At 39.0% G+C, this 271,205-nt stretch overlaps 5 protein-coding genes and 2 long non-coding RNA genes across 21 annotated transcripts; 3 read left to right on the top strand and 4 right to left on the bottom strand.

Annotated features, from left to right (window-relative positions):
• The first annotated feature begins 18,130 nt into the window (after positions 1-18,130).
• Positions 18,131-136,260, top strand: Dscam2 (Down syndrome cell adhesion molecule 2). Of its 11 annotated transcripts, XM_046610017.2 has the most exons (32): positions 18,131-18,472; positions 73,696-74,043; positions 77,357-77,521; positions 80,330-80,476; positions 84,004-84,121; positions 91,182-91,343; positions 91,417-91,700; positions 97,877-98,021; positions 104,098-104,249; positions 104,340-104,612; positions 107,466-107,765; positions 112,385-112,504; positions 114,169-114,342; positions 116,756-116,906; positions 117,481-117,629; positions 118,199-118,330; positions 122,691-122,991; positions 124,795-124,973; positions 125,528-125,697; positions 125,793-125,931; positions 126,103-126,220; positions 126,644-127,092; positions 127,706-127,887; positions 127,979-128,372; positions 128,448-128,588; positions 128,832-128,984; positions 129,139-129,329; positions 130,328-130,342; positions 130,547-130,700; positions 132,121-132,223; positions 132,349-132,373; positions 132,647-132,785. In XM_046610017.2, exons 1-31 carry the CDS (start codon positions 18,445-18,447, stop codon positions 132,371-132,373), a joined length of 5,562 nt encoding a protein of 1,853 aa, XP_046465973.1. In that variant the 5' UTR covers positions 18,131-18,444; the 3' UTR covers positions 132,647-132,785. The 11 variants fall into 11 exon arrangements, 8 of the variants coding, with proteins under 8 accessions (XP_046465973.1, XP_046465974.1, XP_046465972.1 ...); XR_006881417.2 differs by lacking the exon at positions 132,647-132,785 and having other exon boundaries at positions 130,547-130,757; positions 132,349-132,375; XM_046610018.2 differs by lacking the exons at positions 132,349-132,373; positions 132,647-132,785 and adding an exon at positions 136,174-136,260.
• On the bottom strand, positions 135,381-140,296 carry fidipidine (coiled-coil domain-containing protein 93). 2 transcript variants are annotated; one of them, XM_046610024.1, is made up of 13 exons: positions 140,156-140,296; positions 139,935-140,048; positions 139,249-139,343; positions 139,045-139,156; positions 138,811-138,966; positions 138,515-138,703; positions 138,240-138,290; positions 138,017-138,118; positions 137,725-137,942; positions 137,307-137,623; positions 137,125-137,245; positions 136,936-137,020; positions 135,381-136,627 (listed from the first exon to the last, which is right to left on the bottom strand). In XM_046610024.1, the coding sequence occupies exons 1-13, from the start codon at positions 140,204-140,206 to the stop codon at positions 136,466-136,468; spliced, it is 1,773 nt and encodes a 590-aa protein (XP_046465980.1). In that variant the 5' UTR covers positions 140,207-140,296; the 3' UTR covers positions 135,381-136,465. The 2 variants fall into 2 exon arrangements, with proteins under 2 accessions (XP_046465980.1, XP_046465981.1); XM_046610025.1 differs by lacking the exon at positions 138,240-138,290.
• Positions 140,297-140,648: 352 nt separating this feature from the next.
• LOC124211201 (SET and MYND domain-containing protein 4) lies at positions 140,649-145,411 on the top strand. 2 transcript variants are annotated; one of them, XM_046610023.2, is made up of 12 exons: positions 140,649-140,819; positions 141,157-141,382; positions 141,884-142,067; positions 142,287-142,608; positions 142,692-142,941; positions 143,106-143,437; positions 143,516-143,589; positions 143,814-143,926; positions 144,013-144,304; positions 144,426-144,588; positions 144,665-144,818; positions 144,916-145,411. In XM_046610023.2, exons 1-11 carry the CDS (start codon positions 140,689-140,691, stop codon positions 144,807-144,809), a joined length of 2,232 nt encoding a protein of 743 aa, XP_046465979.1. In that variant the 5' UTR covers positions 140,649-140,688; the 3' UTR covers positions 144,810-144,818; positions 144,916-145,411. The 2 variants fall into 2 exon arrangements, with proteins under 2 accessions (XP_046465979.1, XP_046465978.1); XM_046610022.2 differs by lacking the exon at positions 144,916-145,411 and having other exon boundaries at positions 144,665-144,880.
• A 4,441-nt stretch (positions 145,412-149,852) lies between these two features.
• On the bottom strand, positions 149,853-153,006 carry LOC124211654 (uncharacterized). Its single transcript, XR_006881494.1, has 3 exons — positions 152,785-153,006; positions 150,605-150,750; positions 149,853-150,047 (listed from the first exon to the last, which is right to left on the bottom strand). It is a non-coding gene; the product is annotated as an uncharacterized lncRNA (long non-coding RNA).
• Positions 153,007-165,308: 12,302 nt separating this feature from the next.
• LOC124213456 (uncharacterized) lies at positions 165,309-167,877 on the bottom strand. The gene is made up of 3 exons (XR_006881880.2): positions 167,677-167,877; positions 167,520-167,611; positions 165,309-165,543 (listed from the first exon to the last, which is right to left on the bottom strand). It is a non-coding gene; the product is annotated as an uncharacterized lncRNA (long non-coding RNA).
• LOC124213455 (UNC93-like protein) lies at positions 166,409-227,375 on the top strand. 3 transcript variants are annotated; one of them, XM_046614840.2, is made up of 6 exons: positions 166,409-167,290; positions 186,125-186,834; positions 194,190-194,409; positions 207,734-207,896; positions 214,170-214,437; positions 222,960-227,375. In XM_046614840.2, the coding sequence occupies exons 2-6, from the start codon at positions 186,141-186,143 to the stop codon at positions 223,283-223,285; spliced, it is 1,671 nt and encodes a 556-aa protein (XP_046470796.1). In that variant the 5' UTR covers positions 166,409-167,290; positions 186,125-186,140; the 3' UTR covers positions 223,286-227,375. The 3 variants fall into 3 exon arrangements, with proteins under 3 accessions (XP_046470796.1, XP_068989321.1, XP_046470797.1); XM_069133220.1 differs by having other exon boundaries at positions 186,129-186,834; XM_046614841.2 differs by having other exon boundaries at positions 166,409-166,574.
• A 16,630-nt stretch (positions 227,376-244,005) lies between these two features.
• On the bottom strand, positions 244,006-249,752 carry LOC124211608 (uncharacterized). The gene is made up of 7 exons (XM_046610860.2): positions 249,612-249,752; positions 248,522-248,584; positions 248,239-248,376; positions 247,954-248,115; positions 247,404-247,701; positions 246,977-247,137; positions 244,006-246,890 (listed from the first exon to the last, which is right to left on the bottom strand). The coding sequence occupies exons 1-7, from the start codon at positions 249,669-249,671 to the stop codon at positions 245,796-245,798; spliced, it is 1,977 nt and encodes a 658-aa protein (XP_046466816.1). The 5' UTR covers positions 249,672-249,752; the 3' UTR covers positions 244,006-245,795.
• Positions 249,753-271,205: the final 21,453 nt, after the last annotated feature.

The raw sequence follows: 271,205 nt of genomic DNA on the forward strand, positions 1-271,205 counted from the left end.
GTTAATTTTAATTTTTCTTTTTTTTTTTTTTTTATTTCTTGAAATGGGAATGAGCTTAACAAATTGACCGCGTCAACGATAATTGAAATACGGTTAATGTCGACGAGCTTGCGACGTATAAAGCCGGAAACGAAATTCGAAATCGAATGATAACAAACGTATCGCGATTTTACACAAACGGAACCGTTGAAATCTTTTCATTGGTGGGATGAAGTATAGAGCTTGGGGTATAAATACGAATCTGGCCTGTAATTTAATTTAAATTTAATTGAGTAGACCGTAGAAATTAATTAATTGGTAAACATTAGGCACGTGGCGACCTCCTCGTACCTACAGGGAAACCCCAAACTTCAGTCAGAAATAAATTAGCCCTGTTGAACTGTTCGATCCGAGCTGTAATCCAGCTAAGTATTGTTTTCAAGTTACGAGCGTCGGTGGTCGTCCAGACCTTATTATGTGTTTACAATTTGCTTCAGAGGCCTCTGACGCTCAATTGCGCCATTGAAAATTCCCACCGAACGCCAGTCGACGTGTGACGGTTCGCGGTGATGGAACTACCACCGATTTCAATTAGCCGTACAAGCGAATTCGTGACGGTTAGCCGTGAATAGAGTAAAAAGAAAAAAAAAAACGAACCACGACAAAGCCCGGAAGGATATTTGCCGTCGAGGAATTGTGCCGATTGTTCATACAAGCCAACCGAGATCGTTAAAGCGGACGAAATCGTTATCGATCCAATGGCCGCGGAACCGAGTCGCTGTGTATAATCCTCAAAGAAAGTTATAAAGCTCAGCGTCGCAACGCGCGGGGCTAATTGGCTCCTTGAAATCTCCGCGGTTGATCCTGTAATGGGGTATAATCGAGGTGAAGTGAGTCCAATTGCTCCCGGCTCGAGGCTTCGCGTGACGTAAAGCGAAACCATATCCGGATCAGGGTGATATTATACCACACTTGCTAATATCGAAGAGAGCGATTCCACCCCGGACGGCGGGGTGAACAAATTCGACTCCCTGATGGGAAAGGACTTGAGTGTCGAAGTGCGCGTTGTGTCAAGTGGAAGAAAACGTTCGGTTCGGTCTAGTGAAACACGACCCAATAATCTTCTGCTCTTCTTCTTCTACGAGATTGGAACTAAGCGGTGGATCCGTGACTGCTGCGAGGTAAGATATCAACTTGACGAGTTTCTCTAGCAATTATCATTGTTTGGAAAGGTTGCGTATTACGTGTTACACCCGTTATCGACAATGATATGGGTTCTTCTCGCTTGAAGTGATAACACCTGAAGGTTACGGAAAGGTTATCGATTACTGATTGATGTTGGTCGAAATGTTGTTTATTTAAGGGGTGGTAGCTAGTCAGCCGGACGATAGAAAGAGATTTTTGAAGGATTTTTTATGAAGAGATATTTGAATATATTGATATTAAAATTTATATGCATATTGGGGTAGCATTGAACTTCATTCTGATATTTTTTATTTGTAAAAATAATGATTTTCAAAGCTGCTAAAGCCGATCTCTGATAGCTCCTTTAAAAAAAGGCGAGTAAGATATCTTTGGAGTGGATCGTCCGAAATGAAAAACCAAAAAAGATTTAGTTGATAAAAGGTGTCACCTGGTTTTTGATCGAACGAATAAGCAAAATATTAATTTTTAACAAAACGGCGGTCACTTAAAAAAAAAATCGTTTTTCCATAAAGATTTTCGCTCCAATTTGCGTATAAAATGGGGAATATTTATCGGCGAGAAAAAACCTTCGATCAAGGCTTGAAAAATATTTTCACTAAGCTCTTGTAAGGATTTGAGATTGTTCGGTTCAGCAGTTTCCGAAAAATCCTGCTCACCAACTTTGAAAACATAATTTTTTGAGAAAGACGCGTTCAAAGTTTCACAAGCACTTTCAAACGCTCCGGGGCATCTTTGCAAACGTGCGCGTAACTTCGAAAATATTTGTCGGATCGACATGAAATTTTCGGTGCACACAGTTGAATGTGTGTAGGTACATGAGAAAAATTAAATTAAAAAAAAATCGACCTTTGAAAAATCCCGACTAGGTATAAGCTCTTCAGAACGTGAATTTGGAGATTACTTGGTGGATGCAGCAGTATGAAATTAAACAGTCTAATTCGTAAGAAATGCTCCGTTGCTTGAGAAGCCAAAACTCAAACAAGATCATGGAATTTGCAATAGCTGCTCGATCATCGATCATCATCATCGGGGATTATAAGGTTGCGCAAGGCGTTCGTCGAAGAACCGGCCTATTTTGTTTTCCAAAATTTCCTCCCCATCTTCAGGGTATCTAAAGGTATTAGGAAATCTGGACTGTGACAACCACAGGCATGATCGATGACCCGGGTTCAGTTTGCGTTCATGCTCGCGATCGCTCATTTAGCGCAAATTGCGAAGTCCATTTTCCCAACACCCGGCGAGGAGACGCGGTCAGGAAATCCTTCCATTTCACCTGCAGGAGCTGTGCATGTTGGTCCGCAATGAATCGAGTTCTCCACTCGCTGTGTAACGCTAATTACGACTCTTGGGACGCCAGTTTCTTTTTCCTAATCCATTGTACCTCGAGGTAATCGGCAGCTGCAGTTGCACACGAGCGGCGAGCAGCCTGTTGGATCAATTGCATCGACAAATGTGATCCTTATTTTTCTCCTCTTCAACCGGCATGAACCCTGAAATCATGTTCCACTACCAATTTATCCGCGATTTCTTTTTCGTCGTCGAAAGGTTTTGCACTTTTTCAATAAATGCGCGATTTAGATATTTGAATCCTGGTAAGGTTGTTCTATTATTATCTATAAACGTTTTCCCAAAATTACGAGTACTTTAAAATTTAGCGTCTATAACGCGTCTCGTAAGAATAAAGAATTTCAATTATTTCCAAGTATGGTTTTTGTAATGGTTATTGTTATTAACGAAAGGGGTTAATGTTTAATCAAATCTTGATATTTTGCACGGGAGAGTTACCGACAGAGATTGCCGACCGCAATGATCATCGTATCGATTATTGACTGTCGGTACTTCGGTGTTCATTATAGATCATATAGATCATCGTTGCTATTGGCTGACTCCACTAGTACCGACTTCGATCACATATCGATGAATAGATATTACGATTTTACGATCACTTCGATGATTATTTACCTTCCTTCGTTTTTTCTCACCGGCATCTCAAGCGTGATACATTTGATATATTTAAATAGATTTATGTAACGTATTTATCATATATTAATAATGCTTTTAATTACGTACGTTGAATGAACAAGCGTCTGAAAGTGGACCACAAATTGTCCAATCGCAGTTATTTTGGCTTCTCGCACGTCTTGAGCGAATTTTCTAAATCTACAACTTTCCAAATAGCGCAAGATCGTTTCGAGGATATTCTGAAAATATTCTTTGCGCTGTGCGTAACATTGACACTAAGGCGTGATGCAGTGTAGAAATTGTTCGCTTGAATGCTTATGAAATTTTTGTAATACAAAATGTATGAAAATATTATCATACAAAAAAAAAAAAAAAACTCCTCATGTAACGCTAGTGTGGATTAATAGCATCTTTTTTCCTATGTTTCTTAAGCAAAAAGTAATCATCTCAACGTCGGTAGAAAAAAAGAGCATCGCATTACGTAAAAGTGCACTTTTACGTCCTAGTACTAAAAACTGCTCTTATTTGTACTCCGTTATAAAAAAACGAGCCGTAAAAACAATATTTATCACGGTAATATTCATCACTTCAGAAGCAAATTCAATTACTGGAAGCAGTCGAGTATAATCAAAATCCTTTGTCATTAATATTCTCTTTCCTTTATAAAACGATTCCTTTATTTTTCATGAAATTTTTTGTTATTTCATTACTGTATCCGTTTTTATTGCAATTCATATAAAAATTTTCATAAACGTCGTATGAACTGTATTCGAGTCTTTCGAGTTTCATTAATTTTTGTTCCGACAGAAGAACGCGGTCAAAGAAAAGGAGACATGGCAATTTTTAATGCTCATCATTTGATCATAAAGTCATGTTTATGCTTCAGCTATCTGCTTTTTAACAATTAGAAATGTAATCTTCTTGAATTTCTTTAGTTTCCGTAGTCTAGAAAACAGCAGCAATTTCGTTACGTCTCTAAAAGTCGTAACGTTGACGATCTAATCCTTCCTCAGAATCGAAAGCTGCGGAAGCTTTGAAACCGTGGTTTACCAAACCAAACCAATTTGCGACTCCAGTTCCTCTATAAAGTCGATAAACCCTGAATCGAATCATTTGTCACATGTTTTTCAAACGATGTCTACAGTTCACATTGTCAAATTTCAACAATTGAAAATAGCATAGTTTAAACACAAAGCTATTCGAATTTGAAAGTATCAAAAGTGTTTATTTAATTTTCGAATCATTCTCAAACGTTTTGTGTCATAAACGTCAGTGCATAACGTAAAATAAAATTCGTTTTGTATCGTAAATTTGAAGATTATCCATAAAATAAATAATTTCTACGCTGCGTCACGCCGTAATTTTTTTTTTTAGTTTCGAATTCGCGACAAAGTTCAGAGCTTTCTTCCCCGCATGATCGTAAGTTTCGCGTCATGTGTTCTCTTTCAGAAAACCACCCGACACACTTGAGGGGTAAAATACGTAGAATCAGAGGTGTACGAATCAATTGTAAATCCACAAGCAATTGGCCGTAAGCTGCGCTCTAGCCGAGGGTCGATCTGTTATACCGTTAGCAATTAGGAGCCGGGGCTTTTTAACGGGTCGAACGTAACGACCCCATGCATGCTCGGTCAAAGGAGTTTCAAGTCGCGTAAGCTATTAGCCACTCGGATATAGGCTGAGGAGGCTTTGTGTCGTTTTTTGCCGGTACGGTTGGCCGGCTGTCATGCCCTCGTGACCTACGAACGGAGGAAAAAGGGTGGCGGAAATTTGGCAATTTTCCTGTGGAACTCGAGATAAGCTCAGCTTCGAAATTCCTCACCGACGAGAACAACTGTAGCAAGCAGAAAATCGCAGCTCTGCAACCGAGGGGCTTCAACACGGACAGTTTGTAAATTGCGGAGGAGTTTTTTTTTTTTTTTTTTTTGCACTTTTACTTTTTATTTTCGACGAAATTTTAGACCCACGTATTCGCGAAACGAGTCGCGCTGGCGTGACCCTCATTTTTTGATATTCATTCAACGGCTGCGGACAGGAAAAAACCAATTTTTCAAACCGTGTTTTTCATTGTTCGGGTGTCTTGACTTGCGAGACAAAAAAGCAAGGATAAGACTGACGATGAATTTTGACGAATCATCTTCGGACTGTAATTTCCGTAGGTACTGTATAATTTGTAAATTTCAATTCTGTACGATGATGCGGAATTGGATATGCGATTGGGTATAATTGAGACACATTTATCTCTTTCTACTGCGGTATTGAAAAACAGGAACTTGAACATTGATTCGTATCGCTTTGCTGTGAATTCGACACGATCCTGTTTTCCCGCCTAATTGCTAGCTTATAGCAGGTACTCGGATTTAACCGGCTTAAACCGCGGCTTCTATGTTATTGATAGCGCATAAATGTATCGTAATTTACAGATCAAAGCTCGAAGCAGTAAAACATTCTACGAATGCAAATGCAATGGACATCACAGCTTGTACAACGGGGTTATAAAAAACGCCAATCTATACAGGAAGGAATTCTTACGTTCGATGAATGAAAATCCCGCAGTTCACGATCATATACCTATACCGTCTCGTTTTTCACGCCGTCGAACTTCCATTTTCAAATAAGTTTGGTATTCGATAATACGCAAAGGTCACGAATATACATTACGCAGAGTTTGTAATTTTAAACAACGGGCGGTTAACGAGAGAATTGAATTTCGCCTTGTTCGATGCCAGTTCCGTTTTCATGTGTAAACCCACCTAACAATTGTAAACCGGGACGCGATTCATTGACGAAATAACGACGGATTTCCACTCATGATTTTCCCATCAAACCCACATTCGTAGGGGTGCAGGTAGGTCACTCGGACAGTTTCAATAGAAGGGTTGATCGAATGGACGGGATTTGTCCGAAGGGCTCTTCAATTGTTGAAATGTGAAACCTCCTTTGAAGCAGTTTGCTGCACGAAGAATCAATCGGAATTGAGGTTGTTTAAAAGTAGGATTAAAACCTTGAAAAACAGCTCAAATTACACGGTTCAGCGAGACAAGAGTTTGTTTTTGCGCGTGGGTTGAGTTAATTATTTTTGTATTTGTCATGCGTGAAAATAACGGAGAAATATACATATATACACCCCCTTTAAAGTTTGCTTCTCTGGTTTTGGGAAAAATAATAACGATTTAATAATTTTGTTATCACTAGTCTACAGAGATTTTGTGCCTGGGATTTGCGTACGTAATTATTATACGATCTTTTATTTTAAACAAGGTGAAAATGACTATTTTTCTACCAAGCTTGATTTTGCAGCCAGGAAAGTGTTATTTAAAATTGAATAATATCGACGATTTCAATTATTCAGCCAACGAAAAACCGAAACAAATATTTTTGAGTATTTTATTCATCAACTCTGATTACAACTATAATTGTCATATTTCAGAAGCTTAGTAAATCTGATAAAAATCATATACATCCTTAAGTTTTGAGATAGTATTTTCCTAAATGAAGGATATCGACGAATTTGGTGATTCGAAAAACTGTTGAATATTGTAAAAAGCGCAGGCTTGGGCGAGTTAAAAAATTCGCATCGAGTGAACTGAGAATAAAAGACAAATAAGAGGTTTTTCCGTTGCCGGGTGGCAGCGACTCGCAAAAGTCCTTGATAAAGCAAACACGAGTGACTCGTATGCGAGGCACGATAATCGCGTGCATTTCTATTCGCGAACACGATAGCATCAATACACATAAACCACGTAGGTATAGTGAAAAACAAAAGGAAAGCCGGAATGAATCCGGCTCGTTGAATCAACGCGATTCTTCTTCCTCCCGCCGCGTCTTTCATACTTTTCGCAAGCCCTCCGTCGTCCTCTGCAGTTTGTATTGAAAGCAGCTTTTGCACGCACACCTATTATATTTTCACGAGGTAAGAAAGACGGGGAATTACGGATCGAGGCATGAGACGACATGTTTTTGACCAGCGACGAAGTGAAAACCGTCGAAACGTTGTTTTTTCCTCCATTTTTGACGTCTTTGGATGTTAATAAGAAACTGTGTCCTGTCACTGGTAAGCAATATTCTTCACGAAACAAACTGTGATTTTTTTTCAGAACGAAGTAAGCCGAGCAGTTGTTTATTTGCGTTTTTTTAAACGTTACCTTCGTCCGGAAATCAAATTTTTATAATTCAAAATGGCGGATCCAATACGGTGGACGAAAATTTCAGGTTTGATCTAACAAGGTCGAAAAACTTGGCGCAGGGGTTTTCAAGGTCGCTGCTTGGATTTGCAATACTGAAATTTAAAAATCTGATATCAGATTCGTAATCAGATACCCCAAAAATTTATAATTTATGTAAAACGTGTACGCAATGTGCGAAGGGGTGACTTTCTCGGAAATGAATTATTTCATCAATTTTCACGATTTTTTTTCAATCAATTTGTTTCTAACAATAATAACTTACGTTCCATAGCAATAATTACTCTAGAGTATTGAAAACCCGTCAGCATACTGTAAGAAATGGCAAAAAAACCGGAAAGAAGTCTGTTGCAAAGTTCCCCAAATATACAAAATGTGAATATAAATAAAATGGTTGTAAGAATACTTACCGCGAAGATTCAAAGGAAGATTTTTGTATGCAGATTTGTCATCGGGGGTTAAAAATGATTGAAAAGCCTTTATGGGATCCGTATTGAGAAGGAAATGCTGGCCTACGCGAGTATCGTAACCATGATAATCTTGGAATTTTCACTCCTTTGCTTTCCATATTTGGCTGTCTGCCGACTCGACTTCCTAGCAGGCGTGGCACTTGGAAACTCTCATCTTGTCATAAACTTTCTGAACGTATACACTCGAGTTCCCAACTCGATGCTGGAACATAATAACGCTGTAATGAAGGCTACGAAAGGGAGTCGACGACGAAAATGAAATGAAAAAGAAGATGCGAAAAAAAAAAATGAAAATAAAAAAAAACGCAAAAAATAAACGCCGGGGAAAAGGAAAAAAAGGCGAATAAAGGTAGAGGGAAAAAGTGAGCAAAAGCTCCGAAGAGTGTTCGCGTCGAGGCGTCAACGTATACATACAATACCCAACACATATACATTTAAATGTATACATATACGTACAGCATCCGCAATACATGTAAAACGGGTATAATGTAAGTGTAAGCTTTGCGCAGGCCATTTTCTATAAAGGATACATCTCTTAAAAATAAATTGTTCCGAAGTAAATCCAATTATATTATTGAAAGTAAAGAAATAAAGTGATCCGCTGCCGTTGTGAGCGCGATTCCTTCGAACAATGTATATATATGTATATAAGGGTGCCTCATCGATCAAATTATTTTCTCAAAAAGCTTTCTCGTCTTCGTGGAAAAGTTTTCAACTCTTGTTTAATCGTCGGCCCGACAAGCCGAGTCACCTTCGCCAGCAATTAGATGACTCGTGTATATAATACAAGCTTTTACTTAGAGCTACTCAACACTTTCGCATTTCGCGATTATTCCTGAACGAATTGTCGATCAGGAAAAAGTCCGAAGTAAAATCCTATCAGGATTTTATACATCTTGAAGTACCTCGCGCGAGTAGTTAGATAAATAATTAGAAGCAATATTAGATCGAGGATTATATACGGAATGACTGATGTTCGATGGGGAAAAGTTGTATCACACGATGCCCAAGTTTTTACGCCACGAACGACTAATGACGCGAGGCATTGATTTATTCGCAGCGTGTCGAATGCAACTCGAGGATTTCGCGGCATCGAGATACGGCGAGTAGACAGCCAACCCCCCCCGAGGTTTGAAGTGTCGAGGCGTGTCGAAGCGGTAGCGAGGCGAGATTTAACCAATGACCACTTGAGGTGGCTCAACTCTGTACCAGGCCGAGCTTAAAAAGCTCCGGTTTTTCGTCTTTGAACGGTCATCGCACTTCGGGACGCCTCACGGCTGCCGGGAAGATAAGAGAAAAGAATAAGACGAAGGGATTCCGGGGGGATTTCAAGCCTCGGAGAAAGGGACGGCACTCGTTCCTATTAATTTAAATTTCAATTCAAATTTTCAATTCTATTACGACCATCTACGCACCTCGCGGAAAAGCCTCGCCTGTGTACTTTTCTTTGTTATTATTATTATTATTATTATTATTATTATTATCATCACTATTATTCTTATTCGAGAAGGCCTCCTCCTCTCATATCCTGCAGGAAGCTTTTCTACCTCGTTGTAAATTACAATTTAATTATGACGCTTCACGTAGCTTTTTTCACAACGTTCGTGCTTTATCTCAGGCGCGAGGAGACCTTCGCTGCTCAATCTCACCTGCCGCATATACCCTGATAATAATAATAATAATAATAATAATAATAATAACAACAACAACGACAGCAGCCACTAGCGATGAATAATTTCCCTGATGCCAAATCTGTCGGTGAAATCGTTTCGTGACGTCAACTAGGAAAAGACGCCGATTAAATTTCGCGGCAGAAGACAAGAAGCATCCAGAAGTCACGTCGCGAGACGTGATTCAATATCGGTCGGTAATTGCACGCTCAGAGAGAGTTGAAACCAATCGTTATTCGGGTAGAAACTGCAATTGTAAAGAGGCGAGAATCCCGTATACAGAGAATAGAATTTCATTTACCGGGAGAATCCATTGGACGCACTTTAGTTTTTAGTTACGTGCGGTTTGTTTAGTGAGAAAATTATGAAAGAGAAGAATATTAATATTGATATTCAAGGTTCGAGTCTGAGCTTTTGGTGTTTTTTTTCAAATGAATTTTTTCAAAGTAGAGTTTTTATTTTTTTTTTTTTTGTATAATAACAAGTGAAATTGGATTCAACTGATCTGCGTTGTGGTAAATGTTTAACTTGAAAAATTTCCATCGATTCTACCGCGTGATGTTTACACTGACGGTATGAAATTAACGGTAGGTTATTTGTTTACCATCGCTCGTATTTCTTCATTCCGCGTTCGTTGCTCCATGGATTTAAAAATTCAGTACTTTACGGTTTGGTTTGGCGGGCGTGCCAAAAGGATGAACGAGATGAAATGGAATTTAGCGAAACGTTCAAGCCACCCGGACAAAGTGCCTTTCTTCTCTCATCCCCTGCAGTTTTCATTTCACGACGAATTTCCCCTGATTCGTTCGGACGCGAAACTGCGTGGTTGAAAGAAGCCCGATTCGCGATTCTCTGCGAATAATAGATAGACAAGATTACTAGGATTTCCATAAATATACCTAGCAGCTGTCTTGCGACGACGATAAGCGTTTTTACTCAGAGATTTCTTGTTTTATTATCCAGATATGGGTCGCTACTTCAATCGGATAACTCGATGCAGCCAATGCACAACGACGGTATATGAGCTTCTGATATCCTAAGGATTCCAGGGGATGAAATATCTACGATCGAGCGTTGACGGCGGTTGTGAAAAGCGATAAAAAATCCTTCTCTCCGCTGCCCCGTTTATAGACTCTGATGCGTATCAATAGACGCGGTCCATCAAAAGGACGATGAAAATTTGTGAAGAGAGTCAGAACCGTTTGAAAAATTTTGACACAGCGATAGCGAACAAAAAAATTAAACATCATTCCTTGTACACGATGGAAATGAATTTGAGAGAAGGGGTTATTATTAGAACGTTCAAAATGATTAAGCTGTCGCTTGTTGATCTGATTGTGTTATATTTCTGCGTCCGGAATATGAACGGCGATGTCTTTTTATCAATAATTACCTAACTCGCGCAAGAAATCGTTACAAAATCTATTCGTACCTAGTTGAGAAATCTTGTCTCAACGCCGCGCCGCGATCAAGATCACCGTCAACGTCAACGTCAACGTCGAATTTCAAACGTTGAACGTCGCCGAACAAACCCCTCGAAGGGCAACCAAAATTGCGGGACGTCAATCCCAGATCTCGATTCACACGTGACTACTCACTGCAAACGTGACTTTTTTCAACGGACCGAACATTCTTGCCTTCAATTACAGTCGTAAGCATCGACGAAAACCAAAAAGGGGTCGATCGAATATACGATATTGTGTGTTGAGCGAGAATCGTGACTGAAAGTTCAAGCCTGATCGGAACGAACGAAACCATGTAAAATGATTCTTAGCACCATTTACTGAGGCTGAACGATGTTTCAATCGAGTTCTTTAATCATTTAATTTAACTTTCTTCCATCCCTCGAACTTCGAGTTTAAATTCTGCAAATATAATTCGTTTACCACTGGCAATACTTTCTTTGATCTAAAAAAAAAAAAATAAAAAAAAAGGGAATATAGAAACGTTACAAGTTTGAAACCCTGTTTGAATTCTGAGAATTCTTCTTACATCAAGAGTATCCGGAGAAAGTAAAGAAATTGAAAATCGATTCAATCGGCTTTGCATTATAAATTTTATTTTATTTTTTTCTTACAGCATGTAAATTTTTTTATCAACAATTTTCGTAACACTGCTTCGTACAATAATGTAAGGCTAGGTAATCAAACTCCACATCTTTCATATATTTTCCGACATGGGTCTGTTTAGTGTGTACAGGTAAATATATCCGTCAATTCATCTTCAATCTTCGCGCAGTCAGTTAGGATCCGATTAAACAATCAATAGCTATTTAAGGGGATTGGGATTCCAGCCATGACAGTAGCGACGAATCGATTCTTCGACGAATTCGCGTCCGCCTTGAAAGTTCAGGTTCACGTACAAGCGTCGAAGGGAGGAATGCGAGTTTATGGTCGATATCTTCGAAGGGATATTACTACGGTGTATACCCTTGGTAATCCTTCCCGCACGATTCGAACGGATGTCTCCCCAACTCCCATGGGGGATCATTTGATTATACACGTCGAGAGCGGATTTCACTCACGGCGTTATCGCCGACGAGGAAATCCGTCAAAGATGACACTTGGAATATCTTTTCCCTTCTTATTTGTACCTGTGAAGAAAAATCATCAGGGGTTTTACCAAAAACCAAGAGCTTCTCGCTTCACCAGAGGAAAAAAAATCGGTTTCTTTGCAAACGTATGATTATCTTTACATCACTCAAATTTTCATCTTCAAACCTCAACTCATCAAACTTTTCTACTTCGATTATTAATTGTCCCAAGTATCGAAATCAGTTGCAAGGTTTGTTTTTAGTATATACTACGCGTGAAAAAGTTCGATTCTTTAATTTTTTCACCCCTTATAATTATGACTGATCGTGATGTGAAAGTCGTCCAAAACCGTTTGTCAATTCTGGCCGATTTATTACTACTAAATTCAAATAGAATTCCATATTTTATTTGAACTAACCGTTAAATGAAAGCTTTGAAAATCCAAAAAATTGATCTTTCGTCACCCTCGTGAAAATAGCTAATTTTCAGACAGTCAGCGGTTCGAAACGAGTTTTTTTCCTTAAAAAATACGCCCTAGAAATGGTGATAAAAGGGGGTGGGGGGAATTGTCGCAGTTCCTTCTTGTCAGAGATGTTCATTTCCCGCACCCTCGCGATAACTGTACGGTGTACGTGTAACTACATCCGTTCGAACGGTCGCGGCACTGGGAGGAGCAAATGGACGGTTTTTTCTTGACGTACTTGAATAAAACAATGAACAAATACGAGCTGCTCAACGATTGGCCATAGGGGAGAAAGGGATTTCGTTACGTGACGACTGCGCGGAATACATCCGTTAGGGAGGCAAACGTTTCTAGGTGTATTCGTACAGCCTCGGGTTCGGTTTTAACGACGTGCTCAGGACACGGTCGTATTCCATTAGGTATAGCTGTACAATGTACATCCTCGCTGCGGGATTTTATCACCAGAAACGGGAATAGACACGCGTGTGACTTGCTCGCGATATTATAGAGACACTCAAACAGCACCTCTAACAAGGAAGGTATCCGAGCTCGATCTTTCCGATATTTGATTTCATTTGTAACATGTTGGTAGTAGACTGAAAAGTAAGCGACACGTATTTTATTTATTTTTTTTTTTATCCGCCGTTGAACGTTTTTAGGGTTTGAACCCACCCTCAAAAGCAAGGCATGTCAAAAGACCTTTTGACAATTTTATTGTTTTTTAATTTTTCTCAATTGAGAAAATTACATCTTTCTCGTTTCGTTATGGGAATTATTTTCTAGTTGGAATGGATAAAAAATATTATGGTTTTTGGTAAGATGTTATGTTTCCGAACGAAAAATTCCCACGTTAATTATTCCATTACAGTAATATAACCGGATAATAGCATTACAAATATTGGTTCAAATCACGAGGAAAGTATTAACGAAGACGCATGCCGAATCAGAGTCAATCAGATTAGTAATTTTTAAGTTGTCAAATCATATTCAATTTCAAATTAATTTCTAACTACCGTGATAACGTATTTTTGATGGTGAAAAAAATTTGTAATTCGTATGCTCAAACTTACAATAAATTAGATAAATATTATTCAAGAATCAATTGTACAGTTTCTTCCGAGAAAATTCCTTAAAATCACTTTCCTTTCAGCACGTCACGCAATTTTCAATCTTCACCACAGCTGTGATCCGTGAAAGTTAGTCGCAAGCTACGAAGTCGAGCTAACGAAAATCAAAAAAGTCTGAACTTGATCTGGATTATTTCCCCATCGCGTGGTGGTGGGATCTTGTTAAAATCTGATCCGTGTAAAACGGCGTTATGTATCATACCGATGAACTTTATAGATGAAATTTCAAACGCTCTGACCTGCACGGTGGGCTTTGTACGCCTACGCTCGGAAGGTAAACATCAACCCTCTCGCCGAAACGAGTCTACCCCATATGTATTTGTAAACATTACACGGCGATGGAAGGGCGGCAGGCACGCGCGGCTTAACCCGCCTCGATTCAGACTAACGCAAATTGATGTAATTTGCGCGAAACAAGTTACATGCAGCGGGCTGGATCCCGTTCGTCGTTGCTTCTCGCGGTACGCGAGTTACACCGTGTACTTTCCACTGTTCTGTCAAAAAGTAAATGGCAAAAGAAAAGAAGAGAAAAAAAAAAAAAAAAAAAACGAAAGAAAGAAAATAATAAAAAAATAATAGCAAGGCTTTTTTTCCATCCCTCTCCTGATCAAGGCTTGTCGAATCCGTGTACACGGGTTCGAGATTTCCTTTTGTCCTTCGCAGGGTGTCCCGTGCCCCCGTTTTGAGTCGTTAAACCCCAGGGGACAACCCCGCGAAACACTTTGTTCTTTCGCTAATGGGAGATTAGCGTTTGCTGCTCGGTCTTTCCCCCCCCCCCCCCCCCCCCCCTTTCCCAGATTCTTCCTTTAACACGGTCCCATTGTCTCGTTCGGAGCACAGGGAACTAATTGTTGAAATTTTTCCTTTTTCTTTTTCACCCTTCATCCTTGCCGCCTTAGTTTTTCACATCCATCGGGCTATCGACAAAGTTTCATCCACCTGTCCTCAATCTTCGAATTTTGCCTTGGTCTTCAATTTTCGAGACCGAAAGCTGCCGTGCGTAACCGACTGTCAAGTTTTCTGTAAAACTGACCACTCAACGCCCGCAAACAGGCAACACGATTCAAAATGTAGCTTCGGTTGCCTATCCAGCGGCGTTCCAGGCGGTAAGTTTCACGGAAAACTCCCGGTACGAAAAGATTACTTTGTTCGGTTCTTTTTTCCCCCGCTTTCGTCCTGTTCGTTTTTTATTCGATTTATTTTTTGTTTTTTTTTGTTTTTTCTCGTTTTTACTCCATCTCCGTATCAAATATTCTTTTTTCGCCCGTTTGTTTTCCGTTGGTTTATCTCCGGCAGCCAGTTACATCCCCGTTAGTAGGTATACGGATATATTTATATATGGATATCCCCTCGCTGCTGCAGAGAGACTCGGGCGTGTACAAGAGCGAGTACGTGCAGCTCACAATGGCTCAGCTCTCGCGCTCGATAAAGTATAGCCATGAAATCGTTTTTCGATCTGGGCATACAGCCCCGACCTCCAAAGAATATTCCGTAACGCTCGATTTCACCACAGTTTTCGACCGCGAAACTGCGCTACGTGTGATATGATCCTGTGACAAAAAAAAAAAAAAGGCTGTTGGATAAATGTCGGGCGGGGGGAGGGGGTGATTTCGAAATGGGATGTATTCGTACGAGCTATGTAAATTTTGATGTAAAACCGCAGAAATTAATAACGAACCTGGTGTGAAAAGGAGCGGTGTAAAGAGAGGGTTAAAAAATGAATCGCAATTAAATGTATTCAGTTTAATCTATCTTGAGTGTGAAAAAATCTAATTTTAAAATCACAATTTAATACAAATGTCGCATTGTTATTTGTGGGTGTGTGTGTGTTTTTTTCAATACCAGGATCGTATCGTTTGTTAATTTTTTACAGATTAAACAAATAATTTCCTTTGTAATAATGATGAATTCTTATTAATTCGTTGGACGTGTGAAACTTCAATAACCGTTACACGACTCTGAATAAAGTATACATTTATCAACTACAGCTGTAGTTTAAAACGTAATGACATGATTTTCCGCAGTCATATCGCTAACTCAGATGTTGTGGAAAAAAAGACTAGATTCACAAACCAATTAAGTATAAAATTGATTTAATCCAAAACAAACAAAAGTTTCCTTTCCGCCGCTGAAAAAGTGGTGTCATAACGACGTCGTTGCTGTGAAATTATAATATGCCTAGCCAGATTATTTACAGTTGAAAATTGTGTGATCAATCAAATTTTTTTTACTTGTCACAGAAGATATTCTTTCTATTAAATCGAACTGGCTTGACTTTAATTGTAACTTTTGAATCCCTTTTTTTCTGACGAGCATATTCTTAATCGTCGTTTTCAGCCCCTCGAGCTTTTTTGAGTGTACACACGTAGTAATACGTGAGCCGTACATCGTACGCAAGTCCGAAGTATTTATTCAGACATGTCTCTCTCTTTCTCTCGCTTTCTCTCCACCCGCCGTTATACTTCGAGGGCTACACGCGGCACGGGAAGATGAGAGGGTAAGGTAGGGGATGAAAGTGGAGCCGTGGCGAGAGGTGGGGATGAAATGTTCGGATGTTCCAGCATCCCTGCTGCTTCGAAACGCGCGAGCTTTTCGTGTAATTTGCGATTTTTAAACGTACCGAAAAAGTTATTCCCCACCTCTGTTTTCGATTTTTGTCGTGAGATTCTGCTGAGGATTTTACAGTTGGAAACGTAATCTTGACAAGTTTTTTCAACCTCAGTTCCTTGCATAATTATGCTGATTTTTTTTTAAGACTCGTGAATCGGATGAACAGAACTTTATTTGAAATAATTTTTATGAATCAATGCGGTTTCATTGATTTTGGACCAATGACTAGGCTTATTTAGATTCGTTTTATTTCTGCTGATTACAGGAGAAAGTCGTCAAGCGGTAACGCGAGAACCCTCATTTCGTGGTTCGAGCTTGTCCGACCCTCATTCACCGTTCGACTAACGAAAATCTCAGGCGAATGGAGAATGCAAAGACGTTGTCACGTTCGGTAATTATTTACCAAAGAGTTTGAATTTCCAGTGAATGGGAAAAATTTCTGGTTCCAAACGAAGAATAAAACTCTTCGATGTAATCGTCTTTCTCAGTTTATTGAACGAGCTTTCAGCTATTTTTCAGGAAATAATTGACGGCTATTGGTGAGATTTCGATTTTGTTTGTCGATTCGAAATTTTTGCCCACGATAATTGTCACGTTTCTCAGGAACCAAGCCGAACGCTTTTTGAAGACGATCATAATTTTAGCCGAGAAATTATAACTAATCTAAAAATCGAAGCTTGAAATTATTCGGAAACAGATCAAGTCAGCATAAAAAGTGTCAAAAATTTTCATTTCATTATCACAGGGTTCTACAGGCTTCTATTTTAAATCGTGCAATAGCTTTAGTAATTTTTGACATCGACATTCGAAACGAATTTTTAATTACATCTTTTTGAGTGATTTAAAAAACGAAAAATGCGGTATCAACGATATTTCACCAGAGTCCCTCTTTAAAGAACTAGTGATAATTGGCCATATGCTTTGTCCAAAAATAGTAATTTCTTTGAAATTTTCGTTTCGTCACCGATTATACAGACCCGCAAAAAATTGTATTTGAATCTATGATTGGAATTGCTTCACTACCCCCAGATTTTAAGTTATATAATATGAGGTATACCACTCTAACATCTTCATCGAAAAATCTTGCAATGTTCGAGATGGACGAACAAATTTTTCAGGCAGGAATAGCGAAAATCTGAAAACAATCGGACAATTCTGATACTTCTTTATGGTGTGACTCGTGTTATCCGTCCTTAATACGAGGTATCAAGACGAAAATTATTAGACATTAACTCTTTCAATCACACAATTTTCAACTCAATATTTTGGCTTGAATTTTATAACCCAGAAGATTTTGAGGTCGCTGATCACGAATTTGAAATCAGAATTGAATAATTTCTAAGCCCGAGATGGCGGATCCAATATGGCGGATGCAAAATCACAAAAGCTATCAAAATTCGATGATTCTTGCGAAAACTCGTTACTAGGGAGTTTTTGGGGTCGCTGATCACGAATTTGAAATCAGAATTGAATAATTTCTAAACCCGAGATGGCGGACCCAATATGGCGGATGCAAAATCGTAAAAATAATCAAAATTCGATGATCCATGCCAAAATTCGTTACCCGGGAGTTTTTGGGGTTATACAAAGTAAGAAAAATCATGTAAACAAACTGTGACAAGGCTAACACATGGAAGATTTTTGATGTAAGCGGAACGCTGATATCGAAAGGGTTAAAGCCCCGATAAAAATAGCGAGTTGGTCGAATTTGGCAGCAAAGCCCGATCCCTCGACGAATTAAAATTCGAAATGAAATTTCTGCCGGGTAGAACGGATCGAGGGTAGCGCCGGGAACACCGCAGGGGAGGATGGAGTCCGCCTGTTGTTCCTCTTTGTCGCACCTGTCCGTATCTTGGCTGCGCGCTTGCGCGACTAGCCCGAGGCTCCGACGGCACGATCAGTTGTAGTCGGTTGTGCCGGGGGCGAAGACGCGCGCGTGACGATGAGCCCCGTGTGATCGCGACAAGGTCCGGTTCCGGTCACGTTTCGCAAAACATTTCCGGTCCGATAATACGGCGGTATTGAGGAAAGACGACGAAACGACGACAATAAAACAAAAAAACAAAAATACAAATAAACAAAGAAACAAAAAAAAAAAAGAAACAACAAGAACGAGAAACAGCATCAACGACGCTGAACACGCATAATAATAACAATAATATTAAAAACACTCGCTGAGGCGGGGGCCCAATCTGGATTCAAAAAAGCTCTCCCACCTACCCCTACTCGCGGTCGAGGGATGCTCGCCTGCTGCTTATTAATTGCCGGTGAGTAACTTATTGCATCCTTATTTTTGGCAGGGGTGAAAAATTGGAATTACCGTTTGATAGGAGGATCGATGTGTCGAATTTTCATGTATACGAGAAAATCTTATACGGAGAATTGACAATGTGGAAGGTTCAAGTATAGAAAATTGAAAATATTTGAAGATTTAAACGCAGAGAACGGAAAAATCGAGAATCTATATACGATTCTATATTATCTAGAGATACTTTGACGATTCTAGAATTTGACATTTTGTGTTTGTGATCTTTCTGCTCTTTTACTGCGCTATACTTTGACTTTCAACATTTTGAAATTCTATAAATCAAGTTTCAGCTTCTTTAAAAATTCAGTACTGTGGTCTTTAGATCTTTTGACATTTAGATATTTTCACCCCGACCCCTTATTATTATTTCGTGTATTCCGGTTTTTGCATTTCGAGCGATATTCAACATTTGATCAGCTTTTCCGGTTGTTCGTGCCTTGCGAAGCCACGCTGTACATTTTTGTGCTTGCGTTTACCGGGGAACTTGTTTTTTCCTCGTTTTCAATTCCATCCTAGATTGACACGCTTACGGTGCTTGGAAAATCAAGCTTACGCGAAAAATTGGAATACATCTCGTACGTGCTCAACTTGGGCCAAGTTGTTATGGGTCAGGGTGCCGAGTGAAAGTTCGCAAAACGAATCTGACCGAAGACGAAAAGCTTGCGTAGATTCGCGAGATTCTCATACGATATCTTTCGTTACAGACGAAATTGAAACAGTTCGAATAGTTTCTGGTCAATTTTTGGAAGGCTGTTTTAATAATGTAGAACAAAAATCTACATCGAACCATCCTGTGTACGATAAATATCTGATGAAAATTTAGTACCTTTTACCTGATTTCGAAGGACAAAAGCGAAGATACTTCAAAGTCTGGGTTTGCGGTAGACGGTAGATATGAAACGATACCAGGATCGGTTTTATTTCAGGGTTACTCTCTTATTATTCCTCTCGCCGATCTCGACGATACTTTAAAATTACTTGGACGTTATTACAGGGTGTCCGGGGATCAGCCGAAACTCTCACTTTGAAACAATAATAGAAATAAAGACTTAAATCGATTTGGGTCTTTGCTCGAACCACCCCGTCATCCCCCCCCCCCCCCCCCGCCCTTCGTCTCTGCCGCTTTCCTCCCCAATTGATATTCTGCTTTGCAAACAGAAACTTGAATATAAATTTGTCCCACTTACGGCGACGCTTCTCTAACTGAAATTATGAATTATCGGAGTTTCAACCGAGAATCCAATGAACAAATCTGGAAAATGTTACACGTACTTGTTTTACAAACGTTATGTTGTGCTCTCTTTTTTTTTTTTTCTCACCCCCCGTTTTACCGACATTTACTCGCAATTATTCAGAGCAGGCAAAAAAAAGTTTTTACCCTCACTCGCGATCGATTGTACGAAACCTTTGTCATTTTATCTTTTGATGTGAGAAATCGGATTCCACTGTTCGTGATGATGGAAATATTCAAGAACACTCTCGAACAATTTTCAAATAAACTTGAATGATTTTTTAAAGTTTCTAAGCCGTTGATATAAAATCAGTATATCGACAGATGGATAGATTCGATATAAAAATTGAATCGGCTGGCTATTTTTCAACCGTCAAGCATTGGTTCAGATTTTTTTTCATTTCACTCTCTTACAGACTTCCGACACAAATTTTCTTGTAATCCTGCACATCTTTGTACAATAATACACGTATTCAAATTATTCACCGTACCAAGAAAAAAAAAAAAAAAAAAAGAAAAGTCCCTTCGAAATTGAGTAACTGCGATGAGAGTTACGAAGAAAGTTCCTTTAGCTCTTCGCGTTCCTGAGGGAGGCAGGTATATATCCACACTTTATTTACTCACAAGTTCGTGTTACGTAACACGTCTGTAACTCATTGTTACCATTTCTTGGCAATTCTTATAAAGGTAGAGAACATTTCTGAGGTAAGAAAGAAGCAAAGAAAGAAGAAGAAGAAGACAGAAAAAAATAAAGAGGAAAACCAAACAAACAGATGTAAAATAAAAAGAAAGCAAACACCCCCCATATAAATCGCCTCAGTCGCTGGGAAATGTCAAACTTTTTACATTTATTCAGGCGTCGCAGATGCCCGGCTCTCCTCGTGATGCATAATTCGAATGTCCACCCAAGAATATCATCCCTCCACGCACTTTACTCACGATGTTGCGATAAGTCACGCGAAAACTCTGGCGAAACTTGCCAAGGTGTATATATATACATATAATGCACGTATAATATGCTTTTATAAAAATGAGACTTCTGCTGAATGATTGCGAAGACTGCGAGCGCTAAGAGTGAGATCAATTTTGAGACCAGGAGTTTCCGTTTCTTTCGAAAAAGCTACGTTCATTACGTCGAACAAACGTCTCAGCGTCGTTTTCACTCTATTCGACGAATTTTGACTCTATTCGTTGATCGTTCGTTACCTTGGGATTATAATATCTGAAACGAGCACCCGGGAAGTAAGTATAGTTATTGTTAGAGTAGGTAGGTAACAGTTTTCATGGAAACGTAATAATAATACCGCGAGGTAATACACCGAATTAGTAGTTCCAGACAGCATGAAACAGACCACTGATTTCACAGCGGGGCTCGTAAACAACCTTCAACGCACCGTGAACCGAGGCTTGACGTGGGTGTAGGTGCATTACTCTCTCACACAAACGGCCAAATTTCAATTACACAATTATAAACTTTCCGAGCTTTCCTATCTGCATGCATTCTATTAGAAATGTCAGAATGGTGTATACATTACGGAGCTGCTCGACGTTTCGCGGTCGACTTCTCGAATTAAGTTGCCAATCCACGAGCTATTATTGCCGGCTTCGGTTTCTCGACCTGCTAGTTTTCCTTCTGATAGAAAAAATTTCCACTTAAGGCTTGCTGAGAAAACTGGATAACAATTTTCGTATTGCGGTGAAACAATTTTGCAGAAACACAAACGTGGCGATAGGATCGTTCAAAGGTACGAAAAGTGAAACTGAAGCTCGTCGAGTTTATTCTAATTGAAAAAGTTCCTTTGACCTTGGAAAATTCTTTATAAACGAATTAATTTAATTGTATATAATACATGTGTTCGTTATAAAGAAATTACATGATTATACGATTGCTTCGCCGAAAAATCCGTACAGTCTAGACGATTTTGATTAAAAATAGTTCGCTCCATTCACGAGCGTATTTTTTAAAAATCGTTTGAGTCTGATTTTTTTATTGAGCTTGTGAGTGATAAATTTAAGACTCGGTAACAAGGGATACATTATTCTTATAATCTTATCCATAATCTAACAAACAATTAATCATACGATTTTTGGATCATTTATTAGATCGTTTAATAATTGAAATGAGATACTGTTAATAAAAATTGTACAAGCAGCACAGATTTGTCTTGGCTGAAAGTATGGTAGGATAATATAATTCTTCTGGCGTCGTTAATATTATACCTAAGATATTTGTAATCATAATTCAATATTTAAATTTTTTTTTTCGATGTTATAGAAACTTCTTTAGTTTAATGTGACTTGTAGATTATCTTCGGCGCGACTTTTCGTTCCTTAGTTTCATTACGCTTTTGTTTGACCTATTTTTGGCCAGACTATGCGTCCATACCCTCGTAAGGATGATCGATGAATCTCTATCAACGCTGGTTTTGAAAATGTCAAATTCGCGCAATTTCCGATTGGACCTGGGGGGGGGGGGGTTTAAACGGAACTCGAAAAGCTTTATAGGTACGAGATTACGTGTTGCGCATAAAGCGAGCTGAAGATCGAAGAATCCGTCGTTCGAAGAGAATATCGAGCCGACGTTCAAGGATAGGAAATAATTCACAAAGGTCTCATATTCCTCGGATGAGAAATCGTATGAGTGACACCGTGTTGCCTTAATAAGACGCGTACCGTTGAGCTTTGGGCGGTGGTTCGCACTTTAATGGAATATTTTAATAGCTAAGTAGACCTTTAATTATAACGGCTTTGGCCGAGGTTGTAGAGGATAACACGGAGGTTACTGAAAATTAGGTACCTGCAAGAAAACGGAGGCGGTACGCCGCTATTCTCGCAAACAATCTACACCACTATCGTAAAGAGAGAGCTTTGCTAACAGAATGAAAAAAAAAGAAAAGCTCGATCGATTTTTACGAAATTTTAACAAAAGCTGCTACACGCTCTGTGTAGTGTCATTGATGGTATTACATAAATTTAATTTTCTTCGATACGAGAAGCTGGAAAAAAAGGGAGGGAAATAATTTTCAACGGCATAGAAATGATTGTAGGCAGTGTTACAGCTGGCGCTTTGCAGTTCCGGATCTTCCGCCAGGTGGCGAGACCTCGAAAGCCGTTCCCGCTAACGAATACGCTTGTCGATTATGTGATGTACGCGAGAACGATAAATCATGGAAAAATTGTACGTAACTCCGAATTACGATTTATTGTAACCTCGGTAATCTTGTACATCGAAAGTTCGCGGGATAATTTAGAAATTACATTTGAAAGATTTAAGGGTAGGGTGTAATTTAGGTACTTTCGATTTCCATTCAAGAACTAGAGAACTAGAACCAGTCGCTCATTCCGATACCGTCAAGCTACGTGACGAGCCTGTAAATTCTGCATCGGGTGCGGATGTTCGATCGGTTATTCATTACGCCAACGAATCTGTGCGAATGGCAAGAGAAATCTCTGCCTAATTGTAAGAGGGACTCGTTTCCCCGCGGAATCGTGGCGTTAGTCTTTTCGAAATATAGATACTTGAAAGATTTCATCGAACTTACGATGAGGACTTTGAAGAATTCGTGAAATTTCCTAAGATTTCATATTGTAGAAATTTTTGAGATTGTAAAGGATTTTTTGATACTCTGTGGGGTTCTATGGTTTGCAAAATGTTTGGTTAAAATTTTCAGAAACTTCCTAAGACTTCAGGGAATTTTGATAATATTGATTTCAAGATATTTCTCAAGAATTTATGATATTTCACTCCGGAGTTGAAGAGATTCCACAAATCTCGTGGTGAATATTATAAGGTAACATATTTAAGCTTTCAGAAATAGCAGAAATTATTCAATCAGCAAGACTAGTTTGAGCGATCGATCAAAGTCATGATTTTTCTGAAAATCTTCAAGTGTTTTCTTCTTTATAAATAGAGAAAACGTCTGTATTTAAACTCTACATATTGGAACTTGTGCCGATACTCATAAGATGGTTTCGAAAAAATCTGATGTGCCTAATTTCGGGGCTGTTGCGATGAAATTTTAATTCCTGAAGAGCGATTAGTCTCTACGTCAAAAAGTAATTTCCGATTCTTTGATACCACGACTTGAGAGTCGATTCAAAGATGATACCAGCCGGCGGAAACATACGCGGAAGAAACGCTGCGGGGTAACCGTTTGAATATTTTAGAGGCCACGGGGGACGGTGGCTGTCACGATAAAACGGAATCGTTTCTCCCTTCCCGCGCGTTTAGAATTGCCGCCGGGCAATATAACGCAGGATTCAAATGTTTTGTTAAAATGTCGCCAAGGGGCGCGTCCCGAAGAAGAAGAAGAAGAAGAAGAAGAAGATGAAGAAGCCCAAGAAAACCTCAACCTCCGTTCTTCGCCTCTCTTATCTTTCGCCCGAACGCAAACCCTGCCCCCCCTTATTCACCTCGGAATTTTCGGGAACGTTACTTGATATTCTGAGGGGATCTCGTTACACCAAATTGGCCTTTTATCTACCTTCCCCCATGTCATAGGATCACTGACGCTGTCTTGTCTACTACTGACTTAGCGAACAGTGGAACTTGAGGCGAAAACGTGACTGTCAAATACGTCTCATCCGATTTACCAGAAGCGATAAGTGTTTCAAATTTAAAACGTATAAAAACAACAACGATCTATGGTTTTTTTTTCAATTACTTCCGGATATCTTTTTTTTCTCTGCGAATATCATCTCCAATAATCTTTCATACGTATTGCCGTCGAATTTGACTTCAGCAAATTTTTTTTTTTTTTTTCTCTTCATCATCCTTATCGTAAGTGTTGGAAATTCGGTGACGAGTTTGAGAATTTTTTCTGATACTCGACGATGAAAATATTCATGAGAATACCGTGTCCGTGGTGTGAACGAACATTAAGCGAGTTGCACAACGATATTTCGCAGTAAATTACACCACCGTGAGGTATTCGGATAATTTCTGTTCTCGGATTACGACTGTTAACCGTAGAGATTAACCGATTTCCTCTCATAGTAGTAGGTAATACCCTCGAGATTAATTCGAGATTCTGGAAACACGGCGTTTATTGTCTTCGACGAGGGAGATTAACGAACAAGTATGGATGCCTAGGCGTAATGCGAGGAGCGAAGGGGGGAGGCGAAGCGAAGTGAAGAGTTCTCTTTGTCGAATCAGCCTGAAAGCTCGGAACCGTGTCTGGAGCCGTTACGGATAATCATATAATACCAGGACGAAAATGTCATCTGCGTGGTGGAAAATTCAGGAGGTAATCAGCTTTCGACTGATTTAAAAATTTCCATCCCGGCCGCAGCGTTACCCGCATTAATTCTTTCACAATGCGGCAATGCGAAAGTTGAAAAACAGAAGAACGCAACTTCCCGTATTTTAAATGTATAATAATGCATAGAATCCCGGCTAATATACTTTGCCCAGAAGAAAAAAAAAATCAGTAGAGTTATCGAAAATTCCGAATGGCAAAAAAAAAAAAAATAAATAAATAAATAAACGAGCCTTCTTATTACTTGCTGAACTTTTGGCCTTTATCCGAAATCGAATAATCTAAATGAATCAAAAAATTATTCGTTCAATCAGCTCTTGAACCGTTTCTCGCATCTGCCCTGAAATCGTGGTACAAAATTCTCCGGTCAGAAGTTCACGCCGAAGATAATTGAGATAATGAAATACCCTGGAACGTCGAACTTTGAGGGTTTGATGCCTCTTAATATGCACATATCGTAGCGCAGAGGTCTGGTCAGGTTTTCACCGTGAATTTTCGTACCTCAAAAAATTTTGCAAACTTTGCAAACGTTCCAGACTTCCGGTGTATGATTTCATGTTGAGTCGTGGTAACAGCTGTATCTGTATATGTATATGTTTTTCTTTTTTTTTTCTTTTTTTTGCATTCAATATCGTAGAAATAAAATAACCGTCGAAATTGAAAGAGCTCAAAGTGGGATATATTTATTTTTTTTTTGTCAAGGGGGGAGAGACTGCAATTTATTTTCGAGACTTGTGCACACGGCTGGTCGTTATGTCGTTATACCTATCAAAGAAGCGTATAAGAGTAATAAAATTGGGGACGAAAAATGGGAAAAAACGAAATTCCATGGCGGGTATATCGTGCAATTTTAAACGTGAAATTGGATACCGGGTGACGGTCCTCGCTGCAGCATGCACGCAGTTGCATCCTGCGATACGCCGCGACTCGGTGCAGCGCTGAATATTAAAACATGAAATTAAAATGACCAAAAGTAAAAGAGAATAAAAGAATGAAACTGCACGAAAAAGTTCACCTTTTATGCCACGTTCCTGTCCGCGTTATATTCCGGAGAATGGTTCGGTCGCCGTTTCGCTCTACGGCAGACATCATAAAATTTAACAGGGTTTACATTGCATATCTAAAGATTAACAACGAGTACTGTAATAACTCGAGTTGGTGCAATGACGATGTCTTTTTTTTTTCTTTTTTTATCCTGCGTCCCGCACGTCGTTTCCAACTTTGAAATCGACGAAACGGTATCAAATATAAGATAAGAAAAAAAAAAGTGTAACGAAAAAGTTTTTTTTTTTTCTAATTTTTTTCGTAAAGATTTTTGAAGATGTAATTTTAAACGATTTGCGATTTTTCTACTTCGAACTTTTAGCGGTTTCTCGACGAAACTCGCGTTATACTTGGCAATTTTTTGAAAAAAACTTTTTTCGATATCTTTTTGGTGTTCTTTTTTAAAGTACCGGGGAAGAATGGCGCTGCATTCGAGTCGCCGTCGCACGTGACGCAAGCCTCGGGCCATTTTGAATGTAGAAACACCGTCGCAGCGAGTCTGTAGCAGCGTCACAATTCTGCGAACAATAGAGACGCGCCGTGAAATATCTACGTGCAGAGATGTAGAAAACAGGCAGCGTTCCTTCCGATTGTGGAAAATCCTTCGTGCAAACGATTCCGCCTAGTCGATTATTATTCGCGGAAGCCACGTTATGCATGCAATTGGTGAAGCTCAAATTTGAATAGAAATAGCTATTTCATACTCGGCCATTAATTATCCGCGTACCGTATGTATGTATTGTACGTGAAAAAAAAAAAAAAAAAAAAAAAAAAAAAAATGCCAACTCGTAACTTCGTTACATGAATAAACTTTACGTTGGGTTCAAAATGAATTCGCGAATTCTGAGACCATGCACATTTCGTGTGCATGTGCGGAATTGTGGGGATGAGGAGGACTGGATTTTTTGGCTCCTATCCAGAAGAGCGCATTTGTGTGACGTTGCAGACGTCGGTAAATCCGTTCTTGATTCAAACCGTCCGCGGATTTGCCCGCAGAAAGATACAGTCGCGTGGGTAACCAGCCCCCTTTTTCCTAAAACTTGCTTCACATAATATTTTTCAGGGATGCTGCACGAAGTTGGCGAAAAGTCGTCCGGAGGCTCGTCACGTTGAAATATAATCGAGCATTTTTCTCGAATGAATTTTCTTTTTTCTCCGGCGTATAGTTACGTACGAGGTCCATCGCTACGTGTTCGACCTTCCACGTTTTATACACAAGGGAGGAAATTCAAGTCCGGGGTGGAAAACGATACGTCTGTAAGATGTATACGTGGGTATAAAGGGGAGGAAATGAGGAGGGGGACGAGTTTCAACTTTTAAGGTTGTAAAATTAACGGCAATTAGGGAGATGGACCGAGTACGGGCCGGGGGGAACTAGAGTAATCACTTTTCTCCGAGTAATGAGTTTTAGAATCCAGATGGTTATAAAACCGATATGACTTCTGAGTGAGGATAAAGAAAAAAAGAGGGAAAAATATGAGGAGTTAAGAAGAAGAAGAAGAAGAAGAAGTAGAAAGAAGAAAAACCGTTTCCTCAACTTTTTAACGTTCATTATATTCGAGGATCGAGGGTTGGTTGATATATATAGCATCCACCGAGATATTTTCCTTCCTCGTCCTTTTTTCCCTCGTTTTTTCAGTCATACCTCATCCTCCCGCTACGGAATTCTTTTTTCATCCCCGATTCCAATCGTATATAGTTTCCTTTCAGATAAATTACCAACTTTTATATCGCTCGATGGAGAAAATCAGGAACTTTTACGAAGATAGCCTTACAAAGACTTCGAAGCCTAACTTGTCTCAATGTTATGTTCGAATACCATCCTTTTCAATTTGTTAAAAATTTTCAATCCTTAAGAGAAACGAAAACGGTTCGCTATTGATCCAGTTTTTTTTTTTTTCTTTTTTTTTTTTTAAATAAGAAATATAAGATTACACCGTAAGTGGTACGACGGAAGAAATTATCTATCAATCCTGCATTGTTTCGAAGTGTTGATCAACTGAAGAACTTGAAACTGATCAGATATGTTTCATCAAGAAACAAAATTCAAACCGGGAAGTCAAAATTCTGATCGGGTCAGACGGTTTGACCATTGCAATCCATTCACGTTCAATTTTGAGAGCGTTTCGACAGTTTTCGGGATAATTTGCCTGAAAAATCAGTTCGCTTGACTACAGAACGTATTACGAGCCTTGTTGAATTGGGGGCGGGTTTGAAATCCCGAATTTGAAAAGCTCCGGAAGTGAAATTTGAAGTAAAAAAATCGAACTCTTGCCAAACAGCAAAGTTTCGAATGGTCGGAAACGCGACCTCTCAAAGTTCCGCAACGCAAGATTCCAAAAATTCAAATTCCGATAGCGCAAAATTCCGAAAAATAAAGTTTCGATAGATTAGAATTTCGAAACTGAGATATACGCACAGAGCGTAGTTTACTCAACGAGTGGGTGGAAAAATCAGAAAACCCGAAAATCCGAATGACCAAGATTCCGAACGTAAAAATATCGAAAATCCAGAGCAAAGAAACATCAAAGTGGTGAAATCTTACCAAGCCAAAAACTAACGCAACTGAAAACCTTCGTTCACTCAGAATTTCGATGTTTTAGGTTTAAAAATTTTCTCGTTTTCGATCTTTGAGAACTTTGACTTGTCGGATTTATGCCCTAGCTTTTGGCATTTTGCCCTTCCGGAACCTTGACTGTCAGCTTTCGAACCATTCGAAACTTTGACGCTTCGTCGGAGTTTGATTTCTTTACTAAAATTCGAAATTTGGCGCTTTCGAAACTTTTCAAATTCCGTAATTCAACCCCCCCTCCCTCAAAGTGACCCGAAACAAAGCAGTCGAAGCGAGACGTAAGTTACGTACGACATTCGGTTGTCTTCGGGGGTTGTCCCCTGCACCCCGACGGCAGTAATCTTCTCTTGTCTCGATTACATACTCGTCCGTGTCGCAACACCGCCCTCACTCTCCGTCTCTCCCCCTCGTGACTCTCTCGAGCGACTTGAATTCAGCCCCCGGGTTCTTAGAGCCTGAGACCAGGAACGGCCCCCGACTATATACCAGCCCAACCTGACCCTCAACCCAGTTGTAATACAGCCGGGTTCATTTGTACGAAGCCCAGCAGAATCCCTTGCCGAGATGCAAGATTAAATGTACCTTCCCGGCTCCCAGCTCCGCGTGGATGACGGCTATGGAAGCCCTCCTCCTCTTCCGACAAACCTGCCCGCCACTCTTGTCTCGCGACACCCCCACCCCCAACCCACCCCCATCACCCTCTTTCGCACTGCCGGCTAAAAGTTTGAAACAAGGTACCGAGATACTCGTCGCAACCGATGATCCGACTCTCGTCGTCCTAAGAACGACAGATTATCACCGATGTCTTTGAAAAATTTGTGGAATAGACGTCCTGGTGTAAATCGCAAGTCCAACAATTTGTCCGTTGTTGAAATAACCACGACGAAAATACGATGTACCAGAGGTTGAGGAGAGGAAACCGATGTCGAGGTTCTTGAATTTTATAAACGCGAAGAAATATGTAAAACTTGAAATTCAAACGAAGATATGTCAAGTTTAGTTCTTACTAACGTCGTTCTTCGAATTCCAGAATCGATTCGTTTGCACAATTTTTAAAGAGTGATTGAAACTGGGCAAGCTATCCGAAAGTACGAAATGGTCAACTTGCGGTTGAACATTGCGCTGAGGAAAATTCCATTTTTTACAGTAGCTAGAAAAATTCGGTAAAACAGGTTATCGTTAAAAAAACTGTTTGAACATTGTTGGAATTACGAAAAACGAGGAACGTCTAACCATTTAGCGATATTGTCGATCCTTTTTTGGTAACCGCAACGCAAAATCAGATCGTTCGGTTTATTCTACTTTTTTAGTTAAGTAAGGCTTTGACGTCAATTTATAATTGCACAAGCACCAAATTTTCGCAACAGCTGAGAATAGAAACTAGTCAAGGACTGAGCGGTAACCGGAAATAAAAATTTCTTTCAGTACGGTCTGACGAATGAAAGTCGATCATTATCAGAACTCAGAATGAAGCACGATGGATTGAAACTACAAACACGTTGAAATTTTTCTTCCGAATATCACTTCGGTAGGTACTCTGATTTTCTGCGTAAAGTCTCAGTTCCTCCGATTTATCAACGCTTCTCACGATCAAGCTCCAATGGTTCATTGTGCAGGATGCTCGAGACTCGCGTGCGCGATCATGAATGGATTTTGGTGCCGTAAGCTCGGTTGGATATCGCGCTAGATTTACGAGCAAGATACAAAACGTGGGAAAGACAGTAGCGGCTGGTATGTCGGTTATCCTACGCTACTTGGCTCTCGTCTAAACTCGACACCGAGAAATCGGGGAAAGCGAGCGAGATACGCAAATGGAAATCTAAGAGGTACGGTAGCAATCATTAAACTCACATTTGGAGGATCCATATCTCGGAGCTACAAAACTTCCGCCTAGCTACCGAATTGCCTCGCGTACTACAAGACTCACTGATGACGAGAGATTATCGCCCGGCACTACATCCTTCCTCCTCCACCCAAGGCAAATTTCTTTTCCTCGGATAAACCGTTTCTTTTATTCCTTTCTAACGGCCACTCGTCGTATCTCGTTCGAGGATCGCCCGCCGTTTGGCAGCTCTTTAGAGACCAAATTATACTTGTTTTGCTCGATTTCAAGTTCTTCTTTTATCCGCCAGCTGTGCCGCGAGAGAAAAGCGATTCAGGAGCTGAAATACCGTCGGGATCATTCGATCGGATGATCGTGGGAGAATAACTCGTACACGGTGGAGGAAAATCGGTGATTGAATCGTTCACCGCGAATATATATCTTCGACGTCGATGCGAATTGATGGAAAAACAGCTCGAACGTTTTACGGAAAGTCTTACCGAACGTTCCAAATCTTAGACGGAAAATCGAGAGATATGATTTATCGCCTGGTTGGTAAACTCTGCGCGCTTTTTGGAATAAGAGAAACGTAGTCCTTCCGGTCCAGAGAATCTTTCAGCTTCGATTAATTTCTCCGTTTGGTATCACGTTGCGTCGTTCACAGTGACCGTAATTTATCATCGACTATTAGAAACGGGGTAAAAGCGGGGGTCGGGGATTTCGGAAAAAGAGAAAAAAAAAAAAAAAAATTGCGAGGAATTCGGCAACCCGGGAAATATACGTCGCATAAACGTGGCGGAAAGCTATCTTGCACAGGCATATATGCGTATGGAATATATGTACATATCTCTGCAAGCAGTCGAGTCCAGAGATCGATGTTCTCTAATATTACCAGTCAGTCACTCGGGCGGCAGAACCTGTCATACCGTCGAAGGATATTGCAGACATGGAATATTTAATGTTCGCTCAAGTGTGACGGTTGCGTATTATATATATATATTATTATATATATATCTGCGAGTCGGCCAGGGGTAGGAATATTCAGTGCGTTTCAATCATTTCGATTGAATAGGTACAGGTATACATATACGCGTGTGTGTTTAAGGAGCGTAGGTATGTCCAAAGGGTATGCCAACGATCCTAAGTGTAAACGCGTATAATGACAAGGTTGAGAAAAGGTGTAACATTGAGAAAAAAATCTCTATTTTCTTATTTTTACAACGATTTTGAAGGAATTAGGATTGCAAGATTTGAGCATATTTCGTTTCATTACGGTTTACTGAATTTTAAATTGTTCCAAGATTGGGAATTAATGGTTATTCCTTAGCATGAATCGTTACAATAACGTTACCAACTTCAACGTGGTCTGTAATGTCACACTTTCGTTGAATCAGATCAGTTAATTTCATGGATTACACGATGAGTGAATAACGGTTTGTTTCGTGTATCTGAAGAACGAGAATTTTTTTTTATCTCCACCCTATCCTTGTTTGTTAAGAACCTATGTATTGAAATTGAAGTGTTGTGCATGGCTTGATTCTGCTCGAGTGTTGATCGAAACACTTGAAATGAAATAATTAGTACCCAGTCATGGTACCTAAAGATCCAGGCAAGCAGCAGCGATTTGTAATTTTGGAAAATGGCTCACCTGAAAAAACCGAAACGTTAACGAGACTTTTGTTGTTATTACGAGGGATATATGTCGTAGAACCGCCGGAAACGTGGCTCTTTCTTCAATAAAAAATGAAAATAAAAGGCGAGGGAAACGGCGAGGGTTAATGTCTTCATTTCTTGGAATCCCCGAGCGCCGCGTTTTGCGGCTGGCACTCTCAAGATATGGGGAGGAATGGTGTTCGCTCGAACTGGTTTGCCTTGGGTTGTACAAATCGTTCGCCAGCTCCTCGAACTCAAATGATCGAGTACCTTTCCGTTTCTCCCGGAAAGGCCTTCTGATCTATAGGTGTAAGGAAGCACACATACTCCGGTATATATGGTGGTGTAACGCGTGATTCTGTTTCAACCTTCAAGAGGAATTTCGTGGAAGACCATTATGAGTGATGATTAGTAGATGGGCCAAAGGGCTTCGAGACCAACAAAATTTTTTAAACTCATTTGACATTTGAAATGTGTGCAGATAGAATGTGCGGTTTTGGGACTTGGAAAAATTCTGGTGGTCCCAAAATTCTCTGGTCTATCCAGTAATCGTGTCATTGCGTCATAATTACGGTGATTAACTGAGTTCGTGAACGTGGATTTCGGCTTTATACTATGACCGAGAGGAGAAGACTGATGGGAGGTGTATTCGTGAAGATTAAAATTAAAAATGGAAAGGAAACTGTCTCCGAAGAGGCCTTCCGTAAAGCGCAACGTCCGTTGGGTTTATACGGTTGAGCAGTGTGTTCACGGCACGACGTTAGCAGGCTTGTCTCGCTTTCTTGCTCCGAGGGGAATTCAACCTGCAGTGAAACTTGGCGGAAACCAACTTGTAATTGGAATTTACCACGTACTTGAATGTGAAGGGGAGGGGGGCAGCCTTAGCTTTTGAATAATATGTGAAGTAGCTGTTGGTGCTCGCCATGCCGATGGTATTTGGCTAATGCAAATGCAGAGAGGCTCCGCCTGCAGCCCCTTGCCTGACGCCTTGTATTATATCTCTGATGTGGTTACCGATTTCCGACAAATTATTCCCGCCTCATAATTCCATCACCTTTTTCCAAATATCGTCGACTCGACAAAATTGCGGTGAAAGTAATTCACAAGGATCGATACTCGGATGCGGAGCGTTGGTTAGAGTCCTTTAACGTTACGGGTGTCCTTTTATCCTCATCCTTTTTAAATCGCACGTCAATTAACAATTTATCTCACCTCCTCGACGCTGTAACGAAAACGAACGTCTTTGACAAGTTCAAAATAGGCTGGACAAAATTTCGTGAGTATAATTAAAAAAAATTGGGTAAAACCTTTTAAACAACGTTCGAAAATTTGCATAATGCTATCGATAATTGGAATGGTTCTTAGCGAACTTTTATCGTCAACGGGTTTCACCGACTTCAGCGACAGTTTTCACGTTCCTTGCTTTCTCTCCTGTGGCTCCGGGGTCTCTTTTCTCCCAGTCGCAGTGCAATAAAAAGCATGGGTGCGTGCACTCGCCCCGCGCCGTACAGAGACGGAAAGCTCGCTGCCTGGCAGTGTAATGAGAAATATCCCAGGGGAACCGGCATGATACAAACTCGACGTCGCGTCGCTCGCGAAGATACCGCGTCTTTTTCTCTTCATTTTTTCCTTTTCTTTTTTCTCTGCTCTTTATTCTGCTTCTTCCTCTTCGCTTTTCTCCCTTCTCTACTCTTATAGGCCCTTTACGCACACGCTGCTTTTCAATATCGACACTTCTCCAGGCGTGTAAACGTCCTGTGGCATCATTTACTCATCCCAGGTATTTACTTCTCACAATTGACTCGACAATTTATACCTGTACATGTATTAACTTTATTGCAAAATATTCAACGTAGCTCAGTGTTGACGTAGCTAAACTTCCTGCATTCAAATTTACGGTTTCCGGTGTTTTTTCTAATTCAAAATTGCTCGATTCCGTCGCTAAGATAATTTAATTTAATTAATTACAGCTGTTTAGGTCGGAAACGTCAACGTTGACGCGAAGTTGAATTTCTCTCTCACATTTATACGTGCCTGTAATCGATAAGTTTTCACATGTATATATAAAACTCTGCGATATGGAAAAACGAGGGAAAGTTTTCACGACACTGTTTCGGGCCCCCACGCGTAACTTTAAAATCGTTTTCATCCAACTTTTTTCCGTTATACACAGGAAAAGAAAAAAAAACGCGCTGCAACGTCGGATGCGTATACATATATAATGTAACATACCTGTACGTATATATGTGTATAAGGTGGCAAGTTTGATACATAATAAATAGGTATGATTTATGTCAGGCTTGCAGGTACAATTTGTTCAGCGTCAGTTTTTGCTAGCTTCGAGAGGGGGATGAATTATAGCTTCGGGGGTTACTGGCTTTCGCCAATGTTTCTGTTTGCGTTACTATCCTGCAGGTTCTCCTCGTCAAACGTTCTGTCTCCGCATATTAGAGCTTTGTGTGCTATTAACGGTCAGCCTGCAAGTTCCCAGTCGCTTTTTCAAAAAAACTTGCGGCAGAAGATAAAATTTTCTGTGTATTTCGATATTACTTTACGTAATATTCTCTGTCAAATTATTTTACTTATATTTAATTGAGAAATTTTACAAGATTATTCTTCGATTAGGATGACGAGAAAATTCTGTAAACATATTTCTAGTGATTTTAGTTTGCGGACCGTTTACTCAAGGAAACTGTATCAATTTAACCGTCGGTAATATAATTTTTAAAAAAACGAGGCACGCGTAACCATTTTGCGCTATTGTCGATCATTTTTTGTTAATTGCAACGCAAAATCAGTTTCTTCGGTTTACTCTACTTCTTCAGTTAAATAAGGCTTTAACGTCAATTTATGCTTGCGCAAGCATTAAATATTCGCAACGGTTACAAGAAAATATAGTAACGGTGATCGTAATGAGAAAGAATAGTAACGGATACTGGAGTTTCCGGTAACAGCTAGAAAAATAATTTTTATCTTCCACCTAGAACTATATTTTTCGATTGTGGTAAAAAATGAAAATAGTTAAGGACTGAGCGGTAAACGGAACTAAAAATTTCTCTCACAGTGTATTATTAAGTACTGTTAACACGTTGCGTGATTGTTATTAATGAAACACGTATTAAGCAGCCTGGTCGAAACTGCCAATTTTCTAGCTTGCAGAATTCACCCGCTCCAAACTCTCGACCGTATTTCAAGATATGCCTACTTTCTCCTCATCGAAGCAATAGGGCTCGTGTCGTGTTGTCGCGACGTCATTTCCTGCTGACATCGACATTGTGCGAAGTACATTATGTTGTCGCGTAAATTCAACCAACCACCCCCGGAGGCTACGAGGGTGCAGGTCGCGTAGTTCCTGTCTCGCTGAGAACCGAGAACCGAGATACGGGGCCAATTGTTCTCCAAGATCTCATTGTCCGTCCTTGTTTTATCTTCAATCATTTCAGGCGGTTGAATTTCGTGAAAAAAAAAAAATCTCTAATATTTCAGCAAAATTCACCTCCCAAGATTGAAATTTCTATCGAATCTTTGGTAACCAAGGTGAAGTGAAATTTTTCCTCGAAACAAGGACCGAGGTTTTGAAATTCGTTTCATTACCGTCTCCGTTTTTTAACTCTGCCTCATTTAATTTTACTCCTTTTTTAGTTACTCAGCTGTACAAGAGTGAGTTAAATTTCGGATAAACGGTTGCCCGTAGTCCAGAGACTTGTCGGCACGCGATGCCAAGTGTTCACGTGTGAAAAGCACAAGTGGAAGAGCCGGAAGCTCGAGTGGATGAAGTCTCGACATGCAGTCGCAGGTCCCGTTCAGGTTTTCTCAGGAACTGCTACCGTCGCTCTCTCCGTACAAAAACGTAGTTTCACACGTCCCTTTAAGTTTCCATTCCTCGCGCGGATCATTCTTTCCATAAGAGAGTAGAGTTGATTTTTGGATAAATCATTATTTCGCAACTGTAGGACCGTCTCGAATCGAGTAATTTATTTTTAAAACATAAAGTGTATTCAAATTCTGGGAATTAATCTCGTTTAACGTCTTTCTAAACTTTTAAAACAATGATTTTAGCTTCCATATTTCGCTACATTCACGTTACTAACTTCAATCTGCTATTTACATCTCGCTCTTATCCGCATCAAAATCGGACTCGAGGCCAAGGTTTTTGGATAAACTGAACTTGCAGGTGTCAGCTCAGGGGGACCCAGACACTAAACTGTGTACCGATCGCGTCACAGGGCGAGTAAGTCAGTTATAGTTATCAACGTCGCAGGCCAATCAATGTCCTCTTGATCATTATGGCCGGGACATTCGGTGGAGGGTGGCTGCAACTTCGTGGAGATCGGGTTCGAGGCGCGTAATCAATGCCGCCGGGAGCCACGATTATCTTACAGTATATCGACACCTGATACGTCGATTTCGATTTACCCTCCTCCAGAAACGTGGCTGAATATCTAAGGCCGTAACTACTGGGCGTTCTACGTACGAAGAGAATTCGGTTTTTGCGTTAAGGTTCTAAGAATCTGGTATACGTGCGGTGTTGGTCACGCGTGAGGCTGCGAGGACTTTCAATCTTTCGGTATTCGTCTTGCAAATAACGCCAATTATGGGAGTGACGACTCAAAATTAATGAGGAGCCATTGATATAGAGTTTTTTTTTTTTTTTGCCATTTCTTCGAACCCTGCTGGGTAAGTACATTGAATCTCCTAACACCAATTATAACGTTGAACGAGATCTGTAATGACTGACGACTCAAAGTTAATGGGATTAACATTCATTTTCAACGCATGACGCCTCAAAAAAGATTTCAAATAAACTTAATCTGTATAACCATTTATATGATTATAATATTAGCACCGTTATTGTAAAAATTTGGTTACAAGGAAAATGTCCAATTTTTATAAAAACAATCAGGGTGCAATACCCGTAATCAAATTTCATCGTTTTTATAAAGCATAAGGATAAAAAAACGATAAGATACAATCATTTTTTCTTCCTCTGCTGCATGTATAGTGTTACAAAGGGTGAAATCACTCTTTTATACTCATCATTCTGATCTGGTAGTCATCGTATAAGATAGAAGACGTATTTAAAAATCTTCGATTGTTTAAATTGAATTAATCAAGTTGTTGCGTCACGCCATATTATTCTAAAAACAGTCCTGTTACAGACTTTAAAGTGAAAACTGGTATTAAAAACATACTACATTTTTGTTTTCATTTTTATTTCACTCTTCTGATCACTTCGTTTCTTCACTCAGAAACCTATTTTATTTGCTTTGCTACATACACTTTCGTTTATATACACGTATTAAAAAAAAATTCGTAACAAGATCTTTTCATAAGATTCGTCGTTTTGATTTTCTCTTTCACGTTCAGAAATTTTTTTTTTCATACAGTTTTCTGTAACAAGATATTTTATTTGCGAGCAGTCCTCGGTTCAAATTCCAAACAGAAATGCGTTTTATTCGACTTGCGAATAATTGCAAGTTATTTACGTTACTGAAAATTCTACCAACCGTCGTAATTAGACTAAGGATTTCAATTTTATTTTTCATCAGCATTTGAATTTGAATGTATTAACCAGAGTAAAGAAATTACATATAAACCATTCGGGAATTCCTTTGATTCCATTCAGTCTCGTCAGTCGAAATTCATAGCAATTCTAATAAAACATTACCTTACTCTATAGACTACGCATTATTTTACCCGAACGATATGAGACTATAACAGTGAACAAATAAGTTATTTCAATTAATCATTGAAACACTACAAAACAAAACATGATCTTGCATCGATCAAACATTTGTTAGATGAAAAAGTACGATATTCAGACAAACAAAATGATTTTCATATTAACTATATAACACAGGTCGTTTATCTTAATATTTCGTTGACTATAGATCCTCGTATTTGTGTTGAATATTAATTCAGTCAACAGAAGTATTTTTCATTTAGTTCCTGCAGCTTATAAATTTTTTTAATAACCAAATATTCGTTACGCCGCATTTAATTGATCGAAGACATTATTTTTATTTATTTATTTATTTTTTTTTGATTCAACGACTTTTTTCTTTCAGTGTATAATATATCAGCTCCCGCTGCGATTTGAGAGCTGAAATAAATTAGTGGAAATTTAACGAGCCTCCGCGCTACGTAACGGCTCGGCGAGATGTTACTTTATTCCGTTCTTCAACGATATTTATTATTTATGGCTTTTACGAAGCGCTACTGGGATTCGCTAGAAGCGCCTGGCGAGGACGTTAATTATTGGCTCATTCAAGTTTACTGTTTCTTCTTGATAAATACGGCTAATTTTGAAACGTCAAGTGATTATTCGTACGTGTTTTTAAAGTGAAGAATCGTCGATTAATTTTCTTTCGACATTTCAATGGTTTCGTACCGAATCAGGCGTCGAAGTCTTTGGATCATCGATTCATGAATGCCGGATTTTGAGCCCGAAATCATGCCTTGAATTTATCCGTGATAATTTAACACTTGCGATTTCTATACAACGTGAATATACCAGCCTCACGTTTCTATAATTTCTGCAGCAGCGTGTCCTCCGTCATCAGAATTACTCCATTATCATTAAGATGAATTGACTAATTATACAATGAGCCCTTTTCCGAAGCACATTGTCTACGCATTTCTCTAAACGACACACGTCGCGTACATTAATTAGGTATAATAATCTGCTCGTGGCAACGTCGCGCGATCAATCAAAGTCCAAACGTTATCGCATGAAAATCTTCAGTGATAGTGATATGAACCGAGGGGTTGCCAAAAGTTTCGCTTTTCTATGGAATTGAATTTAATTTTGTCGAAGTGATGAAAGACGATCAAAAAAAGAGAGAAACAAAAAGTAAACACTGTTCACAAATTAAAAAAATCTGCAAATGAAGCAGTAAATTTTAGAGTTTATAAAAGAAAAGTGCGTTTTTTTTTTTTGTGATCATATTTTCCGCAAATGAATATTTCAATTTTACCGGTTTTCTCTCTTTCCCATCCATTTTCAACTACATCCCACTATCTTATTATACATTTTCAATAATATTACAGTTTTCAAACTGACATATCACACTTACGCGTAAAAGGAAAACACCAAACACTTTTAGTTCAATAATGTGGCCAGAGTCGAGTCGGAAATAAAATCTTTCACGTAGAACAGGATTAAAAGTCGATTATTCCCTTGTGACGTAATGTACCATTGAATAAACAGGCGAGCAGTAACGAGTGTATCGATAATCGGACACCCTTTGAGAAAGTGTAACTCGAACGCGTCAGAAACATATGTAACACTTTGAGCCGGATACGTTACGCGGGAAAATGGTGCAAGCTCTCTTGGAGCTTCCGTCCTCCGGCCCCATAACCCTACCGTAAAACTCATCTGCGCATAGAACCGGCCACTGTATCCATGCACCTACAGCCACGCCTGCTCGGATACACGGCTTGCTATCGGATATATAATACCTCTTGTGCGCTCGATGGGGCAGATATACGGAAAATGGGTTCAGCCGCAGTGGACCGGTACAGGATATGCAGCTTTTACGCTCAGAGTATAACGACGAATCGTCGTAAGCTCGGGGTTTTGACACAGAGGATGAATTTTTACTCGTACATCAAAAAACGTCACGATTCGTGTCGGGGAAATACGTGGAAAGACGGTGAGTTGGCTTTTTATTCTGTTAAATGACACGTGAGTCGAACCTTTATTTTCGGAAGCTTGCAACTTTTCATCGAAGAAAATGGAACCAGTGACGTTTTTTTACACATCTTGCTTTTTCCACCCGTGGTATTGATTTTTTTCGATAATTGTAGTGGTTCAAACTTTGTAGAAAATGTTTTATTTTTCAGGCACAAATTTCATGTACACCCGGTTGAGAGGAAATTCAAATCTACCTTACTTTGGCAGTTTTTGAGGAAAACAAAAGTGGCACTGTGATTCTCTCCACAGATTCGCACAAATATTCGCAATAATCAAGAGAGAAATGTAGATAGAGACTTTAGTTTTATTTTATTTTCTTCTCTAAAGTTTGTCCAAGCTACTTATACTTATCATTTTCCAGAGATTTCCTGTCTGATAATATTCGAGTTGTGCTCGTTGAAAAACCTTACCGGAAAATAATTGCAGTAACTGTCATATGAATTGAATTGGATTTTCAAAATGTCTTACTTTGACGATCGGAGGAATTTTGGTGCCTTCTATGACTTTGTTCTGCGCCTTCAATCCGCGTCGTTAAATCAATCATTCGATCAGCTGACAAGTACGCATTAATATACGGAATTTTGAAACGAAAAACAAACTTTGTAACTTTCACTACGTTGAAGCGGAGAACCGTTTATACGCATCGCAGCGTTGCGTATAACCCAATGATGACTTTTCTTTTTCTCCCCATTTTTTTTCTCTCTCTCTCCCCTCGTTTGTTCGTACGGAAAAACAAACTCGAGAAATCGGAACTGACGGAGTGACATTTTTTTCACGAGTGCTAATTTCAACTTCAACTTCAAGCTCAGAATAAATATAAATCTACCGAGTTTAGAGCTTTTTTTTATGTATAACTTCAAACCCTAATTGCTCGAAATAAAAAAAAAAAAAGGAGGAAAAAAATTACTCGGGAGGTCTGAGAGTGTTGAGTAGTTTTTACCACACATCCAATTATGAATTTTTTTTTTGTTTACTCTTATAACTGTAATCTCTGCAAGCTTCGTTCTATTAATTTTTAATAGGCGTAACTCGAACAAATATTAAACAAATCACGATACAGATTATCTTATGACTTATGATGCTCTGGGATGTTGGCTTTTCAGATTAACGAACAAAATGTTTCGTCACAAAACTAACAAAGTAAGGGGGGCGGGGCTGAAGTTCCGAATTTTAAAAGTTTCGAAAGAAATTCGGAATTGACGCTTTCGGAACTTTGCAATTTCGGAATTTCAACCCCGCCTCAAGTAAAGGCACGTATTGCCAGAGTAGAGACATTGACAAGGATGGGAACAGTGGTTAAAGTTTCGCGTAGGTTCCATCGAGAGTATCAGCCCAGATCTTATCTCTCGTTTTAAACTGGCTAGTATAACGCAGTCTAACCGCACTAACCAATCCCAGAAGTTTGAGCGAACCGTGGTTCTTACTTACAGAGCGGATGATTGGCTAATGGGTTTTAGCCAAGATTGAAGTTTCTCTGTACGGAGAGAGAGGGAGAGAGAGGGGGGAGTATTTTGAACCGTTGAAGCAGTTAAGAACAAGGATAAAATAAGAACGTAAAGTAAAGTAGAGTATCTCGCTTGTACGAGGACCAGGTTAATACGCGTTGCGCTACTGAAACTCAAATGATAGAATTCAACGTGACTTGCAACAAATTCACATCTCCATTCGGAAACTCATTTGGCATATTTATGGTGGTGGAAAAATGGAAATAAAAAATCCGTATTTGCCATGGGTACTTTAGGAAAAAACACGCACCCCATCAACGTGTTTGCGTCGCTACATGGACCGATATTTCATGCATCGCAAGATTCGCATGTCCAAGAGTGAACCCCATATTGCAATGGAAACGACGATGAGTGGTGCATTTAAGGAATAAGTGGAAATAATCGTGGACGAGATAAAAAGTTTACTAGTGAAAAACAGTTTCTGCCCGATATTCTGTACCGCTTGTAAATTTCATGCATGCGGAAATTTTCACGGTTGAATTTAAGGAGGCTGTTACGTCGCTTGAAACGATGACTGCAGAATTTGAACGTGATTTTTTTTTATATAGAACTTAGTATAGATTCTGGTGGGTTTGAAATATTTGTAGGTTCTGGTACCTTCAACTTTAGAACAACCGACTAGTTTTGCTGAAAATTTGTTGTTCTCCGTACCGCCGATGTATTGATTATGTATAATGTGCTTGTCGATGTCTGAACAACAAATCTTTTTTGAAACCGTCAGAATTAATAGTAATCCGGATATCAGAAATACTTGGATTCGTAAGTTCTGAAACTTCAAATTCTGATAGTTCGAGTACCCGAATGGTTCGAGTATCCGGGTAATTCGGATATTCGGAGAGAGTGAGTATCCGTATAGTTCAAGTATCCAAATACTTATTATGTCCAGAAAAATTTGTACAAAATTTGCAAATAAATTACGTTTACACGCAAATTTAAAAAGTTTGAAAAACCGTTGTGTATTTTTGCAACAAAGTTTTATAAGATCGCGAGTTAGCTGTCGAATTCACACGGAACGTATGGCAATTCCACTTTGCTGTACAGAAACTGTATTTTTGCTCCGTTTCTGCGTAAAAAATCCGTAGTGGATTCGCAGACATTTTCAAAAGTAGACGTGTAATAGTAGTTATAACCAACACGTAGCTGTAATACTTGTGGTACAACTATCCTAACACGAACCCCGCGTGGGAAACCGAACTATTCGTATTATTCGTATAGTTCAAGTATTCAAATAAATCAAGCGCTCTAACTATTCGAATATTTCGGATAGTACGCATAGACGGGTACTCGAGCACTCGAACTGTCCAAATAGTCCCGATATCTGAATTTTCAAGCGTTGGATCCGGTGGATCCGGGTTGTTCGGATAATCCGGATACTCGAAAGAGTGGTAGCTCTATTTGAAAACAACACTGAATTTCTGATCGTTGGGCGACGATGTATCCTATTCAAAATAAATAGTAGTAGTAGACTTACAACATTTGAAGAAGACAATTTATTTTAAATCTATGCGAGACTATAAATTCCGAAAGTATAATTCAATAAGAAAATTCGGATCAGGCAATCAATCAGCCACTGATTTATTTCGATGCTCAGTATCAAAGAGGAAAGAGAATCGAAAATCATTTTCAACAGTCTAAATAGCACATAATAATATTAATTATCCAATTTAATCGTCATTGTTTTGTTTTTAATATCTTTCTCTGTTTCCAATATTTGTCGGTTTTTGTTAAGATTCGATTATACTTTTATTTATACAGCATGTGCTGTCTATTTATATTTAGAACTATCATGCCAAGTCTGTTGGTTTGCGACGAGTAGGAAGAATTCATTTTATGTTACACGATAAACTTGACGGTACGACTCGTTAATAACCAGCTAAATAAATGAATAATCCGTATTTCTTGACACTATCTCAAACTATCCACTACATTTTTCTTTATCGGTCTTTTTCATCTCACGTTCAATCGGTATTAAAACGTTTCAGTTGTAGCAACTGCGATGACTTTTCACGAAACATTCTTTACGTAACGAAGAATATAGAGCTATCGGGGTGAGCCGTTCTCTGCTCTTCTCATCTGCTTCCTTTTTCCTAGCGTTTCTTTTTCGCTGCAGGGTACCTGGACAGAGAGGCGCACACAGATACGTGTATGAAGTTCCCTGAGCAACCCGCTGCAGCCTGAAATGTTCATGCAGCATGGCCAGCAGAGAGAAAATGGGTCGTAGGTATTTAGAAAAAGTGGTAGAAGCGCAGGGAGGGGGAGAAGAAGGGTAGCCTAGCCGAGAAGCTCTCCCTTTGATGTTGGCTCGCGTTTATCGGCGTTACAGACATTCCAAAATGGCGGATACCTACCGCCGCGACGCTCCGGGCATCGCCGCGTGATAAATAGTCACCTAACTTCAGGATGCAAATCATCCTCCCTGGCTCAAGTGCCACTCACCGAGTCTACTTTTACCTCTGGCCCTTTGTGGCTGGCTACTTTTTTTTCTTCACTCTATTTTTCGCCGTCCAGATGTAGGACTCGGATGGGCGGGGGGTTGAAATTCCCTGCTTGGAAAGTTACGAAAGCGCCAAATTTCGAATTATTGTGGCGAAACTTAAAGTAGAGACAATAAACTCTGACGAAACATCGAGGTTTCGAAAGTGCGAAAATGAGAACATTTTTTAATCCGATGTATCGAAACGCCGATGATCGACGATTTTTAGGTCCGTGAATTTTTGGCAAGGTGAAATTTCATCACTTTGATGTTTCTTCGATGTCCGTTTGTGTTTCGATATTTTTATCTCGGAATTCTGGTCATTCCGATTTTCCGTTCTTAGGTTTTTTTTACACGTAATCGTTGAGTAAACTACGCTGTGTGAGTATATATTAATTTTCGGAATTCCGCTCTATCGAAACTCGAACTTTCGAACTCTTGCATTTCGGAATTTTGAGCCGTCGGCTTTCCGACCATTCGAAACTTTGTTGTTTCTTCAAAGTTTGATTACTTTACTTCAAGTTTCGCCACCAAATAATTCGGAATTAGGCGCTTACGGAACTTTTTAAATTCGAAACTTCAACCTGGCTCCGACTCCGACTCTGGGTGAACCAAATTTGGAGGACAGTGAGTTGTCCAAAACATGAGAAGAGAGTGAATACGAGTTCCTGGGGTGAAGGGGTCGCGGAGCCGGGGGGTAAAAGAGCCTTCTAAATCCTCCGCGGGTTGTTTACGATCTCAAGACAGCTTCGGCCGGCTCGTAAAACGGCTGTCGAGAGTCCCGAACAAGCTGAGCAATTGTTAAATGATCGAGGAGAATTTGCGGAAAATCGTTCGGCTTGTAACTTTTCAACTTTTCACCCTCTTGCCCCTCGAGCAAATATCGCTACTCGGCAAACGTTACGAATAACTTCTTCTCGAGTTCGATGTGATTTACAAAGACTCACGTGCGGAAGTATGTCGGATTTGATAAACAGCCAACAGCGTCAATTTTCCTTCGTCTTATATCTCGTTTCATGGATCATTTCATACAGTAATGGTTAGACGGATAACGTTTCGTGCATAATTTTTCACCCCCTGGTTTTTTTTCCTTTCCTCAAATTATCACACAAAGATGCGACGTATAAACACGCACTTCGTCGAGAAAATCCCTCATCATTTTCCAAGCCAATTTTTGTCGCAGACGTGATCATATTTTTGATTATTCCACTCGGTGTTGGGGTGAAAGTCACACGGCATCAGCGAAATTTGATAGGTTTGTGCATCAACGTTCCAGCCATCAGCGAATAGAATATGTGGACTGTTTTTAGACGGGCTGAAATATTTGTTCCATTTTTAGAGTTTTCTTCATGTATGAGAGATAAAAATGAAAAGAAACAAACGGCGTTTGTCATCAGAAGAAATGACGGTTCTTTGTACGACGGGTTTTCTCATTTTCTTCCTGTTTTGCGAGAATACAGGACGAAATTCGTACGAATGTGGAAACTGAGCAGAGACACGCGATCCTCGCCATTTCGGACGGTGATTTAATCTGCCATAAGCGTGAGAAGGAAGCCGGTGAGATGAACATGAGTGGCAATTTTCGCAAATGTGCATGGCAATGATCACGAGGTTTGATTACATCGATACTACACTGAAAGAAATTTTTAGTTTAGTGTATCTTTTTAAAAGTTATTTCTGTTATACGAGCAATCTTAATAAAGTGTATATCTACGGAAGACGTGAATGTTTATTTACAAAATGGTCTGTAATTTTGTCAAATTTTGTGGTATCGCGTGAGTAGAAAATCCAGCTTTTAATTTCTTAATGACTTCGGTTGAAGTCTCGTTTTTCAGTTTTGTCACTTCAAACCATTTGCAATAATAATCTTGCAAAATCAGATAATCACTACCCTCAAATTCCAAAACTTCACTCGCTACTTTATTAAATGGGATTTTTGAAATGTCACGTGACATTAATGGTTCTTTGGTATTTGAGTTACTACATTGCTCACAAACTGTACACCTTGGGATCAAGTGTTCAATTTCAGTTTCCATTCCTACTTGCCAAACTTGTGACTCACGCAACAGATTCGGTATGGATTTTTTCGAGTTTTGCAGGGATCACTAATTTCTAATTAAGATGCACAGCTAATTCTTCCTCTACACTTATTTCGTTTTGTAGGTTGTAACGAAATTCAAGTCCTACCGCCTTGACCCTAATGAGTTTTGCAATGTTCAAACAATTAATTTTGGTTGGAAAAAGTGAGCGAGCTTTTTCCGCGATCCTTGAATAATCCGAGATTCTTCGTTAGATTCTTACAACTCATTTTTGAAGCAAAAAATCACTCTTGCTCTGAATTTCATCCGGTTTGACCGTTACGCGATTCTACCGAGGTGTGACCGGCCAGGGTTAAGAGAGGGTAGATCACCCCGTTTGAGGAAACGCCACTACGAACCAATCCTGGCAGAGAGAGATTTTCCTCGCACGTTTTTCGCCTCCGATATTCCGAAGAGACCCGTCGCGTAGCAGTCAGAGAAAGCCATTCCTTAGCAAAAATCCTCAGAAAATACATCACTCTTCTCGCGTTCATCCGCGGCACCCTCCTTCCCTTCTATAGATCTAACACTTCACACCTCGCAAGAACCGTTTCTCGCGTCAACGACACACAGGCAAACACACGTGGAACCGGGACCCGAGTCCGAGGAAGAGTATATCCTTTAGAAAATCCTTAAGAAAGAACTCGAGCACTTTGGCTGGGTGTATGTATATACATATATACATATATGTATGTGCGGGAATCTCCACAGATGGACAGAGACTAATCGGATTCTCGGATCAAAGATTTCATCCCTTAGCTGTGACGGTACGGAGATTCCGAGTTTCTGACCTGCGACGATTTTTTAATTTTTATCTATACGGTTTTTTCCTTTTTCTTTTTATTTTTCGTTTTACACGTTCGAATTATTCGACTTGGGTCACTTGTTTGCTTCAGCAGCTGTTAAACGTGAAGAGAAAAAATGGATAGAAAAATTTTGCCAACTCAATCCGAATCGTAAATCCGATATCTCGGCCGAATTTATATCGCCTTAAATCAGACCGTTCGCGTATCCTGAGGGTGAAAAGCCGGATTATCATCAACTTCTCGGGTTTCCGTCCTAAACCGACACCCCTTCATACGGCGTTTCGGGTCCCGGTCAGAACTACCGGGTCGTTCGATGTGCCTCGAAATCCCGATAATTAGGACCATGCTTTTGGTCAAACCGCTTATACCAGAATTAAGCGACAGTTCTTATTGTCAGATCTAGAGAGGAGGAAGTCGAGGTGGATGATTGATCAATATTCGATAGTGTTTATCAGCTTCATTGTCGATATAGTCGTAATATTCGTTCGATATATTTAATCAATTAGTATATTCGCAAGCCGCGAAAATCTCTTGAGAAAATGAGGAAATAAAAAATACTGGAATAATGAACCGAAGCGCAAATGTCGGTGCTTTTTACGTTTAAAATAGCTTCAGATCAATTGTTAAAAAATTTACTAGATTTGTTCGATTTGACTCTGCGACGACTCGTTTATTCAAAAGACTATTTTCTACAAATTCACTAATGTGAGAAACGTTTTTTAGTAAAATTTTTATCGTGGTATATTTAATTTCACAACATTGCACCTGCATTGGTCATGATTAATTAACAAATTGCAATGCCGGATTCACTATTCAACAAAAAAGAATCCATTTCGTCGACTTTGTAAAAAATAGTCTTCGGAATAAAATAACTAGAACAATATCAAGCTACCTAAAAACTATTAAATTTTCAGTAATATCTAGCAATTCGACACGAAGCGTTGATATCCATTTTCTGTTTTTATATTTTCAAAGAGATCTTCGCAGCTTGTACTGATACAAAAATTTGAAAAAACCTGGCATTCAAGCTTTCAACGAGTTCGACAGATTGATCGACGAAAGTCTTCCACCCCGCTTTGACGCCTGATCTGGCATTTTTATTTTATTACTTTCTCGGCGGTGCAGCGGCCGGCAGTTTTTTCGCCCAAGAAAGTTTTGTAGGGGATTAAGAGGTCTGCAGGCACACGTATAAGCGAATCTCTGTCCACCTCGGAAGAAATCAACAAGTAGCAGAGATTAATCAGCGGTACGGTCGACTAACAATAAAAGAGGGTTGGACGCGGCGCGTTAACGCCAGCCAAGATTTTCTCCGGCTGTTTTCACCCTCTCGAGTATCATCGAAAGGTATTTGCACCAGTGCAGATCAGTTATACTCTGATGAAAAAATAATTTCCACGCCAATTATACTACAATAAAGTGTAGTTAATTGAAGATTGTAGAAAATAGTCCAAAAGCGTGGAACATTGTTGAAAAGCGTCGAAAATCGTAGTGCTTTGGATTGAAAATGACAAATTTCTACGAAATATGATAGAAATCTACAATTTTCAATAAAAAATTATTACAATTTCCGATACGGAGGAAATAGATTTTTTTTTTTTTTCGTAGAAACTCGTGAAATTTCGGAAAAAACTAGCAGTTTCTGCAAGGAATTATAATAATTCACAATTTTCTAAGAATGATAATTACAACTTCGAATCCAGACAACGTAAATTGTTTTTCTTGCAGTATTCTTAGAATTTCGCTGAATAGTATAACTTTTTATGAACTCGATGCATTTGCGAAATAACGATAAATATCGCGTCACTCACACAAGGAAAACTTATGGCAGGCAAGTTGATTACCTAGCAAAATTTGGGTTTTGATTCGAAGACTCATCTTTTTATCTTTTGAGTGTGATCTAGACGGATTTAGAGAAACTGTCGCATATTATTGAACTCAGCTTGTCTCAAGGCTTGTGAAAAAGCTAACATTTGTTATTTTTCCAAATGAGAAATTACACGATATTCTACAAAAAATTATATCCACTTCAAAATTTGATCTAAGAAAAATGATCGCGTAAACGCGAGCCATTCTACAATTATGTATGAGATACGACGATGATCTATGAAAAAGTGCGATAAGCTACTAAAAATTTTATGCCAGAACTACGAAAGTATCTGAATTTCTCTACTTACCTAATCGTGAAATCAAATTCGTTATCAGGCGTCAAAATTATTTTTACCAGGGTTCTTACATCCAGTCAAGCAAATCAGAAATTCAAGATTCATTTCCTCAAAAACTCAGGACTTTACACAAAGTATAATTCCTGCAATTTTCGTCGTACCCAAAAAGAATAATTATAGAGAATATAATATGGTATTAATTTGCTTTCCAGGTATTTGGGAATATTTCCATTTCGCGGATTATCACGTCTTCATTATCTTGGTATCATTAGATTTCGGAAAGATATATACACGTTCCTGCCGTTATAGTTTAGTTCAGGATTAATATTGATTAGCGTTCCTGCTGCTGCTGATTACCTTCCTGCTAATTAGACGCGCGGATGTTGCGAATTTGACGTTTCAGTCTCCGAATTGATTGCGCTCGACAAGATTTCGCACTATGCAATTAGGAATCAGCGATACGCCGATGAATCCACTGCAAACAAAGAATCTATCAGTTTCATAAATACGAACAGGCACCTAAATCTGGATATAATGTGTAAAAAAAAAAAAGAATCCGAAGTTGCACAGATTCGTTCAATCTGTGAGGGTCAAATTTGCTTCGTGAAAATTGGCGTAATTTTTTGAACAAAATAAGAAAAAGAAAATCGTCTCTCGATTCATTCACTCGTTCTTTTCCGCCGGGAACGTTCGCCTAATTCTTAATAAAACCGCGGTCGATTTTCAAATCCTCGAGGAGGGGAAACGTGCACTATTAAAGAGCCGTTTTCCCAACAACCCCTCCTAAATCTGCGAACGAGTCTCGAGGGAATCCGATCCACTAGGGTTGGTTTTGCGGGGCTGGAGGGGTCAGAGATGAATGAATCTTATCTGAAGTTGGTGCGGTAACGTTTTGCCCCACAATTATGAATAAATTTCGAATTATTAATTGTTACGTAGGATTTAGAATTCGCCTTGAATTTCGTAAAACTTATTTTGGACAGATTTAGTTCTCAAAATTTGTGGGTCACTGATTTGAGTGCTCAATAATGCGAAGGTTGAATGCGTAAAAACAGCTGGAGAGAAATTGTCAGTAGATTTGGGATATTTGTAATTTCTCGGAAAAAAACGGTACAAACCAATATAAAAACTGCAAAATATTTTTGTTTTTAAATCATCATGTCAAATAGAAATCACGAGAGTTACGAATCTTTAACAGGACCTATAAGTTTATTGTCGAGACAGCTGTTTTGTTTTTTATATTGACGCCGAAGAATATTCTTTGTTATTATTAATGTTTGTCTCGATAAAATGAACACCAGTTTTTTTTTATCACGAATTCTTTTTCTTCGTGTGTCGATCCATCTTCGGAACAGGAAATGAAAGGAAAATATTTTTCCAGAAACTCGATTGAAAAATGAGAAAACTAAGGAGAAACCGTAAATATTTATCCTTGAAGTGGCTGCTCGGTATTATTTTAATTCAAGTCTATGATAAAGAGATAGAAATATAAAAATCAAAACATCGAAAATATTTCCAGAGACTTATTATATACGAATGCGTTGGGTTGAATTGAGGATCGATCGGTCCGATTTCCTGATTCAAAAATTGGGCGAAGAGAAAAAACCGTTTGAAAAAACCGAAAATCTATCTCAACAAATTCCAATTACACAAGCCAATATATCAGAAATTTGTGAAACGGTTTTATTATTAGAACGTTCAAAATGATTAAATTCTGGTCTGTTTCCGTTCATTTTACTTGCTGACAAAACTTGCTGCTGGAAATCATTCAATAGATTCTATCCATGGTCGGTACAATGATTGAGGTACGTTCAATCAAATTTTTAGTCATTAAAGTCACATATTTTCATCATACTAAATTCAGATTATTGCAAGGAACTCGCTCCGTGTTATCTCGAATAAATTGACACTCAACCAGATCATTCAAAGGTTTGATTCAAATCTATGTCAAATTGAGAATCAAGTAAATATGCATTGCGTTCGCCGAATTTAGCCGAATCAAACGAATATAACTTGATGCAAATAATCCTCCTCTCCCTCCGTGTAACATATCGCGAAGAAAATAAGCTCAGAACATTAGAATCGGATCGAAAGCACAATAGCATTGAATTATTTTCAACGCTTCAATCATAAAGTCATTTACCAAATTGTTGATATCCTTATTCGCGTTATTCGAATTCGAACAGATTCATTTCCATGACACAGTCTATGGACTGTTGCTTCGTCGTCGAAGCAACTAATGACACATAGATAGTAGATTTTCGAATGCTTTTTCCCCTTCCTTAACATTTCATTCGTCCTTATAAATAACGAGTAATAAAAAATTGCTACGGAATGGCAACGTTGTATATAAAAAAAAAAAGAAAATAATATTTAATTTTGACGAGCCCCGGTTTGTTATCTACTTCCACATCGGGCGGTTCGTTCCAACGGCGGCTAGGCCAGCAATAACTCTTCGGCCCGTGGTGGTTGCAGTCGGGCTTGTGACTGGCCGGGCAACAGGGGTGGCACAAAGCCCTGGTAATATATTTTGGATTACCCTCCGGTCGCTCTGGCGGACGCTACAGGCTCGTTCTCGTTGGCATTTGCGAACGCTCGGTGCTTCTGCACTCATTAAAAGTATCTAGCCACCTCCTCTCATCTCCTCTCCTCTCCTATCTCGTAAAAATTTATGTTTACGCAGTTATTAAACTTTGCCGTTGGCTATTTCAGCGGTACGATATTACCAATTTTTTTATATTGTTTTATTTTTTTTCTCCTTTGTTTACATGATAAAATTTTTCGCGACAAGTATTATTTTATTACACACTGTTTGGCTTTACTCATTTTTCCTTCCTTCGTTCTTTATCACGCTGGACATTTTGTTTGATGAAAATGTTACGATACTTCGGTTAATGTGCAATGAAATTATTCTTATTCGTAACAATTTGAGGAAGTGCCTCAACAACTATTTGTTTAACATTCTATCAGACGAATATAGACAATAATTGATAGAATACAATCGACTCAAACATGATAGCAAGTGCTTGGTGTCATGAAGGTTGCTATTGTATTTTTAAAATGTGAAAAAAAAAACAAAGAAAGAAAACAGACAATTTTCTTCTGGTTAAGTCGGAAATTCGACACGAAATTGTGTTAGATTAACAAATACCAAATTACACGTAGTCTATGAAATTTCACCGCACATTTTTTTTTTTACGTTATAGTTTCAGCGAAATTCAATGAAGTTTGTAGAATCGGAGGAGAATTGTATTGATTTTGGAAAAATTGAATCGAATCGAAAAATTCATTGACAAATTGTGGAAATTTATTTCATTTAGTTTTCATCCAAATTTCACCCAAGAGAAAACTTTGATCGATTTTATTGTCCGATATCGTAGGTCGGGGACTTTTCACCCCCGTTTTGGTGGTTGGAAGAGGCGTTCTCGCTGAATGGAAGGTCTCGCAAAGCGCGTTTATCAGCCTGCACACCCCGTCTCCTGCTTCATCGACATTTTCTCCCTTCGGTCCATTCTCTCGTTCCTCTTTCCCTCTTTTAAACGGAATGGTTCATCCATAAAATCGTGCTTCATTAGAAAACACTGAAACAGGGTGAAGTCGAGGCGGGTATCTGCGCGTTAGATTGCGAGTGGGGGAAAAATGAATGTGCGGATTTTCATTTTTCGCTAGACCGAACGGGTGCGAAAATGATTAACAAATATTTTTCTCGCTCTACGTCGATGCCGAAATCAAACACCCGAGGGAGTCCAAAGCATCGCGTATTGAGAGGTATATAAAAATTTCATACGTTATGTAAGCGTGAGTTGAAAGATTGAAACGTAAAAGCCCTGCAGCAAAAGCCTGAGCTGTAAAGCTTCTCTACGCAAATCCATACAGTTGTTATCAAAAATTCACACCCCGGTACGTTTTTCGCCGCAAAAGCTCCGTTAAGAGAGAAAATAAATTTCGTTCGTTACTGTGAAAAACCGAACGCAAAGCTCGCAGTTAATGATAATTGTCGGAAAATTCGTCCAATTTTTTTTTTTTTTCTTCAAAATATGTAAGACTTATTTTCATGAACAAGCCTGATTCATTCACGCAAATAGAGTCTATGCAGACTGCAGAAGACGTCGCATTCTTGAAAATAAATCTTATATACCCTGGGTTGTGTGCAATTGAACATCTGATTTATCGGCGAGCTAACAGGTGAGAACCCATCGGCACGTTCTAGATCGCGACTACTTCCTCTCGTAACTAGCCAGCTATATAAATTCGATTTACAACATCGTCGAGTCGCTCTGCCGCATGCGGTACGTGACGTCGAGGAACTCCGAAGCAAAAATTAGTTTCCGATTTCTTACAGCTCGACTAAATAAATTATAATTCTTCATTTCGCGTGCAGGATCCTTTTTCTTGAAGAAAAATAATCGAAATCAGAAAAATTAATAGCGTTATTATATCGAAAAGTGATTCTTTCAAAGAAAGTATTGTTTTATTTACAACTGTAGAATCAAAAGAGAGAGAGAGAGAGAGAGAGAGAGAAATAAAACCAACAGTGTACAGAGTAAACTGAAAAATTTCGTCCGATAACGGAAAGACGGACATCGAGAAGAAAAAAAATTTCAATCCCCGCGGATTCTCGAAGCGCGTCGAAGAAATCTTGGCGCTGATTTTCCGAGTGGTATTGTTATTTAGCGGCGAACCCGAGTTCGCTTACCAATATATCGTCCGCGCGAGGGTTGAACGAGAAAACAATCGTCTCAAGATCCGAACCGATCGGTTCTATTAGCGTTTGATTCAATGCTATACGATCAGGGGTGAGGAGGTAATGGCTCCGGGAGTTTCTCAGGGCGAAAAGGAAAAACGGGCAAGAAAGAGAAGGGCGGAAAGGGGGGGGGGGGGGGTTGGATAAAAGAATGAACGGCACTCGTAAAGCGTAGTCTACCGAACGAAACGAGAGTTCGCATCTAGGGGAATCCCCCCTTTGAATCAGTCAGACTCGAGGTGCGCCGGAACAAGTGGCAGTAGTAAAAGCTGCGTGCTAGTCAGACGCCCCGGACTTCCCCGTTTGCTCGTCCTACGCAATCATTCGCCTTGCGCTAACCACTCCAACGATCCTCCTCTCCTTACGCACGAACGGTCTTCACTACCCAGTAACTCGACGCATCGTCTGCGTTTTTTTTTTTTTTTTTTTTCTAAATTTTCTCTTGACGTACGATTTCTTGGAAATTTTCTTTCCGTTTTACCGATGGTTAAAAATATAAATTTATGCGCGCGATTTTATGAACCAATTACTACTTCCTAGTCGGGTGTCTGTAGTCTTGATGAAATGTACGGGAGCTGAAGAAAAAGGTTATGCAAATGATGATCGAATTATTCGGGGAGGGGTTAGAATGTGGAAGGCTCGCGGTATCAAAGTTCTAAAGATCAAAAATCTATGCTGCAGAGTTTCAAAATTTAGAAAATTGAAATAAAGAGAAGGCAGAGTTTTTTTAGAAAGATTAAAGCACAGACAGGAAAAATTTCAAACTCTTGAAGAATTTTGGTTTACTTTTCTTCGACTCTACTATTTCGACTTTCTATATTTTAAAAATTTTATAAAATAGATTTTCACACTTCTGAGAATTCGGTATTGTATGAACTCTTCGGTTTTTTGATTTTCTTATATTTATATTCACACCCGTCAAATCAGAAGAAAATAAAATTCTCTTTCAAAACTCACGAATTCCAATAAGCAAACAATTACTGAGCAGATTTTTCAGCGAAGTCCACATTGCTTATAAGACTTCCAGAACCTCATGAAAGATATCTAAACAGTCTCAAAATTTTCACGGAAAATTGTTCACTCCAGAAATTAGATCCGAGTGAAATTTGACAAAAAATTTCTTCGCAAATATTCTATACATAAGAAGAAAAAGTAGCGGGAAAAAACGTGTGAGGTAGAACCTGGAGATGGCAATGGAGCGTAACCATAGCAACCATTGCAAGCACACTCGGATATACCGTATATATATATATATATATATATATATATATATATATATACGTACATCGAATCGAGGCTCGAAGCAATTTGAACGGCTCGTGTTTTCCATTTTTCCTCGTCAATTTCAGCAGGATATGCTGTCACCTATATCTGCGCGTCGGCTCTGCCCCGGCTTCGCACTTTTTAAAATGGGACACTTTAACCCACGTCAATTATAAGCGCGCTAAACTTTCACACAATATATTGAATTTGCAAAAGTACTTGTGGAGCTTTCCACGCCAACTCGGTAAACAGTTGACTATGACATTTTTTAATTTCACCAAGGTTTTTTTTTACGTTCGTACGTCCCCTGAAAAGCTTTTAGGAATTTTTCCAAAAGTTTTTATTTGTAATAAAATAAAACGTGTGCTAAAGAGAGTTTTGAGAAAAAAAATCGTGGGTGTGTTTTTTGAAACTGGAGCAGCAATTGAAAAAAAAAATCAGTAATCAAATCGGAGATGCGATATGTATTATAATAGATTTTTAATTGATATGGAAATAGAGTAAACGATTGAAAAAATAGGAAATACGAATAAAAAAATAACTCTGAATCTTGCGTGAAAATGTTTCCTATCGGAAATGAAATGTTTTTTTTTCTTGTTTCATGAAAATCAATTTGGGTGTTTTTGAGATAGGTTTAAAAAATCATGGGGCAAAAATGAGTGATTAAAAAAATTTGTAAAAATTCTTGGAAGCTGTTCAGGAGTCTTGTTAACGTAAAAAAAAATCCTTGGTGAAATTAAAAAATGTCATGATCGATCGTTTACTGAATTGGCATGGAAAGCCCCTTATATTAGCGAAGACTCACCCGTTCTAAGCCTAGAGAATTTTTTTCACATTTTTCTCGTACCTCTCATGATCATGTAAATCAAAATGCTATTTGGATTCCACCGAGTTCCAATATCTCTACGCTTCTGGTAAGATTCCTCCGGCTCTCGGAGCTATCCTAAAATAACAAATTCGCACCCCGTGCCTGCTGTACATATCGAAAAGTTTCGTTTTTCTTTCTGCTCCGATCCGTCTCCCAGTTCTTTCTTTTTTCAAGAAATTTTCTGTAAAGCAATACTAACCCCGAACAACCGACATGATTTCGCCAATTTTGATACGTTCGGTTCAATGAATTGCAAAGAATGATTCACTGAACTCGAAAATTTCCGCAAATCCTAGGATTGATCAACGGATCCAGTTCACCGGAATTTGGGAAAATTTCATAATCGGTTTTGTTACAGAAATCAAAAGAGAATATTTTCTTTTCCAATTAAAAACTCATCAATATCAATTTCGGAAAATTATTCTTCAATTTATAATGAAATTCATTCATCCATTTGCCTCGGAAATTAATTTCCTCTGCGCTTTATTGATGTTTGTATTGTCTTGATTGTCGATTAACTGATAAGCAGAATAAAAAGTGTGGAAAAGTGTTTTAAAACTGATCTTCCGGCTGTCTGTTTTATTGAACAAATATCAACCAGTCAAATCCACAACGTCAGTGAATAATGATATACAGGATGATTGATTTCAGGAATGATTTTTCATTTTATCGCCTCGCTACTGCTGTGATGTCGTATCAAAATTACGGATCCGAAAGAAAGATATTAAAATTTTTTAGCTGAATTTAAAACCGATGTACAGAAAAAAGTGTCAGGATCAAGCCGTAAAAATAATGAAAGTAAAAATAGTATCCAGTTTTACGTTCATATTTAAAAACTCATTTGCCGGGGTCAAGCTTTGGAATGTTAAATAACACGTGGACGACGCGTTCTGAAATGGTATTCAGGTGAAAATTTCATCGTAGATGAGTTCCCTCGGGTCTGTCGATGGTGGGTTGGAAATTTTATTCATTTTATAGTCAGTCTGTCCTTTCAGAAGGCCTGTATAAAAACGAGACGGCCATTTGAACATACCAGTTTCTGTAATTAGTCATGTTCTACAAAAAGAGAAAGAACAAAAAAAGATCCCACCGAACCGAACATCAAAGGCATGTCGTCACGAGGATATCAAGCCGTGCAAAGCACTTTAGCCCTACGGGGTCTTACGCGGGTATTACAGATTCGATTGTGCTTCTGAATACATTGCAAATTCAATAAATACATACATGTATCAAATCAAGTAAATGCGAATAGATAGAAATGCAGAAGAAAAAAGTGAGAAGATTGGGGAAAGAAATGCGCGGTAAACTGCAACGGTAGACGGAGTTTAGAAAATTCTTTTCAGACCTGAAGCATACGAGGGATGTTTGATGGGAAAATGTCCCGTCATCGTACAGAGCCGTGACCCTCTTTAGAAAATTGTACGAATATATTCGCCAACCCTTTAATATCGTAAAACACCGAGCCTCGTTCCCCTCGCCCTGTGACCTTTGGCAAATATCCGTCTCGTACGGTCACGGTGTGGCAATTTTCGTTTCACAATTTTCAACCAGATGCCTTCAGCCTCAATATCGAGGTGAAAAGGCGCGAAAGGCCGCACCGCGTGCGGAACTGACCATACGGTTCACCGCCTTTGAAGATGACCGTCATCTCTTGGCAAGAAAATGAAAAAAAATAAATAAATAAAGGACAAGAAAGGACAAGAAAAATTGGACTCTCTCGATGTGTGCACTTGACGTTTGACTACTGGACAAGGGTGTATAGACGGTGCTCCAGTCACGTGAAAACTGGCTGAGCAATTTATCTCGAGATGCGAAAATTGACGGAGGTTTCATGGGGGACTGAAGTGTCGGTCACAGTTTTTCCTGCTACATATTGCAAAGCATATTTAAGGATCATACATGACATGAATGACCTGCGGAGAAATAGATGGTAAATTGAATCAGTGATGAACAACGAACGATTCGCACAAGGTGATTCGTACCTACTTCGGTGAGGAACTTTTCAACCATGAATAGAAACGGGAACGAGACCCTTAGCTCCGCTCCTTCAATAGTATTCCAACGTTATACCCAATGATGCGCAATGCCTCAGGAAATATTATACATCGCTGCGGGGAAAAAATGAGATGGAATATTGAGATGAAAACGGTGGACGTGACGTAAATGCGGGAACGTAATTGGAGACCGGAAATAGATATGCGGCGGATGTGGGGCAAAAATGAATACGAAATTTCACACAGCAGAGGATGATTAAAAGTGACATGTTATGGTTTGATGGGACCCGAAAATACCTTTAAAATTTCATTGCCAAGTTTTTCAAGGTCTTGAACATTCAGCAATTACACAAAAACTTGAATCTTGATAATCAAAGTTTCGAGCGTCGTGATTATGCCATAGTAATCGTAGCGGATAATCTTAATTCATGTGATATAGTCATCGTTTCGCCCTGAGCAAGAGGCAACGTAGTCTGCAGGTAGCCCGTGGATAAATATACTGAACCCACCAGCCACACTGAATCCCTGATGATTCTTATCGCCCGATTATAGTTGAGAATCCTTTTTGCTCCCTTCCGATGCTTCTTCGAGATAAGATCGTGCTCGTAAGCGGCTTGGTTAACACAGCGATAACGGATAAAATCTCGGTGTTCACTTAAAGCAGTTTAGTTATGTACAAGTACGAGAGTAGGTAAGGGAACCGTTTCTCGTTTTCAAAATCTCGAATATCTTCCGTGGCAAATTTGTGAATTCCAACCACTCGACCGCATGCCACGAAAATTTACCGAAACCTACCCACGCAGCAATTTACAACTTCAGTTTGGTGCTCTCAACTTTTCCGCTGAAATAATAAAGCCTGGTGTACACGCGGAACGGTCGGGCTTCTGTTTGCGACACGGACAATTTTGCAGGTTGGAATGAACTTCTCACTCACACCTTGAAACGGGGCTCGAAAGCGCGCTGATGTCAGAACGAGGGCTACTGGAGAGCTGTTGGAACATAAGGAAAACAGGGAGGTCTTTTTATGCTGCGACCCCCTATAACGTCGACACACCGCAAGCTCCAAAGCTGCGAAGCAACCATATTGCCACGTAGTGTTATTACCGGGGGCACAAAGTGTCTTATATCTTTCATCCACCGCCGCCTCAGGCTGGGCAATAAAAGAAAATTTGCAATAATGAAATGGAAACGTCTGCCGCTTGCTCTTCGAACGCTTCTGCCTACGCACTCGAAAATTTCCGACTGATATAGCTTAGGTAAACAGAATAGTATTCAGAAACTGTGCTTTGAAAAGGATATTCGATTTTTATCGATCAAAGTCTGATATTAAACCCTGGTCAAAGTAACGCTCGAAAGCATATTTTTCCACTGATGTTCACTAGATGTTTCAGCCTTCCTCCAACAGCGAATAAGACACAGTCACAAAAGGCCGAGAAATTTTCACAGAGCGTTGAGTTTTTTCATATTTCAAAATTTATTTCCCTTACGATGTAGCTCCAGCGTTAGTGTCACGGACCGGTAAAGCCATTAGGTAAATTGCAGCCGTACAAAGGAAGAGAGTCGCAAGAGATAATCATCTCTTGGAGATGGAATGGAATAGAACAAGCCAATTTACGTGTAATAACGGACTGGAATGAAAATATTTCGCATTTGAATTCCGAGTCCCTGGAGGGATGTGAAAAAATCAAATCCAAAGAACGGTGAGCTCGCGCGGAATTGGATAGACTCTAAACTGAAAGAGAACATATTTTGCATGCTACGGTACCACCACGGTGGTCCTACCGTGCCAGGCAGTAATTACCACGGACACGTATACACCAGCAGTAGTCGTTAGTACTGGCAGCGATGGTAATCTATTTTACTGACGGAACATGATAACGAGTTTCTAGCTCCCCTTTTCTGGGGATACAGTGTGCAAAAGATACCGAAATAAAGAGGTAAAACGAACGGAGTGAAATGCAAAAGTACCGGGGTAGTGTACGTGCTGTCTGATTTTCAACCTTTTACTTTCCTAGGCATTCCGTTTTCGACGAGTCGTCCAGAGAGGGTTGTATACTTTTGTTCCGGGTATCACTCCACCACGATCAATTAGACCTCCAAGTTTACCACCAGCATCAGGTATGTCTGTTTCTCTGTATACCACCTGCAGAGGGTGAAAGCGTCTTCCCACTGAAATATGTACCGACCAACACAACTTTACGTGTGTGTACACCGGCTTCCTCTGCTTGTACATGGTACGGAAACTCCCCGTTGTTTTAGGAATTTAGATTGCGTCGTTAGAGGTGTCGCTCGACGAGTACTGAATTCCAACTTTGATTGGAAGATTGATTGTTTACATATACCTATCGTTCCAGGCTCTAAAGGAGTCTGGATTCCACGGACAGGAATCCGCCGGCACCTATCACTCAATCAATTCATGGATTCCATCGCCTTCAAGAAGTCGCTCGAACAACCAACAAGAAGTGAAGCTTCCGTTTTTTGCATCGTTTTACTATCGACGTGAGATTGCAACTCGTTTTCGCAGTTTACGTCAAACTCAAATTCTGTGTAAGCTCACCGAGGTTCACCTATCACTCATTCGAGAATGAACCAATAGTGACCATAAGTTCCAGTATCCAACGACAGCATTTTCACATCACTCTTTCACAGAATTATGTCCCATACATTCTCCTTGTCTCACCGTGATAAATTTCTCACGGACATGAAACAATAAACCCCGTCTATGCATGTGTGTCAGGCAAAATGTGTACGAGGACTGTGATGTCAAGTCGGGTGGAATAAGCCTTTACAGTTTTACGGCTGAGGTTGAAGGCTGTCGTAACTGAGCGTAGTCTTGTTGGCTCGTTGCTGGTAGCGGGATGTTAGGAATTTTGCAAGGGTGACTGTCCGAGGACGCGCGAGTGTCATGGTGTCAGGTTCGTAGGCTCCGCTAGTCCATCCTTATCTACGAGTTCCAGATATTGCTGATCCTGCTCTCCTTCGCTACCTTCCTGAACGTACACACGCTTAAACTTACACAAAACGCGGAATCAACCCAGGGAAACCTTTCTCAGACGGATCCTGTAACTTTGTTCGTGTTCGCTAAACTGGGATACTATAAAGTACAGTGTAATTATCCCTCGGCTTGAAACTATATGACTATAGCTCCAATGCGAGAACCCAAGTTTGACGTGTACGATATTCCTACTTCCACTCGATTCCGTACGCATCATCGCATGTTGACTGATGCATTAGAAGTATCGGATGTATAACTAATTTGGAGATTGCAAGTGTGGGACTGACTTCATGATCTTCGAAGACTCAACACATGCCCTAAAGTATCTTAACACGAGCGAATAAACATGGCCAAAGCTTAATGACAGTTGGTGAAATCAATTCAAAGGATAAATGGCAGTGAAAGTTGTACAATTACTGGTTCCAAGTTGAGGAGGCGGTTTTTCGGACGTCTGAATGACGGTGGCTGCCGGCTGACGATAAGATAGAAAATACGGTAACGGGGGAAGGGTTTTGGGACGTGACTAGAGCTGACTGTTGTTTAAATAGCGCAACAAAGTCTGCACGAATAAGCCTGGTTTGAATCGATTCCTGGTGTGAGTTCTGCTGGAGTTCGGTTGTACGTTTATTTGGAAGTCTGGAGGGGTATGGCACTGTAGGTACAAAATGAATTGAAGATTCCAGTCACGGTTCTGGGGGAAATGAGACTGTATCTTAACAGCGAAGTGAAAGGGAGAGAGTGACTGAAAGGGAAGTAATGAAAATTAAATCGAGCCCTGCAGACGCGTCTTAATTATTGAGCAAGTGCCGCGTCTCTGCAGGACGAAGGCATCGACGCGCGCATAAGTCGATCGCGCCTTATTGATGGGAGAGGAAAAAATAAAAGTCTGTTTCATTTGGCGGGAGTGACTGTTTCTAATTATTGAGAGGTGCGTCGGGCGTAATTGGAGACAATTTATATTACCGGAACTAATGCGCCTGTGTTCAAGGCGCGAGTGAATTGGATGAAAAAAGTACGCGTAAGAGAAATGATGATGGCACTAAGAAGCCGTAAGGCGGTCGATGTTTGATTCGATTACATCAGGGAAAAGTAACTGCCAATTAGGAAGCGAGGAGGCTTCCGTTTCCTTTCCGTTACTCCTCGCGCCTCGGAGAGAGAGGAAATCGAGTCGTTGCTTAGCGAATGAAAACATGCGAAGCCCGATAAATAACTCAATTGTTTTTCCCCCGGTTTTACCGTCCCAGCTCAGTGAGGGTCGTCGACGTTCGTTGTGTTGCAGGTGGTGTGTTCTTTCGAAGAGTCAATATTTGCCGCCTGTCAACGGTTCGGGGCTTCTTCCTTTCCTCTCTTCCTGCAGCGGAGCTCCTTTTATACATCTTCCCTTCATCTTCCTACCTCTGTCCGCACCCTTCCTTTACGCCCTGTTCACTCCCACCAGGATCCGAGTCCAGACAGGGTGGATTTTAATGGAATACCTTAGTAAAAGGAATTTGATAGCATACTAGCTGGCTCATGTCGTTACTTTGCAATACCTACCATTTTTCACCGAACTGCATTTTCATCTTCAGAAATTCAAAATCATCGTCTGTCAAATGCTAAGTCGAATGGATTTCATTCGTTAATCTTTTTAAGAACTGTTTCAAGTCTACATATAGGACAGTATTTTGGTAAATTACATGCAATATTCGGGCACCAATCATAATCCTACCAACGAATGATGACGTGTCGTTGATTGATCCAATCAACCATTTACGGACTTGGAGGCAAATTCATTTCTGGAGGACAAATCTCCAGACATGTCGAAAAGTGTCAGTATGGACTTGACAGACTAGTGTATATACAAGGATCCTAATTTCCTTTATTTCTCAAAATAAACTGAAATCCGTCCTTTATATCCATTTCCAAGCATAACGATCATCGTTAATTGGGAAGAGAGTCAAGTGTACTTGGTGCGTTCACACATATTGTAAAATGATCCTAAGAGGGGAGCGTAGTTCTAGGATGATCTAACGAGAACGTTAACGGAGTCGTTGCCATAGTAAAGAGAGGATCGTTGTGAAGCGAGCGGAGAATCATGTGCACGAGTACAGAGGCTGAGCTTCATCAGAAAGGGACGAGGAAAGAGGGATGAGGTAGTAGAGGAGCAACAAGAGAGGTTGAAGGGAGACGGAACGAGGGCGGTGATGGAGGTAGCGGAGGCTGATGCTGAGACGAAGACGTAGACGGAGACGCGTCCTCTTGGGAAATCATCGATGTCCTCTGCTCCTCGTTCCCAGACATCCCGTTGCCTAATACTCCCAGGTATATATAGCAGTGGCATACCGTACACATCAGCTTTCCGTATAACCATAAGCCCTAAACTCTACACCAGCACTGACACTAATGAGCTACAAGATCCGTGGCAAAATTACGAGTAAGGCGATCTGGTAACTAAATTGCTGAAGAGCTGGCTCCTCCGAACGTATCCATATTATATAATGTACATCCATGAACTCTCATTCTTACTTTTAGTTTTCTCCATTGTCATCATTCCGAGCAGTTCGTACCGAAATCTGCAAATTTTTTCCTCATGGGAGATGTGAACTTATCGTCTAGATCGTCGAAGCTTTATTTGCAATAATCCTTGGTGTTCCATGTTGGCAATGATGACTAACAAGAATGAGGATTTCTTCATATATTCATCTTGCTTTTGTTCGTCGTCTGCACGTGTCAATCTACATGGCTTGCCCTGCTCCCAATGACAACGGGTCGTTGAGCTGCCTGGGTTCGAAGATCACAAGCGACCGTCACCCTCCCTTGTTGCTAGTAAACATTTTACGACAAGCTCAGCATCCCCTTGCTTCGTAAAACAAAGCTTTCATATCCGAGACCCCATAGGCCACAGAGGTCATAGCCTTCTAAAACTCTCTGACAACCTGACGAGCAATTTATCAACTGGTATAAGGAATACGCTGATTTGAGGATAACCGTCGCAGTCCTGTTACGGTATCGCTTTCTCACAGCTGCCGTGAAATTTCTTCCGCAACCTCTTCGTGATTTCCCGTCAAGTCCTGAAAAATTCAATAGCACATGATTTTTTTTTAACATGTAATAATTAACAAACTTGCTTACCATTTTCCAGTTTTAAAACAGAAATTAAAATATTCAGGCTCTATCTTTCATCTTTTGGGTTAACAAGCTTTTCCTTTGTTCAGCATCACCACGGATCGAACCTTCGTAGTTTTTCCTCTCTATTTTCCCCTTTATTCTTTTTTCTACCTTCTTCTTCTTCTTTTCTCTTCTTCTTTTTATTTCATTAGTTGATAAATTTATGACATCCACGAAAGTCCCTTCATGTCCCCCTATTATTCCCGCAGGAGTACCCCTCGCCCTGAACTCGTGTGAAGCTGAAAAGCCAAATACTTTCGTCGACGTGGTTATATAGTATATATACGTAGTTATATAGGTATATGTACGAACCTCACTTTATGCCCCAGGTAGGGACAGAACCATTTCACAGGATACAAAATTTAGGACAAGGTCACCGATAAATTTTTTTACCAACGATATACCCCATTGGACGCGCGACGAAATTTGTTCCACTTGGTAGGCGTTGGTGAATTGAAACACACATATACTCGGCATTTTCATTGACACCTGAAGACTTCTTCCCCTCGTAAAAGATTCGACAAAACGCAGGAAGCTTACGAATTTCGGCAGTCCCGTCTTAGAAAGTAGGGAACACGTGCGTAGAAAATGAAACGAAAAACATGACGGGAAAAAGATTGTCGTTCACTTGACTCACCGATGCCTACGGTGGTCGTATAGCCTTTGTCACACGCGTATAGGCACGGCGTACACGCGCACAATGGGACAGCTGACAAAAGGCAATTGGGGCCAATAGGGTAGTGGCGTGTACTGGTCAGTCCGAGAGTCCGGTGGAGGATTGAAGAGGACAGGACAGGACAAGCGACGTGACGCGACGCGACGAACGAGAGGCCTGAAGAGCAAAGTGCGGCTGCATTGATTGCGGTCATTGTTGCCGGACGCAAATATGCGTACTCTGTCCCATACCCACTACCCCAGACGGTTCCATTCACAAAATATGGATGCCAAGCCTGGGTCACGGGTGTCATTCGGCGTATATACAATGTCGTATATGTACTATATATGGCTATATATAGTGGACGGATGGATTGCGCTCTGGCCTCTCCGCGCCTAAGCCAACGATGCAGAGCGGGGATCAAACGGGAATTGAGGGTTGGCGACGGGGTGATGAATAGTCGTTGAAGGTGACGATCTCTTGACCCATGGAATCTCCGTCCACACGTGTTATGCGAAAACATGTCAGCTGGTCCTCTGAATCACCGTCTCTGGTAGAATTCGTAGCAAGGATTGGATGCGCGTTGTTTATACGCTTCTGGTAATTATCACATATGAGAAGTTGAACTGTGTATTTCCGAAAGTTCACTATCATTCGCTCTGAAATCGAGACGATATGTCTATTCTGAAAAATATCCAAAAGCTCGGAGCTCGGCCAACATTCGATGTTACCGCGTGGTATCTTCACACCATCGTCATCGTCGATTTCAGCATTAAAAAGTGCAAATAATGTGAAATTGAAAACTAAAACAAGTTTTCGAAATAGTACGTAGTATCCTGTACGTAGTACAGTAGAGTCTTAAAGGAAATTTCCAAACAATCGAAAGTGCGCAGAATTCAACTTCGTTGTGAGCCGTTCATCGCGTCGACGTGAGCGCGTTAGAGACTTGAGTAACGGAGTTCATATAATTGTTCTAACCACGATTGAAAGGTAGTTATCAGTTTCTCCATCGTCTGATCGTTTTCCGCCCATCTCAGTGAGCCATGACTTTGCAGATGTGAGAAAGTTCGCTTCTCGCACCCACACCGACGGCTCCGACGTCTGCTACACCCCGTTGACTGTGCTATACTATACGACTCCTAGAGGAGATGGCGTTATAACTGAGTTACAGAGCTGATCGCAATCGAGCCCCATTCACACCAGACCCCTCGAGTGCCATGTCTCGCGTTTTCAGTAAAATGTGGACGGGGTTCGTCCGCGATGGTATCGTCTCGTTTGAAGGGTCGCTGCTAATAGCATCTGCTCACATCCCACACATGCCACCAAATGTTACGGCCGTGCTGCTAATCCCACGAACAAGTTAATAAACGATTAGTTGTTGGTTGGACAGTGATTGACTTGGTCCAATATCAAGAAAAAGTTCCTTGACACCTCGGAAAGAAAACGGAATCCGCCAGTGGTATTTTTGTTTCATTTTTCTGGCGGCTGACCTGAGGCTGAGTAGCAGCAGGTATTTTAATAGTTTTGTTGAAACTGCTTCCCTACGTTGTCTGTATATAAACAAGATTATGGATGGATTTTTGGGCCATTTGCTGATGTTTGTAAAATGTCTATGTTCAACGTTTTGATGTTTTTTTTTTCTTAAGCTGCAGCCATACAACGGATGACAATGTTGACGAAGACAAACTCTCGCAGAGGGCGTATATATATATACCTGTCTCGGTAATCTCCATATTATAAAAAGCGTAAGCGCTTTCAATTTCTCGAGAAGTAGCGGCGGGAGGGAGAAAAGATAAGAGGAACCTGGAAGCATTTTAGAGGGTGTCCTTGTCGTCTTCATTTCCTGGACGGTTCCCCGTCCTCTCGGTTAGCCATTCTCTCATCTCCGTGACACCGAGTACTCCAGAGCCACGACCTCCGGGCACCAGCCGCCCTCGACTCCCCTCAGCGTCGACCCTGTTCTCAACGTCGGCTCGACATTTTAAAACATTCTAAAAGCCAGCCAAGTTTTGAAATAAAAACGCCAACCTCCGGGGCTGTATTTGCAACTCTACCAACCAGCGGTACCGGCTTTGTTCCTCAGGGGCAGCAAAACGCTCCGAACTTGGAATCAGTTGAAAGCTACTCCCAGACTTTTGAGGAAAATGAGAAAACTACGCTTAGCTTCTACCTATTACCAACCGGACGACTATATACGTATCAATGTGGACAGAAAAATGACAAAGCAGCCCAGGCAAACTTTTCCTACTGATCTTGCACGGATGAAATCTGTCTGTCTGTGAACTCCAGTCATCCACTGAAAAATTAAAGTTGGACCATTAAAAGAACTCTGTATCCATCGACTATTGTTTACAAATTACAACAATACGGTGAATTTACTTTCAACAAATTTCTTAGGTAGTAGACAAACATTGGCAATAAATCCATCATCCTCTCGAACAACCAGACACGTGGAGCAGGTGGATCTTTTTTGTTATCATAAAAAGCAAAACTGAGCTGTGCAAGCACGTATAATGTATGCGTTTGACAAACAACCACGGGGTCTGTCGGTGGGCCGATCCGTCTGGGACAAATCACCACCACAGAATTCAGTTTGAATTTCGAGGCAGGATGCAGGTACAGATTTATAGATCAGTGCACGTGTTTCGCAACCTCCAGTGTTAAGTCTGCTGACTTGTTACAAAGATTGTCGATTTTTCTTCTACCAGTTTGCGTCACGTTATTCGCAAGTTATGCGAGTGGTGCATTTTTTCATGCCACTAGTTTTTCACACGTGAAGCAAACGATGTGAATTTGTGTTAAACATCTTTTTGAAATAAGAAAAAGGAGATAAAAATCAAACGCAAGTCTACGAAGACAGCGATCATGCGAACGCCATACAAGCGGACACGCTTCGCGTTATCGTCAAATTGAAGTGGTCGAAACTTGTAGTCGAAAATAGAGATAATTCGGAGTACAGGTGAAGATTTGAAGCGGGTGATTAGTCACGAATTAGCAGGGTACTGCTGCAGACGGTACTGTGGGGGGCATTGTTTCCTGAAGTAGATAATCGCCGGTCCTCACCGACACACAGGTGAGGGTAACAAAGGGTATCGACCCACGGGGCGACGGCTCTGCGACACTGCTGAGGCATGCATCTTACACTCGTTTACGTCTTGAGCACGTCTTGTGCCAACCTGCATACGATAGCTCTTTCCGCCTTCCCGAGTATTTCGGCCTTTCCCTCATTTGCGAGAGCTCGAGTCGTCTGACTAGCGTCCCTTGCTTCGCGGCCCATCGCATCAAAGGACCCACTTTGTTCGAAAGACATGTTAATACTTGCATAGTAACGACCTGGTAAATAGCCTAGGCCGGATTTGTACGCACCAAATGGATTCGCTCGAGACTAGTTAACGGATTTTAACAACGATCATCACCCATGGTCTTCCTCATTACGGTGCGCTAACTGTCCCTTCGGAACAGTATGACGTCAAGGGCAGTTTGGAGCCGATAAAGTCGAGATGTACCTAAAAATAGTTCCCTTCATCCGATTATCACAGATTTACATTACAGAGAGTTAGATGAAGCTTCGGTATACCTATAAATGTTACGTCCAGGTGGATGGATAGAAAGGAAACGAGTAGATTATTAATGCAAGTTCGATATTCACGTGCCATCTTCCAGTCTCGGTTTCGCAACGAAGAAAGAGAGTGTAATTAATTGAAAGTAAACTCTCTGTGTAAACTCGACTGGTACGCGTCGGCGACCAGGCAAAGTGTATTCGTCGTTACGTCGATCCACGATTGATGCCGAGCAGCTGGGACGCGTACTACATCCACCGACTATATACCACCTGACATTTTCTCTCAGGATCAAGTAATTGCCATCTTGATTCGATCGGCAAACACTGTCTCGTTGGCACGAACTGCCACCGTTATACCCGCCCATCTACTACCCAACTACACACCATCCCCAGTCCCGTTCTCATCGTCCTCAACTCCAAGTTCGCAAATTCAATCTTACTATCCAACCAAATCCAGCTCACCATGTATACGCTACGACCCTGTCCCTATCCTGCACCCACCCACCTTCTGCCATTGAGTTTGCGGAGTTTCCATTCAAAGTTATGCCTCCAGAATGCCGAATTATACTATACATTTAGCGCGACAGGGTCACTCTGGCTCACTGACCTCGCGCGAGCGATTCACTTCCCAGACTTTAACTTGGTCATACTTTGTCGTCCTTGGAATCCAAGTCAAACCGAGCGCTGGTGCTGGATGTACGTCGAGGCAACGATCCACCGTTTCGGTTACAACTTGTTTAAGATGTTCATAGACTGATCAGTTTACGAAATTATATCGTAGGTAGGTTGAAGCATGGTCAAATCTGTCAACAACGCTGAAGAGTACCTCATCTTCGTTCAGACTAGTGATAAATTATGGTTGATAATGAACTCAAAAGCGTGTTCCTGAACTGCAAAGAAGAAAGTATCCAAACTAATTTGGAGTTGAAAAATTGATAAACAATTAACTTTTTTTTTCAGCGAAATTTGAAACGATTTTATTTTGCATTGGTTAAAAAAAATTGATGCCTAGGTTGAAACAGGTACGACGAAGCTCGGATCATTGAACGGCGATGGGATGTTGGATAAAATCAGAATTGAAAAAATCCTCTGGTGTATGTGGAGAGCAGGAATCTGAGCTGTGGGTCTCAAGACGGGATGGCATTTATGAATAATGTATTCATTCCGTCAGCTAAGGGGAAAATTCTAGGAGCAGAGGTAGAAGAGAGAGAGAGACAGAGAGAGATTGTTCCAAAGAGAAAAATGATCTAATATAACGTATAGTTACGTACATCAGGCTAAATTTATACTTCGAGCGAAAAGAAAATGTCAACCTTTAATGATAACCATTTGACAAAAATTAGTGGGAGATTTTTCGCCAGTTGAGATGGATTATAATTGGAAAATGGAAAGACTATGAAAGTGCATAAAATAGCCGCATACCTCTGCATTCTGATAGAAAGCAGCCTCTATTTGCATTTTGGCCGGAGCTTAGCGTACCTGAATTATGTAACCAATCGGCTGTGCCGCAGAACCGTTCGCGTAGGTAAGCCCTGGTAATGCAATTAATAATAATTTGCCAGCCGGCGTAAGCCTTCCCGATTACCAGGCTTACTCGACCGAAATGATAATTGCAATCTATTGCCTCGCTTCAATGCGCTCGATAAAGAACAGTTCGACGCTTGCGTTCATTTTGAGCATAAATTGGAGGCGGAAGGATCTTTAATAGCTATTGATTTTTTTTCTCTTATTCGATCTTATCTGCGCAAATACTTTATATGAAGCATTAAAATGAATTTTGAAAAGAAGAATTATTCGGGCGTAAAATTAAGAAAAATGAGGTAACGCCTCGCGAGACAAGAATAAATTCTTACCTCGACGAGAATCAATTCGGTGGTCGTATAAAATCATGCAAACAACACCCGGTGGCAACGTTGCTGAGAACTTTATCCTCTAGAATTGAAGAATAACTCGAAGTAGCCTCATTTACATCGAAATGTGTTTCGGATACTGCCTTCGGCTGAAAAAAAAAAAAAAAAACAGGTAGCGGACCGTGAAGGTAGAGCGAACAAGGCGCGAGGTGGTTTAGGATAAGAGGTCCTATCCAGGACCTTGTAGTTTCGGGGCTTGGGGCATCCTGAGGTTCAATGGAAATACATAATTGATAAAGGATTGCCAGAGAGCAAAGAAAATGACGGTGCGAGAACGAAAAACTCCAGGCAGCTATTCAAGCCATCCGTCCATCGAAATTTTTCCATCCCTGTCGGACGTTGGTATTGCTAACGCAATGATTGAATTGCGATGAAGAGGAAATAAATAAAAAAAAAAGAAAAAAACAGCACCACTCGGAGTTCGTTTATTCGTTTTTCGGTTCATCCTGTTGAACTCGCGCCATTGTCAACCGCGAGTTCCAACGTCGGAGCTCTGAACAAAACGAGCACGATGTCTATCAGGGTAGACATAAGTAGCTTGGACAAGGAATCGAAGAGGGTTTCGGAGCCGGCAGACAGGGCGGGAAGAAACGGAAGGATGGATGATGGATGAAAGACACAAACGAGAAGGACTTCGCGTTGGGTTGGAAGTTTGATCAATCATAGCCTCCGGACTGATTATACGCCGACTAACGTTCTTCTTGGCGAGTAGAGAAGAGAGCGCAGCGGTGTAGAAAGAAAAAAGGGAAACGCGGAGAGAGGGAACGGGAAAAAAAGAACCGACGAACAATGCCAGACACCCGTGACAAAACGAGCCCCAATTAGAGCTGCCGCTCCGTTTCGATCACCCCGCGATGCTGTCCTAATCCCAACGCACGGTGCGTGGAGTTAAGGTGTTACAGTGTTCTGCAAAAAATGTCGGGAAAAATTGCGAGTACAATATTTTAGAATACAAGTGAAGGAACACTTTCCGGGAAAGATACGGATACCTGTCAATTTTGCAAAATTCACTCCCTGTGCGACGCAGGCACTTCGATACAAGATAGGCACCGCCATTTGATATTTCTACACGAGCTTGACAAGAGACAGAAGCTTTTGACTCCACGAATTTTCATCCCCGTCTCTCGCCTAATTCGAGAATCGAGCTTTTCACTTTCTCGTTCGCGGCTCCCTCAGCCGATGGGATCTTATCTGATTGCGAGGTTTCTCCCCCTCGTTTTGCGGGGGAGAGACCAACCCTACACCCTTGCCGAAGAATAATGTGATTTGAATACACCGTAGAACGGGACCGATTACTGGAGACCGCTGTTTTACGAGACCCAGACCCTGTAAACTAGAATCTGGGGCACGACCTTTTTCTCGATGAATTGTCGAACTGCGTATCCGGTTTTCAAATGGGATTTCGATTGTCCCGGACACGACCGAATTACGATCGTTTGAGTATCCTGGTTGAAAAATGGTATTGGGAGAAACATTCAGCCAACAGATGTTTCTTGTCGACTCAAGGTGATTCGCCAGGATAAGTTTCATTTACCTCACACGGTGACAATGATCTGCCTTCCAACAACTTCCTCCTCGCGAATGAATCAGTGGATTTCCGTTTTAAGTATACGTACTTAATCATTTTGACGCAGGGAAATTTACCCATGTATTGTACAGTAGACGTACACATCCTCGGACCCTCATCTCGATTTGGTCGCAGGTTGTTCCCGAAGGGTTTTAGGACAATACCACTCACCTCCTTTAATGACTCGTGAAATTGTTGGTGAAAAGTATCCTTATCCGACAGGAACTTACCGTCGCTGTGTGGCACAATCTATTACAAGCCACACCACTTCAGCTTCAACGAGTTACAAGTACAACATACTAAACATGGAATCTGCGACGGTTTCAGTGCTGCAAAAAATCACTCTTTTCACGAAGTCGATTTTTAACTTCCGGTTTCTCTGTTTTTCAAGATAAAAAGGAAGTTATCGTGATCATCCCGAAAATGAAAAGTTTAATTTACAATAGACTTCGACGTTTCGAGATCTGGAAAATCATCTCCGACCATTTTCGGATTGACAACTGTGTCTGTGTGTGTATTTATACATGCGTCTGGTCAATTTTTTTGTCCGACGATACCATTTGGCTTTCATCGGTTCATTACTTTTTCAATTATTTAAATAACAAAATTCCACAAACCTAATATCTTGAGAATGAATGAATGGATTCGAATGAAAATTGGTACGACAAAGTTTTTTGGTTCGCTGATCACGAATCCAAGGTCATACTTCCAAAATTTGTAATGGTGGATCCATTGCAGTGGTTCAAAATATAAAAAATAAAAAATCGTCATAATTTCATGTAACATGGTATCTGAGTGATTTTAAATCGTTAATCAAAAATCTAAATTTCTAGTTCCAAATTCGAATTGGATATTATTCCTTTTTTTTTTCTCGGTATAAACTTGGAACCTGCAGTGCGAGAACGGGAAGCTCGAGAGCTGGCTCATGGCCAGCCCAAAACCGCTTGTTTTCCTCGTTATTACGTAACGGCGTTTGCGGAGAGGAAGAGAGCGCGAGAGTTTGACAGGGGTGCAGGGGGACGGGGGCGAAACAAGCCTAAAACAAAATACCGGGGGTATAGCGACACCATAAATCTCTGCCTACCTCGCTCTCTCCTTCTCTCTCGCTTTCTCATCTTTTTTCGGGGTTGAAAAATATACGGTCCAGGTATGAATGTAAATGACGTACGATTAATAACCTACGAAAAAAGCACGCCGAGTTCTAATTAATGACAGTGGAGATTCGGATAGGTACATATCGCAACTGGAAATAAATTTTTGCGAACAAAAAAAGATGGACGAATGTGTGCATTTTTTTTTCGAACCCACGGTGTTTCCGTTATGGAAAACACCTGTCGGTCTAACTTTGAAATTATTTTTCGAACAACGAAATTTTGCAGATTTATGAAACCCATTCAAGTTTATTTGTAACTCAGATAAAAATAAAGAACTTGACAATATTTTATTGAAAGAAATGAGTTGCCATAATTTTTCGCTGTATAAAACTCTTGGAAAAAGATGAAAGAAAAAAAGTTGCTTTTGTTCTAATCCTTTTGGTTCAAACCGAAAACTTCTCTTTCCTTTACAAAAAAAAAAAAATCATTCAGTCGGCGTTGAATTCTCTATAAACAATGCTAAAGCTCGGCTCAACGCTTTGAAGTTTGAAAACGTTGCCAAAAGGCATAGAACGAGTATAATTTATCACAATCAGCCTTAAAGCCTGACGTTCTCTAAGGCTGGCTAAACCACCCCCCAGCCACCCGATCCAAACCCAGACAAGCTTTCAAGGGATGAAAAAGCTGCTCAAACTTTTCGCACCAATTAAGATAACCGAGATTTTTCAACTTCTCGGCTCGCGTTACGTCATCCCCTTAAATCGCGAATCGTCATTTGTATCATGCACACGAATCTAAAGATATAAAGCTGATGCCAGAAGCCAAGTGGAATAATTCGCAATCAGTGATGTTTTCACGCCCAAGATTGTGCGATTAAAGAAAAATGTCAGTCACTACGCTTGCCTGCTCCTTATTTTCATGGAAACGTCAAACTTGGTACATCTATAACTCTAACTTGAAGCTTGATACTTTAAAGTAAAAGCTGATCCCTGTGCACCCTATCGACATGTATGTATCTAAAAAATTCCCTTCACACCCTTGGAAAGACTTCGACTAACGTTGGGTTATTATTTCCGAATACAGCAGGGGCGGCGGCGGCGGCGACTTTGGTCGGTGGCTTTGACGCTCATCTTCGAGGACCGAGTTTCCTCATCGAGCCCCAGTCAAGAATTGAATTCTCAAACTCAAGTGGTGCCTGGCTCGACTGCGCAGCGTCCGGAAGTCCGCTACCAAACATCGATTGGGTTACAGCCGACGGACTTCCCGCCAGTGACGTTCCCGGTGTCCGCAGGGTACTCAGGAATGGCACCCTCGTTCTACTTCCGTTTCCGGCCGCGGCCTACAGGCAGGATGTACACAGCACCGCCTATAGGTGTGTCGCCAGCAACACCGTTGGCAGAGTCTTGACCCGAGACGTTCAAGTCAGAGCCGGTGAGTCCTGCTTTGATCCTCGCCATTTTAATAGCGACAGATTTCAGGGAGAGATTTTTTCCCCGCGGAAATACCACAGCTTCGAAATACTCGAGCAGCTGTATTATTCTTTTCGAAAATCATAGCGAGCAATGTCTGTAACGCATTTTATCCCCTTGAGAAGGCTGCAGGTTATTAAAATTGTCAGACGTTGATCATTTATCATATTATCATAACCGTGAGCTACGAAGATTTTTGGTATATACGAAAAAACGAAAGATACCGGAATCATAAGCAAATGCTGGAAAATTATTGAAAATCTCGTAGATTTGAGCGATTTTTATCTACGATGGCTAATTTTGCTCAGAAGACCATTTTCTACAAACTCACTGCAAAAACTTTTTTTTCATCATCTTGGTGACCTTAAGTAATTAATTTTACAACATTGCATCGTTGTTGATCACGATCTGCAAATGGAAGTATTAAGTTTGCTGTTGAAAAATGAGAAAATCTGTTTTAGGGGCTATGAAGAAAAATAGTTCTCTTAACAAAATGAGCCATTGTAGAGTGTAATCGTACAAATCTACCCAATTCTTCAGAATGTTGAAATGATTTGAACAGGGTCATCAACGTTCGACATGTGAGCTTTTGTTTACATTTCGAATATTTGTTGTTTCTGTATTTTCAAAAAAATCTTTGTATCTTACGAATACATAACAATTCGATAAGTACTCAACGCGTGACTATTTCGTAGTAAAATAATTATCAAAGATTCTCGATTTTTGGCCATCTGTAACCTCCTCAAGATCGAGGGATCCAAATAGAAGTCAACCTCACGTGACCAGAATCAAAAGGATCAAGTTGAAATACTTTCGAAAATATATTTCAATTATCACTGGTCAGCTACCAAGCTTGAAGGATACTTTTCGTTTGGTAAATCCTATGAAATAGCCAAGGGAAGTTTTCAGTGCAACGATAGATTTTGCTGACCATCCACTTTGGCAGCCATTGGAATGAATATTTTCAGGCTGTGACAAAGCGATTAGAAAACCAGCGAGTCTCTACGCTGACCCAACACCAGCAGCGGGAAGCGGCGTAACGGGGAGCGGGTTAATTACCTTTTTTAAAACGCAATCTGAATGCAAATCCGGACCGCCTGTGAGCACGCTCGAGATTCCCTGAACCAAATGCCGCTTTCGTATATAAACTAGATTAAGAAGGGAGTCTAGTTACGATTATAACTTTATATACTTCATCCCCCGCGGTTCTTTCAGGGTACATTTTTGTTCTTTAATTCTCTGATCTTGGCGGTCCGCAGATTCCAGAGGGGTAATAATTGATCCGTGAAAACAATTGCGCAGAAATTTTCAACCGCATCTCGGTCAACGGTACATTGAAAATTCTCTGGAATAGAAAACCGAGTGCTCGCATCGATTAATTACCTAGACGTCAAATGGAAATGGTTAAAACAAACAAAATTTCATAGTATATACGGCTAGAGACGAAATTTATGACTGCCGAGCTTTTAGCCCGTTTGATACATTCTTATTAGACCATTTTTCCTGCAGCGCGAAAAGATTGCTCGAGGATATAAACGCCCCTGGCTAGCATCCAAGAATGCAATAATTATTTTTACCGGTGGGACAGAGGATTGGCCTCGGTCGAAACTCAATTTCCTAAAGCCATAAAAATATGTAGGAACATTAAGAGCTGGCAGTCAATGAAACGTCGTAAAAATGGAAGCGAAAAACAGCACACGGTACCTCGGATTAACGACTCCGACGTTTCGTACTTTTGCCCTCGTCCTTCCTTTCTCGGTATGGGAGCTTCCTTTTTCTCACATTTTTACAACGCTAACGCCGTAAGTAAGCCGTTTAGTCCGATTCTTTGCACGAATTTGTAAATTCCTATACATTGATCCTCTGATTGGTGCCTCGACTCAAAAAATCATACGTCACACGTGAGGTGATTCCAGAAAAAATTTAACCGCTGTTCACCGATTTCTGCGGAAAAAGATCTACGAAAGATCGAAAAATGTAAGAAACATATGAACTCCTACATTTTCAACCATTCTAAATCAATGTCGAAGCTCATCTTTCCCATTCACGGATATCATATTTTTGTATTTTACAAAGATCTCCGTCACTTACAAATCCAATAATTTGACAAATAGGTGCATAAAATATGAAAAGCATCAAACGTATCGACTTCAGGTGAACCAATCCCCAAAAGCTCGAGCACAAAACATCATCCCTTATCAATACACCATGAGAATCATTTATACCCACGTGTAAATCCGTGGCGAAACAGAGACGTTGAAGATCCGTGGATGTGACGCTAATCCAGGACCAGAACTTGTACACGGTACGTATGCACCCTACAAGGATCCCTTTAGCGCTTCGGGCTCCGTTTGTACTGGGGACTTGGAGGGCTGAGGATGGTGCAAGGTACAGACACAAACAACCGCCCACCAATGGTACGAAACCCAGTTCTGAACAGGAGGAAACACAGTAGCATTTCGAGCCCTGGATGTTCACTTGAGAGATGTCGTGGTATCGGATTCCTGGTAGGATCCCAGAGTGTCAGGCGTTGGTCTGGCCCCGTTACTGCGGCATCACGTCACACCGTGTTACCCCTGAGGGATCTGCCGAAGCGTCACTACCTCCCATTGTCTCTTTCCCTTCGCCTCGCTTCCTCTTTCACTGTACCCATAAACCATTATGAGATACATACACGTGGGTAGGTGCTTCTCGTCGTACCTGTGAGACGAACGAAGACGAAGAAGAAAAAAGACGGAGAATAAAAAACGACACACGACGACATACTTCCATTCTAGATCGAAGGACTTCGCAACGATGACGTTCCGACTCGGAGGAAGAGGACGGACCCGGAAATGGTTGGATCATGATTCAATCAGCCAGGATCCGCTGAACTGGACCGAACTATAACTTTGTTTCGTTAGGATATCGTAAACGTGTTTTTCAATTTACCTTCCTCCCTTTTCACGGATGAATTTTTCAAACGGTCTTTATCGGTGGGTGACCGGAGTGTCGAAGACGTTCGGTGTGCTTTTGGACAGAGCTTCTGCGCAAACATCTTGTCCTCTGTCTGCTTGCTTCGAGAACTCATATTCTCGGAAGCAATTACGAGATAAGAAATTGATGTATCAAATTATCAGTCGGTGAATCGTTGAGCCGATTAATTGGTAACGGGAAGAGAGACACAGCTTTTTTGGTTATTCCTCGGGCTGTAAATCTGTCGCTAATTAATCCGAGGATTTCTTGGAAACTGTAAACTAATATCTTTTTCTTTTTCTCTCTCCGTCTCTCGCCAGTCGTCGCCCAGGCCTACAAGGTAGACGTCGAAGTAATGGGCGGTGCTTCCAGAGGATGTACAGCTGTTCTACGCTGCGTTATCCCGAGCTTTGTTAAGGACTTGGTTCGCGTTGTCTCCTGGCTCCAGGAACCCTCCTTCTATATCTACCCTTCGCTCCAAGGAGGTGAGTATAACAGCTATTCCTAATCGTACCGACAATTTTCGACACGTTTTACGAAACAATGACGATAATAGTCATCAGATTTCTACCGCAATTTTCAAACTGCTTTTGCTCAACTCAAGGTACAATTATTACCAACACTTTAACGACGATACTTGGTACGGGGAATTTCATACAAATAATGTCATTTGTTCACGGTGAAGAATTACGCGGTGAAAAGAAATATGTATATATATATATAAAAACAGGAATGCGGGTTTTAAACATTCAGCTTTACGATTGCATCTAGTCAACTTATTTAAACCAGTAAACATTATTTAAAACTACAGCCAGATTACTTTTGTTTTATCTTGATAGAAAGGCTGTATAATATTTGTTAATGATTTTCAATACACGATGGGGAGGAGAGTAAAAATTATATGAAGGGTAAGAATCGTTTCATTTAATTTTTAATTCCTTCGTGCTGCCGAATTGTAGTACAGTGCAGGCAGAGTACAACAATATTCTTTCCCACTCGAGATATTTTTCGTTCCTCGTGAAAAGCGTTGAAAAGTTGTAGGAAAATGGAAATGGCAGGGGTTAAAAAAAAAAAAGAAGAGGCAGAAAAAAAAATTTCCAACTACGCGCTGCATTGAAACAAACTTCCGGAACACTCCTGATATATTATATGAATTTTTATGAATAGCCGCGTATAACGAGAGGGATTTGAAAACGTGAGAGATATTTTTCCAAGGAAAATATTGACGTTAGAATCGTTAAAGCAAATCTCCGCTATTCCTTTTCTCAATGCGGCTCGTTGCCTATATATTTATATAATACGAGTTCTCGCTACGAATCCTGCAGCTTTCCGATTCAATATTTTCAACAAAGACGAACACGGGACTAAATAAAATAAAAGCCGTTTCTTCTCTCAGTGGATAAAGTAGGGTAATGTGAAAATCAATATTTACAGGATTTTATTTCTTACTTTACCGTAGCGGAGAGATTATTTTACCTAATCAAATATAATCGTTGATATTTCACTTTCAACTAAACTTGTACTGTAGTTAATTTTTCAACTAGACTGAAGTTTGATCTATGTTTAGTTGATAGATTTTTTGTATAAAAAAAAGGTTATTCTCAGCACCATGAGGCTAGTGAAAAGTAATAATTATAATCACCTCGCTGCCTGAGAACACGAGTGAATTGAACACGAGATCGTATTAACAGCCGAAACGTAATTACACGACGATACTGGCAAAGGGGGGGGGGGTGGGGGGGAAGGATAGAACCTAGAAGGACCTTGCGGAGGGTGTAGGTCGAAAACTCGCTACGTTGAAGAATCGGAGAGATCCTTGCGGGGCCCGCGCCTTTTTCCTCGCTTTCTTTTTATCCCTGCCGGATATCCTGCCTGTTCCTCCTTTCCTGCAGGCTATAGGTATAATGCACGTGAGTGTATTCCCCCAAAGTGAGAATAAAGGAGGAAAGGAAAGAAGAAAATAAAGAAAATGAAAAGAAAGACGGAAAGTCGTCCTCGACTTATCTGCTAAATATTCAGAGCCGGAATTCAAGAATTCTCCCAGCTATTGTCATACTTGTTAACCGGGCTTCCGTATTCGGGTCGGATTGTGCTGCTGCTTGCAAGCTCTCGGGGCACGTATATTAACCGGGAGAAAAAAAAAAAAAAAAAACTTGACGCCCCTCGACACCGGGCACCGGGCTTTTCGGACATCCGTTGACGTGCTTTTTACGTATATATATGTATGCAGAACTCGACTGATCGTTAACCCAGTTTGGTTTAAAATCTCCCCTCGCCTCTTCCTTTCTGGACACCCACAGCCTGCCTCCGGATTAACGGACGTTGTCTAACAAAGCTTTTACCTCTTTACCTTTATCCAATTTTGTCCCTTCGGAGAAAAGATGCAAACAAAACAGAAGCGAAAAAAATCCGTTAGCCAATGATCGTGAAAACTGGTCGTCCGAAAAATTTACCTTATCTAACCTAACCTAACAAAGGTTACGGTTTTTTACCTTGATCCAATTTTGTCCCTTTGGAGAAAAGATGCAAACAAAACCGAAACGAAAAAAATTGGTATACAAAATTTACCCTGGCAGTTCGTTTTTTGCATGAATTTATAACCTGCGTCGTGATCCAAATCCGGTAAAAATCGTAGCTCTTGAAGTTAGGAAATACGAGGTCTTTTAGTAGCAAAATCATTGAAACAGAAACATGATAAAATCGAGTTTTGAAAAGCGAAACTGAAGTTGGAATGAAAGGATCTTTCCTTATCATGAAAGACAAAATAAAGTAATTTAGAAAGTTGAGCCGAAATAATTATACCTAGTTGTATATCGAGTTACAACTCTGGAAAAATCGATTTCCCAACATCGTATATCAGTCAATTATAAAAATTTTCTACAAAACAAACTGAAAAAAAAAAGATTGATCAGTAATCCATGCTGTTTTCGCTGAAATTCGTGACTTTCAAACGATTTGTACTTCGTAAAACTTTGACATCATCTCAATTATCTAATTCAATTCAATTAATTTTGAGTCCCAACTTTTCAACCCTCGTTTCATAATTCTTTTTTTTTTTTCTTGTTCAGTTTTTTGCTCATGTTGTACACCCTGAGCGTCTTTGATTCCGGAAGCGAACTCAGTTAAGCTTTATTTCCTCTATTTTTCATCTTCTTTCGAACGTGCAGCAACGAGATACTGGAAAGTTTGCTGTACGCGCTGTTGCAGCGTCGATGAAGTCGGCTCAAAGTTATTCTTGAGCGCTAGATTCCTGTGCTTGTATAATAATGTGAAATTTTTTCTGCCTCGCGTAGATGGGAAATTCCACTTACTACCGACCGGTGAACTCTTGGTTCACGGCCTCGAATTCAGCGATCAATTTCTTCGCTACAGATGCCGGACGATGCATCGACTCACTCGACAAGTCGTCGTCAGCTCCGTGGCCAACGTACGAATGGCGGGTAAGTCGACTGATTCTGACCCTCAGCTTTTTTTTTCTCTTTTTTTTCCGTTTTTTTCCCCTATTTTTGAGACAACCTTTTCCCACATTTGATAAGTCGATTATGGCCGTGATAGCCAGTGTTGGTTCGATTTGTAAAACTTGGAATACAGATTCAGTTACGCGATCATTATATACTTTGAATGTATAGCCAATCCTTAATCTTGATTGAATCAAAGGTGACTGATATCCCCAGGATTTTTGAATTTCATTACCGCGTTACTTTCGATCCTTGACGACTAGCGTGTTCGGAGTTTCAAGTTTGAACCCTTACTTGTCACCTAGGGGTGTAGACCACCCCAGGGCTTCTTTTTCCCAAATTAACTGAAATTAACAAGAATAAAAAAAGATAAAACAACAGTAATATAGATGAAAAAAATTGTGATTTTTTTTTGTTGTAAAAATTGCCATTTTTTTTTTATAATTTCCATTGCATTTTTTTAGTACATTTAAATTTAATTTTTCACCGTATTAATTAACTACATCATCCATTAAAGTAAACTTCCAATATGTTCTGGGAAAATTTCGAGTCAAAATGTTCAACAGCTTATTTTTTCATAACAATTTTTTTCGCTGGGGTGTAAACCACCCCAGTCTGGTGAGAACGTGATTCTACAGAAGGGTTAAATTTAGCGATGCATAATACATGACATTCTTACGAATACAGAGCAAGGGTGAGAATCGAAGGGATGAAACAAGGGGGAGAAAAAAAGAAAAAAACAAGTAACTTGTTCTCAGAGTAAAGTTCAAAGCACGTCTCGGTGACAACGTCATGATCCATATGCAGGGTATAAGATGTATAACGACGTTGGCGAGAGCGCGAAACATAATATATACAATAAGCAGAGGGAGGAATTCATTAATTTGAAATTCTGATAATATTTTCGTCCGATCTAATTATTTTCAACACCGGATATTGTTCTCGCGTTGTTTTACCTCCTGCCATGTCGTTGCATTCCTTTTTCCTTTTTTCATTCTGCCTATTCACGGTACTGCCCTTCTCTCTCCTGCTATACGTATACCTACGCGATAGAAAAGTTTGAACCTCTGCAGTACATAACGACCTCATGTTTTTCCAACGATTTTTCCCGAGCACCACTCGCCCTCGGAGAGTTTGTTTATTCAACGGATTCCGTTATATACTTCGAACTTTCAACTCGCATGATACCGGGAAAATAGGAAGAGCAAGAGAGAAATAGAGAAGGCAGAAGAAGATAACGAATGCAATGATATTTTCTCGAATACTCGAATAATTCGATATACTTCGTTGTTTCCTCAAGGAAACGAGACTATACGACGATAATAACAAATAATAAATGTGATATAAATTCTCAAAGAAATCGAAATCGTAATCGTATTATTGTATTACGTAAAACAATTCACCGCATATAAGAATTCGATTTTCTCATTTTAATTTTTTTCCATTCAAATAAGATGTTTAAAAAATACATTCATGCAAGATATTTTCCAAAATAATCGTGAATCACTATCTCGTATGGACATAATCGTGTGGAATGAGTCAGTTACCTTCAGAAGTGTTGATAACTTTGTTGACGTTAGGATAACCAGAAATGAGATACTAGTAAAATCAGGACTTTTTGTACACTTCAGTTCAAATCGAGGACTGAAGTCGAGCTTTTGAGTCTTACGAAAGCAGATACGTTATTAAATATGGTAGAATGAAACAAGTTCAGCAGTGAAACTTTACGACAAAATTGTATTTTGAAAATTTTAGTTCAATGAAAGAAGAGTTTGGTAATAATTAACGCTCAGACTTTATACATGAAGAGTAAATAAAAATTGCTTCCCAATCTAAAGCACCTTTGTACTTATGAGCGTATAGCAACTTGTTACTCTGTAAGTCTTGCCTGGCTGATAATTTCTATGCCAGAATATTTCACTTTGTTTCCACCAAGATTAACGAGGCGTGACATAATTAAGACGCTACAATTTATCACTTGGGGTGGGCGGCGCGCCTCACTTATGCAGGATAAGAATCGGACTAAAAAAAGGCGGAGACAAAAAAACAAATTTAGGCCAAAACTATTTCGTTTGAATCAAAGATGGCCCGTATTTTGTGTAATTTCGATAAATTAATAGAAGAACATGAACCACAGTCTTCAATTTATAAAAATCTGTTCAAATCTTGCGAATTCCTAAAAAAATCGCTCGTATTGGATTTGTCACGAAGCTGCAGGTTCAAAGTGAGAATAGCAGAACCGGTTTTAAAAACGTGGTTAGCATCATATCGAAAGTATAGTTTTTGACGGTAGCGCGTATCTAAAAATACGACAACTTCAAATTTATCTACCAGTGACTACATTTAAACTCACTTGAAAGTTGGTAAAAGTTTGGCAAAGTCTTGGCCTGGTTTTTCCGTCTTGGCTGGAGTTTCCCTGGAGTAGTGAGGGATGAGGAACTCGACTAGGTTGACTTCATCGGGAGGCGACTCGTGCAACCTACAGCCACCTTGAATATAAATTATTCACTTGCTAAACTATTCAATTGCCTCCTAGCCTTCGGAAAGTCAACCGCGCGACGCTGAGGTCCGGAAAACCTAGAATTCTCACTAGATCTAATATTGAGGAACACGGATTCTACCCATCCCTGAAACCCTCCGCAACCCCTCGGCAACTTCCCGCGACCTGTGATTTGTTTGCTCGTTCTATTTGTCGCGTTCAGAGCTGTTACATTGGGGTGTGTTTTTTTTTCTCTCGCCTCGAGGGACGATGTCTTAGCTTTATAAAATTACCAAGGGTATGATTTTAACATACTCACTCCAAATACTTGCAGTTTCGGATCGGAAAATCAGAATCAGTCACGCTAGTGAAACAACAATGAGGGTTCTGGACCCAGATTCCTGTACCGACAATTTACCGACAGTTTGTCAAGACACAAATCCTTTTCTAGAATGCTTGAGAGTGGGGAATATTCCTACTTTGATCGACTTTATCGATCGTCAGATCATTTGGTTGTCGACTCTGTCGACCGACTGATATTTTCGTTTCTATACTTTACCAACAATTTACTGTCCCTCATCGTCATTTCATCTCGTTTTTACCCCATCAATGGTCTGGAAAGAGCAAATTATTGGTAATATAGAGCAACGAAGTTATGGGACGGTCGACAACTTCGGACAACTGAATGATCTGATGATCGATCGATAAAGTCAATCAGAGCAGGGATATCCCCTATACTCGAACATTCTAGAAAAGGGTTCGTGTCTTGGGTGAGTGTCGGTAAAATTTCGATATGAAAATTTGTGTTCAGAATTCTCATTGTTATTGCACTGAAGCTTTTCTGTCCACAATTTGCATCTGTATAATGAATAACAATGAAATCAATGATGGCCAGAATCGTTTTTTATTTTTATTTCATCAGCAGAAGAATGTATTTCAATGAAATGATTATATTTGCGAGCGAAAAAAGGGGAGTATTTAAATGATAAAATAATAACACGTAACACGTAATCAAATTTTATGCTTTCAGATCACAGAGGTGTGGTGCCCCCGGTGATTTTGGAACATTCGGGGATCGTCCACGTGGCGCAGGACGAGTCTGCCTCTTTAGTTTGCGTGGCGCAGGCCTGCCCATCCCCTGAATACAGGTGAGAGTCGATTTTCACTACTCGTCGTATAAATGTAATTTTCAAGTTTGTATTAGGCACGTATTTTTTCGCCGAGTTTATATGTGTATTTAATATAGGTATATATTGTACGTATAATGGTTCAATCTCAACGGCAATTTCCCATCTACCGCAGGGTTATACGATATAAAACGAAGATTGGGAACGAAATTCAAGAGAAACGAAGGAAGAAAACGATTCAGAATCGGTTTAGAGTGTAATTAAAGTCTGACTGTAGATATAACTTTCCAACGATAACTCGACCATTTTTTCCTTTTCTTTCGGTTATCGGGAAAATTATAAAAAAGAGAAAAGATATCGATTCAGATATTTTTTGGGTACTTAGCGGTGAAATTTGATATATTGAACCAACGGCAGGTAAAAGTAAATGCATCAGATAGAATGAAAATCAGCACAGTAGAAGAAGAAACTCAGCTAACAAAGTAGAATCTTTGACTAGTTTTCAATTTTTGCAAACACTGGTCAGTTTTTATGAACCGTGAAAGCCATGCGATGATTCACAGTTTTCTTAATATAAAACTGTATTTTCCCGTCTAAAATAATTCAAACATATGATTCTTCATCGATATTTTTTCAATCCTCACAATTGAATTCGTATCTAAATTTGCTATCAGTAAATTTTGATCCGTGTCACACAACGTTAATCAAAATGAAACCACGCAATTTATCAGAATTGGACATTTCGGTACGTGAATGAAATCATAGTCAAGTTTGACGAACGGGGGGAATAAAAGCTCGACGTTTCAAACGCACTGATAACTGTCCGAAAAATCCAATGTTAGATGTTAGAAAAGCAAGAGGAATAGGAACAAAGGAAGAAAAAAATTCGCATTACGAACGAACGATCAGTCTCCATGCAACTCGAATCTTTCTCCAGATTATCCAAGGCGTCACTTGAGAAATCTGGTGTACACTAGAGCTACCACTCTCTCGAATATCCGGATTATCCGAACAACTCGGATCCACCGGATCTAACGCTTCAAATTCGGATATCGGAACTATCCGGATAGTTCGAGTGCTCGAGTACCCGTCTATGCGTACTATCCGAACTATTCGAATAGTTAGAGCGCTTGATTTATTTGAATACTTGAACTATACGAATAATACGAATAGTTCGGTTTCCCACGCGGGGTTCGTGTTAGGATAGTTGTACCACAAGTATTACAGCTACGTGTTGGTTATAACTACTATTACACGTCTACTTTTGAAAATGTCTGCGAATTCACTACGGATTTTTTACGCAGAAATGGAGCAAAAATACAGTTTCTGTACAGCAAAGTGGAATTGCCATACGTTCCGTGTGAATTCGACAGCTAACTCGCGATCTTATAAAACTTTGTTGCAAAAATACACAACGGTTTTTCAAACTTTTTAAATTTGCGTGTAAACGTAATTTAATTGCAAATTTTGTACAAATTTTTCTGGACATAATAAGTATTTGGATACTTGAACTATACGGATACTCACTCTCTCCGAATATCCGAATTACCCGGATACTCGAACCATTCGGGTACTCGTACCATCCAGATTTGAAGTTCCATAACTGACGGAACCGAGTAATTCGTATATCCAAATATCCGGATAGCTCTGATCCACGAGTAAGTACTAGTGTACACCCCTGGGTGAATCTTCCGAAATCTTTGAAATTTCATGAAATCATTTGAAACCCTGTGAAATATTTCAATAATTTGCAATAGTTTGAAATCCTTAAATTCATTCCTTCACGATTCCATCAAAAGGTTCCAAAAGATTTCAAATAATCTCAAACGTCTTCAATTCATTTGACTTCCCTTGATACCATTAAAAATCTCCTGAAATCTCTTGGAATCATTTGAAATCTTGGTGTCTTGGAATCAGGTGTACACCAAAATTGATCAGTGACTAACCCTTCTGGTTTATCCATAGATCCGCGAATCGAGAACATTGTTACCTTCATACGTTAGCGAAAGAATAATAATCTTCTCGAAAGTGCTTACCGGAAAATAACAACGACCTGATCACTCCTCGGTTTTTCCAATTTCTTTTGAAATTAACCGACGCCGCTTTTCGATTTTCGGTTAAAGAGCCGAGCAAACAGAGCCTAAGTCGGAGGTCGGAGATAGCTGCGTTCGCGGAGACGAACTGACGTCTCAGACAGACTCAATAAGGCAGATCCTGAGAGTAGGGAACAAGACGCGAGTCGGGTAACCGAAGGAGTGTAGGAGTTGTTTGCGCCAGGCAAGCCGGACTCGTTTCCCTCGGGACGACGGTATTGTTCCCGGATGAACCCGAACCCAGAAACTCTTCTTCGTCGCTTCGTCTTGCCGGTAAACGCGAGTGACGGTAATTAATTATCCTCGCCTGTATGGCGACACGACTGATCTTTGCAGAGCGACCGACTGCATGTAAAACTAAACAACGGATCTCGGCTCTTCTCAAAGAAAATATATATACAGCAGCTTTGAAAGATTTGCTACAGATTTATTGACAATAATACATTATTCATTTCTGCGGTGTCCGTGATATGCTTATGTGTATAAATTTAAGCTGTAGGTTGAAGTTCCGAAAGCGAATCTAACTTCTAATTATTTGGTGGCGATACTTGAAGTGAAGAAATCGAACTTTTACGAAACAACAAGGTTCGAGTAGTTAGAATCTAGCGGATCAAAGTTCCGGAATGAAAGATTCCCAAAATTCAAGTTTCGATAGAATGACATTCCGATAATTGAAATATTGTTCACTCGACGAGTGGGTGTGAAAAATCAGAAAAACGGAAAATCGGAATGACCAGGATTCTGAACGTAAAAATATCGAAAATTCAAAACAAAGAAACATCAAAGTAGTCAAATTTCACCTAGCCAAAAATTAACGGAACTGAAAATCATCGATCATTCGGAATTTTGGTGTTTCAGATTTTCATATTTTCTCATTTTCGTACTTTCGAAACTTTGAGCTTCGGGTTTCCGACCATTCGAAACTTTGATGACTCGTCAAAGTTTAAATTCTTTACATTAAGTTTCACCATCAAAAAATTCGAAATCAGGCGGTTTCGGAACTTTTCAAATTCAGAATTTCAACCCCGTCTCTGACGGGGTTTTATAAATTTTCTTACGAGATACTTTTTGTAATTATATTAATATGAATTGATGGAATTATAAACTTGGGTTTAGATATTAATACTTCGTTTCAAATCTCTTCAAAATGATTGAGCATAATAAATTTGATCGATTTCACTCTCGATGGCTCGTTCTATTCTAAAGTATATCGTCTGTAAATTCTGTAAAATGAATTCTCGGATTTTTCAATAGTGAATTCAGTTTTGCCATTCGTTGAAAATAGTCAATGTTGGTTCAACGTTGTAAAATCCAATCTCCAACTCTGCTGACATGATAAAAAAAAAAGAAAGTACTTCTGTCAATTTGTAGAAAATAGTCTTCTGAATATATAAAATGAACTATTGCAGAATGAAACCAAACGAATCTACTATATTTTCAACAACTCTGAGGCAAATCCCAGTGATCACTATTTTTTATTTTCAACCAAATCTTCTTGACTTACGAATATAATAATTTGATGTGTTTGCTCCAGAGGATTTATTCAGCGGGATCACGTTTAAACATTCTTCGTTCAATAGAAAACAAACAATTCATCCAGTGCTTACATTTCTGCTTTCTCTATCCTTTTCCGTCATTTAATCTCAAATGTGCGTAATCTATAGATCGATGTGATTTCAGGCAATTATTGTTCATGTTATTGGAATATGATTAACGTTTTCACAAACTTTTCACCCTGCTTTGCACAGTCCATTGACTGTTCACTCGCTTGTCAAAACACTTTCCCCGTTAACCTTTCACCCCTGTATAATAAGCCTCTCTGTATCGAAGGATTCTTTATGTAAACCCCCTCGAAATTTTGTCACGAAACATCGCTGGCTAACTTTAACCGTTTATCGCCGTCTCACCCTGTTGCCATAGTCACCTTTTCAATCAATTGTGCCGACATTTTTTCCTTCACATCTTTCATCTCTTCTTCTTCTCATCTCGCCCTTCACTCGGATTAAGATGAAAAGAATCAATAAATTGATTGACTTTAATAACATAAAAAAAAGGGAAAACGATTTTTCTCAAATACATTTAATTTTTTAAATGTTATCGGTACTTATACTGTTGTTGTTGTTATTATTATTATTATTACTATTATCCCTGACTCTTCTGGAACTTGGCCAGAATTTTGATCGACAAAATGAGAACTCGTAATCATACTCACGATGTGATTCATTTTTTTTATTGTTATTCGTACTTGTACTAAAAACTCCAAATTGTAAGTTACGAACGAAGCGGAAACGAAGTTGCGATTTTTTGAATCAACATTACCTACCCATTATTACCGTTACACACAACTTTACTTATTTTGGGTCCATTACAGAACTTTCATTTTTACCCCTCGTGTTTGCTGTACAGGGCAAAAGAAAAAAAAAAAGAAAAAATAAATAAATAAAAACAAATGTAAAAATAAAAAATAACGATGGAAAAAGACTAGCGCGATAATAAAAATGCCTACTTTCTGTCGTCGTAAATCGTAATAAAAAATTCGCGCGCTTAGTTCTCACGCCTGACGCACGTACGGAATGAAAAATATGCATATGTGTGTGTTATATACGTGCCGCGGAAAGCTGCGCCCTGATTACTGAAATCGGGTATATCTCATCGGAAAATTAATTTCCTGCACCGCAGCACGAGGCGTTCCCCTTTAATCAAGCCCAATTGATCGGAGGTGATTGACCGAAGCTCGTAATTCGAGAATATTGTTTTACCTCGGCGGAGGGCGGCGAAGAAATTCCTTTACGGTTTCATCGCGGTGATAGATTTCACCACGAATTTCCGAAATTAGCCGTTCCAACAAAGACGCACGCCATATTGCAATAACGATCAATATACTTCCGATTTTATTGCCGGGGTGGGTGTGAAAATAGTCCGGAAGTGTCAAAAAACACGAGGATCAAAATATCGTACTTTCGATAAACGTGAAAATGTGCTTAGCGGAATTTAAAACTGTTGAAATGTAAAGAATCGAAGTATCAAATAAATTTGAATGTAATAAATTTAATATTTATACATTTTCACTCCCCACATGATTTCATTAAAGCTTCGTTATTCCACTTATTAGAAACTGACAATGAGTATTGTTTTTAATTATATTATTCAAATTCGAAAAATTTTCGGCTGAGATGTGATGAAAATTGAATGATTTTTTTATAATATCAATTGACTTCCTCCTTCTTTGTTTTTAGAGAAAGAAATCAAAGTTATTGTAATCACCCTAAAAATGTAGAATTGGGTTTAGGTCATTTTTGTCCGACGATATCTCGAGAATGAGTTACTGGATTCAGATGATTTTTGGTCTAAATCGACGCGACTTTTCCAAACTTAGACCCGATTAGATTATCACTTTTATCGGTACGACGCTTTTCGAATTATTTTAATAAAATTCTAAGACATGAGTTGAGAGAACAAAAACGGACATCACGGTTGTAAAAATAGTTCCTTTAAGAAAAAACGACGTACTACTCAACTCTACTTACAGAGCAACTTGTCGCAATATCGTATACTTCTAATTGTAAAAAGCCACGTAGAGATTACATTCAAAGTTTCTACTCGAAAGTTCACGAGGAGAGAAAAAGTTGAGCAAAATGTTCCCAACGCGACGGATAAATTCTGATTTAGTCGTCGCGGTTTGTATAGTTTTGTTCGGAAGTAGCTTCATGGCTCTTGCTCAATCGGCACCAAGTTTTGCTATATTCACAGCGAACTTTCCGAATCCCTGATCTATACGTAACACACTTTACATAGTCATGTATTACAGCTGGGTGAGTGTATACATGGAAAATATAGCGCGCGTATAAACTCTGCAAAAGTGTAGTATATATGTATAACCAAGCGACTTCTCACGAGTCTTTTTAATCTCCGAGATGTGTGTGTGTGTGTGTGTATGCATAGATAGTCGTACATACAGACACTTTGCCCTGTCATACCTTTCAGACTTCTTTCGCACAACTTATTGTGCAAGATTTTTCAAACGCGGACAAGTCCTGTTCGCAGAGAAATTCTGACAGAAAACCGTGTACGTAATTTGGGAGTGTGAATTATTTTCAACAATATCAATACGCAAATTTTATATTAGTAAGGCTCCTGTTAACATTGAAAACAAAAAAAATGTTTGACAGGAGATTTCCTTTTCTATTTGTGCTGTCTTATGGTTAATTTATGTGATTATTACAATATGGTGCGAAATACACGCGTGTTTGTTGACATTTGTTTGAATCTTGGTAAATGAGGTCAAGTTGCGTGTGCATTATACGACTTTTACATCTAAATTACAAACTAGATGTACATGTTGAGTTGGCAGGATACAGGAAGATTTGATAAATTATAAATCAAGTATATTAACGACTACGATGTATCTAGATTGTTTACCATTTATGACTATCCTACCAGCACGATGTCGTTAATTCCCCACTTCAGGAGGAAGTGAGGATTTAGGCTCCACGGTGATTATCGATAAGTCAATGGATGTCACATATATTAGGCAAATTTGAATCTTTCAACATACACATGGCTGTCATATTCGAAGGGGGCGAAATTATGAATTGCAAATAATGTCATTGTATCGGATATCGGTTCGTTTGTTAACAGTGATGTTGTGATTTTTACTTATGTACAGCATTTCTTTTATAGTGCGTTAGAACTTTGCGAAGAATTTTCAAAATTAAAAATGTGTCTTAAATTCCGAGCGTGAGACGCAAGCGCACAAATGTCAAATTCTTGGTTTTTAATTGTGGAACGATGACCCGAAATTCTCAGTATATGTACATAAGTACATAGAAATATTTCGATACGATGAAAAATCCGCAATCCTGAAAGGCGAAAAAATTTCAGCCTTAGATTCTCCATTGACAAAGTTTTTTTTTTAGAAATTTCGCTTTGGATTTCTACGACAAGCGTATAATGAATTTTTTCTTTAAATCGACATCTTTCTCCCGCAGATGGTTTTCCCAAACCGGAGGAGAGCCGATGCTCGTGCTTCCCGGTCCTCGGACTCGGATTTTGGGTCCGGTTTTGGCGATCGAAGCTGTAACTGCAGAAGACAGCGGAGTGTACAGATGTTCGGCAGCGAATCCCGGAGGCGAGGCGAGCGCGGAACTTAGGTAACCGGGGGTCTCTTAAATTGAGGGTAAAAAACGTGGTGGAAAGTATTTGGAATTTGTCTGGAATCGACAGACTGACTGTGACGGCTCCGCTACACGTCGAAGTCACTCCTCCGCTGCTGAGCGTTCACCTAGGTGGAAACGCCGAGTTTCGGTGCGTCGTTGGCACTCATTCCCTGGGTGGTCAGCACTTTGTTACGTGGTACAAAGACGGCAGACAACTTCCAGGCACTGGCAGACTGTCCGAAGTGCTTCAGCTCAACGGTATCGGTCGGGAAGACAGAGGGATGTACCAATGTGTCGTCAGGAGGTCGGAAGGCGACACCGCTCAGGCCACTGCGGAGCTTCAATTGGGCGGTGAGTGTTTTGGGATGGTAGAGTTTCAGGTTCTTAGGTCTTTTGAAAAGGATTTCAGAGCATTTTGATTGATTGGAATTGTTTTTTTTTTTTTTTTTTAACGAATTATGCTGCGGGCCAGATCCCGGTTTTATGTGAAACGGTGAGATATTTCGTTCGGCGATTCAAAAGTGTGGAAGAGAAATATGATACAGAAAAATCCTCATCGCTGTGTAATGAATAATTAATTAATTCGATCTCTCGTCAAGCCCGCACCGTTTCTGAAATGATAGAGAATCGTCTTTTTCGTGGATTTCTGGTTGGATTTCTACTTGGATTTATTCTTAGTGACGAATCTTAGTTCGACAGTCTGAATCGAAGTTTAGGAAAAGCTTAAAAAACCTTAAAATCAAACTGAAGCAATATTATTTTTCAGTAACGATAGCGAACATGAATGGAACAACATTTAGATTATGTAATTGAAATGAATCTAAGAATATTCGAGTGACATCAGTTCCGATATCAATAATTACAGACACGACTGTGTGTTCAAAATGACTAAATTCTTTTTGTCGTCCCTAAAATTTTTATTGCGATCCGATTCGTTAGGCAAACTCATTCAATAAATTTACGCGTTAATATTTTCTCAGCAAAATTCGAAAGCATGTGTAATAATTGCGGAATCGGATATCTCGATATTGGCTTACGAGTTCAACATTTCGAAAACCGTACATAAAGGTTGAAAATATCAACGGTCCAGAATGTATTACTTTCTGAGAAAAAAAAAGAAGATTATTAGCCATAATTCTCGTTACGACGTCGAGTTCGTTTCGCTTCTGCAGGAGCTACGGTTGCACGACCATTCTCGCTAGGCCATCTTTTTTACAACGTGAACTTCCGAATAAAAATTTCACAACTTGGAGGAGGGTATAACGGCGGAGCCGTACCCGCCGGGTCATTAAAACTCCGCGTAATCTCCACGCCTGAGGATGTCTTTGCAGCACCGTCACAGAGAACGACGGTGGAACCAACTTTTAACAACCATGACAAACTGGCAAGAATAAAAAAGAGCTCTCGCGTTTCAACAAAAACCGAGGGATTATTATCTCTGAAATCGCCCGAGGAATCGGTTGCAAATCGTTTTGAAATCAGGAATCTATACATACTCCTTTCCTATCGTTTATGATATATGGTATGAAATATAGATTTACACTGAGAAAAATTTCATTTGTTACAGTGACTAGAAAAATTCAGTGAAACAGGTACCGTTAAAAAAACTGTTTGGAACTGTATTTTTCGATTGTGTTAGAAAATGAAAATGGTTAAGTACTTAGCGGTAACTGGAACTAAAAGTTTCTCTCATTGTCAGTGTAAACGACGAATAGTTTTTTTTTTTTTTCAAAATCTGTAAATATTCAATATGTTTTGAATACGATTCTATGTTGACTGATTCTTGACTTTCCTGAATCATGAAGTAATTACAAAATTCAAAATGGCGTGGTGATTAAAATTTAAATAGATGGGAAAGTAGAAGAGTCAAAAAATCGACTCATCAATGTCGGGAGAGTATATTTTATTGAACTTTAAGAGTCAAGATATAGAGACGTAAAATTTTTAGAAAACCAAAACGTGTCTGACGATTCTAAACATTGGTTTTCGATACAATTTACTTCTCTGTATTTTGACAATTCTTTAATATACCGCTACTTTTATCATTCTTAAGTTTTGTAAGACAGGAAAATTCCATAGTGTGACCATTCAATTTTCTCACCCTTAAAAGACGACTCAAAAAAGCTTAGCCTAAAATTCACGCCAATTTTGTTCAGCGTCTGCGATCGATTTTCCTGCAAAAACGGTGATTCGGGGCTTCGAAGGGCCGAGAATTCTCGCACAGTCGTCATCAATGTCCGAGGTCTGTGAAATTATGATCTATGGCTCATCGCCGCGCGCGCATTGCCAGACGAAGGATTCGGTATCTCCCTATCTCCCCATCCTGTATCCGCGGCAAGGGCCTTTGAACAACAATGAAGTTAGCGTCGCGCGCTCGTCAGCGTCAGTAATGCACGGAATTCATGTCAAAGAGAATTTCACCCGAGAGAAGCGGAATGGACGCTACTGATGTGCTCCGGGGGATGCAGGTGTAAGGGAGGACGGGGGTTTGAACACCGCGGAAGGGACGGAAGACGGAGCCTCCGGGTTGACTCGAGAAAGAATTTAATATCTACTTTGCATTCCTCGCCTTTATGTATATATACTACGCTCTTTCCTTCTACATCTATTATGCTAGCATCACGGACGATGTGTGAGAGAATATGAAAAATCTCTGACAGTTACACGTATTCGTATCGCGTGTGTGTGACGAACATCCGGAAGTAGATCAAAGTTCAGGTGACTTGGCGAAAAACTTGGTATTTCTCGTGTAAAAGATACTTCTGTCTGTACTTTGGCTGCATTCAGGAATATTCTTGCGAACGAGTTAATTTCACCTATTTTATCATGCGAGACAGTCGCATCTTGAGAAGTTATCAAGTTCACGTATTCGTAACCTACGAGGATTTTATTTTAAATTTAGGCGACAAAAAATTAAAATATTATAAACTAGGAGCCTGAGTTTCGATTTTGTATTTCAAATCACTTCGAAATTCTTACTAATGTAACAGATTCGTTAGATTTTATTCCACGACGGCTTAGTTTTTGAGCACAGCTATGTTTTACCATTTTATCGGGACGCTATTTTTTCACATTGCTTTCCGTAAATGGTTTATTTTTCAGGATCTTACTCGTATAGATTTTGATCGGAAAACAGCAATAATAAATTTACTGTTGATGAAAAAGAAATGACCTGTATCGGTGAATCTGTGAAAAATATGAAACATAAAATGTCATGTCATTTGACCAGTTCCTCAGAATAAAAAACATTACAAACCAGATACTTGTGAAATTACGAAAACGTGAAGACAAAAGTTCAGAGACTGTGCTTAATGTCAAGTTATCTGAAGTAATAAGAAGAACAATATTGGAAGAAAAAAAATTCGCAAGTCGAAATAACGAGGCGCAAACCGGATTAAAATCGGGAGACGAAACAGTAAAAAGATGAAGTAACTCGTGTGCGAATAGTCGTAGTGTAGATACACCTGGAGGGTAGAGAAAAGAGAAAATAATATAAGGAGGAAAAATTTCACTCGTTTTTTTCTCTGCAGCGCGAAGAAATCATCTCTGACCTGGAACGTCTGGAGTGACGAAAGAGAGCTCGTTGAGAGGTCGTCTGTACCTGGGCAAGAACAGAGTCGGCAGACTATGAAAATATGCGACTCGTTATCGCCTTTGATTCGGCGATAATACGGCGATGATTATATTCTTGCGGTCCATGGATCAATCGTTCCGGAATTGCGATGCCGCAGACGATGTGGAGAATTGACAATGAGTCGGCTCGTATCGTCGTGCAGGCGCACTTTGTACGCTTTTCTCTTTTTCCTCCCACTTTTTTCTACTATCCTCCAATAGTAGGTCGGTACGGTGTAGACTCCATCTTCGAAGTACACCAAGCTAGCACGCCGACTGCGGGATTTCCTCGTCTCTTCACGTATCAACGATTCCATTGTCCTCTTCTGTCGCTTTCGTATTCGGAATAGGTGTGTATATACGGGGTGTAGCCGAGTAAACGCCACGGTGTGTTCGGCTGCTTACTACTCAGGGGAAAAATTATCGGTAAAACAGACCTACCGAGTCATAATCACTTTAACGTAACCTACGGAACGCGATCACTGAACGCTTTAGCGTAGGTTACAAACAACGAAACAACTGCTCGGTCAAATCCACATAACTTGGAAATACGAACAGTAACCAGTTCGCTCGTGAGGACTTCAAACGCGCTGACTGTCGGTAACTCCGTAAGTCTGTCTTACCGATATTTGTGCCCCTAAGTGGGAGGCAACTCCATATATCGCGGGGTTTACTCGGAAACACCCTGTATATGCGACATTCAACGCCAAATCGACCAGGGTCGACCTTTTGAATTTGGTTCACGGTTTTTTGTATAGTTGTTCGAGCACTGAAATTTGTTTTCAATCTTTTTTCAGCATATCTGTTTTACTTATGATTTTTGAAAAGCAGGATGTCGTTAGACGTAATTCGAAAGTCTGAATAAATTCTCAGAACCTTGCCTAGACTTAGGTTGGCTCAACATTCGAATATACTTTTTTTTTTGAGCTTATGATTAAAAAAAATGTTAACAAAAATAAGAAATAATAGTCAATCTCTTGGGAGCTGCGACTTAAACATTCAAAAATCATAAGTAAAATGAATTTACTCAAAAAAAGTTTGAAAAAAGGATGAGTGCTCTTTAAACCTAGAACAAGAATATAAAAAATCGTGGACCAATCTCAAGTGGTCGAGGGTCAGATAAACCGTATATATATATATATATGTATACGAGAGCTAACAAGCGCCGAAATCTTTGACGGTGTTTTCGTGCACAGTCAAATACCGAAAGGGAATAGATAGAACAAATAGAACAAATTTTATTATGCTAGGGTTAGAACCCACAAGCCCAAAAAGAGCCAAGTACAGAGGTAGTACATTATAAAATTAAATTGAGTTAGAATAGAGAGACTTGAGTTGTAACAGAACATATATGAGTTGAGTAATTATGTATTATAAATTATAAATTATAAATTATAGGTTACAAGTTACAAGTTACAGCCTAGAAGATGTAACGGAGAGAGAACAGAAAAAAGAAACGTACAAGTGCGATAGACAGATTAAGTGTAAACTAGGCGTAGAGTAGGCGTAGAATAGAGGTAGGGGGTAGACGTGAGACGAGAATACATTTACGTAACGGGATAGCATAAGTTTGAGAGGCTATGGTGCAAGTAAAAAGAAACAGAAGAAAAAAGGAAACAGAAAACAGCCTGATGCTGTGATACGGCGGCGTCAGGTTAGAGATTAAAGCTCCTGAGCAGGGTATGGAATATGGAGAAGGGAAGGGAGGTACGAAGATTAAGGAAAATGAGAAAAATCAAAACACCACTCCGGCACAGTTTTAGTCAAACTGCACGTTCCCACCGTGTTACATCTGCCGTTCTACGCTTCGAGCATGTCGCTAATTGCGAACGCTGGGGTACAAATTACCCCTTTCGTTTCTGCTGCTACACGTTCAGGTATATATGCATATATGTATACACACATATATATATATATAGACACACGTATGTATGCAGACACGAACGGCAAAAGTTAATTCCGGATTTTCAGTCTGGTTGGGTGGGCCAGGAATATTTGAATTTCCTGGACGTGAAGAGCCTGAAAAATTATCTCCGCCATGCAGCTTTCCGATCGGTCACGTATATGAATTAAGCTACCAGAAATTTACGTCCAGTATACACCGTGGTTATCGAATTTCATATCAGTCTGCTTTCGGATTTTGTCTGGGATAATGACTATCGTAATGTTTTTTTTTTCTTTTGTTAATAACGAAAAAAATAAATAAATAAATAAATAGCAGAGATCATTCAATGAAACGACAAATCTCACGCTGGACTAAAGTCATTTATTAACAAACACCAATTAGCGGGTAATTTTTTTCACGTGTATTATATACGTAGGTGACTCCTATTTGTGCTTACAATCATTTTAATACGTTGGTTTTCTTTTTCCCTGCCTTCATATTGTATAAAAATCGTACTGTAAGGTATTATTTTTAACATAATTATCTATCGAAATAGTGGAAAGTCTTTCACCCATATACATTATTGAACCAGAAAACCGTGCGATAAAAACAAAAAGTAAAGTGTGACCAAACACCACGAATTTTTTTACCGTTATCTACAGGAATCAAATAACTTTTTCAAATTCGGTGTAGCATTTTCAAAATTCAAAACTCTTCCTATCTTTTCTTTATTATTGCTAATCGACTGGTTGAGGAACCTTTCATTCAAATAAATATAATTTCAATACCAGCAAAACTAAACAAAATAAACAACATCAAAAAATCTATTTAGTATCAGAATATTGAATTAACAGGCAAAAGCTGACCCCACGAAATTTAAAAAAAATATAATACTTCACTCAAATTGACCTTGGTTAAGAGAAATTATCGATATACGCAACCTCTGACGATATGACGTATTATTTGTCGTATTATCGACGAAAACTTTGCTCAAAATATCACCCTTGATATGTTCATTTTGATTTTTCAGACGCTCCGCCGGTTCTGCTGTACTCATTTATAGAGCAGACGCTGCAGCCTGGACCAGCTGTATCACTGAAATGTTCGGCAGCAGGAAATCCGACACCTCAAGTAGCCTGGGCTTTGGATGGATTTCCACTACCAACAAACGGAAGGTACGTGAGCATCGAATTGCAATACAGAATTATTTTTCATTTCACGTTTTAATGGCTTAGAGAAGAATAACTCGATCACGTGTTTTCTTTTTTCATTTGAAACAAAGTCGAGTCCATAATGACAACAGGCTGAAAAAAATACAACCGTGCAACGCGACCCGGATAATAAAGTATCAAAATGTAATCTGTATTACATACATTAATTGAAAACGGTGAAATTGAGTTGCGTATAACTTTTGCAATTACCAGTTTTAACGGATATGAAAAAATGTGGAAAATTTATTTCAAAATCACTCCTCTTCGCAATCAGGAATATGTTTTTTGTGAAACTTTGCTTTCCGGCTTCCGGATAATTCAACAATTCCTGGTAAAACGGAGCGAGTCAAAATGACGGTACCATTTACCTGATACGGTATGCGAGTCAACTCGTTGACCAGAGTTTATTCAAATACGGTCAGGGGTGGCGGAATGGAGCAGAGTTGCACAATCGCCACCGAACTGATACATCGAACGCGGTACAGAAGCCTTGTGCCAATGGAACCACGGGCCAACCAACTCCTGCAGTCTGGTTCGCTGCACAACTTTTCTCCCTCGGGTACCTCTGTCATCCCCGCCTTGATCAACTCCCGTTTCTGTCCCAGATTAGCTCGACTACCATGTTTCGTTCAGCGTATCGAGTGTGCTTACCTACCAGAGTCGTTCGTTTGGAAGCAACATTTTTTTTCTCCTTCTAATCCGAAAAACTTTTTGTAAATAGCAAACAAATAATCCTCCTGAAAGGATATCTCTTTATTCAAATTCCAAAAGCTCGTTTTTGGAACTCCAAATTTTTCCGTATTTTAAATAGCACGGGAAATATGTAATTTATTTTTTTTTAAAACTCGTTACTACTAAGCCTTGTTTGATCAGACAGACTTAATTTTGAAACATTACGTTGAAAATTAAATTCTCTGCAAAAGTGTACTTTCAGTTTTTGGTTTAAGCGCTATTAGTTAGTTACTATAAACGTTCGAATACGGATTTTTGAATTGAAAAGGAGATGAGAAAAAACGTTACTCGTTAATCGTTGAAGCTACTGATTCTTTCTCTGTAAACATTTTTATGGAAATTCATACAGTCGACCAAAAATTTGTTATGCGGATTGTGGTTTTAAAGTCAATAGTTTAATCACTAAGAACATTTTTAAACGAATTTTAAACAAAGTTTATAATTTTATAACCGTTTGAACTCTGGTCGTATGGATCTCGTTCAATCGACACTCTTTTAGAGAATCCAATTCACTTCAAAATACTTCCAGCATCAAGTCGAGTGAGTTAAACACAAAATTACACAGCTTCAGCGTGCTATTTCAGTATTATAAAATTTGAATTACAAGTGCGATCTTTTAATGTTGAATCTAATAGCTATTCCTTTGCAAAGATTCTTTTCTTGCTACATTTACAACAAGATTTTCATGTAAAAGTGAAGTAGATAAAATATTTCTTCCAAATGAAACAGTTTCTAATCTGAATATCGTGAAAATCTGGAAAGTTTTCACTGTTTAGCCTCTTTTATGGAATCCTTCATGCGACATAAATTAAAGAAATTTCCTTTCAATGTTGTTGTGTAATTTCGCAGAGAAAATTTTGGTGTACTTTGGAAGTAGTACAGCGTTAGTTGTCAAAATGAAGCCTAACTCGAACTCTGCAATTGCATCTAGGTGCGAATCGCATTTCGTACATATGTGTCAGATTTTGCTTAAAGCTTGTTATTTGTTCGCCTGCAACGTCACCGCAAAAAGTTAAAGTCGGGTCTGGCTGCAGCCTCGAGAAATTCGGAAATGAACCTTCACGCACCTGGACACACGACATGGACGAACCTCCACGATGCCACAGAATTCTTTGCTCCCCTCGATCCTATCTCAAAACCTGCAAGTTCGTTTGCCTCAAGCTTTTGTTTATTGTACGTTTGCTCTCTGGCCCGTTTCTCGGTAGACTTCTCGTTTTACTAGCTCTGAATTTTTCCACTGAATCCACTTTATGCGTGGTGGTAAATTTTGGCCAGCAAAGACTGAAACGCGTTGCAGAAAATCGTTTGTACAAAGCAAGCATGTTTTCCTCGTTATTACATGCGTGTTTTTCGTACGGAAAGTACACGTTTCTATGACAATCCAGTAAGCCTGCGAATGCGCATGCGCGGAGTACAGAAAATACCACTTTTAAGTCCTAGGAGTCGAAAGTGGTCTTTTCCGTACTACGCGGATGCGCTGTTGCGCCAAATCTGACCATAAGCGACTCTAACCTTAATTTCGTGCTTCGAGAAAAAAACGCGAAACATACTCTTGTTGTATAAAGTATCGCGTGCAACAAGGAATATTTTCAATATTCGTCTTTGGCTCACCTACTAATCAAATTGCAAACTTACGCTCGGTCCGAAAATACCAAGTTTGCCTCCTTGTTACACAATATAATATTGCTCGATTTCAAACTTACCAAATTATACGCATCCCGGCTGTACGTCGTGTACGGTATTTTTGTTCGTAAGTCACATTGTGCAGGACGGGTAGTAATCGACGCCAAGCTCAACGAGCCGACTTTTATTTTTTCAAGGGTAATTTGACAGTTGCTAGAATTTTTTTCACCCGGGGAACGTGGGGCAGACAGCCGTGGAGCCGAATCGATAGAAGGCAATGGCGCTTAATTGCAAATTCCTGGTTCCTGCCGGCTCAGCAAATGTTGAAAAAATACGTTCGACGCTCTTGCATCTCGACTGCTAGCTGCACCTCCGCCCTTTTTTGACTTCTTCTTTTCACTCCATTTTCGATTACTTTTATTCAGTAGACCGTTCCGCATGGTTACCACAACTCGTGGCGCATTCATTGAACAAAAATGCACCCTTCGGTCCGCTCGATTCATCCGAATTCACGTCCGTTCGAAAAACCATACCGGCTCTCTGGTAGAACGCGAACTATCCAGAATGCTCTTTATATTTCACCTGAAGAAATATCTCTCATAGAAAAAAAAAAAAGTAAAAACAGAAACAGCCTTTACTCGCTATTCAAAGCGTTCCTCGATCTGATCCTAGAAATCGGATTCGCAAAGGGTGAATAATTGCTTGTTTCAAAGAGGCAGATTGTCTTTCAGATCTAAAATAGGTACCTAATTCCTAATTGAGACAAAGCGAAATTGTAAAAGGTAGAATTTCCATACATCTGATGATGGGCAATCGAAGAATATATGTATACAGTAGAGAACTTTAGTGGTCATGGTGCATTCCACGTCAATTCAGCTAGAATCTACCCTCACCCTCTTGTATTTGGTCTACGATTCTTGTATGATTGTTTCAACTCTAAACGGTATTACAATTTGTTCAGATTTTTTCTACCCTCTCCCGTGACCCCAGAATACTTTAAATGATGATAGTTTCAAAATGATCGAAACGTTCTGGAACGTACGAAAAATTTTTAACAATTATGTAACCAAAACCAAAAACGATCCAACCAAACTTAAAATGGACAGGCCGAACGGTCATTTTTTATTCATTTTTTAACTAACATATTTTCTTTGGTCATTTTAATTTTTTTTTTTTTCTATCATTATTATGAGTCGATATATCTTTCCCGATACAACAATAATCTGTAAATTTTAACTGCAATGCAAAAAATATATAGAATCCTGTACTATCGAAAGAAAAAAATTATATGAACGCTTTTTAGAACTGGAACAACCATATGAAAAATTGTGGACAAAATCCAGAAGAGTGAGAGTCCGACCCTCGCCGAATCGACGCGTAATATCTCATATGTATATATATACATGTATAACGTACACTCGAATGCTGTTCAGAAGCGAAATTGAAACACGAAGATAAGGTTATTCCGTAAACCTCAAACGAGATTCCGTCGGGTTCGCCGTTACGAAACGCAACAAGGGTGACAGTGAATATGGTGTCAGATGGTGGGATAGGAGAATCGGTAAATGGAGGTTGATGCAGCGGCGAGACGGATTCGAGGTACAAAGGAGTAGGACCAGGTATAGGTTCAGTCGTCGGTGCTTTCAATATTCCATTTCCGCCGATCGAAGATACGATAGGTCTCGTTGAAGCGCGAGAGCATAAAGGTTCGTTAAAACGATCCAACTCGACCCGCAGCGTCTAGTTAACCAATTAATGCGCGCTGGTTTATGGTAGCGCAAATATTCTAACGAGGACATTCCATGGAAATTTTCAATGCCTAAACCACAACCTGTATCTCCTCCTTTCGTTCGACGCATCAAGCGCGAAATTTTTTTGTCAGATTATCAGGATTCACGTATGTATATACCAGAGATATTTTGACAGCGTGTAAAAATTTAATCAAAAAAACTTTTAAAGCGTGTCACGCTTTTAGATTTTTAATCACAACTCAAGATCGAAACTTGTCTTTTGATAAAAGTTAGCATATTGATTGAGTCAACCTTAACGTTCTTAGACTGATATTATAAGTGTTCTGCAAAAATGGAATTAACATAGTAACTTAGGTTATATGGTCTATTTTCGCAAACAATACAATCAATATTGACGTCCGTAAATCCGAGCTTCCTCTGCACACACACACACACCTATATTATTCATAAAATTAAACCGTCGCATATATATTTTCTCAGAGAAAATTGGCAGAGAATTTATTAGCAATTTAGAATCTAGAGTCCGTTGAGAAATGGGTATGCGTGCCAAAACATAATTTATAATTAAAATGCAATTCCAGTCAGGCCGGTGGCAGTGACGTCCATAAATCCAGTAGTAGTAGCAGCAGCAGCAGCAGTAGTAGCAGGACCGATGGAATTGCAGTTTCAATTTCCAGCGTCCGGACATGTAGATTTAAAAAAAAAAAATAATAATCATAATAATAACAATAATAAAAGCAATGAAGCAAGAACAGCGAGCGAAAAACTCAACTTAAAAAAAAAACAAAATACAAACGATAGAGATATTTATGAAATGAGTAATGGGTGAAGACTGCAGGCGTATATACGTATTATGCATACATATATTCCTATGCATAGCGGTAGAGATAAAGTATTTTTCAACGTGTGCACATTCCGAAGGATCCTGCATTCGCTAAACCACGATCCGCACTTGGAGTGTGCGAAAAATGAAAAAAAAAAAATGATGAAAAAATGAAAGGAAAAGAAACAGACAAAGAGAAAATACACAATTATATAATATGCACGGCCCCCTTGCGAGCAGACACGTCAGGCGTAACTGACATCCAGTCAGCATTATGCAAGGCACACTGTGTCCATATGGGCATACCCACTAGCAGATTTGTACCCGGTTACCTGCCATTGTTGCAGAAGACATATTATGCATTCATTTTTTTTCCCTTTTATTCTCGTCTCTGCTTCCGCATGTTTTGCGGTCTTTATTCAGGACGTGTGAGGCAAATAGTTCAGGAAAAGTATTAAAGTTCGAAATTCAAGTGAGAGAAATTCTTCTTAACGCGATAAAGAAGATAATTTCAAAACTGCGAACGGAAAGGATTGCAGCAGGTATTTTGACATTTTTTTCACAGCATAACTGTAGGTATGAACTTTATGGTGTATCTTATGGCTTGTACCCATATCACGATGTAACATCTACAAATCCCGATAAACGAATTGACGACAATGTCAATACATTTTCTGACGAGGTGTTTCGAGCTTTTGAATCACGACCTACAATCGTTCCTTATATTTTATACAAACTGTTGGCGATCAACTGACGAGCTGAGGAAAGAATATATTTTTAGGGAATTTGCAAAGGATTCATTCGTTGATGAAATGCGCCATAATTTGTGAAAATTATAAAAACGAAAGGACAGAATCTGTTTTTTGGGTTCTCTTTTGTTCGATACCGTTCATCCGATGCAGTATTATCCTTAACAAACTGTGGAATTACGTTACATTGTAGGATCCTGACGGGTCTGCGATCTTTCACGCAGCCATCGCCTGACGAAATTGACGCAGAGCAAATTGCATTAGCATAGCCAGTGTGGCCGCGAAGCCTGGAATTGAATTTTTCCCCCCGTCATTCGCTCTTGCAATCGTTGCAAAATAACGTCTCATTTCTGTATTTTCAGGTCCGTAATTGGGCAGTACGTCACGGTCCACGGAGACGTGATATCCCATGTAAACATAAGTCACGTGATGGTTGAAGACGGTGGTGAATATTCGTGCACAGCCGAGAACCGGGCGGGTAAAACGACGCACGCAGCTCGACTCAATGTTTACGGTATAACTGAAACCTTCAGGAGCTTCAGAGTTCGCTTTGAAATCTCCACCACGCGTGGTCTCACCTCTTACATGCTTTCCTCATCCTCAGGCCTCCCCTACATTCGCATGATCCCGAAGGTAACCGCGGTCGCTGGTGAAAGTTTTCGGCTCAAGTGTCCCGTCGCTGGATATCCGATCGAGGAAATCAAGTGGGAACGTGGAGGAAGAGAGCTTCCCGATGATCTAAGACAGAAGGTACTTCTCGATGGGACCCTTATCGTTTCCACCGTCCAGAAGCAGGGCGACTCTGGTGTCTACACTTGCTCGGCCAGGAACAAACAGGGACACAGTGCACGGAGGTCCGGAGAAGTCGCAGTCATCGGTAAGGCCTCGATCCTATTAACAAGACAAACAATTTACTGGAGTCATTTCGACAGTTTGTGATTCCGAATTTTTTCATGATCAAAATCCAGGTTCACTATCAATTCGAAATTTGTAAATTCGAATGTTGCTAGTCTTTTGAAGTCTCTCAGAAGATGACGGTAGTTAATAGAAAGTCGGTTCTGGATACAGATTCCTTTACCGACGTTATACCGACACTCCCAATGTCGGTACAGGAATCTGTATCCTGAACCGACTTTCTATTACTACTAATGATCGTCTCACTGTCGATTCCTGTAAATCATGCGAACCTTTCGAAATTTTGATCACTCTAATTCACGAAATTTTATCCGATGGTCAGCTTGAATGTTGGCTGTTCGGAATTTTGACCAGCATCCATATTCAACTTTGTAATCTATGACTTTATGACCGTTATATTGAAACTTTCGAGACGAAGGAGTCTCAAAACTTCCGATCTCTGCTATCAGCGCTGGTGAAAATTTTTTGATACTCCGTCAACTTTTCCCGAATGATAACTTAAAGTGAAGAATAGCTACTTCTTTCTTGCATTTTATTATTGTTTGAGTTGGAGAAAGTCTCTACAAACTTGTTGAAATTTTGTTTTTACCATCGCATGCTTCTGGCAGTGTCGGTACTGCAAGTTGAGTTGGTCAAGTATCGAAGATTACTCTCGGAAAAGCTTCTCGATGAAGTTTTAAAAACGAGTGGATGGTCGATGAATCGTCGCGATAAATCCTGGAACCCCTTCAATGCGAATTTGTTTGTGATCCCCTTATTTGAAATTTTATTATTCGGCTACAGTGTCATCTGCAATTAGAATTCGAAACACAATCTCGATCCCTATTTTCGACAATCGCGCCCTTTGAACTGCGTCAGCTGTTAGTGTCCCTTATTGTTTATCCACGCGCAGTAATCGATATCTATACCGCATAATCAGCGCTGCCAGCAGATATCAGAATATTAATTCAGAACATTTTTCATCAACGATTAACGATAAATACGAGCGGTGGACTCGTGGTCAAAATAAAAAATAAAAAATAAAACGGAACGAATTCCAACCATTCGCAAGAAAGCACGGATCTAGGGATTTGCGAAGCAGGTCACAGGCTGCTACAACCAGGGAAAATTCCCGAGGAAAAGAAGTCTGCAAACACTGGAAAAGGGGAGGAGAGGAAGAGAGAGCCAAACGTGGACTAGGACCAGGTTCATCGCCGTTCAATTAAAGAAAGAAGTGTTTGTTGTAATTCCAGTTCCCCCAAAAATTAGCCCATTCACCGCCGACCGTGACCTCCATCTGGGTGAACGGATGACCCTGACTTGCTCTGTGACAAGGGGCGATCTGCCGCTATCAATCTCCTGGCTCAAAGACGGGCGCTCGATGGGTCCCTCTGAACGAGTCACCGTGACCAATGTGAACCAGTTCAATAGCGTACTGACGATTGAAAGTTTATCTCCAGATCATAATGGCAACTACTCCTGCGTGGTCAGGAATTTGGCCGCCGAAGTGTCGCGCACTCAGCGACTTGTGGTTCATGGTAATCACTCACTAGGCCTCATTACTGCCCGACGCCCTGCCCGCCCAGTATGAATGGATGTACATACTACATACATAAGTCTGTATATTGTCTGTGCGGCCAACACTGTGCTCTTGTCGTGCGTGGGATAAGCCAAGTACCATCATCTAGGATGAATTGTACCGATCAGTGATCAAGTTCAGAGGAGATTTGCGTCTAGTGTGCTTATAGGTATAAACACATCCACACCTCGCATGACCCGCTGTGAACCCTCTCTCTCTCTCTCTTTCTCTCCTATCGTTTCAATTTCCCATCATCATCCACCTGAGCCATCGTCACTGCTTGCCTCCATGTTTGATTTACTCCATCAGGTTGCAACCGTTTCGTTCTAACCTTTTCCGTAAACCATTGTTACTGGTTCTTCGATTCATCCTCGGTAGAACGCTTTACTCTGCATCTAATTGATAGAAAGAAAAAAGATAAACCACGCTTCTCCCGACGCTAGACAAGAGTAACGTGGTGGTTCCGTTAAATTGGGTCTTGCTGCGAATGCCTGATACAAACGCCTTGGTCTGCGATGTACGGGGGGCAGGGGGGCACGGGGCCACCCCTCTGTTGTATCACTATATAACTACGTTACTATTACATGCTATACGTACTATATACTGTATATATATATACATCAACTATACATACTGTTATCACTATTATACTATCGCATATGAATGACACGTAATATCTTTATATACATACCTACCGTGATTGTGTTGAACGCGTGTCAGGACGCACCGGAAACACCAAACAAGATCGTCTTCCGTCAGTAAAGAAAGTCGTGAAGATTGTTGTGTAATTTCCAAATGACATCGGTCTTGATTCGAATGAGTTCGTTCTAATTAAAAATCTGCGTGCAGATAAATCAATTCCAAATACTTCGATAACTCGAAATATTGATACCAATTATAATATCTCGATATCAACGTTGAGTAAATGTAGATTTGTGCCTTTTTGGCAGTTCTTGAACTGACGCACAAGACGGTAAGTGCGCTTGCTAGCATAGCTATTAAAAACTTGAAGTATCGAAAAAACGAATCATTTCTACGGCATCGAGAGGTTGTGCGGCCCCTAAAGAAGGGGGTCGGGTGATTCCGTTGAAGCCTGGAAACGCGTGGTCCGCAGGACTACATGTAAATATATACCGAAACGACAAATAGTCGAACGATGTGTATATATAAACATATTATGGGTACAAAGTTTCGTTTTCATACCATCTTTTTCTCGCTCTGACGTATGGTTCTCTGCTCTTTCTTGACCTTTTCCAGTACCCCCTATAATTGAGCCATTTACCTTCCAAGAGGGACTCTCTGAGGGGATGCGCACGCGGACGGTGTGCGGGGTCGCGGCGGGAGATCCTCCCCTGACCATATCCTGGCTGAAGGACGGGCAAAATCCCTTCCAGCTTCCCCCAAAGCTCGCATCCGCCGCCAATGTTTCCCAGCTCGATCCCTATTCCAGTCTCTTAAGTATCTCGAGTCTTTCGGCCGAGCATTCCGGCGACTATACCTGCGTCGCCGCGAACCCCGCCGCCGAGGTCAGGTACACGGCCAAGCTACAGGTAAAAGGTAACTAATCGCTACCACCACCGCCACCGTCGACCTCAAAACCCCAAACTCTCTCCTGGTCCCAAACCGAACACACGGATAGAGTCCGAAGTGTCGAGTCGTGGACAATTTTTAGTAAACACAGCGAAATATTTTCATCCGTTGGGAAAAATTTTACCTGCTTTTATGCAACTCAGGGTGGATTTTACCAAAATTCGCCTGTACTTATGCAATTTGGGGTACATTTAAACAAAATCCCGCCTGCATTCATGCAATTCGGGGTACATCTTGGCAAATCCCGCCTGCATTTATGCAATTCAAGGTAAATCTTACCAATATAAGCTGTCATTTATGCAACTGAGAGTACGTCTTACCGATCGATATTTCTCTTAATTTTCACGGTTCGTGATTTGAGAAATACAATGAGGAGTTTACTAATTGTGAACAAGGAGACGGATGTCGATCGGTAAAACGTACTCCGAGTTACCGAAATGCAGGTTACATTCCGGTGAGAATATATCCTGAATTGCATAAATACAGGCGGATTTAGTAATATAAAAAGTTCCTTCACTGGACAGATAGTTTTTTATTATTTTAACAAGGCTCCCCCGTCTAACTGAATATTATAGATATTCAGTCGACCGTATCGATTTTTAGTAACTTAAAACTGAAATTCATCTCAGAGGAAGAGAAAAAGAAACGGACTGAATCTTGTCGAATATAAACCACCCGAATCGTTGAATCTAAAAAAACCTGGCAACTTTCCCAATTTTCTGTGATTAAACGAGACCGTCTTCGAAGAAACTCCGTCTGTAATTTCCATCTCTGCAGTGATTTCTATCTACCAGCTGTACAAATATAAAGTTAATTGAAGTGTACCGCGGTTTGTTCGAACTCAGTTCAACTTTTTCGCGTTTTCGCTTCAAGTTTGATTCGACGAGCGATCAAACGCAAGTGGTAAATTTTCTTTCAAATTTATTTGCTATGGTTGTTTTTCTTTTTTTTTTTTTTTTTTTGTCACAGTTACTTCGCCATGAAATGAATATATAAATTCTCATACCAACATGGTTGAATGTTGAAACACCGACGAAACGGGGAATTGGGACCAGGACAAAGTTTAACCCTAGAAACGGATGAGCTTGAAACAAAATTCCCGTATTCCTGTGACAAGTTGGTTAATTAAGCGGAGCTAATTAAATTATAATTAAAACACGCTAATTGTAAATTCGCGTATATTGTGACAAGCTCACCTTTCACCATCCGCGACTGACATCAAGCAGAAATTTCTTACGTAATTAACTGCAAAGTTTTCGGCATAATCATTGTGTGTGATTAAAAGACAAAAAATATAATCTGCCACACAGTGCGTTTAAGCTCTGGAAATTTCAAGTTTGTCATTGGCAGTCGCGTTTCCCCGTCCACCTTCGACACACCTTCAAAATTGAAAGGAACATCACGCCATCATCGTCATAATCATAATCGCCATTATCATTATATACGCTTTCGGTTTGAATCCTGCGCCTAATTCATCCGCAATCACCAAATATTCCCGCTAGGAATTTAGCTGACCCAAATGAAGAGAAAATTGTTGAAAATGAATATTGCATACCCTTCAGTTTTCTTGTATTATCACGGTAATCGCAATATGCGAAAATTACACCAGTGCACTTTAAGGATATATCGATACGTACAGCTGTAGATTGAAGATAATAAGCGTATAGTTTTTACAGAGGTAAACAGTTCGCATATAGTTTATCATCCCGAGCACAGTATAGTATCCTATTACATTATTAATCACGAGCCTTCAATTTAATTGAGCTTATATGTATACAGTAGCTGCTGATTTCGCTAATCTAGCATCGCGTTCGTCGAGTTAAAAGTACGTAGCAAAACCATCTTTCAATCGAACGTAACATTTTTAATTTCGACTCTAAGGGCAATTGTTTTTTTTTCGTTTTTTTTTTTTATCTTCTTATTTTTACTATCAAAGATTAATTAGAAGAATTTTTACTGCAACAATGAAACACTTCATCAACGCCAAATAAGGAAACAAAAAAACTTGAGGCTTTGAATAACTGGAGAACTTTTCTTCCATTTCTACATCAGCTGCGGGAACCGATATCAAATAGAAATGTATATTTTCATAATATCAAAGTCAACTCGCACGCTGGGCGAACGTAGTGACTAAAATTGCAAAAATTTTCCTCGAAGTTTCGTTGAACCTTGTGCTTAATTAACTTGTTGATGAGTTTTCGTATCGTATTACGAACCCATAGAACACGTTGCAAACTGATTCTTGGTTCAAAAGAGGCTCCTGGATTTGAGAAAGTAATTAAACCTCGATTAATTTTAATCTCAATCTGAAACTAATTTATCGCGCGATCCTATCCATTGCAGAAATCTTCCTCAAAACTGATCTCGGATATCTTTATCACTGATTCGTGAAGCTGCTTAGCCCTGCAGGTTTGATAAACCCAGTTAAACTTCCATTCGGTAAAATTCACACTGATTTTCGCTTCAAAGACAACTGCATTTTCGAAAGATTTGAAATATTGGAAAAGGGTAGGTCTTAAAATTCCTAGCGTGGACGCGTTCGATCCCAGTAACCTAGAACTCCTTGAACACAATGTGCGTGTATTCAGTTTACGTTGCTTTGGCTCTCTGGGAATGCGTCGGTATCTCGTGGACCCCTCTGAGGTTTGTTTGACTTGACAGAATCATAAAGGTAACAGTTGCACCTTCCTCATTTACCGTTATTATAACCTGTATGAAACATACAGCAACCAAGAAAAAAAAAATAAATAACTCCAATTTTTTGCACGCCTATTTCTCTCAACCTTCACTTTTTAATCTTCTATTATATAATATATATTTACTATACTCTTTCACTATTTTACATCAATCGTTGGACACTTTCTATCTCTGTATTTTACATAATCTTTTGCATGCTTTTTATATTCACCCCGTAAATTGGTAACGCGGTCAAAGCAATGAGGGTTGTTTTGTTTGGTAACAAAAATAAAAAAAAAAAGAAAATTATGCACAACTGGTTGTTTAGGATTTTTTATTTCACAAGCTTGTGGAATATCAGATAAGACTGTGTTATGAAATTGAAAAATTGAAACACAACACCTGCAAATGCCTTGTCCGCGATATTTGCTATGGTAGTTGTACGTATATATTAGTAATTGAATTTGGAATAGAAATTCTCGTTTGCTGTTCGCGTTCACGAGAAGAGAGAAAAAAAAAAAAATCACCAACCAAACTTGTAAAAAGTTGCGTATCATAAAGTAATAGTACGAAATTATCGTTCTCGTGATATTCATTATTGTTGTTATTATTATCGTTACTCACAAGTAAAATATTATTATCATCATCATTATTGTTATTATTATTATTGGGATTACTATCATTATTATATTATATATATATATATATATATAAATATGATTATTATATATTATTGCCGTTGTAAGAGGTTGAACCACCCCCCACAGTATCTACACAGTATCTCGCTTATGCAGCGTTATTATATCACCACAGTAACGTAGATCCCGGACCTTCATCATTAACGATGTACAGGGTGTTCTTAAAACGATTTCTATTTTCTTCTTTATCGTGCGATATAATGCATCGTGATTATGAAATTCTTTTATTTAAAATACCTCCAGCTAGAAATTTCGAACCGTACAAATTCCTTTGCTTGCTCGATTCTTCTCATTTAACAATAATGAACTTTCGTGTCGAATCGTTCGGTAGCCCTGGTTCAATTTTTCATCATTATCTGACGTCTGTGAGTCAATTTAAAATCAGCAACGCGAGAGATGAAAAAAAAAAAAAATAAGTCGAGCGAACAAATTGTAATATCACTTTTTTTTGTATCAATATTGCATATTATCACTTACGAGTATAAAGCAAATTTTACAACGTTTTGAGGTATGTGATACACATCCAAGAATATATTTTATCAAATCCGGTATGATTTCTTGTCTTGGTTGAAGAAAAAAAAAAAAGAAAAAAAAAAATTTCAAAAAATTTCAATCATATCAACAGCAGAGGAATCTAATCAATCGTTGGATTCCATTATACGTGATATCTAACGATTAACGATAAGACGTAACTCAGCCCGAGCTCAGGATCGCAACGAATAAGGAGTAAAGTAAAAGTTACTTCAAGTCGCCCTGTATGTCGCCATATAAACATCTCTCGATATATCAATATATACATATATGTATATATGTGTGTGTATATATATATATATATATACACATATATATATATATATACATGCTATTAATTTTATATACATAAATATCGTAAAATTATACAACGAAGCGATGTTAGTAAATCACTATAGAAGACACACGCTTTTTGAGTATATACATATAAAATTGTTATCATCATTATTATTACTATTATAATACAGCACCGTCCGTGCATCGGCGCCATTTTGTCGCCCTCCTGAGTTCATGCGCTTTTATATTTATAATTATATTATTATTATCACATTATTATACACACTGATGTTATATCAGACCTATACATATATACTGTTATACCTCAGCCCCGTAAGTTAAAGAAAAAATCAGGCCCTCTCGGCCCCCCGAATTAAATTCTAACGCTATTCTCTCTCGTTCCAGTTCCTCCTCGATGGATAGTCGAGCCGACCGACATCAGCGTCGAGCGAAACAAGCACGTCGCCCTTCACTGTCAGGCCCAAGGCGTCCCGACGCCCACCATCGTCTGGAAGAAGGCCACGGGTGCGTAAACATCGGTCATATGGAGTACATTTTTGTTTTTCATTTTTGTTTTTCATTTTTTTTTTTTTATTTCAATTTACTTATTTACATCGCGGTAACAGGGGATGGCAAAACGCCGCAACCTTGCAAATTCCATTTTTCGGGTACATCGTAACGTTAAGTGTCCTATAGAGTCTGATTTTCTTCGTTTTTTAGTACAGAATCACGTGTGGCAGAAAACTTTTTCCGAAAGTTTCAAAAAAGTGTCTAAAATCGTGAAAACGTAAGCTGTTCTCTTGCGCCGCACCGAGAGAAAATTTTAGTTCCGTTTACCGCTCAGTCGTTAACTATTTTTATTTTTTACCACAATCGAAAATTCTAGTTCTAGGTAGAAAATGAAAATCAGTAAGTGTAATTATAGCTGTGACCAGAAAATCTGTAGTAATATGTGTGTCCATTCTTTTTAAATATGATCATGCGTACTGTATTTTTTATCACTGTATTGCTGTAATTCAACTTTAATGCAAGAACAAATTAATGTCAAAGTGTTATTTGACTGGAAAAATTTAGTAAATATAACAAACAGATTTTAATCACGCTGCTATAAACAGCTGAAAATTTAATATTGTCAATTATAATTATTTGCGAAGAGATATTGGCAGGCTTTATATCACGTATTATATGTTTTTGCAATATTTGAGCTTGCAACGGCGGCGGCGAAGTTGCCTATAACCAAACCCAGCTCTCTCCCTATCTCTCTCTTTCTCCGCCTTTACATCCTAATTGAGATGGAAAATAGCGCTTAACATCAAACGATATGATCTCGTTAAATTTTCCGGGGAAAGTGTGGTAAAAAAATTGCAATTCCTCGCTCCTCTTTCAGTGCAAATAAGCAAAAAAGAGAAAAAAAAGGGGGAGATCGTGGAGGAAAAAAAGAGAAGAAGTAAACGGAAAGGACTAGAAAAATTGAACCGAACGGTTATTCCCAACTGAGTGGATACTTACGCAGAGTCGAAAATCATTAGCGAACCCCACGATTAAAAGCTCGAATGAAAGACAGATCTTTTACATGATATTTATAAATGTGAATACTTTGGTCGACATGGCAAAATTCTAACAAACGGAACCATAACATCAGAAGAACCATGTGTCATAAGAGTTTTGAAATGCTCAAAGTGAATTATTCATTGGCAAAGAATTAATTTTATTAAATGTAGCACAATTTGTTTGGAAATTAATTACTAGGGAAATGTTTGTTATTTGTTTCCTCGCTTAATAAGAAGGTAACAAAATTAACAAAATGATTACAAATTACGACGTAAAATTGGAGTTAGGGCTTCTTACAAAATATTTTTGATGTACGTGATGATTCATCAAAAATTAATTATGAAAAAATAATGATCTGTTCCTCAAATCTTGTAAGCCAATAGGCGTCACACACTGCAAAAATCATGATACAATTTAATAATAAGGAAATTGCTTATTTGCTGCAATAATCGTTAGTTTCTTCATTAAAAATTATAATCCTTTTGGACAAATTTTTTTAGTCATGCCTCTGACCTGAAGCCTTTTTCTTTCATAATTCGGTGTATTTCAAGACGCTTGTATTGAAAAGATATTTAATAAATCGTTAATTAAGGGCCTTCCAATATCACTTCAAACATTTTTTCAAATGCAATTTCCAGGAAGTAAATCCGGGGAGTACGAAGAGCTGCGTGAGAGAATGTACACAAAACTTTTAACGAACGGTACGTTATTGCTCCAGCATGTAAAGGAAGACCGAGAGGGTTTTTATCTCTGTCAAGCAAGCAACGGTATTGGTAGCGGAATCGGGAAGGTGGTTCAGCTCAAGGTCAACTGTAAGTATTACACCGTTGCAAAATTTAGGGAATAGTATATATTGTGTGACAAGGAGGCAAACTCGGTCCTTTTGGGCCGAGCGTAAGTTTGCAATATGAGTAGTAGGTGAACCGAAGACGAATATTAAAAATATTCCTTGTTGCACACGATAATTTATACAACAAGAGTATGTTGCGCGTTTTTTCACGAAGCACGAAATCGAGATTAGGCTCGCGTAATGTTAGATTTGTTCGCGACAGCGCATGCGCACAGTACAGACAATACCAGTTTCGACTCCTCGGACTTAAAAGTAGTCTTTTCTGTACTTCACGCATGCGCATAAGCAGAGTTACTCGACCGTCTTGCTTTGTGTACGTAAAACACGCATGGAAAAACCCGGAAAACATTCTCGTGTTACATAAAGTGAGTTATACGTTTAGCAAAGAACGTAGTGTTGAACTGATTCAAGATAAAAGATTTTGAGAGTAAAAGAAATTTTATAAAGTTTAGTTCGGTTATCTTGCTCTCATTAGATACATATTATCTTGCTACATAGCCATGATTTATTTTTGTGTGCATCATTATCATAGGTATATTTTTTATTTCACCTTGACGAAAATTTTATCGTCACGTAACTTCAAATTGGCGCATAACAACCCGTTTTATGATACTTATTCAACGAACAGAACTTACGTGAATTCTTGTTTTTCCCCGCCATTTCGTTACTTAGAAAACTTATTCCAGGTTTTCTTCCGACTTTCATTTCAACCTTTCGTATTCTCTTCTTTGTCAGTTTCAACTGCCGACTCCGTTTTATTTTTCTTATATTTCTTCGCCTCCTGTTATTCCTACCCATAGGATTAAATTTACGTGACGCGTGGAAAAGCGCGTAAAAAAATGTTAGCATTATAAAAAAATATTTTAAACGCAATTTCGAGTCGAAGCGCATCTGGTGAACCATGATAACGCATCAGAGATCCTTTCAAAACGATTGAACGATTGCAATTATAGTAGTAAGAATTGTTGAAAACCCTCGGAGCTTTTTTCTTTGACTTAAAACGTCTTGCCGAGTATGAATTCAAGAATACTCGCTATTATACCTGATCACATTACATGGATTGTCTGAGCCAGTTTCAATCGAAATTCCGGTTGGTTTTTCACCGCCTGTAAAAGTAGGCCGATGATTCGTCTGAGCTTTTTTGTTCTCGTTGTTCATTAAGCTTTCGCTCCTTTGTGATCGAAGTGAAGCTTCTCCTTTTCTCATTTTTCTCTTCTCTTAGACTCGGTATAATATTTGTGTGTATTTATACCTCAAAAAGCTTCTTGAAATTTGTGCTGATATTAAAGCAACTTGAGGTTTAATTTAGCGGGATTTTAATGACCGAGAATCGGCGATGAGTATCCTCAAACTATATTTAATGCAGCTTTCGTCAATTCGCGTCGGATGATGGCAGCTGGAAACCAGTTTTCATCCCGCCTAACTCGAGATACTTAGAGCGTCCTATAATTAGTTTCCAGACCGAATTTCACCCTCCCAAAACAATTAAAACGGACCTTTGGAATGTCCTGCGTCGAGTTGAATTAAATTTCGTGCAATTTTCGTGAAATCTGAGAAGTCCGCCCAACCGTGATATTGTCACATTATTTATACCGCCAATAAGTGCAAAATCGTCTGGCCCTTCAACGCTACGAAGTTCTCTCTGAACATTATACGAAGTTCCTGTCCTGTCCGAGAAGTTGAAATCCTGTTGGCGTCGTCACCGGTGGATTATTGCGAACTAGAATCAGGAATTGAAGAACCAAGCTATGCAGCGAATTGAATTTAGATGCAGAACACGACGCAAACCCGAACTACTCGATGCTGGTTCAAAGTCACGTCCAAGAAGTTCGGGAGGTTAATCGAATATTTAATGAATGCAAACGGGATTTTAATCACCCGACTATTGTACCCGGGAGTAAGATTCCTTCGTACAGTAGGTCAACATGGCGTTGCCGTTAAAATTTTTGTCCTTGAATGGGGTTTTAACCCCGTTAAAATTCATTTGAAAACCCTCGACGGTATAATCAACTCGGATAAATTACCGCCAAGTTTGAGACCCGTTTCAATTCAATTCCATTCCTCCGATTGCTTACACAAGCACGAAGATCGCGTTCGTTGTGTCACCTGATTCCCATTCGCGATCTTCCAACAGCTGGAACTTCAACTACAGCAACTAGTACTGTAGCTAATTTCACAGAGTCTCAGAAACTTCCGTTCAAACTTTGATCCAGCTTCGTGGCACAATAACACACGGTGAAAACACAGCGACAACTCGACTGGATCCAATGGTCTCTGCATGTTAACTATGTGTCACATCCTGCAGACTTCAGACTAATGCACTTTACCTTGCTCATGATATCCAACGAAGTTGACCCTGTCTCCTCTATCGACAGCCTCTCCATATTTTGCGGCTCCTTCTCGTCTGGTAACGATAAAGAAGGGCGATACCGCGACGCTACACTGCGAAGTCCATGGCGATAAACCGGTCACTGTCACTTGGTTGAAGGGTGGAAAGGTCGAGCTCAATCCTTCGACGAATTATCGGTAAGAAAAGACTTTTAGACCTGACAAAGTGTCAATTAGTCGATGCTTAGTGGAAATATCGAGTCATTTTTTATTATACACCGAAGTCTCCGTTTGCGTTGATTGAGGTTTGAGTTGATTTTATCAACTTTGACTAGTGAGAAAAGTTGTTATTGAGTTTTCGAATGTATTAATATCCAATCTCACGCTTTTCTAAAGTTATCATTGTCGAGCCATCATAACCATCAACATATCTGATAGTGAAATTCCAAGTTGATGGTCGGTGTAACCTTAAGTCACACACGGCGTTAACTGGATTCCGGCGTTAACTTAAATAGTGGTGACCTTACTTCTAATGAGAATGTAGCTACTCTCATGAAGAATATTTCATACAACTTGACTGAACTTCCACTTTTCCGGCTTGTCAAAGTTGAATCATGTGCTGGTAGTCTTGGTTTCCAACCATATACAACCTACCTTAAGTAACGGTAAATGTTACATATCTTATGAAAGGAACCGTAACAACGTGCTTAATCTAATTTAACGCCTGCATGATATCATTTTTCACAACATAAATTCGTATTTTCTCTTCAAGCGTCACTGTAAAGCAAGAGATAACGCCGGACGGCGTCGTGGCTCAGCTTCAGATCGCTTCAGCCGAAGCTTCGGACAATGGAGCTTACTTTTGTCAAGCCAGCAATCTTTTCGGACGCGATCAGCAGCTGGTGCAGCTTCTGATTCAAGGTACACTGTTTTTTCTCACATCATACGTAGTACCAGTTTTTTTACAAGAGGATCGAGTGCGTGTTCTGGAAATGAAGCTTGATCACGCTTGGAGGTGTTGGAAAGTTAAAGTCCAGGGAGGATGATGGGGATTGGAAAGACACGAGACACAATTAGGTGGATCAAAATCGGACCTTCGCGAGTACTTTGCCCTGAGCTTCTAAGCGCATGTCATTTCTCTTCCCCGTTATCGTTTCAGTAACGCTTAGTTAGTGTGAATTGCCAGCGAAGTCCAGACACGCTAGGCAGAGAACGTTGGCTGCAATTCAAGCTGAATCTGACGCTCGATTAATCACCCGAGAGATTTAATTCCAAAGTGTAATTAATTACACCGTTCTGGTTTACTTTTTTGCCTCGTCCTGAAGCGAGCTGGGCGGCCCTTTGCGCGAAAGTACTGCGGCGGACGGGGAATGAAAAAATAAAAACTAGGGGAAAAATAAAATCTCAAAAACATATTCCATCTCCTCGCAATAAGCTCTTTGGATCCCGGCTTCTAGCGACTTGAAAAAATCAGTCGACTCGTGTTACAGAACCTCCTCAAGCACCCAACGCCCTCGAAACTGCAATGGTCGCCAGCAGGAGCATTAATGTCAAATGGCAGCACAAGGCTCAGGACACTGGTGAAGTCACGAAGTACATACTTCAGTACAAAGAAGGAGAAGGTGAGCGAATTGAATTTACAGACGAAACATCGGGTTACACCATAAATGTCATTGAACTGCGCGAATACCATTGACCCATAAATTAGCGAAAATTGGCACAAATGCTGCCAAATTTTAGGACTTTTTACCCTTCCCAATGTATATGTATAAATTTAGCTGCCATCTTCTGTCCTCCTCTTTGAAAACATCACCAACTTCCTTGCTTCCTGATTAATAAGGTATATAATACAGATGGAGTAAAATTGTAGACTGCGCCTGATGGACAGTTGGTGCGGAAAAGAACGCCAGCTTTTGAATTTTGAAAACCTTTGTCAGATTTTAGAGATTCGGTGGTCATCACAGCGCGTTTCACACCATGGAATGACGGCGCGGAAGAGTAAGCACGGCTAATAGATTGTCCTACTTTAGGAAGGGAAAGTAGGGATTTCCAAAATCTCGCATAAGCCTGTTTTATGGAGCGAAGAAGCGTTCGTGGCTCTTCTAGATTCCTATTGCTCAAATAAGACGCGTCCCGACGCCCCGAGAATCCGGTCGCACCCAAACCAACCCCTAAACCCAGAACCTGCAAAAACAAAGTTTATCCTGAGCTCAACTTGAGCAGGATACCTGCCATGGCTCCGTCTTCTTCTTTATAAAGTTGTTATTAAATTTTACACAAATTTATAGTTGCGTATAGCCGCGGTTCCGCTGAAATTATTAGCTGTGCAGACAGCAGTTCGAAGCTCGCTTCTCCAAGGTTATTGTACATACTGAACAAAACAGAAACAAAAAAATAAAAAACAAAAAAAAAATTATGACACAACGGTTCAAAACCTCCGCGATCGAGGTGGATTAAGTTAAATTTGATTAAAACAATATTTTCTTGTTACGTTTTATGTTTTGAATGAAGGCGGCTGGTTGGCCAAAAGTTGACGCTTTTTGTAACTAATTTTAATACAAGATATTCGTATACTCAGGTTTATCAAATTATTAATAAATTCCTAATGTACGAGAATCTCTTTAAAAATATAAATATTGATCACACTGGAATTATAAACAAAAGCTTTTATAACCATGCCTTTTCGGCTCAATTTAATGTGATTAAAAATCTAGTTGGTTCGGTCTTTCTATAAAGTCATGGAATCGCTTTTTTCTATCATGTTGGTATCATTGAATATTTAATTTCACAACTGTGACGACTTCAGGGTTGTTTATACTCGTGCGGTAAGGAATAGATTGCAACTGAGTTCAACTTCGGGCTTTTGCGCTTAAGATCATCCAAGAAATCAAGCAGTAGGGTTAAATAAATGCTTGGTATTATTAGACTATGAGATTGAAGTTTATTGATTGGTTTGAAAGGTGGAGACGAAGCGAACAGTGTAAAAGATAGATGAAAAGTGCGTAGGTCGAGGGGTAAAGATGAAGTTACTAGGGATGAGTAGGACGAAGTCTAAATGAGTACAAAAACAGAGTGCATGATCAGGGTTCTGGGAATGAAAGGAGATACTCAGGTGTGCACAGGATGTGCGAGAAATTGTTGAGTCCAATTACATGAAGAGGCTAGATAAAAAGGACGAAGAATGCGAAGAGGGACTGAGCACTTGACACAACGTTGCATCGATACCGATTTCGATCAACAAATGGCAGTGATGAATTGAATACTGAGAAAAAAAGAAATTCCGTTTCAGTAATTTTGCAGAGAATAGTTTTCTGAATAAAACTAATGTTCAATAAGTGAGAACGCTCGAATTTATCAGATTCTTAACAATTTTTAAACGGTTCGAAACGAATCATTGGTATTCAAACTTCGCTTTGTAATTCCAGTATTTGTAACTTTTGTATGTGGAGGAATTAGGCAAAATAGCTTAGGAATACAATAATTTGGTAAATGCTTAATCGACGACTACAAATCGTGATATAACTAATAAAATGTATCGATTTTTGACCAACCAATCTTTTTAAACAAAAAATGTTTAAGTAAAATCACCGTAATAACGAGTCCTTGAACTACGGAAAACGACTTTTCAATTACATTTCGAGATGACGAATCGAATGTTGTTTTTCCAAATATCGATTTCAACACTTCCTGTTAAAAAACAGTCTCTCGTGAATATTTTGATACACGATTTTCCGAGTGAAAAATCCGAGTACCTTGTAAAGAGCATTGTAAGCTAGTCGGATATCCCAACGTTTCACGCGTATAACACGAAACGAAATATGATTATATCCACTAATTTGCAACGTCATACCCGGAGCCGGTGATCACGGCAGCGCGAGAGGAGGATGAAAATTGGCCTGCAGAATCGAGAAGCGACTAACGCCTGGCGGCCCTAGATTATACTTTAACGTTCAATTAAGACGCTATAAATTATATTTAAAAGGTGAGCGAGCCGAGTTACGGTCGTAATAATAAACTTTCGCGGGTCTCCGAGGCCCGGATCTACATTGTAGCAACTTTACACCCTGCGCGGAAACAGTAAACCATTCGGCTATCCAATTTCGGGTTTATCCCGAAATCTGTAGATACCGAAAGCTCCGCTCGGACTGACCCGATAGTTTGAATAATTCATTAATCACCAGAAGACCCTTCGAGGTTGACCTAGTGTCCGAAAGGTACGGGGTTTTCACAGTTTTGCAAAAAAAGAAGGGAAGAAATTGCGAATTACATTGTTAGTCTCTCGAAACATGGGTCACGAAGCACTGCGTGTGTTTTAAATGAAAATCATCGAAAAACGACGGCGTTTAAAATGCAAGATTAAATTCTACGGTTAGATTTCTGTGAATTCGATGGACAAGATTTTTTAACAATTGTTTGAAACAAACTTTGAATGTAATGTGAAGATTTGGAAATTAAAAATTTCGAAATTATTTCGAATGTCAGACAAAGAACGATGTGTTGGAAAACTTTTACGCATCAAAAGCAATACGAATATCTCTTCTTGAAATATTCTATACGATTGCAAATGAAATGTTTGAACGTCAGGAGCAAATTCTTTGCCAGAAGAGTTACTCAATTAGAAGAATGTGTAATTTCTCGTAATTTATATAGGTTTGATTAATGATGACATGGTCGAAAGTATTTTCTCTGCCAAAACTGGATTAATCGTTGCACAAATTCACTCGATGATTAAATGTATGTAAATATGTGAATAAGAAGAATGACTGTCCTCAAATAATTATGCTGCAGCTCCTGTAGTTGCCTATACAATAATAATTGATTATTTCCTAAGACTTATAAATACGCCAAGTCATTACTCATTTACTTCTCAACCTCCCCAAGTTTGTACAATAAAAAAAAAAAAGAAAAAAAACAGACAAGAGCACACCGTGATCTAAAAAGTAAGGGAGACGATAAAAAACAATCAGGTATTCATCTTGTCTTATATGGAAAATATCTTCGTTAATTTTTTTCTCGAAATTATGAAAGGTGTGGCATGATGCGCGCGATATTATACAGTGTACAACTTCATGGATCCCCCAGCTTAATGAACGGCCCTAAGTATCCGATATTGCGTTCATCCGCTTCGAGAAACTCGATCAATCAATCCTTTCACCGACGGTCGAAGCACTCGACCGTGGCTAACGTCGCCATTGCGATTTATGTATACGGGACTTAAAACACACTTGCTTGCTCTCCATGGTCTGCAACTTTCTACCGGGCACGGTTCGGGTTTTCGTCAGGAGTCGATTATCCAATCTCATTGTCAGAATTGTCATGTCTTCGCGATTTAAGATTTCGCCGACTTCAGTAGATTTTGATTCATTTCGAGAATTTAAAATTGGTGTTAGAAAAAAAACTGTTGCCTGACTCTGCAAATTTTTTAAGGATAGATTATTCAATGGTTTCCAAGGATATCAAAGATATTATAATTAATACTGCCAATAATTTGCTGAAAAATTTAAGTGACTAGCTGAAAAAATGTCACACGCTCTCGATAATGCCGTATATTATTTAACGGTAACCGTGAATATTTCACGTAATTTTGTATGAATATTATCGTAGAAATCGAAAATTATCGAAAAATATTTCGAACAATCAAGCGTTTGACAGATGTCAAGAATGGTCAAGATCCTAGTGTCGAAGATCATCTATAGGATATTGGAAGAATTGTATTTCCTGTATTTGATTTCGTAACAACTGCTAGCCTCAGTGGGTAAATCAGGCTGATTCTGGATAGAGAATCCCATACCGACACTTACCGATACTTAGTCAAGACAAAAACCTTCATCAAGAATTCAAATCAATCGGAGTAGGGATATCCCCCACCGTCGAAGATTCTTGAGAAAGGTTTGTGTCTTGTCTAAGTGTTGGTAAGTGTCGGTATGGAAAACTGCATCCAGAACCGCCCTGGTATTCCTACTAACCTCGGATTCATTACAGGAGGAGTTTGGCAGCAGCAGGAACTGTCCGGACCTCCGTTGCCCTACGCAGCCCTTATTGACGATCTGAAGCCAGCGACTCGCTACTACATTCGCGTTATCGCCGAAGGACCCGCAGGGCGATCTGCTCCGTCCCCAGATCTGGTTGTGAGAACGGAACCCCAGAGGCCAGCGGGTCCTCCGATCAATCTGGCCGCCAGGCCCGTATCTGCTACCGAAATCCTCGTCACCTGGGGACCACCGATACCGGAACTCAGGCACGGAGATATACAGAGCTTCAATATTGGCTACAGAGAAACCAGGTGAGTTGAAACTGAAACGCTCCGACGGTAAAAATAAAAACTTCCGAAATCCAGGTTTTGAAACTATCGCTTTAACGTAGCTTCCTTGAAAAAGCATTAAGCTGGAGGTGAGGATGTCAAACCAGAACCATGCACAATTTGAGAAGCTGTTTTATCGGTGAAGATGGTTTTTTTTTTTTTTCTTTCAAGAAATATATTTGGTTCTTTTTTGCCCGTAGCATTAAAAATACATACCATATATGCAAATTTGAATGTCCACCATGCATCCGGCTAATAAATCGATAATAGGCATTTCATGGATACTAAATGCTAATATTGCATACTGCCGAAGGGATCATGATTTCATTACTGTAGATATATGCAGTGATCGGAAATCCGAGAATTCAATGTTGATATTGATTACTAGTAATAAAATTTCGAAACTTACAACCAGAGCCGTAGTGTATTTCACGCGTCTATTCACTGCGTTCTATTGTTTCTTAAAATAAGTTTACAAGAATCTCGATGCACCGCAGTTGCAGGGAAATATTGCAAAGATATTGCGGGAAATTCTGTAATGATTGTGAAAATTACCGGCTCTGCGTCTAGCCTCATCAAGAGCTCCTCACTCCGTCAAACCAATTGAAACAAGACTGATAATTATAACCAATTTGTATATTTTGACTTGGTTATGGCTATAAGGTGGAACACTAAGCATGTAAATCTGACGGATGAGATTCCATCTTGAACGTCACCCAGACTCAACTTCCTGGAACATTGATTAGCTTATGAAACCCCCTCGCTTCGAATCGAAAACAGGAGAGTAAAGGGGACAGATATAAACGGAGAAACTATTCTCTCCAACCAGCCATGTAAATCCTGTCAGGCTTGATTAATATTGAACAACGTATGTGGTGAATATAGAGGGTTATCAACAGCTAAGTTTGCGTCTGTAGAATTGACAGTTTCCTTGATAAGAATCTTTCATTCAACGTCAGACGTCACGTTTACATTTGATCCAATAATTTTATTAGAAACAATTTTGGGAATGCAAATTTTTCGCTCCGATATCTAGTATCTAGATATATTTGATTTTAATAGACCTATTTCACCGTATTTTTTACGATTTACTTATTTCATGTGCAAAAGCTGAGACCTTACAGTTGGCACGGAGTTTTTCATGCCTTTGTATTCGCATAAATAACCCAATATAATCCACTGATAAAGCAGTTGTGAGTTTTGAGAATTCGTGTCTCAACAACCAATTACTTTATTTAATTCTGGTTCGTTTTATTCAAAAATATGTAGATCAAACTTCATTTCAATATTTTTTATCAAAGTTAATCAATAAGTATTAATCAAATAGTATTGTTATTAAAAAATACGTCAACCATTTTGCTCGGTGTCATTTTTCGTACTGGCTACGATATCTCGAAAACTGTTGAACCATTTTACTTCAAATTTGGAAACCGTATTCATGGATAGTATATTCTCTTTGTTTAATCCCACTTTTTTCTGTCACATTCTTCTGTCAATTGAATAGAAACGTCGTAAAAGTCGAACAGGAGTATCGAATTTTGACTTCACGCGATCGCCATTTTGTTCAGAAAATAGATCCGACTGAAAAGAAGCTCGATTGACATACTTTTGAATGAAACAAATCCTGATCATATTGAATAATTAGATGTCGAGATGTAAATTTCAAAAATTCACCCACTACTTCAGCCATATACCTACTCGATAAACCCTCTGAACCAAGCTTTGAGCCACATTCGAGTTTTCCGATCCTGAAACACTTACAACCCGTAATCTATGGGTTCCCAGCTCGGGTAACCCGGCCTACAACTTCACCCCGGTTTCCGGCGATGGTGAGGAAGGAGGGGGTGAACTTCATCTCACTGGATTGAGGGCATACACACGTTACACATTGGTAGCCCAGGCCGTCAACCAGGTTGGCTCAGGTCCGCTGTCAGAGCCACTAACCACCCAGACGTTGGAAGACGGTGAGTGACGTGATTCTTGAGAGAAGACGACTTTTCGTCGATTGATTCACAGCCGATACGAGACGGAATCCTTCAGCCACACCGCGGGTAATGACAAGCTGATCATCCCCGTCAAAAGGGGCCCTTCAACGCCGATTAGCGAGGGTGGTGGTTACTTTGAGGGAATTTTCGGTACTGACGGAATGCGAAGCCATTCAGTGAAGTGTTCTCTGAATGACGGAGCGTCGGAACCGGAAACAGTTTACCGAACTCGCGACCGTTTGAACCCTGTTCAAGTTGAGATCACGGGAGGAGAAGCCGCTCTTCCGATAGTTACTGAACCTTGGAAAGTTAAATCGCGGCACGGGAAGGCCTAAAGTTGCGTTCTGTATTCGAATGGAAATAATTATATCCTCACTGAATTGAACTTCGATTTATGATTGAGTTCAAGTCGAGCAAATACTGAATTTTTAATTTTTTACCGTGCAATTGAGCGACGGAAAAGCTTTTAAAACTACAGGGGAGGCGAAGGATGTGGTGCGGAATCAATGCCAATTAAAACTTTGTCTGTGCAGTGCCCAGCATGCCGCCGGAAGACGTTCGCTGCGCTGCCCTCTCATCCCAGTCGTTACAAGTCTCATGGCAGCCGCCCCCCAGTTCTCATTCCAATGGAATCGTTCAGGGGTATAAATTGTACTACGAGCCAGTCATGGAGGAGACTTGGCGAGGAGTTGACGAGATGGAGGTAACGGTTAAAACTTGTCAGTTTTAGAAAATCCTATTGGCTCACATTTTTCGTTTGGTTGAGTTTGAGCGCGTCACTCTCATCCCTTTTTTCAGGTTCGAAAAACAAGCGCTTTAACAACGGTTCTGACCAATTTAAGACGCTACGCAAATTACAGCATGCACGTACTCGCCTACACGAGGATAGGCGACGGTGTTGCGTCCCCGATGACTTATTGTCACACCGAAGAAGATGGTGAGATTATATTTTATGCTATACAGGCCTGATGAAAGTATCATCCTGCGTGTGATTATCCGATGTTTACAATGTTGCTACGGTTTTAATAATACAGTCTTTTAATTGAGGTTTCAAGTATTACACCCTCGGAGAAAAAGCCCCGATCAATGTTTCCGCTTTTATTCACAGCCCCTGGGAGTCCCGCGGACATAAAAGTGGTTGTAAGCTCGCCGCAAGCTCTTTTCATATCGTGGTTACCGCCCTTGGAGCCAAACGGAGTGATCACTAAGTACAATTTATACACCAGGTAAACGAGACCAGTCGAGTATTATGTTACACATTTTGCAAATTGCGAATCCGATCTGGAGCTGCTAAAAGCTTCGTATATACACATATGCTTCGACTCCTTGAACCGTTGAAAATAATAATTGACGAAATCCATTTCGAAAAGTGTTGTTCCGTCCATGAAATGGTGGAGAAATCCTTCACGGAGAAAAGGGTACTTATACTGGAAATTTGCGCATGGTACAGAACCAAATGAATTTGCTGTCGCAGTATGATATTATATATAGTGTAATACGACTTACCCTCGTACCGCAACGACATAACCATCAGTGACTATACCGCGTTATGTGAAATTTTAGTATGGTAACCTCTTTCCTTGTGTAGTGTTTAAAAAAACATAATGCCCACTGAATTCAAACCGAAATTAAGTAACTTTGAACTGCAGGGTGGTGAACGGTCGTGAGGAACTCAACCATGGTAAGAAACCGCTCTCTGCCGCGGACACTTTTTTCGAGGCAACGGACCTCGAGCAGCACGTCGAATACCAGTTTTGGGTGACGGCGAGCACCAGAGTGGGCGAGGGTCAGAGTTCACGAGTAGCTGCTCAAGTGCCTTCGAACCGAGTGCCTGCCCGCATCACGTCATTTGGCGGCCACGTCGTGAAGCCCTGGAGAGGATCGGCCACTCTGGACTGCAACGCGGTTGGCGACCCTAGACGAGAGTGGCTCAAGGGTGTCGAGCAGATTTACCCCGGTGCTAATCACAACATTCAGATACTTCAGACCGGCGAATTGGTCCTGTCAAGCTTACAGACTCAAGAAAGTGGCAACTACACTTGTCAAGTCGAAAACGCCCAGGGTAGCGATCGTCTACAGTACATACTCACCGTCCAAGGTACAAGAGTATACGTACTATACTTACCGCAAAACTGATCAACTTTTTTGTTCGTTGACTGTGTAACGTCTGCACGCATTATGTGACTAGTTTAAAAGAGGTCGGTTGTTCGAAATTACTTATTTGTACTGCTGTTGGGACATTAATTGTAACTTTTACCGGGTCAAAATGGTTTGATTGAACGATGATAATAATGTTTTGGATTCGCAGCAGTGTTTGAGTCAAGTTTGGTATCAGGATGAAACAGTCTTAGAAAAGTTATAACGCTTCGATTTGTTTTGTTATAAGTGAATGGTTAATATTAAAGAAAAGGTATGTAAATCAAAATAATACAGGAAATCTCTCTTGGCCGCCAAATAGAGGCAGTCCTGAAGCGCAGAGAAATTGCCACGAAGTCTAAAATGACTTCGTGACTTTCATTCCAAGCGATTGCTAGTGCTTGACTGTGTTATGAATGCTTTAGAATCTACACTCGTGAAGTGAAATAATGGTGTATTAAAAATAAGAATCCATTCGATTTTATTGGGCTACGCATGACATGGGCAGCAATAGACTGGTCACTTTACGATGCTTCATATAAAGCCTGTGCCTCCATGTCTTGAACGAATTTCAGTTCCACCCAGCACGCCGGTACTCTACGTGACGAGCTCAACGTCTAGCAGCATACTGCTTCACTGGAAACCAGGAAACACAGGCGGAGCTCCATTGACCGGATACACCCTTCACTATCGTAGAACTCACGGGAATCTCGACGAGCTCCAACTCTCCCGTCGAGCCACCAGCTACGAGCTCAAAGTAATGACCAATTTTTCATCCTGCTTCAGAAACGTAACCAGATGCCATAACTTCCGCCATTTTTCTTTTCATTCTTAATCGCACTCAACAGGGTCTACTGTGTGGAAACGCGTACCATCTTTATCTGACATCTCACAACAAACTGGGCAGCAGCCCGGCCTCGCCTACGCTTTCGGTTCGTACTCAGGGTCAAGCACCGGGTATTCCAAGAGCAGACGCTTTTCTGGCACCCAATTCAACCACCCTGGCTCTCCGTCTTCACGTCTGGCCCGACAACGGCTGTCCGATTTCTTACTTCGTTATTCAGTACAGGCCGATCAGCGAGTTTCATTGGACGTTGGTCTCGAACAGCGTTAAGATGAATCGGAGATTCGTCATACCTAATCTCTCGCCTAGTTCGGTCTACCAGCTAAAGGTCGAGGCCTATAACGTCGCTGGCAGCAGTCAGGCCGAGTTCACTTTCGTCACTCTCACTAAAGACGGGGGTAAGTGATCGGGTGACATTCCGCATACCGGAAGGCGAACAGCGATGGAAATGTTTTTGGTTTACGATGTTCCAGAACCACCACCGCCAGAGCTCTCGAAACGAGGCATTATCCCGATCCCCTTTTATGCCGACCTTAAAGTCATGCTACCGCTGATCGTCGCTACTGTTGCTCTTCTTGCAGCCGCTGCAACAATCGCTTTTTGCTGGAGAAACAGTGAGTTCACTATTGATTTGACTTTCATGTGCCCAGCAAACATGGTTCTGAGGAGGTTGGACGTAGTTTCGCTTCACATCACATCTGATTTAACCTTGGGTAGCAGATTTCTGGTAGGATCATTCGTTAAAGTCTATCGCGCTGACGTCAAACAGACCTTGTCACGAAATCAGTAGTATAGCTTCTCGACCCAGACTAATGGCGCATGGAGCCCAGCTGATCATGGTCGTATTTCACCTTCAGGATACTTGGGGGACGGAGTCCAGAGGCCCATGAAGGAGACTCAGGAGAATCAGCAGAACGCGGAGGCGCAACGCGAACGTTACTACGCAACAATTCACAAAGTCGCCCTACAGCAAGCGGCGAACACGGCAGGAGGACCTGACAAGATCCCAGGTGACCATTTATTACAATTGCGTACCGAACGAAGTGTTCATACTCGAGGGATACCAACACGATAAAGAAGTAGACTGCTACTCACGACACGGTGGAGAATCATTATTTCCATAACACAATTTAAAAGGTAGGCGATACCTTTGATGGGTTACAGAGACAGCGGAGGACATCTCGCCGTACGCTACGTTCCAGCTTTCGGAAGGTGGCGGGGCAAGCCTGGGAGGCCTGGGCGGTGCCGCCGAAGCATCAGCGGCCGGACTTCACCCCAACAACACCCTACTTCACAGCTTCATGTACCACGAACACGCAATGACAGAGGGATGCGCCAGTCCACCGCCTGCAACGGTACAGGCATCTAGATTTATCTCGTTGCTCACATTCATGGTGAAAGTGTCTTATTCGTATCCATTGACAAAAACGTGACACGCTTTTCGTAAATTTTAAAGACTGGCTTACAAAGGTGTTTAGATTGTTGCGAAAAAAACGAGCGGGCTTAGGCTGACCGTGAGCCAGCCTTTGAACTTCCCGTTTTCATATTGGTGTCGAACTTAAATACAGTGTCATTATCCTGTTTGAACTTTGAAAGCAACAAACTACCATACTAGTTACACAAAAATGAGACGAATTCTGGGCTTTGAACTAACATATTTGACCTTCAACTATGAAGTACAGTTTTTTCCTCAACTCACGTTGGATTCATGACCAGTGACCATAAAAACCTCGTATTACCAATTTACACCGAAATCCTTTGATGATGGAAATCCTAAGATTTTTTTTTTTTTTGATCATACTGAGTACACCGAATACAAATTCTGAAAATCTGACTTTAGATCCGTGATCAGCGACCTAAAAAACCTTGCGGTACCAATTTTCATTCAAATGCGTTCTTAATCCATTCGCAGGATATCGCAATTTTTATTTTTAATTTTAGAGATTTATTAAAATAAATCTAGAAGAATTAAATCGATCAGATCGAAAATCTATTCAGTTCTAAGTTTGGAAAAACCGCGGCTTTTGAGACCAAAATGATCAAAATCCGATAGCTCATTCTCGAGATATCGTCGGACAAAAATGATCGAAGATGATACTCTAGACCTTGAATCTGGTGAAAGCTAAACCTTTCATTTTCGGGGTGATGCAATAAATTCCGTTTTTCTTTGAAAACAGAGAAACCGGAAGTTAATTAATCTGAAATGATATCGACCGGCTGATTCCCCCGCCTCTAGAGCATTCGACACTGAAGTAAGAGGCGTTAAAAACGCTCTACCAAATACTTGAGGTAATCCCTATTCACAAATCAATAATAATAAAAAATTTTCTTTGTTTTCTTTCATGCTACACAGTATCAGTACTTGAAGGTAAAAATCCCACTGATCTAACGTAATCCAAATGTCCACCATAGTATTGTGAATATGAACAGATTCCGATAGATAAAATTTATTGCTCTGCTAACAGCGATGTAGCTCTGGTACCAAATCTCCGATTTGGAACAGAGTCAACGGAGCAATGAAACTGCAATTGACCGTCATTGATTGAATTTTTCATTATTTGCGAACAACCAGAGTATGAAGAGTGTATCGTCGAGGAGACGCCAACAGAGGAAGCAGCAAGCGCCGGGCGACGTGGAGAGCGACGAAAGCGAGTCTGACCCAGACCAGCTGACCAGCTCCAGAACCGAGTCGTCGAATCAGCTGGATGCCGGCAAGCTCAAGCACAGTACGTTTGACTATTATGACATCGGCAGATTCTGACCCTCCCTCACCACAACTCTAGGTCTTTGTCAAATTTGGAATGGTTGTTCGTGTAGTAGCGCCTTACGTTAAGAAAATAAATTTTTTGAAACGTAGTCGGAGTTTGATTTTTGACCACGGAGTTTGGTGACATCTCCAGGAAATCCACAAATTATTACTGGCGTGGTAAAAAAAAACCTCCTCGTCCAAAAAAATTCGTATATTACGTTCACGAATGTTCCAAGCACAAAATATTAGCTTCAAGTTACACTCGCGTCGTCGTCTTTGAAAGTGATAAAACTTGATTACACAGTCGACAAATTTCCCGGTTGATTATTTTTTGTAATAGATACCCAATCGGAATGAACAAATCAAGGGGTTTTTCACTGTTGCAATTTGGTGTACATACGTCATGTAATCTCTGTAATATCTCGTAATCATGTGTAATCTTTTAGGAATCCACGTGATCTTCGTGTCACCTTCACAGTCTTTTGGTGATCTTTGTAAGCTTTGCTGTCTCTGGATTCTTTGTAATCCTTGTAATCTTTCCGCGATCGGGGTAATATTCGTGAAATATTTGCAATCCTTTGCTAATTTTTGTAATCTTTGCTGTCTCTGGAATCTTTGTAGTACTTGTAATCTCTTTGTAATCTTTATAACCTCTGTACAATCCGTGTAATATTTGTGTAAGCTTTACAGTCTTTTGATAATCATTGTAATCTTTGCTATCTCTGGAATCTCTTTGTAATCCTTCTTATCTCTTTGCAATTCCTGTAATCTGTGCTGTCTCTGGAGTCTTTGTAATCTTTCTAATCTCACTGAAATCCGGGTAATATTCCTGAAATATTTGCAATCTTTTGGTAATTTATTTAGTCTTTGCTGTCTCTGAAATCTTTGTAATTCTTGTAATCCCTTAGTAATCCTTGTAACCTCTTTACAATCCGTATAATATTTGTGTAACGTTTACAGTCTTTTAATAATCATTGTAATCTTTGCTATCTCAGGAATCTCTTGGTAATCCTTACAATATTTGTAATCACGTGTAATCCACGTAATCGTAATCGGTGTACGCCACTATTACATAGTGGCTAGCCCCTTGGAACAAACATCAAATAAAAACTCTAGAACTTTTATGACGGTGGAAACGAGCTGATGACCAAACTCCGTATCGAAAAACGGTTGACGTTTCAACAAATACTGGCAGCATATGGGTATCAGATAATTTTCTCCTGTTACATAACGACAATTGGTTGTTAAAATTTTGATAATATATATCGAGAATTGTCACACGCTTCGAACATTTCGAGTTCAGGCCAATACGCAGCCAATGCTTAGAATTAGGGAAAATAAGATAAAATACCGTGCTGCTGAGAGGCGGAATAGTTACACTGATAGGGGTTGGTTAGTTCGGGCTGTTTCAGACTTCATCTACCACGGAACGTCGAGCACCTCGTCGGATATTTCGCCAATGTCCGAACAGAAGTCGCTTCCTCGAAGAGGAAGATCTAGGTGAGATGATTATTAATTCTACCAAAAAACACGGATATAAATTTGGATAAATTGCGATAAGATATCGGTATAATAACTCGTGCAGTTGTTACCAGTCGTTGATACATAATCTCTATTTCAATCAGTCAACACGGCTGTCAACCGACTTAGGTCAGTCATAGAATTATACTTATAAATACTTTTTCATCTCACATTATATATACGCAATTATTCACTATGATCATCTTATACTCGAGGGACGCTTCAAATTCCCCCATGATTACATTACACTACAAATACATTTCTCCCCTCTCCTCAACACTCGCTCTAGTTTATCGTACGTTCTTGTCAAAAGCACAGCAAGCATCAGACCCAATCTTTTCTATTGCCTTGACTCTTCGCGCCGCAGCTTTTCGCTAACCGCAAAATTTCCTCAATTTCAAGGTGGCACGTCCCCAGCAAAAGCACGCTTCGCACCGTGTTACCACCGATGTCGATCGCCGAGACGACCTTTACCGGTGGCCAAACACCAAACGAACGTAGTGAACGTCCAGAATTAAGTGAAGCCGAATGCGACATTGATTCATTGAAAAAACTCAAGCTCGGTATCCGAAGCTCGTTGTGGTCCAGACCCGGCGCACAAAACAACCCTTCGTCTGATTACTCTATCGCAGTTTAAAGTATCGACATATCAACCATTCCCGATATTTCAATCTATATTACACCTTCGTAATCGCGTATTGTCACTATTTGAAACTCGTTTCGAAGACACCGAATAAAGACGCGTTTCAAATCCATACAGATATATACTCCGTGAGGCCCAGTAAAGTAGTCAGAAGGATGCGCGCTATCAAAGTGATTCAACATTCTGTACATTTTTTCAATTCAATCACGATTTAAAAGAAATCTTGTCACGTTGAAAAGAATTTCCATTTTTTCGTCACGCTTCTTCCCCTTAAAATCATTGTTGAGAAGGTATTGATTTTGTCATCTTCTGTTCAGTCGTACCTCGAATCTTGCGTATATTTTCTAGACACATTTCGTTTCTATTTATCATAGAAAATAATGTACAGGCTGTTCCTGAAATGACTTGAACAGCAGCGTGACGCGTTTTAATTATATTGAAACAACTAATCACAAAAACTAATGTGGACATTCCAGTTTTAGAATACAACTAGTCGGTTGATAAGAATTTACAATGTGGAATTTACAATGTGGAATACATGAGGCAGACTGCAATGACACAGGGGAAAAATGATAAAAATTTTATGAAAAATATGTTATGACGTATCGTTTATTGCGCGGTATCAATCTGATTGTGACACTATTCTCACTCACACTCTTTATTACACGTGAAACTACTATGAAATACAATTTACGCTGTATGTATATAAATAGGGATAAATTCATGGCAGCAAATAGACACGAAGCATGTGAAATTCCAAACTTTGGCTGAACACATTTTTTTATACCGAAGGCAATGGCAGAATCAAGTTGCTAACTCGCGCCATTCGAGTAAATTGCAAAACGGAAAATGAAGAAAATGAAAACAAACAGTATGTTGATTTACATGCACTTTAATTCGTGATAGATATGTATTATATGAAATAATTAATCAAAATCTCGTGCCAACATAAATTGCACAATTAAAGTCTAATAGTCAAGCTGTTATCGACCCAGAAAATTATTTCCATCAATTTAAATCGAAACAAATACGATTCGAATTTGTAAATGTACTGTTTTACAACGCTGATTCTATTTCGTTAATTTTTAATATTCGTGCAGGTGATTCATCTTTGAATAGAAATAATTACCGCAAAATACAATTGCATAATACTGACAGATTTAGAGATGTGTAAATGGGAGAAAACAATCCATGATAAATAAAAAAAAGAAATAAAATAAAAAATTGTTTTCTTCTAATTATTATAAAATATATGTACAAGTCTTCTGGAAAAACCTTTGAGAATGGGAAGAAAAACAGAGAACAATATAGCTGAAAATTAAAAAGAAACGCATAAGTACGATGTGCCAAACAATGACTTGCTCAGAAAGCCACGTCGCTTATATAACCCTTTTATGACATGGCTGAGACCAAAGACTTAAAAACAGAGCACAGCACCAAATTAAAATGAAAATATTACTGTACATGATTTTTAACGTGAAATTGACTGATTTTCGAAACAATTGGCAAGTCTCACACCGCGATGCGCAAAAATAGACGAAAGAGTTATGGATAATTGTTTGACAAATTGGATTTTTGCCGCTATCATTCCTGAAGTGTGAACAGAGACAGAGCTATGCGCTCTTAAAATTATATAAAAGAATATTCAACGAAATTTGGATAAACTAAATCGAAAATATATCATCTGGTGATTGGCTAATTCTTACGTTGACAGTATTGTTAAAAAAAAATTATGAAGGAAACGAGTGCCGATAAAACGATGGCATTCTAACGGTTAAGAAAAGTATAGAAGTAAATAGTGTTTCGATGATGCGACGACGGCGATAATAATGACGATGATGATATAAATATACGTATGAAAGAGTATTCTGAATTGGCATCAGCAATTTTAATGTTGGGCTCTGTTGCATTGTAAAGTTTATATACTCGTTGATTATTTTAAGTCCATAACTAATAATAAGGCATTAGTACTGTAAGACTAAGAATTGAAAAAAAAACAAAAGAAAACAAAAAAAAAAAAAAAAAACACAAAACAACAACATACTAATCAAAACTTTGCTGTATATTTATGCTGTATGTTAATTCCCGATTTGTACGAATGTCTGGCCCGAATGAGAATATAACGCGTATGAGTTTATATAATAAACACTAATTACGTAACTCTTGCAATGAGACTGATGTAGGAAATTATGCTTACGCGCCCCAACGCTATGTAATTATATGTTGCAGTCGATCGAAATCTTATGGCCTGATTTATTATATTTGTTGCATTAAAGGTATAGAAATATCCTTGATTCTGATAATTCAATACAAGCCTATCACTTGGTTTACGATTCCGCGTTGTTCGGAGGACCTTTTAAAAAGTCAGCTATGATTCTGACACCGGTAATATTGCAAAGGTTTGTTATATTATAACTTCGTGTATTGTTAATGGATAACTGCGGAAGATCAAAATTTGTAAAATATAGGGTGTATAGATTTTTCGACGGTCGAAAGAAAATCTATATCTGCGTGAAATAATCTTTTATCAGCTGATCGAGTGATTTTGTATATTTTCTTACTGTTTACGAATATATACTGCCAATTTTTATACATATGCTCAGTTATGGTAATTATAATTATACAATTATGCGGGACAAAGATTAAATACCGTGTGATCTGTCTTTCGATGACGTTTCATACAAACAGAACGTTATGATTTCAGTTTATATAATTCATTTCATGCCATAAAACCAGATGCCATCTGATGAACAAAAGAGTGCAAATCAAATAATTGTATAGAAAAAAAAAAAGAAATTGAGTGAATCATGATCGTATGTGCATTTCCTCCCTCCTTAAACCCCTTAGAAAAAGACTGTAACTCCCGATTTAAAAATACATCATTCAAAAACGTCACATCGTAAGAAAATATTATGAAATGAATTATTCCATGGTTACAAAAAAGGAAGAAAAAAAAAAAATGGAGTACGAATATTATGTCATTTCATTTTTAACTCTTAAGATATTGAAACTGTGTTTCAAAATATTATGTCAATCGTAAGAAATCAATTAAATAAATTGATTGTATCTAAAATCATGTAATCGGTGTTTCAGCTTTTTCTTTCTGCTCCTGTTTACCATTTCGTCGGTTGACCAAGAATACGTGCAAAATTTGAAGAAAATTAACCAAAATTGAGCGACGGTATTTTCTGAATTTCTTATCTTCAATTATTTTCAACCAAAACATATAGTTTCTATGTACTTGAAATAATCTTTCATCCAAATTAAGTATCCCTTTTTTTTTCAGATAACAAACAGACCACGCTGGCAATTTAGTGAAAAAACGATAAGATTGTTGAATCCGTGATCAAAGCAAAGGAACAAATGTATTTTTAAATAATCAGTTGTAGAGAATATTATACTGAAATTGATATGACCAATTTTGCTTCGGCTATACAATCATATTCAACACTCGCTAGCTACCGATAACAATAATAATCTTATGTGGTGTAAATTACGACCGTGTATTATATACGTCATGAATCACATTACGATATAGTTAAATAATACGTAGAATAGCAACAACCCACTAATAAAAACTACGGCCCACGAAGCTGTGCCAACAATGCTTCATTTTTGCGGCACTCGATGGTTAATTGCCGTACTGCCGCTACGTATTTTCGCTGCTGTTCCACCAAAGTAACCAACTGTTGACTCAGAGAATCTCTGCGAGCCCGTTCTTCCGCACACCTTTTTTCCACCTGCAAAATGAAGCACGGTTTTCGTATTTCGTGATGTGAATCCATGAAAAAACAAAAAAAAAGAACAGTATTTTGCGACCTTAGAATAATTTTCAACAAATTGAGTTTGCGAAATTTGATTTTACTCTGGTTTAATATGGTTTACTGAATTTCAGATGGTCCGGGACCAGGTGCGAGATAAGGATTCTTCGTAAGAATGCGTCGTTACGTTAACTTCACGAACTTGAATCTCAAATCTTTCCTCGATTCAAGTAAGAAATTGTCGCAAGTAATTAACATAACTAAACACCAGAATATCGTATGCGTACCTTCGTTTTGTTTTGTTTTATTCCAGAAACAATAGCTTCAAATTGTTTCAAAAACTGCTCCTTACCACTGGCTGATGCCATTGCTCTGCAAGAAGTGATAATATAAAATGAAGAACGAATACATCCTTATCATGGTCAGAAGCCAAATGAATATAAGTACAAGCCTCAAGAGAAAAAATAATAACTCACTTGTTGTAATTGTCCTGAATAGAATTCAGCAGAGCCAATTCTTTACTTAAGTACAATTTCGTGTCGTCCAGAGTATTGTACAGAGTGTAATACTGCTTTGTTTCTTTATGTTTTGCAGATACTGAAAACAAAGTGTCAGATGACATGAAAACTAGATGCCAACGGTAAGAATCCAATATTACCTTGATTATAAAGCTCCAAGAACCGTCTCTGGTATTGCGTCAACTCAGATCTACCAGGAACGTCGTCTAGCTGCCTGGTCAGCGATGCTATGGCTCTGTTCTTTTTGGCAACTTGAAGCCTTAGCTTATTTACCCTCTCCTTTTGAACCTCGTAATCGGAAACATCGCACTGTGCTTCCCCAGGCTCAGTACCCTCGATATCCGGTACCAAACTTTGAAGCTGAGCCAAGTCAGATTTGCACTGTTCACGGAACTTGTGTTCTTGTTCCTTCAGACTATCATGAATGAGGAGAAGCTGCTGCAGTCTTAGCAGCACGCTGAAAAAGGTCAAGTGAAAATAATGTTGGAAAACTAGTGTGTCGGAGAAAAGTAAAATCGCCGTCATTCAAGCTCATACTTTTTTTTAAATATAATCTACCTCTTATTCTCTTCAGTCTCCAACTCTTCCATCCTGCGGAAATCTTCCTCCACTTCCTCTTTTTTAATTTCGATAGCTCTGAGTTTATCCGTGGCTTCTGACACTTTGCTGGATAAATTCTCCTTATCTTTTTCCATTTTCAATTTTCTCTCTTCAAGAGTTGCTTTTTGTTTTTCAAGAGCAGCTAACGCGCCGAATGAACCCTCCACACTGCTTCCCTGAATTGTATTTTCCTGGTTTTAGACAAAACTTCAGGACATAACATGTTCGCAAAAGGTTTGTTTCTTAATACCTCTATGTCGGCACTCAACGCTGCGTAGTGTTCTGCAGCTTGAACTATTTCCTGGGCCTGCATTCCGACAATCGTTCCAACTGCACTGGCACTCAGCCGACCCTGTTTCATGCAAAATTATAGGGATTAATCAGTTTGAATTTAAGCTCTGATGAAAGACAGCGAAATAAACACGAAAAATCATCCACACGATAGTTGCAGTGTGCGCGATGCATAAACTTACCTCGTTATCATCAGCGACTGACATGTTCTTCATAAGCTCGTCTATGCGTTTCTACAACATCAAACACTCAAAAATGCAAACAGCGATTGTATTCAGTGGGAAATTAGTACATATCGTGCTGACAATTAAATAATATCAGCAAATTCCTTTGTAGAAAACATGTATAGGAGTTTTTTCAAAATCAAAAATCGTACAAATAGAATATAGAAATGTGAAATGACAGACCATGCACGAGTTTACATATTCTTTACGATCCACACACACAAATTTTTCACCTCTTCTTCCTGCACTTTCTTCGCACTTGAGGTGGCATCGTCCGCCTGTGTATCTTCAATGACTTCAGAAGGTGACAAGGATACTACGGACGATGATCCATACTCCAGGAGTGTGCTTTGTACTCTTCCCACCTCATCTTCCGGAGGAGGATCCTTTCTTCTAAAATAACGCTGAGGCTTGTACACTTGCTAAAATTGCAAGACGTTTTGTGAATTACATAAGTAGTTGGAAATAAATCTGAGTATCTTGTTACTATATTCAATATCTCAGATTTGAATCTCATTGGTAGACGGACCTTGACAGTTTTTAAATTAGATGCCATGCTTTCCTTTTTTGCAACCATTTCGCTGTCTTCGGCAAACGTGTAATTTTTGTCAAATTGACTGACAGCATAAGACCTGACAAAGTCTCCCATCACCTCTCGCATTTCCATCGATCGTTTGACCAGCCACTAAACAAATCATTGAAATTTAGAAACTGATAGATTTTTCAAAGATAGTTGGTACGACTGGACGGAGCACAGACACACCTGTATTATCGGAAAGATGTGAATGCAATCTAATCCCTGAATTTGGTGAGGTTCTATGCGATGCGGACAATTCATTTTTGGCAACATCGCGACTATTTTTTCAGTCAGAGCTCTATAATGATATTGGAAAAACATACATAAAAAATATTCACTTTCCATCATTGCAGATGGTTGATTTTAATTATCACATGGTAATGATCATACATTTTCTGACCAATAGTGAGATTTTCTTGAAACAACAGATCCACGTCAACATCAAAGTTGCATGACTCGATGCACCAAGTCATTCCTCCGACTACCTAAGAAAAAGAAACATCAAGTGAGGAATAAACTTTTGTCGATACATTGCAACAAAGTAAAATTCTTGTATAAACCACATTAAAATTAATATACAGATTAACAAAAGCGAAATGAAACCGACTAGTGAAGAGAATTGAACAAGTTCCATTGAAATAAATGTAAAGAATAACGTAAAGCACGAATCAAGATAAAAATGTATCTGTACATCTCAAAACTACAAATTCATTTTCACCTATAGGTACAAGCTAAAAATGTGTTGTACAATCGATTGAAAAATTTTTAGATTCAATTTAACAACATCAATTCAACGAAACTGAGGACATTTCGAAAAGCCCGCGCTGGGAGTTGGGATCGAAGGGTAAGGCTGGGATCTTCCATTGGCCATTTCCGATTAAACAACAGCGGTGATTGGTGGAGGGTCGGATCGATTAAAACTACACGATTGGCGTGATGAGCACGGGGGGTGGGGGGAGATCGAGTTGTCAAATTTAAACTTCACTGCTGCTGTTGACTTGCTGTCAGACGATAAGATTGAGGATCAAACATCAAACCCAGTCCAACCCGGCAGAGTGAAACAAACACTGGCAAACCTTGTCGAAGCTGGTGAGCCCTCTTATCCTGGCTCTAAAGTATCCAGCGGCGACAAGAAGATCGATAATTTCTTGAAATTTGACAGCCTGTTCTTCATCCTCGCGAACGTCAGCCTTAAATATAAAACACGTCAGTAGGTTGTCGTAGAGGTTAGATATGATCGCGTAAAATTCGATGCCAGAAATCGGACGAATATCAATTGCTCGTTCCTCAAACTTACCTCTGCAGATTCGAGAGTCTTGGCCGACCTTTTCGACGCGTTTACAAACATACTTTACTCTTCTTTGTGTCTTCGGAGCGTTTAAATCGTCTCGGTGAAACGAAACAGAGCTTCGCTACGGATCGAGAGCTCCGTAGAAATTGCCGGAAGATCCTCCTCCTGCCCCCCCCCGTCCGAGTCAGCCGAGTTTTACGAGTTGTTGATCGCGCTGGTCAGTCGCCGGGATCATAATTTCGTATCTGCGAGTTTTACGTCTTGTAAGTAACATTTGCCGGGAGTGAAAGAGTCCCAATCTTTAATCCTTTATCTACTTAATCGCTCATTGTTTTCGTAAATACCATTCCCAGGTTTGTGCTGGCAAAGTCGCTGTTCACTTCTGCGTGTCTCGAATTTAAGTGTGTTTAAGTGTGCGGTATTCAACAATCAACGGGGAACATAACCTGCATCGCTTCTTTTTTGCGTTGCGTTTATCGTACCTACCTATCTGGAGATTTCTTTCTGTCATTCCGTATTTCACGGAAAACGGAAGAATCATGCAGTGGCAAACTTTTTTGGACGCCGTTAATTGCAAACTGAGAAATGGCCGTATATTTCAAGAAATTAAACGAAATAGACGGTCTGAGTGCGAGGTGATGTCTTATCTCATTGGAGACCCGGACGTCAGGTGAAGTTTGACTTTTTTACACTTTGGTTATTTGACAATTTTACGAGGTTGAAGTTTGTAACGTTAATGTGACGAAACCTCAAAAACGATCCATGTTTTTCAATATCAAAACAGTTTTTAAGCATAAGAGTTAATTTTTTTTAAATTATGAGTGTAGAGTGTCGCTTCATTGCGATTTACTGAATTTCAGATAAATCCAAGTTGTAAAACAACGACTGTTATCATAGAAATATTTCATTGTAGTAACGTTACTAACTTCAATCTTATAATACTTTTGCCCATGAAACGTGTTTTGTATTTTGATAAGTTGTATTAACAAGTTGTACTTCTTTTTCAGAAAATTGATGCTGCTATGGCTGCAGGAGCAGCTTCAATCTAGAGAATCGAAATCATCGTCAAAAGCGAAACAGCTTAAAGATCTGGGAAACAAAGAATTTCAAAGGAAGAATTACGCCAGTAGCATTCCACTTTATACAAAAAGTGCTCAATATGCTGTTGCCGATGAATTGTCGATAGCTATTGCTAATAGATCGGCAGCGTTGTATTATATGGATAATTTTAAAGTAAGAATTCAGTAATGGAAATATCAAATGGTACGATTCAGAAATTGAGTAATATTTTCTGCAAGTAATTGTCACTCGTAATGTTTGTAATCAATTTATAATTGGACCTGTGAAAGAACTAGAGAGCACAAAAGAAAGAACTTGAATACTTATTGAAGTTTGTTTTTTGAATCGTACCACCTTTAATTTGATGAGGTTGAAATTGGCAACGTTATTATAATGATTCGTGTTTCTGAAAACCCATTATTTCGTAATTTTAGGGATCTGTGAAATGCAGTAAATTATAATAAGGCAAAAGTAATTCATAGTTTCAAAACTTAACACTTTGAAGTCATTAGAAAATTGCAAAATAGCGATTTTCTTTCTCCGTGACGTTTCGTTACGCTAACATTACTAACTTCAACCTCATTTGTTGTGTACATTCATATTTTTCTACTCATTTACATGTACATTGATGAGTAACTTGGTAAATTTGTTGTATGTATTTCTCATTTGAAAAAGGATTGCCTAAAAGATATCGATTTAGCGATAAACATCGGCTACCCTAAAAAGTTGCTATACAAATTGTATATCCGCAATGCGCAATGTTACATTAAATTGAAAAATAGAGTAATGGCCGAGGTAGCTATCGAAAAAGTTGAGGAAATTGTTAATGCTTGCAACGAGATTTCTGCAGAGAAAAAAGGTAAAGCGTCATTGATTAAAGATGGCGTCGAATAAGCTGTGAAATTCGTATTGAAAAACGATTGCATCACTATTATGAAGGAGACGTTCGTCAGCCATTGATAATCGCATATTGATATGTACGCTATACATGTAATTTGAACTCAGAGTTTTTCAATATGAATTTTACTTGCAGTATCTGCAAGCTAGTTTAATCAACTCTGTTTCATATTTATTGCAGACGATATATTCAAGGAAGTTTCATTGCTAAAATCCCTCGCATCAAATCTGGAAAATATTGTAGAAAATGATAGCTCAAGGACACAATTATGCCAAAGACCCGATGTAGCATTTGAAAGCAATGCAAATTTTCCATTTGCGTCAGCTGCTTTAGACTGCAAATACACACCACAAAAAGGAAGACATGTCATAGCGAATAGAGACGTACAAAAAGGCCAAGTCTTATTTGTCGAGAAACCATTTGCTTTTGTAGTATTGGATCAAAATGATTCCAGTTCGTTCTGCAGACATTGTTGCCACCCTTATGGCGCAGTTCCTATTCCGTAAGTACTTTCTTTTTTTTTGCTGTGAAGGACAACCCATATTTATCAGATTCGACAAATCAACCTGTGACTATCAATTCCAGCTGCAAAACGTGCGTGGGTACGCTCTATTGCAGTAGCGAGTGTCTCGACAATGCGTGGTCTGGTTATCACAAATGGGAATGCCCAGGAGCTCAAATGCGAATGGGACAACAAATAGGTATCGCACACCTTTCTCTGAAAGTTTTACTTGTCGGGTCAACGACAGAGGATAAGGAAAGATTCAATGAGGTTCAAAAGCTAGTCACAAACATCGACAAAGTATCCCCTGACGATCTGCTTGTTTATGGCATTGTAAGTGACCAAAAGAAATTCGTTTTTAATAATCTTTCAAACAAAGATCGACGATAAGAATTCCTATTCTTTCTTCAGCCGCTACGTCAATGCAAGCGTCCTCTTGGCATTACGTATTCACCTTAATCACGTCATGCACAAGTTTATTATTCATCAATTTCCAGACAGCAGTGATGCTCACTATGTACCTCTCCATGTACACTGACTTCTTCACCACTGTGGATCTCAAGAAATCATTCGCCGATAAGTTTATTGACAGCAGTATCGACTTTAACTGTGACGTCACAACCGAGAGCGGCAAACAGTTATACGTTAGCTCTTTTCTTCTTCGACACACACTGCAATTGATATGTAACGGACATGCTATAACAAAACTGAGCCTAGACGCACAGGAGAATGACAAAGTGGCCACCGTGCATCAAGAAAGAATAGCAACTGGAATTTATCCTGCTGTGAGCATGATGAATCACTCGTGTGATCCGAATATAATTAATAGGTAATCATTTACTTTTTGTTACGTCAAACCATTCTGTATTTGCTATTGTTACTACATTACATTACGATTGTTTTTCAGTTTCGATGACCAGTATCTCATTGTTAAAGCAACAAAAGACATCCCTGCCGGTGGTGAAGTCTTCAATTGTTACGGTACGTGAATAGTGTGTTAAATTTTACCACGATTCTGTGGTTCTGAGTAGTTTAATGTATCCTCTTTTGAAATGAAAGTTTCTAACGCATTCATTCATGCTCAATGAAAACATCGACAGATATGCTTTAGGCATCCAAGGCTCGAAGGTTCTGTCCGATATCTTTCACTGATATCCTATCTAAACATCAATTTCAGTGGTATATGATTCTATGTATATTATCAGGCCCTCATTTTCGAAGGACACCAAGAGACGAAAGACAGGAAATTTTGAGAAACCAGTATTGCTTCACGTGCACATGCGAGGCATGCACAAATCCTGAACTGCAGTATTTCTTGGTAATAGTAACCCCTGAATACAGTTTCTAAAAAATATCTACAAGGCTTCGCCCCTGCAATATGACGCTCTCAATCTTTATCCACAGGAAAGATTCAGTTCGTTGAAATGTCTAGAATGCAGCGGAGCTGTATTCAAAATTTCCGGTTCTCTCAGCTGTTTTGATTGCGGGGCAACCCCTGCTCTGAACCATAACTCTGAATTGCGCGAGGCCCAAAACCTATTTGATGCGGCTCATGTTTGTATTGAGATGGAAAACGATGACGAGGCGTTAAACAAGCTCAAACAGTGCTTGAACATCAGGCGCAGCATACTTTACAAGCATCATCAGGACATTATAAACACTTTAGACCTCATCGGAAAGGTTTATGCTATATCAGGTGTGGGAATTGTTTCGTTTTATAGTTTTTCCATTATTCTCATCACGTTACGGAGGATAGCTTTGAGATTTGAAATCTTTTGAACTTTGCTCATCGTGGATGCGAATTCATCACCTTACAGGTAGATGGCTGGATTCTATTTCTTACTTGGAACACGTAATTACCGGTATTGGCGAAAGGTTTGGCACCGACAGCATAGAGCTTGCGAACGAGTTGAACAAGATCACGGATATCTGTCTTCCGTATTTGCAGGAAGAAACGAACACGAGAACGAAGCAGTATAAGTAAATAGAAAAATTTCGTTTACACGCCTCTTTCTGTATGTGAATTTGAATCAAAATTTGGCAACTAATTTAACAGGAACGCGCTGAAGAAGACCCGCAGATTTTTAGACCACGCTAAACAGATAATGGACCTGAATTACGGTCCGTGGAACTCCGGTTTTCAGGAGATTGAGAAAAAGGCACAACAGCTATCCGCAATCCTGAGAAACTTCAACATTTAGTCAATTATTGTAATACATCGATTATTGTAATTTTTGTTAATGAACGCTAATTCTTGTTTGCTAATAACCAATGGTATTCTCGTTTCTCCCTCTGGCGACCAAACAGGTTCCTTGATCCTAGGTGATATCCTGCTGGCTTCACGTGCTGTAAAAGCTCTAGGTCTTGAAGTACCAATAATCGTGAATCTGCGCGTCAGAATAGCAAATCCCAATGACTTTTTTATTGGCCATGCCGAACAACCGGTGAAGCTGAACTTAAAAAGCTAGATATTCTTGCAATAGTATTGTGCGTTTTTATTTTTATAATCTTAGAAAATTTTACAGGAACAACTGAAGAAACTGAAAGCGTTTATTCAAATTATGACTGGATTAGCAGTAAAGCAACGGATAAATTATTTAAAACACGAAGTCAAGTTGGTTTTGCGTGGGAAGAAATCCAACATTCATCATCCAGACGTTGTGCTCCGACCAGTGACTTAATTTAATGCTAAATAAATGCGGTCTCGTAAATTGTACGGTTGTTTTATGTTTTTATACGATGTTCAAGTTTTTCAGACATTAGCGTGATTTATCGTGCTTCATGCACGTATTCCTTTCAATAAATACAGGTAAATTCATACACGATCGTTTCTTTGTTTCTCTTCTTTTTAGTTTTCATTATTTTGTGCAAATAAGAAAATTTTATTTTACTAGAGATAAACCGAATCCAGATACGCTGCTAGATGAATAGTAAGACTCGCGGAGTTAATTGTAAGAATAATACTGTGTGGTTATGTTCTTTTTCGTTTTCTCAGAAGAATATCATGTCGAGTTGCTATTACAGTTCGCGAAGTGAAGTTATCAAGTTTAATGTACAACGTTCAGTTAAACGCCTGTGCTTAACGGATCAAAGTAAATAAGATGAAATTTAACCGAAACCGACGGAGATAAAAACGTGTCTGCACGCACATACATCGAAACACAAGAATGAGATGACCAGGGAAAACCTACAGGTAATTTGTAATTAGGTAATAATCATATTCGGACCACTTGCAAATCCTGTTGGTTTTTCAACTTTTTTGAATCGACTTTACTGCAACGCTCTTGATTTCATGTTATATAAGACATTTCTACTATTTGAAATCATGCGTATTTTCAGAAACATCAGTTTTTTTTTTGTTTTTTTTTCTTCAAACAAATTACCAACTTGAATCTTGTTTCGAACGCCGAGTTTCGTATTTTAAATCAATTACACTTGTTAACATGCAACTTGACTTGCACGGAACCGGTAAACGTGTTAGGGTTGATAATCGAGCCACCTGTAAATTATACTGGAAAATATTTGTGTGCAAATGTTCGAAATAACATTGATAGAATTTCAATAAGAAGAAAAAAAAAGTTGCGAAATTTCACAAATTTTCGTTTTACTATTCAACCCATTTATCAAAATATATCTAGAATAAGAATAATGAATTTTCGTGGAATTGTATAGCCATGCGAATCTGTAGATGGTTTGAGATTTGAATCAACGACGCGACGTTACAAGTGAACAAAAATTTTCGCAGGTGGTCTAACTTGACAAACAAAAAAAAAAACAAAAAAGTACCAATAACGTATGAGGATAGAAATAAAATGGTGTACACATGAATAATGACTGAAATCGAATAAGAAACGAGGAACAAGAACACCAAGATCGTGATAAAATCGAATTATCCGCCGATGGTCGATGAGTATTATACAGGTACAAATAGTTTGCATTCAATGCTGGCTTTTGTGGGTCAATATCATCGCGGTAATAAAATTCCAACTTCACCTCTTTCCTATCTTATACATGTGTATATAAATAACGTAAACGTACGTACATACATATGTATGCACGCATACGTAGATACAGGAGAACGTTTTGCATGTGCATAAATAATACACGTATAGATATGTATACCTAAGTATAAACGCTTTACCTGGCGCCTAAAATACCTGCATAGATTATTGCTATTATTATTATTATTGTTTACGTTATATCTGCAAGGATCCGACGAGCCTCCGCGACCTTTCGATCGATCACGGCGCTGGATCGAATCGAATTCGCGTATCCATTGATCGAAGGTTGTTAAAGCCGTAGTTACTAGTGGGATTTTGTATTTCTAGGGTTGTGTGTTAAACGGTTTCCGTCGATAAAAAAGCTAGGTCTACTTACTTGCCGAGTACTGGCTACGAAAATTTGCACAGGGGCAACCGTCTAATTCTCCGATTCTTTTATCAACGGAAAATCCCATTGATCGGGAATTTGAATTTCGCGCTCATTTCGATTTCTCTTACAATTACCGAAGGAAATAATAAAATTTCGCTTGTTCCATTATCGTATAACGCGAGAATCATTTGACTATTATATAAATTCTATTGCGTAATATAAGAATCAGATTATAGGTATCATAAATGAGAAATAAATCATACCGCTCGCAGGGCTTATGAGAGGTTTTCTAGACGTTTGAAAATTACAACCAGAACGTAGGGATAGATGGATGAGTTTGTTTATATTATCTAGCTGATAAATTTCTAGGTATTGTTACACGTCTTTGCGCATATTTTAATTATTGTTACCGCGTGATAAAATGTACCGGTAAATAATCTATTTACGTGTAATCTGAATTCGTGTCTCCTCACACGCTGATTATCATATTTCAGCTTCATCGACGTTGGCAGGTAGTAATTTTGTAAATTTCAAAAAACCTTTGCCAAGTTTTGTTGATCCAAAAATCCAGACGGAAATTACGTAAACGGATATCACCGTAATTATATGCGATATCAAATTTACGCTCTTCGCTTATGAGCATATGTCAATTTCGGAATTTGCATTGCGGGTCGGCTATTTCATATGCGAATCGTATTGAAGATCGATCGTGAATTTGTAGGAAATTTTGTGTATTCACCTGGAAACGATCAGTTCCAGCCTTGAAGTAGCTGGCATGAGAAGGCGAGGATGGGCCAGACTTTTTGTGTTAGGTAATAATAGGTCGAACTGGTCGAAGGTAAGGCCAGCTGGCGAAATTCGAGCCATTCCCATAAATTTATTCAAGGGTCCATGCATGCGTCTTCACGATTGTTCATGTCACGATTGAGTTCGTCTTCGATCAATGATAAATTCGAATAAAAATCCATACGAAACACTGGGTGTGAACAATTGACGAAATACTTCGGTACGTAGGCATCGATATAAACATTTGCTAATACATTGGGCAATGTTGGATCGCGCAGCGATAAAAAAACACCGTAAAACACGATGCAACGGCAATTTATAAGCTACATGAGTAAATAACGTTAAGAAAATATACAAATTTAGGATGGTTGTGCATTTTTGTTTTTTTTTTTCCAACTTACTTATTCAAAATTCACATCGCTGTTTAACACGTGCAACCGCGTATCTACGAAGCTGCAAATTATCTTGCGAATATGGTGGCTGCTAATAATAGGAGCAATCGATCATCTCTGAATTGTTTATAACGTAGTCTCGTACATGATTTTTATTCATCTGATAATAATACTTCTTTCTTCCTTTTACCTTTATTCTCAAATATTACGATCACGTCTCGTACCTTCGCAGCTAGACGTGTAAGCTTTTGTATAAATCATTAAACATGGTTGACGCGAATGGTAACGGTCGTATATTTTTCCAGTCATTTGACGTACGTCACTTTCAGTGCAAGGACGCAAGTTTCAACGAGAAGACACAATGTGTAGAAAGTAGCAACAATTCGTTATATAACTTCTTATTCTTCTTTGTTATAATACATAAGCACACGTTGTTCATGCGCATCGTACAAACATCAATTATTACTCTGCAGACTGATTTCTGCCGAATATCTGCATCAGCCAAAAATTACGATAACAATTATAAGAATCGAAAAAGCTATGAAGCTGCTGTTTATTTCCCCTATTTTTATTTTTTTCTTTCCCGTTCACTTTTTTCTTGTATTGATTCGTGTCAAATTTCGCGTGACGAGCTTCAATCAGTCGCCAGTTTGTAGAATATTGTTCGATCGAAAATTTATGGCTAACAATGTCGTTATATTTGTATGCGTGTGAGTACGTATGTTTTTTTTTTATCACAATTTTGCAGACAATTTTTTACTGACAAAACAGACCCCTTCCCATGGATGTAAACAATTTTTTTAATGCCTTAGAACATTCCCGTGTACACTGAGCAAATACAGTTATCGAACGAAAGAGCTCATTTATTTGACTTCTGGTTTATTTGATTTCAACAATTTCTCTACTCAAACCAACCACTTCTCAGTTGAAACAAAAATATTTACGCATTGATTTGAATGCTTACTAAATGCTTTCGAGCTCAATGTATTTCAAACAAGTACATATTTATTTTGTAGGATTAAACTAGAACTTTCGGAACGACATCTTTGCTTGAATCAACTAATCTCAGTTAATTAGTGAAAGAATAGTATTTTAACCGCTGAACACGTCGTTTCAAATGTACAGAGAGATTGGAAACAATAATCCCACGCTTACTGAAGTATTAATGTTATTGCCAGACAGTATATTTAGCTCAATGTGATGTTTGTTCGACATAATCAATGATAACTATAATCAAAAAGTGTTTAATATGTTGAGACAAGAGTACAGTTCAGTTGAGAAGTTTTTTTTTTTTTTGCTAACCAGAAAATAAACATTGCTGCTTCAAAAAACAAAAAAAAAAAGAAAATCCATCCACCAAATGAGCATATGTTTAATTGGAATCAAGGAAGAGTTCTTGAATTGCTATATGTGTCACATTTGATTCAAGTAATTAACTAATACAGTGAAATATAATTTTTCTTCCTTTTAAACAATCACGTGTAGTTGAAAATTGCAAATACACACTTGTAATTCATTTCAATATCTCTGGATGCGCTCACAATATACGAATCATTGGTTGTACGAAATGAATATTATTTCACCGAATTAAAATATCGGTTGATTCGACAGTCTTCTGATTCTTTGATCCGCACGTTCGTTCTTTTCAACCGAAATGATGATTCGTTTCAAGTACATAGTACGAATTACGTCCACTAGACGGCAAGCTTTCCCACTTGAAAAGTAACTTCAAAGATGTTCATATACCCGGAATCCTTCGTTATCCGTAAATACAGATTCATACGATCCTGTCAACCATCTGTGACGTGGTAAGTGTTCTCCAAACTATGTCGAAGTGAAGCTACTACACTTGTTCGGTGACTGTATAGTATTTCGTGTTGACAACAGATACTGTAATTCAATATTGAGCTATAACATTTGTATATCGTAGAGAACTTTATGAAGGGGGTTAGTCGTGATTTCAGTTTGATATGTACTATGTGACATGTCCTTCTATAATCGGAAGAATATCCCATCATTATGCCTTGTAAATATTATTATTATTATTATTATTATTATAATTATATTTTATCGGTCCGAAATACGGAATTCTTCAATTTAAAACTACATAAATTGTCGCGTTGAATAAATGTGCTCTCAGTACTATACAAACGCATGGATTATTTGGATCAATTTACATATTAAATCCAATCATTTTTTTTACTCGGTGTATATACATGTATTATATGCTCATCGGAAAGGAAAATTTTCGATTCAACCACGCTTCTCGGTATTACGATTTATTTGGCGAAAAATCCGTTCGCCAAATCCTCGTCATTTTTCTCCGTTGAAAACGTCGAGCTTTTTTCACAGTACGAGAATTATCGTCATATTTTTTTTTTTCCCTCGGCACGTGTCCGTGGTTTGATAAGAATTAACCATACCTGTATTGTTATTGTTATACCTACCTGCGAGATCTCGGAGGAGAATGGATGATTCAGTGTGTATATAATGCCAGTTTACGATGGGAACGTTTATACAGATAGCATCGATGATGCTAATAGTTTCCTCGACGATATAGTCTTCCTCACAATGCATCTTCTGCCGATTCCAGCTGAAACGGAAAAATCCCGCGAGTTATCCACAGAGGCATAATCCTTTCTGTTATATCGTACCCACGGGCATGGTTTGTCCAAACGATTCGCGCAAGCTTTTGCACATTATCGTAACTATTTGCACTCGTCTTGTGCATGCGTGCAATTGTAAAAGGCGTGTTTGCACGCGTTTTACCACCCTCCGCTGTACTTGCGATATTTTGCTCACCTCCGCGAGTGACGTCGAGGAGATTTCTCGCAATTTTTTTTTTTTTTTTTTTTTTTGTCACCTTGCTTTTTGAGGGAGGAAAAATTTTCGCGTCATATCGACTTCCCGTACTGCTGCGCATCTCCGTTAATTTAACCGTCAAACAATTGTGTGTTTGCACGCCTTTTATCATGCCTACCGTACGGTCAATATAGTGGAAGTCCATTCATTCATAGGATAGGATGAATAATGTATACTGTTTGTGGGGAGGGGAAATAAAAATTATTGTAATTCAGCGTTAGTCGAGAATACTGCGTTTTTAGTTCCGTCTAATTCACGCCTTCAACAAACGAATGTAACTATTAATATACGCCAGCTAAGGTGTTTAATTAAGATTCGTTGTTGCAGTAAATTGAAGAAAATTTTTTAAATCGACCGTAATGGAAGGTGGCGAATAATTTTAACACTGATCTTAATTACGGTAGATAATTGCTTAGTTTAAGATTCGTTGTATATAACGTTGGTATAGCTGGGGTTTATCTGGCAATTAAACAATCGTTTGTTTGTCATCAAACAGCAGTGAATTGAGTGAAAATTATAAATTTAATAATACTAATATAATTGGTTTTTTTTTTTTTTTTCATCAAACGTTTACCACTCATTAGTGCAGTTAATAATAGCTATTTCACATGTGTTTGTTAATGGGAGGAAAAAATATTTTTGTTCTTTTATTTCGAATATTGGCTCATTTGTAACGCGTAGCTGTCGCTGTGATGTGGCGCCTTTGCCAAATAATTTCGTATCCCTTTAATTTCGCAGACATATTGTGCTCGTGACGTATTTCCTCCCACCTCGATATCCGGCGTCATTGTGTTGCGTAAAAATCTCCTTCCTAGATCTCCGATGAAGAATGTCTTGCAGAAGAATCGAATAAAGGTGAGTGACACAATTTTGTATCGCGTAAATAGACGAAAGTAAGAAACGAATCACTGTGTATATATACAACTCTTAAAACGATTAAATGAGAATATCTCTGGATAAAAAAAAATCAAGTAGAATATATTTATCGCTACTATAGAGACGTGATTTTATTGGCAATGTTTTTTGCTGGTGGATTTATGGATTTTCCATTTGTTACCAAACATTTACAGACACGCTCGTGTAATACGTCGATAATAAGCACATCGGAATGGCTGCACGTTATTCGAGATAGGTGGAATTAATTCGATTGAAAACGATAACGAGAATTTTTGTGATCGAACATAATGAATGAGTAATTGTGCTCATCGGAGAGAAAAAAGAAAATATCAACCAGCTTGAAACAACAGAACTTGAAAAGATGCTGCAAGAGGCGATAAAAGATGTTATTGCCTTTTGCACAGAATTACACGGGGGACGTGAATAAAACAAAAAATATACCGCTGCGCACGATGCTTACATCCTGTCTTCTAAAGGCGCCATTAACCAGCTTGTTAAACGTTGTTTTTACTCCATGTTTAGCCAGAAAATGAGAAATTTATTCCGTTGGAAATTCCCAGATTTCCATTAACACGCTGAATTATAGGTTCTAGAATAATCTTGAATTGAAATCTCAGTAAACTGGAATTGATTTTGCCTCGAAATAAATCAATTCCTTTGCAAATCCTTCAAGCCTTGAAAGTTTACAGTCAATATAGCCAAACCGTTTGTGACAGAAACTGGCAGGAGTCGATAGTTAACGAATTATTATATATTCTATTTCAATCGTGTCGCATTTAGTTTCACGAATCATTTTGTATCGCATGTTTTTCTCCACATCGACCTGGCATAACAAAACAATAGTATAGCAGCTTTCATGATAACTTACCGACAACAATCAGCTGATCGCCAATTGCGACGCCATCTTGCCTTATATCACACATGTAACCACACTTCGGATTCGAGTCAGTTTTCCACAACGCGGTGAACTTAATTACGATCCGATAATTGCCAGACGTCCAGTTACATCGTTGATACCTCGCTTAATACATCTTGCCATTGCCATAGTTTTGGATAAACTTATGTCGTACAAATTTCGCTGACATTTCTTGGATTTATGGGTATTCAAGTCTGCTGAGACAATCCTGTCGATACATTTGCTGCGGATTTGAAAGTCAATGGTGCAATTATAAAAATAACGGCGTTGTTGAAGCGCCGGTAAACAAACATTGCAAATATTCCAATTCTATTACACGTACGTATCTGCGATTATCACTGAAACCGTGAGAATGATACAATCTCTCTATCGGACATTGGTTCATAGATCTACGCAGATGCAACTTGCGGTGTACGATCAAGAAACGCAGACACACAAATCGACATCGACTATATACGTATAATATCGCGAGATAATGTCGTCGGTCCGTAATTAAATTCTTCTACATGCCTACGTAACACCTGCCTGTGTAATTGTGATTATAATAAACCGATGCAATTATGTCCAAACCTGTAGACAATAACGATTAGGTCACGATCGGCATCAAGGTCATGACGCCTCAATGGAAACGACGTCACTTCCGTTTTCTTACGTAATACATATGTATACTCATGTAGAGATATATACCCGCGGCGTAACGTTCAAAAGGCAATCGAACTTGTGCGCGCAGCAAATTTAAAACTGCAAACGTTTTTTTGCAGAGCGTCGTGACGCTCGGCGCCGATTACTTTCAAGGTCACGGAAAAATACCCACGTGGAATAATCGCGGTGCGGAAAAATAAACCTTTATGCACGTTTGGCCGAAAATCCATACCTTTTATCTATTTTATTGCGAGATAATCGCGTGTCAAGTGTTTGTCAAATTTTTATATCCTTGCAGGCCACGATGATATTTTGGAAAATACGAGACTTGAAAATGCTGTAATATTATAAACGAAAGATTAGACATCGATGCTTCGTTTCAAGTTGCTTCAAAATTGTTGGAAATTTCGAGTAGATTCGCTCGACTAATGTCTGCGATGACTCAATTTATTCAGAAGACGATTTTCTTGTACAAGGTCGCTTAAAAATGATTTCCTTTTTTTCACCAATCAAGTTCACATTGCTGTTTGTCGATCAAAACCAGTATCGACACAACGTTTTGAAAAAAAAATATTTAGTGATGCCAACATTGAGAAAAAAAAAAAAACGTTTTAAGATAAGATTTTCAATTACCTTAAAGGATTTTAAAACGATTCGATGACATCTAAACGTTTGTTTATAACTCCAGTATTTTATAATCTTGTATATTCAAAAAAATTTTGCCGTAGCTTGTGAATACCGACGGTAATTTTATAAGTACATAATCCATGACTAAGTCGTACTGAAATGAATAAATAGTATCGATTATTGGTCAACCAACCTATTTAAAAATCAACCTGAGGATATCTTGTTTGAGCGAATAAAAGGGGTTGGTTTTGTGATTTGCCATTAGATTCGAATGCATGGAAGCGCCGCGTCAGCTGATTTGCGAAAATTTCATAAATCACAGTACTGCTCTGTGATTCATGGTAATTCCACGAATTATTTTTAACTAATTGCAAGCAGCCCGGAGAAAGTTGTGAAAATGTTTGTTGTTCTCTGAACAGTACTCTGTGCATAACGATTCGAGAAATAATAAGCAAAGAAAATCATTCCGATTACTCGCAAACTCTTTTCTCATTTGTGGAAATACAAAATCTTAACCCGATCACTGTAGCGGTATTTTCTTTTTTCTTCCTCGTGCTAAAAATCCTCGAAAACGTCTTATTAAAAATATGAAAAAAATCTCGCGTCACGCTTAAAGCTTCTACTTCACGATAAAACTTTGCAATATAAGTTTTTTTAAATTATTTATTAAACTATATATAACAATAAACACAAGAAGTCGTGAAAAAACTTTGCTTTGTTCAAAAATTCGTAACTCTGAGACAAATGTATGAAATGAAACGGTTAAAAGAGCAAATTAAAGCTCAAGAGTCGGACTTTCAATGAAAAACTATTACAAAATAATTTTGTGAAATCGGAACCTTTGTTTTTTCACATGAACATATGAATTCTTTCAGGTGCGACTGTAGGAGCTTTTGTTCGTTCCGCTGCTTAGTTTTGCAATAGGGGTGGTTTGCTAATGCGGCCTGGGTCGAATATCCTTGCCTCCAAGGATAACCTTCAGTTATCGGATTAAGCTTGACCTTGAAAATTACCTACGGATAAGAGAACCGCGGGAACTTGATATGTGAAAAGAATTACGTCAGGTCCGCTGTTTTTCCTAATCAAATTCTTCCGTTAAACTAGCTCTATCACAAATCTTTTGTGTCAACTGTCCCGAACTTGTAGACATATAAGATAACAAAAACGAAGCTCCTAATATTTATGAAATGGATCCGTTGGATTTTGTGGGAAATATCAATAATTTAAATCCAGCTACATGTCTTTATCTGGCAATTATTGTATCTTCTCTGCAGCTGTTAAATGCATCTTTAATAATTATACCTACTAGTATTTACATGACGCATATATGAGGCGTTCTGTTCCATAATTGTTTATACATATAGTAGTACTACCTAAAGATACTCTCTATGAATTTTTTCACATTTTTTAATTTATTCTTTTCGGAAATGGATTTCTTTTTTGTTAAACTCGTATATCACGGAATACCGAGGTCAGGGAAAAAATTGTAACACACAAAAAGTCATCTTTTGCTATGAACTATTCAATGCGATATATGTTGGCATCAAAAATGTAACATTTTTTTTTGTTCGACTTCAATGTTCCATCATATACGGATTAAAAAAAAAATCACTTCGGAAACGAGTAAATCGAAAAAATGAAAAATATTCACAGAGTACCTTCAAGTAGTACTACTGTATGTATAACCAATTACGGATGAGATCCAAGAGGATGAAGAAAAAGCGAGAGAAAAAGTGGCTGAGTTGGCGGTGAACGCCTTATATACCGTGTCAATTGTTAACGACCGTTGTGAACGTAACCTCAAAAGTTTTGTCAGTTTTTTCTTAGCAGTTGTGTTCAACACCGAAAGTTGTGAAAATTTTTGAGGTTAGGTTCACAACGGTTGGTCAACCTGGGAAACAACTGCTCTCGGATTGTAGCGCATGCGCATTGAACCATAGCAGACGACGGACCATTATGTCGTTAGCGATATATATTTTTACAACTGGTTTCATTAACGTAATTGAATAAATTTAAAATCAATTGTTATCGTGACCTTTGCGGAAGATGTGAAGAAGAAAGGAAAACAACGTGTAGACAATAACAAAGATGAACGCTAGTAATTACGTGATCAAATGAAAAGTAATCCTATTTTTGGTAAAATCAAATATTGTTTTAACGAGAGTCAATATCGAGTGCATTTTGAACTACTGCTCAATACTTGTTCATCATATAAAATTTTTCCGCGTTATATTGAAACATTTCAAAGATATGCACAAAATACTTATGAAAATCACAATATACTTGTCGCTTCGAAATTACAAGATACGAATTTCTTTGTCCATTCATTCGTGGCGTTAACGTAATTCGAATCGTTTTCACCAAACAATAAAATCCTTGTCATCGAGTAAATTGGCTTCTGGTTTAAAATCGACGATTCGTCATCGCGATTTTTTTTTTTTTCACTCAAAATATTTAATCTGACACTGAATTTTCCTTTTACTGTTCTGCAGGATTGGTGATTTCCCTCGATCTTACAAAACTTATATTAAAGGTTCTGAAACCATTGCAAATAAAAGAAAGACGAGTAAATATGACGAAGAAAAACAGCCGGATTACAATACGTAAATGTATCGTTATGGGATTGTACAAAATTGTTGTACAAGTATACAGGTACCTACAAGTTTTCTTGGGTATTGTTTACCCGGGTGACGCGTATTTCTATAGACTGTACGTATATTTATAATACCAGCACTACGTGATATATCCAACAACAAGGCAATAACCTTATCTAACTTCTTTTCTTTCTCAAGCAAACAAACAACTAGTTAGATAGATAGGTTTCGTTTACCATTCTTCTCATGAGGATGATATCTCTATTTATTATTATTATTGTTATTTCTATTGTTATTATTGTTATTATTATATATATAATATATATATATTTTTTTCTCACTATTGCCACCATCATCATCATCGTTCGCTTAAATTTTCTTCTTAAAAAAATGTTCGCAAAGATGTATAATTCTACGCTGCAATGTCACGGAATAACAATGAGTTTGTATAAAATGCAGATGTGTGTTGTACGCACACGTAACTGACAGTGGTAAAAAGAAAAAAAAAAAACCTGTATCAATATACAGAAAATGTATATTCGATATTCGAACGTTGTACATATTCAATCCTATGAAGCCTAGGCCGTACGGAATTGATTGGTGCGTAAGGTAATTACTAATTATACGGTTGAAAAATAGAAATATATGAAAAAAAAAAAAACGTTTTCCATCTGCGCTTTGCGGAGGGATTTTAAGCCGAGTTTAAATATTATAATACTAACAATAGGTGAAAAATTAACTGTCTCCTAATCAATGTAATTAGTTTGAAATCGCCTTTTTAACGGAATTATTCATTGAAGGTTGAAAAAAAAAACGCTTTGTGTAATAACGTATAATAGGTTAAATACGATCGCCGAAGGTGGTGGTGATGATGATGATGATGATGATGATGACGACGACGATGATTTGTAATTGCGCTTGAAGAGTCAATATAAATTACGCGTATTCTCTCCACCTGTAACACCTGCGGTAGCGAGTGAATTCCAGATTTGTCAGAATTCCGAATAGGCATGCCGGCACATAGCGGAGGTTAGTTAACAATAACACTTACCGCCAATTATCGCCGTATTATCAACTAGTCGTTAACCAATTCCAACAACTTGAGGCGCGTGCAGCTTATTTATACGTACGTTATGTAGGCAAGTTTATAAGTTTACAAACAGCTTCTGTATACGGAATCTTTTTCTTTTTTTCACCCCAGGAAAATTACACGACCCTAGCAAACATCTCACCTTCGTTCGATTTATTTTATTTTTTATTTCATTTTATCTCTGTACACGTATGTTTATTTTTATTTTTTTTTTTTTCTTTGAATTTTTTTCATTCCGATTCCGATCGTTTGGAAGTGCTGATTTCAGGATCACGGGTTGAAGAAGAAAAAAATAGATTCTAAAAGAAAGACGGGGAAGACAGTTGCATGTGTTTTATTTAAGTGCATATGAAAAATTACTTGTTCGTGTTAATTACCTACAAAGATCATCCTCGCAATCAGTCATAATTTGTACCCGTTTTAATCGTAAGAACTGACCTGAATTATTTTACAGTATTTCGTACGTGTAAAATTGACTAAAATATTTTACAGTTCAGCATTTGATCAACTACGAGAGAAAAAAAAATAATTTTTTTTTTTTTTACGAAAAACAATTACGGCTCTCAACTTAAGACAAAAAATATGTTTCTTATTGTATAATGCGAGAGAAAAATGTACTGTTTTTTTAATATTCTTCCACACTATGATGAAATTTTTTCAAAAATTGAAAACCTCAAGTTTTCTGAACAAAAAATGTTTGCAAAATCAGCGAAAACCCGGCTCTGGAATTATTAATGATTCCATTGGAAAGTTATTTCCACCGATGCACACTGAGAAAAATTTCATTTGTTGAAGTAACTATAAAATTGAGTAAAACAGTTATCGGTAAAAAAACTGTTCGAATATCGTTGGAATTATGAAAAACGAGGTACGCCTAACCATTTTGCACTATCGTCGATACTTTTTTGGTTATTGCAACGCAAAATCAGTTTGTTCGGTTCACTCTACTTTTTTAGCTAAGCAAGGCTTCGACGTAAATTTATTGTTGCACAAGCATTAAATTTTCGCAACAGTTACAAGAAAATATAGCAACAGTGATCGTAACGAGAAAGAATAGTAACGGATACTAGAATTTCCGGTAAAAGCTAGAAAAATAATTTTCATTTCGTACCTAGAACTATATTTTTCGATCATGATAAAAAATGAAAATAGTTCAAGACTGAGCGGTAACCAGAACTAAAAATTTCCCTCGGTGAAATTGAAAAACGAGTGAAATCAGGCTGGTAAATTACACCTATTGCCGGTACAACGTTTCACGTGACCGGTACTGTGGTCAATGTCGGAATAACAGGTGGAAATAAAAAGTGAAAAAATTTGTGTAACCAGATCGTGTAAATAAATGTGAAAACAGAGGAATACCGTGAGTAAGCACATACGTACGTATACTTATTGCGCGAATGTATTCATTGAAGAGTCAAAACGAGGCAATTCCAAATACACACGATTTTGCGAAGGTGCGAAAGTGTGTTGTGCAGTTTGAAGCAACTGTACGTATAACGAGGTGCGAATCGGCAAACAAACGCGGCGATCAGAACGGACGGAAATATGCATATCTCGTGATTGCGCAACGTCAATGGCAGATGAAACTTCCGCAAGGCTCTGGAAATGGCGAACAGACCGCAGACGAGAGAAGGATGAAACGTTTAATAGATTGCCGCGGGTGAAACGCACAGGAAGCGTCGCGTATTCATCAATGGCCTTACGATCCTATACTCATTGCTTGCGAACCAACTGCGTCGTCCTTTCCGTATCCCAGAACTAATTGCACCTATGAATGTGGTTGTTTCTGCAGTCTCCCCGTTTTTTTTTTTTTTTATTTATTTGCAAACGTATAAATACTCGTAATGAATACTCGTAATGCTGGCTGAGAATATCGCAAATATAAACCGGGAATTCCGTGCTATTTAATATTGAAGCGTCGGACAAGAGTGAATTTTGTTTATTTTTTTTTTGTATGTTTCTTTCAATTTCAACAATATACCAAGTATGACGATAAAATAAAGCGAAAGGAACGTTTTGTTTATTCGAATAAATTTCATTTTTGTACTCGGTAACACGAATCATTGTTCTGGCCACTTTTTTCCCGGATAATAAGTGACGTTTTTTCAGATCGGAAAAACATTTCTTTCGACATATTTGGTAAAATTTACTCTGGGACAAAACGAGACCTAACTTCTTGTTACTCTGGTTACTTCGGATAATTGTCCAGCAATTTTTGAAAATCTGAAATTGTTACGGAAAATTAACAGCGTTGCAGAAAATGACGTATCGACGTTGGCTTGGAAATTATGAATAAGATACTCGCGAACGTCAAGCGACAATTTATTCTGTCAGATTTTTCGGAACGTTGTAAGAAATCGGGCAAAAGAAAGGCAAAGGATTTTAAAACAAATGGCAATGATTTTTTCAAATCAAGAAACTGTTCGTGGTAGGGTATAAAAATATTTGCAATTACGAGTAAAAGAATTTTCTCTAACTTTTCAGGATATCAAACAAGTCGTTGGAAAAATTTCAAGTCTTACAGCTTATAACTTCGAAACTTAGGTAAGCGAAATTGACGTACAGAAAAAAGTCCGAGTGATTTCTTTTTGGAGATAACGACGTAGTATATCGTACGCCACAGTTACAACAAAATTTGGAATCCCGACGGTTCGACGCTACGTCATAAGATACAAAATCGCATATGGAATTCCCGGAATAAACTCGGCAATAATCCGTAAAACCCAAGAGCTTTCGGATACCGAATTACAAAGAAGTATAAAAAGGAAACAAAAAAAAAAAATAAAAATAAAAGAACCAAGAATCCAAAGAAAAAATCAGCTAGTTAATTATTAACTGGCTGAATTGCACGCGAAAAAAACTGCAGAGTTAATGCGAAACGATGATAGAAAAATGATACATCATTCTTTGTATATGATTGTAGTAATGTAATAAGATAACGAGCAACCGATGCGCACTCTTTGCTCGGCCGACGATCGGGTCATCGATTTTTCAATTGGTTAATTATATTATTTATATACTCACTACTTACTTCTCAATAACGTGTAACGACTTTTAAACACGCGTCATCGTTAAATCGAGGAATTGTATAATAATGAATTACAAACATAGTCACTTATACGCTGTGTATAATAACGATTTACATTTTGCCGCGATTTTGCAGGACTCGACGGTTATTGCGCAGCTTGAACGAGTTTTTTTTTTTTTTTCATTTCGTGTTATTTGCACAACTTTTTCTATGCCCCGCAACAAAATCCGTCAAATGTTGCAGCAAAATTTTTCCGGGCTGATTATATTATTAAAAAGACTATTTTTGAGCCACCGGAATCGAGTAGAAAACATTAGAACTCGATCGCTCAATTTGTACGAAATTTCAACAGAGAATCGGGGTCGCAACTTTCGCAATATTTCATTCCAAAATCACAGTCACTATGAACTTTTGAAAAAGCAACAACATACTCAATGTCGTTACTGAGATTTTCATTATTACATATATATTATAGGTTGATGTATTGAGTGCGATGCGTAACTTTTGAGTAGTTCGATTTGAAAATTTGGAAAAAAATTGATCTCGATGAATCGATGAAAAACTGTTCCACTTGTTGCAAATGCGAAAAACCGTCCTGTTCAATTCACTGGTTATAGATTTTTTTTTTTGTTTCTTTTTTTCTCTTCTCTTATTTCTATCATTTAATTCACTCGTACGAACAATGATTATTGTTCACCGGTTGTATCAAGATGTAGAAAATAGGTGGCACCTGGGTCACATGAGAAACATTAACGCGTATCGCGTAACACTTCCATAGTATATAATGCATCATGCCTTGTACCCGCAGCCATAGAACGAGTGTACAATCATGTGGGCAATAAATAACAGAGAATTTTCAGTGATGAATTATTGCCGTCTATTCGACGACGACGATGCGGCTTTTATTTGCGAATAAACAATTGCGTTTGTGAATTTACGTCGTTGATTTCTCGTCTCAGATGCGTGATCTGCCTTATCTTTTTCCTACCCGCTTCAGCGCGTGCAGTGACAAGGTCCTAAATAAAGCTCGAATGTGCCAAGAAATGACGGATCGTTTCGTTAATGATTAACGATAATGACACAGAGCGAGATTTTTCCAGGCGGTGAAGCGAAATCGGGGGAAGAAAAAAAAAAAATTATTACGCAAAATTCTAGGCGATAAATCGCAGGGAATGAAAAAAATTAGGGTGGTTAGAAAATCGGTTTTCATGCGATTCAAGTACGCGGATTGTTTATGATAGTCTTGTAAAAATAGGTCTGATTTGAAGCTACTCGGGATACGGCTATATTGTCGTGTATCGGGATTTCTTACCCTCAGGAATTCAAAGCGCGAACTCATTTCTGAGCTGCATAGTCGGTGTTTCGAGAAAACATCAGATTTTGGGGTTTTTCGTGTTTTTCTCGAAAACTTCTATCGATAGATGAAAAATTACTTAACCATCGTGCAGAGCGGAAGATTCTACATAGAATTATGTCACCGTACGTAAGAAACGAAGTCGGATCAACAAATTAAGACAGAAATCTTACTTATCGACAGCGTTTGGGGAATTTTGTTTAAGTAATTTCATTTATCTTAATTTGTTAATCGGACTCCGTTTCTGAAATACGAGGACACAATTCGATGCAGAATTTTCCGCTCTGCAAGATGGTCAAGTAATTTTTCATCTATCGACAGAAGTTTTTGAGAAAAACGCAAAAAAACGTAAAATCTTGCTGTTTTCTCCAAACGCCGGTTATGCAGCTGAAAAATGAGTTGAGATTTGTGTTCTCGAGGGTCGCAAACTCTTGTAAACAAAAATGCAGCCATAACCCGAATATTTTTAATTCAGACCCATTTTTAGTGGACTTATAACCTTCCACATTGATCGCGCTCTCGTTTCTTCGTTTCTTTGCATCTGTGTACGTCTGTATTTTCAGAGTTGAGCTTACGACCAATATTTGCATTCCGTTTCCCAACGATTCTGAAGCTTCTGCAACTCCTCTCGGCTAATGTGACAGCGGTAGCGTTAAGTTAGAAAAACACATTTGCACCGTGAATCGTGGAAAATTAGAGCAGTGGAACGACGGCGTGACATCTCCCGATAACGGGGATCTAAAATTTCCTTGAACCCGTAACAACGTGACGTCGAAATAGTAAACAACCTTGTCGCAGAAGCGTTGCGTTTAGCCCGAGATTTTCCTCAATTAAAGTTGTATGATAATTTGTTCAACCTGTTTTCATTACGCATTATATGAAACGAGAGAAGGATTTTGGACGGCATTGAAATCCGCGAACGAGGAAGTTTACGCCGTTTACATGAAAATGAACGCACGCAAGGGTAAAACTGTTATTCACTTCCCACGTACGTAAATGAGAGGGAAAAAAATCAATCGATATCGTAAATAATGATGAATTTCCGACGACTCAAAATGCGATTCGCATTTTGTATAATAGCGACCAGTCTCAGTTGGCAAGTTGTTGTTATTCAGCAGTGACTCTAAGGTCATGGCCCTGAAATTTGTCGCAGTAGCCGGAGATTTCCAATCGAAGTAACTTGTCGATTTCGATCACACGCCTCACGATGCCGCGTGATTTACAATACCTGTTAAAAAAAAAAAAAAAAAAAAAAAAAAACACCGCAAAACTCGGCAAAAATGAAATCGGAAAGCAGCGACAGCTGGCAAGAAAATTTGAAAATATCGCAGACAGATCGCAGACGCGGTTACACCAATTATTCGTCATGTTCTCTGTGACTCGTCGCCCAACGGTGAATGTGGTGAATAATTTTCCACCGCCGGAACAAAGTCCGGCGTTAATAACCTGCCATGGAATTTCCATTGGGTACCAAATATCGCCGTACAAGGTAAAAACTCGTTAGAACGAAATCTATTACGTTATAGGATAATTGTCCAACTTTGGTATGCAATTGACGTCGGGAAGAATGATTTGTATGATTCGGAGGCAGTCGGATTGAGCAATCTATTTACCGCACGGAGCACATTCTCGGTAATCTCACATTGGGAAATGTTTGGAACACTGCGATTAAAATTGTTCAACACAAGTTTTTCGCAATTCGTTGAAAAACCGCTTTGGTTCTGCCGATGTCAGAGATTGGCTTCTCAGTCTCAAATATACAGCGAACCGTACGATAATCGATTTGTAAATGTTGAAATTCGGTTTGTCGCATTTAATGAAGCTTTTTTTCACACGAGAATTCGAAAGCGGTATTCGAAAAGCCCTGATACACATCTTCCGAAATTTTTCAAAATTCGTACAATGACATTGGAACACCGATTTCCGAGACGAGATAGACTTTCTCTTGCCAACTTGTAATTAATCAAAGGCTGAATCTTATCCAGAAAAAAAAAGAGCGAACAAGTTTTGAAAATTGGAAAGATACCTGTGACGAAAAAAGATGGTAAGGATTACAGTATACTATTTTGTATGTAAAGTTATAATTATAATGTAGTTTATTGCTTTCCATTCGATCAAAGATAATGATACAAAAGAGTTTCGTTTTGCTTAATGATACACGTTTCATTATTTTTACATAATTCTTCCGGTTATACAGAGTTGGAAAAAAAATAAATACAAACAGAAATTATGAAGGTTTCTTTAATTTAAAAAATATAGGGATTTTTTATTTTACATTATTCTAATGATTTTTATTTACAAATAATTGCCCTCGGTGATAAATCGCGGTGTGATTATATCGTCGACCTTGCGTCCCGTTTATCGTCCCAGTTCTTTTCTGCAGGTGTTTGACTACGAGCGGCGACAAAAGTAAGTTTCGTTCAATTCTCACAACGCGAGTCTCGGAGGCGCCGCATCTTGCCGCTGCTGACGACCTCGACCATTACCTTTCGCAATGCGTAGGTGCATCAAGAGTTCATTTTAATTTATGTGTGCGTACGCCTTGCCCATGCGCCTCGTCGTTCTTCTCTATAAAATAGTATAAACCGTGCGATTCGTGAAGCGTGAAACTGTTGCGAAAAATTTACAATGTCTCCGGTGTACGAAATTTGCGTATATTATGGTGATTCTCTGATATTTTTGAGATCAGATTTTTGTCCAAGGGAATCGAGAATCGTCTTTCCTTCGTGCGAAAAGTCGTGAGCAAAGTTCGAAAATAAGATAGATAAGCAGCCTTGACATCTTTTCATCCTGAAAATTTGACTTCGGCTCACTGAAGCTAAAATTCAGAAGACAGTTTTTTTCCACGTACTTAACGCAGTGAAATGTAAATTTGTATTCGCGATGTATGATTTTAAACAGGTTAAATCGAAATAAGTCAAATTTTTCACCTCACATAATTCGCTCATTGAGGTTATCCTATCTTTGGGAATAACGATAAATAGCGTAATTATCATTTTTGTAATTCGCAAGGATTTGAATGCGAAGATTAACGTGAAACGGTTTAATAATATTCAATCGCACACAATATTCGTCTATAAGCTAAATAATTTTTGGTACCAGTGTTGTGTTTTTTTTTCCTCTTTTTTTTTATTACTCCTCAGTTACACAAAGTGATAAATCAGTTTATTCAAATTAGCTGTAAAACATAACGGCAACATTTGTAAAACACAGATGTATATGTATAGTTGCTCGGACCTGTGGGCGTGATTCTTCATTCATTCGTGTTTTAGTGTTTTGCCTTCATTCGATCAACTTCGAAATGAACCAACTTTTTTCTTCCTTATCCCTGATATCGCGAGGATGCAGGCAGGATAAGAGGTGGAATTTGTAAAATCTGCAATGATGAATGTATGCAATTTTTTGTCTATGTGCTTGAACGTCTTTTTTTTTTTTAAATTTGTCATCTTCTTTTATTTTTATTTTTTCCTTAAATGACACCGAAATTACGTTACAGTTCGGTCACGGTGGCTGCATATACATTATATATATTTACATGACACCGTGAAGTATAGGCAGGTTCTGACAGAGGTGAAAGGTCATTTTGACGAAGTGAATTCGTACTATAAATTTCAAACATCAAATATAATTCTTGTGTTAATATGAAAAGCGAAATTTTGGTAGCGGCTGAAGTTTTGAGACGACCAAATATCGGTCTCAACATTCGTACCAACTCCCTTAAACCGGCTACTCAATTTCAAGTCACTGACAATTTGTAATCGATTTCCGACAACGCGATGACTCGACTTCTCACCCGATTCCTTGAGCTAATAGTTTCTTGTCCATAACCTAACCCAACCTAACCTAACCCTAAGATCGACGGACGATGATCCCGTCAGTCGGCGATATTATAACACCGGTGTCCGAAATCGTGATTTAATAACATTCGCGTGAACGATCGACGAGACTGCGAGGCATCGGGCATCTGGCTAAGAGACGCGTCGAATCACCGCCTTGAGAAGAAGAGGGGTGCCAATTATCAGCGTTGTGCTTTGGAATGTTCGAATCGTCGAAGATCGGCGGTTATTGGTGGGATCGTCACGAGGCTGCTCGCAAGTTTGCCTACCTCGGAACCGATTGTACGTACGAATCGGGGGAGAGCCGGCGTCGTTGCGAGGTAAGGTGGGGGGTGCGCTATCGGCACCTCGATTCCCCGTGACGTCATAACCCCGACACTTCAAGTATAGCCGTGCTCGCCGCGAGGAGTCGAGTCTTACGAGAATCGCGATCGAGTGCATCCGAGAGAACGACGAAACGTTGTGAACACGGACCGGCATCAAGTAAAATCGAACACCCTTCGTACGTTAACGATTTCGAGAGAAAAAGGGCCAAAAAATTGCCGATCGGCAATCGAACCTGCGAAAAAAGGTCAAGTGAAAAGGAGACTTCTCAGCTACGTTGATTTCGGAAGAGATCGGCAACCGAACCGAACCGATTTTTTTTTTTTTTTTTTATTTACCGATTAACCAACCGATCTTTCGTGCCGTTTCTCGAACAAGGTACGATAAGCAAGTGTGCGGCAGCGGCAGGTGGTTGGTTGCGAATCGGTAGCCGATCGCGACGGGCAGGCGAGGCGAACGCTCGCCTTCGTCGTCGTTATCGAGAGTAGTCTCAGGCTCCGGGCTTGGGAAACTAAAACCTGCACTCCAAAGTGCGTCCGGCTCGTGCTCAGTTGTCTCCGAACCCCCGATCCGTTCGGACGTGACTTACTTACGCTCTGCTCGACGACTCGAGGAGCGAGAGAGACCGTTTTTTTCATAACGATTTTTACCGCGTATACTGCACTGCAGCACTGCACGAAACTGCGAGCGTATTACACGTGTTATCACCTCGCCGTTTCAACCGAGTGCCAGTAGACGTATCAGCATCGCATATATCGTATAAATAATTCGGGGTGACCCTAATCCGGTCGTAATTGCTTATGACGTTGCCGATCTTGACTTTGTATTCGAATTGTGTGAATAACCGATTAAAGTGTGTATGTCATCCGCGCCCCGCAGCCCAGAGACAAAAGTAAAACCCGACGCTGGTTCACGATTTACCGATCTTCGGACTACTGCAGACTTCGTAAAAAACCCTAAGACGTGAGTAGTTTGACTTATCTTACTGCCGATTTTTTTTTGCTGTTGAATGCGTCTGTGTATGTGTGTGTGTGTACCGTTGCCTTATAAGCTCAAAGGAATTTCACCCTCTACGTTTGCCCGAAATCGAATAGAAAAATCGGTGCCGATCGGTTATAAAAAAAAAAAAAAAAAAAAAAAAAAAAAAAAAAAAAAAACATAATTCTTCTTCCAAGAAATTATAAATACTCACATTCTCCTTAAACTTTCGGTAGCATGTCAAACTTTCGAATATTCCACTACGGCAGACATTGACATTCAATGCAATGCTAAAATCAGCGTATTCTGTAAATTATAAAAATGATTAACATCGAGAAATGAGTTCACCGTAAATTTTTCACTCCGCGTACCTTTTAACGCGCTCCGATCATCCGCAAATGTCAATATCGCGCTCGTACTTTGCCGATTTTTTGTCTTCTCCCCCCCTCCCCCGATTTTAGGGAAAGATCGCGGTGCAGTGTAACAATTAATTGAGAATTCACCCAGCCATACGGTCCGAGTCAATCGAACGCGTCCTATGCATCAACAGCTACGGTGACCTACGTTAACGAACGTGTGTATTATTAACACCGTTGTATTCTAAGTCAGGTGTATACCTGTGCCTTATACATACATTCGCACGTATATTTGAACGATACCTCGGGGCTACATGCGGTAAATGTATGTATATATATATATATATATACATTTTGTTTCGAAACGGCGCTGTTAGACTTTCTAAAGGCTGAACTACTAGACTCCTCCTCCCCTTCCAACGCTATTCGTCTACGCGGTATTTTCATCTCTCTGATATATATATATGTATATTTTTTTTTTATGTTTCTTTCTATAATTTCTCTGTCTTTGATTTCCTCCTCTGCGAGATATATAAATACACATATATATATATGTATATAAAAGTGGATGCGAAATTTTTGCGAAAATAAATGAATAAATTAATTTCTACACGGTTCAACGTTGTGCAAATTCTTTGTATAACACCGTCTAAGTTTATCAGTCAAGATTATTCATTCGAATGTTCGTAAGATGAGCGAAATTCTTTCGCAGAAAGTTTAATCTCACACGAGTGCCAGAATCAGGCAGGTTCGTTTTAATACGACTTATACTATGCATGTACTACGCGGTTGTGGAAACCGAATATCTACGCGTAATTCGCACGCGCAAATTAATTTTACAATCACTCTTCCGCGAATTGCGATATTAATTCTAATCTAGATGAATATATAATCACGTAGTATATTGCTCGTTACAGAGTATACGTAGTGTGTACATGTACTATGCACATAACTTACATACGAGCACGAGCGCATAAAATTTCTATATCTTACCTGCAGGTTAATGCAATTATTACCGTTAAATATTTCCGCATGCGATCGAGTTGACGCCATGTCGTAAAAACTTTGAGGTAAGAAGAAGAAACAGGCGCAATTTATCGATTTTTTTTTTTTTTTTTTTCGGGGGGGGGGGGGGGGTTTATTATCTTCTGAACCGAATCTGAATTTCTGGGATTGATTTTTTTACTGGGTGAATCGAAATTTCTTTCTCACTAGGTGCGGACAATTTTCTCACTCTGGTATATATTATTGTTTTTCGTCACCGTAAAGTTTCGTTGCAAGAGTTATTTCCAAAAATAAACAACAACAATTTATACATCGTTAATGCAAATTTGCAATCACGATATGTGTATGATTGGTGCATCGTAAATAGCTTAATTTACAAAAGCGATGCGAGGGCAATGCGCTGACTCAGCAATATATAATGTATATACAATATATATGTATATATAACCCTGAAACGAGCCGTAATGCACTCGCATTACATGTATATACATGCTGGAAAATTCATACTGTGTGCATTTGAGGCCTGAACCGTAATTCGCATTCTTGTTAACGAAAATATGATTCAAGTACAGGAGTTGCGGTGTAATTAAACCGATGATGAAACTCTGAGTGGAAAAAAAAAACGCACCGATTAAAATAACTTCCACCGCATCGATACAAATTTTCTTTTTTTGTAATCGATCAAATAACAAAACAAGTCATTGATGTATGGATTCGAGTTTCTGAGAAAAGATTAAAAGGGAAATGAAACTTATTAAGAGGACGAAGAAAAAAAAAAAAAAAATTGTACGCACGGAAACAGTCGTTAAGCTTGTCATCGACTGTTACGTTTATTGTTCAAATTTTTCCTGCTATCGGGGGAGCGTTTTTAATTTGAAAAATAAATCCGTTTGTCCAAAGGACTCAACGTACGTGTACAACGTCTATTACAGACATCATACGAAATACGAAATAGTATAGGAGAACGAGGAGAATGCAGATGCAACTACGAGACTGCAAGTATAATAATTAAATATGGACAGGACATAACGGATATACACAGGTATTGTAAATATTATTCGCATTGAATCAAAAGTGGAAATTTCAATGCAACTTCCGCTCGTTAAAAAAGTATTGTAATTTCATCCCGAAGGACGCGTTTAAACACAATCACGTAGGTATATACCCACCTGTAAGCCATTCTACAACAATTATAAATCGCCAAGAATCGTTCAAGCTAATCGATTAAATCAGATGTAATCATTTTTGACGAGAATAAAAGAAAAAAATTACACGTTCGTGTTATGCGTGTAAAGAGGCAAACAAAGGCAAGCAGACGTTGTGAAAAAAAAGAAAAGAAAAAAACAAAAAACAACGGCAACAAAAAATGAAAAATAATTTCGCGCGGGCGTGTTTTTTAATCAGTGATTGCACATCGTTCACCTTCGAATCGATCGGCGCAGTTTTTTCGTGTTCCGAAAGGAAAAGAGTTGTGGATTCGATTTTTTTCAAACGAATATTGGGTACGCGGCGAATTCTTGGTTTTCCAAGTTTCTGGCCCAAAGGCTAAACAAGCACCACGACCGCTGCCCGAGGAAATCGTTCGAAAATGCAGGCTACATTTGAGGCGTTTTTATTATCACCAGATTTCGATATCTACGTTATTGCGAAATTGCACGAGATTTACGAGCGACCATTAGAGCTCGAAACGCTTCTGCGTGAGACTGTGAATAACACGTTATTAGACAGAGTGTAAAAATCCTCGAGAGTATTTAATAGGAATTATTTTTAATCCTTGTTCTCAACTTTTTCCGCTGAATTCCTGGGAGTGCGATAAATAATTTTGCTGTATCAAATAACGGCTGAGGCGATAAAAAAGACAGATGGAGAGAGATCGGGTTAATTGAGGAATAGCTGATTTTCACACGCCTTACGAGACGACGGTGTTATTCGCTTTGATCTTGTACTCGACGAAAACAATTAGTTATAATAATTCAGCCTTCCACGCAACTTCGCGATATTCTTTCTACGTATTATAAACGTGAAGATCTGACACACGGTTCAAGATTGATTAAACTCACGTGTCCGCGGTTAATTATAAACGTCGTTTTTTTTTTTTTTTTTTTTTTTATATATTGCCTCCGTATTATCGACGATTGCGTAATCATGTTTGAAAGTACGCCTGCATGACGCTAATAATTACATTTAACCCAATGTAATAGAGTGGAAAAATGATGTTCCGATAATTTTTGGTTGTATAATTTTCAGGAAATAACACCCAATTGATATACAGTTTAGTGTGTTCCATTTCTATAAGGCTTTTGAAAAAATTTGTCCAAATCGGAGCTGGGTTGATGTTTGAAATTTGAAAAGTTCCAAAAGCGCGTAATTCCCAATTGTTTGGTTGCGAAACTTGGAGTAAAGAAATCAAACCTTTACGAAACAACAAAGTTTCAAATGTTCGCGAGACCCAATGGCGAAGAATAAAGTTTCGATGGAGTAAAAATTGAAAAATTGAAACATACTCGCACAGCGTAGTTTCCTCAACAAATGTGTGTAAAAAATCAGTAAAACCAAAAATCCCAATTATCCGGATTCCGAACGTAAAACTATCGAAAATCCAAAACAAAGAAAGATGAAAGTGTGAAATTTCACTTGACCGAAAATCTTCGATCATTCGGAACTTGGATGTTTCAAATTTTGTCATTTTCGCACTTTCGGAACTTTGCACTTGCGAAACTTGGACCGTCGTGTTTCAAACCATTCGAAACTTTGATGTTTCGCCAAAGTTTGATTCCTTTCAATTAAGTTTCGCCACCAAAAGTTCGTAATTTGGCGCTACCGGAACTTTTCAAATTCGAAACTTCTACCCCGCTCCTCCACATCTATCCTTTCCTCTTCCTTGTCGCAAGCTTCGAAGCTTAAACGCAAAGTTTGCCAACACCTTTCCACGTGACGAACAAGCGCGTGCAGCAGCGGTGACATACGACACTTGCATACGTACGTGCAGTGCCATGTAAGCGATTAATGCAAGAGCGTTAGATATGGGTAAAGGCGGAATCAGGACAGGGTCTCTTTGATTCGTCGGCCATTGTGCCTCCTCGGCGTACAAACTTATATACATATATATTATACATATATCAATCGTTTCGAATTTAACTTATACACGACGATACATTTAAACGATCTCGTCGTGTAGGCCTTTTTACGTGATTTGCATATCGATGGGTCTGCACACCTCGGCGTACGTACGCAGGCACCTCACATCAATCGGCGCAACTTGACGTTGTTCCTCATTCGACGTGGTCGCCATGCCGATAAGCGCTCCAACAAGTTCGCGAAATCGGCTCTGCGGTTCGAATTTGCGTTTACATAAGGATTCGCGGATATCGAAGAACCGTTGAGACGATCTGTGGGAATGAAAATTGTCGTGTAAAATCCTCTTGTGCGTAAATTGGAGTATGCTTCGACCGAGCAATGCGTGGAAATTGTCATTGTCGAATCTCGTTGCGGAGGGGTTGAAATTGCAAAATCATTCACAGATGATAAATTTGCGGACGGTTGGACAAGCCGTTTTAAAATGAAATCCGACTATCAGCAGTAGGCCAAGGCTGTGACCCAGGCTCGGGCTTTCACTGCGAAAATGAGCCGCGGTATAAATAATGACTCAAATAGGACACATAATTAGCGACATGTGTTATTTGTCGCACAAACAAATGTTGCATAGCGTTGTACACATATTTCTCTTGTCAGTTCGGCCGCGACGAATCGATAACTGGAAATTTTCCATTCTGTGGATTAATAGTACGGTTATGCGTACATCTGTGATGCAATTTGAACAAAAATTTCGCACTGTTTAATCAAGTGACAATTTCTCGTCGTTAATGTTTTTTTTTTTTTTTTGCTTAACCCAACTCCGTTGAACCGAACTCCTTACTTCAAATCGTACGATCAATTTTGAAATTAGTCTGACTGATGGCCGGAATCATTTGTTCTTAAAATTTAACATGGTTGTAGCTATCGTCGGGAAAAATTAATTGCTGAGCCGATATTGCCTGGGTTGTATGTATAATTAACGCTTACAATCATTGAACATTCCTTTTCTTTTTATTCACTAAGCAGCAGCGGCGGTTCAAATTGAATTGCTTCTATCAATGAATATACAAGTTGTTTGTATAAAAGTTTTAATTGATGACGCGAACAGATGAAAAACCTCTTTAACAATTGCGGAAATTTTAATAACAAAACAAGGAAAGCAGGAAGGTTGAGTAACGAAAACACCTGTTATCAGTTTACAATTTAATATCGATCAGATGTGCACACCGAGAGAGTAAATACACTGAAATCGTTGATTGCTGTTAGTTCCGCTTCGTTTAACGCTTATACCGTTGTAGAAATGAAAAGAAGATGAAGTTATTACGCGTAATGTACAGGCGATTTAAGTACCGTGTAGAAGAATATATTCTGCTCATATGCGTCGTGGAATTAAAAAGTTGAATGTAAAATTCCATAGGCGTTCGTTTTGCGTGTATATACAATTTAGAAAGGTTTCTCGATCAGGTGCGGCTTAAATGTGGTGGAAGGAGATGCTCGAATTGTATTAAAAAAAAGTGAGCAAAAAAATTGGATTCATGATTTCATCTTGTTTTTCTTTCGTTGAAAAAAGTGAATAAAAAATTCGAGAAAATAGTTGACGAGAGAATAATTTCGGTAGGAGAAAGATGTAGGACTTTGGGTAAGAACTAAACACCGATTTCGACGAATCGTCATTAGTAAAAGCAGCAGCAGCAGCAGCAGCGGTCAATTTCGATCTATGAAATGTGTAGTACAAGCTTTTGTTGATGACAATACCATTCGGGGACCTTTCACCGCCACAGGAAGTTTGTCTCGTAAACATGGATCTCTCTTTCTCTTTTGCCTTTCGTATGCTTACATTCTGCACAGATCAAACCTGATAGTTTTACGATTACGAGAACTGTACACGAAAGTAATTTCATCTATCCATTACACGCGTACCTTCACTTGGAAAAAAATAAAACGGATATAAAAGTACGAGAGAAAAAAGGGGTTCCGCTCTCTTCGACTATACTTGTACGCGTTTGACACAAAAAATACTTTCGTCGTTACCACGCTATTTTGCCAATCGAAATATTCCGTGCAATTCATCCAAATATTGGACGGAGAAACAGGGCTAACAGCCTTGACAATTATAATATATTTCGGTAAACAAAATGTGTCAGAATTATTATGGGACACGCAGTTGTGCAAACGATCATCGGCCGATCCACATATCTACAGAGTAGATCTACTCTGACTCAGTTGCAGATGTCGATCGCTTAATAACAGGTGTTTCGCCCTCGCCTTATTGTTTTATTTTTTATTTTGTTTTTTTCTTTATTAAACAAATACATGCCTCTGACGATGCAGGATTTTACAGATGCGTAACCAATCGCGATGGTGAAAGTACGATGACCGTATTTCATCCGTATTGTTGACGCGGAATAATAGGTGTAGGTTGAAATTTTTATCGGTCAGGTACATTGATGGTTCGAAAAAATACAAGTGTACACGGTGTTCTGGAATTACTATGCAACAATTACGTAGATGGAGAGGGAAAAATTTAACTCCTTCTTACTGTGAAGCAAAAAAAAAAAAAAAAAAAAAACGGAAGCTGATTTTATTCTGCCAAGACATGTAAGGTCGGTTTCCTCCATTATTTTCAGCGAGGGACGAAAAACAATGGAAATTACGGGTCACTCGGTGTACGTACATGTACGTGCTTGTGGCAATGAATGTGACTTTTGAAGCTAATTAAACAAACTACTTGTTATTGTGCGTGCGTGCGGGATATAGTGATTAATGGAGGGTTTGACATTCTGCAAATCTAAGCAAATAACACGTTCTCCGTCATTGGGATGACTGAGTTGAGATTTTAGTCAAAGGAATATGTTATCCTGCATTCACATCGGTGATAATTTATAGTCTTTTTACCTGTAACGTGGGGATAATTATACGGTTTTAAAAGTCAGACACGAAATACAGAACGTGAAGTTGTAGACTGTTGTAAACTCGTCTCGTGTTACGTTTGCGTTAAAAGCAAGAAATAAAAATGACAGACTGAGACCATGGCCTAACAAGATCAATATGGCTGCCGGGGCTCTCACTTGAGATTTTATATTTCCTCCAGGATGATTTCCGGCACTCGCCCGTTACCGATCGGCATTCCACGCGGAAGCGAAAGGCGGCAGGAATGGTTAAAGGTGTCGTTTCACCTTGAAAGAAATCGTTAAAACTGAAAAATCAGCCCGCAAAACTCACCCATAAATTATACGTCTGTGAATAACTAAACGACATATAATCCTGCGACCAAATGTTGAACGTCTAAAACGAAGGGGGAAATCAGTTGGTTACCGTCGATCGCGTCAACTTCGTCCGAAGGTTGCGTTGTATACGTTATACACATGAATATAGTAGCGACAGGCGACCAAAGGCGTCCTTGCGCGGTGAGAGAGACGCCGCGTGATAAACACGTGCGTGGATATTGTAAACACGAATTAGAAATGTCGCAAGAAATTTCGTGCCGAGTTGTAGACCGCAGAGAACGCGACAGCTGGTGTGAGTGGACTCATGCCTCTCATTCTTTCTTGCGGTATGCGCTGTGGTTGAGGTTAGGTTAGGTTAGGTTAGGTTAGGTTGGGTTAGGTTGGGTTGCGTTAGCTCAGGCGTACCTGTTTGTACGGGTCCGGGGAGTCGTGCGCCTTGGAAAAGTTCAATCGGCACACACAATCGCCGATAACTCAAGCATAACAGCGAGGTGAGTCAGACTCCTGCAACGATCGTTAAGACGCAAAGCACGATCGTGAAACATCATTTCGTACGATGTCCCTTTGCCGATGACACGCTGACCACGTGTAATATGTCAAATTACTGTCGCGTACCTTTAATAATCGCAAGGTATGCATGTAAGAAAGTACATGCTGCTGCTCAGGTTCTCTTTAGGTATATTGATTTCGTTACAACCGCCTGCCTGCATCAATTGGCTGAAGGTACTCGAATCATTGAAGCTGAATAATCGCATCGGTGTGTTTGGGCTGAATTGGTGCGTCAAAGATCACCCGGAATTCGCTTCTTTGTCCTCGTTGGTTTTTGACCCGCTGAATGAGGAAGGGGGAATTTTTTGTTCAAGGAAGAAGGTGAGATAAACCATGGAAAACATGACTGGAGTGGCAAATAACGAACTGTAATTTAAATCGACCGAGTACAACGAACGACCTATGGCTCACTGACCATACGGACACACAAAGGGGCTTATTATTATACAGATCTGGTATTAAGAAAACCGGCGTGTATCGTGTGATTCATCGGGTACGACAATAATTGATTTTTCCTCGTGCGAAACGTTTACATTGGTACCTATAGGTATACTTGACCACCAGACCGAGCTTCGATATGTATAGCTTAACGCGATGATGACCAGTGTTCAGTCAGCGACATTCAATTATCTTTTAAAGGTGTCTCACGGTCGTAAAACGGAAAAGAAAAAAGTGCGCATATTTTTGTTGCCATACATTCAGCTCACATGCGCTCGGCTCGATTTGGTGTTTTCTTCTATGAAAATATAAGGTGAATCAACGTGCATTAACAGCTTTGAGAGTTCTTCAACGAAATGCGTCTCATACATTTTTTTTAATCACACGCAGTAAGCAAGGCTATTTTTCTGCGACGTATCGCTAACATTCGGAATCTCCACTCGGCTGTCCAACTAAACTCGAGCATCCATTAAAGACGTGAATCATTCCCACGTAATTTTCGAAACAAATAACTTGAAGTGAAAAAGCAAAATTTTCAGCTTTTAGACCATCGTCGCTGGTAAAACGATAGCCAAACAAATCCTGCCGTCGTCATCTTTGGCCCGAAATATCAACCGATGACCGTTAAGCGATGCGAACGATCGTAGAGCAGAATCAAAATCCGAAGCGGGCAGGGCGGCGGCCATGTTGATTTCTATCCTATCAAACAAACAAAAAGAAGCGTGTAGAACCCTTTGATTAAATCATATCAATTCCGTTTTCCTTCACATCCACGGCATGATGACCGGTGTAAACAAGCGTCGAATACCGATATACCGTCCGTAATTAGCGTCGGCGCGGGGGGTGGTCAGCGGTTACAAGTCGTAAACCGCGCTGTTCGGGCCGCAGGTACGAATCGTCCTAACCTAACCCATATGGCTGATATCGTCGCGCTCGTAGCTGTGTTGAATCGATGCAAACGCACCGCGTGCCCGCCGTCCCGGAGAATGACACGCCACGCGTCTCGCATGACAAGCGTGCACCACACACGCGTGACCCAAGAAGCGTGTGCACAAGCCGCCTACCGTACGTACTCTGGATTGTGAATCCCTGCGAGACATCCAATTCGGCGGCTAATCGCGCCGGTCGAGCATCCGCGTTCTTAAAGCTACTCCTTCACGTACTGTGTACGCCACATAAGCTTATCGTTATAATGTTAATTCGCATTTAGGCAACGCGACGTGCATTTTTTACGCGCTGAATACTCGTGCCGTTTTTATACAAGCTTCGAAAATTCGCATCATTGATATTTGAGGTTCATGATCAGACTACAAATTAGGTTGTAAGGAAACTTGGGATTTTGGTATCAAACGAAATTGACTTCTCTGAACAGAGGATTTAAATCTTCTGCTCACTTACATCCTGCTTTCGGCTGTTGGACGATACCATTAAAACTGCAATTAATATCTTGACTGTTTTCATCGTCAAGCAAAAGTGTCTCATGCAATGTAAATAGGAATGTTTGCTATCGAATCGCTAGATTACACGTAGGTGCCAACTATACTAAAAACTAAGTGCTTCCAACTATCGTTAGTAGAATGTGTCGTACTCCATATATCTATATCGTGGCTTATGGCTAGTCAAGTGTGCCTGTAGCGGTGCCGATAGGAATCGCGTGGGCGAAATGTGCACTCAGGCTGTATCTTGAGCAACCATATATGTATATGCAAGCACATGACGCTCGATTTCTTATACTTTTCCACAATTCCGTGAAGGTTAAAATGGCCCTTGACATTGCTGCTTCTACTTCTTAATCTTGCTTATTTCTTTAGAGAAAAATCATTAGACGTACCGATTCTCGAGCTAATCTGAACCCATATGCTTATTGTTATAGCTTGAACTTTGAACATAGTTAATGCCTCATTTTTCTCGAAGCGTTTAAAGCCCGAGTTATGTGCATCGTTGGTAATTTTGTGCAACTTTGCAGCACTTCTTTAGCATCGGGTTAATTACCTGCGCAGTTACCGATCATTGTCACGGACTCTGAAGGCAATGTCCTGAGTATTTATAGGATCCTGAATGCCTAAGCGATGTGGGCGTAGGTGGAGGTCGGCCGTCTCTGTACGCCGTGACAATTATAGACGATTGCATGTACGTATGGTACACATAAATATATGTACATTCGCCAAGTAGATTTTTCGACGTCGATGGCCAAATATCGGTTCTCCAATCGGTAATTCGTCACGTATTTTACCTTGGCAGAAGACAGGAACACAGCTCACATCGTCACGGAAAAGTTAAACCTGTGATACAAGTTGTGTTAGATTCCACGCGTTTATTTTGCAAATGCCCGATGTCTAATAGTCACATCTATATGCAATGTAGGTATTACTCGCTCAACCAGTCAACCAAAAATACTTCACCATTCTCCTCGTGTATAGAGAAGTTTTTTTCACCCAATGTAATTCTTGTGCGAAAAATTGTTTGCGCTTAATTCGAAGTTTATATCGTAGTAATTATACAGCGTTACTTCGGATGTCAAAAGAGCGCATACAACATCTTCCGCGCTTTTATATACAATATACATACGTTATTATACATAAACGCGATATGTAACAGGACAGATAATAGCAGAACAGAATCATAATTTCAAGAAAATCACGCCTCTATTATTACGTTATTACAGTTAATTGCGTTATTGTGTCTGCGTGAATCTCGTTATTTTTATCGCAATGAATCGTCCAAATATAATTACCCCGTTTCACGTTTTACACGTATAATTTTTCTCAATAATAGTAAAATCTACTTTAATACGACATGTGCATTGCTCTTCTGCACTGGTATGTACGTAATATTCTATTGTAATCTATACACACAACTCTCGCGGAGATTTCAATGTTCCTTTGCACGATACTTACGTTATACGCGTTGCACGTCATACGTACGTACAAAACTATATTATACAGCATCTCGTTACAGATGCAACAGCTATCGCTACTCAGTATGAAAATTATGCATTTGGGACGAGGCAATTTACTCCACGTCGAACTCGGACATTCCCCAACTCTCCTGCTCGTGTAACTCGATTATATCAATCTCCATTTGTAGCTACCTCACAAGTTATACGCCTCTTTTATTTCTCTCTCTCTCTCTTTCTCGCGTTTACGCAAGTAGCCAGACCGCTTTTCTGATAAATAAATATGTATCTATATCCGCGTAACTACGTGCATACAGATTTATCATATTCCCGAGCAGATATCGCTTCTCGCTTATCCAGGCGTTCGATTCACTTGATATTGAACATCTATGCCATCCAATATATTCACGATTCTGTCAAATTCCACGGGATGCAGATTTTTGCATAAATTTATTTATTTTAATTAATGGTAATTCGCGACATGATCATATCGTGTATATGCTCTTTGAAAATCAACGCGTTAATTGTTATAACTGTTCCCGTAATGCAGTACGTTTTACAAAGTAAAGTTATACGCTTGACTGTCGCATTACAATACAGAGTATTTCATACCCATAATATATATATATGGTATATATTTTTATTTGATCTGATTCGTTCAGTGTAATCCCGGACAAATAACGGAATCTTGCGTCTTACTCGAGCATGTGTTACATATAAGATGACGGTGCGTGTACACCGGTATACATAACAGGTATTGTACGAAGATTTATTCAAGTTATTCGCATCATGTCCGTTAAACGCTGATTATATGTGAGTAAACGAGTGAACATGGATAAAGTGCCTCATTGCAGCGGTATTATACGTTATGTAATAACGATAAGTAAGATGTGTGACAAGGAAAATTATAAAAACAGTAGGATGTTGAAACAATTGTAACGGAGGAAAAAATGTTTATTGAAAATTTCAGATGAGAATGTATAACAAACGATAGAACGCGTTATACTGCATACCTAACCTAACTTATCCTAACCAACCTACATATTTTACAGAGATTTATGAAGATGGAATAGTTTTAATGAAATAAACATATAAACGGAGTCGCCGTCAAGACCGGAATATATTCATTAGCTATCTACGTACGTACATTTCGGGTACCTAGACATAAAATGCTATTTTGAGCTCCTGAGTGAGAGAATTTATACCAAGTATTGAAGCCTGAATAATTTGTGGGACTATGCAAATGACAATTAGTGTGTTGACGGTAGTGAGTAAAGCATCTCAAGTTATTTTGGAATTTTTATTTCTTCGTTTTCTTACCCGTTTTCCTTTTTTTTTATCTTCTTTCATTTTTGTTTGACGTATCACAACGTTTTTGGTCTCCCATTCACGAGTTTTGAAATGCTCAACGTATATGTGAGAATTGTGTTACATATTATAAGCGAAACTTCTAAATACCTCAACGTTTTAATTTATATTTCTGCAGTGTAGATAAAACTGTCGTGAAAATTTCATCTCGTACAACATATGACTCGGAAATGAGAACCACTTTGTACTTCAACATGGCCGCCGTGCCGTCGACACGCTTGCGATTTTATTTCGGCTCTAAAATCCTTTTTGGCACTCATTTGCCGTCGGTTCCGATATAATATCGAAGACGATGATAGCAAGAAATGTTTAGCCGTCATTTCATCCGCGGATATGACGATTACAACTCTAAAAATGCGCATTACACAGAAGCCACTGTAGTGGCACCCTTTTTATCTTTCTCTTTTTTGTCATTTCTTTTTATATTCCATGCAAAAACTTGAATTTGGTTCTTTTCCGAAAATTGAATAATTTTTATTTTCATACAAAATATTAAACACCTTGATGCAATATGTATGAGATACAGCACAATGTGTAACCTTCGAAAATGCGTGAAATATCGTAAAAAAATTTCGGATGATTATTATCAAAAGATCAAAAAAGAAAAAAAGAAAAAAACAAGATTACCGATTATTACTGCTGATCAAGCTTCACAAGATTTTTATCATTTTATTCTTCATGGATTTTCGACGATAATTGCCTCCCTGAAAAAATTCTCGGCATCTTCACCGCGGCATTGCAGTTATGTGACTGTACAATCGTGCAAGAGCTAATGAGAAATAAAAGAAAGAAAAATTCCAAGGGCAGACGAAAACGTCATCGATATTTCTGAACCTTGATTTTTCACACTAAATAAAAATTAAACGATTTATCGCACGTACAATCTACGTCATTCCAGCTTGCGATTCACGATCAGTCTCGGACAGAAACGAAGATGAATTATCACCGTAAATATAACTGACCTGGTACAACACATGGCGGCAAGTCTGGGGTCAAGTACGCGAATTGCATGAACGCAAGTCATATATATATATATATAATATATACATATATATAAATAACGCACACGCGAAGGAAGGTATAAATTCGATTTAAATATGTAGAGGAAAAAAAAAAAAAGAAAAGAAAACGAGAGAAAAATCAACGGTGTTTATAAATTCTTTCAATCAGAGCCGCAGAATGAAATTGCACGTTGTAATTGATTGCGGACGCGTTTAGATATACTATATGACCCGAAAACCATTCATCCGTGCTTGGCTCTCTCTCTCTCTCTCTCCAATCTTTTCTCCTATCGAAACCGCAGACCGCAAACCGCAAATCGCAAATCTACTGTTTCTAACACCGCGCGCGATTCACGATCTGAACGTATTTCCAGGCTCACACATTGTGCTCTGCATGGGCTACGCGATGATTACCAATTCTTCTTCTTCTTCTTCGTATTGTTTATTTTTCCCCTTTCTCTTTCAAGCAATGCGGGATGAAATTAGTCCAACCAGTTTGGACCGGACCGCAATTAGTGCTGCACGTGAAGATGCGTGCTGCAGCGTTCAACGTCGAGAGTTGATACATACACAGATCAATTAAAACTGGGATTTCGGTGCAAACCGATTTGAACCGGCTTTTACCGGTTGCTTCAAATGGATTAAATTATTCTATCCACCCAGTTATCGTTTTAGTTATTATTATTATTATTATTATTATTATTATTATTATTATTATTATTATTATTATTATTATTATTATTATTATTATCATCATCATCATCGTCGCTCGAGACTCGAACGACAGGCGATGCGGTATTCGAATTTCAAACACTCGGTGTAACGTCTGTATAAGATAATCGATAATTCCACGCGATAATCAGTTGTTTGGACAATCGGTTGAAAATTTATTCCTAACGATTGTCTGGAGCGTGAAATTTTGAAATCTAGGAATATGATTACGCTTAAATTCAGCTATCGAGTTTTTCACGATTCGATACTGCGGTATATTTCTGCACGCGTTGTATAATCTTTATCGATGTGGAATTTCGCGCCCCGAGACGAATTTCGGACGGGTTAACCTCATGTTTTCGTCGAAATGAACGTAGAAATCGTGAAAGTGAAAATATATACACTGCATCGAACTTGCCCGGGTTGCAGAATCTCCTCAATCGCTTAATTACTCCACCGCGATTACATATTACACGCTTGACTGGGTAGCGATTACCTTAAAAATTTAAATACGCGATCGAGTATAACGAAATCCGAAAATCGTTCCTTTTTCTTCTAACGAACGTTCAGTTTGTTCCTCCGAACAACCTCGAAATAGTCTCTCATCTGTATTCGATATATAACGTAGCAATTTGCGTGCAGATAATATATTCGCACCAACGAATGTAAAATTTATTCGTATATTTTTTTTCTCCTTTATTTTTTCTCTTACCTTGGTTTTATTTATTTACCATCTTTCGTGTCACCGTCGGTAGCTTTAATACTAGCATTCATAGATCTATAGCGAGTGAAATAAAAATCCTTGATCACTGACGTCGTACTCACAAGTTGGTGCGACGTATAGTCTCCAATCGACATATCAAACTTTTGAGCTTTCATTTTAGAGAAAATACTCTTATGCAAGAGTCTGTACACATATAATATATATATATATATATATATATATATATATATATATACTGCAGCGATCATTTCCGTTCCCGGAAATCGATTGACGTTATTCGTCCACCTGTATCCGTGTATATTCTACATACAACCGGATGTTACGGTAGAGATGCGGAGAGAGAAAAGTGGGATAAAAAATCTGAACGTAAATTTCTATAATTGGTGATTATGAATTATTCTTTTTTTTTTCAAATAATTTTGTTTATTCATACCGAAAATTCAGTACAGATACAACTGGATATAAACAATATTTCTGTTATTGACAGTCGAAAGCGAATGGTAGTTAAAAAAAAAATAAAAAAAAAGGAACTTAACACTGTAGGGATGAAATCTGTGATCCTAAATTTGAAGATAGCTGTTCCGATACTATTCAAACCTGCATTTCTTTTGAAAAACATATTTGGTATTACCATCGATTTATCTTAGTTGAAAAAAAAATTAAAAAACACTTTGACGCTGCGTTTACAAAAGTAAGATTACGTCAGCAAAATTTGAACGATATTAGAAATAAATGAAATCAATTTAATCAAACAGTTATCCATCCGTTTGAATAAATTTGCAATGTAATTGAGAGAAATGATAATCCGTAAAGAACAAGGAAAGGAAAAAAAGAAAAAAAAACACATACGTTATCCCGAAGATTATTTAAAGATGAGAATTTACTCATCAAGAAAACCTCGTATTCATTCAGTTTTGAAATTAGAAAATAAGAAAACAAATTTTTCCAATGAGTCGTGTACCAAGAAAAAAATGTCTTGCACGGTGTAGAAAAAAAAAAAAAAAGAAACTTTCCGTTGCTAGAGGGTTGAAAAAATATGAGAATAAATATTTTTCGGGTAAACATTTTACGTTACTGTAAATACGTACATGTAATATGAATACAGGTATAAAACGTATATGTGTACATGTAAACCGACGACATGTACCAACGTACTCCAGTCACTTGTGCCATCCGGTACGATACGAGTTCTCGGAAAGCAAAACTAGTCTTCTCAATGCCCGTTGGCTTTGGCTGTGCCACGGAGGTTCAAGTTCCTGACTGACAGCCTCTTAAACTTTAAAGCAAATCCGCTATTCAACCGAGGTAACGTCGACCAATCGACGAAAGGTTGAACGTTGTGATTATGGACGCGAGAGTTCCGTATGCCTGCGTATTTGTAACCGCGAAGTTGACGGCCAGATATGCTAACTTACAATTTATGTATCTCGCAAGGCGATGTGTGGCGCTGAATTAGCATACGTACCCCAAATCCGTGAAACAGCATCTTTTACTACCTGAAAGACGGCGAGATGTCGCCTAATTGCGATTTTCACGACTCCGCAGCAAAGATTTTAACAGTGGTAACAGCGACGGAAATTTTTTTTTTTTTTTTATATATATTATCCGGCTTTAAGTCACGTATATTACAATTATTTTTTTTCTCATTTCGCGGTATGTTTATATCGAGAGATTATTTTTTGCAACGTCGAAATACCTTCGGTTCTATTTCTATTCTATGCCGTCATCGATTCTTTCAATATCATCTTGAAACGTCCAGGTGGCCAACTTGGATTGAAAATTTGAAATATCCTAAGAGTGAAAATCCCTAATCTCCAAAAAAAAAAATCATTCTCTTTGCGTGTCTTTTTTAATTTCTTTGTTTCAAGCTCGACTTGTAAATTTAAAAAAGAAGAAACGATAAACCGGCTGACGTGCCTGTAGAACGTATTAAACGTTGAAAAAGTTCGAATGTATGTCGTTGCAATCGGTGAAAAAAAATAATAATAATAATAATACATTTATAGGTTATTAGAACTTTATACGATTAAGGCAAAGTGATTCCTTTGTGCGATGTACCTAAAATTATGTTTCTCCGTCACGTGATTTTATGATGGGAACGGCGTACAGTGAAGTTCAACTAAATCGATAACTCGTGACTTGTACCATCTCCGGTTAATTGACTCGCGATCCTGAGGCGATATTTGCGTATTTTACACGGCTGTATGACGCAATCGTTCTACGCCGCGACGGCTTGTACACCTCAACATTTTGCAGGCTTCGAAACGTTCACCACCGTTTTTTAAACTCTAAGAAAGAGTCAAGGTGATTTTTTTCTTCATCCTCCCAAACTCGGTTCGCCTTCCTCAGAGTGCGTATCTATATATTGTACACGCGCGCCCGACGCTTGATCCTCGAATTCCATCCTAGGTGTTCACCCCGGAAGTCGTTAGTGTTCGGAGTAAACTACGCGAGTTCTTTGTTTCTTTTTTTTATATAACCTTTTTTCAATGATTTTTTTCATATTTAGCATTTAACAGAGAGAGAGAGAGAGAGAGAGAGAGAGAGCTTAATTTATTACGTATTTTTAAACCTCATCTCACACTTTGTACGACTTGATATAACGTTGGATTTGCAGAGCTGTCTCGGGCATCGTAGCAGTACAGAAACTCAAACACATATGCGTATACATCGGTTTTATTGCTGATGATGAAAAACGACGTGACAACAATCAATGTTTTCTTATTTATTGCGCGCCTATAAACGACGTCCAATTGCAATACATTTGTGTAAGTTGGGTTGTCCTGAACTGCAGCGTTGAAAGCACCTGCAGCTATTCATACAATTTTTTACAACAATACCAAACACAGTGTGTGTACCAAACACCCGGAGTCGCAAAAGCAGGAGATGAAAAAGAAGCAACATCTTTGTTACCTATCACTTGCTTGCACCTGTCATTAAAAATGACGCTAACAATATCGAAAATCCCTAGCACGCCAATTAATTTGCATTATCTCTCTCACCTTTGAGGTCTCACCTCAAAGATTTCCATTTCCTAGCCTTATAACAGTTTATTCACAAGTTGAAATGATCTTTGTTACTCCGTAGGTATAACTGTAAAAACCCCCGAGTAACAAGCTCAGGCCGGAATCATAGAATTTTTACGACTTTACAACCGCCATATTGGATCCGCCATCTTGAGCTTGAGAGTTATTAAATTCCGACTTTAGATTGTTGATCACCGACCCCAAAAACTCCCTGGTAAAAAAATTCAGGCTAAAATATTGAGTTGAAAAATGTGCGAATGAAAGGGTTAAACTACAATCTTGAGAACCGATCGTTCACCATTTATGCCAGTTGGTATTAATCGGTGTAAAAATCTGACTGTGAGAATACAGGGTCAAGCCTAATAATAATTCGCAACAACATGCGGCGCACTGGTTGAAATCGACGTTGATGTAAAACGATTTTGTTTCTCTCTGTTATTAAGGTAGTGAAAACGGATAATGGTGGCATCGCAGAACGACGGCGGAAGAAGTGGAGGCGGAAATGGGGCCGACGACGACGCGGTTTACACGGTGTCTGTTAGCGGCGGTGGTTACAGAAACGAGGGTTTCAAGGAGGATGGAAGCGACGGAATACCACCTGAACCAACGAAGCCACCGCAAATAGCGCCGCCCGACGACGACACTCAGTCGCGTAAGTTCAAGCTTTCGCGAAGTGAGAAATGGCGGATACTGAAGAACATCGGCGCCGTATCGGTCGCCTTCATGGTCCAGTTCACCGCCTTCCAGGGTACCGCGAATCTCCAATCATCCATAAACGCCAGCGAGGGTCTCGGCACCGTCTCGCTCTCTGCCATCTACGCAGCCCTTGTTCTATCCTGTATATTCGTGCCCACCTTCGTCATAAAGAGGCTCACCGTCAAATGGACCCTCTGCCTGTCCTTGCTGTGCTACGTTCCCTACATCGGTGCCCAGTTCTACCCCAAGTTCTACACCCTCGTGCCCGCCGGAGTGCTTCTTGGTCTCGGTGCAGCGCCCATGTGGGCAGCCAAGGCCACCTACCTCACCCAGGTCGCCGGTGTCTACGCCAAGCTTACCGATCAGCCCGTTGACGCCATCGTCGTACGGTTCTTCGGGTTCTTTTTCCTTGCCTGGCAGACCGCTGAACTCTGGGGAAACCTCATCTCCTCTTTGGGTAAGTTCAGTTTCTACCTTACCTTCAAAGAACGATTTTCCACGTTACCTTCCGAGTACGAGCTTTTGAAATCGGCGTTCGATCGCTTTTTTTTTGCAATTTCAAGGGGATCGGTATTACGGGGGCTCCGATGACATGACTTTCGTTTAGCTTTTAAGAAAATTTCACGAAAATTGGTCCACCAGTTGTTCAGATTATCGATGAGAAATAAACAAACTGTTTCTTCTCTACTTATAATACGAGACTAAAAATGTAGCGAATAGGTTGGCGAATTCTTAATTTTTTTCTTATACAGTCGTGGCTGTGTCGTGTATTTCACGAACCAAACGTGTACTTGATACAATTTTAAATATTTGATACCGAAGACAATCGTTTGAAGGTCGGTTACTTGATACGAGATGTGGAAAAGATCGATTCACACGACATCGGAAATCCATTCGATACGATCGTTCGCGTAGGAAATTTTTTTTTCACCCGAGGCGAGGTAAATTTTCCTGCGAATTTTTAACACTATTCGGTACAAATTTCACACCCAAAACGCGTATGGATTGGAATATTTAAACTCGAGGAAAAAACGCACAGGTATTTTTTTCTCCGATCGTGTGGAATCGTAAGCGAAAATTTTAGAAGCCCATAAACTGTTAACTTCGATAAAATATACGCCGGGCAAAGTCGAAACTCCCATCATAGAAACGAGTCACGGGTATACAATATGTAATTACATATAGCGAGTTGGTAAAAAATGACCACAACTCCTCATGGAAAATTTGGTATGCGAATTGTGTGTGGAACGTTGTGGGTATACGACTTTAAAAGTCACCGCACAATTTTGTTGGATATCTTGGTTGCGTAACAAAACCGTGACAAAGTTATAGACGCGATTTATACTCAATCGATTTGACGAATATCTACATGTATGTATATATTTTTATTGCATCAATGTGATTAGTTATTTATAAAACTATCGGCAATTAATATTACATCTTTGCATACAATCAGTCATTATCGCAGAGGGCTGAGCGTGAATTATACGTTGAATGTCAAAAGCGTTATACTGTAAAAGCAATGGTCGATGCAATCTGGAGAATAAAAATATATGACCGATAATTTTCGATCGTCGAAAGTTGACACATCTTTTATCCACTGCCACATTGCGCAACTTATATAAAACGTGCGGTGTCTGCAGCTCGATTGAGAAAGTGAACTGAGGAATAAAGTAACCTGCGTGTAGTTTATACCGACGACGCGTAGCTCAGCATAAATTTAATTTTGTTTGCTTCGTATTGTGTAGGCGATTTCGCAAGGTACGATTTTTTATTCAGAGGATTCGATGAAAATATAAGATTAATCGAAACGCAACCTCACGCATATCAGAAACATATCATCATTTATGTTAAAAATAACTTTTGAGCTAATTGTTTTTTCTCAAGATGCAACGATGTTCGAACTACAACATCGATAACTTTTTATCACAAATTGAAATGTGACATGGAGGCAATATATGATCGAGAATTTTCTGTACGATGGATCAATTTTTGATGAAAAGAAAAAAGGGGAATTAAATTCCAGAAAACTTCCAGAAATAGGTGTCATTCGATTCGAAACTGCAAAATTTACTCAGATTGTCGTGTCAAATGATTATCGATTTTTAATTTGAATTTCGCAGAGAATTGACACGGCTAGATATTTGTCAGAAATTTGCAAATTAGGAAAACTTATCGTGAAGAAATTATCTGATTGTTGACCCGCTAACTCGTTCGATAAACGCGATGATTAATAATATTTTTTGTATCACCCATGCTTATTTCTTGTATACTGTCAGTTTTTATCCACGCACTCTTTTGCGTTCAACGCAATTTATTTAATGGGTGAATATCACGAGATATGTATTTTTGCATTTATCATTGGTTCCATGTACCAATTAGGCGCCTTTGCCGCGGTTTTCGATCGTTTCGAATAACAAGCTCCTCCATGATTAGCGAAATAACGAATCTTAATCGCACCTTCGCGTTTCCTGACCGCTCGTTATTTCTGCCACCAATATCGTTACCTCGAAAATAAATATTTTCGCTAGCCAACGATTAGCCGTCGAAACGATTTCGTTATTTCATATTTTTATGCCCTGGTCTCACCTGTTTTTCTCACGCTAAGATTCCCCCTAATTATCCCAACGTATCGCATATATCACACATTATGTCGTACACTAACTGGTAATATTATGCAAAATTTAATTGCCTAGTAACCTTTACCGCAATAGTCGATTTGTCGTAAGCAGGAAGCAATGTTACGGAGAAGACATATCTTCATTTCGCAAAAGTGGACCACATTTTGGTCAAAAGTTTGTGTAGTACCAGTAGCGTTTATTCGCAGCGCTGCTATCGTTTGTTGTTTGGCATCGCTAAAAAAACGTGAAACTTCTGCGCGCGCATAATTCCCTATCTAACTAACGAACCCAGCGCCACGAGTGGCGTTATCGGTACTACGAACCTTGCACACGAATCTGTCCTACTTTTGCCATCTTACATAGTAGGAAGATACGTCTTCTCCCTAATATTAAATCCCGATAATGATAGATTAGATCGATGTGGAAGTTGGACGGTTTTGTCTTTCACATCAAATGTTTATGACATCGGGTATCAATTTTTACTTTATTACACGAAGCTAGTGAATCGAGATTTTTGTGAAAAAAAAATCGAACGGGCATGATAATGAAATTCAAGTGTAAGAAGGAGGACATTGTCGTAATAAAAATGGCACGTGGCTCGATCACGAGTATCGATCGTCGCGTGTCTGATCGCATTCAAGGCCCTATCCCTGCTGCAGTAGAGAGTTCAATGCATGGTCGGACGCTCGACTGACGTTTCAGTCAGGCTTACGTCACGTCGGTGTTCTTTACATTGGTTATTATACCTATTATTTGTTAGAGATTGAATAACGTTGTTTTTTCTTATCTTTTTTTTTTTATTTTTTTATTTACGTTAAAAAAAAAATCAATCATCGGAATATACGCTCGTGATCTGTGTGAAGTGAGGCGGAGATTCTTTTTTCATCTATTTGTAGATATTAATGCATCGCGTAAAATGGAGCTGAAAAAACCAATGTTGAAAACGGGATTCTGATAATTATCGAGTCATAAATTTGACATTTTTTGTATACGAAACAAGTTTATTTTGCATGATACGTACATTGTATATTATTAATGTATATTGAAAGAGATATAATGTGATAAAATAACTGACATTATTTTGATTCTGCCAGAATTGTGAAAGTTTATGTAAAACTATGCAATAATGTATTACCTGAAAAATAATTTACTACGCTAAAAAAATAAGCATGTATATGTTAAAAGAAATATTTTAGAGCGAAGTGAGGATTACTAAATAGGTTATACGTTTAAATGAAAAATTGATGAAAATTATTTTACCTTCACCTTGATTGTAAAATTTTGTGTATTTTGTGGAAAGATTAACGCGTTTAAATTATACGGGATGAGGAAATCGGCAAGATTATATTATGTATATAAAATGCAGCTTGTCGAACTGCGAAGCGAAGAATTTTTGACAATGAAACGGAGGAGAATTCGTTATAAAATCAGCGGGAAGAATTCGATCTCGAAATCCTATTTCCAAGCAGGAAAATAAGGATTATACATACTTTCTAAGATTGTTCTATCAAACTTCGTCGAGGGGAATGACGATGTAATTGAAAAAGGAAGAGAAATCTGACGACGAGTTCGATAAACCGACGTCAGAGTATTTTTCATCGTATCTAGATCCGTGTCTGCCACTTATATATATATATAATATATATGTAAAACCGTATGTGCGCATATACATATAAATATATACCTATTTAAAATATGCGCGCTGTACGTACCTAATTGTTTGAGAGGAATCAACAACATCGTTATGATAATCCTAATGCTCGATAATCTCAAAACTAACTGTATGAATCTATATAGTCGACAAATAACAATAATACAAATTATCAGACACGTGTTGGCAGTATACAATTATGATTTTTAGCCTGACGTTATTACATTACAACATGAGATTTGGGTTTCACAATCATTTTTTCAGTTGAAATAATTTAAATTAATTCATGTAATTCAGCTTAATTTTTTTTTTTTAATTTTGATTTAATTTTTCCAATTTAGATATATTTCTTTAGATCAACTCAATACATTTCAATTTATGAATTTCAATGTTTTTCTCGATGGTTCTCGATAATTCATTCCAATTCAAGCGAGGTTCGTAAAGTTTCAATTCAATCTTTCAACCAAGTTTCAATTTAATTTTTGCTCTTCCGTAAACAGACAATCCTCGCACGAATACAAACTAAGTCAAATTGACTTGACTTAATCTTCCATAATTCAGTTATTCCTTAGTTTATTCTCATGAATTCAGGTGTATTATAATTAATTCAAAAATCTCTTAACACATTCACCGACATATTTCCCCCTCAGGCCTCGAAGCTGTTAAAAATTTTGGGTACAGGTATTGGTCCAAAACGAAAAATTCACTCATCCCTGTACAATTTTCACCAAGCCGTGTAAAGTTTCTCGTAACTTTTATAACGCCTCGGAGTAAAATCTGTGTAAACTTTTTTCACATGGGTACAATTCACACGAGCTTAGTCGAAATTTCAAACTACACGAAATCTACAGATTTTTTTTTTTTTCTCCAAAAAATCCGATATAATCTCATAACTGGGCTTGAATGATTATTTTGATAACCATAAAATTGAAAAAAATATTTTGATATCTTAAAGAAATATTCCACGTTTGGATAATTTTTTTAAAAATTTTTTCTCCGATTATACGACCTCTTTTCCATACAAACCTATCGTATATGTTACGTCAATTTACAATCTGTGTGTCTACGTTTTAGAATCGTAAAAGAAATCGGCTCTTCGGTGACATTTCACGATGGCACGCGATCATGTCTGTATGTGTAACATTATATATATATATATATATATATATATACACATATACGTTCATACATACATATATATACATATATATATACACATATGCGTACATACATACATATATGTATATATATAACCTCATGCAGATACATTGGTATGTATATGTATATATTTGTACGTTGAACCGTTAGCAAAAACGGTTGTTCGATAAAGTTAATACCTTGTATAACGCGGTATTAGCACGGAACGTCGAAAACGGGTGAAAGTAGTTTGCGAGAAATTATGTGGTATACATATGCGGTATACCTGTATATATCTATAAAACCTACGTATCGCGTCTCAACGAAACGATTCAAGAATGCAAAATGTTCAATAACAATTCCGCGTAAAATCGTTTGGCTTTGAATAACGCCTCGGGCCGATTCTTACCTAAAATTTTAATGATCTTTACGTGTACATATATATATATATATATATATATATATGCAAAGAATATGTATCCATAGCCATGTATACGAGTAAATACATATACACAAGTTGTTTGCGCAAACTTTTATATGCACAAGTGTAGTTGATTGTATTATTTTGCCGATCTAGACGTTTATAATTCGCGTAAGTTTTTTGGAAGTTCTTTCTTTCTTTTTTTTTGTTTCTTTTTTTCTTTCTCTACTTACGTTCTTACGATTTGTATCTTTTATAATTATATGAGCATCGTTTCCTCGATGAAGGATAGATGTGTGAACAGGGTCGAATAAACAATCCGACACAGTTGCTACTCACGGCTGAGATGACGGTGATGATTATAACAACGATAATAATTATAATAACAATTCGATAACTTCCCAGAAATGATTTCTCTACATCGGTTTCCAATATATATATATCGGCAAATTTATTCAATACATGTTTGCCATAAATTTTTACGCAGTTAATTATAAACAGTGTTCAATAATAACAATGGTAATGATAGTAGAAATAATAACAACAGTCATAGTTTTATTCAAACTTATATGCCATTCATTGATAAGGTGTACAATTTATGACCGAAGATTAAGCGTGCCTAATACATGATAACTACCAATTACATATGCCTAAAATAATATACAAAGTCACTGAGGCCGTATTTGTGGAATGAAAAAAAAAAAAAGAAAAGTCACATTGCATAATTGAAAGTTCCTGTGAAAACAGAATTATTGTACGTAGGTGGAAAAAAAAACTTTTACAACCTACTTAAAGATAAATCATTATAATTGTAATCAATGCGAATAGTGAGAAAAAAACCATCGCAAATCTATTATTTAGAGCGACGTGTATTTTTTTTTTTTTTTTCTGATTAAGAGGTATATAAGTAGATAAATATACTTTTCGTGTTATTTGCGTAAGAAAAAAACGTAACTAGACCGCGTACCATTGATGAAGGAAAATATTTCTCAGATACTTCCCATTCGAAATGTTGAAACGCGCGTTCCGTGTGGAGAAGAAGAGAATAAACAGCGACGTCGAGTTCCGAGGAAGGAAAAGTAAGGCAATAAGAATAAAAAGGAGAAAAAAAAACAGAGAGAGAGAGAGAGAGAGAGAACCATCAGCCCTGGTTCAGCGGGCGTGTCGCCAACGTGACGTCCTTGGACGTCCTTGGACGTCGATGGACGCTTCGCGATATTTTCATCTCTATCCTGCAACTCAGAGTACTCGGAGGCACGGAAATTACGCGTCTTAAGCAGCAACGTGCATTTTGCAACTGCCATATTGCGTCGTCTTACTCTCTTTAGCGATGTCTATTTTGCGAAATACAATTTAAGCAGGAACCAACCGAAGCGATTAGGCTTAAATCACCGATCGCTAATCATTTCTATACAACTGCGTCATTCGAATACTCATAATTTTTGTAAAATAATCGAAAAACTGCTTATTCCATTTTTTTTTTTTTTTTTTTTGTTTTTGTTTTTATGGCACTCCAATATGTACAGAATTAGTTTGAATGAGCGATTTGCAAAACGAGCGATCACGATTCCTCGAAATTCTTACTAATTGAAATTATTGTTTCAGTTTTTTTCAGTATTATTAATTCAACTTGTAATTTGTCACAGTCAATTGGTTCTCAATTTTTCTTCAACCGTACGACAATCTGCGTTTAGAAAATTTATATTCATATCTTCATCGTAATCTCGTAGAGTAATTTAAGTAGACAATCATAAACCGCTATGAGTGACATTTTTTTTTCCAAAAGTAAAAGTCATTTCTTTATAAAATATCGGTCAAGGCACACATTCAATAGATCCGAAAGAAAAATTGTGTTTCAAAAAAAAAAAAAAAAAAAAAAACAAACAACACCAACAGGTTTTTCTTTAAATTCTCCCCTTTAGCGATCATCGATTGCTTTTTAAAAATTTCAACTCCAACCCCTGTCGTTATTCTGCTTCCAGTATTGAGCAACGGAGAGTTCGGCAGCGGTGATGGAAATCATACCGTTAACGAGGACAAGATCCGGCTTTGCGGTGCTAATTTCTGCGTCGTCGGTGCCGGAGCAAACGAAGTAGTCGAGAGGCCTCCAGACTCGGAAATCTACGAGATATCGTCAATTTATCTAGCTTGCGTTGTGCTCGCGGTGATAATAGTTGCTCTATTCGTCGACCCGCTTTCGAGGTGAGTTTATCACAGATCGTTAAAATTTTTTAAAAGACTTCGAAGGAGTTTTATTTACAAAATTTTAATACACTTTGCTTTTTTAAAAATAGTTTACTCAATTTCACACGATCGTACAGTTGCGAAGTAATGACTTTACGGACTTCACTTTATCTGCTTTGTTTCGGGATGGTGGAAAATTTCCGCGTCCATATATATTCCATAAAACCCGGCATATTCGCGCTGATCATTCTTTGAATTACACATAACGACCTCGGATTATTTTTCTCCGTATGGGTGCAGCCTTCGCGTTTAAACACTATTTGGTAATGTCAGTTTGGCTAATCTTTTATGCATAAGACACAGATTAGTCCTTGCTTCATAATAATAATAAAGCGACGCGATTTATACTCCGAAAAAACGAAAAGAAGGAAAGAATGAGAAAAAAAAACGATGTTGTGCGGAATTCGCTTTTCAGAATTGTCTGTATTAAGTCGTGAATTATAACAAATCGCGGCTGCACGCTTTGTATATACAACAATTAAACAGCCCGAATGATTGACGCATAGAAAACCGAGATAATTGTAATAATAACAATAAGACCTGTTTTTTTTTTTTTTCTTATTTCGCGCATATTACCCGCGCTATTCATACGAAACAAATGTCCGTTCGTGTTTCGACAAACGGGCGATGACGAGACGAACGTTTTTTTAATCCGGTATCGTGAGTACAAGATTTAAAAAACAAAAAACGGACGGAAAAAAGCAAAGAAGGAGAATCAAGTCAACAACTATTGATCCTTTTTTACCTATCATTTATAATTACACAATACATGGATGTGTTTTTTTTTTTTCAATCGTCTTTTATCGTGCACCCCTTTTTTTTCTTAACCATCGACCTATAAATGCTTCGAAAATTGCACACTCGCGTATCACTGACACAAATTTATTTTCGCGCGAACAAATGGGTGTAACAATTTACGCGTCCTTGCGAGTGCCGCACATATTTTCAAAGAAAATTATTCAGAATTACTCCGCGTCCAGCCTTGAACTGCTCTCTATATCGTGTATTATACGTACATTTCACGGTCACTTGCTCGAACGAGATGTCGAATTGATCGTTGCCTTGAATTAACGATATCGAAACCCCGTGTGTGCAAATATGTACTCTTTATACGTTTTCAACGAGGCAGTAGATGAAGAAACAGAGTCAATTTTCGTCACTTATTTACACGAATACAACGCGCAGCATACGTATAATAATATATACACACATGCTGCAGTATTATATGCTAGGTCATTCTCAGATACGGACGCGGTTTTATCTCAATTTTTACAAAACACATTGAACGTCGTTTGACGCGGTTGAGAAAGTTTGTTGCCCAATGATCGATACTTTTTACGTATTCTAGTAAGAGATAGTCGAAGATTCAATATTCATGAAACTATTATACTCACAAGCTACGAAGATCTTTTTAAAAATAAAAAAATCAAGAAAATAGAAAATACTGGTTTATAAAGTAATGGTCAGTCATTGATGTTCCGTTTCAAATCACTTCAAAATTATCAAATATCTGATAGATTCGTTCGATTTCACGTTGAAACGCAGGCTCATTTAATTCTTCAGATTATTTTCTCCAAATTCACTGAAACAGGGTCTTTTTTTTTGCAGTCGTCAATTAAAGATCATCATTTTTCGATCACGATAAATATTGGTACCTACAACGTTGTAGGATTGAATATTTGACAATACCAAAGTAATGAGAATGAAGTGTTTTGGATGAATTTGTACGGATATTGGAAAATATAGTTTTCTGAGTAAAATTAAGCTAGTTCGATGAATTCAGTATTTTCTATTCTTGTATTCCTAAATAATGTAAATAAATGAATACACAAATAATAAATCATTGGATAAATACTGAATATACACGACTATGGCGTGATAAGGTCAAACAAAGGGTCTCGGTAGGTTATGTAGTACTCCTACCCTTACCGACCGAGCAAACTCACAGTTTTTCTTACTTTTTCACGAAGTTCACTAATAATCAAAGTTTTTTTTTTTTTTTTTTTACGTTTTTTTTTCTTACGTTTGCTTTCTTTAGTCAATTAAATACATTTCGTCAGATTTCGTTTCGAAACACCTGTTGAGGTTAAAATCTGTTCTCTTCGCTCGTTGCATCGATGAACTTCTTAAATCATCCGATACACGAAACAGTTTCCTTGCTTGCGTCAATTATGTAACACGTACGTTGCAAGCGTATTACAATGTGTATTTATATTCTGCAATTAGCCTGTAATTAAAATTTGGTCATGTAAACGTCTGTCGTCTAATAGCATTAAAGACAAAACACGAGATTTAAACGTAATTTTTTATTTTTTTTTTCCCTTGTTATTCAAGACTGCACGAGCAGACTGCAAATATGTACAATATATTACACTACACGTGCGTACATGCGGCATATTTACGCTTTTTATGCATCGCGGAAACGGTATCCCCGGGTTGAGTAACACATTCGTAAACTTTATTACGCATGTGCAACATGCGTGAATATGGAAATAAATTTATGTTATATAATATGATGTACATATGCATATGTATGGTTTTGTTTGTCAGCAAATACGTTAAGAAAAATTTTACACGCATCCGATATTGTTTCACGAAAACGCTGCACTGCATTATTTAATATACGGAGTGAATTGCTAACGACTGCATGGTCCGTCGTATGCTGAAAAGTCGAGAGCAGTTGTATCTCAGGGTGACCAACCGTCGTGAACGTAACCTCAAAAACTTTGACATTTGTCGCTGGCAGTTGTACTCGAAGCCTATAGTTGTAAAAAAGTTTTACAGTTGGCCACCCTGGGAAACAACCGCTTTTAGATTTTTAGCAGACGACAGACGCACGCGCAGACGTCACTAATTCACTCTGAATATATGCGTGTATAAAAGACGAGTTGATGGCGATTTTAATTTTTTCTGCATACATTTTTTCGCACTGGTTTATTATGCGATATTTACAATTCATCATCTCGGAGTATAATACGTTACGATAATAACAAGAATTTTCGTTAACATAACCTAGACGTACAATTTAACCGTTGAATTCACCCCGGCTCTTTTCCATTATATCTGTCATACAGGAAGCATTGAATCCAAATTTGAACTAAGTTTGTTCTGATTTGAAATTCCCCAATGATTCATTGTTATCCAATACTGCGAAAAATGTCGTATATGCCCATATACTACACCTGCAAACAAAACGCCGCAGGTTTGATCTCGGATTGCCTAGAAATATTACGTGTGTGTGTGTGTGTGTGTCGTTCATTAAGCAAAACCTAGAGAACCTCCCTCATTATCATATGAGATATGTGATTACAAAATGGCGGACATCCGATGGGCAACGCATGAACGCGCTCAGTTGTTATTTCGTCTGCACATGGTTTCGCTGCAGATAGTAATATTCACGAACAACGTATGCGTTTATATAACTGCAGTGGTTGGTATTCGTCGAAAAGTTTTTTTTTTTTTTCTACTATTTTCGTGTATTATCTGTGTCTGTAGTTAATTATTAAAATTATTTTTCTCTCTTTCGCGAGTTCATCGCGATTACGTGAGCGAAACTCCAGTTGAGATAATTTGTTTTTCGATTATCGCGGTACTCAATCTGTTACGTACCCATACTTACATCCAATTACTCGTAACAGATTCTCTATTTTACACGTACAACGAGGCATGTATCGCATGTGTACCATATATGCTCGTGTAAGCACAATGAAGAAAACGAGGCGAAGAGAACAACCTTCGTTCGCTTTGTTATCGGGAGGGACGTGATTGTATGCGAAAGCAGTGGCAACACCGCATATGCACCCATTATATCTATCAGTGCCAATAGGTATGTGACTCGGGAGTCGCAATGTTAACCTGTGAGCTTTGCACATCCTCTAAAAATAAGTAGATTTAGAAAATCGAACCTCCTTGTTTTCTTCTTTTAAATGTCTAAAAAACGAAAAAAAAATTCACTTCCTTTTCATTCATCGATAATTGAGAAAGCCAACAGTTTTAAAATTTATGTATACCCGCGATGAGACGATTCGAACGCGTCGGCATCGCATGCATGATTCACGTAATGCATGGCAAGTCCGAAATTGGTGAGCACACTGCCGTGTTCCGTGACGTATACCGCTGTTGCTAACAAGTCTAGATGCTTACTACAATGGCCGTGGACGTACGCTTCCAGTTGTTTGCATCGCGTAGCTGATCGCTGCTGACGCTAATAATTAGCTTGCCTCAGAAACTCTGGTTATACTTATATTAACCGTTGTCATTGATTGCGAGCTGAATGTAATTTTTTTTTATTTATTTTTTATTTTTAATTTTTTTGTTTTTCTTTTTTTTCCCACTTAATTTTTTCATATTCATTATCATTGTCAGATATATATTAGTATTTATGACCAAGGAACGCTTGAGGGATATTTTTTTTATATATATATATTTGTGCATAATATTGGGGTAATTCTAGACAAAGGACGATCAGATACGAAGAATCCGCGCGAAATCTTAGTATTTGTCTGTAGTTTTGCGAGGAAAAAAAAAAAAAAAAAAAAATTTCACTTCCAACGTCGCCGTGCGTATGATATCGAAAACAACGCACCGCGGAAACGAAACAAGGAAATAATAACAATCTCGTTTGGCGTTTAAAAATTAGTCGCTTTACAAACTTATGGAGTAAATAATATATAAATATATGTTAACACAGTCTCCGTTTGGCGTTATCTTTGTTTTCATGGTTTAAAGTTCGCGCCAATGTAACGTGCTTCCTGTAAACCGTACGGCAAATGTTAATTTCCCTGCAGCCCAGTTGTTGCCTTGCATGGTTTTTCTCTCACTGTTTGCTCTTTCATTTGCCGCTGACCCAGTATGGATTGTTTTGACTAATCTCGAATTATGTACACCTCTAACAGCTTGTTCGTTTCAATTGTTTATTTAGAATAAGGGATGGCAATTATCAATCCGATTCAATTCTTTCTATCCGAATTTAATTCTTTTCAAAGAATACGAAACATCCGTTTGGATAAAGAAATCTGAATAGATCGTATTGAAATTCTCAATCCGTTTCTATTCTTTTCCGATTGTTGGGGAGCAGCTGTATTGAAATTTAGGTTAGTCATTCCAGTAGCGCTCCGTGATTCTTTTCTTCGTCCCTGCCTTAGTTTTGTGTCTCTCGTTGATAAAAAAAAAAAAATGGGGGGGGGGGAGTTTTTCACTTTTGTGTGAAATTTTCAAAATCCCCTCGAGAAATAAACTAATCGCTTGCACAATTTGATGGCACATCACATTCGAGCTGCCGAAAACTTTTCCTCCTATTAACAATGCGATGAGTACAACAGGCGTCAAATGCAGCCGAATCACCTTTCAAAATCTCACTAGACTAAAAAGTGTGGGTTGATGAACCTGCGTTATTACGCAATATAATATATTACGAGGCGGGCGATCCGATTGTAACAGTCAAATCGTAAAGCTGGCCGCATTCTTCCACGAATAAGTTGACAACAAACCGCAAAGTATCTTCCGCATATCATTGACATGTATAACGTATACAGTATCGGTGTGTGTATATATATATATATATATATATGTATATATGTATATGCATACCTCGATATAGGTATAATACACAGGTAGTGAATGAGCTGAATGAGTTAACGGCAAGATATAAGAACAAGGACGGATAGACTTACTTAGTAGGTGTATACATGCGTCTACAATTACATATATGTATATGTGTATGTATATAATATATATATATATATACATATCGTACACACCTGTCGCACGAAATGCTACACGTGACAAGTTGAAACCTGACTCACTGAATTTATCCACGTACGAATGTAAATATAATCTCTCTCGCCTACTCACAAGAGTTTAAAATACATCTCTCAGCTGCGATATATATATATATATATATATATTATATATTATATATATATATATATATATATATATATATATATATATATATAAACACACACATGATATACCTATAATGCAGTTGAAGCTGTTTATTAACGCGTCAACATTTTCGCTATAGTTCATTAGACGAAGATGAATCCTTTCACGTTTATTACGAAATTTTATCGTGCAAAAAGCCGACTAAATAGGAAGGTTTTAGTTTTGTAGGTCAGTTTTTTTTTTTTTTTTTTTTTTCGCTGCATACTTATAAAAATGTTCACAGAAAGTGAAAGATTTGAGAAAGAAATTTATCTCACGATCGACAAGATTTTTCGATTATAAATTTAAGAACGCGTTGAAAAATTCTGAGAACAATCTGGTTTACGGTTTGAACTCCGGTATTGCAACATCCAAAATTAAACGTACACCGAGTGATAATATACACTCGTACTTAACGTTCTCTTCGTATTCTCAAACACAGATAACATTTCAACATTGTTACCTGTTATCATCATCTCTGAATGAAAAAAGACAAAATTCTATGCAACTGAATTACATTTTCTGAGGACTATGAGAACAACCGGCACTATACTCGATTCTACATAACAAGAGAAGTAAAAAAAAAAAAAAAAAAAAAAAAAAAAAAAAAAAAAAAAAAAAAAAAAAGGAAAGAAAGATAAAGATAAAATGGTATCAGAATGACTAGCGGGTTTCGAATTTTTCATTCCTCTCGTAAGATTTTCCAGGCGTCCTTCTCCGGTTGTACCATAGTAAGTCAGAGATATAGGTATATTTTTACGCATTGATATGTATACCTATACATATGTATCATTGCCGAGTGATCTCGTAACTCGATTTCTCGGCATACCTGCCATTGTTCACCGAGTATACGAACGATCCGACTAACGCCATTACGCTATTACCAGTGTGCAAAGTCTGTTCAAACTACTCGGCACGTTTTTAGCGACAAGAGAGCAGACCGACACTTCTTTAGCAGTGAAGCAGTTACGTACGGCAAATCGTTGGCGATCGGTACACGATGTCGATACAAGCGACCTTCGATGGGAATAGACACTCGTGTATATCCCATACCAACGTGTACGAACCACCACCCACTTTGCCACACGATTATGAAGAATCTCGAGCATTTATCCTAGCTCTGTTTGATAATTAATAAACTTTTATGATTTTCCGCAACGATCGACGTTCATTTCCGCCTCGCCAGACGGCGTGCAAAAGCTCATTTGGTTTACAACACCTCGGTTCCACCAAAGAAAAGGGTAAAAAAGATAAAGTAAAAATAATGAAATAAAGAAAATCGGCTCAAAATGGCCGAGTCGTCGGTGTCTTCTGAATAAATTTAACAACCGCTGCTGCTGCTGCTGCTGCAGGGGGCCAAGGATGTATTAAACACACGCTACTTGTGCGTCTCGAGGCTGGCACAGGATGGCACCAAACTGTTTATTACTGATAGTTTGTGCGAAGTTGTATACACATATGCATGTTACACACACATGTATAAACGGCCCGGTGCGATTGCTGGAATATAAATTAAAAACGAGTAATAGCGAGAGATGGAGAAAATTGACAATTCTTTTTGCGATCCACGCTTGGTCGCGTCGATACGTACCAGGTGTACGTAAATCTTCTGTGCTTGTGGAATATCATCGACATCCTGTGCGTGGACAGGAAATATTATTTTGCTTAAACGTGAGAGAGGAAGAGAGGAGAAGAAGAAATGGAATTGATATAAAAATAAATAGATGAAAAATTACATCCTCGCGTGCGGGATCGCGGTAAATGGACGATTTCAGCACGGGTGTAAAACACGTCAGACACGTGAGAAAAATACGGGGAATTTTTTATTCAGATTGTACGGAAATCTCGATGGAAATTGAAATCTCACACTTCGAGTTGTTCGTGGGTCCAGAGATTCGTGGTAAGCCATGAGGTGTTGCGAGTAAGTTTATGTACAGTGTGAGCGAAAGAGAGAAAAAATGGAAAAATAAGGAAAATGATTATTCATTCTCTAAAACTGAAACCTGCAGCAACCCAAACGTTTTTGTCAATTGAAAAAAGAATAACGATACTTTTGAAGATGGTTAAAATACTGCGGCAATAATTCACAATGAAGATAAAATAGAAATTATTATACTCATATACGTAAAAACGGATCGTTATTGCAAGTACGTACTAACGACTTGGCCAATTTATTTCACCTTATAAACCATCCGCCGTTTCAGCAAGACTGTTTATTACCCTTACTGCAGACTTGTTTTTCCGTTTTAAGTGCTGAAAAGTACGGCTTTGTGAAATCCACACACTGCAAGTAGACACTTTACGATTCAGTAAGGAATACAAAGAACAGAATTATTAAACATATACCGGGGCAATCTCTTGAAACTTGAAAATCAACCGCGCATGCGCGAGTTTTATCGGCTGTTCGTGCAGGCTGGCCATCCCAAGTTTTCAGCTGTCAAACTGTTGAAACTGTTTCCGATGGCGATGTAATTGATGCGAATTTTCGAGGTTAGATTCTCAAATAATTGAGATAGCGACTCGGAAAGGTTTGGGAAGCATTTGTTATTGGGTCGGAAAGTTGATTCTTCAATGAACGGTCGGAATTTAATGCTTATGCTCTTTGAAAATTCAAACGTTCAAATCTTGCGTACGTTGGCAGGCCTGCATCGCAGAAAAAAATATCGCTGCGGGAAGATTTCGCCGACCAATGAGATTTAATTATTTATCTCATGCGCGGTTGATTTTCAACTTTCAAGAGATTGTCCCGGTATAATAATCGTGACGTGATTTTCGTCCTAAATTATAACTCATTACTGTAATTAATGCAGCGAGATGATGCGTTATATTCCACCGCAGTTGTCGGTTACAGGTAGAAGTATGAAAACAAAAAAAAAAAAACAAAAAACACATTCAAAACCGTGAAGATCAAAGAAAGAAAGAAACTGTATTTCTTTTCTCAATGAAAGTAGGTTGAAGAAAACATTTCTTGCATCGGATTATCTGTCATCTCTAAACTTGTAACGTCGCATGTATACGCGTACGAGTTTATAATTTCACAGATGATATTATTGCAATATTATTGCGATGCGTTTTACGCTTACGGAAAGTGAGACAAATAAAAGCTGTAAAAATGAAACTGCAACGGACACGAATGTGTATGTGCGTATATATTTGTTATACTTGTAACAACGTATTAGATACATGTTTAATATTGACGACGTGAACGCGCCGACACTAGAAAAAAAACTGCTGTACAGATATATAGATGCATGAAACACACGTTTTTCCACGCGTGCATTGGCGCGGGTATATTTATACAGTATTTCAATGACATGTACCGTTACGGTGCAAATAACTAACATATTATATCGGAGAAAGGGGCATCCGGGAATTGCGACTGTGCCGCAGCAAGCGAGCGTTTAATCCACGTATCTTATTCCTCCTCCTTTGTCGACGGCCCGTAATAAAATTCACTCAACTTTACAGAGGCTGATTTTAAAAGTCCCCAACTTTGGCGTGACGATTATAATCGCCGTAACTCTACGGACCCCGATGATGGTAAAACAATTATCTTCCATGCTAACTGTTTTATCATCGGGGTTCGATTTTCAGGAGTTTTTGTTTTCACAGAAAATGAAAATACTTGATGCACTTTGAATTTGAGAGCTTTATTATTTGTAGTTTCGAGAAGATTTTAGAATTCTTTCGTTGATATTAATAACAAAATGGCGGCGTGGCGCGTATAAGTAGCGAATGACTCCAAACTCGGCAGCTTTTACGATGGCTCATCTCCTGACATCACTGTCCAGCTTGTAACAGATAAGAAACAATTTTTTGGTTGAAAACGCCTTTTCGGGTTTAACCTCGTAGCCCAAATATTGCAAAAAAATTTTGGGACCGAAATTCCAAAGTCTAGCCACGATCTCGAATCGATAAGCAAGTTTTAACAATTACGTCAAAATTTCAAGTCGATCGGATGAAAATTGAAATAAAACCAATCGCTAGAAGGTTAGACACTATGAATTTATTTTTTGCTAATTTTAGAACTGAGGATCAAACAGATACAACCAAAATAGGTCAATAATTGGGACACGCACCTTACTTGAATATTAAACATCACGCCAGTTAGATTTTCCATAATCAGCCTCTCCAAAGTTAAGTGAATTTTATTAGATGCCATCGATGTATCCAATCTTATCCGATCCAATCCAATCCTATTCTTTTCTGTCTGCTCCTCCAGCACGCTCGAAGCGATCGTGCACCTTGCAGACTGCAAGCATTTCAGGTTCTCCATTTCTCTACGACCTTGGCATGCATGCTGCATCGTGTCATAGGTACAGCACTTCGCTTTTAGTACCGCTGATGCAGCGATCTAGCAACTTTGATCGATCGTTGGATGCCGGCTTTATAGGCGATCGAAAGCTCTATAAAACAAGGAATTCTCATTCAGGAGAAAAGTTGTGTGTACAGAGAAAAAGGGAAAATCGTAATTTCGATTTACAAACTTTCTGGTCGTCTTATACAGATCAGTTTGTACAGTTTTTTTTTTTTTTTTGAGAATCGGATTTGTAGCTCTGAAAAACAATTCTCGTAATTTGATAACTTGCGATATCGACATCGCGAAAAAAGCTTCGTAATTTTAAGCATATTTTAAAATAAAAGTCGAACAAGTTTTTTATAAATTGAGCGCGATTGCAATTTTGACTTATACGTATAAATTTTTACGGCTTTGGTACGATTGATGTTCGACAAATTTTTTTACTGTTGTGAAATGTTTATGCTATCAACAACGGTTTCGACTTTCAAGCTATTCGAAAATCAATTCACTTCTGACTGACAATCATAATAATTTAAATTTATTTCAATCACATAAATCGATACTGTATCGCGTCGTTCATGAATCGATGATACTCGATTAATCTGGAATAAAATAATCGATTGTTTTTTGTCATTCTCATGGCATATAATAAGAATATCGTTCCCTTAATTGTTCCGCATTCACTGATCGATTCGAAGCCTGAAATGAATCTTGACAAAAACGATTGTTTTTCAGCCAAGAGCATGACGCGCTTATACAACCGCTTTCGAATTCTCGTTTTATATCACAGTATTTAACCTATACAAGCTGCACTATGAAGAAAAAAAGTTCCTCTCACACTGAGAGAAATTTTTAGTTCCTGTTACCGCTCAGTCCTTAACTATTTTTCATTTTTTACCACAATCGAAAAATATAGTTCTACGTAGAAAATGAAAATTAGTTTTCTAGCCGTTACCGGAAATTCTAGTATCCGTTACTATTCTTTCTCATTACGATCACTGTTGCTATATTTTCTTGCAACTGTTGTGAAAATTTAATGCTCGTGCAACAATAAATAGACGTTAAGGCCTTATTCAACTAAAAAAGTAGAGTAAACCTCGCAAACTGATTTCGCGTTGCAATTGCCAAAAAAGGATCGACAATAGCGCAAAATGGTTAGGCGTGCCTCGTTTCTCGTAATTCGAACAATATTTAAACGTTTTTCTTTAACGATACCTGTTTTACTTAATTTTTCTAGTTACTGTGTAACAAGCGAAATTTTTCTCAGTGCACACCTCGACGGACAAGACCATGAGTCGACGGCTAATACATCGAGGTTTACTTGTTGCACAGAGATATTATACGTGCAATATATATATATATATTTATATGTATAGGTATGCCGAGGCATAAACCCGCGTGGTGGAGGTCCAGGTTCGACTCCAGAAACTGAAACGTGTTTTCTGGAATGTTGTCCGGTCTCTTGTCCGCAGCGTCGATCCGATCCGCCTGAACGATCCTTATACCCTGCCTTGTACCAGGGAACCCTCCTCGCCCCCCGTAACTCAAGATTCGCGTTTCGCCGATTTACTTGTTCCTTTTTGGGCTAATTTCGGACCTACACCTTGCCGCCCTGCTCGTAGCTGTCAAGACCCTTAAGCGAGATCGGGCCCGGTTCTTATACCGTTTCTATATTTAGCTCAACCCGTTTCCAGGGATCTTCGACCGAGATGCGATCTGCACGTGAGGTTCTTAGAAGGTGTCTGCCAAATATTTCCCACCCTATCGCTAGGCGTCGTTTTTCTGTTGATGTTCCAAATTCAGTTTCGTTTGTAAGGTGAACTTTTTGATTGAACGTTACGTTCTTCTTTTTTTTTTTTTTTTCTTGAGAGGGCGGGGATGAATTGGCACGTTTATATAGTATTCACCTCTCTCGTTACATAACATTGAATTTTTTAGGCAACTGAAACTACCTGTCACAACGGTTACAGTGCTTATAGTCAAGGACTAGAAACTAAATATGCCGTTACTTTATAATTTGATACTCAAAAGTGAATTTTACCACTCCTGCAGCTAGTTAAATTTACAAACTATCGGAAGTAGTATTCCGCTGGTATACAATATCTTGTCATTAGTTTATTCGGAAAAGTTTCGCCCATGGACAAGACTTACCGTGACGGATAAAGTAGAAAGTACTGTTTGAGAGAATTTGGTACTATTAAAGTAATTCGCATTGGAACCTATTTATTTATTTATTTATTCAAATTATTGGTCCTTATTTTCTATGCGTTTAATCTAGAGATAGTGAATTTTATTTGGAAACTTTTATAAAATAAAATAATTACAAATTTTTTACCTCTCGGTGTTTCAATGGAACAGTTCAAAATTTTCACCTCAGACAAAAGAGTGATTGTTAATAAAAACTTTGAACATGCAGTGGATTATTATTAAAGTAATTTTTGTTTCTCACAACGCAACGAAAGCGAGTTCTCTATGATAGATCTATTGCACGCCGAATCGACATCGAACGGATCTGAGTGTCTAAATATAGTTGAACGGATAAAAAAAAAAGAATAAATCTTCGATTCTTTTGAGAGATCGTGTGCGTACGATAGTCTTTATGTACACACGCTGTATGGTAACTAATGCAAATTCGCGGGTTCTCGCGTATACCGGATTCAAATAGCGAGTCGACTTTTCCCCGGCTGCCGATATAAGTGGCCGCATGTCTACGGACAAGCATGTACGTGTGTTTTTCTTAGAAAAGGAGAAGAGATGCGAGTTTGCATAAATTCGTAATTACGCCGCACCATGTGTGTACGTGTGCGTGCGCGTTTAACGATCGGTTGCCCATATCCTGCCTATCAGCGAGGTCGTCGCAAGGCTGTACCAACACCGATCGATGGATCGTTGGTTGCATACGAGCGGTGTAATTTTATCCAGCCGAGTTTAGCCGCTGCGTTTTGTACCGTTGTAAAGGATTCTCGAGATACCCTATATTTCCCTTCTTTGGTACACCTCGTACACCGCGCACTTTATAGAAAACTTTTTGCTAAATTTATCCGTAACTTGTTTCAGGTACGGTGAAAAACAGCGAAGAGCCGACAGCCAGGAGCTCAGTGGAATCCAACTTCTCTCTGCCACCGCCTATCAGCTCAAAAAACCCTACCAACAACTTCTCATTCCCATCACGGTGTTCATCGGCATTGAACAGGCCTTCATCGGCGCTGAGTATACCCAGGTAAGAATTATCGCACTTTGCAGTGACGATGTCATGACAACAGGTTGACAGAAAGAAGGTAAATGTCGACGAGGAGTCCAACGTTAGATCGAAACACACTGTGCGGCTGATTTTTACCAAATTTTTGACAAGCATCCGATTGGGTCCGAAGCTTTCCGGAAGCTGTGAAGCGAGGCGATGATCGGAACAGCTTCAGGTGTGATCTTGAAAGTCTGAGCTGAGCGTTTGCCCGTCTTGAAGTGGTGTGGATTTACACTGCACGGACGTGTAAATTGCAGGGAACGGGAGTTGAAAGAATTTCGCCATTTACGTTGGTTTTATAAATTGCAAAGATCGTCTAATAATAGTGTATAAGCATGCCTGCAGATGGAACGAGGCTGACTTTGGCTGCACTTTCTAATGCCGTTCGTATATAACTGCGGTGCAATACGGTAAGGCGGATGAATGCATACTTGTACAAGTCCTTGCGCAGAATCACCGTATTCGATGTAAACTGTGGTTAGAAGTAGTTGGGCGGATGCCCGTGAATAAGACGAAGAACTTCTTGGCTTGAGGGAATTAAATCCCTGTCCGCGTATCTTTGGTAGCCACAGGGTGCACGGCGAGCTGTCTTTCTTTTTACCTCTTCACGAACACCGCGGAATGTTCGACAGTTTCTGCAGAAATGTCCGCGTGCTGGCTTTGTTTCAACTCTTCTAGTCGCGAAGTCGTGGCCATTTGCTATTCGACTGTTAATCGATTGGTAGGAAGACTCGAGCGACAGTGAGCGAAATTTCCTGGGAGCTTGGAAAATTTCACCTTGAAAAATTCCAAGTTTTATTATCATAATTTCGATGACACTGAGCCGGATAGAATCATCGGATTTTCATAGAGAATAGGAGAATTCTTAATGTACATTCGCGGATTTTCGCGAAAAGTTTTCTCTTTTGAAGAACAATTCCCATTTCTATTTAACCGTTCCGCGTTATTGTTTAAGCAAATTGGGCGGCGTTATACGTGATGATTTTACGGAAGAAAATAGCGTTCAGATAACTTTGTACGTGACTAATAAGCGCTACGTGTCTTCAGCCCTCAATTGACGTCCCTACTGCAAATACTAGTGGCTACGTCAAACGACACTTGTACGGTATCGTTGCGAGCGTGTAGTAAGTTGTCTTTGTTGGAAATATATCTAGGTGAAATAACAAACAGTAACCCGATGATTCCCGATGGGTATTTTACCGCGAACACAAATTAAACGTCTACCTTGTGTACGTGTATGCCGGAGCGACGACGAAGTAGAGTGTTAAGTACGCATGTTTCTTTATGTTACTCCCGTCAATTAATAATCGAGTTCAAGATGCCGTGCGTATTAGTAGGTAATAACGTTTGGCGAAAATATTTCATTTGGAGATTGTTGTGCAGGTGTATATTTACGTTAGCATACGTGTAAAATACTTATTTTCCTCAAACATCACGTAGAATACAATTGTATGCGACATTTTCTTTCGCCGAACGCGCATCATTAACAGCATGTAATTTTCATTGCAAACATATCGATCTACATGTACACGTGATGAAATAAACTCGATGGAATAATATCAAGATGGCCATCGTTGGCACGCTTGCGATTTTATTTCGTCGATAATATGGTTCTCGCACCTCACAGATTATAAATTGTTATTTCAGGCGAAATGAAACGACGGCAAGAATCATTCCCGCCTAATTTTACCACCTGCAAAAGTACAGAATCAAAAAATTCTGCTCGCGAAGTTCCCGTGCGCCTGTAAGACCGCAACTTGTCCGACGCATTGAAAAATAGAGGAATTTCGATACTAAAAACTGTCACCTTGAAGCCTCCGCCTGTCTTACCCTACTTATAAAGTACCGGCGTGGATTAGCCAGCAGTGGCGCCACAAATATACTGTACATCAGAGTTTCTTGTTTATAACCTACTTCCAGCGCAAAATCCGAAGAAGTTGAACGAATAGAAGATTGGCTCTCGACCCTCCACGTCCGTCTGTCTTCTCATTTTCTCCTTTTGCGTGACTTGGTGGCGCCAGCACTCGCAGGCGAGGCCTCGCGATCCTCGTCGGCGGTAACCTCTCCTCGACTCTGCAGGTGGAAGGAGTTACTCGACGGGAGTCTCAGCAGCGTGCGGCTGTAGCCTTATCGAGTTTTCTTCTTTCTCTTATTCTCTTGGTTTTCTTTTTATTTCACTTCTTCTTGTTTATCCTCTCATTATTCTTCAACTTCTCGCACGGCGTCCGCGACTCGCGGAACGAACGGAAACCCGCCATCTAACACCGTGTCGACTCGAGTCCGCCGCGCCGGTGCTATTTCGAGCGGTTAAGGAATTACTTGGAAATTGTAAATAAGGTAGGAGAATATATGTACGGTAAAAACCTTCGCATTACTTCACCGCAAATCAAGATGGCCGTACAGGTACACCTTGGATATCGCCTGTCGATATAACTGCGCTGAACTTTATTGCCGGGAACTTGCAGGAACCAACCATGTTTCTTTTTATTTAAAATACCGGAAATCAATCAGAGACGCTCTTTGTTGTAAGGGAACAACGTTGCTGAGAAGAAAGAATAAATATTTGCTTAGGATCGTCTATGCAAACGGCAACAAGTCAATGATATCGATGATGGCTGTAGCCTTCCGATACTCATTTAAGTTCATCAATAATTCGGAAACGATGATCTCACGCATCATCATTGCACGAATAGCAATTCATCAGCAAGATAGGTTCGGTTGGACGTTACATGGTTCCAAGTTAAACGATGATCCTGAAAAAGAGTTGCCTTTTCCATCCTGGATACTCAGCGACCTTGAGGATAGAAAAATTTGACCAAAGACCGATGACATTCAGTCATTTCCCTACGACCACGCCGATCGTGAAAATTGCGAAACAGCCAAGTCCGCATTCTCCCAATTTTGTGAAAGTAAACACCATTAACGATCAATATCCAGAGTGCAGGGTCTGGATAGCCTAATCGATGGGTGAAAGATTCTTAGAAGAACGGGAAAGCCCTGAATGGAAAAAACCAGAGATCCGGTGCCGGAGGATATTCCTTGCGATCGGTACGGAGTAAAGAAGGTTATTTTTAGACCTAGTAACGGTAAACATATTGAAAGTACGTCGATGTCCGGCGCCAGTGGAACGCTGTCTGACTTCTGGCGCAAGGGCGCTCTGGGTGCCGAAGACCGATGGCCTGAACGTTGAGGTGGGTACTCGGCCTTTTTCATCAGCTGCGCCTTGGCGGGGTTCGAACGACCCGAGGTATAAATAGACCCCGGAATATCTCGTTCTACGGCGTCGTATCTCCCAGGTTTCAGTGCCTATGGTCAACACTGCGCCGCGTGCACACGTATCGGTGGAACGAAGTTACTGGACATGCAACGTAGGTACCGCAGCTCGGTGTGCATCGACTTAGGCATGCAACTATGTTCTCGAATCGTTGGTTACGGTCGAGTGATGAACAAGTGTGCAAGTTACCAACACTCCAACCTATCTCATCGCCCCTCTACTTTCATCGCGTTACTATCGCTCCTACAGAGCGCCAGCACGAAGTCGAGTGTATCTCGGATACGCCCGGGTCTCCAACAGGGTCTCGCCATCGGTGCGATAGTTGCCAGCCTGTTGCCAACTGCAGCTACCGCTGGACCACTACTCGTTGTCGATTTTTCAATCCTCAGATGACTCCAGGCACGCACCTTACTCTTCTGATCTACCGGACCCTGCAACTTGTCTATGATTCAGCACTGAAACCCGATTCTCCAGTCCATAGTCTCTCGTTACAGAATCTCTAGTTGTAAAGTCTCCGTTCCAAATGTAAGATTCCAATTTCCCCGACGTACGGAGTTCTTCGATATCGTATCCTGTGACGACTACGATCGGAACGCGATGAATTCAACCTGAAATTACAACTACATACGGCATATGTTCATCCACTTGGAGTGCAACTGGAAGTTTGAACTCATTTACTCTACTCTTTGCTTACCGCGTGGAGGTCGGATTATTCAAGTTGCGTAATCGGAATTGCCGTGGGTATATATCATATCCCTGAACTCATGATATAATGGAACAAGATTGTAACGGATTGCAATCGTAATTATTGGGTACCTCTTGGCCTTCTTTTCTTCTCCAGACTGTCGTCCTCCTCGACTCCGTACGAGTTCTATATTTCAGACCGTTTTTCTGGTGGCTTACTGCCGTTCTGGTTCCTCTTCGAGTTGGACACGATTCAGCCACCCACGCACTTGCAAGGACATATGCGTTACGACCGCGGGGCTGCACCCTGCAGGTTGTGTCGACGGTGTGGTACTCTTGCGTGACGAAACGCGTTCGCGACTTACATCATGGCCGGAGGCTCTAGTGGGTCGGTCGAGTCCCTGGTTTGTTGTTTGCAAACGCGATATGAAGCGAAAGTTTGCGCGACCAGCGGCTCAAAGCACTCCTTTAACGCGTTCCTCTCGTACCTACGTGTCCCGATCAAGTATAACAGCCTCACACTCCCCGCCACTTGTTCGCATTTCAGCTCACATCGGACAGCATAGCTGTTTATCCGATCTGCGGTTAACAATAACAACAGCAACAACAATGTGGGGAATGAGAACTTGAAGGACGAGGTTATGAGTGGAATTATCATTTTATGAACTATGAGAATTTAAAAAATTACAAGACGGAAGAGTATTAGCGTTTATTCAATCGCTGGTACATCGACGTTTCTTTGCATGAACGATGATTACGTAAAGATCATGCCGCGAACTCGCCTTCAGCGATATCTCCAAGAGTTTTGCGCCGTTGATACAACGATGAACGCAATTTTTGTAATTATTATATTCGTGATGATCGAGCATGGTCGCTGCAAAACCAGCACCTTAATTACGGTCACGAAACTCTTGTGTACGTTACGTAAGCTCAAAACGTTAGCATTAATCAGTCACTCCGCAGCAGATATAATTCCGTTCCCATTCAAAAGCTGACGTATAAATGTTGGTCTGTCCCCCGACGCGTGCGTCAATCTCTTCTGAAAGAAGATTTTAAACCTGCCCGGCAAAACGAAAAAACTATATTTCAGTATCTAAGATAACAAGCGAGATATCGCTGCTTGAAACAGAAAATTCTGAACAGTCTTGAATACGATGGAAAAACGATCAGCGACGCATATACGACACTTGTGTTTCATATATATATATTTGTTTTTTCTTTCAACGTGAAAAAATAAATTTTAAAACGTTACAGAAGCGTGAATTAATATCGATTATACTGTTAAAGTTTTCGTGAAATACGCAAACCGCAACTTGTGATAAATATGCGAGGGAGGTAACAATAAATAGAGGGATTGTTTGTGCTTTTATAAGTGGTATGAAACGATCTACTTTGTAACCTGATCGCATGCTATACGTAAATACTCACGCACGTGTTGAAAAAATATTTGCAATTGAAATTTGCGTAAAACGTTGTTATACACGTGACTCACTGTAATATGCTCGTTTTTATCATTTACTTGAGAGTAAGATTGGTTTCAGACATACGCGTGACTCAACGATCGTCTTCTTGTTTTATGTATGAATCATCTTTCCATCTGTTGTCAAACAGAAGTTTACAGCCCCTTTTCAAATCCTCGTCACGGCTCGTCTTGAGTTAATTTGCAAAACGTGAATAGGATGAAGCCCTGTTCATAATATAGTCAATTTTATAATCTTGAAGAATTGTAAGGTCTGGATTTCGCTCTTCAATTTCTCAACCGCCAGTGATAAAAATCATACTTTGAATTATGTCATTTTTATCGTACAACGAACCGATTCGTTGCGTTTGTGATTTGTTTATTTCACCGGTGCCTTTTTCTGCGCTGCAAATTTTTCAGCCAATATTTCTGGCAGGGCGCCAAATCATCATTAAATACTTGAAGCCCTGTCACTCGTGTCAGAGACTCAAAGGATGATGTTTCAAAGTCAACGTGAACGTCAGTGTCCGATTCTGACGAGCGAAGGCCGCGACGAGTACTTAGACTTTGGTACCAACAAAGCGGAAGAGTAATGAGAGGAAGAACGCTTTGCCTCGGGTTATCAAAAGGAAGAAAACCGTTTCGTTTCGAACCGTAATTCCATCTGGATAATTCGACCGACTCGAAAATAAAATTAAACGAATGTGTAATAACAGGAGAAGAAGTCTCGTGATTTACGACTTGGTTCTTAATTGTACGCGCTTCAAACCGACGGTTTCTTTTTATATACCGTAGTGTGAACATTAAATGGACTTAATCTGTGTTTCCATTTCAGGCTTACATATCATGTGCGCTTGGAGTACACAAGGTAGGATACGTCATGATGTGTTTTGGCATCGTGAACGCCTGCTGTTCTCTCCTCTTTGGATCCCTGATGAAGTTCGTCGGGAGACAGCCGTTGATGGCCCTTGGCGCCGTCGTTCACGCCGTTCTTATCGGTGTGCTTCTAGTCTGGAGGCCGCATCCCGACAATCCTTACATCTTCTACACCCTTTCGGGTCTCTGGGGAGTCGGCGATGCCGTTTGGCAGACGCAGGTTAACGGTAAGTTCGCTTCGCAATTTTTTATTCAACAAATGAATGGTCTTTAGCTACATATGGAAATCATTTTGAGGCCGGGTTGAAATTCCGTGTTTAAAATGTTTGGAAGGCGGCGAATTCCGAATTTTTTCCTGGGGACACTTCATTGAAAGAATTCAAACTTTGAAGAAACAGCAAAGTTTCGAATGGTTCGAAATCCGACGCTCAAAGTTCCGAAAGTGCGATAATGAGAAAACTTGAATATCTGAAACATCAAAATTTTGAATGATCGAAAATATTCAGTTCTGTGAATTTCTGGTTAGGTGAAATTTCACAACTTTAATCTTTCTTTGTTTTGGATTTTCGGTTTTTCTTACTTTTTACACCCACTCTTTGAGTAAACTACACTGTGTGAGTGTATTTTAACATTCGGAATTTTGCTTTATTTAAATTTTATTTTTTGGAATTTCGCTCCGTCAAAACCTTAATTTTTGGAACTTTGCTCTATCGTAACTTGAATTTTCTTAATCTTGCATTTCGGAACTTTGAGTCGTCTTCTTTCGCGACCATTCGAAATTTTGTTGTTTCTTCAAAGTTTGATTTCTTTACTTCACGTTTAGCCATCACATAATTCGGAAGTGTACACTTTCCGAACTTTTCAAATTCGGAACATCAACCTCGCCTCATGATTTTCACATACATCACGCCCACGTATACACGCATGGATTGTTAAACGATCCACTGTGTTTGTTTATGGTAACTCATCTCGTGAATTTTTTTTTTTCATATATTTCTCATTTCTTCGTCTCTTTCAATTTGTAAGAATTAATCAGAGGTAAAAAAAAAAATAAAATAAAATAAAATTCACTACACACATAATAACTGGTGGGATTCTTTTTTTCTCGGTTATTGAGATTCGTTCACTGTAAGCATGCCTTCAGTAATATCAGGTACTCTCGGTAGCGTGAGACTGAGCCGAGTGGTTCGTATGCATGCAAATTTGGCATTACCATTATACCCGTTTATCCGCAAGCAGTGGCCATAGACGTCGTTTGTATGCCGGTTGCTCTTCTGTTCCACTCGACCCGGACCTCCACCCGGTAAAAAATCTCGTCTTATAAGTCGAACGGCTCGTATCATTAAAATAAGGATGTATCGAGAGTAGGTACGTATGAACGGCTCTAAAAAGTAGCGACGCAAACGAGTTATGAGATCATGGTCCGCATAAAGAGCGACTGAATTGAATGAAAACAATTATTATACCTATTTTGCGCAGGATAGATAACGAAGAGAGCACAAATTTCAAACACAATAGCAAAGTTACCGAATCGTCATCGTTTCATTCGCAAATCGGTTCTCGAAAAATCGTCTGAGACATTTTTTTTCTTTACTTTACAAAGCATTCATTTTTCAATCATGGTCTGTTACATCAATTTCATACAATGTTGTTTATCAATGAACTGTGGCAATGAATCAACACCTCGTCGAAAACGGATGAACGACGCGTGATAACTTTGCGATTCTTGAAAAATGGTTGAATTTAGAGATCATTTTAGGTGAAATTTTAGCATTTCCTATTTGCAATTCAACTTGATTAATTTCGGTGTATAGCGTCTCGCGAGTTTTTGCTATAAGTTTTTCAGTTTCATAAATTCTTCGATCAGACTGTGCAGTTGGACGTGGATTCAAAACGTGAAATAAAATGTATAGAATATCCTCGTAGGATAATTCCTGCCGTGATCACGACGCGTTCGTTTCAAGCTTTCTCTCCGCACAGTGACAAGACAAAAATTGGGCGTTGAATTTGTTTGGTGAGAAAGTTGTGTATCTCCGTCCATCTCCCACTCGTGATTTTGTGCACAAGCATTAAGTGTAAATGATCGGAATAAACTATTTTCGTTACCCATCACGTCCGATTATCCGGTTGTACGAAATCTCATTAGCGGCATGAAGAATCGAGTAGGTTCGTCATTTATCAATGGATTTTGAAAGTCGCGGAAGTCTTTTAACCAGACGGCAATTAAAAGACTCGGCCTACTCTACGGTTCTTAATTTTATCGAGCAAACGCGACGTCCATCTTTCAAACTTTGCGAAAATCATTCGAAACGCTGGAAATATTGTGGAAATTGATTATTCCCGTTTCGGGAGTGACTGCGGCTTATCGGAAACACCTCCGTTACGTAACGTCGTAACGGTAGGTCGTTCATTCGACGCATGAATTTGATACTACAACGATCGTGACGTCGGATAGGTGAAAGAAGGATCACCGGATACACACTTACTCAATACTTACAGGTACGTATCACCGAGTGACCAGAAGTGATCTGTGGTTTTGAAAGGAACTTAAAAGTCCCCTCACGTACCTACCTTACAGACGTCTCGAACAATCTCTGGAGCATGGCTGCTTGGTTCGAACACCTGTTAGCACTTGGGGGTATGATCCTTTTTTTTTCATCGTTTCGAGACCCGCGGCCATGCTCGTGTGTGTCGGTGTAGGTAGTGTAACAGCTATTTTTCCTGCTCTCTTCCCGAAACCCCCCTTTCCTATAACTACGAGCCGTTAGTTTGTTACTGACCTTGATCTCGGTAATGTTTGAGGCAAAAATTTCCGTCACGAATGTGTGTGGATGAAACGTTTGTACCGCCACGCCTATGTCACGTACCATCGGATTACATACTGAGAAAAATTTCATTTGTTACAGTAACTAGAAAAATTCAGTAAAACAGGTACCGTTGAAAAAACTGTTTGAATATCGTTTGAATTACGAAAAACGAGGTACGCCTAACCATTTTGCGGAATTTTTTAATGGAATATATCTCTCTTTACGTGAACAATCGAGTACTTAATCGAAACAGGTGCGTTTTCGAGTTTCTCACATTGTCACTACTTCCGGTCAAAGAATCGTAGCCGCAGCTCAAGTATTGGAACATTGATAATTCCTCGGGACCTTGACCAATATTTACATCATATTTTACACAATCTTCTTCATGCATTTGCATGAAAAATTGTAATTTTATTTCTTTACAACATTCGTTGACATTCAGATGCATGTACCGTATCAAAAAATGCTTAATGTTCATAGGTTAGGTTAGGTTTTTATTTGGAATAACGTCGAGCGGAATATACGTACATTTTTACCGGCTGAATCTTTTAAAAAAGATTCATGAAATCGATCAGAAATAGAAATACGACAAAGTCCGTCGGATCGATACGCTGTAAGAAAACAAGTCTGAAATAAAACAATGACATGTGTCTGTCAAGTTAAATTTGTTTTCCGCGTTGTCACAACGGCCGACTCTGACGCACAATGACGAGATTATATCCGTAAGTATAATATTGATATTTAGGCCCAAGGCGCACGCATTTCGATTACACTTTTTTTTTTTTTTTTTATCATAAATTGAATATTTTATCTCGTCGGACAACGAACCGTGATCACGCACGTACAGAGTTATGCATCATGTACGGTAAGCGCGTTTATTACTTATTATACCGCTAAAAACTTTCTAAACATCAATCAACGATCAGCGTATCGACTGACGATGAGACCCGGATTTCCCCGGACATATAATACCATCACCTTCACGCGCATTGTACCCGAATCATAGAGTATAATAATGCCATCATTATCGCTTATTCCTTCACCTGTTGCGCACTCTACGCGTGTTCCACATCTCCGGTGCGCCTGCGCATTGACAACGCCATCTAGCGGCAGAAAATATCATATCACTCCACAATGTGTTGTATCGAAAAAAAATTCGTTTTCATTCCATATTTTCACGTCACATAACGTGACGAAGGTCTGACAGTCTTCACGAAGTTTTCGTGTCTTTGCATTTGTGTGATTTCACCTAGAACAATCAGCTGATCACCCAGAGCGCCGCCATATTGTTTTGAAGATCGTGCAAGCGTGCGTTCGGCGCGTTTGAATTCGTGATAAAATTCTTTGGATATTGTGGGCAGGTGAAAAACTATGAGAAAAATCAAATCTTCGTAATTTAGTGATTCAATGAGTTCCAAAACTCTGCCATCTTTCCATTAGATACATTGTACAAGAATTTTCGGGTCTCGTGGATAGATTTTTACCACATCATTAATATCACGTCAAAGGTGATATCCGTGCCGGTTTACGGGTGAATGGCGTGTTTTGTCGACGTTGAATGAGGCGGATATCCGTAAAACTGAAACGCTGCTGTTTTATTTTATTTTATTTTTATTTTTTTTTCACTTCGTATATGTACATAGGTATAATACTGAATCGAACAGCGGCATTTTACTTATGCTCATGGCCAATGCGAAGAGATCCGCTATGTATAATATAACCTAATTGTTCCAATTCCGCAAAGTGTGCAGCTGGTTGTTGAACATTCGTGTATGATCGTTATTGCGGGAACTGATTTTTCTCACCGAATAATAAATACCTTCAAAGAACGTATCGCCTTGGTAACGTGAGATAGACATCCGTCAGCATATGTATATATAAATAGATACGTACTACACTTGGGTATAACGCCTAGTTGCATAACTTGACTTCTTTCCTATCGTTATACTCTGTACCATGCATAATGCCGTATCATGTACCTATGGATATGTGAAATAATTCAGCAGCTAGATTCAATCGGTTGATAAAACGTTGATTATTAAACGCGCGTTAACTTTTTTCAAGTATTTGATTTTTTTCCCCTTCACAATATCCCACTTAGAATTGCCCTGCAGGATGTTGGCTATAGAGTATAGAATGTAGAAATTTAACTTCTCGTTTACGTAACCGAATAAATTGACCCTTTTGATTCATGGGTTCTTTATTGTTCTTGTATGCCGAAAAACCAAAAAGCAAAAAAAAAAAAATAAAGGCAAACCCACATTACAGGACCTCTTACTGCTACTTCTTAACAGTAGTGACTTAATAATGATTTAAAATGCTAATAATAAGATCAGTACGTTATAAAAAAATGTTGCATTGTAAATTGTTAGCCATGTTTAAAACCTTTTCAAATTCAATCCATCGTCTTTTCATTTCTTCTTCTTTTTTTTTTTTTTGTTTTTTTATAACGTCTTTTCTTTTCGTTCTTATTCAATGATATACAAGAGTAAAGATTAAGGCTAAGCGATGCTTATTTTGGTTGGATTGCAGATAAACCATGAAATCTTTGAAAGATGTTTCGACTTTGTCTAAAACAAATTTAAAATATATAGTGAACAATAAAATAACAAATAAAAAAATAAAAAAAAAACAGATATCTCTTTCTTTAATAATGACGGTATCAAAAAAGAGGTTCGCGCATTTTCACCGACATAGTAAAATTATTCCTTACGGATGTCAATAACACATGCGCGTATTCAATTAGATTAACTATCATCGTAGTCAGTCGGTTGTACGCTGACACCCACATCCTGCCGTAACTATCTGATTATAATTATTCTCGAGATTCAAAGTCTGCCAGCTGCGTGCGACTTGCGTGTGTGTAAAATATATCCGTGGGCAGTTGTGTTAACTATCATAGCGTTGCTAGGAAATAGAACTGAATCCCCGTGTACGTGTAATTGCGAAGGTTTGTACGTACGATGTATGCAAGCGTGGACCAGAGATTGTTGAACGTAGAGACAACGAAAAAAAAAATCACACGAGATTTATTCCGTTCTTACACTAAACAAGTGCTAATATATACCGAAATCTACATAAGTAGGAGGGCAAAAAACTTTCTTAGGTACAAACGAGAACTTCGTTGCAGGTATGACGTCGGGTTTGTATAGAAAAATTTTCGTTTGATTTCGTTTTTTTTCTTTTTCTTTTTGCCGTAATTTGAACGTATAGCGTCTACTCTACCGGGAATCCTCTATAGCCGATTGTGAGCGGGAGATAAAAAAAATTGACAGACACGTTACTCGTTTCAATTATCATTATCGTTGTAATTATTGCCTACGACTGGAAATTATTTTTAGGTATTCCGTGTAGTGTCGACACTTTGCCTAAAAAAGCGAGAAGATAAGTACGGTAAAGAAATGTATGATAGATTAGCAGACGAGTCTCACGTTGTAAAAAAGTTAGGTTTTTTTAACGTAATTGTTTGAATTTTTTGCTCGTTTTTTTTTCTTTCTTTTCTTATCATTTAAACCGTAAGTATCATCGAATGCGACAAGTATAGAAAATCGCGAATTACTCGATTTTTATTCAGACGGGCGCTATTACAGTACACTGACAAAAATTTCATTCGTTACGGTAAATAGAAAAATTCAGTAAAACAGGTATCGTTAAAACAACTGTCCGAATACCGTTGGAATTACGAAAAACGAGGCACGCCTAACCATTTTGCGCTATCGTCGATCCTTTTTCGGTTATTGCAACGCAAAATCAGTTTCTTCGGTTCACTCTAATTTTTCAGTTAAATAAGGCTTTAACGTCAATTCATTGTTCCACAAGCATTAAATTTTCCCAACAGTTGCAAGAAAATATAGCCAGCAGTGATCGTAATGAGAAAGAATAGCAACGGATATTAGACTTTCCGGTAACAGCTGGAAAACTAATTTTCATTTTCTACCCAGAACTATATTTTTCCATCAACCATCAGGCACTGTTTTAGAATAGTTAGCCATACGTCCACTGTGCAGGTAGGTAATATTGTTAGTTTTAAACGAAAGGCAGGTCAAGGATGGTAAATTCCTCTCGTCGTAGCTCATCAACGCGTCTGCACGGCCAGTTCGTTGTCGAAGAGGCTGACATTATTTTTCATTCTTATTATTCCGTTTCGTTTTTTATTTATCTCCTCTCAAAATATATTCACCAGACAGCCTCGAGCCGGCCACTAGACAAAGAATGCCGATTAGGAGTGCCTTGCTCATCCTTTCGCAGCACGATTCAGATTCAAATTGCGGTATTAAACGTTCCATTGGTTCGATCGTATGTTCTACCAAGATCGATAGAATATACGCACTGTGTAACCTTTGCCACTAGTGATAATTTGCGAACGTTGATGCTAAAATAAAAAAAAAAAAATAAAAAAAAATTAAAAATGACATAAAATAAAAATGAACCGAATCTACGTTCTTGACTCAGCTGAGGACCACCGCAATAGAAGGGGGGGGAAGAAAAACAATAAAATATGGCGGGAAACTATATTTACCGTTTGCGGTATTGTACATTCACGTTATTATATACAGCTCTTTATGCAAATCATATTTTACGCGGTAAATATATAATACATGTATTTTTTTGGTTCGTTTTTTTTTTTTTCCCCTCTACTTCTCTTCCTAACTTTTAACGACCATCTTCTTGGTCGCTGTTAATTCAGCGCGGTTACAAAGTAATTGCTTAATTTCCATAAATCTTGACATGGAATATTAAATATCTTCGAGTCGAATGTCGAGAGCGCGGGATATGCTCATGATTCGAGGTGACAGAACTCACTATTCATCCTAACAACCGTGATGTTTCGACATTAGACATTTTGTTGCGGAACGAAACTTGGAGCCAAATAACCTCAGGGACCCTGGCATATGTCTAGGCAACGGCAAATGAAGCCTATATATTCCATAATTGGTGGTTTGGATCTCCTTGGTCATCTTCCATACTCTCGGGGTCACGACTGGCTCTCGCTAGTCATCCTTTTCTTTTTCTTTTTCTTTTTTTTTTTTCTTTATCAATCAATTTTTGTTCTCGCATTCGACTAATTTACTTCACCTAAATATCACCGGACACCGGAAAGAACGTTTGTGATTTTTTCAATGCCTCAAACTGCGTCCCCTTTGCATTTAAAATTTCACGCAACGTGGTTAATTTGTAACGAACAAATTTTTATACCGATCGTTAAATCGTTGAACGAAATTTTGGCGAGAAAAAAAAAAAAAAAAATTTACGAGGCTATAAGCCGAAAAACCGCGAGTCACAGATTCGTTTTACAGTTACATCATATTTTAAATAATTCTGAAAATTTCAAGCTTCGAGTGTTTCTTCGAATATGCGTTATTATATATTAAACTAAGCGTGTTACATATTTGTCCACTTGTCGTTTTGTTAGTTAAATTTTTTATTTTTTATCGACGAAACGTTCGAAACGATTCTGCAATATCACATTGATGAATAGTACGGAAAAAGTGGGTGACCTCCGTCTGAAATTTGTTGATGTATCATGCTTCGTATGTTTAAACGCTGTGACTGTGCAACGTAATAAATAATACTTAAAATTAAGGATGTCACGAGCGTACAATTTGCTCAGATATTTCTTATACAAATAGTATACTCTTGGAAAATTCAAAATTCAAAAGATGCCATGCGAAGATCAGTTGTAGCTTCGTAACTGTATTTCGTACTGAATTCTACCAAATTTTATAAAATTTTTCATTTTGCATCTCAGTTAACTGAAATCCATGCCCTTAAGATATCGTCCGCTTTGTTATAGCGCAAGAAGTTTATTAAATTTCGAATATAACACAATTATTTGTTTCGACGAATCTTTGGCGTGATGAGGTTAAAGAAAAGAAAAAATACGTTTAACAATTAAATAAATATCTCCTTTTAATTTCGTATTTTCCCCATTCAATTTCCAGGACTTTACGGAACCCTGTTCAGGCGCAACAAAGAGGCTGCCTTCTCAAACTATCGTTTGTGGGAAAGCGCAGGTTTCGTTGTAGCCTACGCGTACAGCACACATTTGTGCGAGCGTATGAAGCTCTACGTGATGCTGACGGTCCTTTTCCTCGGTATTATCGGCTACACAATAGTCGAGCTTCTTCACAGGCGCAAACAGAAGAGACGCAAGGCGTTGGCCGAGGATCCAAAATCGGCCCAGGCTCAGGCCGAGGCCAACAATCCCGAGGAGACCGACGACGAGAAGGACGACATAGACGACGACATAATCATCACCCACCTCTGAGTAACGGATAATGAGTGAAAAAGAAACACACACACACACACACATACGCAAGAAAACAGAAAAGAAAAGAAAATTAAATAAATAAATAAATAAGTAAATAAATAAGTAAATAATAATAACAATAATAGTAGCAACAACAATGAGAAGATGAAAAAGAGACGAGTATATTAATACATGCGTACATAATTGATCGTTGTATACTCATAAAAAAAAAAAAAACAAACAAACAAACAAACAAACACACACACACACACACGCGCGAGTTTATACGAGCAATTATACACAACGCATGTATAAATATTTTATTTATATACCTATGTGTAACCCGCACGCATATTTTATATATGTATATATGTGCACCTTAAATGAAGAGACCCTGGAGCGATTTTATTCTACTACATTTATATTCATCGTTCATAGTGCGTCGTCGTTGTTACAATCATCATCGATCGCTGTATTCATCTTCGTTATCGTAATTTTTTTTTTTTTTTTTTCTTTTCAATCGCGGCATCGATGATCATCCACGTTATAGGGAGGCAGTTTTTCCGCAACCCTCGGATTAATCTCGGACCGCGATTATGATCAGTATTTCGTATATATGTATATACAAAAATGAAAAAACAGTAAAATATATATAAAAAAAAAAAAAAATAAAATAAAAGTAAAAAATAAAGAGGGGTAAACGAATAAATGAAAAAAAATGTATTTTCATCGGTGTTACACGAGAATTGTTGTTGTATGTATATTATAGATAGAAATTATATATTATATATACTCATTTTTCTACCGTCAATCCCGATTGCAGGTAGATTTTTCTTTGGCAGTTTTGTTATCGATGAAACGTCGCTTTTCTTTCCTCGCTATGAACACGAAATAAACATTTATTTCTTATCCGTTCTATGTTATACTATCAATGATCTGAAAACACGTGGAATCCCTCGACTCGATACAACTTTGTACAATGTACGAAATGACAACGAGAATCGTGCGTTGTATGTTAAATTAATTTCAACGTTTGACAAGGTGTATCGAAAGAGAAGGATGGAGATGATCAAAATTCCCAAAATTCAATTCAAAATTATCAAACGAGGTGCTCCAACAAAAAAGCAGGAATAAAAAAAAAAAAAAAAAAAAAAAAAAAAAAAACACCGCTACACTGTGATAAAATTTGACATCTTATCGGCCAACCATATTCGGAGTGTGAAAAGAGGATCGGAGAAGGAGCGGAGACGAGTCGTTAGCAAACGTATATTTTCTCGTTCCAAATCCCACTGTCAGATCAAGATTCTCGAGCGATGATACTTGCGTTACGTGAAAGAGGTAGAGAAGAGAAAAAGGAAACACCCGCGCAGGTGTTTTAATCCACGATAAAAGTCACCTCGGTGTGGAAAAAGGAACGTTAAGAGATTACCTGCCAACAAAATAAACAAATAAATAAATAAAAACCGTGTAACACTATCGGATGGATCCGTCAGTCGGTTAATTCGTTGATCCAAATTCCAAGATTATTACCTATCTCGATCTCTCCGTCCGATTCCTCTAGCTCGGTACACACGCCCGATACAACAATCTCTCAGGACTCCGAGGCTCTGCTAAATAACAATGGTTTAAAAAAAAAATTGAGAAAAAAATTAAAAAAAAAACAAAAACGGTTTGAAAAAAAAGAAGCGCCGTCACGCACGTCCGTGGCGATGGTCGCCGAATCGAGGCCACGAGAGATTTGATTTTTTGGTACATCGAGTAGGCAGCAGCAGCAGCAGCAGCAGCATCGCGTCTGTAAGTCAAGCAGGCATAAAATTCGTCCTCGTGTATCGACGAATGATTGTAATTGCCGAGAGAACGCAACGCGGAGGAAAGGCGAACGAATTGTTATCTTCTCTTTATAACGCGGAAGCGGCCTCTCTGCCTCTCCCGTGTTCATACGTTAATATGCCTTCGTCTTTGCCCGTCTTTGACCTTCGGGAGAAAAGCCGGAGGCGTCTCGCCTTCTTGGTTGCAAAATTGACGCGGTGAAGAAGAATAAAAATAAATAAATAAATGAATAAATAAATAAACCAGGAATTAAAAAATCTAGATCGCTTGCCTAGCGATGATAACCATCGAGCCGGAATAGCAACGCAAAATCTTTGAAACTACGAATCGATCGGATCGAAATCGTTTCATTTACACCGCGGGACGCTGCAAAAAAAACGACCGCGGTTTCTACGCGTCTACGTCCTAATATTTTTCTTTGTAATTTTTTTACTTTGTTTCTTTTTTTTCTTTCTTAATTTTCTTCTTTTCAATTCCCAACACCGCGATAATATCTTTCGGACGAGTTTCATTTTTTTTTTTTTTTCTTGGCCATCTTAAATCCGTTACAATAATTACCATCGACCGTCTATTCCGCGCATAGTCGAGAGTACCTTACAAACACGTCTGTACGTAACGCGGTTTTTGTAACTCCGTGCATGATGCTGCTGAATCGGAGCTGGAGAATGGAACGGACAGCATCGCCTCGGGCATCGGCTAAGATAGAGATTCGAACGGTCGGTTCTGTCCTACCCTCGTTCACCCGACTACGCCGAGACTCTCGCTCCAAGAATATAAATACAGGATTCTTGGTGTTTCTATTGAAATTCTTGAACTTAAGCGAACGGCTTACGCTTCCTGCAATTCCGTTTGTCTATCTGAAAGTTACTTTTTATTTCTACTATTTTACATTTATTTTTAATTTATTTTATTTTATTTTTTTTTTCTTTTAAATCAACTTTACCGCCTCATTACTTATTCCCCTTTCGATACCAGTTTTATCTCATAAGATATAAATATATATTTATTTATATATATATATATATATATATATATATATATATATATGTGTGTACTTTAACGTACGTTTGATTCCGTGTCGTCGTTGCCGACGTGAATCTCGTCGTTCGTCTCTACGTGATAATAAAGAACGAAATCTGTGTCAATTAGATATCGGGCACGTTTTTTTTTTCTTTCTTTTTCTACACGTCACGATTCGAGTAGACTATTCGTTCATATTTTCATTTATTCTCTTGGTTTTTTTCTGTTTTTTTTTCTTGCTTTTTTTATCTTTCAACTCCGCGGATATCCAAAATGTGGTTCACGATTTCGCGTAACAAAATTTATAAACCATCGGATTAGTTTGTTGGTTTCTTTTCTTCAAGAGACACAGACTGCAGCAGTGATTAATCCGTCTATCCTTCGTCGTGACGCAACTCGATAAAGAGAGAGAGAGAGAGAGAGAGAGAGAGAGAGAGAGAGAGAGAGAGAGAGAGAGACGTGTCACAGAACATATGTGATAGACGAAATTCCATGAGAGAACGATCGTGACCTCTGAAACCCGTGTCCGATTCTGGTCCCGATATTTCTTCTTCTTCATCCGCCATTCCCGGTCATGTTCGATATTCTTTTTTCGACTTTTACAGTTTGACGATTACGTAAATGTCAAATTTTACCACTTGATGTAACACGCGCGATATCTTATGTTTTATCCAATTTAACGTAGTGAATCTGCATTTAATCCGGACGACGAGTATCCGTGACATTTCGGTTTGATACTAACTGAACGTACTTTAACTATCGTTTGACTTGTATTAAAATTATCATACATACGAAAATGTACAAGCTACGGTTTCTAAAATGAACACGACATGTGGATATTCCGACGACCTACGAATTGTTTTACAGGCTTCGAGAACTCGGGTCGTGGTATGAAATATGGAGATGACGCGTCTTGTAATAACAGTAATAATTGTATTAATAATATTAATAATAATCATTAATAACGGATATCGTTCGGATTTGCACCTCGAGTATTTCGCTCATTATTATCGATTTATTATATTGCCGTATATTATCATACTATCGATATAGTTATGTACATACATATACAATGCATATACACAACATATCCTGAATGATTCTCACTATTTACATCCATAGAATGGATGTACGAACGCACAATTGATTATATCATATCAAAAAGCACGAACAAATAATCGTGAACGATTTAAGTTTGGTGAAACAAAGAATAAAAAAAAAAAAAAACTTATACGCACGGTGAATTATGTTCTCACAATTGTTCGAAATAGCGAGGATGAATAACGCTATAGGAGTAAAAAATAAAAATCCTGTTTTTCATAAACTCATGATGCTGGTCATTTCGCTTACAGACTATTTTCTGATTGTTGTATAACTTCAGCAAATATTCTTCGAATCTCATTGTCTGTTATTTTCTTAGCCATGGTATGTTTGCCGCATACGACGGACAAAAATTATTGTTGAAATGTCTCCCTTAATAGAGCGATCAAGAGGGGCTGGTGCAACATTTTGTTATTATTATAACTACGATCGTTATATCTCTAAAGTAACTTAGATGTAAAGTATAATAATCATATTGATAATAATTCATACATGCCCATGCTCGTATACGAATTGTGTGCACGTAATTGGTGAATATTGTTGAACATACATATACATACATATATAATGCTAGAAATAAAGATATAATTATACATACATATATATACACATACGATATTTATACCTACAACTAAGTATAATTAACGCGCCTTAATTAATAACAATTTTGCTGACGAGCTAAACGGCGTGTTGAGGGGTTGATATTAACTTTGTTCCGAGTTATCTTGAGCTTATTTCTTATTCGAAAAGGCGACCGATGATTTTATGTTCGTTGATAAGTTTGAATTGTCTCTATGAAATACGATACACGTCACATCCAACTTGAATGCAAAGATTTAAAAGGTATCCCCTTCACGCGCCGCTTTTCAAAGGTGAAAACTTGTTAACGATAAGATTATCTGACCACTGTTACACCGATACACTTCATACATGCCTCTAAGTATGTGTGAGGAATTCAGAGGAGCCTGTAAGTTGAATTACAGTATACATATTATATATACAGTATATACATACACACACACACATATATATATATATAATCCATAATTTAGATCGTATAATATGAGACAATGCTGTGCTGCAACTCGCGTGCTGGCTCTCATAAGCTTTGTACAGTACATATAATATAGATTTTATTTACGTATATACGTACTTACGTAAACTACGAATAAAATAATTGCGTATATTGATAAATTGTTGCATATACTCTACCACAAGAATACTATTGTTAATGTTACGAATATGATTATTGTTATAAGAAATATTGTTTAACTATTATCTTAGCTATGATTATCATTACAATGATTGATCTTACTCTTAATATTATGGATAATATCACGATAAAATTATAAAATGTCTGTTAGATGATTTTAGACAAATATCATTTTATGAAATGGTGGAAAAAAGTATTCATCGGTCGTTGGCTTATCCCTCATCATATCCCAAAATCTCCTGTTTTCCTATCACGTGTTAGAATCTAGAGTTGAGGTAACTTCATGCCATCTTATGAGAATTGTTTGAATAATTTACGTCGTTACCACGTATCGACAATCAATTGAAGAACTGTCGGAAACTTGGATATCGTTTAGTCGAAATCATTGTGAGATTCGGAATCGCGAATATTTTCGCCGAAAATGCGAAAGATTGGCTTTGCTATTTTTTCATTTTTTGGCCGTGAAATTTTCGGTCTTGGATTCGATCCGAATGACCGTTTAATAACCTATTGAATCCCGAGGGACTCAGAAAACGCAGCGAAAACAGCGTGGGATCAACAGGAGAGAGATTACGAAGGAAAAAGCACCTGCTGAAAAATGTCGAAAACACAGGTTCTCGTTTTTCGGCTGTAACTTTTGATGCGTTGATCGCAGCGTATTGAGACTGTGCCCAATCGATTTCTCTCGCAAAATTACGTCGGAATGGTGCATGAAAGAATCCATTCCAGCACTTTTCAAAATCGCGAAAATTTTCGCCAAAAATGCAAAGGGGTTAGCATTGCTTTTTTTTTAGCCGAAAAATTTCAGGTTTCAGATTTGATTTAAATGACCGTTTTCTGATCAATCGGACTTCCAGGAACTCAGAAAACGCAGCGAAAACAGCGTGGGATCAACAGGAGAGAAGTTACGAAGGAAAAAGCACCTGCTGAAAAATGTCGAAAACACAGGTTCTCGTTTTTCGGCTGTAACTTTTGATGCGTTGATCGCAGCGTATTGGGACTGCGCCCAATCGATTTCTCTCGCAAAATTACGTCGGAATGGTGCATAAAAGAATTCATTCCAGCACTTTTCAAAATCGCGAAATCTTTCGCCAAAAATGCAAAGGGGTTAGCCTTGCTTTTTTTTGAGCCGAAAAATTTTAGGTTTCAGATTTGATTCAAATGACCGTTTTCTGATCAATCGGACTTCCAGGACCTCAAAAAACGCAGCGAAAACAGCGTGGGATCAACAGGAGAGAAGTTACGAAGGAAAAAGCACCTGCTGAAAAATGTCGAAAACACTGGTTCTCGTTTTTCGGCTGTAACTTTTGATGCGTTGATCGCAGCGTATTGGGACTGCGCCTAATCGATTTCTCTCGCAAAATTACGTCGGAATGGTGCATGAAAGAATTCATTCCAGCACTTTTCAAAATCGCGAAATCTTTCGCCAAAAATGCAAAGGGGTTAGCCTTGCTTTTTTTTTAGCCGAAAAATTTTAGGTTTCAGATTTGATTCAAATGACCGTTTTCTGATCAATCGGACTTCCAGGAACTCAGAAAACGCAGCGAAAACAGCGTGGGATCAACAGGAGAGAAGTTACGAAGGAAAAAGCACCTGCTGAAAAATGTCGAAAACACTGGTTCTCGTTTTTCGGCTGTAACTTTTGATGCGTTGATCGCAGCGTATTGGGACTGCGCCCAATCGATTTCTCTCGCAAAATTACGTCGGAATGGTGCATGAAAGAATTCATTCCAGCACTTTTTAAAATCGCGAAATCTTTCGCCAAAAATGCAAAGGGGTTAGCCTTGCTTTTTTTTTAGCCGAAAAATTTGAGGTCCCAGATTTGATTTAAATGACCGTTTTCTGATCAATCGAACTCCCAGGAACTCAGAAAACGCAGCGAAAACAGCGTGGGATCAACAGGAGAGAAGTTACGAAGGAAAAAGCACCTGCTGGAAAATGTCGAAAACACAGGTTCTCGTTTTTCGGCTGTCACTTTTGATGCGTTGATCGCAGCGTATTGGGACTGCGCCCAATCGATTTCTCTCGCAAAATTACGTCGGAATGGTGCATGAAAGAATTCATTCCAGCACTTTTCAAAATCGCGAAATCTTTCGCCAAAAATGCAAAGGGGTTAGCCTTGCTTTTTTTTTAGCCGAAAAATTTTAGGTTTCAGATTTGATTTAAATGACCGTTTTCTGATCAATCGGACTTCCAGGAACTCAGAAAACGCAGCGAAAACAGCGTGGGATCAACAGGAGAGAAGTTACGAAGGAAAAAGCACCTGCTGAAAAATGTCGAAAACACAGGTTCTCGTTTTTCGGCTGTAACTTTTGATGCGTTGATCGCAGCGTATTGGGACTGCGCCCAATCAATTTCTCTCGCAAAATTACGTCGGAACGGTGCATGAAAGAATTCATTCCAGCACTTTCCAAAATCGCGAAAATTTTCGCCAAAAATGCAAAGGGGTTAGCCTTGCTTTTTTTTTAGCCGAAAAATTTCAGGTTTTAGATTTGATTTAAATGACCGTTTTCTGATCAATCGAACTCCCAGGAACTCAGAAAACGCAGCGAAAACAGCGTGGGATCAACAGGAGAGAAGTTACGAAGGAAAAAGCACCTGCTGGAAAATGTCGAAAACACAGGTTCTCGTTTTTCGGCTGTCACTTTTGATGCGTTGATCGCAGCGTATTGGGACTGCGCCCAATCGATTTCTCTCGCAAAATTACGTCGGAACGGTGCATGAAAGAATTCATTCCAGCACTTTTCAAAATCGCGAAATCTTTCGCCAAAAATGCAAAGGGGTTAGCCTTGCTTTTTTTTTAGCTGAAAAATTTGAGGTCCCAGATTTGATTTAAATGACCGTTTTCTGATCAATCGGACTTCCAGGAACTCAGAAGACGCAGCGAAAACAGCGTGGGATCAACAGGAGAGAAGTTACGAAGGAAAAAGCACCTGCTGAAAAATGTCGAAAACACAGGTTCTCGTTTTTCGGCTGTAACTTTTGATGCGTTGATCGCAGCGTATTGGGACTGCGCCCAATCGATTTCTCTCGCAAAATTACGTCGGAACGGTGCATGAAAGAATTCATTCCAGCACTTTCCAAAATCGCGAAAATTTTCGCCAAAAATGCAAAGGGGTTAGCCTTGCTTTTTTTTTAGCCGAAAAATTTCAGGTTTTAGATTTGATTTAAATGACCGTTTTCTGATCAATCGAACTCCCAGGAACTCAGAAAACGCAGCGAAAACAGCGTGGGATCAACAGGAGAGAAGTTACGAAGGAAAAAGCACCTGCTGGAAAATGTCGAAAACACAGGTTCTCGTTTTTCGGCTGTCACTTTTGATGCGTTGATCGCAGCGTATTGGGACTGCGCCCAATCGATTTCTCTCGCAAAATTACGTCGGAACGGTGCATGAAAGAATTCATTCCAGCACTTTTCAAAATCGCGAAATCTTTCGCCAAAAATGCAAAGGGGTTAGCCTTGCTTTTTTTTCAGCCGAAAAATTTGAGGTCCCAGATTTGATTTAAATGACCGTTTTCTGATCAATCGGACTTCCAGGAACTCAGAAGACGCAGCGAAAACAGCGTGGGATCAACAGGAGAGAAGTTACGAAGGAAAAAGCACCTGCTGAAAAATGTCGAAAACACAGGTTCTCGTTTTTCGGCTGTAACTTTTGATGCGTTGATCGCAGCGTATTGGGACTGCGCCCAATCGATTTCTCTCGCAAAATTACGTCGGAACGGTGCATGAAAGAATTCATTCCAGCACTTTTCAAAATCGCGAAAATTTTCGCCAAAAATGCAAAGGGGTTAGCCTTGCTTTTTTTTTAGCCGAAAAATTTTAGGTTCCAGATTCAATTTAAATGACCCTTTATCGACTAATTGGACCCCCAGGAACTTAGAAAACGCAGCGAAAACAGCGTGGGATCAACAGGAGAGAAGTTACGAAGGAAATAGCACCTGCTGAAAAATGTCGAAAACACAGGTTCTCGTTTTTCGGCTGTAACTTTTGATGCGTTGATCGCAGCGTATTGGGACTGCGCCCAATCGATTTCTCTCGCAAAATTACGTCGGAACTGTGCATGAAAGAATTCATTCCAGCACTTTTCAAAATCGCGAAATCTTTCGCCAAAAATGCAAAGGGGTTAGCCTTGCTTTTTTTTCAGCCGAAAAATTTGAGGTCCCAGATTTGATTTAAATGACCGTTTTCTGATCAATCGGACTTCCAGGAACTCAGAAGACGCAGCGAAAACAGCGTGGGATCAACAGGAGAGAAGTTACGAAGGAAAAAGCACCTGCTGAAAAATGTCGAAAACACAGGTTCTCGTTTTTCGGCTGTAACTTTTGATGCGTTGATCGCAGCGTATTGGGACTGCGCCCAATCGATTTCTCTCGCAAAATTACGTCGGAACGGTGCATGAAAGAATTCATTCCAGCACTTTTCAAAATCGCGAAAATTTTCGCCAAAAATGCAAAGGGGTTAGCCTTGCTTTTTTTTTAGCCGAAAAATTTTAGGTTCCAGATTCAATTTAAATGACCCTTTATCGACTAATTGGACCCCCAGGAACTTAGAAAACGCAGCGAAAACAGCGTGGGATCAACAGGAGAGAAGTTACGAAGGAAAAAGCACCTGCTGAAAAATGTCGAAAACACAGGTTCTCGTTTTTCGGCTGTCACTTTTGATGCGTTGATCGCAGCGTATTGGGACTGCGCCCAATCGATTTCTCTCGCAAAATTACGTCGGAATGGTGCATGAAAGAATTCATTCCAGCACTTTTCAAAATCGCGAAATCTTTCGCCAAAAATGCAAAGGGGTTAGCCTTGCTTTTTTTTTAGCCGAAAAATTTGAGGTCCCAGATTTGATTTAAATGACCGTTTTCTGATCAATCGGACTTCCAGGAACTCAGAAGACGCAGCGAAAACAGCGTGGGATCAACAGGAGAGAAGTTACGAAGGAAAAAGCACCTGCTGGAAAATGTCGAAAACACAGGTTCTCGTTTTTCGGCTGTAACTTTTGATGCGTTGATCGCAGCGTATTGGGACTGCGCCCAATCGATTTCTCTCGCAAAATTACGTCGGAACGGTGCATGAAAGAATTCATTCCAGCACTTTTCAAAATCGCGAAATCTTTCGCCAAAAATGCAAAGGGGTTAGCCTTGCTTTTTTTTTAGCCGAAAAATTTGAGGTCCCAGATTTGATTTAAATGACCGTTTTCTGATCAATCGGACTTCCAGGAACTCAGAAGACGCAGCGAAAACAGCGTGGGATCAACAGGAGAGAAGTTGCAAGGAAAAAGCACCTGCTGAAAAATGTCGAAAACACAGGTTCTCGTTTTTCGGCTGTAACTTTTGATGCGTTGATCGCAGCGTATTGGGACTGCGCCCAATCGATTTCTCTCGCAAAATTACGTCGGAATGGTGCATGAAAGAATTCATTCCAGCACTTTTCAAAATCGCGAAATCTTTCGCCAAAAATGCAAAGGGGTTAGCCTTGCTTTTTTTTTAGCCGAAAAATTTTAGGTTTCAGATTTGATTCAAATGACCGTTTTCTGATCAATCGGACTTCCAGGAACTCAAAAAACGCAGCGAAAACAGCGTGGGATCAACAGGAGAGAAGTTACAAAGGAAAAAGCACCTGCTGAAAAATGTCGAAAACACTGGTTCTCGTTTTTCGGCTGTAACTTTTGATGCGTTGATCGCAGCGTATTGGGACTGCGCCTAATCGATTTCTCTCGCAAAATTACGTCGGAATGGTGCATGAAAGAATTCATTCCAGCACTTTTCAAAATCGCGAAATCTTTCGCCAAAAATGCAAAGGGGTTAGCCTTGCTTTCTTTTTAGCCGAAAAATTTTAGGTTTCAGATTTGATTCAAATGACCGTTTTCTGATCAATCGGACTTCCAGGAACTCAGAAAACGCAGCGAAAACAGCGTGGGATCAACAGGAGAGAAGTTACGAAGGAAAAAGCACCTGCTGGAAAATGTCGAAAACACAGGTTCTCGTTTTTCGGCTGTCACTTTTGATGCGTTGATCGCAGCGTATTGGGACTGCGCCCAATCGATTTCTCTCGCAAAATTACGTCGGAACGGTGCATGAAAGAATTCATTCCAGCACTTTTCAAAATCGCGAAATCTTTCGCCAAAAATGCAAAGGGGTTAGCCTTGCTTTTTTTTTAGCCGAAAAATTTGAGGTCCCAGATTTGATTTAAATGACCGTTTTCTGATCAATCGGACTTCCAGGAACTCAGAAGACGCAGCGAAAACAGCGTGGGATCAACAGGAGAGAAGTTGCAAGGAAAAAGCACCTGCTGAAAAATGTCGAAAACACAGGTTCTCGTTTTTCGGCTGTAACTTTTGATGCGTTGATCGCAGCGTATTGGGACTGCGCCCAATCGATTTCTCTCGCAAAATTACGTCGGAACGGTGCATGAAAGAATTCATTCCAGCACTTTTCAAAATCGCGAAAATTTTCGCCATAAGTGCAAAGGGGTTAGCCTTGCTTTATTTTTAGCCGAAAAATTTTAGGTTTTAGATTTGATTTAAATGACCGTGTTCTGATCAATCGGACACCCAGGAACTCAGAAAACGCAGCGAAAACAGCGTGGGATCAACAGGAGAGAAGTTACGAAGGAAAAAGCACCTGCTGAAAAATGTCGAAAACACAGGTTCTCGTTTTTCGGCTGTAACTTTTGATGCGTTGATCGCAGCGTATTGGGACTGCGCCCAATCGATTTCTCTCGCAAAATTACGTCGGAACGGTGCATGAAAGAATTCATTCCAGCACTTTCCAAAATCGCGAAAATTTTCGCCAAAAATGCAAAGGGGTTAGCCTTGCTTTTTTTTTAGCCGAAAAATTTCAGGTTTTAGATTTGATTTAAATGACCGTTTTCTGATCAATCGAACTCCCAGGAACTCAGAAAACGCAGCGAAAACAGCGTGGGATCAACAGGAGAGAAGTTACGAAGGAAAAAGCACCTGCTGGAAAATGTCGAAAACACAGGTTCTCGTTTTTCGGCTGTCACTTTTGATGCGTTGATCGCAGCGTATTGGGACTGCGCCCAATCGATTTCTCTCGCAAAATTACGTCGGAACGGTGCATGAAAGAATTCATTCCAGCACTTTTCAAAATCGCGAAATCTTTCGCCAAAAATGCAAAGGGGTTAGCCTTGCTTTTTTTTTAGCCGAAAAATTTGAGGTCCCAGATTTGATTTAAATGACCGTTTTCTGATCAATCGGACTTCCAGGAACTCAGAAGACGCAGCGAAAACAGCGTGGGATCAACAGGAGAGAAGTTACGAAGGAAAAAGCACCTGCTGGAAAATGTCGAAAACACAGGTTCTCGTTTTTCGGCTGTAACTTTTGATGCGTTGATCGCAGCGTATTGGGACTGCGCCCAATCGATTTCTCTCGCAAAATTACGTCGGAACGGTGCATGAAAGAATTCATTCCAGCACTTTTCAAAATCGCGAAATCTTTCGCCAAAAATGCAAAGGGGTTAGCCTTGCTTTTTTTTTAGCCGAAAAATTTGAGGTCCCAGATTTGATTTAAATGACCGTTTTCTGATCAATCGGACTTCCAGGAACTCAGAAGACGCAGCGAAAACAGCGTGGGATCAACAGGAGAGAAGTTACGAAGGAAAAAGCACCTGCTGAAAAATGTCGAAAACACAGGTTCTCGTTTTTCGGCTGTAACTTTTGATGCGTTGATCGCAGCGTATTGGGACTGCGCCCAATCGATTTCTCTCGCAAAATTACGTCGGAATGGTGCATGAAAGAATTCATTCCAGCACTTTTCAAAATCGCGAAATCTTTCGCCAAAAATGCAAAGGGGTTAGCCTTGCTTTATTTTTAGCCGAAAAATTTTGGGTTTCAGATTTGATTCAAATGACCGTTTTCTGATCAATCGGACTTCCAGGAACTCAGAAACCGCAGCGAAAACAGCGTGGGATCAACAGGAGAGAAGTTACGAAGGAAAAAGCACCTGCTGAAAAATGTCGAAAACACAGGTTCTCGTTTTTCGGCTGTAACTTTTGATGCGTTGATCGCAGCGTATTGGGACTGCGCCCAATCGATTTCTCTCGCAAAATTACGTCGGAACGGTGCATGAAAGAATTCATTTCAGCACTTTTCAAAATCGCGAAAATTTTCGCCAAAAATGCAAAGGGGTTAGCCTTGCTTTTTTTTTAGCCGAAAAATTTTAGGTTCCAGATTCGATTTAAATGACCCTTTATCGACTAATTGGACCCCCAGGAACTTAGAAAACGCAGCGAAAACAGCGTGGGATCAACAGGAGAGAAGTTACGAAGGAAATAGCACCTGCTGAAAAATGTCGAAAACACAGGTTCTCGTTTTTCGGCTGTAACTTTTGATGCGTTGATCGCAGCGTATTGAGACTGCGCCCAATCGATTTCTCTCGCAAAATTACGTCGGAACGGTGCATGAAAGAATTCATTCCAGCACTTTTCAAAATCGCGAAAATTTTCGCCATAAGTGCAAAGGGGTTAGCCTTGCTTTATTTTTAGCCGAAAAATTTTAGGTTTTAGATTTGATTTAAATGACCGTTTTCTGATCAATCGGACACCCAGGAACTCAGAAAACGCAGCGAAAACAGCGTGGGATCAACAGGAGAGAAGTTACGAAGGAAAAAGCACCTGCTGAAAAATGTCGAAAACACAGGTTCTCGTTTTTCGGCTGTAACTTTTGATGCGTTGATCGCAGCGTATTGGGACTGCGCCCAATCGATTTCTCTCGCAAAATTACGTCGGAATGGTGCATGAAAGAATTCATTCCAGCACTTTTCAAAATCGCGAAATCTTTCGCCAAAAATGCAAAGGGGTTAGCCTTGCTTTTTTTTTAGCCGAAAAATTTTAGGTTTCAGATTTGATTCAAATGACCGTTTTCTGATCAATCGGACTTCCAGGAACTCAGAAAACGCAGCGAAAACAGCGTGGGATCAACAGGAGAGAAGTTACGAAGGAAAAAGCACCTGCTGAAAAATGTCGAAAACACTGGTTCTCGTTTTTCGGCTGTAACTTTTGATGCGTTGATCGCAGCGTATTGGGACTGCGCCCAATCGATTTCTCTCGCAAAATTACGTCGGAATGGTGCATGAAAGAATTCATTCCAGCACTTTTTAAAATCGCGAAATCTTTCGCCAAAAATGCAAAGGGGTTAGCCTTGCTTTTTTTTTAGCCGAAAAATTTGAGGTCCCAGATTTGATTTAAATGACCGTTTTCTGATCAATCGGACTTCCAGGAACTCAGAAGACGCAGCGAAAACAGCGTGGGATCAACAGGAGAGAAGTTACGAAGGAAAAAGCACCTGCTGAAAAATGTCGAAAACACAGGTTCTCGTTTTTCGGCTGTAACTTTTGATGCGTTGATCGCAGCGTATTGGGACTGCGCCCAATCGATTTCTCTCGCAAAATTACGTCGGAACGGTGCATGAAAGAATTCATTCCAGCACTTTTCAAAATCGCGAAAATTTTCGCCAAAAATGCAAAGGGGTTAGCCTTGCTTTTTTTTTAGCCGAAAAATTTCAGGTTTTAGATTTGATTTAAATGACCGTTTTCTGATCAATCGAACTCCCAGGAACTCAGAAAACGCAGCGAAAACAGCGTGGGATCAACAGGAGAGAAGTTACGAAGGAAAAAGCACCTGCTGAAAAATGTCGAAAACACAGGTTCTCGTTTTTCGGCTGTAACTTTTGATGCGTTGATCGCAGCGTATTGGGACTGCGCCCAATCGATTTCTCTCGCAAAATTACGTCGGAATGGTGCATGAAAGAATTCATTCCAGCACTTTTCAAAATCGCGAAATCTTTCGCCAAAAATGCAAAGGGGTTAGCCTTGCTTTTTTTTTAGCCGAAAAATTTTAGGTTTCAGATTTGATTCAAATGACCGTTTTCTGATCAATCGGACTTCCAGGAACTCAGAAAACGCAGCGAAAACAGCGTGGGATCAACAGGAGAGAAGTTACGAAGGAAAAAGCACCTGCTGAAAAATGTCGAAAACACAGGTTCTCGTTTTTCGGCTGTAACTTTTGATGCGTTGATCGCAGCGTATTGGGACTGCGCCCAATCGATTTCTCTCGCAAAATTACGTCGGAACGGTGCATGAAAGAATTCATTTCAGCACTTTTCAAAATCGCGAAAATTTTCGCCAAAAATGCAAAGGGGTTAGCCTTGCTTTTTTTTTAGCCGAAAAATTTTAGGTTCCAGATTCGATTTAAATGACCCTTTATCGACTAATTGGACCCCCAGGAACTGAGAAAACGCAGCGAAAACAGCGTGGGATCAACAGGAGAGAAGTTACGAAGGAAATAGCACCTGCTGAAAAATGTCGAAAACACAGGTTCTCGTTTTTCGGCTGTAACTTTTGATGCGTTGATCGCAGCGTATTGGGACTGCGCCCAATCGATTTCTCTCGCAAAATTACGTCGGAATGGTGCATGAAAGAATTCATTCCAGCACTTTTCAAAATCGCGAAATCTTTCGCCAAAAATGCAAAGGGGTTAGCCTTGCTTTTTTTTTAGCCGAAAAATTTTAGGTTTCAGATTTGATTCAAATGACCGTTTTCTGATCAATCGGACTTCCAGGAACTCAGAAAACGCAGCGAAAACAGCGTGGGATCAACAGGAGAGAAGTTACGAAGGAAAAAGCACCTGCTGAAAAATGTCGAAAACACAGGTTCTCGTTTTTCGGCTGTAACTTTTGATGCGTTGATCGCAGCGTATTGGGACTGCGCCCAATCGATTTCTCTCGCAAAATTACGTCGGAATGGTGCATGAAAGAATTCATTCCAGCACTTTTCAAAATCGCGAAATCTTTCGCCAAAAATGCAAAGGGGTTAGCCTTGCTTTTTTTTTAGCCGAAAAATTTTAGGTTTCAGATTTGATTTAAATGACCGTTTTCTGATCAATCGGACTTCCAGGAACTCAGAAAACGCAGCGAAAACAGCGTGGGATCAACAGGAGAGAAGTTACGAAGGAAAAAGCACCTGCTGAAAAATGTCGAAAACACAGGTTCTCGTTTTTCGGCTGTCACTTTTGATGCGTTGATCGCAGCGTATTGGGACTGCGCCCAATCGATTTCTCTCGCAAAATTACGTCGGAACGGTGCATGAAAGAATTCATTCCAGCACTTTTCAAAATCGCGAAATCTTTCGCCAAAAATGCAAAGGGGTTAGCCTTGCTTTTTTTTTAGCCGAAAAATTTGAGGTCCCAGATTTGATTTAAATGACCGTTTTCTGATCAATCGGACTTCCAGGAACTCAGAAGACGCAGCGAAAACAGCGTGGGATCAACAGGAGAGAAGTTACGAAGGAAAAAGCACCTGCTGGAAAATGTCGAAAACACAGGTTCTCGTTTTTCGGCTGTAACTTTTGATGCGTTGATCGCAGCGTATTGGGACTGCGCCCAATCGATTTCTCTCGCAAAATTACGTCGGAATGGTGCATGAAAGAATTCATTCCAGCACTTTTCAAAATCGCGAAATCTTTCGCCAAAAATGCAAAGGGGTTAGCCTTGCTTTTTTTTTAGCCGAAAAATTTTAGGTTTCAGATTTGATTCAAATGACCGTTTTCTGATCAATCGGACTTCCAGGAACTCAGAAAACGCAGCGAAAACAGCGTGGGATCAACAGGAGAGAAGTTACGAAGGAAAAAGCACCTGCTGAAAAATGTCGAAAACACAGGTTCTCGTTTTTCGGCTGTAACTTTTGATGCGTTGATCGCAGCGTATTGGGACTGCGCCCAATCGATTTCTCTCGCAAAATTACGTCGGAACGGTGCATGAAAGAATTGATTCCAGCACTTTTCAAAATCGCGAAAATTTTCGCCAAAAATGCAAAGGGGTTAGCCTTGCTTTTTTTTTAGCCGAAAAATTTCAGGTTTTAGATTTGATTTAAATGACCGTTTTCTGATCAATCGAACTCCCAGGAACTCAGAAAACGCAGCGAAAACAGCGTGGGATCAACAGGAGAGAAGTTACGAAGGAAAAAGCACCTGCTGAAAAATGTCGAAAACACAGGTTCTCGTTTTTCGGCTGTAACTTTTGATGCGTTGATCGCAGCGTATTGGGACTGCGCCCAATCGATTTCTCTCGCAAAATTACGTCGGAATGGTGCATGAAAGAATTCATTCCAGCACTTTTCAAAATCGCGAAATCTTTCGCCAAAAATGCAAAGGGGTTAGCCTTGCTTTTTTTTTAGCCGAAAAATTTTAGGTTTCAGATTTGATTTAAATGACCGTTTTCTGATCAATCGGACTTCCAGGAACTCAGAAAACGCAGCGAAAACAGCGTGGGATCAACAGGAGAGAAGTTACGAAGGAAAAAGCACCTGCTGAAAAATGTCGAAAACACAGGTTCTCGTTTTTCGGCTGTAACTTTTGATGCGTTGATCGCAGCGTATTGGGACTGCGCCCAATCGATTTCTCTCGCAAAATTACGTCGGAACGGTGCATGAAAGAATTCATTTCAGCACTTTTCAAAATCGCGAAAATTTTCGCCAAAAATGCAAAGGGGTTAGCCTTGCTTTTTTTTTAGCCGAAAAATTTTAGGTTCCAGATTCGATTTAAATGACCCTTTATCGACTAATTGGACCCCCAGGAACTGAGAAAACGCAGCGAAAACAGCGTGGGATCAACAGGAGAGAAGTTACGAAGGAAATAGCACCTGCTGAAAAATGTCGAAAACACAGGTTCTCGTTTTTCGGCTGTAACTTTTGATGCGTTGATCGCAGCGTATTGGGACTGCGCCCAATCGATTTCTCTCGCAAAATTACGTCGGAATGGTGCATGAAAGAATTCATTCCAGCACTTTTCAAAATCGCGAAATCTTTCGCCAAAAATGCAAAGGGGTTAGCCTTGCTTTTTTTTTAGCCGAAAAATTTTAGGTTTCAGATTTGATTTAAATGACCGTTTTCTGATCAATCGGACTTCCAGGAACTCAGAAAACGCAGCGAAAACAGCGTGGGATCAACAGGAGAGAAGTTACGAAGGAAAAAGCACCTGCTGAAAAATGTCGAAAACACAGGTTCTCGTTTTTCGGCTGTAACTTTTGATGCGTTGATCGCAGCGTATTGGGACTGCGCCCAATCGATTTCTCTCGCAAAATTACGTCGGAACGGTGCATGAAAGAATTCATTCCAGCACTTTCCAAAATCGCGAAAATTTTCGCCAAAAATGCAAAGGGGTTAGCCTTGCTTTTTTTTTAGCCGAAAAATTTCAGGTTTTAGATTTGATTTAAATGACCGTTTTCTGATCAATCGAACTCCCAGGAACTCAGAAAACGCAGCGAAAACAGCGTGGGATCAACAGGAGAGAAGTTACGAAGGAAAAAGCACCTGCTGGAAAATGTCGAAAACACAGGTTCTCGTTTTTCGGCTGTCACTTTTGATGCGTTGATCGCAGCGTATTGGGACTGCGCCCAATCGATTTCTCTCGCAAAATTACGTCGGAACGGTGCATGAAAGAATTCATTCCAGCACTTTTCAAAATCGCGAAATCTTTCGCCAAAAATGCAAAGGGGTTAGCCTTGCTTTTTTTTTAGCCGAAAAATTTGAGGTCCCAGATTTGATTTAAATGACCGTTTTCTGATCAATCGGACTTCCAGGAACTCAGAAGACGCAGCGAAAACAGCGTGGGATCAACAGGAGAGAAGTTACGAAGGAAAAAGCACCTGCTGGAAAATGTCGAAAACACAGGTTCTCGTTTTTCGGCTGTAACTTTTGATGCGTTGATCGCAGCGTATTGGGACTGCGCCCAATCGATTTCTCTCGCAAAATTACGTCGGAATGGTGCATGAAAGAATTCATTCCAGCACTTTTCAAAATCGCGAAATCTTTCGCCAAAAATGCAAAGGGGTTAGCCTTGCTTTTTTTTTAGCCGAAAAATTTTAGGTTTCAGATTTGATTCAAATGACCGTTTTCTGATCAATCGGACTTCCAGGAACTCAGAAAACGCAGCGAAAACAGCGTGGGATCAACAGGAGAGAAGTTACGAAGGAAAAAGCACCTGCTGAAAAATGTCGAAAACACAGGTTCTCGTTTTTCGGCTGTAACTTTTGATGCGTTGATCGCAGCGTATTGGGACTGCGCCCAATCGATTTCTCTCGCAAAATTACGTCGGAACGGTGCATGAAAGAATTCATTCCAGCACTTTTCAAAATCGCGAAAATTTTCGCCAAAAATGCAAAGGGGTTAGCCTTGCTTTTTTTTTAGCCGAAAAATTTTAGGTTCCAGATTCGATTTAAATGACCCTTTATCGACTAATTGGACCCCCAGGAACTTAGAAAACGCAGCGAAAACAGCGTGGGATCAACAGGAGAGAAGTTACGAAGGAAATAGCACCTGCTGAAAAATGTCGAAAACACAGGTTCTCGTTTTTCGGCTGTAACTTTTGATGCGTTGATCGCAGCGTATTGGGACTGCGCCCAATCGATTTCTCTCGCAAAATTACGTCGGAATGGTGCATGAAAGAATTCATTCCAGCACTTTTCAAAATCGCGAAAATTTTCGCCAATAATGCAAAGGGGTTAGCCTTGCTTTTTTTTTAGCCGAAAAATTTCAGGTTTCAGATTTGATTTAAATGACCGTCTTCTGATCAATCGGACTTCCAGGAACTCAGAAAACGCAGCGAAAACAGCGTGGGATCAACAGGAGAGAAGTTACGAAGGAAAAAGCACCTGCTGAAAAATGTCGAAAACACAGGTTCTCGTTTTTCGGCTGTAACTTTTGATGCGTTGATCGCAGCGTATTGGGACTGCGCCCAATCGATTTCTCTCGCAAAATTACGTCGGAATGGTGCATGAAAGAATGTTCACTAGTATTAATCGAACTTATCAAACTTTCTTTCACAAGTCAAAGAAAACATTCGAAAAATACCGAATTACGATGTACAACAACGTTCCGAAGATTCAAATTCATTATTCTCATCGTCAATCATAATACCAGCCTAAGTAGAAAAAGCAACAGAGAGGCAAAAATATGGGTGACGTCGGGGGAAACAGACTGCTCTCGGGTACACTTTAACGGTCGACAGTACTTCGGAATTGTCTTCGGCTCAGGACGTCATTGGCTAAAAAGAGCATCTTCGGCCGGAAAATCTGCTTTTGCCAAAAATCAGCCGAAGGTTCGCCGGAAGTCGAAGTTCTTCATCAGCCGCCGAAAACGGACAAACTCGTACAAACGTGCGCGAGTTTCGTGCCGATATAGGTACTGATATCTTATTTTATCTCAATAAAGAAATAAATATCTAAATCGAGTACTTCTTTCATCACTACGAACGTGCATAATACCAAATAACTCTGACACAACCTGCATCGATATCATCATGGTTTCTAGCCAGTGTGATCATAAAATGTCTCATGAAAGTTTCGGGTTTGGCTTCGGCTAGGGTCGGTCAATCGGCTTCGGCCAAAATCTGACCTTCGGTCGAATACCATGAGACACCTCAAGATTCAGAGTGCTCGTAAGGAAAGAAAAAAAAAATAGGGTACGATTAAGGAAAAAGGAAACCCACTGTCTAGCCTGTACTAGAGACACACAGTAGCATCATCTGTAAAAATCATGAATTTTCTAGGATGATAGAAGACTAGTCGGAGAATTTTTTAGTATCATAACTCTTATTCAACATGTACAATAGGGCTAAGTGTAACATTAAAATTACAAATTTAGTGAGCATTATGAGCTATCTTGAATGTAATCATCATGAATGAGGATGATAAAACTGCGTCTTTACATGGATTATTGGTATAGATAATGGTATATAATATTATGCTTATTACTCATTAAATCTTTTATCATCACGCTGTTTTTTAAAAATTAGTTTTGTACAAACGAAATACAACCACTGTCGTTTAATAAAAAATACATCTATATCATGTCGCTATCCATACTTGGACCAACAATTATCGAAACGTATCTACAGCTGTATGATTATGAATATGAAGGTACTGATATTTTGCAAAAAATGCAACTAAAAGTCATGAAGAATTGTCTCTGTTTTAATAAAAAAATCGTTAAATCCACACATAATGTAATAAAATATCTTATCCTTGAGCAACGAAGGTTGGTGTTTACTTTACTCTACGCATCGGTTCGATTAAAGAGTACAGAAATTAATACAGTGAGCTACTGAATGTACAAATCTATTGGTGAATGTTCTAGTATTACAAATCCATTTCAATTTTTTGCGTATTTCTATAATTCATGCAATGATTCGTGATCGGTACTTATTATGTCGCATTAATTACATTTTCTTTTCTATTATGCTATATACATGTCTATACTAGGCATAGATACATATTTTCTAATTGATTCGTATTTACAATGTGAAAAACGAAATAACAAGATGAACTAAACATGATAAAACATTGAACAGAAGGCTTAGATTTGCTAAGAACATGTTAGGATATTGGCAAGTGTTGTTAATCGGCCTTAAGACCTTTTTTAGCATACGCTAAAGCATTAAAATCTTTTAAATATAATAAAAACAATTCTTTTTGTTAAAATATGGGCAAAAATTGTACTGTTTCAGTACCCGTGTTATCGACGTGAGGCACTACTGAAATATAGTTGAGTTCGTTTAGTGTAAGTATTAGGAAAAATTGAGCCTCGATCGATGAGTAATTTACCCACGACTTTGTTTATATATTACTTAAAGTCCTTTGATCTGGGTAAAATTGATTTATATGTTGTCCTCGATCATGGGATGAGATATTCCAAGTTCAACATTATCTTACAATTATTTCAGTTATTTCGACCGTAGGTATGATTAATCAAATATTATGTCTGAATCGTCGTATTACATTTTATAAAGTTTGTTATATTACAGGGCGAAATAACTTAATGACCTCACGATCTCGCGTTTAAGGTTTTTCTTTTTTTTCCCAAGCATTGCAGGTAAAAATATTAATCTACACGTATGTATGTATAAGACAGTACTTATTTAAATAATTGCATTCACACTCAACCTAGATCTGTAAGTTTTAGTTTCGAGAGACAAACTCCTAAACTTGGCACAATAGTTATTTTCCATGAAAAATAATATCATTTAGGCCGGTTACCCCAGTACATTTGTGCTCAATTTTCATCTATTCCCAGTAAGAGAATTATATGCTTGTCTTACAAGTGTAAAATTGAAAGAATCAGTAGAAATTTGAACTATCACAACCTCATATTATTTAAATTTTTACAGGTGAATGAATTAAATGAACAAAATGAAACACGATTCACACCTATGTTAAAAGTGTAAAATGTTAAAAGTTCGATGTTACCGCGGATAAAAAAACAAAAATATTTTACGAATTGAATGCATCTTTTCATTTTGTTTCATCACAATTTATAGTTATGGTCAGGGCATGGAGGTGCTCTTCATCACAAAGTAAAATTTTCAAAAATTTGAACCACCCGGAAAAGTTGTAAAACTATGGTTTTCAGCCAAGTTCGTCAGGCTGCAACTTTTGTCTCTAGAAAATTGCGTTTCTGGAAATCTTTGAATAAGTGATAGCAGCGGAAGTTCTCTGACACTTGAAGTTTTCGAACTCGGCCTTTTCGTTCTTGGACACTCCACGAAATCTCTGTCCAAGCTATTTTCACAAGATTTAGCTATCTCTAATTTAGACGTTAGTCGACGCTTGACAGGAGTAGAGCTTGAACTGTTATATCCAAGCTTACTTTTATCATCACTGATACGATTTTCATTCAATTGATGAACATTATTTTTAAGCTTAGAATGGCTGCCATCACATTTGCTAAAATGGAACATTTCTTCGCAATCATTTTTCGAATTACACTTTTCTTTACGCAATCCCAACGATCTTACAACATTTTCATCGCTTTGAGAATTTAATAGGTTTTCGAAATTCGATTCAGTGATGTCATCTATTTCCAAATTCGACAGATCCACTGAAATTTTCTTTTTCGCATAAGTTAGGTTGATGTTTTGCGAATCCATGCCACTCGGCCCATCACGTTTTTCAACATTGTCTGCAGTACCTTCTTGTCGACTAATCGGACAATTTTCACTTTCGACGTCATTGTTCAATGAAGCTGAAAGGGTATTTTGAGTTTTCGAAGGAGTTTCAGATGAGATCGAACTTGAATTAGTCGTTTGCTCAGCCATTGAGTGCCAATCTTTATAATATATCGCCGAGTCCGTTCGTTCTAAAGGTCTTTTAACAGTGGTTAACCCGTGATTGAATGATATTCTAGATTCGTTATCGTAATTGTTCCGTGACCTTTGAACTTGAGGCGAAATTTGACAACAGTTATCATCAGACACTAGGCCGCTTTCACTGAACTTAAAGTCACGAAAGTCTTTACTCACTTCATCTGTGGTAAAGGAATTTAGCTTTCTAATGGGTAAGGTATTAAGCCTCTCAACACTGGCCTGTAACTCCAACTCCCATTGACTCGAATTAGACTCGCTTCCATCGACAGAACGAGTACTGAGTTGTTCCATTCGTTGTTTCAAGTCGTCAACATCCTGCAATGAAATGAAAGATATTTTAGAATAATTGACCAGTAATTTCATAGCTGATATTAGAGTTGATTAGTAAGTTGAGTAGCCACCTCGAAGTCCCGAGTTCTTTCATCGATGTCTGGTTCACTGCTGGCTAAAGAGTTTATCCTGCTTAAGCTCAATTTATCCAATTCAGCTTCATAACTTAAACTTGCCGTCGGACTTATAAGCTCAGCACCAACACCAGGTTCTCTCGGCCCCTTGGTCATATCTGAAATTTTTTTTACGAATTATGCGTAATTTTCTATGAAAACACTCTAAGAGCCCAATTACGAACAAATTTAGACAGATCATTGTTTAAATACCCTGGTATTTTCATGTATTTTAATTTTTATCTGCACAAGGGAATGTTATCACGGATAAATGTCACTCGGTGAATTTTGATCGTGACTTCTAACACGTTTAAACTTAATTTTGAAGGAAATCGTTGACAAGACCAATTGCGTAATATCAAAGAATTTTTCATAGATTATGTACCATAGTCTCGTCTACGCTGATGAATTTGATTGCTGATGTCCTCCAGTATTCTAAGACTTCTGGCATAGGTATCTTTCGCTTTTTTAACTCCCTTCTGCAAACATTCCACTCTTGCCTTCTGAGTTGCCAGCATCTCGTCACACTGAGCTCTGATTTCAAAATACGGCTTTGATTTGATTATTGCTCTACGATGTTTCTCCTCAAGCTGTTGAACCTTTTTTTCAGCATCGTGAAAGAGGGTTGCTCGCCTCAGATGCTCTCTTCCGCATTCGGCTTTTTGATTTTCCGCATCCATGACCTGTTTTAAAATTCAATGATTCACATTACGTTAAATGACGTACTGCAGCGATGAAGAAATTAGCACCAAGCTCTTGACGATTATCACAGTTGGTTGAATTAAGAGTTCCAATTTTTTTTCTACCATTGAAAACTATTAACACGTTCAATCTAGAACAGGCAATGCTGGTAATGGGATGAAAGTATGTCAGGTTAATAAGAACTCAGACGAAAATTGATAGAGTTATCGTGAAAAAAAAAACTTTTATCCTACCTTGATAGTTGCATGATTCAGCATGTCTTGCCATGCTTGATCAAAGTTCCACTCATGACGATGCGAAATAAATCCTGCCTCGGCCAAAGTGACGGTTTCTTTCGCTGCAGAATGGATTTCGCTAGCCCTCTGGAAGAGCTGTGCTTGACGTTGACACTGTATCTAGAATACATGATGAGGAAATTTTATATTTTTCAATGGCTTGGTTCGTTAAAATAATTTTATAAAATTGTAATTATAATATTCATAAAATACAAAAAAGAAACTGTAACAATAGTTACAAACCTGAGCCTGCTGAGCCACTTCTAATGCTTTGTAATAACATCTTGCTTTCTCTATGCAGCCTGTTCCTATTTTATTCGCTATCTCTTTCAATCGTCTTGTCGAATCTGATAACAATTGGCGAAATGCTGTGTGCGCTTCCTGGAAAAGACATTAATAGTATTGAAAAGAATTTGTAATAAGCAATGATTCCAGTTATTTTAAGGTTTTATTTAGCACCTATATGTGTGTTATATGAAATTTGCGATTATACATTTACTTCTAGATGAATAATTTACCAACTTACATCTAATTCAATTTCTAGTTTATTGATTTCGTCTGTGCAATTGTTGAGATTCTCCAATTCGATCTGAAAGTAGAAAACAATCAATTATGTGTACTATAGCATTGTTCTACTGCTGCAATGAAGCAGAATCGTGTTTCTAGATCACAATTATTTGAAAGTACCGAAGTGGTTGTTAGCTATAGCGATGGGATAATTAATGCCAAGTATGCATCAGTTGTAAAGTTTCGATCAAGAAGTGATCAAAACAAAAAAAAAAAAAAATAACACAACGAAGGCGTAGAAGCTCAGTTATCAAGTATTCATAAACATTGCTACATTATGCATCTTTCGTGATGTGAAAACTGCATCGCTCGAAAAATGTTTGTTACTGAAACATGTGGTTAAAACATGTAGTTGTGACATTAGAAAAATGTCTACTCTTACAAGTAGTTAATAAATTGGTTATTCCAGTGAAAAATCAAGGTTCCACACATTTCCCTCTTTTGAGTAAATATTGAACCACGAGCTACGATTTAATACATTCCAATTTGCAGAAAGAAATCGCCTCGCGTTTTTTCCGTCAGCAGTATTACACTAAAATTTGCAACTCAAACAAATATGCCGAGACTAAAGAACGACGAGTTACTACGTGATGAAATGTTTTCTAGAATTTAAATACCGTGGTCTACACGTGGGAATTAGTGTGCGTGTACACATCCTGCCTGTGACTCATGAATGATTAAACACACCTTGACGCACGGTAATATTTGCACAAAAGATTATCAGTAACAATCGTAGGTGGGAAGTAGGGGGGAAAGCATCGACGGGGTTTAGAAAATAAAATCGGAACGCAGGTCGAAAGATGATTAGCATTCGTTGAGGTGAAAGAATGAACGCACGGGATGTAAACGAAGTAGGGCAAGGTGCCAGGCCGTGTCAGGTAGCGCGAGGCGCCGATTTACGGCGGTGAAAATTTCGTAAATGCGAACACAAAAGGCTGACCTAACCTAACTTAACTTGACTCCGAAAAGCAATGTTGCAAATGAGACTGATCGTGCTCGAGAGCGGAAAATTGGAGAAGATGTCGGAGATGAGAACGAGTTTGGCTCACCTGAATGCGGGGGTCCAAAGGACCCTCAGCGTCGACGCTCGCGTCGTCCGAGGCGTCCATTCTCTGTTTTTCAGCTTCATTTAACGTCTCCGAATCATGATGCTCTCAGGCAGGAAGCGCGGCTCTTCTCAGCTCTTCTCCTCTTGCCGTCGGCGAAGGACCTGCCTCGCGTAGTTTGTTTCACTGCTCGACATTTACGTAACGATTCAGGTTTAAAAATACGTATTAAGCGTATTAGAGAAGCAGAGGCAGAACGGTGAAGATGGGCGGGGGAACGGTCAGGTTATATTTTCCGAATCCGCGAGGTTCGACGCCACAGTCACACCGCGAATAACTGGGAGCGCGAAACTGTTGGCGGCCTGTCGAGACGATCTGCGATTGCGTTGCTGTGTCGTGTTGTATCATCCGTCTGGCGATCATTTGCATACAGTAAATGTCATGATTTCATTCAAAGGTCACGCGTACTGCTCTTCTCCTTCTCCTTCTCCTCCCCCCTCAGCCGCAAACTGACTAATGGCCCAGCTCGCCGTGGGCGAATAATAACTCAAATCAGTACCATAACCTTTTCTTTCACAGGCCGAAGCTACGGTGGAAGAAGTGGATGCAACGCAAAATACCGATACACGCAGAGATGAGTAGGTCTCTGATACACGTAAGAGCGTTCCTCCCACTCACCGTGCTGACAGTGCTCGAGAGATGGCTTGGCTTGACAAATGACAGCTTACACGCTACCCACGCTACAACTCACGGAAGCGAACTGAAGTTGTGTACCTAACGTAGCCATCTTGCGCTCACCTGTTAGGTGGTATGCGTCTGACGTCATGGGGAATTCCGTTGCGTCGGTAAAAGAGATTACAAGTTTTTCAAATGAATCGAAAACTTCAGCACCTCGTAGACCTTTCCACGTTGCGTCCGGTCAATTATTGGTTCATCATTTTACAATTAGACAAAGATCGTTCCCGGATTAATGCAAGTAAATTTACTCTCGAATTTACTTTAAGGGTATACAGTCTTCTACCTCTACCGACTGAGTAAACTCATCCTTATTCTTCATGTATTGAACGAACAAATGAACGGGAAAGGTTCAAATTTCGATGGTGCATCGCTCTTTTGTAACAGAATTTGTGCAGCTTTCTCACAGGTGCTACCATTCTTGTATTTCCTGCATTTCTGAGGCTATAAAGTCCATGGACGAGTTACTTTCCGCGATATGTATATTTATGCATCGCAGTGTACCCGCTGTGCGATAAGAGTCAATCATCGCCTAATTCATGAATGACGTTGCTACAGACAGCCAGCTACGGGTAATCTTTTTAAACAAGCAAAAGGACACGAAATCAGCCCTCAGCAATATTTCAAATGGATTTGGCCGGTAGTCGATACTCGTGGCGATTTAGTCGGTAACAATAGGGCCGTTATCTTATATTGAGACAAGGTATTTCGATCGGTAAGTCAGTTGGCCATGCCAACTGATACAGGGCGTTTATTTAAACAAACAATGTTCCCCCGGGCTTACAATAGTTTGCCAGGTTGAATTCTCGGCAGGTCTGTCCAGCTTGTTTTACAGCGAGCTAGCTAAAACCATTGGAACTAATTGTAAGAAAAATGAAAAGAAAAAGATTGTGAATAAAATGATGTTAAACAAATCAATTTGTGTTGCCTAATTTATCTTTCCAAATAGTAGTAAATCGATCGGTAATACTTTCCAATTGTATTTGGGATATTTTGAAAAGAATTATGCATGGTATGAATACAAGTCATTCTCTATCTGATGAAATTATTAAAAATTTATAGGTAGAGAGCTGATCTTTATACAGTTTTCAAGATTTCTCTGACGATGCTTTTATATCGAACGTTGTTTCAATGGAAATAAACGTGTTGCGTAGAACAACCGATATTTAGATTCGGGCAGACGCAAAAGAAGTCAATTATAGTCATGCCCGGTGAAAACTGATTGGACGGTCTGAATTGCAAAATAGTTACGTGATGCGAATATGATCACGGATTCCAATTCCAGAGACGATAACACGAAATTAAAACCGCTGCTAATTTTCAATCGGTTTAAAAGATTAAATTTTTCTCTCTCAGGCGTAATTTCCATTTTTCAGTATGAATCAATCGCAAATTTCAATAGCGCCATTACTCACTTACTCCGTTCAAACGGACTGTTTTAAAATTGAATTATCACGAAGTGGTCTGTACAATCTACGCACGGCATTTGCGTACGGTGCATAATGTGAAATATTTTTCAATGGTTAATAAACAGGCGCAACTCACTCGAGCGATGAACGATAAGTCATGCCTTATTACTGTACAGTTAACCGTAGCTATACATACCTATATCTGTGTTTAGATTGAATCAACGTACGTACTCAACTTCAACTGCATCGCGGTGTAAACCAAGTCTGTAATCGTATACGTCTGCAATAAAACAGTGGTTTTGTAAAAAAAAAATCCACATAAATAGAGCGTGTCATTTAAAAATACGTTGAATTGAAACGTTGGTTGCACCACGGCGAATTGAATTTTCATTCTATCGTAAAATCAAATCTTCAGTGACATTGAACTCGAATTACGAACGCGAAGCGTTATGTCGTTTTAATCATAAGTGCAGTAGCAGTTCTCTCACACGATAACATGCAGAATGAAACACGCGCAGCAACAATATGGCGAAATTCTAGCTCTGTTGTTGAACTGAATGTTATCATGAAACATTAATACGTGATTCGATCATCAAACCTCAGGTTTAGGTGCATATGTTGGTGTACTGTGAATACGTTAAGTACACATATGACGGTGTCGTGCATTATTTTGACCTACCGCGCAATTTGATCGTCAAATATTATGGTGTCTCCTCCCATCAAAGTCGACCTAAAGCAAACCGCATTCATGCACTATACGTATATCTATATTCGTATGCAGCGGAAGATAAGCATCGCACAATACGCATGGGTGACTTTTAATTAAGATAATAGAGCGTGGAACGTGCAGGGAAGGGATTATCGTCGAGAAAGGCCACCGGTGTATGGTGATAAATTACAACCTAAGATTTCGCCGAATTCGCTTTAGAGGATATTTATACATACCTATTATACGTGTACATATAGAGATTTCAATTAGAAGTAGATCAAGAATCGGGATGAGGGTGAGGATCTTGCGGATGATGGATCACGCTCCAAACGCACACACGATCAGCTTTTTGCCTGTACTTGAGATTTATCTCCAACGAACAGTGCAATCACATTTCTTATCCCAGATGGCAGACTGAGAGAAATTTTTAGGTCCGGTTACCGCTCAGTCCTTAACTATTTTCATTTCTTACCACAATCGAAAAATATAGTTCCAAGTACAAAATGAAAATTATTTTTCCAGCTGTTACCGGAAAGTTTAGAATCCGTTGCTATTCTTTCTCATTACGACCGCTGCTGCTATGTTTTCTTGCGACTGTCGCGAAAATTTAACGCTTGTGGAACAATAAATTGACGTTAAAGTCTTGTTTAACTAAAAAAGTAGAGTAAACTTCACAAACTGGTCTTCCGCTGCAATTACCAAAAAAGGATCGACAATAGCGCAAAATGGTTAGGCGTACCTCGTTTTTCGTAATTCCAACAATATTCAAACAGTTTTTTTTAACGATACCTGTTGTACTGAATTTTTCTAGTTACTGTAACAAATGAAATTTTTCTCAGTGCGGGAAAACAAAAATTGAAGAATGACAATCGTCTAAAAAGTTTAGGCATCTTAGGCATTCAAATATTTGCACTTGTTCTTTGACACGTGATTTGCGAATGCTGGTAAATCATGATATTCTATAAAAGTATGACGAAAAAGACAACGAACACCTTATTATTGTCGTTAGCATTGAAACGCCGCAAGTATGGTAGCAAACGCGAAATTTAATTCGGGTAATATAGAGAAATTTATGATTACGATAAAGAGGAGAAAATTTCACCCGCGATGGGTGATTCTTTTTTATTTTTTTTCTATCGTTCATCGTCAGGCTGATACGCGTTCCAGCGACGGTTTATTGTTACAAGGTATCATTTTATTCCAGCGTTAATTAACCAATTAAAACTTGACTGCTGTCCCCTGCTAGATTCGCCCCTTCGCTCGGTTTGTGCCCGTTAAAATATTTAGACACCACGGGCGTAGTATACATGTATCATGTGTATTTTATGACAAGTCGTTTGTTTAAGGCCGCATATAAACCGGCTGGAAATAAAAGCCCTTCATATCCGGAAATAACGTATTTTATTTCCCAGACATTGCTCAACGCTTGCAGATGTCGTTGCTGCAGGTATGTTATAACAATTTACAATCCTAGGTATAATAAGTAATATAGCCCACTGTTGTCATTGGCGAAAAAATTTGTAAAATGCGAAACGAAATTTAATTTAACGCTTCGTCAATTCACTGAATTTTTCGTCGAGTGCATAGATTGTTTCAGCACATTTTTAATGCCAATATTGCAGGATTGAAAACAAATTAACCCAGTAGATTCGATGAAATATTATACAACAATATGTGCATAATTGTCTGCATAGTGATTGGCTCATCGTAAAATTCCTGAGTGCCGATCAAACGTCCCGGAGTGATAATTTACTCATTTAACACGATGATGTTTAATTTGAAGCTGGTTTACATTACGGATATATAATATACGACACGGTGATGCGATTCTAGATGTGCTGCTTGAAAGTGAAATTAATATTATTACAATATTTCATACGCTAATAATAAAAATTAATCAAAATTTCTTTACCTCCAATTTTTTTTTTTTGTCGATAATTTACAGGAAAATGTGAAAAATATATCAGAAAATTAGAAGGAAAAGATTTTTGTAGAATAGGCTTCATGTCTTAAGAATTTCTTCACGATTCTCTGATGTGAAAAAATTTCCAAGCGGACGATCGTTTTTTTTTTTTGGTCTTCTTTTTCGTTTTTGCAGGAAATATTTTTACCCGCGTATTACTTTGGGGGGATAAGATGAGTATATCAAGTTACATCACGTGCACAGCTTGTCACTCGGTTTATCATGCTATTATAATCCAGTGTATAACAGGCCAGTTTAGTTGCGTGTTATAATGCCGAGGGTTTCACGCATCGCACGATCTGTTATCATTTCACCTCAGGCAATCTCGGGTTCGTCGCATACATACACGATTATCCCGAATGGGTTTACCTATAATACCGCAATATAGTTTGCTAAATAAGTGCTAACTTATAAGCAAAAGCGGTATTTCGTCGTTGGTTCTTTATGGCGGATATCGGAAACCCTCGAATCGGAGTTACAGAATTATGAGTTCCAGAGTGACGAAGCTTATGACAAAACTGTAATAAGACACGTACGAAACTTTGAAACAAAAGGACTCGCGAAATAAGCGTTGGAATCACTTGCACGTCACTGACTTTTTCGATTTTCACTTAAACAGTTTCACGCGATAATTTTTCATACGCGAAAGATGCGGACTCAAAGTCTGACATGGTTTGAGGAAAATGTATATTACTAAGAAACAGGACATTAGATTTATGGTAAGAGATGTTCGGAACTTGTATTTTCAACCATTTTTCTCGACGATCAAGTGCCGCGTATTTGATACGCTGAACAATTGAGTCGCAATTATCAATCTAGAGGAAAAACAAGCTGGCTTTAAACTGATCATAATAAAAAGCCCTTGAACTTCCCGTTCTCATACTACAGGTTCCTAGTACATAGAGAAAAAAAAGAACAACATCCAAATCGAATTTCGAATTAAATATGCAGATTTGTGATCGACAATTTTAAAGTCCTCGGATACCACATTACGTGAAAATATAACGATTTTTTTTTTATTTTGAACCACTAGAATGGATCCAACGTTACAAATTTTGTAAGTCTGACCTTGGATTCGTTATCGGTGACTCAAAAAACCTCCGTCTACCAATTTCTACCAAAATCGGAATATTTTTAGATTTTTTCCTCCATATTGGATCGCCGTTTTGGATTTCGCAATCGGACTTCAGATTCGTGATTAGCGACCCAAAAAATCTTGCTATACAAATTTTCATTCAATTCCATTAATCCATTCTCAAGATATCCTCATTTAAATAATTGTAAAATTGCCCAACCGATCAAAGCCAAAATCTAATCAGTTCTAAGTTTGGAAAATCCGCGTCGATTGACTCGAAAATCATTGAAATCCTGTAACTGATTCTCGAGATATCGTCGGACAAAAAATTGATCTACATCTGAAAATGATTGGAGGTGATTCTCTGAACTTCAAAACGTAATTACAACTTCCTTATTTCTCTGAAAACAAGGAAACGGTAAGTTAAAAAATGACTTGCGATATCGCTGCTGAATAAACTACAAGTATTTTTATACACTTGAGAAATTGATTCATGAGCGACGATGTACGGATCGAGATTGAATAAATGAATGGCACTTGTACGTCTCGAACGACTGACAACGAGCTGAGAGATTGAAAAGCCTGTTAATCTTCCCAATCTACTGTATGGAAATGGAAAGGAAAAACGGCATCAATGGATGATGCTGGAGGTGTGCGAACTGCAGACTGAGCGCACGTAATCCGATACCGAATAGGTTATATCGATTCTCAATACAGCAGGTGCTGTTGCTTCCTCCTTTATATTATACATGCATTCGTGCACTCTGGTTATACGGCTTGCAGCGGATTGTTTAGGGCTTTACTGCTACAGCTTCCCTGCCGACCAGTTGTGGTCCAGACTAGGTTTATTGATACGAATAGAAATGATCCAAAATGTGGACATGACATCTGTCTGAAAGAGTAAGAGACTGAGAAGCTTTTCTTTATTTTTCTTTTTTTTTTTTTTTTATAGCGACTATGAAATTACAGGAAAATTATCAACGTTACAATATCACGGTTTAAATATCGTTGGAATCATGAGAATATTTTTTACACCCGAGTATTTACCGTGATCACAATTTTCAAAGCCATAGTTTCTGCTTGTTGCAAAATTAAATCTGTTTGTTTGATTATGAGCTACATTTTTTTTTTTTTTTTTTTTTATTAGGTAGGCATTGAACGATTTATTATTCGACCAACATCAAATTACAGGAACAAATGTAAGAAAATAATGTAAGTTTTACCACAATAAAAAAAGAATAGTTTCACTTACTTCATTTTCTGTTTGAGCTACGAAATTAATTTCCATTTCGTATTTGAACTGTATGTTTTTTTTTTTTTTTTTGGCTGTAATACGTAATGAAAATAGTTAAGAGACTGTATTTTTACCGCATTTGTTCCTCAATACCGAGTAAACCATATTTGAGTGTACGAAATGCGTCTTGATGGAAAGACGTTGATAGCTGATGGCTAAAAAAAACAAAAAAACTCACATACAGAAGGTATAACCGCGTGAACTTGCGCTTCTGTTGCTTTTGTGTAAGCCTAGAAATTTATATAACTAAGGTGAAGAAAGTACGATATAATTTTAAATTGTCGTTGTTAATATTTCTAGAAATTTAATTAAAACTCTTCTAAATTACGTTGGAATTGTTTCAGATAAAATAAAATATTAACTGGTTTGCGCTGTTTTTCCGATAATACGATAGAATGAGCAGAAAAAATCCGATCATTATACAATAAAGATTGATTGAATTTTTTCTCAATATCTGCGAACTGATTTCATATCCCGTATTTTTTTCCGCATTCGGCATAGTTTAGTCAAAAATTATTTCAACGTCTGTAAAAAACGAAACTTCCCTTAGCAATATTCAATCTCAAAGTTTTCAACGACTGCATCGCGGTACCTATAAAAATTTTCACCTCTACACTGAAAAATTATACGTATATCTTCAATAACTTGCAATCAAAAGTTCGGTTCTATAAATTGAACGGTTTCAACGATGGAAGACTGAATATGTGATGTTCAAAATTCGGATTTTATGCATTATAATTATCATTATAGAATATCTGCAATAGCTGATCGCATAAGGTACGCTATTTCAACTCATATAAATATATAATTCACACATTCGAGTGCTTTAGCAAAAAAGGGGATTTTCCCAATTTGGAACCCGCAAAAAAGTTTTGTTTTTTTCTTAGGTCAAAAGAAAGATTCTGTGATAAGATTCAGGTTCTACGTTACTTGCGGTATCTTTATTTTAACCTAAGCATACATTTTTCGGGTGCGTCAAGTTGAAAAATCGCAAATTACTTTCTTCCGATATATATATATATATATACGTATATATTACCATTGTAAAAAGACAATAAATCCGATATGCTTCATCTTGAGCAAATCCTTTGTGACAAATTTGCGTTAATTATTTTCGCGTATAAGATGTAAACGAAAACTGCTGCAGTTCGTTAGTAGAGTAAAGAAGGGGATGAAAGGGAATACGCAATAACTCGCTTTGAGGATTCATTAGGGTGCAGGAGGGTGAAAAACGAGGGCCAAGGTGCCGGGTATATATGTGTACATATTATACGTACATAGAAAGTTATACAATTCTTTGTTTCATATTAAATTTTCTGATCCGAGTGCCTGGTGCTTGGGATTAACGAGCCCTGTCTTCGCAACAAGAAGTAAATACGAAAAATGTGATAACAAGAGAGAAAAGATTACCTCTATTCCTACCGAAGTTGCTTGCGTCTTGGTTCATTCCTGCAGCGTTTTTATCTCCAAATGTAAAGTCATTTTTATTAAATTTCCACCCAGGCGTTATTTGTTATTACTATTGTTTTTCATTTCTTTTGTTTCGTTAGTTTTTTTGGTTTCTATTTTTTTTTTTTTTTTTGTTTTTTTTTTTAATACAATATCACGTTCTCATGACGTATCGGGCTTGTTAAATTCGGGCTGTTAACCTCAAGTTTTAATTTAATATATTCGAATACATATTAAAACAATTTTTTAACTCCTCCTCACATTTTTTTCCCCTCTTCACCTCCCTTCGTTTCCCATTCTTCTCTCCACGTTGGATTCGTTTAATATTATCAAAGCGTTATTCTCAATTTGGCAGCTTAAATGTACAATTAAACGTTAAAAATTAATTCATCAAGCAGCTGCCTTTCATGTATAAACTGTTTCAATGCAGCCTCGCCGTCTTAAATCCTGGCTTTAAATTATTTTTTGACAGCCATTAACTACATAATTTATGTAGGTTGAAATTAACAGCCGTCATTAGGCTCGATATTTAATTATTATTAAAGAAGGAGTTTTTCATGAACTTTTTTTATAGTATCACAAGGACGTAAGTCCATCCTTACTAATTATTAATTGGTCAGTTTTGCAAGCCATCAATCATATTTTCTGTCTTAGTTTCTATCATTTTCCGTCTAATATAAATTATGTAATATTGAATTGTACCTCTTGTCCCAACCTTTTTATATCGAGTATAAATTGGTGGAAATTTTTTTTTTTTTTCAGGCCACACATATCTCTTAGTGTATAATAGCGTGTGTTTACGTGAATATTTAAAACTGATTCGCGGAATCTAGCTAAGTATTCTTGAGGAATCAAGGATAATAAATGTAATTTCCGTCGGTATCTTGATGCGTAATTATCTTTGACAGGTGTGGAAAGAAGTTCGACGACGAACTGTGTTAAATGAAGTACTAAATCAGAGCAAAATTGAAGTTTGATTAATCCTGAAACTCCGACCGGTTCCTTATACAGCTATAACGCGTATTTCGTATATACGTATAATAAAATTTTCCCGTCCTGTCCCGGTTTAGTTTTCCCCCCGCCCCCTGCGAAGTGGCTCTAACTCGGTGAATTAACTTTGTCTGCCGACGAAACCCTTTTGGTCTCGGGTGAAATATACGCGTTAAACTTGAACCCGCTAAAGTGCGAGATCAGGAGAAAGAAGCAAAAAAAGAAAGAACAAAAGTTGGAACCGGAGAGAGGAGAGGAAGAAAATTTTTTACCGAGAGTTTCGAGTCGATTCGATTTACACTCCTCTGAGTGAGTTCTATTGTTTATACCAAATTACCGAAACATTTTGTACACAACTTTGGCGCAAGTTTTAACCTTCGAATCGCTCGAGAGGATTTTCGTGCTCCACTTTTAAAATTCGAATTTTTATAATGATTCTGGCTCTGGATCGAGTACAAAAAAAATACTCCAGTCTTATCTCTATCTCGTGAAGTCCTTCGGATTCGTATATAACCTTTTCTTACAATTTGAAAAGTTTACTTTTTGAATCATACCAAAGTTAAGATGGGTTTCTTTATTACATAGGGTCCATAGGGTTAGTAGGTACGTATACGATACATGTATATACGAATATCTATATACACTATACAATACCTTACACTATAGCGGGCGAGCTCTCCAAGGAGTATCCTTCGCGTTTCGTCCTTTCGGTCGTTGAATTATCAAGTTCGAATGGACGCGAGTTATCTGTACGGCCTCCTCGCAGCTACCCGTTAAGCACTTCTTCCATAACTTGAACATGTATCGTCTAAATTATTTACCGATATGTTTCATTAGGTACCCTTCGGTTTGTCAACTTTCGTCCTTAGCTGCGTACGGTATAAGATATTTCGGCGTTGGTAGCCGACTACCTTCGGAAGAGGCTAATTAATAATTATAGTTGGGTACCACGTTTCGAAAAAAAAAGAAGAACTCACGGGATGGTAAAAAGTGTTGCGCTTGTTCGGCGAGAGAGAATAAGGTAGATTGAGAGAGAAAGAGAGCTAAGCAATCATTAATCACCATTAATTATCTACCCAGTATATACATATATCATATATATATATATATTCCTTGTGCAGGTAGACAGGATTTTCTTTTCAGGGTTAACGGAGCTGAAGAATTAATCGATGATTCATTTATAACGCTAACGACGCTTAGAAGAGACTGAAACGTACACTTGGAGACATTGAATCTGAGACAGCTAATTTTTTATACTAGACAGTTATGTTGGCAACACAGAGAAGTTTACAGCGCCACAGTCGGTCGAGCGCGAAACAAACTCAATCTCAATAAATATAACATAACCCATGACCGTCAAATCTAACCTTAGAATACCGCGGGGATAATGACTTATTGGATCGACACGTCAATTTGTTAGGTTAGATTCGACGGTCATGGGTTATGTTATGTTTAGTGAGATTAACCCTTTCGGCCCGATCGGTGACTATGATCACCCAACGCCCGACGCTCGCTCTGTCCGATTGGTGACTATAGTCACCCAACGCCCGACGCTCGCTCTGTCCGAGCGGTGACCATGGTAACCCAACATTTGACGCTCGTTATGTACGAACGGTGACCGTGGTAACCCAACATTATGTTATAATTTTTTAAGCATTTTTTTTACGAGCGACTGCACTCGCTCTGCGTAAGATAGCGTGGTATTGTGTGTCTGACGGGCGCTTGCAGTTGTTCCGCAAGTACGGACGCTTGCCGCGACTGCTCGGTCAGCGGGGACGGCGCGACGTAGAATGCGTCCGTAGCGAAAGGGTTAAGTTAGTTTCGCGCTCGGCCGATTATGGCGCTGTAAGTTTCTCGGTGTTGCCAACATAACTGTCTAGTGTAAAAAATTAGCCGTCTCAGATTCATTGTCCCCACGTGTACGTTTAGAACCTTGTTATCAATTTTTCAACAGGGAACATTCGATACATGAAGTTCACAAATTGTTTAAGATAGTCGAGTAGCAGTTCCTCTCCTTCTGCGCACCGTATATAAACGATACAGCGTAGAAGAGGACTCAATAAAACTGTTGCAATGAAACTGCAGTATGGTCGTAAAACTCGATTGAGACACTTGCGCCGCAGTGCAGAAAAGACACCGAGGTTCGTCCCTTCGAAGTGCGGTGCAGGCCTGCTATACCTGTGTTATACTTCGGTAATGGGGGCTCTGCACAAGGACGAGGAGCGGGGAAGAGAGCGAACCGATATCGGTAATAAATGAAATCATGGTACATACCCTCCGGTTTTCCGCCGTGGCGAAACTTCCGCGTTGGACATCGAGACAATTTAACGGGACGTTTTGTCGGTCGTTTTTTACGGGGCTGCAGAGACGGCTTACACAGCGATGCCTTCCTGAATCACAGGGCAAGTCGGCTTTGAGTCACCGACACTGATCCGGGGGATGCCTGGAGCTGCGTTTCACGGTGGAATTTCAGGAAATTCTCGAACCTTCTTCTCTCTCTCTCTCTCTGTCTTTCTCTCTTCGTATCGAGGACACTTTACAGGGTTGATATTTCTCTACGTTCAAACCACTCGTTAGTACGCTCCTGGCGAACCTTTTTTTGCCATGGAAGGATTGTAAGAAGCTTGCAACCGAGCACAAAGGACTCTTCAAAGGAGTCCGAAAGCTCCGCTCTTCCGCTACCGAGATACCGATGGGTCGCAAATGTTCATTCCAATTCTATTACGGACTGTTCAGAGTAAAACAGTAAGTTAATTTCTGTGTGCACTGTACGAAATAGTCTAGTCACTCTAGGAAAATCTGTCGCTTTTTTCAAAACGCGTTCGAAACTGAATCTGCCTGACAAATTTATCATAATTTTGGTAGATTATGCTCAGTGGAGCTTGGAACGGGATTGTATCCATGCAGCGCGATTAATCGGTTCGGAAATGAGGGTATAATTAAGCCCCAAATGTTCAAATAGGCTTAAAATAAAAAAACACAAGACTTAGGTTTATTGTGGAATCTCTGGAAATTATTGTTCGATGGTGAATTCCTCGTCGTTATAAGACTTATAAATTTGGTATCGATGATGATAAAAATTGAAGAGAATCAATTAGCCACTCGATACGCACGTAAGTATCCTAGGCAGGTTCTGGATACAGATTCGCATACCGACACTTACCGACACTTAGCCAAGATGCAAACCTAATTTCCAGAATGTTTGATGATGGGGGAATACTTACATATCGACGGAATTAAAACGCGAATAAAATCGTTTCCGCACAGCAATATCCTGCTTGGTACGGAATTAGTAATACCGGGGATCTTTGATATCTCTAAGTTCACAGTACATACCAATCAATAACTGTGTTATAACTGTTTGACGTTAATCGACAAAGTTACACGGTCTCTGCTAATTTGAGCAGAGTTGCAGCAGGACCAAGAGAGTCTACCAAATCTCGAAAACCGAGTACAAGCCAAGCAATGCACGCTGCAGGATCAGTAGGTGACTAAAACGCGTAAATTATCCATAATACGAGCCGAATCTAGTAGACTGCAAAGTGGCAGATCCTCTTCACTTCTAATCTCAAGCGATTGGGGCTAAAGCCGGTGATAATCGTATTTTTAATCATCCAGATATGATTCCGTAGACGACGGTGAAAATTGGGGCAATTTGTAGCGTTGATTCGTCGCCGCCTTCCGGGAGCGCGATATTTTACCCCGGAAGATCCCACTCGAGTGCACTTTCAAACTGTGGTCATAATCTTGAACTGCCAGTACCTCTCTTATCTGCGTCTTTTCCAAGTATCTGTTTCTCCTGGATCAGAGAGCACGGTGAGGATACTTTTCATTGAAACGATCCGAGCGTCAGAGGAAATTCCTTCGTTTACGACGTCTCTTTTATATTCCACCCCTCGGTGCCGACTGTGGACAGAAATTAGGTGCAATTCATTAGTCGATAGAGTTTCATGATAAGGAATTCAGAAATGTCGAGCTTATTGTTTCAAATGCGCAGATGACGAAAAAAATTTTTGCCTACCACAGTTCTTATACTTATCCATTCGCGGGAATTACACGAAAAGAGAGAAGATTGAAGAGGAATTTTTGAAGGGGGGTGAAGGTAAAAGTTTTTTCAACCTGGAACAGCGGGCCGTAGAGATGATCGGAAACGTGGAGCGTTAATCTTTCTGACATAGAATAAACTACGCGTGAAAATAACGTTGACACGCAGCAGTATCAAGAAAATCAATTATGTAGCGAGTGTAAGCTGTTTTCTACGCAAAGCCACCAGATCGTTCGTAAACGGCGAACCGTTTGCTCTCTATAAACAAGATCCTTCCGATTGGCGGAGATTGCAGGCGGCGATAAAGGATATATAGGCAATAAAATATACGCCTATTAACGAAATTGGTTTTTGACGACGGAGAGTGTCGTTAACTTTCGGGAGCAATTGGCATTCGAGATGAAAATAACAACGCGATCTCTCATCGTTTTCGTGCCGTATGGCATACATCCCTTACATTTTTTTTTTATTATTCATTTTCTTCTGTCTGGGCGAAATAGGAGTCAATCTGGAATCGGTGTAATTCAGATCGATATCCCACGAATCACTCGGTCCGGGGCTGATTGTCTGATATTGAAATTCAACGAAGATGCCGGAATAAATAATTGCGAGGCACGTCAAGGCTCATCGGACAAAAAGAAGTCCCCAATTCCGCGCCGTCTACTATTATGATTCAAATTGGAGTCTCCGATGGTCCTCTACAATTTGGCAATTAGCATTCATCGCGGGTTCAACGACAAAACGCGCCAATTCAACGTCCTCTCGTTTTAGAGAAAATAAAAATAAATCAACCCGAACTAATCACACAATTTTTTTCATCCCTCCCCCCCCCCCCCTCCCCCCACAGCAGCTGGTACGTGTTTCTCGAATTTGGTTCACCCTAATCAACGACTATTGATTAGACTCGTTGCAGAGCGGTGCAATTCGAGATCAAAATATCATTTAGCGGGCAAGAAGTTGCGGAGAATCAGATTCCGCTTAGGCTGGAGAGGGTGGCATAGAGGTGGCACGAGAGGGTGGCATAAAAAAAAACCGAAGCATGCAAGGCTGTGGCGAAATTTGCATCCTTTATAAACGTACCATTGTGTACCGGTTCGAGTTGGGTTCATAATTCACGTGGTATAAGATATCCGAGAAGGTGTGTCCTGCCGTTTTTCCTAAGCACTTTGGTATCCATTAGTTCAGGGGAGTTGTATAAAGAACTTGAAATTCAATTCGGGTAGTAAATGGCATAAATTTAACGAGTCGTTGGCCAGAGTAGGGCAGTGAGCGTGAGAAGGATGGAATAATAATCGACTGTCCTGGACGAAGAGAGGGAGAGAGAGATAAAGAGAGAAATGTGCCAACGCAATTTCCCATTGGTTCTTCATCTACGATGAAATTAGCGTTGGTGGCGGGCGGGTTTCAGTGACACCGCAATAATTGACTCGGTCATTTTCCCCACCTGCAGAGTTGGGCACAAGTCGTGAATCGTCCTACGACATCTTGGCAATTGTGGCTGTGGTACCTGCCGGATTTGGTTTCGTCCTCGTTTACATCCCGCAACAGCAGCTCCCAGATGCAGTTCCACACGGTCTCGGCTCAGCTCCTGACTTCGTGGACCAAATGTCCCCCGGGTAACTTCGAACTAATAGAAGTTATCCACTCAAGTGGCCGTGCGACATCCCACCAGGATTCACTTGATTGCTTGTTGCCTCCGATGAATTATACATACCTACACCATGCTATGTACGTACGTGCCTGTATACCAGGGTGGTCCGTGCAGAGGTCATTTTTGAATTTCGACTAGCTCACCCTAAAAATCGGTTTCAAGTAATTCGAAAAAGATTCCCTAATTCTTACAGATTTTTATCCCAACTCTAACCCGTGCTCACAAGAATGTGGTTTCTCCATTGAACCCTTTCTGGGGCACATTAAATCTACCGAATGGATTTCGATGAAATTTGGTATAGGCGCACTTCTCAGGCCGCTGATTACGAATCTGAACTCAAAATTTGACAATTCAAAATTTCGGGTCCAATACGGTGGACAAAAATTCAAAAAATCATTCGATTTTGGTGAAACTCGGTACTCGAGAGGTTTTCAGGACGCTGATTACGACTCTGAAGTAGAAACTACAAAATTTTAAATGGTGGATCCAATATGGCAACATCAAGTGACTCGGGATCGCGGTCCACCATATTGGATCTGTCATTTTTAATTTTGAAATTTAGGGGTCGGATTCGTAATCAACGGCCAAATGAACCCCCTTAAACCAAATTTTATCTAAATCCGTTCTGTGGATTCAATATGTCCCTGAATGGGTTAAATAGGGAAATCCATCCTCTTGCGGGCACGGGTTGAGGTGGAAATCTGAAAAAATTAGGGAATTATTTTTAAATTACTTGAAGCTGATTTGGGGGGTGAGCCAATCAAAATTAAAATTGAATTCTGCAAGGACCACCCTACTCTACATCCATGGATAAACTCCAAGGTTTCAAGTGTGACATTTAATTCCCCAAACTCTAACCGAGATTTCGTAAAACTTGTTCGTACATGGATTCTATGCAAACCGGATTCATGCGCATGGTGGCTTAAGCATAAATGGGTCTCGTAGTCTGAATCGAAAGTTAGGAAAAGAGAAACAACTGTTTAGAAAATTTCTAGTAACATGATTTGCACCAATGGTGGTGAAGACGAATAAAACAATAACCTTATTATGCGAGACAAATCGAACTTGATCAACAATTTTAGAAAAGCTTTAATAATTGAAATGTTGAAGTATATGATATATTTGGCGTTCTTTTTTTATTCGAGTCTAAATGATCCCGATCACCATAGAGATTTTCAGAGATTGTTTGACAGGAAATCTTACAACTAGGAGCAGATCAATTTTTTTGGAATCTGGTTAGCGAGCAGATGTTTACAAACCTATAGTTTCATACCTTCTGCGAAATGCTACGTCATGAAAAAGAAAAACGGAGAATAGGTGGGTACAAGAAGTTGTACAAAGACACCCACCCTTGAAGAAATGCTTCCGCAATTTAAACCTCGAATCCTTGTGACTATAATCTGCAGCTCATGAACTTGGACGCGTTTGTCAACATGAAAGAAATTTGTTTTTCCTTGAATATCGTTGAGAATTTAATTTACGGCTACAATCGTGTAAATCGGCAGCAAGGAATGCGAATTGAAGATAGCATCGATACGCCCACAGTGATCACTTCGGTATTTTTTAATCTCTGCCGAACCGAAGCCAATAAATTACAATCTTAATCGAATCGAACTGCCTGAAGCTTCAGGGTGAAGCCGAATTCTTCGTACCGAAATACGATTGCGTTTCGTCTTAAAATTCATATCTCACCGCGCAATGACGATGATGAAATAATGATGGAATGCATTAAATCGCGTGACTGTTTTTAGGAACAGGATATTTCGTCCCTCGAGAAAAATTACTCTACATTTGGTGAAAAAGCGGGCCGCAGACATTTGATACCGCGCATTGAATAAAATATGGGCGTATTATATAACTCAAGAATTTCCCTCTCGAATGTTCATTAATCAAATCGCGGAGCTCGGCTAACGTGGAAAAGGATTCCGCGTTCAATGCGTTCTGGCTGTAACGGGCGAGCTTACTTCCCTTGTCGGGAGAAAATTGTCGGATGAATTATTAACAGTCGGTCAAAAGAATTACAAATTTCGGAAAACTGTTATTTCGGATTTGCGTAGAATTTATCAACACAGAAACTTATCGCAAAAGCTGCATAAAAGATGATAAAAACTTAGTTGGATTGTTAAGAGCTAATTCAACCTTGCAATTTTATTTTACCATTTTTTTTTTTTTTTTTTTCACTGGCTCAAGTGCAGAGTTTCTCAATTATTTAAAAATTATAACCAACTGTCTGGATATGAGGGAAAATTTTGTAAATGGTCCAAAACGTTGATTTCAATTTCTCGAGCGTGATCAAAGTCTCGATGCTGATTTGCAGATAATTTGAGAGCGAGCTTCTAATGCTCGCTCTTTAAATGCATTTTTATCAAATCTACGTTTTTCAAAGCGAGTGACGTACTAGCGTCTTCAATTTTTAACCGACCAACTCTAAATTTTATCTGTAGCTTTGTAATGACATTTTCTAGTGAATTACGTACGATTTATTCGATTGATTGAAATTGAACGATTTTATGATCGATTTGTGACCAAAAAACTTTTTCGTTCAAATTGACGCGATTTTTGTAATCATTAATATTCCTTAAAAATTCTACACACTTTACTAGATTTTGTTATCTTCTCAAAAAATTTTTCTCGTTTTTCAATCAAGCTTGAAAATCGTGACCTGCAGAAGGTCACCCATGGAGGTCATTCACAAAAATGGAGTTTCCTTTCATCAGCCAATCCGCCGTCATTTTGTTTTAAAATAATTGAAAAAGAAGAAAAAATTCCCTCACTACGAGACTTATTTAACACGTATGAAAAACAGAGTTGAAAAATTTCAATAAATTTTGAATATCTTGAATAATTCGGAGCAAATGACCCTTGAGATTTCGTGTGCACAATGTAGTATTACCCACCCTTTAAGCTTTCAAATTTGTACCTTCGAATATCCAACTCCAACTGAAATCCTGAACGCAGTGTCTTGTCAGATATTCTTTGAAGACGGTGCTACGTTTCTTTTCTATCTTTCCTTCTCTCGATGTTTCATACATTTATACAATAAACCTCATATACGAGACGGGAGTGATATAGCGTGGCGTCTATTAGGAGGCGGTGCAGTTTCAAGTAGCCAATTCAATAGAGCCTTGGTAGCGGGAGAGCGGCGCCCCCTTGAATCTCATGTTTGGAAATGGTTATATTATATTTACTCTGCAACCCGTGTGTGATGTCGCTTCACAGGTAAGAGGTATGTATGTATGTATATATATATATATTGTATGTACCCTTGGGGATAGGCGTAAATCCCGACGTTCCTATCTCGGTGGCTATCTATTGCGGAGGCTGGGCGATATCTGCCTCTGGAAAACCAATTCGGTCGCATAGGAAAGCTTATGCTTATTAGACCGCGACACTTTCTCGCTGAGCCTTGAATTTCGCGCCGAAAGTCCCCCGAGTCGAGGAGAGATAATGGGACGGATTGAACTTTCTCAAAATCTCATATCAGAAATTGGGGATAAAGAAAATCTGCAGTCAAGGTGGGATCATTGTTTCTTTAACAAACTGAAGTAACGTTAATTGCGTAGAGGAGAGAAAGAAACGTTGAGGTAATCCGAAATGTGAACAGAGTTTCGGCAGATTTTGAAAAAATTAACGATTGTTGTAGCGAAGCAAAACTAATTTTTTCAAATCTTCGAGTCTTATCGCTGGTGTGTGATTTAAAATTTCAGAATCATTAGTTGTGTTTTATTTAAACTTGATCAATTTTTTTTTTTACCGCGATATTTTTCCATTCCTGATCATTCCTAAGCGATGATGCAGATTTCATTTCTAAAAGCTTTAAACCACGCGAACATTTTGTAAGATATAAATTTCGGGTTCTCAGATTGGATAAATTGACTCTACTAACTAAGATGGCATCTGCTCGGAAGTGAAAAGAAGCTCTTTGTTACAAGATATCAGGTTTTTTATAAGAGTGATGAAAGTTCGGCATTCCCAGGTTCAGCAAAGTCGAAAACTTTACTGTATATATCAGCAGGTACAATGCCTACCATGATCATAAGTTTGAAATTGAGAATCTGAAATGATAGAATAGAATTAAAGTAACTTTGCCCTTCTCTGAATTCACTTATGTCGTGCATTTATAAACGCCGATAGAAACTTGCCAGACGATTATTCAAACAACAGCAACGTTCAACGTCCTGAAATTATATAGATATGACATCTTTTGTTCCAGAATATTTGAACGGTGACTTGAATTTGCTGCGTTTTCTTTTACCTCCGTGGACTTGCTTGGTACAGCATTATATGACGAAGCGGTTTACTCGTGTATAACATTAATTACCAGAACGTTCTCCATTTGCGAACGCCGAAAAGATCTTGTACTCCACGGACTCAACTCTCAAGTTTGTTCTCGGCACAGGCTGACTTCGGGATATTGCTCTCTTTTTCAGCGACGCTTTTCGTCTCCCAACCCTCTCATAAAACCGAGTAGGCGGGACATATTCGATTGATTGACCACATTCGGATACAGCATCAAAATCGAAACAAACGGATTTTTGTTTTTCTTTCGTTTGGCTCGAGTCGTCCGTTAAATGGTGTTTTTGACCAAAATTACCGTAGAGAGTTCACATCCGTCTGAGTATGAGAGTTCTGGATACAGATTCCTACTACTGACACTTATCGATATCATACCTAGACTCAAACCCTCGTCCGCGATGACGTCACAGCAGAGAAGGATTCGAGTCTGGGTTAGATGTCGGTAAGTATCGGCAGTAGGAATTTGTGTCCAAAACGTTTATAGCTACTCGTCTGTCTAAGGTGTAGAAAATCTTAATACGTAAAATGTGTTTCACATACTATTTTCACCAGTAAAAGATAAGAAAAGTCGTTCATACTTATTGTCAGCCCTTGAAACTGCGTCACTTCAAAATACTTTTGTGGCCAATTCGAAGGTAGTCGATTTTCCTTCAACTTTCGTCACAGACATTCGAATGCGACAAAGACTCTTTCGTTCTGTCTCCTACCATGATCTGAAAAGAATTCATATCGATTTTCAATCACACTCAACGATTCACATAGCCTTATGGCAAAATCGGAGTAGCTCATAAATTTACATAGTGAAAGTGTGATGTCAAACGAAAATTTGTATACAGACTATGAATTTTTCATGAACCGTTATACATTCAGCGCGTCTGTTACGTTACGTCGATGAATTACGATTCGTTTCTACGGCGATAAAGTCGCGATCCAGTCCGAATAGTTGATACCTCTTATTGGCAAACGAAGAAGAATAAGAGGGGAAAAAAGTACAAGCACAATAATAACGGCTGGATGGTTGAGTCACAGCCTAACGATAACAAGATCAGGCTACAATCTTATTCATCTTTTCTCTCCAAAACTGGGACCCAATGATTGTGTCGCAATAGATACAGAACAAGTTTACTCGTTTTATCCCTATAATGAAGTTCGTGCTTTAAACAAGAATCCTGATTAATATCAAATATAGTCGTTGTGCAATCAATTGTGGAATATTTTGAACGTTCAAAAAATGCTCGATCATCGATAAAAAAATTGATTCGGAGGATTAGAAGGTGTGGAAAAAATGGTAGTGTTTTTTATTGAAAGATGACACAGTAGCCAAGAAATGAAAAATATTGTAACGAAACGACGCAGAATGATAGGTTAGAAAATGACAGCCTTGCACCTCGCGTTTGAAACAATTTTTTTCCTCGGTTTCCGATCGACTGTGTTTGTTTTTTCGACTTATATAGAAGCTTAGCCACTGATAGCGAGACTTAGGGCAGTTAATATAGTTTTTGCGGAATCTATAGCACGCATTTTCACGATTCCGCATCCTAGAAACAAGATGGCGTTAAGCTATTGCGTGACGTGCGAACGGATTGTGGACGGGGATCGTTTTCTTCCACTTTACTTTCTGTATATTGTGTTCAATTCGGTTCACTTTTCACAGATATTTGGTTATTCAATCTTAACGTACTCAACTAGAAGACATTGGAAACACGTTCCGATTTGATGACCTCTCGCTTATTTATTACAGTGAAATTTTTACCACAAGACAGTGAGCACAAGAGGTGATCTGAAACCGTGAAATAGAAATTTTTCAAACATGTCGACGTTTGATATTATATATTCTGGGAGTATATTTATTTGACAATTTTTTTTTTTTTTTTACAACAATCATGTTTTCAATTAACAATTTGAAAAAAATGTACAGTATGCATACTTGTATGAAAACGAAGATGAAAAATACAATTTTCGTAATCACTTAGTATAATCC

Source organism: Neodiprion pinetum, chromosome 2 (genome assembly GCF_021155775.2).
Source record: "Neodiprion pinetum isolate iyNeoPine1 chromosome 2, iyNeoPine1.2, whole genome shotgun sequence".
NCBI lineage: Eukaryota > Metazoa > Arthropoda > Insecta > Hymenoptera > Diprionidae > Neodiprion > Neodiprion pinetum.

What these genes read in the sequence shown, in the direction of transcription:
- LOC124211608 (XM_046610860.2), bottom strand. Translation starts at nt 249,671, where the DNA reads ATGGACGCCTCGGACGACGCGAGCGTCGACGCTGAGGGTCCTTTGGAC. An exon ending in AACTAGAAATTGAATTAGAT is followed by an intron (nt 248,377 to 248,521) that starts GTAAGTTGGTAA and finishes TGTCTTTTCCAG; the next exon opens with GAAGCGCACACAGCATTTCG. An exon ending in TCAGCGTAGACGAGACTATG is followed by an intron (nt 247,138 to 247,403) that starts GTACATAATCTA and finishes AAAAAATTTCAG; the next exon opens with ATATGACCAAGGGGCCGAGA.
- LOC124213455 (XM_046614840.2), top strand. Translation starts at nt 186,141, where the DNA reads ATGGTGGCATCGCAGAACGACGGCGGAAGAAGTGGAGGCGGAAATGGG. An exon ending in AAACCTCATCTCCTCTTTGG is followed by an intron (nt 186,835 to 194,189) that starts GTAAGTTCAGTT and finishes TTCTGCTTCCAG; the next exon opens with TATTGAGCAACGGAGAGTTC. An exon ending in TTGGCAGACGCAGGTTAACG is followed by an intron (nt 214,438 to 222,959) that starts GTAAGTTCGCTT and finishes TTCAATTTCCAG; the next exon opens with GACTTTACGGAACCCTGTTC.
- fidipidine (XM_046610024.1), bottom strand. Translation starts at nt 140,206, where the DNA reads ATGTTTGTAAACGCGTCGAAAAGGTCGGCCAAGACTCTCGAATCTGCA. An exon ending in CTCACTATTGGTCAGAAAAT is followed by an intron (nt 139,157 to 139,248) that starts GTATGATCATTA and finishes ATATCATTATAG; the next exon opens with AGCTCTGACTGAAAAAATAG. An exon ending in ATTCAGGACAATTACAACAA is followed by an intron (nt 137,021 to 137,124) that starts GTGAGTTATTAT and finishes CACTTCTTGCAG; the next exon opens with AGCAATGGCATCAGCCAGTG.
- Dscam2 (XM_046610015.2), top strand. Translation starts at nt 18,445, where the DNA reads ATGCTCGCCTGCTGCTTATTAATTGCCG. An exon ending in GGCCAAGCTACAGGTAAAAG is followed by an intron (nt 107,766 to 112,384) that starts GTAACTAATCGC and finishes CTCTCGTTCCAG; the next exon opens with TTCCTCCTCGATGGATAGTC. An exon ending in TGCCGGCAAGCTCAAGCACA is followed by an intron (nt 130,701 to 132,120) that starts GTACGTTTGACT and finishes GGGGTTGGTTAG; the next exon opens with TTCGGGCTGTTTCAGACTTC.
- LOC124211201 (XM_046610023.2), top strand. Translation starts at nt 140,689, where the DNA reads ATGCAGTGGCAAACTTTTTTGGACGCCGTTAATTGCAAACTGAGAAAT. An exon ending in GATCCGAATATAATTAATAG is followed by an intron (nt 143,438 to 143,515) that starts GTAATCATTTAC and finishes ATTGTTTTTCAG; the next exon opens with TTTCGATGACCAGTATCTCA. An exon ending in CTGAACTGCAGTATTTCTTG is followed by an intron (nt 143,927 to 144,012) that starts GTAATAGTAACC and finishes CTTTATCCACAG; the next exon opens with GAAAGATTCAGTTCGTTGAA.